Below are 288358 nucleotides of genomic sequence, written 5' to 3'. Positions count from 1 at the left end.
AGCTAGGGCCAGCTCCGACGGACCTTACCAACGCTCGTGATGAATGGTCGTCTACAAGTTATTTGTTTTTGTGTGTATATAGTGATTGTTCGAGAAGTGTAGTTCAGTTTCAATAAACAACATTGTACTGAGTGTTCTACAATACTGAGTATTCTCCAACGGGGAAGCAAATAGGCTGCGCCCTTTCAAAGGACCCATCTGGGCATTTGCCTGAAGCGATTTAGGGAAATCACGGAAAACCTAAATTAGGATGGCCGGACGTGGAATTGAACCGTCGTCCTCCCAAACGCGAGTCCAGTGTGCTAAACACTGCCCCACCTCGATCGGTACACTTGTGTAGAGTTCGTGCAGCTACTGTTCTTGCCAGGAACCCAGTATTGGAACCGAAACCACACGTTTACCCTTTATTTAATCGCAATAGTAATGGCTCCAATTACTACCGTTTCACTTAGTCATCTCGATGAATGTTATCGCCGAGATTGATTGTATGAGCTACTAAATGAGTAAACAAAGTGAGTCAGATTTTCAGGACTACTTCAATTCAGTACAGAATATTTTCCTGTATTTGGGATGATTTAAAAATTATTGAATCAGTCCTAAATTGCCTTCGAACGTCACAATAACACCGTAGAACCTTTCTAAAAGGTTCTTAGATCGACACCTGTTAAGAAAATCATATTCTCCCGTATGCTCACTAAGCAATGAATATACAGGAGTTGAGCAAAAGTATGAAAACACGGCGAGAAATGCCTGGTACAACATAAATACAGATGCTAGCCAGCCTCCAGGTTGCGCCGTTGTATTTGATCACACGCAGCACCTGGGCAATACCGTCAACAGGCCTCCCCCTAACCAACACACGACCAACACGGCCCCGAGGCAGAACCAGCTTTCATCAGAAAACATAACAGGCCTCCACCGTGCCCTCCAAGAAGCTCTCGCTTGATACTATCGAAGTCGCAAATGGCGGTGGTCTGGAATCACTAGAACGCACGCTACAGGGCGTCTTGCTCTGAGCTGTACTCGGAGGTACCGATTTGTAACAGTTCATTGTCACTGTGGTGCCGACTGCTGCTAAAATTGCTGCTTCAGAAGCAGTATGATGCGCCAGAGCCTAATGCTGAATAGGATGATTTTTGCTCCCGCTAGTGCCACGTGGCCGTCCGGAGCCCTGTATTCTTGCGGCCATACGTTCTCGTGACCACGGCTGCCAGCAATCATGTACAGTGGCTACATTTCTGCAAAGTGTTACTGCGATAGCGTAGAGTTCTCGTAGCCCTGTTACATGACCTCGTTCAAACTCAGCGAGGTGTTGTTAATAGCAGAGAAATGGAGTATCCGGAAACAGGACTTCCATAAGCTCCTTGTTTTTGAGAGAAAAGTGCTTCGGAAGATCTTCGGTCCGGTTCTGGATGCAGATACAGGGGAATGGAGGATCAGATACAACCAAGAGCTTGAGGAACTATACCAGCAGCCCAACATAGCAGGAACTGTCAAACCCAAACGAATGCAGTGGCCCGAATGGAGGATCACAGATGGCCTCGGAAGCTCCTGGATTTCACACCTACAGGAAAGAGACCGCCAGGAAGACCCAAGAAGCGTTGGAGGGATGGACTCCATGAATATTTAAACCAAGTGTCAATAGATGTGGACGAATGGCGGATAGCAGCAATGGACAGAATACAGTGGAGGAGGAAAGTTGTGGATGCGTGCGGGCCACTGGGCCTGATCTCGTAGTAGTAGTAGTAGTAGTAGTAGTAGTAGTAACATCAAATCACTACGTCCAACCTCAAAGGTAACTAACGCTGACCGTTGCATCGTGTATTTAAACCAAACCTGATTTGCATCCTCATAGTGGCGCTACTAGCGCCGATCATAAGCGACTGGCGCAAAATTAAAATAAATATTATCTTTCGCATGTAGAAACACACCTACCAACATCCTTTTATGTAGCACAACTTCCGCGAATTTTTTTCCGTCAGTGAATATTAGAAATTCAAACCATTGAAGTGCAGATTGTTTAAAATCGTATGTATCTCTCTCTTTCCCTCCCTCTGCGTGTGTGTAGGTAGGTATGCGTGTGTGTGTGTGTGTCTAATGATGTAACGTGTGATATGAAAACTCTAACTCTGATGGGATATTTTGGGGTTGGGTTGTTTGGGGAAGGAGACCAGACAGCGAGATCATCGGTCTCATCGGATGAGGGAAGGACGGGGAAGGAAGTCGGCCGTACCCTTTGAAAGGAACCATCCCGGCATTTGCCTGGAGCGATTTAGGGAAATCACAGAAAAACCTAAATCAGGATGTCCGGACGCGGGATTGAACCGTCGTCCTCCCGAATACGAGTCCAGTGTCTAACCACTGCGCCACCTCGCTCGGATATTTTGTTGACGCCTTAGACGCCGAGCATGTCACTGTGAATAGGGCTCAGTTTTTATCTTGTCAACCTGGATTCAAACCAAATAGTGGACCGAAAGGAACGTGTTCGTGATGTCTCTTCTGTAAGAAGATTAGAGTTAAGTTGGTATAAAGGCCAGAAGTGTTTGTGGCTTTGGAGATTTACCATGCGGCACCTATGCTTTAGCAAACAAAATATTACAAGTAAAATCTAAAATAGACGAATTTACATTTACTTAATGCGTTTCATCTAATGCAAAAAGAAAGTAAGTTTATGATTCAACGCCCCCTCGGCAAAGGAGTCATTAGACACGGAGAACAGGCTGCATTTCATATCACATCTAAGCTAGTGTTGGTTATTTGGTTGCCCAATTGGCAAAACTTATCTACTACTTTAGTGTCTCATTTCCTAATCTAACTCCCCCAGCATTCGCTGAATTAAATCGACTCCATTCCATTACCAAAACTGAATATAGAAATAAAAAAGAAATTTCTTATTATTCGGGAAATGCGCAAAAACAAAACAAAAAACAAATAAAAACAGTTCCGTATAGTAAATGATGAATGGCACAAATGAGAAACGCAACAAAACTTATTATTTTTGGCTTTGGTACTCAGTTCAAAAATAGTTCGAGAAGGATGGAACTATTGCGCCTTGGCTGCTGCGCTGTATGGAACAGCATTAAGCCGGTATTTTAAATGAAAGAAACAGTAATGGCTGGATTCTGGAACACCTTTAGATCTCTAGTTCTTTACGAAATCGAGGTCAGCGCAATGCGGTGTGCGCGGAGTTGTGGCTTATTAATTTCACGTTGCTACTTACCGCCCAAGCAGAGCAGGCATTCATCTCGTAAATAGTAGCGTGCAAGCTGTACTTTAAAGATTCTTCTACTCAATCGCCATAATGGGAGACCGCTATGCGAGATAAACCGTCGGGACTGGAACCGGGCGCCTTGCCCAACTGTTCGGATTGCGGCCGCCAGCAACGTCCACCGCAACACAGCGAAGAGCTGTTCTTTTTTTTTTTCAGTTTGTTTATGTAGTGATGCTAATCGTGACAGCTGCAAACGTTTTGCATTTGTTGACACACAGTTGGCTACATTATATACTGCGAAGGTAGGGGATAAATTTGTTTTAGGGAAATAATCTCAATGCTGTTTCCATTGAGTGGGAAGTATTGTTGTTCAGAGAGCTTCCAAATCTGTTATTCTCTCCGAAAATAATGAGAGTGTAGGAACAAAAACCAGTTAACATAATTTTGGTCAAGTGTTACTTCAGAATGTATAATGTGCACTAATTCATTCTACACCTTACATTATCGTGTGCATGTATTCATAGAAGATACAGCTACTTGGAAACACAAACACACACACGTGCAGATACTTTTATTGAGAACTGATTTGCAGACTAGTAATTATAGCTACTGCGAGTAGTATGTTTTAAAGTTGGTTAGTACCTCCAAGTACACGTAGCAAGAGCAAGCCATTAATGCTTATTTTCCCCTCGGCAGCGGGTCAGCTGTTGGCGTGTGGACGCGTAGACGCACAACGATTAATCTATACTGACAGACATAAGTCTCTCAGTGGTGCAGAAGACCGTGCACCGTGCAGAAAACATCAGGTAGTAAATTATGTGACGTGTTTATGGAAAACTGTCAGGCGCAGAAAAAAAGAAAAACAACACACTGAAGTGGATATAGAGTAAGGTAGCATTGTCTGTCATAAGAGGCGTCTGGCTCAGTTTCTTTGGTATTTCGGCATGTATCTGCAGTATTGTTTTTCCAGCGTATAGATGGAGTCGGCCCAAACAAATACTGCACAGAACATATCTCACGTGAGGCCCAGTGTCGATTTGTTTCCAGTTACAAACGAAATCATTTTTGAACCGGAATTTTACGTGCCCATTCGATAGAGCACACCTCAGATCAGTCTGTTGAGACAGTAAAACGCGAAGAATAAACAACAATGCAGCAGCGACTCAGTGGCTCTGGATGCTTGGTGTTAGCAGTCAACGTTACCAGGGCGCTGCTGGGGTATAGGTTATACTCTGCAGTTTACTGTCCTTATCAATACACATCGATAAAATAAATATTGCACTAGACTAATCTAAGATCACTCTATCGAATGGACACGTAAACTTCCGCTTTAAAAATCGTTTTGTTTGTAATTAAAATCAAACCTACTCATTTGGTCTGCAGTGGGCGCCCCAAGGATGATGTGAGGAGCAAGATTTGTTTGGGATGTCTGCAGCTACACACTGCAATACCGATACCGCAGATATCTGCCGAAATACCAGCGAAAATGCGCCTGACGACTCTTGGAGAGACACCTGTACGCTGGCGCCACACACCATGCGGCACAGAGGTCACAAGAGTATCGATAGAGGCCAACGACAGACTCGCTGGAAACGCGCCGCCAACGCCCTCTCGGCCGCCAGTATTTAAGACAGCCGCCGCGGACCGTAGGGACAATTAGCTAATTCAGTTAGTTCAAGACTGTATGCCGTGTGAGTTCCAGCATGTCACCGAGATGGAGCTGCAGTCACTGCCTCTAGCTCAGAGACAGCCAGCACAAAAAGAACATAGTAGTGTTCATAGCGGACTTTCTGTTTCACCAGCAGTGTGGTTAAAGTGGACTATACAAGAGAGCTTGTACCACAGCACATGGAAGCTTAATTTAAGTAGCTCTTTCTTTATGAATAAAGAAGCCAGTTAGTAACTGCGTGCAGTTTGTGTCATAGAACGAGGATACCGGCCACCAACCAACATCCTGTGCTTGCTAACCAAAGCACAGCTCTACAGAGACAAAGACACGACATAAAAGCGGCTAACTAGGATTGAACAACACCCTATATGTATGTATACAGGGCGAACATTAATAGAACCGACAGACTGCAGGAATGGGCTCTGACTGTAAACGGAAGAAAAAAGGTCCCATGAAGATGTATCAGGGGAAGCATCGCTGCCACGGTAGATGGCTCTGACAAATGAAAGTTCCTCTGACAACATGCCACGTCTGTAGCCCACAGATAACGATTATGCAGACTGATGACGTCAGTTGTGCTAAAGGTTGCTTTGTCAGTAAAGAGGACTGATGACAGAAATCCCATAACTGTGATGGACTGGTGAAAAAGCCATCGACAAAATCTTTCCCATAGACGGGAATCCACTGCTGATAATCCTTCCACTCGTTGCAGGGACAGTAGCAATTATCGTTCAGTATACACATTACGTCGGTTTACACCATGTCGGCGGGCCACTTGTCTGGAGCTTGTACTAGGGTTGGTCTTCATACCTGGTGTACACACAGTCCGCCGCCTCCCTGCATGTCTGTCAGTCTGAAAAGCTCAAAAAGGGGTTGAAATGTTATGTGATGTGGTTGGTGTCTGTGAGGCTACATGTTTTGGTAAGCCGTGCTGCCTCTCGACCGTGTCCATTTGCTTGGCCATACACAAACACCATCTCCGCTTGTTTCCGACAAGAATACCGGACCATTCTGCTGCTTACAGTACGATGCTTAAACCACACAGCCCACAACACATGAGGAACACATGTCACGTGGTAAGAAGAACTTCCATTCTTCAGCGCCATCTGCAGGGGCAACGATGAATTTCTGGACACATATTTATAGGACATTTTCCTCCACTTCCAGTCAGGAAACCATCGCTCAAGTTTGCCGGTTTTATTAACGTTCACCCTATTTAAGTGGAAAAAATCGCAACACCAAAAAATAATAAATAATTGACGTAGAGCAATAAAATTTGGGGAACATAAATTCTAGGTAACATGTTTAAGGGATTAACATTGCAAGATCACAGGTTAAAGTAAGCACGTCATACGCTATTGCAAATGGAAAATGCTAGTACTTTAATAACCGCTGTAGCCGCGAGAATGTTGAATGCAAGCATGAATGTATTTAATCGTACAGCTGCCGTTGTTGGGTAGAGTTAAATGCTGTTGCACTTGGTCAATAATGATAATGAGCGGATGGCATTGGTGGCCGGGAGATCCCTCGCGGGGCGGTTCGGCCGCCGCTCCACAAGTTCTCTAACGCCACTACGGCGACTTGCGAGTGAATGAGGATGAAATGATGATGAAAGACACACAACACCCAGTCATCTCGAGGCAGAGAAAATCCCTGGGACTCCGTGTGCGGGAAGCCAGAACGCTACCGCAAGACCACGAGCCGTGGACAACTTGGTCAATGAATATACACTACTGGCCATTAAAATTGCTACACCAAGAAGAAGTGCAGATGACACACGGGTATTCATTGGACAAATATACTAGAACTGACTTGTGATTACATTTTCATGCAATTTGGGTGCACAGATCCTGAGAAATCAGTACCCAGAACAACCACCTCTGGCCGTAATAACGGCCTTCATACGCCTGGGCATTGAGTCAGCTTCAACACGATACCACAGTTCATCAAGAGTAGTGGCTGGCGTATTGTGACGAGCCAGTTGCTCCGCCACCATTGACCAGACGTTTTCAATTGGTGAGAGATCTGGAGGATATGCTGGCCAGGGCAGCAGTTGAACATTTTCTGTATCCAGAAAGGCCCGTACAGGACCTGCAACATGCAGTCGTGCGTTATCCTGCTGAAATGTAGGGTTTCGCAGGGATCGAATGAAGGGTACAGCCACGTGTCGTAACACATCTGAAATGTAACGTCCACTGTTCAATGTGCCGTCAATGCGAACAAGAGGTGACCGAGACGTGTAACCAATGGCACTCCATACCATCACGCCGGGTGATACGCCAGTATGGCGATGACGAATACACGCTTCCAATGTGCGTTCACCGCGATGTCGCCAAACAAGGATGCTGCCATCATGAGGCTGTAAACAGAACCTGGATTCATCCGAAAAGATTACGTTTTGCCATTCGTGCACCCAGGTTCGACGTTGAGTACACCATCGCAGGCTCTCCTGTATGTGATTCAGCGTCATGGGTAACCGCAGCCACGGTCTCCGAGCTGATAGTCCATGCTGCTGCAAACGTTGTCGAACTGTTCGTGCAGATGGTTGTTGTCTAGCAAAAGTCCCCATCTGTTGACTCAGGGATCGAGACGTGGCTGCACGATCCGTTACAGCCATGCGGATAAGATGCCTGTCATCTCGACTGCTAGTGATACGAGGCCTTTAGGATTCAGCACGGCGTTCCGTATTACGCTCCTGAACCGACCGATTCCATATTCTGCTAACAGTCATTGGATTTCGACCAACGCGAGCAGCAATGTCGCGATACGATAAACCGCAATCGCGATAAGCTACAATCCGACCTTTATCAAAGTCGGAAACGTGATGGTACGCATTTCTCCTTACACGAGGCATCACAACAACGTTTCACCAGGCAACGCCGGTCAACTGCTGTTTGGGTATGAGAAATCGATTGGAAACTTTCCTCATGACAGGACGTTGTAGCGGTTAAATTTCGCATCTGTAGGACGTCATCCTCGTGGTGTAGCAATTTTAATGGCCAGTAGTGTACAAGGACGATTAATACTGTTTTCGTGGATGACGCTGGAGTTGTGCGATGATGTCTCATATGTGCTCGACTGGAGACAGATCTGGTGAACAAGCAGGCCAACGCAATATGTCGACACTCTGTAGAGCATGTTGGGTTACAATAGCGGTACGCTGGTGAACGATATCCTGTTGGAAAACACCCCCTGAAATGCTGCTCATGAATGGCAACATGACACCTAAAATCACCAGACTGACCTACAAATTTGCAGTCAGGGTGTGTGGGACAACCACGAGAGTGCTCCCACTAGCACACGAAATCGCATTGCAAGACTATAAACCCAGGTGCAGATTCGCAGGTCTAGCACATAGACAGGTTAGTTGCAGGCACTCAACCGGCCTCCTTCTAACAAACACACGGCCATCATTGGCCCCGAGGCAGAACCGGGTTTCATCAGAAATTACAACGGACCTCCACCCTGCCCTCCAGTGAGCTCTCGCTTGACGCCACAGAAGTCGTAAATAGTATTGGTTTAGGGTCAATGGAATGCCCACAGCAGGGAGTCTGGCGCGGAGCTGTCCTTGAAGTAATCATTTGCAACAGTTCGTCAGTGTAGTGCCAACTGCTGCTCAATTTGAATAGACACCATCTTTCAGAAGTAGAAACATACCTACCAACTTCCGTTTATGTCGCACAACTCCTTCTTGCTATTTTTTCTGTCGGTATATATACAGGGTGGTCCATTGATAGTGACCAGATGGCGCTATGGTTGGCCCGCTAGATGACGCTGCCATAGATCAAACGGATATCAACTGCGTTTTTTTAAAATAGGAACCCCCATTTTTATTACATATTCGTTTAGTACGTAAAGAAATATGAATGTTTTAGTTGGACCACTTTCTTCGTATTGTGATAGATGGCGCTGTAATAGTCACAAACGTATACGTACGTGGTATCACGTAACGTTCCGCCAATGCGGACGGTATTTGCTTCGTGATACATTACCCGTGTTAAAATTGACCGTTTACCAAATGCGGAAAAGGTCGATATCGTGTTGATGTATGGCTAATGTCATCAAAATGCCCAACGGGCGTGTGCTAAGTATGCTGCTCGCTATCCTGGACGACATCATCCAAGTGTCCGGAACGTTCGCCTGATAGTTACTTTATTTAAGGAAACAGGAAGTGTTCAGCCACATGTGAAACGTCAACCACGACCTGCAACAAATGATGATGCCCAGTTAGGTGTTTTAGCTGCTGTCGCGGCTAATTCGCACATCAGTAGCAGACAAATTGCGTGAGAATTTGGGATCTCAAAAACGTCGGTGTTGAGAATGCTACATCAACATCGATTGCACCCGTACCATATTTCTATGCACGAGGAATTACATGGCGACGACGTCTACAGTTCTGCCACTTGGTACAAGAGAAATTACGGGACGATGAGAGATTTTTTGCACGCGTTCTATTTAGCGACGAAGCGTCATTCACCAACAGCGGTAACGTAAACCGGCATAATATGCACTATTGGGCAACGGAAAATCCACGATGGCTGCGACAGTGGAACATCAGCGACCTTGGCGGATTAATGTATGGTGCGGCATTATGGGAGGAAGGATAATTGACCCCCATTTTATCGATGGCGATCTAAATGGCGCAATGTGTGGTGATTTCCTACGTAATGTTCTACCGATGTTACTGCAAGATGTTTCACTGCATGACAGAATGGCGATGTACTTCCAACATGATGGATGTCTGCCACATAGCTCGCGTGCGGTTGAAGCGGTATCGAATAGCATATTTCATGACAGGTGGATTGGTCTTCGAAGCACCATACCACGGCCCGCACGTTCACCGGATTTGACGTCCCCGGCTTTCTCTCTGTGGGGAAAGTTGAAGGATATTTACTATCGTGACCCACCGACAATGCCTAACAACATGAGTCAGCGCATTGTCAATCCATGTGCGAACATTACGGAAGGCGCACTACTCGCTGTTGAGAGGAATGTCGTCACACGTATTGCCAAATGCAATGAGGTTGACGGACATAATTTTCAGCATTTATTGCATTAATGTGGTATTTACAGGTAATCACGCTGTAACAGCATGCGTTCTCAGAAATGATAAGTTCACAAAGGTACATGTATCACATTGGAACAACCGAAATAAAATGTTCAAACGTACCTACGTTCTGTATTTTAATTTAAAAAACCTACCTGTTAGCAACTGTTCGTCTAAAATTGTGAGCCGTATGTTTGTATTACAGCGCCAATGCGAAAAAAGTGGTCCAACTAAAACATTCATATTTCTTTACGTACCACACGAATATGTAATAAAAAATGGGGGTTCCTATTTTAAAAAACGCAGTTGATATTCGGTTGACCTATGACAGCGCCATCTAGTGGGTCAACCATAGCGCCATCTAGTTTCCCCCTTCAAGCTATACAAGTTTCGTTCTTTGTAGTTTTTTCGTTTGGCGCTTATTTCGTGAGATATTTAGTATTTAGCCTGTTCACGATCAATGGACCACCCTACGTATATATATATATATATATATATATATATATATATATATATATATATATATGTGTGTGTGTGTGTGTGTGTGTGTGTGTGTGTGTGTGTGGATCTGTGCTGTGACATGGACTCGAGAAGTCCTTGGTAGGTTTGCGGAGGTATGTGGCACGCGGCATATGTCTACGTACGGGAGACAGAAATCAAGTAAATTACGGACCGGAGGTTTGCGGGGGCGGAGATGGCGCCCGTTAGCATGCAGGTGTGTTACACTGGGTTCAGAGTAAATGAATTCCGTGGCCAACACATCAACGTGAGTTCACTATCATACTCCTCAAACCACTGTAGCACGACTCTGGCCTTATGATACGGGCAGTTATCCTGCTGTAAGATGCTATCACTGTCGGGGAAGATGTCAAGCATGAAGGGATGGAGGTGGTCCACAGGAATGTCCGACTAGTTCATAGTTGTCAGCGTGGCTTCGATTACTGACGTAGTCACCACGGACGAGCAGGTGAATGTCCCCCATAGAAAAATACTGTTCCCATCGACCCACGGCTGTAGCGCGGAACAACCTTCGAGCAGCCGTTCGCCTGGATGATGGTGTGTCCGGACATTGCCATCGTCATAATGTAAAAGAAAACGTGGTATCTGACCAGGCGACACGTTTCCATTCATCCATGACCCATTCTCGGTGATCCTGTGCACTGCGGTTGTTAATTGTCAATGTCGTTGGGTCAACATGGGAACACGAACAGGTCTGGTGCTGTGGAGTCCCATGTCCAACAAAATGTGCTGAACAACATGCTCCGAAACACTTGTGCTTGCATCAAAAGTATACTCTGTCGTCAGATTTGCCACAGCTCGCGTCCTATTTTGCCTTACAGAGCAGGCAAATCTTCGACCTCCACAGTCTGTGAATGAGGTATGAATGTCCAACATCCTGTTGCCTACTCGAAGCTTCACCGCCCTTTTACCACCTTCCATACTTCCACAGATACTCACGACACTAGCACGCGGAAAGCCGACACCTCCGTCAGTTCTGAGATGTTCTCTCCCAGACGCCGTACCATAACAATATGGCCTTTGTCAGAGTCGCTTATGTTAGTGGATTACCACATTAACGGTCCATATCATCGCTAGAATGATTCTCAATCCATCTTTCCTTACCGCGTTACGCACCCGCAAAGCCACCGGGTACCATTCAGTCTAATGACGGGCAGTAGTTATACACTCCTGGAAATGGAAAAAAGAACACATTGACACCGGTGTGTCAGACCCACCATACTTGCTCCGGACACTGCGAGAGGGCTGTACAAGCAATGATCACACGCACGGCACAGCGGACACACCAGGAACCGCGGTGTTGGCCGTCGAATGGCGCTAGCTGCGCAGCATTTGTGCACCGCCGCCGTCAGTGTCAGCCAGTTTGCCGTGGCATACGGAGCTCCATCGCAGTCTTTAACACTGGTAGCATGCCGCGACAGCGTGGACGTGAACCGTATGTGCAGTTGACGGACTTTGAGCGAGGGCGTATAGTGGGCATGCGGGAGGCCGGGTGGACGTACCGCCGAATTGCTCAACACGTGGGGCGTGAGGTCTCCACAGTACATCGATGTTGTCGCCAGTGGTCGGCGGAAGGTGCACGTGCCCGTCGACCTGGGACCGGACCGCAGCGACGCACGGATGCACGCCAAGACCGTAGGATCCTACGCAGTGCCGTAGGGGACCGCACCGCCACTTCCCAGCAAATTAGGGACACTGTTGCTCCTGGGGTATCGGCGAGGACCATTCGCAACTGTCTCCATGAAGCTGGGCTACGGTCCCACACACCGTTAGGCCGTCTTCCGCTCACGCCCCAACATCGTGCAGCCCGCCTCCAGTGGTGTCGCGACAGGCGTGAATGGAGGGACGAATGGAGACGTGTCGTCTTCAGCGATGAGAGTCGCTTCTGCCTTGGTGCCAATGATGGTCGTATGCGTGTTTGGCGCCGTGCAGGTGAGCGCCACAATCAGGACTGCATACGACCGAGGCACACAGGGCCAACACCCGGCATCATAGTGTGGGGAGCGATCTCCTACACTGGCCGTACACCACTGGTGATCGTCGAGGGGACACTGAATAGTGCACGGTACATCCAAACCGTCATCGAACCCATCGTTCTACCATTCCTAGACCGGCAAGGGAACTTGCTGTTCCAACAGGACAATGCACGTCCGCATGTATCCCGTGCCACCCAACGTGCTCTAGAAGGTGTAAGTCAACTACCCTGGCCAGCAAGATCTCCGGATCTGTCCCCCATTGAGCATGTTTGGGACTGGATGAAGCGTCGTCTCACGCGGTCTGCACGTCCAGCACGAACGCTGGTCCAACTGAGGTGCCAGGTGGAAATGGCATGGCAAGCCGTTCCACAGGACTACATCCAGCATCTCTACGATCGTCTCCATGAGAGAATAGCAGCCTGCATTGCTGCGAAAGGTGGATATACACTGTACTAGTGCCGACATTGTGCATGCTCTGTTGCCTGTGTCTACGTGCCTGTGGTTCTGTCAGTGTGATCATGTGATGTATCTGACCCCAGGAATGTGTCAATAAAGTTTCCCCTTCCTGGGACAATGAATTCACGGTGTTCGTATTTCAATTTCCAGGAGTGTAATACCAGGTGGTTGTACTTAAAGTACATCTGCTCACAGAGGTGCAGTGTGGGTTTTAATTATTGTATGGGGGCGAAACTTTGTAGATTTCTAATGGTTTAATGCGGAACCGAATTACGCTGAAAAGAAATTAGTTCCAATTTTGGCCACCAGATTCAAACCGCCTCTATGTATGCAAGAAAGACGTATATAAATGTCTGCACCTGTAATGGGTTAGGAACGGTACTTGGGCAGACAAGGTGAAACAACTGAGAACGACATAATGTTGAGTTTATTGTTGACAACGGTCACTTACACAATTTGTTCAATGTGAGCATCACGGTTGTTGACAAGATGCTGTAGCCGTAAAACGACGTGATCTACAGTTGCTCCCAGCAGTGTCGATGAAATCTTAACAACATGTTCCTGTATATTGCCTACAGATCAGGTAGAGACTGGACGCGTCTCTGGTAAACGAATTCTTTTAGTTATCTCGACATCCAAAAATCACATGGATTTTATAAGGTGATCTTGCAAGCTGTGCATCCGGAAAACTTCTGGAGACAAGAGGTTCGTGGAAGGTTGCATTAAGCAGTTCACCGGCCGAGCGATGTGAGGCGGCTGCCCCATCTTCCATCACAACAGTGGTTCCTACACAGTTCCTCTCTTCCAGACCTGGTGCCAGATGCTGTACAAGGAGGTCTCGATAACGTGCCGTGTTAAAAATGCTCTTGATTTCATTCCACAAAGTCAAATACGGCGAACGCAATGGGACTCCTCGTACACAATACACAGTTTAACAGTGTCACAAACTTGGCATTTCTGTGTAGTCATTGCAGCCCGTAGTGTAAAATGTGCCTCCGTAGAACGTTGCCCAACCACATGCCATCAACTTCAATCTGTGTCAGAAACCGAAGTGCAAATTCAGAATTGCGCTGCGGATCATGACGTTTCAGATGATGCACCACCTGGGTCGTGTATCCGTACCAGTGTAAAATAGACAGCATATCTTTCCGTATTGTTGACCACGGGACGGACACTAGCTAGGGCACATGCTGCATGGTCACTTACAGCAGCAACAACCTCTTCGATAACTTCCACAGGTATAGGGCTCCTTCCTCTTGCAAGTATCATGCCATGGTCACCTGTGTTTTCGAATTTCATCATCATCATCCTCTTTAAACCATTTAAGGATATCAGGTCTCGCCTCAGACCTTCTAGTCGGCGGTACTGTGTCAGTGCAGCACTGCAGTTGCTGCCGTTCACGTGAAACAGATTCACTAACAGCACACAGTCTGTCTTCTCGATAGCCATCCTATTCACTCACACTATGGCTGGTTAAACGACAACGTGGATGTGATACCGACATACAAACAGTGTACAGCTCTAAATTTGCACCTGGTGGCCAACATTGGAACTAATTCTTTTACAGCGTAAATCGATTCCGAATTAACACATTAGCATATCTACCAAGTTTCGTTACCTTACGGTAATTACAGCCCAGACTGTTCCTCCGCGAGTAGCTGCACTTTAATTACAACCACCCGGTATGTTGTCTCATCAATATACACACATTAAAAAAAAAGTTTTGCATTCCTGGAGATAGAAGTTGACTGTGGATATTTTACCACAGACACAGTCGCTCTGACTGTTCATAGATGTCACTAAACCCGCCTAAAGATGTAAATAACCATGCCTGAGCAGCGCCTATTAGACGGACGGGGTCCGACAGTCGATTAGTTCCAGTCATTCCACCAGGAAGAGGGACACGGCTCGTGTTGTGTGTAGTTCAACCATGCCTAGACGGTCAATACCGCGATTCGAAACGTCCGCATTGCTACTTTGTGCCAGGAAGAACTCTCAACAAGGGAAGTGTCCAGGCGTCTCGGAGTGAACCAAAGCGATGTTGTTCGGACATGGAGGAGGCCATTAGTGCCTCACTGAATAAGGATATGGGTATGAATAGAAATGTAAAGAAAGTTAGGAAGGCGTTTCTACTTAGCAAAGGCAACGAGAAACAGATTTCAGATGACTTTAGCGGCCAACACGAAAATTTCATCTCCAGCACTATGAATGTTGAGTATCAGTGGACGAAGTTAAAGAGCAATGTACAACACGCTTTAGGTAGGTATGTGTTGATCAAAGTTGGGAGGAATGGAAAATATCCCCGTGGATCGACAGCCAAGTTCGAAAGCTTCTACGAATGCAAAAAGAGCTTCACTGCAAATTTAAACTTAGCCATTGCGTCACAGACAAACAACAACTAAATGAAGTCGAAATCGGCGTAAGAAGAGCCACGCATGAAGCGACTTGACAGAAAATCCCAAGAAGTTTTATTCTTATGTCAAATCACTAAACGTATCGAAGTCATCTGTCTGGACACACTGTGACCACAACGACACTAAAACAGAGAACGACACAGAAAAGGTCGAAACACTAAACGTCTTTTTCCAAAACTGTTTCACACAGGAAGATCGCACTATAGTATCTCCTTTAAATCGTCGCACGAACGACAGAAAGGCTGATACCGAAATAAATGACCATGGAATAGAAAAGCAACTGGAATCGTTCGACTGAAGGCCACTGGTTGAGATACTAATACGATTCTACATAGAGTACGCGGAACAACTTGTCCTTTTCTAGTAGCAGCGTAAACTAGGTCTCTGAGGAAGTGAAGTGTTTCTGATGACCGGTAAAAAAGCACAGGTCATTCTCGTTTTCAAGAAGCGTCGTCGAACAGACGCACAAAACTATAGCCGCACAGTTGTAAAACTTTGGAAGATGTTTTATACTCACGTATTATGACGTGTACGTAGACCGAAAACCTCCTCTGTAGAAGCCAACATGAGTCCCTGCAACAACGATCGCGTGAAATCCAGCTCGCTCTGTTCTTCTACGAGACCCAGAATGCGGTAGACCAGCTCCCAGACAAATGCTGTGTTTCTTGACTTCCATAAGGCTTTGTATGTGATTCCGCACTACCGCCGAATGACGAAAATGCGAGCATACGGAATGTCGCACCCACTGTGTGATTGGATCGAAGAGTTTCTAGCAAACAGAACACAGAATGTCATTCTCGGTGGAGAGAAGTCTTCAGACTTAATAGTGACTGCGGGGTACCCCAGGGGACTGTTATAGGCCATTGTTGTTCAAATGTTCAAATGCGTGTGAAATCGTATGGGACTTAACTGCTAAGGTCATCAGTCTCTAAGCTTACACACTGCTTAACCTAAATTATCGTAAGGGCAAACACACACACCCATGCCCGAGGGAGGACTCGAACCTCCGCCGGGACCAGCCGTACAGTCCATGACTGCAGCGCCTTAGACCTGTAGGCCATTACTTTTCGCAATATATATAAATGACGGAGTAGACAATATGGAAAGTTCCACGAGGCTTTTCGTGGATGATGCTGTTGTCTACAGAGAAGTCGCAACGCTAGAAAATTGCAGTGAAATGCAAGGAGATGTGCAAAGGATTGATGCTTGATGCAGAGAGCGGTTGTTGACCACCAACATAAGCAAAGGTAAAGTACTGCGATTACAGAGAGAGAAATATTCTTTATTGAATGATTACACGATTGCATAACGGTTGTAAGTAGGCTGTTTATGTTTTCTGTATGTAAGAAGGCTGTTTATGTTTTCTCTATGTAAGTAGGCTGTTTATGTTTTCTCTATGTAAGTAGGCTGTTTATGTTTTCTTATTGGCAACGTTACGTAGCGCTCAATATGAAAATCACTGGCTGTGCTGTGTGCAGTCTGTGGCTAGTTTGCATTGTTGTCTGCCATTGTAGTGTTGGGCAGCGGCAGCTGGCTGTGAACAGCGCGTAACGTTGCGCAGTTGGAGGTGAGCCGCCAGCAGTGGTGGATGTGGGGAGAGAGATGGCGGAGGTTTGCAGTTTGTCATGAACTGATATATATATATTATGATTTGTGATGATATTAAGGTAAATACATTGTTTGCTCTCTATTAATATCTTTCATTTGCTAACTACCCCTATCAGTAGTTAGTGCCTTCAGTAGTTTGAATCTTTTATTTAGCTGGCAGTAGTGGCGCTCGCTGTATTGCAGTAGCTTGAGCAGCGAAGATTTTTGTGAGGTAAGTGATTTGTGAAAGGTATAGTTTAATGTTAGTCAGGGCCATTCTTTTGTAGGGAATTTTAAAAGTCAGATTGCGTTGCGCTAACAAAATATTGTGTGTCAGGTTAAGCACAGTCGTGTATAATTGTTCTAAAGGGGAAGTCTCGAGTATAAAATTGTTCAAAGGGGACGTTTCATATGTCGACCCTTAGCCTAGGATACCTCACTGGAATCTTCTGATTTTTTCTTGTAGTTTGTGTATTTAGTGTAGCTTTTGTTTATTGCTAGCGCGTAACTGTAGAGAGAATCTCCTTTGTAGTTGCAGTCTTTCATTGTTGTACTGTAAAACAGTTGTGGCATGCATGTAGATTTGCACCAAGTATTTCGCAGCTGCAATTAACTAGATATTATTTTCAGTGCTATATTAATGTGTTCTCTTATTTTTGCTATTCAAATTGTGATTTTCTGTGTTATCGTGTGAAATATTGTGACAATAATGGCGTGTGAAAAACGTAACACTAGGCTCCAAACTAAATTGAGAAATAATAGTGACGACGAGCGTAGCTTATCGGCGCCGCCGAGTAATGAATTAACTAATGTTCAAAGTAGTAATTTGGTAACTGTGCACAGGGAAATGGAGCGGGCGTCAAATAATGGTGTAGACAGTGAAACAGGTAGTGAACAGGGAAGCATTATCGATCGATCGGTCGGCAACAGCTCGCCTCAGGAATCCCAAATGACAAGACACAATTTTGCAAATACTGTAGATTCAGGTTTTGCGTCCTCACCGTTTTCTCAAATAAGTCAAGACACATTTTCTGCTTGTCAAAATGTGAATGTTGTCGGTGCAAATGCACTGCCGAAAAGCGTAGAGAAACAGATTCCAGACACTAATACATTATTATTGCAATTAATGCAACAAATGGGACAAAAGCTTGAAAAGTTAGACACAATGGAACAACACCAGAGACAAACACAGCAACAGTTAGACACAGTGGAACAAAATCTCAAAAAGTTAGACACAGTGGAACAAAATCTGAAAAAGTTAGACACTACACTTGAACAAACACGTGAAGATTTAACCACTGAGTTACATAACATCGAATCGAAATGTCAAAAAGTCTGTAATGACGTAAAAACACAAATTTGTGAGCATTTTCAACCTATTTTTTCGCGGCATGAAAATGCATTACAGAATCACGAAGCAGCCATACAAGAGCTGCAAACCATTGTTCATGAAAATCTTGAGACCTTGTGGGCTAAATTTGACTCAGTTGCATCTACTGATTCGGTTACGCAACTTGCAAAAGCTCAGGAAAACTTAAAGGACAAAGTAGATACTCTGAAACTTGGTTCAGAAAAACACGCTGAGGAAATAAGTACACTATCAGAGAAAGTAGCCGAACTTTCGGATCAATTCACTAACTTATCTACAAAGGTAGATGATGATCTGAATGACACAAGACCCGTAGCCTTCACTGACACAGAAGAGTATGAACAAATAAGAAAATTCAAACAAAATCAGAATCAAATTAATACACAACACCAAAGAGAAATCCGGGAAGTACAAGATCAGCTGACACAGGTAATACAAGAATTACGTATTTCAGAGGACACTCGCGCTCCAACACGGGAAGAGGGACTTAGAAACACGGAAAAGCTGCAAAATAATAACACAGGGCATTTCGGAAGTTATGAAAGAAATTGGCAATGTGCACCGAATTTTGAGATGGAACGGCCGACACGACCTAACAATGACCGATATGCGACTCGCCGACATGATGATTTTGACTATAAGCTGTTCATTACTACACGTAAATTCAAAACATTTAAGAATTCTGGCAACGACATTCATCCACAAGCATGGCTCCATCAATTCTCTCATTGTTTTCCTCCCAACTGGTCATTAGAGCACAGATTAGAATTTATGTGTGGCTACTTGGAGAATGAACCAGCTGTAAGAATGCGATCGGTAATTCGCGATTGCCACAGTGAAGGAGAGTTTTACCATGCCTTCCTCTCAGCATATTGGTCTCAAGCCACACAAGATCGTGTAAAACATAGCATCATAATGATGAAACACTTTGAACAATCTGAATTTTCCAGTCTTGTCAAATATTTTGAAGACATGTTGCATAAGAATCAATATCTATCAAACCCATACAGCCCCTCAGAACTCATCCGCATTTGCTTAATCAAACTGCCTGAACATTTACGACACATTATTTTGGCAGGACGTTGCAAAGACGACATTGAAGCTTTTCAGGGACTGTTACAAGAATTAGAAATTGACACTGACAATCGCGGAACGCGAAACCAGGAACACAACAATTACAGGTCACATACGTCACAATTCCGTGACGACAGAAACAATAACTGGACACGAAAAGGCTATTCTCACAACACAAATCGTGACCAAAACAGACACCACCCGTATGACAACCGTTGGCAGAGTAGTAATAATTACAGGGAAAGATCACCTCTCCGTGGTAATGACTATCACAGAGACAATAAGAGAAACAGACAATATGGGAACCAAAATAAATGCTATCAAGGGAGACAGAATAACTTTAGACGCAATGGACCAGCGCGCAGTTACGATTCAGGGAGAAATTCTCCACCATGTGACCGACAAGAAAGAAACTATGGAATCTACCGACATGACGACAGACGATATGATCGTAACGACAGACCTGAATTGCATCAGAACTGGCGGGATTCAAACAGAGCAGGGCCCTCTCGTCACGGTGAATTTGTAGAAGTTAGGTCTCCAAATCCCAATAACGACGCGCGCCAACAAAGAGACAATAGGCAATGACTCATACCGCAGGCAGCCACAAAACGCACGTATGAAACTAACGACGCAGCTGCCGTAGCTAGTAATTACGTAAAAATGGAAGACATTAGGGACATTTTACTCCAAGAACACGACGTAAAACATAACAACATTGCATATCCTGTGATTCACATTACAGTAAATGACGTAAAATTTACGGCAGTACTTGACTCTGGCAGTCCCATTTCAGTAATCAGTGAAACAGCCTTTAGCAAATGCAACAAATCGAACGATTGCCCCACACTTCCGTTACATAAGATTAAATTACAAGGTGCAATCTTTGGAAAAAGTGTAGATGTACGCCAACAAACCAATTTAGAATTCTTTTGTCAAAGCCACAGCTTCTCTATGAACTTTCTCATTGTTCCATTATTGTCGACGGAAATTATATTGGGAGTAGACTTTTTGAATGAATACAAAGCAATCTTAAACTTTCACGATGCTGAAATAAGTTTAGAAAAAGAAGGTAAGTCAATAGCTTTGAAATTTGAAGATTGGCTCTCAAACCATGACGAGGAAATTAATCGGCTTTACCTTCTGTTAGACAACAGTTCGGACTTTTCTACGGAACTAGACACTAACAATCACTCTGCAAGTACTGACAGGGATGATATCGACGGCGCATTTGACACTAATAAGTTAATTCAGAATAAAATTCAAACAATTGAGAATTGTAATGACAATGATAGGCAAGACCTTTTTGAGATTTTACAAGCACATTCCACAGTTTTTACTCACAAAACAGGAACAATCAAGGGATTTCAATACCAATTTCGTGTTTGTGAGCATACTAAATTTTGTGTTAGACCATATGTAATTCCAGCACATTATAGGGACCGTGTTAGAACAGAAATACAATCTATGCTTGACGAGGGCATTATTGAGCCTGCAGTAAGCTCATACAACAATCCATTACATGTTGTTGAAAAGAAAAATGGATCGATCAGACTTGTCTTAGATTCGAGACAAATCAATACTATCATTATTCCTGAAACAGACAGGCCGCAGACGATAGAAGAACTTCTTCAAAATTTTAATGGTGTAAAAGTGTTGTCTTCCATTGATCTCAGATCCAGCTTTTATCAGATCGAACTTCATCCAGAATGTAGAAAATACACAGCTTTCCTTTGTTTCGGCGTTTGTTATCAGTTTCGGAAACTTCCTTTTGGTTTGAACATTTCTTCGGCAGCATTCATTCGTGGGTTAAATTCCATATTACCTGAGTTCTTAAAACGTCACATCACCTTGTATGTGGACGATATTCTGATAGCAGAAGCTTCATGGGAACAACATAATCGCATCATCAACAGTTTGTTACGTATTTTTGCAGAATCTGGAATTACAGTTAACTTGGAAAAGTCTGAATTCGGTAGGACAAAGGTGAAGTTTTTGGGACATATTATTTCTTCTGAAGGCATTCAGCCGGATCCTGAAAAGTTAGAAGCAATCAGAGCCATTCCAGTGCCATCCACAAAAAGACAAGTCCGCAGTTTTCTAGGTCTCGTAAATTTTTACCGTCGTTTTCTGAATATGCAAATTCTAGCTACACCAAAACTTTGTTCTCTCACTGGAAAAAATACTATTTGGAACTGGGACGAACAAGCACAGTTGGAATTCAATTCTTTGAAAGAAGCGTTACTTCACGCGCCAATCTTAGCTCATCCAGATCTGTCACAAGATTTCTGCCTTAGCACGGATTCTTCTAAAGTCGGTCTTGGTGCCCATTTATTTCAAGAAGCCATAGAAAATGACACTACCATTCAGAAAACCATTGCTTTTGCTAGCCGAGTGCTAACAAAATCTGAAAAAAATTATTCCGTTACTGAATTAGAAGCTTTAGCTATCGTTTGGGCATTTAACAAATTCCGTTTCTTTCTTTCTGGTAAGCACGTAAAAGTATACAGTGATCATCGTGCATTACAATTTCTTATGTCTTCAAAATTAAATCATGACAGGTTAAAACGTTGGGCATTGTTTCTGCAAGAATTCCGCTTCACAATAGTCTACATTCCCGGCAAGGAGAACATTGTTGCGGACGCACTGTCACGCGCACCGGCTGGGCTTGAGAAAAGTACCACAGAAGGCAACCTCGAGAAAAATTTCAGTATTCTTTACATTCAGAAAGTCGCCTTTGAAAACTTCATCACCACATCTTTAAAGGACATTGCTCATGAACAAGATAAAGATCCGATTTGGAAAGACATCAAGAGCAAATGGCATGAAAGGACACACACACAGATTCGGCATTATTATCTGGTTAGAAACAACATACTGTTCAAACGCTGCACTGTTGATGACAAGCTATGGGTACTTTGCATTCCTGACGATTTTGTTAATAAGCTCATTTGGTACATTCATTTCAGCTACGCACATTTTGGTCCACGAAAATGTTATCATATTCTTCGAACGACTTGTTATTTTAACAATATGGAAAAGCGAATTCGAAGAGTCTTGTCTATTTGTAAACTTTGTCAAAAGGCGAAACCATCTACTGTCTCACATCGTGCTCCGTTGTTTCCTATCATTCCTTCTAAATTAAAAGAATATGCTGCTGTTGATCTCTTGGGACCGCTTGTCAGAACATCTAATGGATTTTCGTACGTTCTAGTCGCTGTTGAACTTACTTCAAAATTTGTTTCTTTCACACCGTTACGTAAAGCCACTGGACTGTCTGTATCCAACGCCTTTGTTAAAAATTTCTTACGTGAAGTTGGACACGTTAGTAAAGTCATTTCAGATAACGGACCGCAATTCAGATCTGCTGTTTGGTCACGCATGCTTCGCAACCATAAAATCAAACCTGTTTTTATTTCATTGTACTCACCACATTGTAACCCGTCTGAACGGATTATGAAAGAAATCAATAAGCTTTGTAGACTTTATTGTCACAGAAAGCATCAGCATTGGGACAGATATTTACACTTATTTCAAAACGTGCTGAATGAAATGCCTCACGACTCCACTGCTTTACCACCTACTCTTGTACTGAAGAATGAAGAACCACCGAACAGAATCAGAGAGCTTGTACCTTTCCCGAATACACGTAAACTTCGACACAAAGACATAATTGATTTGGCTCTTAAAAATATAAAATCTGCAGCAGACAAAAGGAGAAAACTACACGGTAAAGCAAATGCAAAGAAGTTGTATATTGGTCAGAAAGTTCTCATTAAAGCTCATTCATTGTCACATAAGAAGAAACACTTGAGTCACAAATTCTTTCTAGTTTACAATGGACCTTACAGAATCCGACGTATACCACATGATAATTGCGTTGAAGTTGAAACTCTGCGTACTAGGAAGAGTAAAGGTTTACACCACATTTCTCATGTAAAACCATTTATTGACAGATAATCTGCCTTTTAACTTTGTCTTTGCCATAAAACGTTTCACTTCACGTTACTAGTATGCTTTAGAAACTGTTACCATGCAACAATGTTTGAAGTTCAATATCCAGCCAAGAACCAAGAGAAATTATTTAAACAGAAATTACGAATGCATTGTTATTGCGAACAGACGACACAGTGTAATTGTGTGTGTACATTCTTGCTTGTTAGTTGTACGATTAGAACATTTACCAGTACTGCTAATGAGATTTTAATGCAACATTTTGGTTTACTTGAAAATACATTCCGGATTTAAAGTACTTTCTGAGAGATACCAGATGACACAGAGGTTAGTTTATGTGACAGCTACACGATTTTTATCACGACGCTACTAATGAGTGACAATTTACAATGTTGCTTTTGCAGTGTACCTGTTTTATATCTGCACAGTTTTCTGAATTCTTCTAGGAAGAAAAACATGTTTTAGTAGTAACTTTTGTGGTATAGCAACAATGAGACAGCCTTTTTCGTGGCATAACAATACGTTACTGTACAGTACTTTCCTCATCACGGCAATAAGCGTAATAACTAAGATATCTATACGTAAAGCATTTCACTTTTGTGTATCATGAGGTAAGTACATTGACTTTAGCAGAACTTTGCTTACAGAGGACGATAACTACGACAGTTCCACAGAATTATCTTACAGCAAGACGCGCATTTAGCGCTACAGGACACGCATTTGAGTGATTAATCTTATACTTAAAACACTTATTTTCAAAGATTTTTTAATTACAAAAAAGTTTTCCGTGATACATTTCATTCCATTGCTGTAATTTGTAACACCTGAGGGTATAATTACGTTTATCCTCAGGGGGGTACACGCTTACTTTGTGTACCATGTGTTTGGCAAGCACAAGGAGCCCTAGCTAATATGGTATTTGCTTATACAACTTTACACATCGGTACCATATTTCTCTAACACACAAATTACACAGCTATCTGATCATTTAACTGAGAGATAAACATGTTTTTTACTACATCAGTGACAGATGTTTACGCAATTACACCGTTGGATAACTTCACACTTATGAAACTGTATTTTGTCTGTACTTTGTAAACTGTTCATATTTTTTCGGAATCATTGTGATACTATGAGAGCTTTGAATGATGTATTTGGTATGAGATCATGATTTTTAAAGTACGTTTGAGGCAGCTGACACTTTTGACATGAGCAGAGAATTATTTTAGGCTTAGAAATTATTGGAGGAAGTTACGACGATTTTGAGATTTGACTGAAGTGTTATGATGTTATTATTACGACGACGATGTGTATTATGTTGTTGAGGAATGTTTATTATGCTACGTATTTCTCATGATGAAATATTGAAGAAGTGTCGACGAATATGTATATGTATAATGAGGTAAGGAATAATGAGTAGTGTTTAGGGACTCTGATTTATGAAAAGGATGTTGGAAACCAAGAAACGTACTTTAAGAGTTATGAAATGTGTGACTGTATCACAATGCTGACCAATATTTTTTTTGGACACTTATATTTATAGGATTTTGTTTCTACAGATTTGCAACGCTAATTCTTGACCTGTGAAATATTTTTATGTGCGACTGTCTCTGTAGCGGAAACTGCTGTCGTAAATATTTCCGTAAGAAAGTTAACGGACCACCTACACATAATGCGTCGTGGGCACCCAGCTGTGTCAGACGCCTGGAGAAAAAGCCATTAGCGCGTGCCTTTCAGAGCACAGGAAAACACCTGGAGAACAAGCCATTAGGGTGTGCCTTTCATCGCTAATGCGACACCCTCGTTACTTGAAAACATATGATTACTCGCACTTTGTGCTAATTGCTGAAATGCTTATGAATTGATGGGAAATATTCGTACATCTGCACACCTGATTATGACAAGTGTCTTTCTATGAGAAGTGAGAGCTACTGACTTACGAAATGCCACATGACTATTGAATGATGTTTTTATGCTTTGGTTTGCGTAATTGCTTATTTCACTTGATATCTGGTTTCCAGCTGTGTTGCAGCATTGCTTTTATAAAATAAAATGCATTTGCTAATGTGAACACTTTCTGCCAACAGATCTATTAAATAATTATTTTATGATCCACATTCTTTAAAAAAGGAGCACTTGGAAAGGAAAGAACAATAAGAAGGAACTAGTAACTGCATACATAATATTCTTTTCAAGTACATGGTAATATTTCTTTTACAATAAGTTGTTGTGGTGCACCACTTTAATTACATAGACATTAAGATGTGAATATACATTTCCCTTATCTGCATTGTTGTTTTTACTGTAATATTTTTTCTTCTTGAGCTATGTCATGTTTAGATATAAGCTGCTGTTTGCCAGGCATAGTGCTACTGAACTTTAATTTGTGTTACTCTGCTAAGCCAATTTTACTACTCATTGATTTTTCATGTTGCTGCACATTGGCTCATATTAGTTGTAATTTTGCATTTTATCTGTTAATTTAGATTTACGGTAGCTTGCTTTGCAATTTTCCAATTTTTTGGTAATTGCTGTTTATATTAATTGTTATGTGATGCTGCATTGCCTCGTCCCTTAGTTTAGCATCTGAGCTCAGTAGATTTAAGTTAGCTTAAGAGGGGGTAGCCTCTAAGAGAATGAGTTGCGATGAATTGGAAGAAATGCATTGAGAAAACAGGTTTAGGTAGGATTTTCTTGGAAATAAATGTTGAGGTAAGAAATGTGTGAACATATAAATACAGAAAGCATGCTTAGATAGAATTTTTTTTGGTGGAAACAAAGGATGAAATAAGAGGAAAGATATATGAAGTTTTGGGTTGGACTGCAGTACCAAATGTTACACTGAAAACGAACCCTGTCCTTTCCTATTGGTGTTATCCCACTATGTGTTTGTGTACCCTTGAGTATTTGTTTTCTTCCTGTCTCTGTGTACTGTTTCATAGAATTTTTTTCTCTTCTAATACTAAGCTATATTCACTATGAGGAGGAATACTGTTATCCTCAAATATAAGTTGCATTAGTAATATGTTATTTTCTTTGTAAAGTTGTTTACAATTCTGTTCTGTTTCAATGTTCATGTGTGAAATTAATGTTTCGAAAACTATTCTCATTATTTTATGTATGTACTTATGTCACTATTTTTGTAACACTCATGTATATGTTTATTTCTATTCTTTTGTAAAGCCTGTACTACAAATGTTATCTGTATTATTATGTTTTTAATGATGTATTTTGTACCTTTGTAATTGTATTCTTATGTTATAAAATTGTAATTGTCACCAGTTCATGACATTATTAACTTGTTAGTTACATTTCACTGCACACGTTTCTGTTGGTCATAGTATGTGGACAATATATGAGAAGTAGGGACTGTTAGTGTTTGCACGTGTGTTGGTAATTCAGCAAGGGACTGGATAACAGCATTGCTGGTTCTAAGGACAATTAAAAGAAAAACTTTCTGAGTGCACAAGTGGTGGTTTATGGACTTGCTATATTCTCTGCAAGAATCTTCGATGGTGATTGTGCACCTGCACAGTCGCAACGGATGGCTGCTGGCCGTCTCTACCAGGACTACAGTGGGTCTGCACCTCTGGTGGCCCACCAATACCATTATCTCTACAAGGACTACAGTGGGTCTGCATCTATGATGACCTACCAACGCCATTATTTCTACAAGGACTGCAGTGGGTCTGCACCTCTGGTGGCCCACCAATACCACAATCTCTACCAGGACTCCAGTGGGTCTGCTCTGTGATGACCTACCTAACAATATTCTTCAAAACGTCGAATGAACTCTGCTGTGGGTTTGCTCTGTTGTGGCCCATTACCTGTCAGCATGTCAAGAGTCAGCACTGTCTTTCCGTTGGAAGGACAACACTACTTCTTCAAGACTGCATGGAAATCCACTACTTCTGTGTGCATTGTCTTTTACTGCTCAGACTTTGAGAAAAGAAACGGCAGTTTCACTGTGATGAATGATCAAGACTGTCTTTATAGACTGTGAGAAAATTTTAGCTTTTGACCAACATTGTATCAATAAGTGTGTGCATTTTATATCTTTGTTACTGTAATTGTGAAAAATTTTTGTCAAATCTGTATTGGCCAGTGCCCAACACCATTTGTAAAAATTTTTTGTGGGGAGCATGGGGGCTATGTAAGTAGGCTGTTTATGTTTTCTGTATGTAAGAAGGCTGTTTATGTTTTCTCTATGTAAGTAGGCTGTTTATGTTTTCTCTATGTAAGTAGGCTGTTTATGTTTTCTTATTGGCAACGTTACGTAGCGCTCAATATGAAAATCACTGGCTGTGCTGTGTGCAGTCTGTGGCTAGTTTGCATTGTTGTCTGCCATTGTAGTGTTGGGCAGCGGCAGCTGGCTGTGAACAGCGCGTAACGTTGCGCAGTTGGAGGTGAGCCGCCAGCAGTGGTGGATGTGGGGAGAGAGATGGCGGAGGTTTGCAGTTTGTCATGAACTGATATATATATATTATGATTTGTGATGATATTAAGGTAAATACATTGTTTGCTCTCTATTAATATCTTTCATTTGCTAACTACCCCTATCAGTAGTTAGTGCCTTCAGTAGTTTGAATCTTTTATTTAGCTGGCAGTAGTGGCGCTCGCTGTATTGCAGTAGCTTGAGCAGCGAAGATTTTTGTGAGGTAAGTGATTTGTGAAAGGTATAGTTTAATGTTAGTCAGGGCCATTCTTTTGTAGGGAATTTTAAAAGTCAGATTGCGTTGCGCTAACAAAATATTGTGTGTCAGGTTAAGCACAGTCGTGTATAATTGTTCTAAAGGGGAAGTCTCGAGTATAAAATTGTTCAAAGGGGACGTTTCACGGTCAGTGGAAGCAGTTACTTCCATAAATATGTGTACGGAGCAACTTAATCTGGAAAACCCACATAAAACTAATCGCAGAAAAGACAGATGCAAGACGGAGATTCTTTGGAAGAATCATCAGAGAATGTAATCCATCAACAAAGGAGGTAGCTTACAAAACCATGGTGCGACCAATATTTGAATATTTTTCGTCAATGTGGAATCCGTACCGGATAGGACTGATATCGGAAATAGAGACGATCCAAAGAAGAACAGCGCGTTCCGTACAGTTTCATTTAGTAAGTGAGAAAGCGTTACAGTAACGATCAACCAAGGCCATTGGCAGATGAGGGAAGAGAGGCGTTCTCCATTACTGTGTGGTTTATTTGCTAAAGTTCCGAGAGCGTATGTTGCTGGAAGAGTCAATCAACTTACACTGAAGTGTCAAAAGTCATGGAAGGCCTCGTAATATCTTGTCGGACCTCCTTTTTCCCGGAGTAGTGCACCAGCTCGACGTGGCATGGACTCAACAAGTCGTTGGAAGTCCCCAGCAGAGATAGTGAGCCACGCTGCCTTTATAGCCCCCCATAATTGCGAAAGTGTTGCTGGCGCGGGATTTTGTGCACGGTCTGACTTCTCGATTATGTTTCATAAATGTTCGATGGTATTCGTGTCAGGCGATCTGGGTGGCCAAATCACTCGCTCGCTCCAGCATGTTCTTCACACCAATGGGGAACAGTTATGGCCTGGTGACATGGCGCATTCTTGTTTGGGAATATGAAGTCCATGAATGGCTGCAAATGGTCTCCAGGTACCAGAGCATAACTATTTGCAGTCAATGATCTATTCATTTACACCAGAGGACCCAATCCATTCCACGTAAATTCAGCTCACACCATTATGAACCCACCATATTGCACAGTGCCTTGTGACAGCTCGTGTCCATGGCTTGGCGCCACACTCGAACTCTACCATCAGCTCTTGTCAGCTGAAATCGAAATTCGTTTTACCAGGTTACGGTTTTCCGGCCGTTGAGGATCCAACCAATATGGTCACGAGCCCAGTGGAGGCGCTGCAGGCGATGTCGTGCCTTTAGCAAAGACACTCGCGTCGGTCGTCTGCTGCCATAATCCTTAACGCCAGATTTCGCCGCACTGCACTAACGGATACGTTCGTCGTACGTCCCTCATTGATTTCCGCGGTTATTTCAAGTAATGTTGCTTGTCTGTTAGCACCGACAACTCTACGCAAACACCGCTGCTCTCAGTCGTTAAGTGAAGGCCGTCGGCCACTGCATTGTACGTGATGGCAGATAGTTCCTGAAATTTGGTATTCTTAGCACTCTCTTGACACTGTGAATCTCAGAATATTGATTTCCATAAGGACTTCCAAAATTGAATGACCTTTCCAAATTTAATAATTCCAGTCGTGCGGCCGTAATCACATGGGAAACCTTTTCACAAGAATCACACGAGTACAAAGACACGGCCGCAGTGGACGAGCGGTTCTAGGCGCTTCAGTCTGGAACCGCGCGACCGCTACGGTCGCATGTTCGAATCCTGCCTCGGGCATGGATGTGTGTGACGTCCTTAGGTTAGTTAGGTTTAAGTAGTTCTAAGTTCTAGGTGACTGATGACCTCAGATGTTAAGTCCCATAGTGCTCAGAGCCATTTGAACCATTTTTAGTACAAAGACAGCCAGCTCCGCCAACGCACTGCCCTCCTATACCTTGTGTACGTGATACTAGCCGGCCGCGGTGGTCTCGCGGTTCTAGGCGCGCAGTCCGGAACCGCGCGACTGCTACGGTCGCAGGTTCGAATCCTGCCTCGGGCATGGATGTGTGTGATGTCCTTAGGTTAGTTAGGTTTAAGTAGTTCTAAGTTCTAGGGGACTGATGACCACAGATGTTAAATCCCATAGTACTCAGAGCCATTTGAACCATTTTGAACGTGATACTACCGCCATCTGTGTATGTGCACATCGCTATCCCATGGCTTTCGTTAAGGCGTATTGCTCCCTCCAACGTACCGGGTGATCAAAAAAGTCAGTATAAATTTGAAAACTGAATAAATCACGGAATAATGTAGATAGAGAGGTACAAATTGACACACATGCTTGGAACGACATGGGGTTTTATTAGAATCAAAAACATACAAAAGTTCAAAAAATGTCCGACAGATGGCGCTGATCAGAATAGCAAAATTAGCATAACAAAGTAAGACATTGCAAAGATGATGTTCTTTAAGGAACTGCTCAATATGTCCACCATCATTCCTCGACTATAGCTGTAGTCGATGAATAATGTTGTGAACAGCACTGTAAAGCATGTCCGGAGTTATGGTGAGGCATTGGCGTCGGATGTTGTCTTTCAGCATCCCTAGAGATGTCGGTCGATCGCGATACACTTGCGACTTCAGGTAACCCCAAAGCCAATAATCGCACGGACTGTGGTCTGGGGACCTGGGAGGCCAAGCATGACGAAAGTGGCGGCTGAGCACACGATCATCACCAAACGACGCGCGCAAGAGATCATTCACGCATCTAGCAATATGGGGTGGAGCGCCATCCTGTATAAACATCGTACGTTCCGGCAGGTGTTTATCAGCCAGGCTGGGGATGATGCGATTCTGTAACATATCGGCGTACCTCTCACCCGTCACGGTAGCAGTTACAAAAGTAGAATCACGCATTTCCTCGAAGAAAAACGGCCCGATAACGGTAGATGTGGTAAATCCAACCCGTACCGTGACTTTCTCGTCGTGCAATGGAGTTTCCACAACAGTTCTAGGATTTTCGGTAGCCCAAATTCTGCAGTTGTGGCGTCCACAGACCCTCGGAGCGTGAAATGAGCTTCGTCGGTCCACAACACGTTACTCAACCAATCGTCATCTTCCGCCATCTTTTGAAACGCCCACACCGCAAATGCGTAACAGTTCATGATGCCGATGGATTTTGTACGGATAGCATCGGAGGGTACGACTAAGTGCCAACCAAACAGTAGTGTACGGAATGCGATTGCACGAGCGCTGGCTTCCTCGTGCATAGACGAACCCGCTACAGTCTCCATTTCTTCCTGAACTGTCTCAGCAGCATTACGCCTTGTGCTCGGTCGGCAACTACGGGGTCTATCGTCTAAAAAACCTGTGGCTTCGAACTTCGAAATCATTCTCGCCACAGCTTCGTTTGTCAAAGGACCTTTACCCGTTCGAATCCCCTTCCTGTGGCGATAGGATCGTAACGCTTAACTAGCACATTCTCGATTGTGATAATACAGCTTCACTAAAAGCGCCTTTTCAGGTAACGTCAACATGCTGCGACTACTGGCGCATCTGATTCTCTCTCTCATTACAGCTCCTTTTATACACGATTGCCATGCGCAGTCACTGACGTTTTGCTGTCCAGCGCCATCTGTCGGACATTTTGTGAACTTTGTTTTTTTTTTGTTCTAATAAAACCCCATTTCATTTCAAGCATTTGTGTCAATTTTTACCTCTGAATCTACATTATTCTGTGGTTTATTAAGTTTTCAAGTTTATACGGACTTTGTGATCACCCGGTATATCTCGCTAAAACACCATGAAGATAGATTCGAACTCACACGGAGGCTTATCGCTTACCGTTCTTCCCGCGAACCATTCGCGACTGGAACAGGAAAAGGGGACAGTGGCAGTGGTGCAAAAGGTACCCTCTGCCACACGTCTCCAAGTGGCTTGCGGAGTATGGATGTAGATGTACATGTAAAAGGTTATGATCACATTTTACAGCACTGCGTGTTGCGTACAGTAGAGGAACCGTTCGTAGTCGATGGCTGTACCAGCAGACAATGGTCCCTGTCATAAAGCAGCCTCTCTGAGGAAACAGACTGTGTACAATAGCGCTCGTGAAATGGACTGGTCGTCTAGTACAGAGACTATATGTGCTGTATTGTGGATTAGCTGTTTATTTAAACTTTAGACTGTTAGTTACCGGGAGGTCTAAGACATTTCATCAAGAATCAATAATCTGGTCGTATCAATTTCCAAATAAGACATTCACAACAACCTCACACGAATCCCAGTTTCAGTCGCCTGGCTCTCTAATTCTATAGCTTCAAAACTGAAATCTCCGCTGTTAGTGAACCTGTTTCGTGTGAATGGCAGCAATTGCAGTGCTGCATTGACACAATATCGCGGACTGAAAAGTCTGAGGAGAGTCCCGATGTCACTAAATGGCATGACCGGGAAACTTGCTCGCGACATTCTCCTAAGTTTTCTCTGAAGCGCTCTAACAGTACTTCTCCTGAGGCAGGTGCCTACAACAGCAGCCGATTACCGTGTCTGACCCACCTTTGAGCCAACCTTTCCCCAGATTTATACAGTTTTGAATTCTATTATAATTTCCCTAGATATGGCAGTAAATAAGCTGGGAACACTGGCGTCTGGCCTATCCTTGCGATATACACGCATCAAAAAAAGTTTTACATGACCTCGGTTCCGAGAGTTCCGGAACCTGTTCAGAAAATTGGACTAGAGATTAACATAAAGATCATTTTCGCCCTTTTCATTGCTCATGTAAACCACACATTGCATGTTGTAAAACGATATAACGAGATCTTCAGAGGTGGTGGTCCAGATTGCTGTACACACCAGTACCTCTAATACTCAGTAGCACGTAATGGCCTTGTGTAACTCATCATTTATAGCCTTTCCATTCAGTTCAGTAGCGATATTATCCTGTTCTATAGCCGCTGTCCTGTCTCTCTTCCATTCCATATCGCCTTGTCTGTTCTCAGTATTACTGATTTTCGACATTATGAGGGTGTTCCTTGATTTTTAATAATCTTCCGTAGTAATTCTGGGCTGCTTTTGTAGTGTGCAACTATTACAGAATCTTTACATGTTTTTTGCCAACAGATAAAGTTTCTTTCACAAGATGCTTTAATCCCTCTGGATACTGGGACTAGTAGTACAAAAGTTGTTTGGGAAACAGATCTGGAGATCTTGATGACCACGGAAGTACCTCAACATCAAGCAGACAGTTCGTAAGGACACTTGCCATGTATGGACCAGCATAGTCTTGTTGAAGTATTGCGCCACGATACTCTCCCATGAGGGATAACACATGAGGACGCAGGATGTCTGTGACGTATTGTTGCGTCGTCAGCTTCCTCAGTCACTACCATCTCCCCATAACAGGAGGCCAAGAGAAACAGCACTGAGCCTCTCCACAACATTCGAAGAATGGGTCCTCTCCCGAGGTCGCCGTCATAGTCGCCGAAATACAATATGAAGGCCATGCTTTCCGGTCACGCACAACTCCAAACGCAGGCTTAACATGTGTACAAGGTTTTATAACTGTCGGGGCACCTGTCACAACAGAAAATAATGACAAACTTGGCGAAGAGTTCTCGGGCTTCCAGCCGGGTGGCGATGTCTTCAAACTGCGACGTTTCGACGAGTGACATACTCATCATCTTCTGGCCAGAAGATGATGAGTATGTCACTCGTCGAAACGTCGCAGTTTGAAGACATCGCCACCCGGCTGGAAGCCCGAGAACTCTTCGCCAGCTGTATACGCCGGGAAAGCATACATTCACATTAATGACAAACTTGTTACATTAGAAATTTGATTACCAAGTTAAACAAAGTGTGTTTTCATGCCCACTACAGCATGTCGCTTTGAGCCACTGAGTCTACGGCCTTCTGTCTCTTTATACCAAGCACGAGGAGTGGCCAGGCTGGTCGGACACACAAAATGTCAAAATCAGAAAGGCGTACGGCAGGATCATTTACAGTCACCACGAACATTTTGTACACTGAGATACAGTGGAAGTGAACGACCATCTCTGTGTGGCAGTGGTTTGCCAACGATGTAAAATCAGCATTACATAGTTCGCTGACGACATAGCAATAATCGTCAAAAGCTTACAGCAATGCATTATACCGTTAGCTGACAACAATGCAGTAATTCTCAAAAGCGAAATTGGGCTAGAATTCGCAGGTGGTTAAGAAAGACAAAGTAAATATTGTGCCCACCGGGTTGACATACTAAATTCTTAAGGGGGTTTGCCGGCCGCGGTGGCCAAGCGGTTCTAGGCACTTCAGTCCGGAGCCGCGCGACTGCTACGGTCGCAGGTTCGAATCCTGCCTCGGGCATGGATGTGGGTGATGTCCTTAGGTTAGTTAGGTTTAAATAGTTCTAAGTTCTAGGGGACTGATGACCTCAGATGTTAAGTCCTATAGTGCTCAGAGCCATTTGAACCATTTTTAAGGGGGTTTGTCATCGTTTAAATTTCCAAAAAGTCAATTTTTTCTTAAAATTTTCTCTGGGATATCAATTTTATTCATCGCACGTTCGCCAGAAATTCCGTAATCGAGTTAGAAGGCGATTTCTGAAGAAGTGTCTCCGGAATCCCTTCACAGAGAAGGTTGCTGTATGGTCAAGGGATCGCTGTCCTGAGGTATGTTTAATTAACTATGTAAACCAAAACTCGAAATAATATTTTTCAAATTGGAGGGAACCATAACTAGAGAACGGTACACACGATTTTCATCCGAATTTCATGGCGACATTATAAATTGAATTCTTTATCAGCATATCTAGCCGTTTTGCGATTTCTTCAAAAGTCTATTTTCGGTGCACGCTTTTGTCCTCATTATGTGGGCGAAGAAAATGGCATTTGTTTCAGGAAGTCATCATTTTGTTAGAATTTCATATTTTTCAATTAGCCTATACAAGCTGATAGAAAATATATTGAAAATGACTTATTTCAAATAATTTTGTTACCTGCCCTATGCGGTAATTCCCGCCGATGACCAGTGTTCCAACTGCAAGAGGTCCTTCAACCCGGTGCAGCAGTTAGAGGCAATGTCTAATGTGGACACAAAAATGATTTCTTAAGGACGAAACTGTACGGAGTAAAAGTATACTATCAGATTTAGCATTACATTTATTTTACTTGAAAAAAATCACGAACGTCACCTATTTTTCTTGCGTCCAAAGGGTGTTACACCCTTAAGTAAACTTCAGCAAGAGAGTCTTGGAAAGATGGACGAATTTTGCTACCTAGGAAGTAGAATAGATAAAAGAAGAACACTAAATAACAAGCACTGCACAACGTAAATGAGAGTTCTATAAAAAGAAACAGCCACTAATGTCCAAAATTATAAATCTCGAGACCAGAAAAAGATTCACAGTAAGCCATGTTTGGAGCATAGCCCTGTGTAAGTAGCAAACTTGGACAGTGGGAAAGACAGAAATGGAATGATTGCAAGCCTCTGAAGCGTGGTGTTCTAGGAGAATGGAATGAAGACTTCTTACTACGAGTTAATGAGAAGACATTATAATTAATAACCTTTTGCGCAATTCTTCACTAGTCTTGTACTGCCGTTGAGTAACATGTGGCTTGATCATTCCCCATAGTGGTAATATCCGGTCTTCCTGATGGCCAATTCTTAGCTGCTAGATAGCTTCGCCTATTAAGTCGGCCTCGAAACTGTTCATCAAGAAATTCACGTAACTGAAAAGTGGAGTGTGCTGGAGAACCACGGTTGCAACAAACCAAATAAGAATATCCATTCACGTGTCCTTCAAGAAAATATACTAAAACATTGGCATAGTGATTGAAAGCGTCCCGCCGCACTGCCTCACATCCTTGCTCTTGTCGTCGGTGGATTGTTTTATCATTAGCAGGATTTAATGATCAGTTGGGTGAAGTTCATTAACCACAATGGGTTGAGAAACAACTACTCATTTATTATATCCTTTGTCGAAAGGTATTATTGAATCAAAATCATGCCACAAGATCCGAGTAAAACACCAACTTTCATGAAAGTTTCAGTCTTGAACGACATTTCCTATGTACGAATTAATGTTCAAAATTCTTTCGACAAGCGACCGTAAAATTCAAAATATACCATTTGCATTTTTGCGACCGGGCATTAGCGACCGACCATTCGTGAAGACACCTCATTAACGATGTAAAAATGTCGTTCCGAGCGCCTATTTACAGTGAAAAAAAGACTAGAATTTACGCATTTCGAAGGTCAAGCCTTCGTCTTCAGAATTACTGATCGATAAACATCTAAGAGCGACCAACATAAAACATAAACAAGAGCAATAAAAATAATAGACTAGCGTGACTACCTCCCTTGCAGCCGGATCTTCTTAAGATGTACATCCATGTCACGTGTACATCCCGCAGACAAACACAGAAGTAACGCAAGTGAGCCGTTCATGAATGTAAACATGAAATCAAAGAGACACTGGAGAAACACAGATGACGTTTAATCGTGGGGGGTAGCTCGGAAACTTTAATACCGTCATGAACAGAAGGCTGGCAATATACTATAAAGTCGCCAAATATTCGCAGATTTCAAAAACTCTCTGCAAAGTTGCTGAAAAAACTTAATATCGGTAAATATTTAGCGACTTCACAGTATACTGCTAGCTTTCGGCCCATGACGAGATCTGATACTTATTCATCATCTTTGTTTATTCGTACCTCTTTGATTACATGTTTACATTCATGAAGAGCTCATCCGCGTTACTTCTGTTGCTGTCTGCAGGATATAGCTTTCAGGAAGGTATATGAGCTGTGGACGCATAAGGTTGTTATTGTGACGTTGCCAGTACTTACGGACAACATACGCCATTCCATTTTAATCTATTTTACCAGTTGACAGCGATGTGGATGCATATTTTAAGAAGACACGGCTGCAAGGATAGTAGGCACGTTATTTTATTGTTTGTGTTGCTTTTGTTTTTGTTTTAAATTCGGCGCCCTTAAGACGTTTCTTGTAGTGTGATTCTAAAGATGAAGCTTGACCTTCGAAACGCGTAAACTCTGGTCGTTTTACATTGTAAAAAAGGTGGGTGGGCCGATATTTTAGCTTTGATTTTTACAACTCCGACCTCACCCATTATGGACAAATGCAGAATCCTTACCAGCGAGTCCGGCGCTAGCGCACACTCAAGAATAAGCCACCGTGATCCTCACTGTTGAGTCAGAGACGCTTACCCACGCATTGTCTCACTGCACACTGGTTGCATTTGCTCGGCATCGATCGAGATGCAGCAACAGGCCTCACACGATGTCATCTCGGCCAATATCATAACACGAGGAGGGTTCCTTTCCAACTCTTGTACGTAATGGGTATTTCCTTAGATCAGGAAGCCACCTTCCTCTAGTCTGAAATGCATTATATCGCACATTCATCAGAAATACACTCTTGAGCGCGACATGGCACGTAGAAGCTGTGCCACAAAACAACGGCAAGCAACAACTCGCTGCTCCTTGCTGTTGTCAGGCAATTTCTTTCACGAACATCAATCCTAATCCTTTCACTTTCAAAAAATGGTTCGAATGGCTCTGAACACTATGGGACTTAACATCTGAGGTCATCAGTCCCCTAGAACTACTTAAACCTAACTAACCCAAGGACATCACACACATCCATGCCCGAGGCAGGATTCGAACCTGCGACCGTAGCGGTCTTGCGGTTCCAGACTGTAGCGCCTAGAACCGCTCGGCCACTTCGGCCGGACCTTTCACTTTCAAATTTCTTTTTAGAGTGTCCGTGCAATGTTGACTCTGGCACTCAAAGCTCAGTTGTTCTTTGGTGAATGGATTTCGTTCCTCAACAGGGGTACGAAGACTTTCTCAAAACCCTATACAACCAGGATGTTGTAATTTTCGGGGTTACACTTCTGTATCCCAATTAGAATCCACCTCCAGAAGGCGTATAAAACACTTTAAATTCCACGGGTACTGCGTGTTGTCCACACAGTGGTTTGCTCGAGTCATTTTGACGACGACGATGATGATTATAATGATGATGATGATGTGTTATGGCCATTAGGTTAGTCCATCACTACAAGTTCAATATTCCACAGTCTACATCTACATACATACTCCGCAATCCACCATACGGTTCGTGGCGGAGGGTACCTCGCACCACAACTAGCATCTTCTCTCCCTGTTCCACTCCCAAACAGAACGAGGGAAAAATTACTGCCTACATGCCTCTGTACGAGCCCTAATCTCTCTTATCTTACCTTTGTGGTCTTTCTGCGAAATATAAGTTGGCGGCAGTAAAATTGTACTGCAGTCAGCCTCAAATGCTGGTTCTCTAAATTTCCTCAGTAGCGATTCACGAAAAGAACGCCTCCTTTCCTCTAGAGACTCCCACCCGAGTTCCTGAAGCATTTCCGTAACACTCGCGTGATGATCAAACCTACCAGTAACAAATCTAGCAGCCCTCCTCTGAATTGCTTCTACAGGGTGTTACAAAAAGGTACGGCCAAACTTTCAGGAAACATTCCTCACACACAAAGAAAGAAAATATGTTATGTGGACATGTGTCCGGAAACGCTTACTTTCCACGTTAGAGCTCATTTTATTACTTCTCTTCAAATCGCATTAAGCGTCCTATGACACTCCCTGCAGCACACCTGAAATCACTCTTACTTCGGAAGACTTCTCTCCATTGAGAATGACATGCTGCGTTCTGTTATCTAGAAACTCTTCAATCCAATCACTCAATTGGTCTGATAGTCCATATGCTCTTACTTTGTTCATTAAACGACTGTGGGGAACTGTATCGAACGCCTTGAGGAAGTCAAGAAACACGGCATCTACCTGTGAAACCGTGTCTATGGCCCTCTGAGTCTCGTGGACGAATAGCGCGATCTGGGTTTCACACGACCGTCTTTTTCGAAACCCATGCTGTTTCCTACAGAGTAGATTTCTAGTCTCCAGAAAAGTCATTATACTCGAACATAACACGTGTTCCAAAATTCTACAACTGATCGACGTTGGACATATAGGTCTATAGTTTTGCACATCTATTCGACGTCCCTTCTTGAAAACGGGGATGACCTGTGCCTTTTTCCAATCCTTTGGAACGCTACGCTCTTCTACAGGGTGTTACAAAAAGGTAAGGACAAACTTTCAGGAAACATTCCTCACACACGAAGAAAGAAAATATGTTATGCGGACATGTGTCCAGAAACGCTTACTTTCCATGTTAGAGCTTATTTTATTACTTCTCTTCAAATCACATTAATCATAGAATGGAAACACACAGCAACAGAACGTACCAGCGTGACTTCAAACACTTTGTTACAGGAAATGTTCAAAATGTCCTCCGTTAGCGAGGATACATGCATCCACCCTCCGTCGCATGGAATCCCTGATGCGCTGATGCAGCCCTGGAGAATGGCGTATTGTATCACAGCCGTCATAAATACGAGCACGAAGAGTCTCTACATTTGGTACCGGGGTTGCGTAGACAAGAGCTTTCAAATGCCCCCATAAATGAAAGTCAAGAGGGCTGAGGTCAGGAGAGCGAGGAGGCCATGGAATTGGTCCGCCTCTACCAATCCATCGGTCAACGAATCTCTTGTTGAGAAGCGTACGAACGCTTTGACTGTAATGTGCAGGAGCTCCATCGCGCATGAACCACATGTTGTGTCGTACTTGTAAAGGCACATGTTCTAGCAGCACAGGTAGAGTATCCCGTATGAAATCATGATAACGTGCTCCATTGAGCGTAGGTGGACGGATCTAAAATGAGCTCTAACATGGAAATTAAGCGTTTCCGAACACATGTCCACATAACATCTTTTCTTTATTTGTGTGTGAGGAATGTTTCCTGAAAGTTTGGCCGTACCTTTTTGTAACACCCTGTATGTCCTCCCTCAATCCGATCTGATAGGGATCCCAAATGCTCGAGCAGTACTCAAGAATAGGTCGTATTAGTGTTTTATAAGCGGTCTCTTTTACAGATGAACCACATCTTCCCAAAATTCTACCAATGAACCGAAGACGACTATCCGCCTTCCCCACAACTGCCATTACATGCTTGTCCCACTTCATATCGCTCTGCAATGTTACGCCCAAATATTTAATCGACGTCACTGTATCAAGCGCTACACTACTAATGGAATGTTAAAACATTACGGGATTCTTTTTCCTATTCATCTGCATTAATTTACATTTATCTATATTTAGAGTTAACTGCCATTCTTTACACCAATCACAAATTCTGTCCAAGTCATCTTGTATCCTCCTACAGCCACTCCACGACCACACCTTCTCGGACACCACAACATCATCAGCAAACAGCCGCACATCGCTATCCACCCAATCCAAAAGATCATTTATGTAGATAGAAAACAACAGCGGACCTACCACACTTCCCTGGGGCACTCGAGATGATACCCTCACCTCCGATGAACACTCCTCCAGGTTCTCTGCGATCCTTTTCGTAACTGTGAGTAAGGCATTTATTTTGATGTTGTCAACTAACTGGTATCTTCTTCTTCCTCTGGCGCTCTTCCCAGTCACTAGTCCTTTACTGTATTCTTTATTATGCAGTTTCCCCTAATCCACTGTCCTAGCCGTTCCTTTTCTTCCTCTTAACTGTTTCCAGCATACGTCTTTTTTCGTCCACGCTTTGTAATACAACCTCATACATTTTATCTGTCCATTTACACCCTCCATTCTTCCCCAGATCCGCATCTCCTTAATCTCTAAGCGTTTCTCCTGTCTATGGCGCAGTGTTCATGTTTCGGCACCACACAGGGCAACACTCCATGCAAAACACTTCACTAATCTCTTCCTGCTTGGTCGCCAAACTGAAAAAGATCTCCATCTTGTCGTCCCTAGAACGTGTTCTGTGTCTCGAGATTGGTTCGACCATGAAGAAAGAACATTTAAAAGAGTGTACAAAATTAAGTGATTGCAATTCAGACATAACAACATTGTATAATTCGTTTCGTCTGGAACTGGTCATGAATGCCTGTGTCCGATATATCTGTGACGTTCGACTTTTTGATTACATTTCACCAGCATATGCAAAATTGTCCTGGCTGCGTGCAGACAAACGCAGAGATTTCCATACACCCTGTCTCATCCACTGCCTTATAAATGTACACTGTCCCTCATATCTCTCCTCGTCCTTAACCCTTATGTCGGAACAACATGACAGAAACACACGTTCCTATGATAATAAAATCCTCTCTGTTCCACTGCATCGCTCAGAAACCTTCTCCAAGTCCTTTACAGCAGCGGGAACCCGACTCTGGAATAACCTCCCTCGTTATGTTAGAGAACTTAAAAACGTGTCCGGCTTCAAAAAACAGTTAATGACATATCTACTTAAGCAACAGTAATGCCTTCCTCTGTACATGAATGCACTTCACCTCATTAATTCCCTCTTTCCTCCTCCTTAAATCTCCCTTCCCCAAAACTCGCTATACTAGTAAACATCTACTTTACACACCAAGATATTAATGTACATCTGCATAAATCTTCATTACTATTGCCAATTTCTCTCATGTTTATCATTATTATTTGATTTGGTTTTTTTTACTGTTATTGTTATTGCTTTTATCATAATTTGTATGTATAGCATCTGTTGTAAAAATACTGCCAGCATTTACTTTATTAGATCTTAGTCATTACTCTTGATTCATATTGTCACTAGAGTAATCTAATTTTCTTATTTAAACTATTGTCATGATGTAACTCTGATGTGTGAAATGCTGCATGTGTGGAAAACTGGTCCGATGTAAGAGAGGGCCTGATGGCCCTAATCTGATTAGGTTAAATAAATAAATAAATAAATATTGGGAAGCAAGAAGGCGAATTACGATGACCCAAGTGCCAGAACATTAAAGTAATAATAATAGTTTATTTACTGGTACCATAAAGTATTGCTCCTTCTGTATAACATTTATTTTGCTACAGCTAGCCTTGGTTTTATTTCTAGATTACATGTCATATTACTGGTAGTTAATGCATCCTAAGCCCCTGAAGTTATCGGCTTGTTTCAACCCAGCACAGATTTTCATTTTCATCTTCTTTCGTTGCCTTGTAAAAATCAATGCTTTAGTCTTCCTCACATTCATCTTCCTTTCATAATAATCACAGCTGGTGTTCAGTTCTTTAAACATATTTTTAATTGTCATTTCATTTCCACCTAGCAAGACCCTATCATCAGCAAACTTTATGCTTCCTCCTATTATCACACGACACTTTTGTTGTTCGAATCATAACGAAAACAAACTATTGTTGTTGTTGTGGTCTTCAGTCCTGAGACTGGTTTGATGCAGCTCTCCATGCTACTCTATGCTGTGTAAGCTTCTTCACCTGCCAGTACTTACTGCATTTTCTCTGCCTCGTGATGACTGGGTGTTGTGTGATGTCCTTAGGTTAGTTAGGTTTAAGTAGTTCTAAGTTCTAGGGGAGTGATGACCATAGATGTTAAGTCCCATAGTGCTCAGAGCCATTTGAATTTACTGCAACCTACATCCTTCTGAATCTGCTTAGTGTATTCATCTCTTGGTCTCCCTCTACGATTTTTACCCTCCCCGCTGCCCTCCAATGCCAAATTTGTGATCCCTTGATGCCTCAGAACATGTCCTACCAACCGGTCCCTTCTTCTTGTCAAGTTGTGCCATGAACTCCTATTCTCCCCAATTGTATTCAATACCTCCTCATTAGTTACGTGATCTACCCATCTAATCTTCAGCATTCTTCTGTAGCACCACATTTCGAAAGCTTCTATTCTCTTCTTGTCCAAACTATTTATCGTCCATGTTTCACTTCCATACATGGCTACATTCCATACAAATACTTTCAGAAACGACTTCCCGACACTTAAGTCTATACTCGATGTTACCAAATTTCTCTTCTTCAGAAACGCTTTCCTTGCCATTGCCAGTCTACATTTTATATCTTCTCTACTTCGACCCTCATCAGTTATTTTGCTCCCCAAATAGCAAAACTCCTTTACTACTTTAAGTGTCTCATTTCCTAATCTAATTCCCTCAGCATCACCCGACTTAATTCCACTACATTCTATTATCCTCGTTTTGCTTTTGTTGATGTTCATCTTATATCCTCCTTTCAAGACACTGTCCATTCCGTTCAACTGCTCTTCCAAGTCCTTTGCTGTCTCCGACAGAATTACAATGTCATCGGCGAACCTCAAAGTTTTTATTTCTTGTGCATGGATTTTAATACCTACTCCGAACTTTTCTTTTGTTTCCTTTACTGCTTGCTCAATATACAGATTGAATAACTACGGGAAGAGGCTACAACCCTGTCTAACTCACATCCCAACCACTGCTTCCCTTTCGTGCCCCTCGACTCTTATAACTGCCATCTGGCTTCTGTACAAATTGTAAATAGCCTTTTTACCCCTGCCACCTTTATAATTTGAAAGAGAGTATTCCAGTCAACATTCCGTAGAAATGTTGGAACACGTGAGGCAATACTGACCTTACGACTTATTTTAGAAGAAAGACAAACTATGTACTACACGAAATTTTCATTTTCCAGTCGTGGAGAAAAAGAAATAGATGAATAACAAGTTACGGAGCACAGGACCCAAGCTGAATTGCTAACGCGAGCCTGGGTGCGCAGGGCGGGCAGCTGGCTGGCGAGGTCTGCCCTGCTCAAGGCTGTGGGTTCGGTCCCCGGCGGGGTCGCTGACTTCAGCCGCCAAACTAAAAATAATGAAGCACGAGCCCTAGCGCGACGGCAGCGCAGCTACACCGGCGCCGTCGTCCCTACACGTGATGTGTAGGAAACTTAGAAGCGTCTTCTACAAGCTACACATTGTCCAATGCCCAAATAATATCGGCACTTGTGCAAATCTTGTATTGCAAGATCGTCTCAAATCTATTTGTGAAGCTTTTAACAAAGACAAACAGAGAACGTGTTAATTGCTCTCCTGTGTGTGTGACGTTCCGTACAGGATCTGATAATTCCAACACCACAATCTAATAGGAAAGGTCTGGTAGAATGGTTTTACAGAGCCTGAGACATCCAATCATCAATGATACGCTCAAATATTTGGTGCTGTCTACGTCGATGCTAGTGCCTCATCGATACCGCCAATGCCGTACTGAATGGAACCAAAGTCGCGTTTTGTGGAGGATCTGCACCGTATCTTCTGAATCTTAAGCCTCTGGAAGTCATTGCCGTCTCGAACAACAGTGTTAAGATTATGAGTGTGACGTGAACAGATCTGCTACATATTGAAAACAACCGTGTCTTTTTTAGTGTGACTGAGTGGAATGGCGCACTTTGAGAAAAAATGGAGCAATGTGTGAAAAGAACAAAAGAACGATGTTCGCTTATCTACATTGCTGCTTCTTATTCCAGAGGAATAAGGAGGATATTAACTCTTCCTGATGCTGGAGAGATTGTCTAAGATTTCAGATGTTTTTCCTTGTCTTCATGCGATTGCTGGGTTGATTCCCCATTTACTTGCTATTCACAAGAACACGTAATTAAATTTACATTTCGACGCAGACTAAATGTTTCATAAATGACTGAGTATCATCATATCTTCTCCCGTGAAAAGGTAGGTAAGTGAAAGGTCGTTCCTTAAACACTCGCAAGAATATGTTGACACAGTCTTTCCATAGGAGTTGTGAAATTCGCTTCCAATACTTGCCGATGCTGGCGCTCCTGTGTAAGATTTAGGCGTTTTTCCTCGATCGTCTAGGTAACTGCTGGGTTGGTTCTTAAAACTTAGTTGTTATGTATAAAAATACTTAACCGAATTCACATTTTAACTAAGTCTGAATATTTCATAAATGGCTGAATATACAGTTCTCTTATCCTGAAAAACATAATTCTGGTGAAACATAATGTATGAAATACTTCTTGTAACGCTTTCAGTGTTGACACAGCATTAGCGAAGCAAAAGAAGAAGCTCTTCAAGCCAACGCAAAACTAAAAAATACGTTACGTTGCTAGTGTATCTATGCTGTCGTGCACTGTAAAATGGCAACTGAACTTACAAAGCTATAAGAGGTGACTATTGTTGTGAAAACAATACTACATCATCTATTACAAGGTCGATACCACTACATGTATGTTCCTCCACATAACAACCATATGTGGACGAGCTAAGCGGAATGTATCTTTTTGCTTGTAAGTGCATCAGTGTAGCACAATAAAAATATTGCCAGCGAAGCGCAGTAATTACTGAATATACAGATAAAGATTGAACATTTTTCTTGATTACCTACAAAATGCAAAACAGGCTGACGTTTTGCAAGATAGTACACAATGTGATGCTCTGAGTTATGATCTTATTTGGAACCACAAGGAAAGTTTCTTAACCGTAGCACGTACTCTGTAACAGTAAGAAGCCACACATGCATAGCCAGCAACATCTTCGTCAGTTATTTAGAAAATTTACAACCTAAGCGTCTTTGCAGCTCAATTGTTTTACTCCTAAGACAAAGAATACACATCGAAATATGAACCAGTGAAGGAAGACAGTACGTTACGAGGGTTTCCCATCTGAAATCATCACTCTCTTTAGTTTTTACTATGCTGGTTCTCAACAACAATGTAACCTTTGATAAAGACAAAACATTATGTAGCGGAGTCCATGGCAAACACAAACACCAAATATTTAACAAGGGTATGTGGTTGGTTCTACAAACGATGTAAGTCCTGCGTGTTCGTACTTACCCCAAGCTGCAGCAACGCCTGGCTGGGGAGGTCACGAAGCTGCGGCGTCAGAAGTTCCTTGTTTACATCAGACGCTGCACTGCCTGGCTACGCTTGGCCGCTGGAAGCAAAGATATTACACCACACGGTTCGACGTGCCACGGCGGCCAGTCGGGAGTGCAGCCGGCTGTCTTTCGCTAGCGCTGCCCTTGTTTTTTCCTTGTTTTTACTCCTCCAGCTCAGTCGGTGTTGGCTCAGTTCTCCTCCTTCCCACCACCGACCACCTACAGTCTACGCGCAGCGCTGGCGATTACTGCGCATGCGCGCTGCATAATGACGTCAGCCTGGCGTCACGCACGAAGGCTGTGCATTGGTCGTTCTCGGGCGCCTTCGCTGCAGAGCATGTCCAGCGCTGCAACAGCTGCCTATGCAAAATCGTTCGCCACAGAAAGACGCTGACCAGGAAACTAAATTTCGATTTGCTTGTACGCAGAACTGTATCTCGTTCATTCCTGGTTGTTTTACAGAATAATCAACATCAGTACATCGGAAACCACTCTGAAGTGCACGGCAGAAGGTTCTCCCTGAAGTATCACATATTACGACTTTGTCTCGGTTCATCTCCAAATAAATTGTTCAGTTGCCTCTAAGCGCTATGGGACTTAACATCTGATGTCATCAGTCCCCTAGAACTTAGAACTACTTTAACCTAAGGACATCACACACATCCACACCCGAGGCAGGATTCGAACCTGCGACCGTAGGGTCGCGCGGTTCCAGACTGAAGCGCCTAGAACCGCTCGGCCGCCTCTCCAAATAAAGTGCGGGAAGAATGATTGTTCAAATGTCTCTGTGTGCACAGTAGTTACTCTGCTTGTCTTCATGGTCTGTTTGGTGATACATTGCCCGGCACTTAAAACTTGAACACATGACAGTGCCTCGGAACAAACTTCAAATTTGCCTGAAGTGTATTACATGCTTGGACATGCAGATGATAAGCATTTCAGCCTATCTGCAAGAGAGGTTACGAGGAACGCCATCTCCAATCTGCATTACACAGCGGGTTTCTCTTCCAGAATTAGTATTTTAAAGTTGTTTGTTTGTGAAAAGATCGTTTGATGCCTCACCCACGACGGGAAAACGTGTTTCAGTATTTGTAGGAATTCGACTCTGTCATAATCGTGATCTAACAATACTGCAGTTTATTAATCCGTGATATTGGTCGAGATCCCACGAATATGAAATCGATGGTTTTAGGGAGGCCATACTGAACGTCACAAAGGATCTTAGGCCCAGTTCACACAGAAGTGGTGTGGCTCGAACGACTGCTGCGGACGTGGCGCTGTTTCAAGCCATTTCCTAGTTGGCAAATGAAGCAAAAATTGGTTCAAATGGCTCTGAGCACTATGGGACTTAACTTCTGAGGTCATCAGTCCCCTAGAACTTAGAACTAATTAAACCTAACTAACCTAAGGACATCACACACATCCATGCCCGAGGCAGGATTCGAACCTGCGACCGTAGCGATCGCGCGGTTCCAGACTGAAGCGCCTAGAACCGTTTTTTTTTTTCATTTTGTTCGTTATTGATCGTTGTGTTTGGTCGTTGCGGACGTTCCAAGACATCCTGTTCAAGTTCGGTGGTTGATCCTTCCACTCAGTTTTTTTATTACAGAGGCCAACCAGCTCTCTGACCGAAAACGCTGAGCTACCGTGCCAGCTCTCAGCCACACCGGCCGGCTCAAATGAAGCAGTTCACACAGAGTGTCGTACAGAAGTGACGTCTGCTGTTTTCATTAATTTCAATGTCAAAATGCGAAATTATTTAGTGTTCGATGTAAAGCTTTATGAAATAATAGAAAAGTATTCTCAATCATACGATCATAAATGTGCAGACTATTGCAATCGCAGCATACAAGACAAAGGCACGGGAGAATATCGCTAGAGAACTAAACGTAACAGGTTAGCCAATAAATCTCAAATTGGCTCTGAGCACTATGGGACTTAACATCTATGGTCATCAGTCCCCTAGAACTTAGAACTACTTAAACCTAACTAACCTAAGGACATCACACAACACCCACAATAAATCTCATTATTAATAATATTGTACAGGGTGGTGCAGAACAGAATGGTTCACCTGAACAGCGTTGTAACTAACAAAAAACAGATTTTACAGGAGAACAAAAAAACTGCTTTTTGTTTACCTTTTTCTGTTTTCTTGATGTAGGCAGTGCATATGAGGTAAAACGCCATTCTGCATATTTTAACTGATACTAAGCAATTGCTTATAGCATCTTTGAAAAAAATAGCGCCTTTTTATTTTCTTGGACGAACAACGTTGTATCTGTGTAGTTACAGTGCTGTTCCATTGAAAAACTGTGTATGTTTTTGTGTTACTTATGGCAGGAATAGAAAGCTTACGTTAGGCGAAATATAAAACCATTATCGTCAGGTGATAAAACGGTGAATTATACATTGTTATCATATCGGAGTATAAATTACATCGTCAGTCTATAATAATTGTCAGTACAAATCTGCACAAGCAGCAGAAAATTTAATAACATTTTTGGAAAGAACAACAACACAGGTCGGACCACATAATGTTTACTGCAGTACAAATCTGCACAAGCAGCAGCAGAATACATGGAAAAAATTAACAGTATTCCTGTTGCAAATATATTAAACATGAGCAGTCAGCATTACATTTTCTGTCCTCAGTCAATGGCTTTTGCAAGACATACGTGCAAATCCGCCCTTCGCTTGGTACTCACAGAAAACCCGTTTTTCAGCTGGCATATACTGTCACTTGTCAAATAAGGCTTTCTTCTTGGCACTTTTTGCTGACGGAAATGAATCTTACAAGATAGACAAAATTGTAATGTTATTTAGCGGCAGGTTTCTTTTCCCAGTAGCCGGCCATTGTGGGGAGCGGTTCTAGGCGCTTCGGTCCGGAACCACGCTGCTGATACGGTCGCAGGTTCGAATCCTGCCTCGGGCATGGATGTGTGTGATGTCCTTAGGTTAGTTAGGTTTAAGTAGTTCTAAGTTCTAGGGGACTGATTACCTCAGAAGTTAAGTCCCATAGTGCTCAGAACAATTTGAACCATTCTGTCACACCGTGGGGAAAAAAAACAGGTGATTAGATTTTGTTGAAGCATCATAATATTACGAACATCTCTAAAAAAATCAGCAATATTTTGGTGTAGATTCAAAAGAAAATTATATGAAAAATAGGTGTTATGAACAAAACATTAGATTCGTTGCTTTTCTCCGAATGCTGTCCTTGCGTCTGTCTACTACAATACAGAAACAATTCTGACAGATACCATCAAAATGCTGGAAACGATCGCGAAGCATGTTCAGTTCTTTCATTATGTCGAATGTGCCATATTTCTTCCTTTTTTCATCCATAACGAACTTACTCACTACCTTCTTGGCTGCTCAACATTAACAAGTTACAAAAGATCTGGCTCATCAATATCTTTGTCTGATGAAGATGGCATATTCCGATCGATTTGCAGCACGTCCGTCCCACATCGCTCTGACAGCGCCACTTCAGCGTGAATTCCTTGCATCCCGTCCACACGACACGCCTCTGGCTCACGGCCAAGGGGTCTCTACACCGTGCCATTTCTGTTTGAATTCGGCCTTTGATAGTGCCACTTCCGCGTGCATTGCTTGCATCCCACCCATGCTACATCCTTGCCTCGCTGCCACCAGGAGTCCATTTTATGCCATTCTGTGTGAATTAGGCCTCAGACAGCGCCACTTCAGTGTGAATTGCTCACGACCCACCCAACTCAAGCCCTGCCTCGCCGCTGTCAGGTGTCCATGCCATTACACTTCTGTGTGAATTGGATCTTTGACAGCGCCATTACGGTGTGCATTGCTTATATCCCACCCACTCCACATCAATACCTCGCCGCCGTACCGTGGTTCAGAACGGCCTAATCCCTGGCCAAAAGTCGAAAAGTAAGAATAATAATTCCAAAATTTCCAATTTTAGATTTTTGGGGTCACTGATTACGAATTTGATATCAAAATTATGAAACTCAAAATGGCAGACAAAAATGGCGGACATTTTGGAAAAACAATCACGTTATCGGTCCGAAAATTTGCACTAATAGGTGTTCGAGGTCGCTGATTACGAATTTGATATCAAAATTATGAAATTCAAAATGGCGGACATTTTGGAAAAATTATCACTCATCGGTCCGAAAATTTGCACGATTCGGTTTTCGAGTCGCTGATTACGAATTTGATATTAGATTCATGACATTTGAAATTCCAAAATGAAAAAACAATTTTGTAGAATATCTAAATTTCTATTTTATGTTACGTACATAACTCCATACAGTACATTGGATTAATTAAAAATCATAATCTGGGTGAGATGGATCCGTCGTACATGTTTCGATTTCCGCTGAGGGTAAGCTACTATTTGTGAATAATCTTCTGGTGTTTCCAGTAGAAGTTCTAGTATATCAGAAGGTAATGGTGCACTATTTTTCATTTCTCATTTTTGAAAATTAGTTATCAGTGCGTCCGAGGCTGCAAGAAGCCGACGAAAAACGTCAGACATTGTCTCCTCTCGCGTACATTTTCGAGAAAAATTTTCGCGGTACCGACGAATGTCCTTGTTCCTCGCTTCTTGAGCGTCCTCGGAAAGTTTATTGTCCATGAACAATGCTCGAAATAATATTTGTAAACATATTTCGATATTTCTATAAAAATGATCATTACAGTTGGAATTTTATTTAATAATCTTTATTCACATTGCTACACCGTTGCAATAATATACTGTACTTATTTCCAAAAATACTTTAGAAAGAGATAGAAAACATCTAGAAAAACCCTCCATACCTTGGACCTTTCAAGCCTCAGGTATAGAAAGTTGAGAGGAGAACATCGCCAATAGTCACAGGGCGTAATGAGCACGACAGCGCGCACGGTAACACTAAAATCGTTATTATTCAAAATGGGCAACTTTCGAGCAGCTAATTCTCGAAAATTTCATTAATAGATGGATCAACAAACATGTCCCTGTCAATTCCAGCCTTAAAATGTGTTAAAAAAATTTTATATCGATACAAATGTATTTCTAAAGAAAGTGGACAACATGATAATCACGACTACCTTTAGCATGACGTTTCATAAATAACAACAAACATTTTCGAAAATTCAAGTACATAAAATGTTTCTACATACCTTCATCAACATTTTCCATTTTGGAAAATAGGAATCGGACGCGTCGTTGTAAGATTCTGTATGATTTTCTTAAGCACTGTATAACTGGGCACTGAAGCGTCGCGCGTGTGTTTCTACGAACGGCAACTTACGACTGTCGCAGGGAACAGGTATACAATATTGTGGCCTCTGCTTATACTATCTGAATGTCCCATACCCCCCTCTGCAAGAATCCATTCCAAACACATCGATCTTTCAACCGTGCGGTTCTAGGCGCTACAGTCTGGAGCCGAGCGACCGCTACGGTCGGATGTTCGAATCCTGCCTCGGGCATGGATGAGTGTGATGTCCTTAGGTTAGTTAGGTTTAATTAGTTCTAAGTTCTAGGCGACTGATGATCTGAGAAGTTAAGTCGCATAGTGCTCAGAGCCATTTGAACCATTTGAGCCCGCATCTCGTGGTCGTGCGGTAGCGTTCTCGCTTCCCACGCCCGGGTTCCCGGGTTCGATTCCCGGCGGGGTCAGGGATTTTCTCTGCCTCGTGATGGCTGGGTGTTGTGTGCTGTCCTTAGGTTAGTTAGGTTTAAGTAGTTCTAAGTTATAGGGGACTGATGACCATAGATGTTAAGTCCCATAGTGCTCAGAGCCATTTGAACCATTTTTTGAACCATTTGACAGCGCCCCTTCAGTGTGCATTTCTTATGTCCCACCTATGCCACATCGCTGCTTCGCCGCTGACAGGCGTCCATGTCACAACACGCCACTTCTGTGTGAAGTCTTAAATAGGAATCGCAAAACAACCAGTATACTACTGGAAAATTGCACCGATAAGAAGAATTGAAAATAACGAAATATTGCTGTTTGCTGGCCGGTCGCCGTGGTCGTGCGGTTCTAGGCGCTCCAGTCCGGAGCCGCGCTGCTGCTACGGTCGCAGGTTCGAATCCTGCTTCGGGCATGGATGTGTGTGATGTCTTTAGGTTAGTTAGGTTTAATTAGTTCTAAGTTCTAGGGGACTGATGACCACAGCAGTTGAGTCCCATAGTGCTCAGAGCCAGAGCTGTTTGCAGTTATACGATATAGTAGGAGGAAAACTGTATTACATTTGTAGGGGTATTGAGGGTGTATAGAGTGTGAAATTTATTGTACATAGCTGCCACCTTTGGCAGCAACGATCGTTCTAACTACTTTGTCATCGAGTCAAACTGAAATGGATGATAGTTATGGTTACACCATTTCATGCTGCTACAATTTTATGTCAGAAGTCATCAAATAGTGACTGACACCTGACAAGTGCGATTCTCCTGGCAATCCGTGAACAAATCTTTTCAATGGATGAGAGGTCTGAAGAATGTGTTAGACGGAACAACAGTCTCATGCCCTCTGTATTGAAGCACAGGAAACATAGCGTCCACCACTATGTTGTCAAAAGATATCAGGATTAAAACACTGGCGATCAAACACAGCAATTAGCTTTAAAATGCCAGATACATAGCAGCTGTTGTCTTAATTACAGGCTATGTGTTCACGTTGTGTATCCAGTGGTACTGCGTACCATCATGCTTGATGCGGAGTCCGTATGACAGGGGTAAACACATCTGGGAACATTCATTCTCCTTGAAGCCTCCACACATGTGCAAAAGCCGTCGGTGCGTAGTTCAGAAATCGTACCTAAATGATGGAACCGCCCAGACTGCATCACACACTCCTTAAGGCCCTACTTTAAATTCCAGTTGCCCAGCGAAATCACAATCTTAAAAGCTATCCTAACACGAAATCCGAAGGTGGGAGTTGCTATAAAATCCTCCTGAATGAGTGTTTTTACTCAGATGACAAATAACAATTATAAGGAAATGACAAGTTACTTCAAATGAAATACAAATAAAATTAAGTTGATGTTTTATTATACTAAAAGTAATGACACAGCATGACTCAGTGAGAGGACTGTTAGAAATGGTGATTGCAATAAAGGTATGAAGCATTTGCGGGGCAAGGGTACCGTGTCCTAGCTGCGCATTTAATCACTAATACGAATGCAAGCCACCAAATGTTTTAGTTACTTCTGTGATTGACTGAGTAAAAAATGAAAACGATGCTGTCACTGGAACCAGAATTAACGGAACTGTGGCAATAGTACATCCGCTTTGGAAACATCAATGCCGACGTATTGCTGGTGCTGACACACACTCTCATCTGCCGTGATGGTAAGTCGGCTGTGCGTGGTTGTAGTGAAGAACTAGAATCTCGCTCTTCAGGACTTGGACGCCACGAACTCCCAACGACAGTCTGAACTCAGAGTCCTCGGCATCTAAAACCAGCGACTTTTCTCCTTTCACATCCAAGCCAAGAATGTCTATTTTCACATGTCCCTGCTCACAAGTGTGCTTTTTGCGCTGTTGCGGTCGCAAGCGTTAATGAGGAAAATATTGTCTTCCGCCAATAACGTGGAAACTGCTGCGTATCTACATCTACATGAATACTCTTCAAATCACATTTAAGTGCTTGGTAGAGGTTTATCGAATCACCTTGACATTTCTCTATAATTCCAATCTCGTATAGCGTGCGGAAAGAACGAACACCTTCATCTTTCTGTGGGAGCGTTTATTTTCCTTATTTTATCGTGGTGATCGTTTCTCCCTATGTAGGTTGGCGTCAACAAAATATTTTCGCATTCGGAGGAGAAAGTTGGTGATTGGAAATTCGTGAGAAGATTCCTCCGCAACGAAAAACGCCTTTGTTTTAATGATGTGCATCCCAGATCCTATATCATTTCAGTGACACTGTCTCTCCTATTTCGCGATAATACAAAACGAGCTGCCCTTATTTGAACTTTTTCGATATACCCCGTCAATCCTATCTGGTAAGGTTCCCACACCGCGAAGGAGTATTCTAAAACAGGACGGACAAGTGCAGTGTAGGCTGTCTCTTTAGTAGGTCTGTTACATTTTCTAAGTGTCCTGCCAATAAAACGCAGTCTTCGGTTAGCCTCTTTGGTTAGCCTTCCCCACAATATTTACTATGTGTTTCTTCCAATTTAAGTTGTTCGTAGTTGTAATTACTAGGTATTTAGTTGAATTTACGGCCTTCAGATTCGACTGATTTATAGTGTAACCGGACTTTAACGGATTCCTTTTAACACTCATGTGGGTGACCTCACACTTTTCGTTATTTAAGATCAACTGCTCATTTTCGAACCATAAATATATCTTTTCTAAATATTTTTACAATTTTTTATCTTCTGATGACTTTACTAGTCGGTAAATGACAGCGCCATCTGTAAACAACTTAAGATGTGTGCTCAGGTTGTCTTCCAAAACGTTTATATAGATAAGGAACATCAAAGGGCCTATAACACTACCTTGGCGAACGCCGAAAATCACTTCTATATTACTCGATGACTTTCCGTAAATTACTACGAACTGTGACCTCTCTGACAGGAAATCACGAATCCAGTCACAGAACTGAGACGATATTCCAAAACTACGCAATTTCACCACAAGCCGCATGTATGGTACTGTGTCAAAAGCCTTCCGGAAATCCAGAAATACGGAATCCATTTGAAATCCCTTGTCAATAGCACTCAACTCTTCATGCAAGTAAAGACCTAGTTGCGTTTCACAAGAACGATGTTTCCAAAATCCGTGTTGACTGTGTGTCAATAAACTGTTTTCTTCGAGGTGATTTATAATGTTCGAACACAATACATGTTCCAAAATCCTGCTGCATATCGACGTTAGTGATACTGGCCTGTAATTCAGTGGATTACTCCTATTACCTTTCTTGAATATTGGTGTGGCCTGTGCAACTTTCTAGTCTTTGGGTACGGATCATTCGTCGAGCGAACGGTCGTATATGATTGTTAAGTATGGAGCTATTGCATCAGCATACTCTGAAAGAAACCTAACTGGTATACAGTCTGGACCAGGACTTGCTTTTATTGACTTAAGTTGCTTCACTACTCCGAGAATATCTACTTCTATGTTACTCATGTTGGCAACTGTTCTTGATTAGATTTCTGGAATATTTACTTCGTGTTCTTTGGTGAAAGAATTTCGGATGGCTGTGTTTAGTAACTGTGCTTTGGCGTTACTGTCTTCGATAGCATCTCCATTGCTATCGCGCAGACAAGGCATTAATTGTGTCTTGCCGCTAGCATATTTCACATACGACCAGAATGTCTTCGGATTTTCTGCCAGGTTTCGAAACAAAGTTTAATAAATTCCCACCACAGAATGTCCCAGTGACTGGTCGATCAGCAGACATCTTCGGCAGTTTCCACCAGAAACTTCCATCCGACGTCAGTAGGCGATGGGCGAATTGGAGCATTATTTATAACCTTCTGAATTTCCACCCGGGAATTCCGCGAGGCTCCTCCTTCCACCACGATAGGGGCAGACTTCCCAGGACTTGTAGTTTCTCACAGTATATTGTTAAGTGGCATCTAGCACCTGAGACTACTGCCCTCAGCCTTTTGCAGAGCTGAACTGTGCCGAATACCGCGAACCCCGTCTTAGCTCGATTGACAAGAGAGTTCTGTGAGCCTTCTCAGGTGGCTCCTTGACGTGTGTAAGCTGAAACAAGGCCTCTATCGCTCTCAGGGTGTGCAAACTGAGAAGTTCTCACGCATTCTTAAAATGGAACTACAAGCCTCGAACGACAGCCACTGAAGTTTTCATTATCCAGCACTAAAAAAAGTCAGGAGACTTCTAGCATGATGAAACTAAAATGTGCTGGCTATCGCCAGCCATGACTAGGTCGGTGATGCTACTCCAGGCGGGTGTAAAAATGAATGTGCGCAACGTAAAATAAAAAACGCTAAAATGATGATTTAGCCCTGTCTGACTACCCCCTGAAGCAGTTCTTAGGATCCCCTAATGCTCTTTTTTACATACAATTTACAGTTTAAACATACATGAATGATGAAGGCAACTATTACTACTAAATAATAAACGTTGTTGTTCAATATATATTTGTTATAGATTAAAATCAATCCTTTAAGTACAATTGTCTATATTTCCTAACTAAAATTATTAATCAATTGCCCAACTCTGCCCTTATTATGACTGTGCGGTCTAATTTCACTAACGCGGAATGACTGACATCATATATGTACCAAAGATGATCTACGGTGGTGTGGAACCTCAGTGGAAATAAACTAACGTGATCACAGCTGTTTAGCTTTACAGCCCTAATAAGCCGAAGCAGTTTGCGATATCCCCGTATGTACTGCGACCGGTGCATCGAAGTGATGGTTCTCGTACTCGTCTGCGACGATGGAAGAACTCCAGCCACAAATAAACTCTTACAAACACTAGGACGGCAGAAGCCGGTCCTCTGACTAATATACTTAAACACTGTCTTCTCCTCTCTGTGTTCTACAGACGAGAAACGCCAACTCCCAGCCACAAGGGCGGAGTTCAGGTAACGTCACAACGTAAGTAGAGGCAGAAGGTGCTCTCAATTACTGAACGCTGCATACACAACGACGACTTCCAAACCGGAGGTGAAGTCCAGAATCTTATAGGTTCGCAATAGTACAGTGCCTAACTGTTCTAACTATAAACTCTCCTGTGGGCAAAAACAGCAAGTCCTTCTGTACCAACAAAGCTGATACCGAGCGACAATCACACACGGACGCTCAGAACGGAAGACCTCGTCTCTCCACCGCTGGCTTCCCAGCAAGGCTCGGCTCCCCACACTCGTAATTCCGAAAACGAATCATATTCCCGAAACCACGGAATATTCTCCCTCTCTACAGATTCTTCTGAACGCCGACCAAACATATTTTAGTCTTTTGTCGTCCAACGCGGAATGTTTGCGAGGAAAAATGGTTCAAATGGCTCTGAGCACTAAGCGACTTAACTTCTGAGGTCATCAGTCGCCTAGAACTTAGAACTAATTAAACCTAACTAACCTGACGACATCACACACATCCATGCCCGAGGCAGGATGCGAACCTGCGACCGTAGCGGTCGCTCGGTTCCAGACTGCAGCGCCTAGAACCGCACGGCCATTCCGACCGGCTTGCGAGGAAAAACCTATACTTGTACAGTGGTACGCTTCTGAGTAAAAATTCTTGGAAATAACCCAGCCTGCGTGGTTTCCAAGGTGCTGCTTCTTCGTTTCTCTCACCTGCGTACAAGATTTGCAGAGTTCCCGGTTATCCCACCGGTCTTGCTGCAATAGCGCCCGGCCGTCACCCTATTGTGCTCTAGAGCTCAGGTGCCACGGCGTCCGTCTAGATACTTCCTGTTTTTAAGCAGGACCAACACCCGTGCGGGGCTTCCACCCAGAGCTTGAGTTCTGCCTGTCGTTTCATGTCCACTGGCGTTCCAACCTTTACTAGTATAGGCAATCATTCATTACGCCGTTCTGTTAATAAAGACACTCCGTCACCTTTCATGTAATAATAGTTAGCAATTATTTACAAGGCATACGTGACACTCTCAGTCTCCTTTAGATACTCGTATATACGATGTACAACCTATCAAATGATACCTAATTGAGGTAGTAGTTCACGCAAAGAATGTGAATGAGTGCTTGTAAGGTGCGAAATTATAGCCACCTTACAAAGGGGCATATCAATTTAGCATGTAAGTGCAAGGAGGCAAGCCAGTTGGCTTGTAATCTATCACACAGATATGCCCAGGTCACACAGAAGTGGAGTGACGTGGTCACCTGGCGGTGGTAAGACAGGGACGTCGCATGGGTGGGACATAAGCAATGCACACTGAAGTGCACTGTAGAAAAAGTTTTGATAAGTAACGCATGTCTAGAAATGTACTCTAGCAGATGCCGGGGGTGGTGGTGTGGCTACTATTCAGGATGGCTGGTAGCAGAGGGTTGAGGCAGCACTGCAGGCTTCTAGCGGCCCAGTGAAACTCAATTATCGAAAATAACACTTTATTCACTCATACGTCTTTGCTATACCAGCAGACAGTAGCGACCCCGATCCACAGAGTATGCAACTTGGCCGTGTAGTCATCGAGGTGAAGCCATTCACCAGCTGGCTGGTTGCAACATTTACCATCTAGTTTACTGACGACTGTGCTCAGTGTGCATTACATGACCCGGTTACATGAAAAAATGGTTCAAACGGCTCTGAGCACTATGGGACTTAACATCTGAGTTCATCAGTCCCCTAGAACTTAGAACTACTTAAACCTAACTAACCTAAGGACATCACACACATCCATGCCCCAGACAGGATTCGAATCTGCGACCGTAGCAGTTGCGCGGTTCCAGACTGAAGCGCCTAGAAACGCTCGGCCACCCCGACCGGCCCGGTTACATGAATCGTACCACAAGCACCCTGCGTCCGCAGCATTTGAAAACCATCAGGACTCTTGCAGCGATAGCCAACTCCGCGGAGGATGACCCGATCTCTGAAGCCGATAGCGTCTGGTGTAGTAGTGCCCACACCACAATGGCTGAAGGCAGCTACCATGACCGGGATACGAGCCACTATCCCCCCAGGCAGGAATTCTATTCCCTGATGGAATGGGCCAGAGTCGGCTCTGCTGCACTGTGGCACTGAGTACGGAAGGTGGACTTGGTACAGGAGGCAGGGACTGCGATGGAGACCCAAAGTCGTGACTGCTGCGGGGGGCTCCATGTCATCTCCTCACCTGTCGTAGCCCCCACGTCCTGTTAGACAGCTAGGCTGCAAATGAATCTGCTGCCAAAAGAACTATGTATACAGGGTATCAGCTCACTTGCCATGTCAATGCGCCACTTCTAGTCATGTTTGCAACAACACTGCTGATATCTATTGGTTGAGAAATGCCCTTGCCTGTACTGCAAGAACCTTTCCTTACCGCTGTGGTGGCGAGCTTCACTGAGCCTAGATGAGCACATTTCTCATTACATCAGCAGCTCTGTTACCGTAATTGTAATTTAGACAATACAGGCTCGCCGGTGGCCAGCGGCTGCTGCAGTACTTCAACACCACATTCTCACAAATTTGCCGTCCTCATATAAAATTAATAAAATAAAATAAAAATAAAATATTAATTATTTTATCTGTATGATTTGTCTCTCCTATGAGTCTTCAGGTTTTAATTATTCGGTATCAGACGCTTGACAATGGCTTTTTCGTAAAGGCAATGTTACTCGTAGTTGACCGTGAAATAAAACTGAAATAATCGGACTTCGTAATTAAATCGTTTCCAAAGACTGCTGCGGTAGGTGCGGACTCATAATCTAAATCTCAATATTACAATAATTTGCCAGCCATGCCAAAACGTCGTACAGAGGTGATTGTCTACTAAACAAAAAAATTACACAGTTAGTTAAATCAGATATATTCAATGAATAAGCCTACAGTTCATAATCCTACTTACTTTTATATATATAAATTCGTTACAGAATCGAGTGCCTAGTATGGTTGCAACTCGCAGTAATTTTCTATAACATGAAATATGGCGGTGTGCCAGACAATAAACTAAAATACGTGCTTCTTGCACCACTTCAACCAGAGCTCCCTTTTCTTAATCAAACATACGAGTAACGTAATTGTGCTTTTGTTTTATCAGCGACACAGCGCTGCAGTTGTGTGCCATAGGCTTTATTTATTTGTCACTGATTATTTATTTAATTAATATCTCGCGTTTCCGAGGAAACTCACGCTCGGCATGCAAATGTGCCTTTATACTCACCCCCTACCTCTGCCTTCCCTGGAAACCCGGCTGCCCCGTCTCCACCGATAAACAACAGAGTTTGTAAGTCCAGTGAACATTATACCAAATTTAAAGAACAAGTTTCCGCCACCAGAATTTCTGTTGGCTTGATTCACATGGTTCAGAGATCGGACTTAACCTATAAAGCCTGTTCACTAGCTTCCTCATACGCTACTAAGTTGCTCATTACTATCCCACTTGATAATCCATTAGTTCCCTTGGGTTACAATCCTTATGTCTTTACATTATTTCATCCTACACGTCATGTACCCAAGGCAATTCTTTCTCTGTACTCTCGCAGCTCGTTCCATAGCCTCGTATCCTCTTAAACTCTAAGAAGTACATTTCTCAACAAAATTCGCCTTATACGACATATACTCATTTTCGTGCTCTAGGGATCCAGTCTACCAGAATTTACACTACCAGTGGATCTGGTTGATTGGTGGCTCTCTGGCTAAAACTGATGAAGGCTATGTACAGAAGAGTTAGAGCACAACACCTCTTGATGTTGTGATGCTCAAGGTCATGATCACTGGTTGTTGCCCATCCACATACTGCTGCACATGCTGCTTCAACTACTCCACTAAAATCCGTCCCCCTTGTGCGGCTATTAGTTGGTTCAGAAAATGAATTGGGTCCGTTTCCGATGCGAGGAAGGCTAGATTCTGCGTTGGGAGTATCTCTTGTGATTCTTCTGGCCAGTACAACTGTAGCTGGATTATGTTCAGCTTCGTAATTCCCGCGATCGCGGTAAGGCCTGTTATGTCATATGCTGTCCCAGTGGTCAGCAGCCCGTACCTCTCAGCTTCACTCGCCTTCCTCCATGAGCCTTTGCTGCTTACAGCAGCTCGTCACTGCTACCACCTTGTCACACACAGAATAAATCCGGTGTAACGCTGCTTGTTGGAAATATGGTTTAGGTTCCATAATGTCCTTCGGATAATCTCTTCCATTTGTTCTATCCAAAAACCTGCATTGCGAATGCCTTTTCACGAGTCTGAATCGTCCTTGTCGAGCACACTGTAATCGTCTTCCTCTGACAGTGTTACAGTTCCTTGTCCACCGTTACTCCACGCCTGCGTCCTCCTTTTGCGATTAACAACACATCGCCTTGAAACATACTGAGCGAGGAGCTGGAAGTGGAAGTATCAGGTGGCCAAATGAACTTCATTCAAATAAAGAATGAAAATTTTTATTTACTTAGGCAAGGACTGCATTGACTTAATTAAACACCCAAATAACACAAATAACTGCCAAAATATACAGTAAAACGAAGGTGATGAAAGATCCACTCAGGTCCTTTACAAAAAGCTGGTAACGCAGCCAGCAAGAAGTCGGCGCCGACCGCCGGTACTGATTAGAGATGGGTCGTTCGCGAACTAACGGGTCCAAAGGAACGGTTCACCAAGATGAACGGAAGGAGCGAGGAACGAATTCTAAGGACCGGTCTTTCATAGTTCACTTCGGTTGCGGCTTTCTACTTACAGTTCCCGGGAACGGGAAACGGTCGGTCTCGTTCCCGCAACGGCACGTCGGCCGGTCTCGTTCCAGCCTCGGTCCCGTTCCCGTCTCTGTCTCGATCTCGGTCTCGCTCGGCCGGACTCGTGCTTCTTCGCCTGGCCACTCGTCGCAGTTCCACTACTGACTGCTCATAAGCTATGTACACATGATAGCGTTGCATCGCGCGTTGCAACGCGCGTCAGAGAAAGTGGCGTGTACACACGTACGGCGTTGACGCCGCGTTGAACTCCAGTTTAGCCATAGAAGTTGAAGAGGCAGCATGTCTTTGGATTATACACCGCAGGCTTAAAGAACGGAGACGAAGGCAAAGACAGTACTGGGTAGATCCGATTTTACGTGACAAATTAACTCACGGATCTTTTGTAACTCTGTACCCAAATAAGAAAACATGGGCCAAAGTTTTTTAATTACTTAAGAATGTCGATTGCGTCCTTTGACGAGTTATGGAACATAGTTCATGATGACCTGGCACCTAGTGGGAACTACGTTAGGGATAGTATTTCACCAGAAGAGAAACTCGTAATCACATTGAGGTCAGTTTATTTATAAACTTATATTACATGTACGGTATAAATTATTGTATATAAAATAACAAATTGACAAGACATCACTTTAAAATTTTTATTCTTTCTTAAAGTAAAGAAAATCCTTCAGTTTTAGTACAAATCCAATATTTCAGAACTTTTTAGAGAAGTGCAACTATCTGCTGGTGAGGCGGCCTCTTGTGGTCGTCGTGGGGCCTGAGTTGCATGTGTAGGAAAAGCTCCTGAGTGTACCTGGCCATACTGTATATTCGGCAATTGTTGATGTTCAGACCCTGCTTGTGAGGTGACCGGTACTTGTGGAGACTGAGAAGCTGGGGCTGGAAAAGCACCTGGGTATACTTGGCCCTGTTGCATACTGGAGAATGGTTGGTAGTGCACAGGTCCACGTGTCTCATTAATCGCAGCTGCGTTGTAGAAATCTAGGGCTCTTTGTATTGTTTCAAGTAACTGAATTTTCGTTCTAATTTTACCGTGTTCAGGCACTTTCTTCAGTTCCTTGTACAGAGAGAGACAAAAGAGTTTGTCCTCATCTTCGTCATTTTTTTCCCATTTCTCTTTGTTCTCTTAGCAAAATACTTCTGTTTAAAATGTCCGAAAAATGTTTATCAACTGGATTTAACTTTTTTTTTTCTTACTTACTGGGTTTTCGGTACTTTGTTCAGGCCTGTTCAAATTGTCAGTAGCTGCTTCCTCCTCCTCCAAGATGACTGTGTCCTGGTCATGGTCATCAAGATTACTGGTAGTCTCCTTATTACTTACCGTATTTTCTAAAAATTGGAGCCGTGAGAAATATATATAAGGAGTAGAGCTGCTTGCTCCAGATCCTGATATCTTGGTCTTCCTTCTTTTTAATTCTCTGGCAAAATTGTCACGCAAACTCTTCCATCTCCTTTGCAAAGTTGTTCCTAAAAAAAGTTTGTAAACTTTGTAGTCAATTAACACAGTAAAAAATTAACATGTTTTTTCCAGGTATCTGGCAACAGGATGTTCTTTTACTGAACTTCATTACAATTTCAGAGTAGGAAAGTCAACCATAGGGAACATAATCCGTCAAGTTTGTGCAGAAATACGGAACAAATTGAAAACAATTTGTATACCGCCTATGACAGAAGACAAGTGGGAACAAGTTAGTAACGACTTTCTAAAGTGTGCCAACTTTCCTAACTGCCTTGGAGCACTGGACTGTAAACATGTTCGTATTGTGCAACCCAATGATTCAGGGTCCCTTTTTTACAACTACAAACATTTTCATTCAATTGTACTACTAGCTGTTTGTGATGCTAGCTACCGTTTTTTGTTTGTGGATGTTGGTTCCTATGGCAAAAGTAATGATTCATCAGTTTTCCAGGAATCAATATTTTACAAAAAACTCGTAGAAGGTACATTGAATATTCCACAGGCAAAACCAATTTCAAATGTGGACATTACACCATTGCCTCATATTTTTGTATCAGATGATGCGTTCGGTCTGTCGAAACACATCATGTGTCCATACGTTGGAAAATTATTGTCTCATATTAAAAGAGTTTTAAACTACCGATTGACAACATCTCGCAGGTATATTGAATGTACCTTCGGTATTATGGCGAACAAATGGAGAATATTTCATAGGCCTCTAAATGTCAGTTTAGAACTTGCAGAAAGTATAGTTTTGGCATGTTGTGTGTTGCATAACTATGTACGACAACGAGATGGGTACATTTTATAAAGTGCCATTCGTTGACTTGTCTGGAGTAACTTCTCCACGGCCCAACATGTATATAAAAGAAGTAAGAGACAGATTTGCTCGTTACTTCATCAGCGAAGGAAAGCTACCATAGCAAGATAAAATGGTGTAAACAAGAGTGCAATTACGAACACTTATGAGACAAGTATATGTTAATAATACAACATTACATTGCCCATTATAACAATACACTGTAATTATGAAGAATTAAATATTTTTCTGTCATGTATTTCTCTGTAGATATTGATTAGATATTATACACTATTTGTAATAGACATCATGTTAACAACTTTCTGTAAATAAAATTAAGATAACATAAATAAATAGCTTTAGTTACCTTTGACGGATATTACATCCAAATAGGCTTCGTCAGTAGTTACATATACAAATGTTTATTTGTATGTTAATTATTCAATTTTATACATAATTATTCGCATTATGCTCTATTATAAATAATGCTATTAAATAGTAACTGCTTTAACTGACGACTAAATTTAGAGTCACAAGGTAAAACAATTATTTATGTGTAAATGTACTAATCTACTGTGTAGTTTAACCTTAATGTTAAAGTTGCCCCTTACCAAGAATTTTCTTCTGTTCCTCTGAACAACCCTCTTCAGCAAACAAATCAACCAATTGCTGCCACGCTGATCTTTTTAATACTCTGTTCTTGTAGTCCGCACTTCCCATATCCCATATCACAGGACGACTTTTCACTTCTTCAATGAAGCTCTCAGTGTCAAACGTACGTTCCTCCAAGATGAGAGCACCAAAGCGCGCGCTAGACTGAATGCATGTGTACACCCAAACCCACTACTAGGAACTCGAGGCGCGCGGCGGACGCGCGATCCTCGAGGAACCTTCGAGGCGTCATTTCGAAGCGCGCGTTGCATGTGTACGCAGTCAACGGTTTATTGTTTTTCAACAGCGAGCGTTGTAACGCGCTGCCCATAACGCGCGTTGCAACGCTATCATGTGTACAAGGCCATAGTTAGTTCAGTATCGAGTTGTTCGTTTCGTTCCCTTCGCGCGCCCATTTTAGATGTGTTTCAAACCTTTTTTGAGCTCTGCACTTCTGGTTCTTTTGGTATTCTATTCAGCGTTCACGACCGAGAATTAAAATGTATTTTGTAATTACGTAAATTACATAAAAATTATCTGATATGTAATACATACGTCTTTTCAGGTAACAAAACGGCGTATCAGCTTACTTCACTATATCGATAAACAGCAGAAGAAATACTTGTAAAAAGGCAAGATTTCTTGTTATTACACATGTAAAGGACGCCGGCACGGCACATACGAGTGGCCATTTTCCGTCTTTTTTTGATCCAAGGTAAAAGAGCATCTTCAGTGTTATGGAAGACAGACCGACTTACAACAGAATGAAGCCCGCGCTTCGTAATCGAGTGTATGGTGTCACATTTTTTAAAGAGAATAGGATAATTTCTACAATATTATTTCAGTGGTACAGGGTGGCGCACGAAAAATTTGCCCCGAGTACTGGGGTGTTCATTGTCGCTTTCCAATCGTCATCTATTGTTTCGAAGTTGTTTGCATTTGCTTATTTGTTATTTCTTCACTGCCTAATTATTACATGTTTCTCTATTCTCCTCGTAGCGGGCAACAAATCGTGCGTAATTGGCGAGCAATCCGAACTCGGGGCCGGTTTTCCGTGAGCCACCGTATATTATTTCGCTGCGATCAGCCACATAACGCTACAGTTGGCTAAATGAGATGTTTTGCAGAATCACGAAAATTACAAGTCTGTGGGAATTCTGTTATGAATAAAAATTCTGTGCTCCAGGGAGGAGGGAAGTGCCCCCTTTTGGTGCCTTCCATCTTCAGTCACCCATGCTACTAATTTTCAATTTTTCATAAGAACCACATACCAAGCAAGCACAATGAACAGCGAACGAGTAAAAATGAACGGTTCCCAAGAAAGAGCGATCACCAGTGAACTAGTTGCCAAGGGTGAACGACTTTGGCCATATCTAGACTACTGATGGTGTCGCCACGCGCAGCATCCGTCTGAGTTCGCGCAGCCACTGGCCATACTACAACATCCAGGAAGGCACTCAGTAGGTTATATATAAAAAAATTTACGTGAGAATCAGGGCAATTTCTCTGGTGATTGCTAAGCCCCAATAATTAACTAAACATAAACAGCTGCAAACATCAGCAATACAAAGAAATTTACAGTGTTATAATTACAGCCATAAAAGGAAACAACTGAACTTACAACAAGTTAACAAGAAGAATAAAATAGTAATCTAGAGTTTAAATAGGACAGCTAGTTGCTTGCAATGATCCAAGAACTTTGTTAAAACCGTATAGAAGTTTACGTTAAGCTCAGAATTACTGGCTAGCAAAGATCCTGAAAACTCTGAATTTCAGTAACAACAACAAACTGAAAGTTTTGGGTTGGGACCCTACGATCATAGTCGCAAGAATTCACAATATAAGGTAGAATAAATTAAAAGGTGTCTTCAGACATAAAAATAAATAATTTAACTTTAAGTGACAAATAAAGCGACAGAAAATTTCAGTACTCAGATTTACGCTCTGACACAAGGACAGAAAAAAAGTCTGCAACTCTCCTCACCTAAACCTGCTGAAACAATAAGCCAGTCAAACTCGCACAGTCACAAGCGTGCCTCCCAGAACACACAAGTGTTGTGGGAAAATTTTCAGAAAGATGCTCCCCAAATTCATGCGTTCCTTGTATCAGCCGCAGCACGCCCACTTCGTTTTGCAGTTCGGCACTGTCACAGTACGCCGTGCATGGCCAGCTCTCAGCCAGGGTTGTCTAGTCCAAACATTCCAATTCGACGCCGTAATGTGCCTTCAGGTTTCACAGGGAGCCGCGTCGCTCCTTCTCGGGAGACGCTCCCTAACCCGCTGCTGCGCAAGAGGCATAGATAACTTCTAGAGAAAAACTATCGATATGAGTAAACACAGCTGCCCCCCCCCCCCCTCTCTTAAATCCAAAAACCTGTGAGGAAGCGTGTTTTACAATGTTTATACAGTGTGTTTTGGGAGGAAAGGTCAATACTTTACACAGTGATAGTATAAGCAATTGTGAACAAAAAATGTTACATGAACATAGTTCCGCAAATTCTTCGTTACGGAGGTATGGGTATTGAAAGGAACTTTAATTCTGTAAAATTGATGTGCACAACGTGAACGTATGCACAATACAACTGGACCGTAACGTGATTTTCTTGAAAGCAATGGTACAGAGAAGTACAGTTATGTTACACATTTTTACATATGTTTATTTACTTTGCATTTAGTACTTAATGCATTACAACATGCATGTTACATTTATTCAGTTGCAAAAGAAGTATCACGTCTGTTACAAACGGCTTTAACACTTATCGTACAGATGTTGTACAATTCATAAAACAGGTTTGAATATCTCACCACGCTCGTCAACAATACATTTTCGCGCTCTAGCGATAACATGTTGTGTTGCTTGTTCAGTTGCCTGTGGTTGGTTCCTGATCAATTCAGCAGCGTCCATGATGCGACGAAGCAGTTAATCTCGTGTATTCACCTTTGTGCTCCTCTGATTTCATGCAACCCCATAAACAGAATCCAAAGGTGTAAGGTCAGGTGATCTTGGAGGCCAGTTAAAAAAATGGTTCAAATGGCTCTGAGCACTATGGCACTTAACTTCAGAGGTCATCAGTCCTCTAGAACTTAGAACTACTTAAACCTAACTAACCTAAGGACATCACACAGCCGGCCAGAGTGGCCGTGCGGTTCTAGGCGCTACAGTCTGGAGCAGAGCGACAGCTACGGTCGCAGGTTCGAATCCTGCCTCGGGCATGGATGTGTGTGATGTCCTTAGGTTAGTTCGGTTTAATTAGCTCTAAGTTCTAGGCGACTGATGACCTCAGAAGTTAAGTCGCATAGTGCTCAGAGCCATCTGAACCGTCTGACATCACACACATCCATGCCCGAGGCAGGATTCGAACCTGCGACCGTAGCGGTCGTGCTGTTCCAGCCCGTAGCGCCTAGAACCGCTCGGCCACCCGGGCCGGCGAAGGCCAGTTAATAGCACGGCCACGGCCAGTCCAGCGATGAGGGTAGGTGCGATTGAGATGGTCCCTCACACGTAAGGTAACATGCGGAGGGGCAGCGTCATGTACATTACAGTTTGCTTGGCTAAAGGAACGTCTTCCAGTAGTTCCACAAATGAATTTTCAAAAAAATGCAGGTACCTCTCTCCCGTCAATCGCTGATTGATAATAAATGGACATATCGAAAGGTTACCGATCATGCCGCACCAAACATTTATGGCAAAACGAACTTGGAAATTGCTACCCGCTGAAGCGTGTGTAATTCCTCGTGACCATCGATGATTATTGCGTGTGTTATTTATTCCATGTCGTGAAAACTGGGCTTCGTCAGTGAATTGTATGTATGGAAGCAAATGACTAATCTCAATTACCCAATGACAGAATTGAAGTCGTTGGGCATTGTCGCCAACGTGGAGATTTTGGGCACGCCGTATGTGAAATGGATACAAGATTTCCGCACGTAATGTTTCCCATACACGTGGCTGTGGGACATTAATATGCAGCGACATTCTTCCTATGCTCGTACCGGGACTTCGGTAAACACTTGCGTTAATTTCTTCCTGTTCTCGCGAAGTTTGTTGACATGCAAGCTCGGACGAAAAATGTCTTCTTGGAAGAGAGCCTGTTTGCACGCAAAGTGATAAACACTTTGGTAAACACCCTACGATCAGGTAATCGTCGAGTCGGAAATGCCTGTGGTATTCCTCTCTCGCAGCAGTAGCATTACCGTCGCAGAAGCTATAAACGTACGCCATATCTGTATATTCATCATTACTGTAGACGTGTGGCATTGTTAGCAGCCCTTGTACGAACACAGTTCACACCATATACTACACAGCTAACCGATGCGTCACCGGTGTACTACACCGGCTTACACGGCACAACTGCGGAAACAACGGGTTATTGTACTACGTACGTCACATGACCACAATACGTGGTAGGTTGCATAATGGCATGTACCCGTGCATTGTTTGGAAGAAAATCACATATCGGTTCACTTGCATTGCGTATATGTTCACGTTGTGCACATCAATTTTGCAGAATTAAAGTTTCTTTCAATACCCATACCTCCCTAACAAAGCATTTGCAGACCTACGTTTATATAAATTTTTTTGTTCAGGATTAGTTATACTATGACTTTAAAATGCTGATCTTCCCTCCCCGAACACTCTGTATACAAGACTCAGTCTTAACCTTGTTTAAGTGAAATTGGCTAGTCTTATTAGTAACCAAGAAGCTAACTGGGATCAACACATTTAATGACCGTACAAGGCCCAGAAAACGTGGCATCAAATTACTCGAGATCCTTTTATTTCTCAGACCTCCGACTCTGAAGTTTTTCATAAAAACCACGTCACTCACGTTCAGTCTAGCAGAATACCTACCCAAGTTACAGAGTTCCCTCCGGTGTGCAAGAACAGTATTGCTCCTAGCCCACCTCAAATTCCTCCACACAAAGTCAGGAGTAATCTGGTCCATGAAGAAATGGATTACAGACCATAAGCTGAAGAGAGGAGAATTAAGGGGGTATGCAAACATGAAAGGATCTGGAGTTGTTTTATGGACCTAATGGTTGGCGGTATTGAAAACCAGATTTAGTCATGGTATAGATTTATCCCATTTCGTCTGTGTGTGAGAGTGAAAAATCATTAGAACAAATTTGAGATTGTTATTCCCCTGTACAGCAAAGGATGGCTGGGGTTAGTAAGGAATAGTGGTCACATGAGATATCGAATTTTCGGAACAAAATTTCTGAAAGTCTCTAAAGACAAAGGCAGGTGCGCCATCGCTAACCAAGGTCTTAGATAGGCAGAAACTAGAAAAACATTAACGAGATGGCGAATGCTCAGCGTCGCAGTCAGTCCTCTACTTGGCACTAGTCACAGAAAATGAGAGAATGGGCCAGTAATTATAAAATTGTACCTGTTTCTCTTTTGATTAAGGAGAGGCCCCAAATAATCAATAAAAATCTTGTCCATAGGTTTTTCTTCACGAGTTAAGTGAAGGATACAGAATGTTGTCGTCGATGGCTACAGTTCATCAGAGACAAGGGTATCATCAGAAGTGCCCCAGGGAGGTGTAATAGAACCGCTATTATTCTCTGTATACATAAATGAACTGAAAGACAGGGCGAGCAGCAATCTGCAGCTCTTTGCTGACGACACTGTGGTATACGGGAAGATGTCACGTTGAGTTACTATAAGAGGATACAATATGACTTAGACAAAAATTCTAATTGGTTGATTGCCAGCAGCTAGCTCTGAATATAAAAAATGTAAGTTAACGCAGATGAGTAGTAAAAACAATCCCTTAGCTTCGAGTACAGCATTATTAGTGCGCTACTTGACACAGCCAGGTAGATTAAACATCGAGACATAACGTTGCAAAGCGATATAAAACTGAACAAGCATGTAGTGGGGAAGGCAAATGGTCAACAACATTTTGTTGGGAAAGTTTCAGGAAAGTGGGGTTCGTCTGTAGATGCGATCGCATGTAAAACACTAGTGCGACTCGTTCTGGAGATCGGCTCCAACAGGCCTGGTACAAGGAAGACATTGAAGCAATCAGAGAAAGGCTGCTAAATATATTACCTGTAAGTTTGTTCAACACGCAGGTATTACAGAGATGCTTTGGGAACTCACATGGGAATCCCTGGAGGGAAGGCGACGTTCTTTTTGAGGAACGCTATTGAGAAAATGTGAACAACCGCCATTTGAAAAAAAAAATGTGTGAAATCTTATGGGACTTAACTGTTAAGGTAATTAGTCCCTAAGCTTACACACTACTTAACCTAAATTATCTTAAGGACAAGCACACACACCTACGCCCGAGGAAGGACTCGAACCTCCGCCGGGACCAGCCGCACAGTCGATGACTGCAGCGCCCTAGACCGCTCGGCTAATCCCAGGCGGCCCGCCATTTGAAGCTGATTGTCTAAGATCCTACTGCCGCCAACAAACATGTTGCTTAAGGACCACGAACATAAAATAAGAAAAATTAGGGCTCATAAGAAGGCATATAGACAGTCGTTTTTCCCTCTGTTTGCGAGTATAACTGGAAGGGAAATGGCTAGTAGTGGTACAATGTACCCTCCACCATGCACCGTACGGTCGCCTGGGGAGTATGTATGTAAATGTAGATGTAGATGTAGAAGGAGACCGCGACGAGTATTGGGATTGACTTCGCCCCCTTACAGGTCTCCCACTCAATAACCGGTTTTCTAACATCCTTACTTAACACCGGCTAGGCGAGCTGCTCCTTGGTTTTCATAATAGTCTTCCAAATTCCCAAATGCCCCCCAAGTGAGGTTTCATGGATGCATTTAAAAACAGGAGGAACAAGCTCCTCGGGGAGACAAATCTTCATTTCATTAACGCAGTGAGTGAGATAGCATAGAAATCCTTTGTTGAGTTGCTAGACTGGTACTTGTTCCCTGTGAGAAGTATCTGCTTCACATCACGAATCCTCAGGTCATGATGCTGGTTTTCCTTTAGGTTACTGAATGAGAGAGGTTTGCAGGTGAATACTTCCGAGACCCAAGCTCCCCCTTCATTATCTTCTAAATCTTCGAAATCATTGGTACCGGCACACTCTTCAAATATATACTTGAAAACACCAGCGACTTGATTCTCTGATCTTCTTATGTGTTTTACGGAAAGCCAGAAGGCGGAAAAGAGTATGGTCAAACGCGCTTTTCACCAGTTCTTCGCATCCAAGCAAGCACTCAGCATAACGCCTGATTGTCGGTTTCGAGTAAGATTGCCGGATGCTCTAGACTAAATTTGAATTTTTTTAAGACGAACAAGACTGCCAATGCCTGAAATTCATGCACCGAATACTTCAATTCAGTAGTAGACTCGGCCTTAGAAGCATATGCTACTGAACGCCTGTCACCGTCTTGCTCCTGACGGAGGGGTACAATGATGCCGGAATTTAAGGCTTCCGTTTGAACTGTAAAAGACAGCTTTAAATCTGGGATGGCCAAGAAACGAGCATTACTCAGGCCAGTTTCAAGATCATTAAATGCGACCTGTTGACTTTCTGTCCACCGGTAATCCTCTCTCTTTTTGTGTAACTCATTTAGGGGTGCCGCCCACTGAGTGAAGCTTTTCCGAAAAAAATTATCATTCCAATTAACCAGGAATAGCCCTCCATATTCTAAGGGGGGAGGGGAGGGGGAGAAATTTTGTATGCCTTGGTACGCTCTTGATCGACCTTCACTCCCCCGGCAGAAACTAAACGTCCTAGTAATGAAATTTTCCGTCGGTTAGGATTTACCTTAGGTGGCTTAATGGTCAAAGCTGAGACATACAGATGAAGCAATGCTTGTACCACATGCTCCAAATCTTGTGAAATGTTCTACAATAGACAGCATTATCCAAATAGCTAAAATGAAGTCCAACAACCGTGAAAATATGTCGGCACCTGTGGACAACCCAAATGGAACGTGATTCACCTTGAATAAATTCCAATCGGTGCAGAAAGCGGTAACGGGCATCGAATCTTCAGTCAAATGAATCTGACGGTAGGCACGGTTAAGGTCGATAACAGCCCCCACTAATCATGTAAAACAATTATGTAAACGTGCGAGGGAGAGAGTTTGTAAAATGATTTTCTGAATAAGGACACGATAATCAGCTACTGGCCTGTAGCCTGCGCCATTGCCCTTAGGTACAACAAAGATAGTTCGTGAATACCTAATAACCCCGTTGTCAAGCATTTTACAAGTTATCTGACAAAGCTACCCCGTCTTTGAAGGGTCCTGACGAACGGATCCTGACGAACGGCTACGTCATTGGTTAGCTGTCTTTAGTACTGAATTTTATACGTCACTCCTAGCTTGGCTATTCATTCTTCAGGAGACTAAGCACCTTCAGCAATTGTCCGGCCTTGCCTTGCTCCAAATGGCTAATCTGAAATCCACCAATCGAACTGGTAACGTTATCCATGTTTTAGGTGCAATTCTTGATGTATAACAGACGTATTTCATCCGGCGTAAATTTAAAATAAAATTGCCTGTCAGAATAATCAAGAACGAGTCTCGTCCTCTGAATGAAGTCACAATCTAGGAGAAGCTTAGTAAATAATCCTTTAGAAACCGTCAGATTCACTGGTCATGACAGCTACTGAATGTTTACACTTGCCTGCAAACAGTATACTAAGGGTCTCACTTGACCACTAATGGTACAGCACTTCTGACTGTCTGATTGCCACTAAGTAAACTCATAGATACCGTGGCACTTTAAATACCAGGCATAATCCAAAACTGCAAGAGTACTCCCAGAATCCACCAAGGCTAAGAGCCGTGCATACAAACGGAAGGCGCAGTTTGGTGACTGCTTTAACCCTATTACGCCCTTGGCAGAAACCTATATTTGTGCTGGGCCACATTTCGTTGACGTCAGCTGTTCTGAAATTCTCTTTTCCGGAATGGCCACTCGTGGACAAAATACCCTAGCTTCCCGCAACTACGACACTTCATACTGGTTGGGTTCCCACTTTTATTTGATTCATGCATCCACTGGGTTCTAAAGCTGGCCCTACTAGTCTGATCCTTTTCATCGCACTTTTCATCGCCAAAACGGATACTCTCTATACTCGCCACAACTTTATCAAGATCCGCAAAAGGTACTAGGTTTGTCAGAAAACAATATACATGAACGGTCGCCAGGTCACACCCTTTCCTAGAGATTGCTCACCGATTCTGTCTCAGTGACCTGTAATCTTAGCGCTATTATGGCGATTCGAATTTGCTCAGTATACACGGTATTCGGAAATTTTCGCTGCAAACTTCTAGGACTTGTAGAGGGGAGTGAGCACGTAACATTTAAAAGAGAAACCCGTGTCCGGAATTGTTGTTTAAAATGTTCTTATTATTTATGCTGTTGTTTTGCCGTTCTCAACACTGGCTCTCTTTAACTACAATTTTGGCAACCAGAAAGTGATTAGCAAAATGTGAAGCCTGTAATTAGAATTCCTAGTGCCCACTTCATCCGAGAAATACTCTTATAGCTACAGCTTAAAGCTCTGAGGAGTTAGGAGATTGTCTGGGATTCATAATCAAAAACGATCGTGGAAAAAACGTTCTCTATATTCTGAAAGTCACAGATGAAAAAAAAGAATCCACACAGTCTGACTAACAGAGCAGTTCAGAGTCTAATGCGCTGATGCAACTATAACTGTCCAAATTAAATGTTTAAGTGAATGCTCGCCATAATTTGATGATAATGTTCATCAAACGCCACGCTAAATAATGGTAGAATGTCTGTCCCGCGGCGGCACGTGAAAATACGACATACTCAAACTGAAGATAGATCATTAAAGTCATCCCAGAATTAACACTTCACTCGAAAATGATTTAATGGTTACGCGTATTCCGAGTAACTTAATTCGGCATCCGAGGCTGTTTATAGCAATGATACCGACGCGACGCGACTCCTGACGCAGATGGTGTGCTATTCAGCGTCTGGAGAGAACTGGGGCCTTACTTTCTCGCGCAGCGTTCTTATATATAAAGCCGCGGTGCGGACGGCTAAGGGAACGCCTGATCAAATCGGCTCTCCCAACTAGCCGCTGGGCTAGTAAAGCACCACTTTAAGTTACCAAATAAATCATAGCTTCTTTTGCTGATGGCAGATGAAGATCTCAATTTAAATGCGCAATCAGCACACAGGTAAGTAATCATAATAAAAGTCTGACGTGGCTAAGTCAAATATTTTGGGCGAGAGAATTAATTTAATTACACTACACGCAGTAGACGAGCTCTGAACCTGCCCTTTGGAGATACGCTATCGCTATAGTTTTACAGTCATTCAGTTGAAATTTCTCACATCTTTATGATTATAGCGGATCTCCATTCTACTTAAATCTAAACATCCTAGCCTTATTTATTAGCCTACTTAATCTATCTTGCTTCCTTAATTTTTAAGACAAAAACCAGAAAATCATGAGTTTCCACTAAAATTTTAATTTGTGAAATCCAAAGTACTGTTTCTATTAAATTATTATGCAAAAGGAATCTAAATATAAATTTTTAAGCCTCTAGCTCTTTTCTGTTGCGCCAATGATTTTTACAGAAAAACATCCAAATTTCGAAAATGGTTAAAGTTATTGAACTGATATTTAACACATATTGATTTAGTATTACTCCTGACATGCTAGAACCGTTTCAGGTTATTTACTTGATTTTTAAAGTATTGCGCAACATTTATGACGTCAGAGCTAGTTACAGCGGACTAGGCTGGTACACAATGGAAAGACTGATGTGAATTTACTACGGCGTGAGTAGGCTGCTTCCCTACAGGACGAGCACTGTCCTGTTGTAACTGTCGCATGGTAAGTAATACGTGAGGACGCAGGATGTCCGCAGTGTGCCTTCCTTCACTACCATCCGTGATGCCAGAAGTAACAAGGCTGTACCTCTCCAAAACACTGGAAGAGAGTGACCTCTCCCCAGGTCGCCGCCATACTCGCACACGACGTCCATACTGTATAGTGCAGAACCGTGATTCGTCGCAGAAGACGATGCGACGCCATTCATCAGCGATCCATACTCCTCAGCTATGTCTCCACTTCAAATACAGCCATTTGTGTTGTGATGTTAGGGGGTAGGCTATTAGGCTATGCGTGGAACGATAATTCGCTAGTTCAGATGCTGTTAGTCTCCCACCAATAATGCGGGATGACATAAACTCTTGCAGAGAGTTCAATACTTGTTCTTGGATGGCGCGCGGAGATGTCAAGGGGTTACAGAGTGCTTGGTGCACAATACGGTGACACTCACTTGTGGTGCTCACTCGTGGCTGATCGGAGACTTCACGATGTGTATGCCTGCCCTCACATTAATCTGCAGTCCAGCATCGAGCCATTGCCACAGCCGTACACCCTACAAATCTAGATACTGACCACCTGGCCAACTGGATACCCACAATAAGGCCCCTTTCAAATTTGCCCACAATAATTCCCCTTATGTAAGTGTTGTTACCGTTCAAGATTGCCAGACTGTAAAACATGATTCACTCGGTAAAGATGCAATGTTGGGGCTCATATGGTTGCTAGATGTAATTGTGGCAGATATTTCCCTGAACTTAGTGATATGATGTGTCAGATGGTTCCCACATCCGATATTTATATTAGTAACAGGGATCATTTCCTACAACAGCATACGACAAGTTCAGCAACTGCACTAATTCATCATCACTGTCAACCTTTCATTAGAAGATAGTTCGCCCATTTTTGGGAATAACGGAAGTCGTACATTCTACATAAATCAAAGACTATTAATTCCTGTGTAGACCGAATACTGCTGCAGAGTGGTTGCATTCTCATAATGCTACATGGCTAACTGCCTTAATATACAGGATTATTTTGCTAAATGGGAGCAAACTGCAGGAAACGACATCTGAAGGTATAAGGAGCAAAAAAGGTTATATGGACGTTTGGCCAGAAGTGTGGTGTGTATGGTACAGGTTAGTTTTTAATGCATCATGCATGTGCATGGCATGCTGTGATGAGACCACCGTTAGACAAGGTGTTCGAAGTGGCCCCTACAGGCCTCTAAGCATATGCAAATAAGACGCAACATTGAGAGACACATTAGTTCAAATCCATCCTGCAGCCGAAAGGTGCCCCAAGCAGCATGAATGCGTTGTTCCGCTATCTGCACGTCGGGGATGGGTTCCAGATGCACGACTTCTGTGTAGTTCCCCCACAGTTAGGATCGTGAAAGTTGAGGTCTGGCGACCAGGAGGGCCATGCAGCTGGATTAACTACCCATCAGCCTGGGCAGATGTCGATATACTTCCGCATGGAAATGTGAAAGTGAACTGGAGCACCCTCATGTAGTATCCACATTACCCCTTAACACCACCAAAGGCACGTCTTCCGTTATGGGAGACAGGCGCCATGGAAGGATGTTTGGTTTCCTGAGCCAGTCGCCATTAATCCCCTACTACACGCTGAGGATCAAATGGTGACGATGGTTGGCTGCCAACATACCTTGGGATTCTCTGACGCCACGTGTGTGCTTCCAGTTGTCGAAACTTATACTGTTGAAGATCCTTTACCTCCAACTTCAAGTGGCTGTTAGCTCCCTTGGATTGCTACTGCGGCCTTATGTAAATGTGACCTTTTTTGCTCCTTCCCCCTTAGGGATCGTTTCCTGCAGTTTGTGACCATTGGGTAAAAGCGTACTGTATAGTTCGGACATCCTCGCCTGCGATGCAGTGATCCCTATACTACCTGGATGTAGAACTCTTGTCTTTGAGTGTAGAAATGCAGCGTGCCTGATGAATCTGGTCGCATGCATCCATCACCATGGTGTAGCAAGGCAAAACATTTCGACAAATCTGTACACAGTTGGCGGTTATTTACACTTTTCAGGTTATAAACCCCACGTCAGGGACTATGACAGAGACTGAAGCAGGGAATTATCAGATCAGAACGATATGACAGTTTCATTAAAAGACACCAGTACAATTGCCTCATTCACGTTACTGACGGATTTTACTATTTCCACCGTGGTTTTGCTCTATCAAATGATATCAGAAAATTTAGTGCAATTTTGTGTCTTTCCTATGTAAATTCTGCAGGAATTGATAAGCATATGCGACACTATTCAAATGTTCAAATATGTGTGAAATCTTAAGGGACTTAACTGCAAAGGTCATCAGTCCCTAAGCTTACACACTGCTTAACCCAAATTATCCTAAGGACAAAAACACACACCCATGCCCGAGGGAGGTCTCGAACCCCCTCCAGGACCAACCGCACAGTCCATGACTGCAGTGCCCCAGACCTCTCGGCTAATCCCGCGCGGCCGACACTATTCCCGAAATTTATTATTCTTACCTTGTACAAGCATCTGCGCTACCAAAATATACCATATGGGCACCCATAAATGCCGGTACATTTCCTTGGAACTCGATATATAATACCCTGTTGAAGGAAATAGAACATCGCATTTGTAGTGAAATTAATGGCAACAATACTAACAGACAATACATAACTTCAGGTACAAGTATGTAAAAACACATTTCGTTTTAGATTGAAATGTAGGTGCCCTCGCACAATTTAATATCAATTTACGCTTAATAAATACTTGCTTTCTTTATACGTTATACTACTTATCATATGTGGTATATTTGAGCAACAGATGTCAAGTTCATTCAATAAGCGTCTGCGTCCTTTGGAACACCTAATACTACGAATTACACATGTTCGAAGATTTGGCTAATACAGTACCTAATTTATTGGTTTCTGCATCATCACATGTCGTTCTTTCGCACAACGGCACAATATAGGAGTAGAGTACAAGTTAAATGACGTACTCGTAGAACTAACTGTCTGATAAGCCTGTCAGTATCAGATCACACACGATTTTTGAAATGACTCATCATAATTATTGTTATACCGGAGCAGCCAAGGTAGCCCCTGAGGGCCGGCAACTCATATAACATCACAGAAAACGAGGTTGTCTATGCCCAAGGCGCACCCAAAAGCACCATGGCAATTACCGGCTATTTACATACAAGATAATGGAAACAGACATGCCGAGCACTACTTCCTGCAGGGGGAGCTCGAGCCACGGCCTGCAGGAAGTATCACTATGCCAAAACCTGATTGGCTGGAGACAGTTATTTAGGGACTAGCACCAGGCCCAAAGTTCGTCACCTCACCTGGATCCCTCATCTCCACTCCATCCAATCCAAAGCCCACAACCGCCTCCGACTCCTCAAACTCCTCTCTGGCCGGACATGGGGGTTGCACCCCTCTACCATCCTCCACACCTACAAATCCTTAATTCGCCCCATCCTCTGTTATGCCAGTCCCGCCTGGATATCTGCCCCCCCTCTCCAAATTCTATAAGTCCCTCCAGATCCTTGAGTGTCATGCACTCCACCTTGCCTTCCATATACGCCTCCCGTCCCCCACGTGGATTCTCTATGACCTCATTCCTTTCCCCCATCTGCTCCTATTCCTCGAACATATCCACATCCTCTACACCTCCCGCTGCCTTGATCCCCCTCACCCCCTGGTTGTTCCTCTCCACTCCCATCCCCACCCTCTGCCACGTCTTCACTGTTGTGTCCCCCCTACCCTCCATCTCTACACCCTTCATCTCCTTTCCCAAGGTGGCTTCCATCAACTCCCCCCTCCGGATGATGAACTCTCTCACTCCATTTATCCCTCCTATCAACGCTGATCCTCACCCCCCCTCCTTTCCTCTGTCCTCTTCCCAGGCTCCCTCTCCCCCTTTCCATCCTCTTTTTTCCCCACCTATCCTCTCTCTGCCCCCCTTCTCTCCCCTGAGTCCTTTTGCATTTCCCTCCTCTGCCTTTTCCCATTCCTTCTCGTGTCTGCCCTGCCCCTCTCCCCCCTTACGACTCCTCTCCCTTCTTTGGTTCCCCCCCTTTTCGTTTTTTCCTCTCCTCCCTCCTTGTTTTCCCCCTCATCTGTCCAGGTGCCCCCCCACCCCCACCCCCCCAAATCTGCCCTTGGCTAGGGAGTGTCATCTTTGTGCCGACATTTTCGTGCAGTGTTTTACAGTGAGTGTTGTGAACGGCCATGATACTGTCGCTGGGTGTGATTTTTTATCTCTTGCGAACAGAAACCAAACTGTCGCCGTGTTTTTTTTTTTTAAATTGTGTGTCTACTATGTTACTTGTCTTATTCCTGTGTATTTTATTAGCATTGTCAACCCCTTTGCTTTATGTTTTAACGTTCCACCATTTTCCGCCATTTTACAATTTAAGTGACCGTTTTATCGCCTGCTTTTATTGTTTCTTTCCTTCTTACGTTTTTCAAAAGTCTGTAGGCTGTAAAGCAGCGTACTAAGCTGCTACAAGCCCGCCCCCTTGGGGGGGAATCGAAATTCAATAAAGGAAAAAAGAAAAAAAAAAAAAAAGCCCGAAGTTCAGTTCAAGCCGGATGCCGACCTCGTGTACTGCGACCGTTGAAGATTACGTCTTCGTCTCGGGATTGGACTGTTACTAGTGTGTTAACACGAACCTTTGTGAAAAATTAGAAGTGAACTTTTGTTTGCCTCAATTAGGAGACTTTTTCGTTATTGTTACGTTTCGTTTACATGTTCAGTAATCAACCTTGTGAACTGACATCAATAAAAATTGTGTTTGTGAAAAATTACGAATTGTCAGTCACAAGGATTATCACCGTTTTTTATTAGTCGTTGTTCGTGTCCAGGCGGATGGCTGCTTGAAATACACTGCGCCACGGACGCAGGTCAGAGGGGACGGGGCAGCATGATGTGTACGGGTCGTCTGATAGAACGGCTCGCTCAGGTTGTATTAGGCTTATGTGCCCCGAGTGGACGCAGGAACTATGACAGTGCAAACAAATCAGTGACACGCAAATATACACTTTATTGCGATGCTGTACTTAAGTTGTAACTTCTGAAATTTTCCCGGCGTATTTCTTCTAATAATTTTCGGTCTTGCAGCCGGATCCCCTCGACATTTTGAAACAAGATTTCGGTCCAGAGATATCTGGCCATCTTCAGGTGAGCAGACAATTACTGAAGAGCCCACGTGCATTCGCGATACTTATGCCGAATCTCGCACATGTGATATGTGGTGGCGTCTTTCGGCGCATGCGTCAGGTGGTGTCACATGCGGGACAGCCTAGTCGTGTGTGCTGACCTCGACGATGGAAGTTAGAGACGATCTAATCGCTGAGTATCGAATGACGCCATCGATTCCTCTGTGAATGGATAATTTTAATTAAAGGATTCCAATTTTTATCCAGTTGGAAGCCGTTGCCACGATTTATAAGGTTATTGGCAAGATTCTCTGATTACTGAATCCCAAAAACTGGAAACTGGAGCTAAAATTTTTGTTTTATTATATTCCATTGAGTGTCCCATGGAAATCAAATGTTCTGCTACTGCTCATTTTAACGCCTGCCGAAGACAGGTGTATCTTCTGTGTTCTGTACAACGCTTCTGGACAATTCGTGTAGTCTGGCCCATAAAAGAAGCACCACTCTCACAGGGAATTTTGTAAGCGCCCGCTTTTTTTTCAGTAGCAAGTCATCTTTAATGAATCGAGTCAGGGCCTAGCTCTTCGCTGGTGGACGGAAGATAATCTTGATTTTATTTTTTCTAAGCAATCTGCCTATCATAGAAAAATCATTCCCGGCATATGGAAGGAACGCAGTTGATTTATAGTCGTCATCAGTGTCCTCAGTTCGTTGCTTCTTTTTATTATACATCTGCATGGTCTTTCTTATTTCGCGTAAAGTGTAGTCTATTCTCTTTAAAAACATTGTCCAAGTTTTCTCATTCTGCGCGGAGGTTTTCATCGTCCGATAACACGTGTGGCCGATGTATTAAGGCACTAACAACACCGGCGGTTTGTGCGGAGTGATGGCAGCTAGACACATGGAGATACTGATTTGTGTGCGTAGGTTTTTTCTGTACACAGAATGTCCCAGTGACCCGTCATTCTTACGGCGTCTCGAAAGGGTAAGTCTCATCTTTCTCAATCTCCACCGTAAACCTGATGTTCTCATGTACAGTAATGAGTTTAAGTGGCAAAGGAATTTCTCCAGTTCTTGTCTGCCATGAGGCCAAACAACAAAAGTATCATCTACATAACGCCAGAAAACCGTGGGCTTTAAAACAGCACTCAAGTGCTTTTTCCTCAAAGTCCTCCATAAAAAGATTAGCCACCACAGGGGACAAAGGGCTCCCCATGGCGACGCCGATTGTTTGTTCAAAGAATTCGTTATTAAATAAGAAACAGGTTAAAGGAACAGTATACAAACAAGGCCGACAGATCAGCACTCAATAAGTTACCAAGAATATGTAACGAGTCCATTAAAGGCGCTTTGGTAAAAAGTGAAACCACATCAAAGCTGAATAGTAAATCCGTGCTGCTAAGCTTAACTGCCTTCAAGCGACTGACTATGTCCACAGAATTATGCATATGGTGACAACACTTACCCACATACGGCTTGATGCCAGACGTGTTGCAGTATAATAGGTCGAGGTATCACTATTACTCACTATCAATCGTAGTGGGACACCATCTTTTTGAGTCTTAGGAAGACCATATAGTCTTGGTGGTACTGCATTGCATGGTCTCAGTCTCTTGATAACGTGTTCAGGCAGAGAACTATCCTTCAGAAGAGAAGCAGTTTCTCTTGATATATGGCTCGTTGAATTCTTTTCGTTACTTCGGTGCGTAGAATCACTTACCTCTCGTTGTAGGCTTCCCTTGTCAAAAGAACCGCGGCATTGCCCGTATCTGCTAGGAGTACGACTGTGCTAGTATCTTCTCGGAGCTGCAGAGGGCAGCTCTTTCAGCTGGCGAGATGTTACTCCGTTGTGGCGCGCATTTAAACAGCGTTAGGCAAGATACTCGTCGAACTTGGTCTGAAGAGTTCACAGAGACTATGATGGCTCCCTCAATAGAACTGATGAAATCCATTAAAGTAGCTGAGGTAGGTCTAGGAGCGAAATTTAAATCTTTCGCAAGCACGATATCGTCGAATCGTCAAAAGATCTCCGCGTGAGTTTCACCACGCATCATCCAGAAATAGCTTCTCGCGGCTTTCGTGTTGCGAGTCGGCCAAGCTTTGCACTTTGTTAGTACTGTCCCTGTGTGCCCAATCTGCCTTGGCCCAGGGTACACCACCAATCCAGTCCCAGCTGACGGAGGAGCGTCTTACTGCAATCTTCAGATGCAAGTAAAATAAAATAAAGCCTGAAGATGACAAGATGTGTCTTGGCGGAAATGATGTTGTTGTTATGGTCTTCAGTCCAGAAACTGGTTTGATGCAGCTCTCCATGCTACTCTATCCTGTGCAAGCTTCTTCATCTCTGCAACCTACATCCTTCTGAATCTGTTTAGCGTATTCATCCCTTGGTCTCCCTCCACGATTTTTACCCTCCACGCTGCCCTCCAATACTAAATTGGTGACCCATAGATGCCTCAGAATGTGTCCTACAAAGCGATCCCTCCTTCAAGTTGTGCTACAAATTTCTTTTCTCCCCGATTCTATTCAATATCTCCTCATTAGTTATGTGATCTGCCCATCTAATCTTCAGCATTCTTCTGTAGCACCACATTTCGAAAGCTTCTATTCTCTTCTTGTCTAAACTACTTATCGTCCACGTTTCACATCCACACATGCCTACACTCCATACAAATACTTTCAGAAACGACTTCCTGACACTTAAATCTATACTCCATGTTAACAAATTTCTCTTCTTCAAAAACGCTTTCCTTGCCATTGCCAGTCGACATTTTATATCCCCTCTACTTCGACCATCATCAGTTTTTTTCTCCCCAAATAGCAAAACTCATCTACTACTTTAAGCGTCTCATTTTCTAATCTAATTCCCTCAGTATCACCCGATTTAATTCGACTACATTCCATTATCCTCGTTTTGCTTTTGTTGATGTTCATTTTATATCCTCCTTTCAAGGCACTGTCCATTCCGTTCAGCTGCTCTTCCAGGTCCTTTGATGTCTCCGACAGAATTACAATATTATCGGCGAACCTAAAAGTTTTTATTTCTTTTCCATGTATTTTAATTCCTACTCCGAATTTTTCTTTTGTTTGCTTTATTCCTTGCTCAATATACAGATTGAATAGCACCGGGGATAGGCGGAAATATCGTGGTAGAATGTCGACGGGATCCGGCTGCACACTCCCGAAAATTATTGGAAGAAGAAATACACCGAGAAAATTTCAAAAGTTATATCAGATACCTCTACGTGGAGGAGATGGTTCAGGATACCCGCAGATTGGATAAACTGCTTGCGAAAAGAGCCTGATTAGTATGTTCGCTTAATTTTTTATTGAAATATAGAGACAATAATTTGATTCCAACTTTCGCCAGAAATTGTTCATTTTATTAATAGTTGGCTGCCAAGAATATAAAACGCAATTGGAGTCTGGCCTTAGTTAGAGAACGAATTTTACACGTGGTGACTTAGAAGTTGGTTCCAGCGATTTATTTTATTTATATCTGAAGATTGAAGCACGATGCTCTTCCCTTAGCTGGGACTGGAATGATGGTGTACACCGCCGCGCTCCAAGATCTTCCCTCTGCCGTACAGTCTGAAAAAAAATTGTTGATTAGCTTTATACATTGCCTGTACGGGTGGAGTAGGCGCCGACCGCCATGGTAGGTGGAGCAGCTGAAACAGTGTGCGGTGGCGCCGTCCATGGAGCAAATCCCCCGGTGAAGGGTCGTTGCGGGGCTGGGAGCCGTAGGACGAGAGGAGGAGCAGCAAATGTAATGTGTGCTGTAACTTCCCATTTTTATATTGATTGTTTGTTACTGAATGAAGCTCAAGCTCCGACTAGCACGCGGTAGAATGTTCACGAGGAAAGTCACAAAAAAGAGTTGTCTTGCTGCACTGTATTTACGTCGAGTGCGTGTTAGTTGTACCGGCTTACTCAGATGAATATTTGCTCCCCGACGCGTACGAGCCTAGCTACACGTAAATGCATACAAACTGAGATTATTGCCCTAATCATGATTACAGTCTATATACATCCAGAGTTTATCTCTGAAAGTTTACAATTCGCGTGAGCTAAATTGCCTGAATCAGTACGATAACTTACTAGAGCGACAAAGAATATCTATGAATGCTGCGCTCTGTTAATAATCTATGTTGCCTCACAGATATATGTTTCATGAGCACGTAATATTAAATAGGTTGAAAGAAATTTCAAACCCTGTAAATTCACTTTATGTTGGTTTATTCTAGTCTATGCACACCCTATCATTGTCTTTAAGAAGTAACCTTTCTTTCAGATCGGTGGAATTAGTTACGTAAATTCAGCCAAAGGGTTTACAGTATGATCCATATTACGCTATTTACTTTAACGCAGTTTAGGTATATTCCTCACAGTTTACACTATTCATCACTTCCTAAAAGTTGAACTATTAACTGCCTATCGCATTAGGTCTAAGTTCAATCTTTCGTCGATAATAATCAAATTAAGACAATATATTCGGTTATTTTCCGAGCTTGAATTACTTCAAAGATATTTTCAAAGTGGCTGATTTACCTGTTTCAGTTTTTAATCATTTCTAGCAGATCTCAAATCTTCAAAAATGGTTCAAATGGCTCTGAGCACTATGGGACTCAACTGCTGAGGTCATTAGTCCCCTAGAACTTAGAACTAGTTAAACCTAACTAACCTAAGGACATCACACACATCCATGCCCGAGGCAGGATTCGAACCTGCGACCGTAGCGGTCTCGCGATCAAATCTTCAAAATGTGACAAACAATCTCGTATCGCCCACCAATATTGCGTACGAGCGCACAAGTTCAGTTACGACACGACAAGGCAAGCGTCAGAAGCACATTAACAATGTACAACTTTAGCATCTGTATTTCGCAGTGTCCTCAAAGAGTACTCACAAGGAGTATTCTTTGAGGTCACTTGTTATATTCCGTGATCTACAAGCCTACTACTTTGCGATCTACTATTATTTTATCTTGAAACTAATGGGCCGGCCGCGGTGGCCGTGCGGTTCTGGCGCTGCAGTCCGGAACCGCGAGGCTGCTACGGTCGCAGGTTCGAATCCTGCCTCGGGCATGGGTGTGTGTGATGTCCTTAGGTTAGTTAGGTTTAACTAGTTCTAAGTTCTAGGGGACTAATGACCTAAGATGTTGACTCCCATAGTGCTCAGAGCCATTTGAACCATTTGAAACTAATGGATTTTATTTCTTTTTTATTCTTTTTCAAAACATTAAGTTACTTTGCTACCAAGATTCTTTTCTATTTCTTTTTATATTACTTTCTTTTCAGTCTACGTGCTACTAGTCTTGCAATGTTAGTATAGAGGGACTTTGTCTTTCTTTTTATGAAATTTCGATCTTGGGCTTGGAGCTTGCATTGGGGTTTGAGGACTAGATTTATATTTTTCATTTTTGCGTCCAAAGGGTAGCGGCGTTACAATGCCTAGCTTGTCTATCTGCTGTTTGAAAGTGCGGACGAAGCGCTTCGCTTCTCCGTTAGATTGAGGATGACAACGCGCATTGGTGATATAACGAATGCCTTTGGTTGCACAAAAGTCCACAAATTCTGCCGACACGAACTGAGGTCACTAGCAAGTCTGGAAGACCTTCACTGCAAAATATGGACTGCAAAGGCTGAAACGTGCAACGTGTCGATGTTGAATTCATGGGAACATCAAACGAAAACTAGTTAGTTGCATCGACGACAATCAGCCAACGAATGTGCCAGTGGGGTCCAGTAAAGTCCAAATCAACGCGCTGCCAAGGTGCTTCTGGTTTTGGCACTCCAAAGAAAAGTTGAGGAGGGGCTGCCCGGTAATCCACACAAGCATGGCACTTTGCCATCATCTGTTCTATTTAAGTGACCATGTCAAACCGAGTGCAGTGTCAGCGAGCTAATTGTTTCGTGCGGACCACGCCCCAGTGACCCTGGTGGAGCAAGCAGAGTACATGCCTCTGGAGAGCCTTTGAGATCACCACACACGATTGTTCTGATTCAGTGCATAGCAAAAAACACCTTGAAGCACTGGCAAGTCATGCCAACATACAAAAAATCGGCGGATCACCGGGCTAATGATTTGTTTCAGTGAGCGAGCCAACCCGTGCGGACGTCGCGCAAGTCGGCATCCTCTGCCGTTGCCTGGGCGACCTTCCGGTCATCTAAGGGGAATTGATCCAGGGCATATAACTCCTGTTCAGCTGCGTGGGATTAGCCGAGCGGTCTAGGGCGCTGCGGACATGGACTGTGCGGCTGATCCCGGCGGAGGTTCGAGTCCTCCCTCGGGCATGGGTGTGTGTGTTTGTCCTTAGGATAATTTAGGTTAAGTAGTGTGTAAGCTTAGGGACTGATGACCTTAGCAGTTAAGTCCCATAAGATTTCACACACATTTTTTACTCCTGTTCATCGATGCGACAGCACGATACTTTCGATATGTCAAAATTTGTATCCGATCGCGAAGATGCGAGAGCGTATCTGCTTTGGCATGCATAAATGTGGGCCTGTAAATTATCTCGTATTGATAACGTGAGAGAATAAGAAAGAGCCCATCGTGGAAATTTTGGCGCAGTGCGTTATGGAATAGGCCTGGCCATGCTGTAAAGTCACAGCATCCCTTCCATACAGGTATTGGTGAAATTTAGTCACTCCTTAAATGATTGCAAGAGTCTCCTTCTCTATCTGCGAATAAGTGGTCTGAGCCTTGTTGACAAGTTTGGAGGCGAAAGCTACTAGTCTGTCTGCACAACCAATTCTGCGTGAAAGTACCACGCCAGTACCATACGAGGATGCATCCGTGGGCAAGACAACTGGTTTGCCAGGATCGAAATGGACCAGACAACGATCGCTGAGCTTAACGTCGTTTAATTTGTGAAATACAATGTCACATTCGTCGGACCACACGAAGGCGACATTCTTGCGTCAAAGATGATGTAAGGGCTCCGCGATTCGAGGTGCACGAGGAGTGAAGCGGATGTAGTAGGTCAGATTCCCCAGTATCGATTGCAATTCAGAGAGATTTCTTGGAGTTTTGAGGTCACGAATAGCCTGCAAGTGCGACTGCGTCGTATGAACACCTTGGGAATTGATCGCATGACCTAAGTACTCAATTTCAGTCTGGAAGAAAACACACTTGTTTTGGTACATTTGACCCTGCCTCTGACAACACTTTGAACAGGGTACCCAAGTTACTTCGGTGCTCTTCTGCTGTGTGGCCTGATACCACAATGTCAACCAAGTAATTTGTACATGAAGACACAGATGCAGTTAACTGCTCCAGATAGCGTTGAAAGATCGCTGGTTCAGAAGAGCTACCGAAAGACAAGAGAAAAAAATTTGTAGAATCCCATGGGTGTGCTAATCATAAACAATTCCTATGGCTATATGAATGTTTTCGGATAGGGTCCGCCTTTAGGAAAACACAATTTTTGTTTTTTTAACACCAACATGTTTCGCTGTTTTATTTTCCATCTGTTAAAGATAAAGAGTGCTCTTTGCTGTTTGTATACATGTAGCTATTAGTTTTTAAATCGTAATTACAGATATTTGAAAAACACATAAATTGCGAATTCATACCTTTTTACCACATGGTGTGGTTTTTTTGTGATGTGTTGTGTTTCTACAGTGACCCCTTTTTTTTTTTTGCACAGTTTGTCATCTGCAACCACTTATACCTTAAAGTAGACAAATTGTTTAAGCCAAAATTAGGATTTGCAAACTTGTTATTTCTATGTTTGAAATTATTTAATTCTATGTGTGTGTCTATTTACATAATGTTTCACTTACGTTTTCCTTTTAATCATCTTCATCACTGTCGAACACTATATGTTGAGTGGTCACCGTCACTGTCACTGTAACTGTTTCACTGTTTTACCAGCTGTAAAAACAAACGTGGCGGGCAGTGGAACAATTGAAGGCGTAAAAACAAGGTGGCTGACAGTGGAACAGTTGAAGGTGTTCCTGGCGGTTGTTCTGAATCTTTCAGAGGTGTTAGTGATTCTTTTTTCCTGTGTGTGTGTGTGTGTGTGTGTGTGTGTGTGTGTGTGTGTGTGTGTGTGTGTTTGTGTGTGGGGGGTGGGATGATGGGGGGTGGGTGGGTGAGAGCTCTATTGGTTGGTTTTGTCTAATAATTCCTTGAGGGCAGGGAACAGAGTGCCATTGCGGAGAGCTGTGTATTCATTTATCACTTGTTTGCCTTTCACTATGGCTTTTCGTATCCGATAATTTTCTTCAATTATTAGTTTTTGTGGGGGGCTGTTGCTGCATTTGAGAATTTTCAAATCCGTACTGATGTTTGTTGGGTTATGTTTCATGTCCATGAGGTGTTCAGCAAATGTGGAATGACAGCTGTTACTTTTCAATGCTCTTCTGTGTTCTGTGTATCTGTTATTAAAGTTTCTGCTTGTCTGCCCTATATAAACTGCTTTGCAGTCCTGGCATGTTAGTTGGTAAATACCAGATGTGTTGTGTTTGTCTGTGCTTGTGTTGGTTGTCCTTAACTTTCTCTGTTCAAATGGTTCAAATGGCTCTGAGCACTATGGGACTCAACTGCTGTGGTCATAAGTCCCCTAGAACTTAGAACTACTTAAACCTAACTAACCTAAGGACAGCACACAACACCCAGCCATCACGAGGCAGAGAAAATCCCTGACGCCGCCGGGAATCGAACCCGGGAACCCGGGCGTGGGAAGCGAGAACGCTACCGCACGACCACGAGATGCGGGCTAACTTTCTCTGTGTTGAGTTGTTTGTCCTGTAGTCTATTTTTACCCCTTGTTTTTTGAGTATGTTGCCTATTCTGTGGACTGCTTTATTGTTGTAGGTGAGAGTGAACCATCTGTTTGTCATTGTGGGTGTTTCTTGTTCATGTGTGCTCATGAGTGGGTTCTGTGTGTTTGTAAGTTGATAAGGTGGCTTTTGTTATTGTGTGTTGGGTATCCTTTTTAATTTTGTTTCAGTTTATCGAATGGCTCTGAGCACTATGGGACTTAACATCGGAGGCCATCTGTCCCCTTCAGTTTATCTATAGTGTTTGTGTCATATCCATTCTCTGCTGCTATTTGTCTGATTGTCTGCAATTCATTCTTGTAGTTGTTTTCAGTGAGTGGGGTTTGTTCAGTCTGTGTAGCATATATTGGAAGCCGGGTAGTTTGTGTGTAATCGGATGATTAGAGTCTTTGTGAATGGCTGTGCTGGTGGTGGTCACATTCCTGAATATAAAGAATTGGTGTTGGTTGTTAATGGATAGGGTCCGCCTTCAGCAAAACACATTTTTTGTTTTTTAACATGTTTGGGTTAAAAAACAAAAAATGTGTTTTGCTAAAGGCGGACCCTATCCAAAAACATGCATATTGTTAAAGCAAACACGGAAAAAAAGAGCTTCAACCCCAAGATGATTAATTCCTGTGACTGTTTATCTAATGGAATCTGCAGGTAGGCATCGCGCAAATCGATCCTGGAGAAGTAGCGAAGCGCTCGTATGTGCACCATAGGCTCACCAGGCCGCGGCAGCGGGAATGAATCAGCTACTGTCTGACGATTCACTGTCACCCTAAAGTCTGCGCAGATTCTCAATTTCCCTGAAGATTTCTTCACGAAAACTAACAGCGGTGCCCACAAACTGGCTGTTGTGTCTGCAACGACGCCTTTTTCCCGCCACTGCGCAAGTTCCTTTGCAACGTGTTTACGGAGCGCGTGTGGTACCGCACGAGCTCCGCAAAAGCGGGGGCTGTGGATTGTCTTTCATCATCACATGAGCGACAAAACAATTAGCTTCACCTGAGTCCTCAGAAAATAAATCTTTGAGTTCGTCACGCAACTGAGCAGACTGTCTCTACAAACGAAATAACTGCTAGCACATAGTCTACAATACGCAATCCAAACAAGTCAAACAAATCAAGGCCAAAAACATTAGCAGTGTTGAGTGAATGCAAAACCTGGAATGACACAGCCTTTTTGCAAATTTTGATACACGGAAGGGAGGCTAAAATGACGTAATACTGGAATACGCTGTCGCTTATACGCTCTCAGAGTAGTTGTTGACTTCTGTAGCTAGGGTTTGCCAAGCAGATCGTAAGTATTGTTGATTTAGCAATGGCACTGAAGCACCCGTGTCTATCTGAAACGGAATATTTTGGCCAGCAATAAAAAGGTCTACAGAAAGTTTGTTGGAGGGTTGCATCTGAAGAAACTACTGATTCTTTGTATTGCACAGTTTCACTGTTACGTTCTGCGCTAGCACCACAGCTCGGCTCAGGATGAACAACAAGCACTTGAAAGTTTGAGTTACGTGGGCGTTTGTTCTGAGTGGAAGCCTTTGTCACCTGCAAACAGCTCGAATGTGCCAGTTCTTACCACATGCAAAACAAGTCGCGTAACGGGCAGGGCACCGATCAAGTTTGTGAGACTTGAAACAGAGCGGGCAAGATTTCACGCCGGTAAATTTCCGGCCTGGATGTTTACGTGGCGAGCTGTGGCGTGCCCGAGTGGACTGCTGTGTGTTTGCCTTGGAAGTGGGATCTTTACGTTGCCGCTCAATGGTATCTGTTGGGGCTACGGCATCGATGTTCCCTGCTTGAAAACTATCAGCAGCACTGACACACGAATCTTGAAAGTCAATAACCTGCCAAACCTGTTGAAACGTGGGGTCAGGGTATTTTAAGATTTGTTCATAGATTCTACTATTTGCCACGTTTTAAGTAACAGCGTCACGAATCGTCAAGTCACTATCATATTTTCCGCATTCACACTATCTTGTGAGCCCCTGCAAATCTGTCACCCATTGCCTGTACGTTTAACCTGGTTGTTTCTTGAGCCTAAAGAATTTAAATCTGGTAGTCGCCTCAGTGACCTTATCGTCGTAATGTTTGTTCAATGCTTGAATAAGCCAACTACGTAGTTCTTGCGCCGTAGGAGGGTATAACGTTGCACAAATGCGGTAAACGGCGACACCAGCACCGGACAGAAGAAACGACTGCTTCACAGAACTTTGAATTTGGTGAGCGACCAGGTGTGCTTCAAATTGTGCAAATATTCCAGTCAGTCTGCCTTTTGTTCTTCAAACTGTCGAAAAGGAGGCAGTAGCGTAGGTTATGCCGCTTGTGGCGGTGCAGCGGGTGAAGGCGTCTGATTCCGTATTTCATTTGTTGCCATCTGCGTTTGGATGAACCGCTTCATTAGTTCCGTCAGCTGGTTCACTGACTGCATCTGTAACTGAAGAAACTGTAAAACAATAAACTGGTAGCCAAGATCGCAGGAATTCTTTTTATTCCATGGTTACCGGTATCGGCGAAACTAAAGCCGCCATCATCGGATCTTAGGACACATACAGGTTACAACATCAACGCAAACAACCTATATGTGTCCCAGGATCCGATGATGGCGCTCTAGTTTCGCCAAAACCGGTAATCATGGAATAAAAAGAATTCCTGCTATCTTGGCTACCAGTTTATTGTTTTACAAGCATCTAGATCGCTCCCACATGAGCACAATGTGCTCCCTACAAAATGAAGAAACTGTTTTAGATCGAGCGGTGGTGCCGCAGGCGGATGCGGTTGTGGCGTCGCTAATTGTGAGGCAGGGAAATGAGTGGTTTGGAACGGTGGGTTTGACATGGTAAACAAATGCTAATACAAACACACAAGAAATCCTAAAGCTAACTTGTGAACTATGGCAGCGTAGCAACTAAATAGCAAAAACGAAGAGCACCAATCTGTAACAGAATTTTTTCACAAACACGAAAAGTTACTCAACAAGCAAGCAACGAATAGTAAAGTAACACAGTGAAACATACAGAGCAGTGAGTTCGGTATTCTCGACGTCAGATGATGTGTACGGATCGTCTAGTAGAACGGCTCGAACCTGTCGTATTAGGTAAAGGTGTTCCCAGGTGGACGGAGGAACTGTGACAGTGCAAACAAATTAGCGACACTCAAATATACACTTGATTGAGGTTCTAGGTGCTTCAGTCTGGAACCGCGCTGCTGCTACGGTCGCAGGTTCGAATCCTGCCAAGGGCATGGATGTGTGTGATGTCCTTAGGTTAGTTAGGTTTACGTAGTTCTAAGTCTAGGGGACTGATGACCTCAGCTGTTCCATAGTGCTTAGAGCCATTGAACTTGATTGAGCTGCGATAATTTACTTAAGTTGTACAGCAATTCGTTGGATGTTCTTATGGACAGATACAAATAAGCAGTGGTCTGTCAAGGCGTGTGTTACTGAGTACATTGTCAACAAGACTATGTCTGTCCTGGGCGCCACACTGCCAATCACTGTAATAAAGGCTTTAGGCGGTTCCACTTGTAGACTAAGTCTCGCCGGCTGATCTCCACTACGAAGTGTAGCTACGAACAGCAGCCACGGAACTCCGTACTGGAACTGTCGTAGACCAACGCCGAACATGAACCCGTTGCACACTGTGGCCGCCACTTATCGTAACGCGGAAGTCCATCTCATTGGCGATGGCGCGGAGGTTGCTCATTGGGCCGCGCTTGTGTCTGGCGGCGAACTTCAAAGCCCCATCCGTGGCGCCACAAAGTGCCAGCTCCGGTTGTGTCCAGTGGCGAGGACACAACACAGCACTGTGTTCGGGGACTACGTGAACCTGCAATCCCTTCGTGCTCGACGCCTTCCCCCGTGGGGATGGCATCTTCCACCAGGATATTGTCCGTGTCACAAGGCCAGGATCGAGCTACAATGGCTCTAGAAACACGACTACAACTCACTTTGATGTCTTGGACACCAAATTCGTTTGATCTGAAAGCGATGGAACACATCTGGGGCGTTCTCTTGAGTTAGCTACGGGCTCACAAGCAACCTGCGCGTAATTTAAGAGACCGCCGTGATCTGTGCAAAGACATTTGGTGTCACATCTCTCCATAAACCTACCAAGCAGTTGTCTAAACCGTGCACACAGAATGGCAGCTGTACTGCGTTCAAAAGATCGATCAAAATAGGATAGCATGGTTATTTCTAAAACGTTACTTTCTTATCAGTGATAAGTGGGATATCACGTTACACATCCGGTATCAGGTTGCATACTTGGTCTCCTTCTTCGCCGGCCGTGGTGCTCGAGCGGTTCTAGGCGCTCAGTCCGGAACCGCGCGACTGCTACGGTCGCAGGTTCGAATCCTGCCTCGGGCATGGATGTGTGTGATGTCCTTAGGTTAGTTAGGTTTAAGTAGTCCTAAGTTCTAGGGGACTGATGACCACAGCTGTTAAGTCCCATAGTGCTCAGAGCCTCTCTCCCGGGGAACCACTGGGAACTACTCAAAACCACCCAGGGGTTACAACCAGGCAATTGTGTTACTTATAATCACGATCATGATGTAACCCATCATGTGACGTGAAAATGGTGGTACCCCTCTTAGCCAATGAGGATGGTGCATCCGCTCCTCCTCCACCTTACCACCTTTTATAACTGGGCAATTCGAGTGGGAGGGATTGCACACGAGCCGTACAGAGTAGGGAGAGGATGTGTCTATTTGTAAATAACAAATTACGTGATACCTGCAGAGACTACACCCAGGCAGATATGAAAGTACTCTCATTTTTCTATATGTTTCACCTACTTTCCTGGAATATAACACGGGGAACTTTGGACCTGGGTAGCATAGGGTGACGAGATTGTGCCTATTTGTTTACAACAAATTACGACACTCCAGATCAATTTGTTAATAGCAGTTTAGTATTACATGGCACTTCCAGAGACCTCATCTAGGCACATACGTAAGTACCGTCAGTTTTAAATATTTTTTCGTATTTCCTCAATTTTACGTATTTTTCACCATTTTCGTATTGTCCACAATTTTGTGTGTTTTTTCGAGTTATGAAAGACTGCTCCAGACGTCACGTCGACTACATGATGCTCAAAGTCAATCACAGTGCATAAATAGATATTAGTGGTAGTGAGGCACACATCCCCAACTCCATCTTTTATAACTGCGACACTCTGGAGCTGAACACCATAGAGATTGACGGAGGCTGTTTGTTAATAACAAATTACGTCTCTCGATGTCTATTTATTAACAATAACTTAATTTTTCGAGGTACCAGCAAAGGCCTCAACCAGACAGATACGTAATTACTCTAATTTTTGTGTATTTTTTCCATATTTTCCACAATTTTACTCACTGTATTCTGTTACACTAGTTATGTGTGTCAACATCGCGACGTGTCGTATCATGACGTCACGTTCTGACGCCACGATGTAACGTCACGACGACTCATCGTGTCGAGTCGACATCACATAGTTACCTTTGGTCCCAATTTACGTATCGTTGCCAAGCCACCAATCCATTACTAGCGTGTGACGTCATAGCGATAGAAACGAAGACGTTGGTAAAAATAGTGCCGTTATAGATAATTCTGAGAACAAGACTTATGTGGAAATATGAAACAAAGTCTGGTACAAATACACACGCTCTCCCCCCCCCCCCCCCCCCCCCCCCCACTCTCCACGGTATTCGCTGGTACGGTATGGAAGTCCGCGTACGACCATCGCCGCCAAGTCATGAATGGCAGAGGTCCACATGTCTTCCTTACATTACGCCAGACCAAGTCCCCGGGAATGGTAGAGAAATTACAATAATGTATTTGTAATCACTATCAACCAATTAGCTGGCATAAATGAGGCTCTGCCGGCTCCCAACAGATCGAAACCTATCTTAATTCGCCGACGCCTTTGCAGATAAACGCTGCAAACAGTTCCCCTTCTCCACCCCCTTTCCACCATCCTTTTCTCACACTGGAACACTGCCTAGACAAACCTACCGTTAACTCCTAGACACCTACATGCTCACAAAAGGAAATCTGTGGACTCCTCTGAGGATAAATGTTGCTAACAGTTTAAACGCCAGGCACATATCTCCCCACCACCCTTTCTCTCTGGACCAATCATGAACGTACTCTCCCTCCTCCTTCCAACCATCACGCTTTTGAAATAGCGTGGGTGACTCCATTTCCGGTAAGGCAACACTTTCAGGTGCAATGAAAATTCGAAAGTGGGATTAAAATTCAGGTTGAAAATATATCAATGGTAAGATTCGCTAATGACATTGCTGTCCTCCATGAGGGAGAAGAGTAACTACAGGAACTGTTGAATGGAATGCACGGCCTAATGAGTACAGAATACAGATTGAGAGTAAACTGAAGAAAGACGCAAGTATTTAGGAGTAGCAGAAATAAGAATTGCGAGAAACTTAACATCAGAATCAGTGTTCATGAAGTAGGTGAAGTTAAGGAATTCTGTTACATTGGCAGCAAAATAATTCATGACGGACGAAGCATGGAGGACATAAAAAGCAGTGTAGCAAAGAGCTTTTCTGAACAAAAGAAGTCTACTAGTATCAAACACAGGTCTTAATTTGAGGAAGAAATTTCTGAGAATGTGTGTTTGGAGCACATCATTGTATGACAGTGAATCATGGACTGGGAGAAACCAGGAACAGATGAGAATCGAAGAATTTGAGACGTGGTGCTATAGAAGAATGTTGAAAATTGGGTGGATTCGTAAGATAGGAAATGGAGGAGGTTCTCTGCAGAATCGACATATGGAAAACATTGACGAGAGGAAGGGACATGATGATAGGACATGTGTTAAGACATCAGGGAATAACTTCTATGGTACTAGATGAAGCTGTAGAGAATAAAAACTGTAGAGGACGACAGAGAATACATCCAACAAGTAATTGAGGACGTAGGGTGCATATGCTGCTCTGAAATGAAAAGCTTGACACAGGAAAGAAATTCGCGGAGGGCTAGATCAAACCAGCTGGAAGACGATGACAAAATAACGAAAGATGGTAGGCGTGTTTCTTTATCTGAAAGATGATGTCTATTCAAATTTGCGTCAGTCGCATAAAATGGACGCCAGTAGAGCCACTGTGAGGAAGCAAATCAGGTTTGCTTTAAATTCACGCTGTAACGGTCGTGTGCGTTAGTTACCATTCAGATTGGATGTTGGTAAATTGGTGTCAGTCAAGACTGCTTTTAAGTTGTCAAAGACGCCATTATTAACACCTCAGTGAGTTTCAACGAGGTCGTGTAATAGGGCTACGAGAAGCTGGATGTTTCTTCCGCGACACCGCAGAAAATGTTGGCAGGAATGTAGCCCCTGTACATGCTTGGTGGCAGTGGTTTTCACGTAAGAATACCTGGCTCCGGACGGCCATGTGGCACTACCTAGAGGAAGAACATCGTGTTCGGCATATGTCTCTGGCGCATCGTACTGCAGCAGCAATTTGAGCAGCAGCTGGCACCACAGTGACACTATCAACTGTTACAAATCGGTTACTTCAAGGACAGCTCCGAGCAACACGCCCTTTAGCGTGCATTCCACTGACCCAAAACCACCGCCATCTGCGACTTCAGCGGTGTCAAGCGGGAGTTCGTTGGAGGGCAAATTGGACGTCTGTTACCTTTTCTGATGGAAAGTGGTTCTGCTTCGGTGCCAGTGATGTCCGTGTGTTGGTTATAAGGAGGCCAGCTCAGGGCCTGCAACGAACCTATTTGCGTCTTTGGTGCACTGGACCTACACCTCGAGTTATGGCATTGTGTGCCACTTCGTTTGACAGCAGGAACACACTTGCGGTTACCCCACGCATTCGGACTGTAAGTTTGTACGTCAACCTGGTGATTCGACATATTGCGCAGCCATTCATGAACAGCGTTCTACATGGTGTTTTCCAACAGGATAGTGCTCTCCCACATATCGCTGTTGTAACCCGCCATGTTCTATAGAGTGTCGACATGTTGCCTTGGCCTGATTGATTACTAGATCTGTCTCGAATCGAGTACATACGGGACATCATAGGACGACAACTCCCGTATCATCCAGAAACAGCATTAACCGTCCCTGTATTGACCGACCAAGTGCAACAGGCATGGAACTCCGTCCCACAGACTGACGTTCGGCAGATTTGCATGCTTTAATTCAGCGTTCTGACGGTTACATCGGCTATTAATGTACCAGCATTTCACGTTGGCAATGGCCTGTCTCGCGCTTGCATTAACCTGTGATCTTGCAATGTGTAAGTAGATTGTTTAGGATTTTATGTTGGTAACGCCTCGTAGCGTTCTGTATGAAAATCACTGACTGTGCTGTGTGCAGTCTGTGGCTGGTTGGCATTGTTGGAATATTCGCTATTGTAGTGTTGGGCAGTTGGATGTGAACAGCCCGTAGCGTTGTGCAGTTGGACGTAAGCCCCCAGCAGTGGTGGATGTGGAGAGAGAGATGCCAGAGTTTTGACCGGTTGCTATAAGCGGACGATCTGGACACTTGTCCACCAGAAAAAGGAAATTTGTAAAGATGGAGGTCATGAATTGATATATATATATATATATATATATATATATATATATATATATATATATATATATATATGTGATGGCTTTTGAACATTATTGAGGTAAATACAGTGTTTGTTCTCTATTAAAATCTTTCATTTGCTAACTATGCCTATCAGTAGTTAATGCCTTCAGTAGTTAGAATCTTTTATTTAGCTGGCAGTATTGGCGCTCGCTGTATTGCAGTAGTTCGAGTAACGAAGATTTTTGTGAGGTAAGTGATTCGTGAAAGGTATAGGTTATTGTTAGTAAGGGCCATTCTTTTGTAGGGATTATTGAAAGTCAGATTGCGTTGCGCTAAAATTATTGTGTGTCAGTTTAGTGATGATCATAATAAGTAAAGAGAGAAATGTCTGATCTGTTCAGTTTTGCTCAGCTGTTTGAAAATCAAATAACGTAAGAGGTTTTCTAGCACTGTCATTTTTAAATTTTTCTGAGGGGACGTTTCAAATGTTAATAACTTAAATATGTTACCTAGGAAAATGTATTCTCAAAATTTCATTATTCTACGTTCATTATTTTTTTGTGCTGCGATTTTTTTCCATCCAATGTATATATAAGTTGTAATCAATGCATAGTTGCTAATTTGTCACTCCTTTTTTCACTGTTATATGTTACTATAGCGAATGATTGATCAGCACTTCCAGCTTCAAACGGCGCAATGCCGATGCTGGCCGGTGAACGCAACCCTCTTAAAAATAATTCGGGTCTTGCAGCGCGTGCTAGTGAACGCGCCTTTACGTGATGAAGTAAGCTGGATTGCGGACCCCTTCCATGCAGACTACACGCGCCGCGTTGTTGTAATGCAAGCGGCCTGCTAGTTACAATATTAGGCGAGAGCTTGAAATGAGCCAAGTCCAGACACACTAAGTACCCATCATTACGCTGAACAATTACGTGCGTACTCTGTGCTGAATAGGGAAGTGGGACTAAACGAGGACGTGAGGGTGGACGGGTTTTATGTCATCCGAACGTGTTATTTCACTTTGCGGAGCTTTCCAAGCTCGAAGGGCACAATTAGAAACTTGAGATTTTTCCAGCGTGGAAAGGAATGTGGCCAATGTGAAGCATGGTCGACTTTGCATCACAAGCAGCACTTGAGATTACGTCGCTGCAGTTGAAGTCCGTATCTGGTGTTTTTCATGTTATAATTTATGTACTTGGTATATATGCTGCTTCACAGAACACGCATATTGAAGGGCTTACCAAATGTATGGTATGACCTGTTACAATAAATTGATTGGCAACGACACATCGATGGTTTTTCGTATTTGGTGCTTTTTCGTGCATGTGAAGAAAGTATGCCGTGTCAAAGCATCTTCGCACTGATCATTTATTAGAAACGTGCCTATTTGCTACGACTTGTTAAACCAAATTGTTTCTAAAAGTTTTGGGCTTTCCCTCTTAATTTAATAGACGAATGGATTGCAATATTCGATATTGTGTATAAAAAAGAGCTCTCTCCGGTAAGGGGTGAGTGTGTTCTATTTTGCGAAGTTGCTAGGGAACATGGACGAATAAATTATTGTTTACGCCACTGGCTGGCTGATTCCCTCGCAGTTCAGGAAAACAAGGGTAGTACATGAACAAGTAAACAAATCTGTATTTTAGTAGAAGCAGTGAAAAGGGAACAACGTTTGTGTAATTTTAAAAGTAGCAACTACCACAATAAACATTGTCGAGCCGAGGCGCTTTACCACTTACTTGAGAAAGAAAAATAATTTAGGGAGAAGGTAATGACTCCAAACGAATTAGAGAGCAAATTTTTAAATATGCATAACATGCTTAAGTTTGAAAGATGTAACCGATAACTGCCGCTGGATAGCGCTGCGATCGCAAATCACGTTGAGGAGCACGTTACGTTCTGTGTGATGTACCAGCTCGTTTCTGAGCGTGTACAAACCCCACTGGAAATTACATTTAGTGTACTTCCCATTGAGAAACTCGTCCCATGCGAGAACGGCGTAACTCTACCATCATCAACAGTCATTTAACATCAACTGCTAAAAAAAGGCCTCCACTAAACTTTTCTGGCGATACGCAACCACACTGCCTATACATGCCTGTCACCTACCCATTGGACATTAGGCCTTCGGATCGGTCTGTTCTTGTTCCATGGATTCCACCAAAGAACTTCCTTGGCAGATCTTTGGAGTTCTGCAGGAGTTGTAATACTGGTATCAGCCGCACATGTGTCACTCCTGCCGGCCGCCGTGACCGAGCGGTTCTAGGCGCTTCAGTCCGGAACCGCGCTGCTGCTACGCTCGCAGATTCGAATCCTGTCTCGGGCATGGATGTGTGTGATGTCCTTAGTTTCGTTAGGTTTAAGTAGTTCTAAGTCTAGAGGACTGATGACCTCAGATGTTAAGTCCCATAATGCTTAGAGCCATTTGAACCATTTGTCACTCCACCACTGACGTCACTCGCGGCAGTGAAGTGGTGTGTGTGTGTGCCAGTCGGCTGAATGGAATCAGCGCAATAAGATGGGTCGACCTGGAGCTGAGACAGGACCTGTCGCAGTGGTCGTCATCTATCTTTGTTCAAGAGCCAATAGTGACATTGTGTGGCGGCCCCTGGGGCTGCACATGTACCAGGCTTATTGTTATCTGATAACTTATATAGTGTGTTATGAGTCCTCAGTAGACTAGCTACAGAAAGGGCGTGATAAGTTAGCCATCGGTCCCCAAGTACTGATTGTTAAAAATCGGCACCATTCAAAACACTTCGTGTCGACTGTTTTGTTGCAGATCTGTACCAACGCCAGCGACTCCAAAGTTGTGATACTCTAAAGGTCTGACGAAGTGTTGTGTTGTCCGGGTGGGTTGATGATTAACTGATAAATAACAGTAATTATATTTGAACGCATTGTGTAATAAGAGGCACAATCACCAATGTCTACTAAATGTGTTGAATGTCGTTTTTCTTCTAATCGTTACATTGTATTACAACAGCTTAACTTAATTTTATGTTCCTTGCTGCGATTATAGGGTGATGTGACGATATTACAAAACTTTCAAGAATGATGGACAACAGTAAATGTGTCAATGTGAGGTTAGAGGCCATGGTCCGGAAACGACCGAGTCGAAAGTTATAAGCGAAAATCGTTCTAATATCTCTGAGAGTGGAATACATACCGTGTGTTTCAGAAATAACTACAGAATTTTTGTAGCATGATAGGTTGGATACAGACACATTTTAAGTGTACCAACATGGGTCGCTGACGCATATTTACGACGTAGGCGACCTCAAAGAGTCATCGGTCCGACTGGTGGTGAGATAACGGCGGTACGTGTTCGTAAGTTTGTATGTCTAGCGTCACTTGTTTCCATTGGTATCCGTGCCTAACGAGGAAATTGTACTATTTCCCTTTGTCGTCATTCGGTGCTGTGTACCTGAAGTGAGACGTCGTTTGTATGCTTCGCTTCCACCTCAACGTAATTCGTAGTGAAGTGTTGTACCAAAAGGAAGGTAGCGTGTTATGGAACAATGGTGTGCACTTGCAAGTGCGAAAAGATTGTTTATTCTGTTTATCATGTGTAGGACATGGAACGTTTCACGTGGAATGCACTTCCAGACGTATACTTAGCCTTTGGTTCTGTAGGAACTATGGAAGGAGCATGGCATCTGTACGCAGAACGTTATCCAAACAGACGAATATCAGATCAGAGAACATTTGCTGCTGTGGATCGTTGTCTCCGTGAAAGGAGCACATTACAGGGAGATTTCAATGCTCGAGGTCGAGCGCGGACTGTACGGCAATCCTGGTTTCGAGGAACGAGTACTACAGATGTTCGACAGCAATTCTCCAGATAGCGTACGTTCCGCTGCTCATACTCTAAATGCTAGTTCCAGCAGTGTTTAGAGAACTCTGCGTGATGACTATCTTCATCATTATAACTTGTGTAAGGTACAGGACCTTCTAAAAATTGATTTTCCAATTCGGAACGACTTTGCTGTATGGTTCTAGCAGGAAAGAATGCTAATTCCCGACTTGGCAAACATCGTTCTGTGGACTGATGAATCGACTTTCATCTATGAAGGACTGTTCAACAGTCGCTACTCCCACATACGGTCTCGTGAAAATCCTCGAAGTACGGCTGTCCATCATTTTCAGGAAAGATTTTCAGTTACTGTTTGGGCTGTAATCATTCACAACCAAGTAGTGGGAGCCTTACATTCATCCACAGCGTCTAACTGGTCGCGTTTACCGCGCATTTCTCCAGTACATACTTCCCTCGAAGATTCGTCGCTTCAAACCAGAAGACACATGTTCTTCCAGCATGATGGAGCACCTCCCCATTTCACAAATCAAATGAGAAGATTCTTGGGCAGACAATACCCTGGTCGCTGGACTGGACTTAATGGACCTGATCACAGGCCTGCAAGATGTCCAGATCTCACACCACTTGATTTTTGTCTTTGGAGACAACTGAAGACTCATATGTATCAGACTCCTGTAAGCACTGTGGAAGAACTCGTAGCTCGAATTGCTGTTGCTGCAGAAGACGTCCGAGATCAAGCCAATAAAACGTTATCCAACGTCCACCGTTCCGTGGTTCGACGGCTTGAGTTATGCCACCAAGTCAATGGCGTACACTTTATTTACTGCAGTAATCACAATGTACAATGATGTTTCCTCCAGGAAAAGCGAATGCGCTTTGGCGCTGTCTAGCGCACTAACTATGAGTCAGAGATTCCATGATCGCATACTTTAAATGATTGCATCCACTCAGCCTATCATCCCACAAAAGTTCTGTACTTATTTCTGACACACTCGCTATACCGGTGTTGTTGGTGCTAATATTGGGAGGATAGTCAACTTTCAGAGGTGGTAGTATGGACCAAAATGAGAAAAAATGTCTAATAAACATAGGCAGGCTCAAAAACGCATAGCGTAAGAGCTATGAGCACTTGTTAATTGTCGCTACCGTGAAATACCGGGTGATAAAAAAGTCAGTATAAATTTGTAAACTTAACAACCCACGGAATAATGTAGATAGAGGGATAAAAATTGACACATATGCTTGGAATGACATGGGGTTTTATTAGAACAAAAAAAAGAAAACACAGTATTGCTAGACGCGTGAAAGATCTCTTGCGCGCGTCGTCTGGTTATGATCGTGTACTCAGCCGCCACTTTCGTCATGCTTGGCCTCCCAGGTCCCCAGACCTCAGTCCGTGTGATTATTGGCTTTGGGGTTACCTGAAGTCGCAAGTGATCGTGATCGACCGACATCTCTAGGGATGCAGAAAGACAACATCCGACGCCAATGCCTCACCATAACTCCGGACATGCTTTACAGTGCTGTTCACAACATTATTCCTCGACTACAGCTATTGTTGAGGAATGATGGTGGGCATATTGAGCATTTCCTGTAAAGAACATCATCTTTGCTTTGTCTTACTTCGTTATGCTAATTATTGCTATTCTGATCAGATGAAGCGCCATCTGTCGGACATTTGTGAACGTTTGTATTTTGTTGGTTCTAATAAAACTCCATGTCATTCCAAGCACGTGTGCCAATTTGTACCTCTCTATCTACATTATTCCGTGATTTATTCAGTTTTCAAATTTATACTGACTTTTTGATCACCCGGTACATCTCTTCTACTGAACAGGTGGCCATAGCTCTTAAGGCATACACGCATACTGTACCTCCCATACCTAAAATTGACACGTTTACCCCTCTCCATCATCCTTGAAAGTTTGTTCTAACATCTTCACGGAAACACCCTGCATGGACCGCATTCGAAGATGACCGTCTGTTTAGTGTGTAGCCGCGAATCCCTGTCACTTCCGTTTGAAATTTATACTGTAGCAGCTGATCGGTGCCAGTCTCACACCCCTTTGAGTTTTCAATATTGAAAGACAAACAATAAAACATTTTCGCTCTCACAACCTCTAACCCCGCAGTGGCTGCGCTACTTTCCACTATGACCCTGAGGTAAGTGGCCGAATTCACCAACTTTAACTACAATTAAGCACATCTTAAAATACACTGAGGTGGCAAAAGTCATGGGGTAGCAATACGTATACACCTAGATGGCGGCAGTATCGCGTACACATGATATAAAAGGGCAGTGCATTGGTGGAGCTGTCATTTGTACACGGATGATTCATGTGAAAAGATTTGTGGTCGCACGAAGAAGTGACAGACTTTGAATGCTGAATGGTAGTTGGAGCTAGACGCATGGGACATTCCATTTGGGAGCTGTTAGGGAGTTCAGTATTCTAAGATCCACTGTGTCAAAAGCGTGCCGAGAATATCAAATTTCAGGCATTGCTTCTCACCACGGACAACGCAGTGACTGACGACATTCACTTAACGACCGAGAGCACCGGCGTTTATGTAGCGTTGTCAGTGCTAAGAGACAAGCAACACCGCGGGAAATAACAGCAAAAATCAATGTGGGACGCACGACGAACGTATCCGTTACGACAGTGCAGCGAAATTTGTCGTTAATGGGCTATGGCAACAGACGACCGAAGCGATTACTTTTGCTAACAGGACAACTGGGAAACCAAGGCCTCGTCAATTGAGACCCGATTTAAGTTGGTAAGAGCTGATGGTAGGTAGGGTTAGACTGTGGCGCAGAGCCCACGAAGCCATGGACTCAAGATATCAAAAAGGAACTGTGCAAGCTGGTGGTGGTTCCATAATGTGGAATGGACTGAGTCGTCTGGACATTCGGCTACCTGGAGACCATTTGCAGCCATTCGTGGACTTCATGTTTCCAAAAAACGATTGAATTTTTATTCATGAGAATGTGCCATGTCACCGGGTCACAACTGTTCGCGATTGGTTTGCAGAACATTCTGTACAGCTGGAGCAAATGGTTTGGCCACCCAGATCACTCGACATGAATCCCATCGACCATTTGTGGAGCATAAGCGAGAGGTCAGTTCGTGCACAAGATCCTGCACCAGTAAAATTTTCGCAATTATGTACGGCTATAGAGGTAGCATGGCTTAATATTTCTGCACGGGATTTCCAACGACTTGTCGAGTTGCTGTGCTACGCCGGGCAAAAGAAAGTTCGACCCGATATTAGCAGGTATTCCACGACTTGCTGCCTGTGTACTCGCAAGTATTTTTGTCACTGAGCAGGAAAACTGCAGTCTTAGGAGGTCCTGTGACTGTCGCGAGTTAATGCGCGACAACAATTATTGCAGTAAGCTACATTGCAGTACAGCCAGCAGTATTGGAGCCGGAGGCTGAGAAGGAGACATGTTGTGTCCTAGCAATGAGTCATGTGCACCTGTTGCTATTGCAGCTTGTGAACGCGAAAGGATGTTACTTAACAGGAGCTTATACTCATGCTACCTATGAATCTAAATAAACTATTCAGGAGAAGATTGTACAAAAATTTCAACTCTGTAACCATCATAGTTACGGAGATAGAGAAAATTACTTAAAAAGTAAAAAACAGACACTTAGGGAATTAAATTCAGTTACAAACTATAACAGTTTACCTTTTGTTGTCATTTGAAAACACAACCAGAACTCTCAAAGGGAGAATTATTTAATTAAGATTTAATTTAAAAAACTTAAACCACTTTACATTTTCGTAATATAAAAATCAGACAAAATTATTATTTGTATCTAATATTGTTGTGGGAGTAAATGAGAGTGAGTGAGAGTGTGTATGTGGGACATACGTTAAATTTCAAGATTAAATTTATGTAATACTTTATGTAATCATAGCATAGGAGAGATGTTTGTGCCCACTTCGCTGATGACGTATGTCCAAGTATAGTTGCTTTTGTAAGGAGGCAGCCAGAATAACAGTTGAAAGTAAAATCATATTCTAAATTTATTCCAAGATTAATTTTCTTTTCTTTTGGCTTTTATTAAATCTTATATTATTATTTGCATGTTGGAATGACGTAAATGCATCTACCACAGGACAGGACAGTTTTGGCGCGAGAATGACCTCGAACAATTCTTCTGATTGGCCAACCAAAATGATCGGCCAATCAGATATATGTCTGATATAGATAGATATCCTCTCGATCATCTCGAACAATTCTTCTGATTGGCCAGCCAAAATGATCGACCAATCATATATATATATATATATATATATATATATATATATATATATGCTTGTCATCTATTGGACGTACAGGTAATGTTGAACGTTTCAGTCTTCATTATGTCTAAAATGAAGAAGTAATTGGTTTCTCGCGTCCATATTGTGTTGCCGTGAAAGCAGTCGCATTTACGGACAGTTTGGTGAAAATTGGAAGTTTTGGAATTGTTTTGTTGGAAAGATAACTGCGTGTGAACTTTTCGTCTGTGTGTAAATTCCGCGCGGCATGTTTTGTGTTCGTATGTGGAATATTTGGCGAGCAGTTTCTTTTAAAGAAATCAACGGAAAAGCACCGAATGTGAAACTCACTATTGGTAGTGGAACTTTGACTGTAAGATCGTGTAATTATTTGGGTCGGACTTACGTAAAATTCTGGCTGCTTTGTGTGTGACCTGGACTGCATGAACTGTGAACTGAGAACAGTAGTTTTGTTTGTTAAGTACATGCGGACTTGATGGCGGGGTTTTTTCATTTGAGCTAAAGGAAATAAAAAGACTTGTATTAGAGTTTCGACATAAGTAATGAAGCAACCACCTTACGCCCGAAAATTATTACAAGATATTTACAAGATAGCTGGCTACTAGAGTTACGCGGACTTTGCAATGTAAGTATAGGCGTCGTATTATCAACGCTGCTTTTTCCACGCTCTAATAGTACCTACGTTTGCAGAGAAAGAGGATGGTGAACTGACGCCGTACTGAGGTAGGTGGAACTTTTGTACTGAACAATACGACGAACGAATAAAACTTTTTAATAGCTCCGCCCCGCCGCAGTCTTTAACGTGAGTTGACGTTCCAGGATTCCGCTGTTAGTAGCTAGATGTACATTACTATATAAAATATGGCCAAGAACTGCGGGCCGCAAACGTGTGTTTCATTCGGGCCGCATAGGGCCCGCGGGCCGCAGTTTGGCGACCACTGGTCTATCACGTTTGGAGGCATTGTGAATGAAGTTTGGCTTGTATATCAGTGCACTGCCAAAAGTGTCTATAAGGAATGGTGCACCACGTGCAGCCATGAAACACGGCGTGAGAACATTGGTCATAACAAGATCCTCGGCGGCAGGGATGAGAGGCAAGCATTACGCCTTGACAGTGTCAACAGTTTTCAAAAGCGACAGGAATATCTGCTGTCGGTGAATCCAGGTTCATTTCAACCAGTTTCCGAGCGAACACTGCAAAAAGAACTGCATGCAATACACATTTGGAGCCGGGTACAGCAGTAAAGGCCATTTCTGACTGGCACACGAAGTTACACATCTTCAATGGGCCAAACAACACAAAAACCGAATAGCAGGTGGCTGAAGGAGTGGTCCGACAACTCTCCATTTTGCCTGTTTTCTAATTATACAAGGCGTCGATAGCACGATCAGTCCAGTACGGCAGTGTATGGAGTGTGTAGCTCAGGTACCAGATGGTTCTGTGATGTTTTCGGTGTGTTTTCCGTACCAAGACTCGGGCCCTCTCATTTAGGTTACTGTGTACATAAACCAGAGTTATACACTGAAGAGCCAAAGAAAGTAGTACACCTGCCTTATATCATGCAGGGCCGCTGCGAGCACGCAGAAGTGCCTCAACGCGACCTTACATGGACTCGACTAATGTATGAAGTAATGCTGGAGGGAATTGACACCATGAATCCTGCAGGGCTGTCCATAAATCCGTAAGAGTACGAGGGGGGTGGAGATCTCTTCTGAACAGCACGTTGCAAGGGATCCCAGACATGTTCAATAATGTTCACATCTGGGGAGTTTGGTGGCCAGCGGAAGTGTTAAATCTCGGAAGAGTGTTCCTGGAGCCACTCTGTAGCAATTCTTGACGTGTGAAGTGTCGCATTGTCCTGCTGGAATTGACCAAGTCCGTCAGAATGCACAATGGACATGAACGGATGCAGGTGAGCAGACAGGATGCTTACGTACGTGTCCCCTGTCAGAGTCGTATCTAGACATATATCTCTCCAACTACACACGCTCCACACCATTACAGAGCCTCCACTAGCTTGAACAGTCCCCTGCCGACATGCAGGGTCCATGGATTCATGAGGTTGTCCCCATGACCGTACACATCCATTCACTATGTAACGAGACTCGTCCGACCAGGCAACATGTTTCCAGTCATTAACAGTCCAATGTCCCAGGCGAGGCGTAAAGTTTTTTGTTGTGCAGTCATCAAGGATACACGAGTGGACCTTCGGCTCCGAAAGGCCATGTCGATGATGTTTCGTTGAATGGTTCGCGCGCTGACACTCGCTGATGGTCCAGCACTGAAATCTGCAGCAATTTGCGGAAGAGTTGCACTTCTGTCACGCTAAACGAATCTCTTCAGTCGTCGTAGATCCCGTTCTTGCAGGATCTTCTTCCGGTCGCGGCGGTGTCGGTACACTGGTGAAATGGTCGTATGGGAAAATGCCCACTTCATCGCTACATCGGAAATGCTGTGTCCCATCGTTCGTGCGCCGACTATAGCACCACGATCAAACTCACTTAAATCTTGATTACCCGCCATTCTAGCAGCAGTAACCGATCTAACAACTGTGCCAGACACTTGTCTCCCATAAGCGTTGCCGACCGCATCGCCGTATTCTGCCTATTTATAAATCTCTTTATTTGAATACGTACGCCTATACCAGTTTCTTTGGCACTTCAGTGTATGATGCGTCGTGTCTGTTCTTTCGGACATGTTCGAAAGAACAGACACCGTGCATTCATAACACTGATTCACCTCTTTGGGCAGTGAATCCACTATCTTCAATGCGGATGCAGAATTACTTTCGACCTCCTACAGGAATCTCAAAAGAAGCAAGCATGGCGAACATGGACAAGGACTGCTCATAGATGGTGGTAGGTGGGAGTGTAGTTTGGCGGAGAGGCGCGCCGAGATAGTCCATACGGTTTCGATCCAGGTGGCGCAGTGGTTAACTTATTAACTCAACTACCTAGTAAGCAGGAGATTCCAGGTTCGAATCCCTGTCCGACACACATTTTCACTCGTTGTTGCTGATTCAGCATAAAGGCCCGATGCAGCTGACATGAATAGTCCCTTCCCTTTCCTTTCTCCCCACTCGACTTTCAGTTTACATAACATAAACCCGAGTGTTTACTTCAACATTCTCTGTAACCAAATGTCGCCTTTTCCTGTATATGTCCATGATAAGTATGCTGTGGACACTGCTACCATCCAACATAACAGCCATGTTCACAAAGCTGTACACACATGTGCCTAGTTTGATGATCACTCAGGCACCGTACAGAACTTCTAGTGAGTTTCTAAATCACACAAAAGAAGTATTTTGAACAGTGGGTCAAACGTAGCAATCAACATTCCATTAATTTGGTATCTCTGCGGGATCTAGCCAGCAATGAAAGGTTTCATTAGAATTGGGAATACGTGAAAAAAGCCTGTGGACTGTCTCTCTCGCAGAAATGAAGCCATTATTAAGGCTAGAGGCGACGTTACACGGTAGTAGTATGATGTCTCCTGGACATGACTAACTTTTTGTCCGATGTGCTCATGGTATACAAGGTTCCCAGAGAACATTATCTGCAGAATACATGGTCAAAAATTTCGACCATTTGCCATGGACAGAAATTGTGGAAGTGGCCATCCCTACAATTGGTATTTCTGGTACCCAAAAATCAAGGTGTTTCGAGGGTACCTGTATAACGGATACAGATTTTCGTAAACAGGGAAATGACGTTACTAGATGAATGTTTAAAAAATGTGCAGTTGAAATTTGAGCCATTTACTATGGTTATTTGTATAGATAATTGCGGCCCACGGCGCAAAAACGGCTAAAACCGGTTTTTGCGGTTTCCGGTATGAGTACGGTAAATTTTAGCCACGGAATCCCAGAAGCGGATAATGATATGGAAAAAGTTTCGAAGTTCTCCGAGAATACCATCTTAAGAATATATGGTATATATTTCGACGATCTGCATTGAATAGAAATTGTAGAAGTGGTCATACCCGCAACTGGTACTTTTCGTGTCCAGAAGTCACGGTGTTTCGTGTTTTTCTCAGGAAACGATGACAAACAAATGGTGCTTATATCGCATAAGATGTACCCTATACTGCAAAATAACCAGTTGATTTGCTCAGTTTGCCTGCTAGAAGGAAGTGTGTAATGTTTAAATTTTGACACCTGTACTGCAACATAGCTACAGAATTCCCTTTCTTCCGAAAGGCCGGCCGGTGTGGGCGAGCGGTTCTAGGCGCTTCAGTTCGCGCGACCGCTACGGTCGCAGGTTCGAATCCTGCCTCGGGCATGGATGTGTGTGATGTCTTTAGGTTAGTTAGGTTTACGTAGTTCTAAGTTCTAGGGGACTGATGACCTCAAATGTTAAGTCCCATAGTGCTCAGAGCCATTTGAACCATATTTTTCTTCCGAAAGGTCTACAAATGGTCGCTAGGCCAAGGGCTATCCATAATCCTTAAGCCCTTATCTCTGTGATCAACAGAACCCAAGATCTGACCTGAAAAATTGCATTTTCGCGGTCGGCTTTTTGGGACCGTGCACAGACCGACAGGTTGCAGTATTGTATTGTTTCGCGAACGCTCTAAGTGCTGATGTTGGAACTTTGTCAAAAGCTTGTTCAAAATGTATAAATACCGGGGAAACTTGTGTTTCGTACTAACAGCCCCATTCTGTAATTTCCTTCGCGAGTTACCAGTGGCCCCATGTGGCATACTATCTGATAGAAAACATCCGGACACCTCCATTAACGCGAAATTGACCACTGGACGTCGCGAGAGGCCGACACGACAGTGTAAAAGGAGGCGGGGAGTGTTGTGTTGTCAGTAAAGGCAGCAACAGAAGACGACTTCGAACGTGGACTAGTCATTGGATGTTACCTCAGTGACAAATGAATCAGGGATATCTCAATCCTTCTAAAGCTGACCAAGTCAGCGGATGGTGATTTGCTTGTGAAGGAATAGCCACAGCTAAACCAAGACCAAAGCAGACCTCGTATACTTACGGGCAAGGAATATCGGGTATTATGGTGAGCGGTTGTAAAAATCGCATGAAATCAGCAGACGGAATAATTCGAGAGTTCCAAAGTGCTATCAGCAGTGCAGCTAACACAATGACTCTGTGAAGTGAGTTAAAAAGAATGAGTTGCAATGGCCGAGCAGCTTATCAGAAACCGCACATTTCTGTAGTCATCTCTAAGTGAGGCTCGAGGTGGCGTAAAGAGAGACGCCACTGGGCAGTGGATGTTGGGAGAAGAGTTATGGAGTGATAGAGTCACACTATATCCTGTGGCAATCCGACAGAAGAGTTTCGATTTGGCGAATTCCTGGACAACGTTACCTGCCATAACGTACCAATGCCAACACGAAGGAGGTGATGTTACGGTATTGGATTGTTTCTCGTGGTTAGGGTGTGGTCCCCTTATTACGCTTAAGAAAACGCTAAATGCGGAAAGATGTGAACACATTTTACAGTAGAAGAACAGTTCGCAGACGATGACTGTTTTTTATGAGCATGACGATGTTCCCTGTCATAAAGCAGCATAAGTAAGGCAGTGGTTTGTGGACAATAACATTCCTGAAATAGACTGATCTGCCAGAGTTCCTACCTGAACCCGACGTAACACCTTTGAGATGAGTTACAACGTCGACTTTGCTCCAAATAACATCATTGCCTTCTCTGCTTTCGGTTCTTGAGGAGGAATAGGCTGCCATTCCTCCACAGACATTCAGACGTATAATTGAAAGTGTCCTCAGCAGAATTCAAGCTCATGAAGGCGCACAGTGGACGCAATCCATATTGTTGCGCACCAATAGGTGTCCATACAGATAGTGTTCACATACTTCTAAAGCCGGCACGTCGTGTCGGGATGTGCAGTCAGTTAGGCGAACGACTGCTCGAACGAAACGTACACCACCTCGTGAACTCTGGCCGGTGAGGGCAGTATGATGCTATGGGGAACATTCAATTTGTCTTCCATGTTCTTAATATACAAGGTGTTTATCCCCTTCACTCACCTTTGCTGACAATCGGGATCTCCCTGCCTCGCGGAACATGAAGGAATTGCAGTCAGTTCTCGGGAAGCTGACATACTATATCCAGTTTATACCCAACGCAGCCCATATTGCGCCTGAAGAATGTGCCTTTTGTTTGGACCAAAGAGTGTCAGGATGCATTCCAGAAATTTAAAATGTCTTGTTGAGTGTCATATGCCTTGTTCATTTCGATTCCGCTAAGCCTGTGGTTTTGGCAATAGACGCTTGTTCGTACGGAATCGGAGCTGTGCTCTCGCACAAAATTGGTTCACAGGACAAGCCGATTGCTTTCGCTTCCAAGTTATTGCCCAAGATTCAATGTAACTGTTCCCAAATCGAGAAGGAAGCGTTCGCTGTTATCTATAGAGTGACAAAATTTCACCATTATCTGTTTGGTCGGAAGTTTTACCTAGTGATGGACCAAAGGCCACTTCAGTCTTTGTTTCATCCGTGAAAACCTATTCCGCCACGCACGGCTCGGAAGCCGTGGCAACGAGTGCATATTGACTCTGCTGCTCCCTTTTGGAACACTCGTTGGCTTATTGTTGTGGGCTCAATTAGTAAATATCCGTCTAGTAGCACCATTCAGCTTTGTCATCTATTTTTTGCTTGGCTGATCTGCCTGAAGTGTTGGTTACAGACAACGGACCACAGTTTACGCCTCAAGGCTCTGCATAGTTTTGTATAGCCATTGATATCACTCACCTTACCAGTGCTCCGTTTCATCCTCAGTCGAACGGAGAAGCTGAACGATTTGTGTGTACAAATGAACAGACTACATGCCTCCCACACACGGAAGCAAGGGCTGCTGCTCTTCCCCGCAACCCGATGTTAATCAATCTGTATATTGAGCAAGCAGTAAAGGAAACAAAAGAAAAATTCGGAGTAGGAATTAAAATCCACGAGGAAGAAATAAAAACTTTGAGGTTCACAGATGACATTGTAATTCTGTCAGAGACAGCAAAGAACCTGGAAGAGCAGTTAAACGGAATGGGCAGTGTATTGAAAGGAGGATATAGGAAATGAGACACTTAAAAGTAGTAAAGGAGTTTTGGTATTTGGGGAGCAAAATAACTGATGAAGGTCGAAGTTGAGAGGATATAAAATGTAGACTGGCAATGGCAAGGAAAGCGTTTTTGAAGAAGAGAAATTTGTTAACATCGAGCATAGATGTAAGTGCCAGGAGGTCGTTTCTGAAAGTATTTGTATGGAGTGTAGCCATGTATGGAAGTGAAACGTGGACGATTAATAGTTTAGACAAGAAGAGAATAGAAGCTTTCGAAATGTGGTGCAACAGAAGAATGCTGAAGATTAGATGGGTAGATCACATAACTAATGAGGAGGTATTGAATAGAATTAGAGAGAGGAGAAATTTGTGGCACAACTTGACTAGAAGAAGGGATCGGTTGGTAGGGCATATTCTGAGGCATCAAGGGATCACCAATTTAGTATTGGAGGGCAGCGTGGAGGGTAAAAATCATAGAGGGAGACCAAAAGATGAATACACTAAACAGATTTAGAAGGCTGTAGGTTGTAGTATGTACTGGGAGATGTAGACGTTTGCACAGGATAGAGTAGCATGGAGAGCTGCATCAAACCAGTCTCTGGACTGAAGATCACAAAAACAACATCCCGACAACTCCGTCGCCGGCAGAGCATCCACATGGCCGTCGCCACCACACGCTGCTGCAGTTCCTGCACCAACCGCAGCACACGGCGCTCCGCATCGCGTTGCGCCTAATGATTCTTTTTTTTTTTCCAGTGTTTTTGGTTGCCCCAGGCGCTGGGAGAGAGGAACGATTCCTAGAAATTTGGGCGCTTGTTTGTATTTAATTCAAGGTCCTGGTGGGTTGGTGCGCCGCCATCAGAACCTGATTCGTGCTTGTGGATTGCGAGATTCTTCTGCAGATTTTCTGTCCGCAGGTTCGCATCCTACTAGGATCTCGGGGCCGGCGCTGCCGCCCCGGGTGCCTGTTGGCAGTGCCTGCGGAACCCGTGGAGCTGCACCCCATCGGCTTCGCCCCCAGAGCAGCAACTTCCCGGCGCTCGCCTTGGACTCGGCTTCGTCGCCGTCGTCATCGTCGCCCTCTCCGATTTTCGTCGGACTGAGGAAGACAGTAGGAGACGTTCCGGGGGTTTTCCGAACGACGTTTCCCTCGGAGCGCAGGATGGATGTCGAGGTGCGGCCAAGCGCTTGGCGTCGGTCTCCTTGCACTACACAGTTTCCTGCCTGCCCCCTCCCCATCTTTGTTGTAAGGTGGCGCCCTACGCGACAACGGTGCGGCTTTTGGGGACGGGGGATATGCAGTCCTAAAGCATCGACTGCACTCCGAACAGTGCAGCACTGCGAAAGGACATCGAGAAGGCGCTGAACTGGAAGAAAGGAGGGCTAGTTCTGCAAGGTTCATAGAAGAGATTCTGTCAAGTTTGGAAGGTAGAAGACGAGGTACTGGCAGAAGTGAAGCTGTGAGGACGGGGCGTGAGTCGTGCTTGGGTAGTTCAGTCGGTAGAGCATCTGCCCGCGAAAGGCAAAGGTCCCGTGTTCGAGTCTCCGTCCGGCACACAGTTTTAATCTGTCAGCAAGTTTCATAACAGCACACACTTCACTGCAGATTGAAAATCTTATTCTGGAAACATCCCCCAGGCTGTGGCTAAGCCATGTCTCCGCAATATCCTTTCTTCCAGGAGTGCTAGTTCTGCAAGGTTCGCAGAAGAGCTTCTGTCAAGTTTGGAAGGTAGGAGATGAGGTGCTGGCAGAAGTAAAGCTGTGAGGACGGGTCGTGAGTCGTGCAAGGGTAGCTCAGTCGGTAGAGCACTTGCCCGCGAAAGGCAGAGGTCCCGAGTTCGAGTCTCGGTCCGGCACACAGTTTTAATCTGTCAGCAAGTTTCATCATGATCCATTTTTAACTTTCAGAAGTTGAGTACTTCACTTAGTAGATGAAATTCGTGAGCTAAACAGTTGATACTACTAAAAATTATTCTACGCATAACTGTTCACTTGCAGGTCTCTGGTACCGCACTGGTAAACTAAGTTACGAGAGTGTAGTGACAGAGCATTCACTGCTCTCCCCTGTTTTCACTTAAGCAATGCACCATGACTATCTACAAAACCACATTTGTTATATGACATGATAATATACAAAGAATTTTCTTAACTGTGGAGCTTGCCAGGCTGACACACATTCACTTGCTGACGTTTCCAAGCTACCAGCTCATCCTGAACAAAAGGGCCAGATGCTCCAGGTGTGTGCACGCAAAACACTTACGGGAGTTCCCAACAGGGAGCAGACAGTGCTGCATTGTTGTTGTTGTATTCTTCAGTACTGAGACTGGTTTGATACAGCTCTCCATGCTACTCTATCCTGTGCAAGCTGCTTCATCTCCCAGTACCTACTGCAACCTACATCCTTCTGAATCTGTTTAGTGTATTCATCTCTTGGTCTCCCTGTACGATTTTTACCCTCCACGCTGCCTTCCAATACTAAATTGGTGATCCCTTGATGCCACACAATATGTCCTATCCACCGATCCCTTCTTCTAGTCAAGTTGTGCCACAAACTTCTCTTCTCCCCAATCCTATTCAATACCTCCTCATTAGTTATATGATCTACCCATATAATCTTCAGCAGTCTTCTGTAGCACCACATTTCGAAAGCTTCTATTGTCTTCTTGTCCAAACTATTTATCGTCCATGTTTCACTTCCATACATGGCTACACTCCATACAAATACTTTCAGAAATGACTTCCTGACGCTTAAATCTATGCTCGATGTTAACAAATTCCTCTTTTTCAGAAACGCTTTCCTTGCAATTGCCAGTCTACATTTTATATCTTCTCTACTTCGACCATCATCAGTTATTTTGCTCCCCAAATACCAAAACTCCTTTACTACTTTAAGTGTCTCATTTCCTAATCTAATTCCCTCTGCATCACCCGAATTAATTCGACTACATTCCATTATCCTCGTTTTTCTTTTGTTGATGTTCATCATATACCCTACTTTCATGACACTGTCCATTCCGTTCAACTGCTCCTCCAAGTCCTTTGCTGTCTCTGATAGAATTACAACGTCATCGGCGAACCTTAAAGTTTTTATTTCTTCTCCATGGATTTTAATACCTACACCGAATTTTTCTTTTGTTTCCTTTACTGCTTGCTCAATATACAGATTGAATAACATCGGGGAGAGGCTACAACCCTGTCTCACTCCCTTCCCAACCACAGCTTCCCTTTCATGCCCCTCGACTCTTTTAACTGCTATCTGGTTTCTGTACAAATTGTAAATAGCCTTTCGCTCCCTGTATTTTACCCCCGCCACCTTCAGAATTTGAAAGAGAGTATTCCAGTCAACACTGTCAAAAGCTTTCTCTGAGTCTACAAATGCTAGAAACGTAGGGTTGCCTTTCCTTAATCTTTCTTTTAAGATAAATCGTAAGGTCCGTATTGCCTCACGTGTTCCAACATTTCTACGGAATCCAAACTGATCTTCCCCGAGGTCGGCTTCTACCAGTGTTTCCATTCGTCTGTAAAGAATTCGCGTTAGTATTTTGCAGCTGTGACTTATTAAACTGATAGTTCGGTAATTTTCACATGTGTCAACACCTGCTTTCTTTGGGTTTGGAATTATTATATTCTTGAAGTCTGAGGATATTTCGCCTGTCACATACATCTTGCTCACCAGATGGTAGAGTTTTGTCAGTACTGGCTCTCCCAAGGCTATCAGTAGTTCTAATGGAATGTTGTCTACTCCCAGGGCCTTGTTTCGACTCAGGTCTTTCAGTGCCCTGTCAAACTCTTCACGCAATATCGTATTTCCCATTTCATCTTCATCTACATCCTCTTCCATTTCCATAATATTGTCCTTAAGTACATCGCCCTTGTATAGACCCTCTATATACTCCTTCCATCTTTCTGCTTTCCCCTCTTTGCTTACAACTGAGCCCTTGATATTCATACAAGTGGCTCTCTTTTCTCCAAAGGTCCCTTTAATTTTCCTGTAGGCTGTATCTATCTTACCCCTAGTGAGATAAGCCTCTACATCCTTTGTCCTCTAGCTATCCCTGCTTAGCCGTTTTGCACTTCCTGTCGATCTCATTTTTGAGACGTTTGTATTCCTTTTTGCCTGTTTTATTTACTGCATTTTTATATTTTCTCCTTTCATCAATTAAATTCAATATTTCTTCTGTTACCCAAGGATTTCTACTAGCCCTCGTCTTTTTACCTACTCAATCCTCTGCTGCCTTCACTACTTCATCCCTCAGAGCTACCCATTCGTCTTCTACTGTATTTCTTTCCCCCATTCCTGTCAATTGTTCCCTCATGCTCTCCCTGAAACTCTGTACAACCTCTGGTTTAGTCAGTTTATCCAGGTCCCATCTCCTTAAATTCCCACCTTTTTGCAGTTTCTTAAGTTTTAATCTATAGTTCATAACCAATAGATTGTGGTCAGAGTCCACATCTGCCCCTGGAAATGTCTTACAATTTAAAACCTGGTTCCTAAATCTCTGTCTTACCATTATATAATCTATCTGATACCTTTTAGTATCTCCAGGGTTCTTCCATGTATACAACCTTCTTTTATGATTCTTGAACCAAGTGTTAGCTATGATTAAGTTATGCTCTGTGCAAAATTCTACCAGACGGCTTCCTCTTTCATTTCTTACCCCCAATCCATATTCACCTACTATGTTTCCTTCTCTCCCTTTTCCTACTCTCAAATTCCAGTCACCCACGACTATTAAATTTTCGTCTCCCTTCACCACCTGAATAATTTCTTTGATCTCATCATACATTTCAACAATTTCTTCATCATCTGCAGAGCTAGTTGGCATATAAACTTGTTCTACTGTAGTAGGCGTGGGCTTCGTGTCTATCTTGGCCACAATAATGCGTTCACTATGCTGTTTGTAGTAGCTTACCCGCACTCCTATTTTTTTATTCATTATTAAACCTACTCCTGCGTTACTCCTATTTGATTTTGTATTTTTAACCCTGTATTCACCTGACCAAAAGTCTTGTTCCTCCTGCCACCGAACTTCACCAATTCCCACTATATCTAACTTTAACCTACCCATTTCCATTTTTAAATCTTCTAACCTACCTGCCAGACTAAGCGATCTGACATTCCACGCTCCGATCCGTAGAACACCAGTTTTCTTTCTCCTGATAATGACGTCCTCTTGAGTAGTCCCCTCCCGGAGATCCGAATGGGGGGACTATTTTACCTCCAGAATATTTTACCCAAGAGGACGCCATCATCATTTAACCATACATAGTTTGACTTTTTCAGTCGTAAAATATAGTGCTAGATGTCACAAGGAGTGGCAATAGTGACATAACTCAACATACTTCCACTGTAAAACGAATATACAGAAAGTGAAAGGCACAAAATTCACAGTGACACCAGACAGCCTACAGAAAAACATTTACAGCTTCCTAAGCCAAGGTCTGAAGCCAAAATTTCGCTGTAAACAACAACTAGGCAATGGGCTTTCATTGTGAACCATGACACAAATGGGAGGGAGCACATCACTGTTTGCTTAGGGTGGGGACACAACTTAACTATAGGCCTCTTAATCTGCTCAGATGCAGTTTTCACAGCAACTACACAACACACTGCACTATCAGGACAAGAAAGCTGCTGCCCAATGAAACCAAGCTTCTGCATTTAGCAAGATTAAGTTATCTTCCTTGACCATCACGAGACAGCTGAATTGTGGGGCTGCCATGCTCCTTCCGATGTCCATTTGCTGCAGCTGATCCAAGTCATCAGTGGACCACCTCTTCCAGAGTAACTGATTCAGTTGTACAAGTTGCACCTCTGCACATGTTGGATCAGGATGGGCACAAAGGGGCTCCCTCTTTAAACTTAAGACAATCTAGTCATCAAGAAGCTTGTCATGATCACCATACTGGCCTACAAATCTCCAATTTCCGTCAGCAACTCTACGTTGCTGACTGTATGTGCCACACAATTTATGTAGCTTGCACACAACCTTGTATGTAATTGGATGAATCCTACCTGACAAAAAATCCAACCAAATTTTGTATCAATTAGTGTTGGGTGTTTTAATTTCTCCAGTACTTCCTTGCCTAAGATAGCAAAGAAAACATCTGCTCCCTGACTCATGCCTATTTAGGCAGACATGTAGAAATCTGGGCTAGCTTGTGCCAGACCACTTGGATTTTTCACTGACCTGTGTCATGTATCTAGATGACAACTCCCTGCTGACACTGTCCACAACAGAGCAAATGGTTTTAATGTGACAATCATTATGAAAGAAATGGAAAACCAATTGTTTCTGCTGATCACAGGAAATAATCGTTCACTAAGTTTCAGCTTCAGATTCGTAGCCATGCACTTATATATAACAAACACCTGGCTCGCACTGTCTAGTGACATTCTGCAGACACTTTATCTTTGCTTTCTTTAATGTTGAAAATAGCTGTTGCCAAGGTATTACAGCTGTTATCCAGTCTTGTTTCAGTAGCCTGATGAACAAGGAGCAGCTTCTAAAATCATCAGTCTGATTAAAATTTGTGTTGCGTTAACTTTTTTTAAGTATCATGCTGCGCTATGCATTGCATGTCTTACAAGTAGGAGCCTTCCTTTTGCTAGAAAAGTAACCAGGACAGATACGAATAATTGTCGTCTGTCGATGCCTAGTGCTTGAAAACTCTTGAATGCGGTGATAGCATGAGGTTCATAACAAAATTTCCATGTCTCCTGAGCATCAGACATTGCCATATGAGCCCTCCTCGTGTGTCTCATTTGATTTACATTACTGGCTTCTCATCCCAGGTATCTGAGGTGCTGTCCCTGTATCTGATCAACTCAAGGGTTTAGCATTTTTACCTTCCATTTACGACAATCTGTGGGTTCACAAATAGCCAAAACGGCTTGTAAAAGAATCACTTCATGAAGTGGAACATCAGATTTAAGAAAGTTTAATGCCTTCACATGGCTACATACATGGTAAATTTGCTGTCTATAATACCTTGCTGTGCCATGGCCAACATTGTATCTTTCTATGTCTGGCTGCAATTATTTTGGGATTATCATCTCACTGCATGATAAGCCTCCAGTCAATCTACAGGTTTTCTGTTGTGGAAAAAAAACCCACACACACACACACACACACACACACACACACACACATTTATACCAAAAGGTCCTTTGCTTCACATGGCAAAGTAGAATTGAGATAGTGGAATTTATGGCCGTCATCAATTTAATTATTGTACACAATTACACTAAAACCTCTATTGCTGTAGGATGACCTCGTAAGATAGTCTCCTTCAACAGTTGGTGATAGTAGCTTCAAAGAACTGACATCTCTAATATTTCTATTGGTTCTCAAAGATAGGCATTCCTATTCATTAAACCATTTACAGTAGATTCGGTGAAATCCCAGGGATCCTCAGGTTTAATCTCATCCTTACTGTGATCCACAGATTCATCTTCAGTTTCCAGCCTTTCTGAATGTGTATCCATCTACTTAATTCTACTTCCAGCATTTCAATGCCAGGAATGCCTGCAGCCTCTACAAAACTATCCACATACACGACAGCAGACATTACAAAACCTCTCTGTGTAACAGTGTCCTCTCACAAGAACCCATTTTGGAAGTAGCAGAAGGTAACTGGAAGCCAACAGCTGCATTTACTGGATTGCAACTGGTGTTACAGGGCAATACAGAATGGCACAGCAAGCATGGCACAGCATTTTAATCTTTAGTAGCGAAATTTAGGCAAGAACAGGTGACATCACAGATGGTTGCAGTGTGTGTCCACATCTGTATTCCTGATATTTAGAGTTCAACATGACATATAAACAATCAGCAAACCAGTAGCTCTGGACACAGGTGTTATTCCAACAAAGGCCTCAGAACAGTTGGCAGCACTTAAAAATGAAACCAAGAACATGCTTAGTTCCATCATTTTTTTACAGATTCACTTATACCACAGCAAACAAGCACATGCACACACACAACTGTTCCACATGTTTACTTTATCCAGCCTGAAGGACCAAAAAACCTATGTTCAACTGTTCACTTGCAGGTGTCTGGTTCTGGCATCTGTACACTTGGTGAAGTAGTGAGGGAGCAATGAGAGGACTCACTGCCGTCCCCTCATTTCCACTTAAATAATACACAGCAACTTGATACAAAAATCACATCTATTATATCAATTAGAAATATACAAAATGTTTCACTAACTGAGGAGCAAGCCAGGCTTAGACACACCTATTCCCTGCGGAATCTCCAAGCTACCTGCTCACCCTGAACAGAAGTCCAGATGCTCCACACAGTTGCAGCCAATACAGCTACCAGAGTTTGACAGAGAGTAGATTGTACTGAACAGGATGCCAAGTACAACTAATATTTTTCATTTTTGTGTGAGCAAAGAACATGAGATCGGTCAGACTGTCTTCATATGAGGGTGGTTTGAAAAGTTCTCGAAACGGAATAGAGAAAAAGTACTTACATCACTGAAACTTTTTTTTATTTTTCTAGTCTCCTTGTAGATTAATGCAATTGGTCCAACAATGTTCCAGTGCCTTGATTCCATCTCTAAAATGAGTTTCCTCCAGGCCTTCAAAATAGTTGTCAACTTCAGCTATCAAGTCTTCGTTTGAAGTGAATCTTCGTCCACCAAGATAAACTTTCAGTTTTAGGAAGAGATGGAAGTTTGACGGAGCCAGATCAGGTGAATAAGGTGGGTTTGGCAACAATTCACACCTTAGTTCGTGTAATTTTGCCACGGCGATGGCACGTGTATGAGTGCGCATTGTCTTGATGGAAGATAACTTTCTTCCTCGCTAAACCTGGCCTTTCTTCATGTTTCTTTTGTTACAATATGTCCAGGATATTAGCATATTTTTTTGTTTGCCCATTAGGGAGATAATCTACATACAGAATCCCCTTCACATCCCAGAACACTGATGCCATGACCTTTCCCCCCAAAGGAATTGTCTTTTCTTTCTTTGGTGGCGGAGAATCAGCATGTTTCCACTGCTTTGACAGGATGTATACGTGGACAAGGGAAAAAAAATTCCCAGATTTCTCAGTTAAAAACACACTTTCTCCCGGGTGAAAACATACTTTTTCCCTGTTAACTGACAGTACATTTTCTCTAGGAACTGTATAACTTACAGTCCTTTGAAAGGTTATGGTTTAATACATGGGCGTAGAATTTCCCGGCGCTTTAGAAAACTAAACACGGGGAAAAAACACGTTTCGGAAAGATCTTTGATGTGCAGCAACATGTACGCTGCATATTTTCGTATTACGAAAGTATAAATTCGAATTCTACCAAACACCACATGTTAGTATCCGAAGCATTGAAATCGAGATTGGGATGAGCTTTTGTAAGGCAGTCATAGCATATGTCACGTGATCTCGCCAGCCGATGACAGCAGGTATTCAGAGCTTAGGACACGTGATGTAGTCAGCCAATAGCAATATCACTGTTAAGTAGCATGAACACACAAACAGAAAAAGTTAATGGTTTAAATTAATATACATAGTGTTGCTACACGAAACGAAACGCTTCACATATAATATTGGTCTTTTATGCGTGTATTACAAACTACGATATATCACACAAATGTGCCAGTAAAATTTTTAATAACGACATAAATGTCTGATCTTCTGGGCTTGAAATTCATCTAAATGGCTAGTCATCAAAAGAGTTGATTTTAAAATGAGAGTCAAACGCTCTGTGATTTAAGAAATGCATCATACATTCTCGCACATAGTTCAACTTGCGTAAAAGGAAATTTACTTTGATGGTAACGTTTTTCAAACCACCATTTGGAATATTTTCTCGCGACCTGTTAGAAATAGGTTCGTTTCTACAGTTGCCAGAGAGCGCCAGATTACAGGCGTCACCGCGCTTGTGCAGCTACGCTGCCGTGGGAGCCCATATGTTCGTACATGTAAAATATTAAAAGATCTTACATCATGTCATAAAAGAAACAAGACATCAGAGGATACTCCAAGAGCATCGGAATTTCGTGACCCATACTAAAATGTGCACATTTAAAGTGCACATTCGTATGTCCAGATTCCCAGTGAAGTAGGCCACGACCTGACATTAAGCTTATCAACATGGTTTCCGGGATGTAAATTTTCTTGGAGTACCAACACTATGTTATCAGCGAACAGTGTGTGGAATTAAACACTTTGTTTCAAATATATTGTCTGCCTCAGCGGAAAAGTTTAATAAAAGAAAATTTCTTTATCAAACCAGCAAAAATAACTTCATTGTTCTGCAAGGCAATTAATGCTTGACTGTCAGGAAGGTGGAAATAAAATAAAATCCGCAACTAATAACACATTTTAGCCTTCCATAATTATGTGAATGTATTTTAATTCACTTGATAGCTCTCGGCCAAAGAAATCTATTTTGTTTTCATTTGACATGAGAGCAGTAAATGAAGATGTAAACACAGGTCACGTGAAGGCTACCCACTTCCCCACTATAACTCAAAATGTCAGACTGCTCTGCACATCAGTCCCGGGTCTACGATATTTCTGAACCAGGGCAATACCCCGCCACTCCCTCGAGCGTCTGAGGTAGGGGGGGGGGGGGGAAAAAAAAAAAAAGAGAGAGAGAGAGAATTCAAAAATATTTTCATTTTGTAACGCACAGCTTTCTGAAGAATCTGATGCATGAAACATACGTGGGTGCCTCTCCTGCCATCAGTCAGCCGGTTTCACATTCTGTTCCTCTTTTTTTATTAAAAAATAAATAAATAAATAAATAAATAACACTTCAGGAAATTTGCACTCTTTATTCCTTATCAGCTAACAACTTGCTGCTTTGTGTGACAAAATTAAATATAGGATACGTAGACCCACTAAAGACATGAGACAAGCAAGACAATACACATTTGTTCAATCCTTAGCTCCTAGAATTTTTTCTCTCTAATCTTGCTATAGCTTTACATGGCGTGCTTTCCTTTCTGCGAAAGAATCTATTACCTCATCAACGTTCGTCAAACGTTTTGCTACATGAAAAATCAAAATGTCACTAATACTGAAAAAGCTGTTAATACAAATAGGGCCCAAGACTGGTGTGGTTTCCCGATCTGATTATGTCTATTTTGCCACTGTCTGCTAGATAAAACAAACTAGGCCTTTCTAATACTGCAACAATTGTAACACACACTAAATAAATGAGACTGTTTTGGCACAAACGGTCTTTTTAGTAACGACAGAATATAATTCACAGTATCAATATCAAATGCCTATTAGGCCTACTACAAGCAAAAAGCTTTACGTTAGGGAATAGTTTCACACTTCATTCATACGCTCCAGTTTTTAAAGCATGAAATCGAAAAGTAGTAGTACGAAATTTTTATACAAACTTGGAATCACCATATTGTTCCATAATTTGTATGATGTCCTCGTTTCTTCTCCTTCCTTGTTCTAACAAACAGTCTTGTTATCACTAATTCTGTAACTATTCCTGTCAATGTCAAAGCTTATTCACAGGTTAACTTCACTAACTCTGCCAGAATCACCGGTTTAGTTATCCCGCGATTATTCTCTGGTTAGACGTTGTTACATGTTCGTACAACGCATTTTCCGCACTTCTTCCAGAACAGAACTTAAGCGGCTGCTAGCTGGGGACAGTACAACTGGTCCTTACTAGTATAGCGCGATCTGGCCAAAAATTTACCGTCAAAATTTCATTTTCTTTGATACACCGAGAAGTAACGTGTAATCTTTCTTACCTGTTTTTCGTTTATTTCTACTCCTGAAGTCTGAATCTATGGATTTCGCTAGTAATTATAACAATGCTCATCTTTCGCAAACCCAATCAACCAATCAGACAGCGGTTGGTATTCAGCCATTCGGCTTTACTCCGGTCAGCTCGTGTAGCCGCTTTTGTCTGTAGGAAAGTTTGTTTCTACATGTGATGAGGATTCCCCTGACAGAGACATCATGCACACTATGCACGCATTCACAAATCAACTTATGATTCATTCAGAAATCAACTTAGAATCTGTTCAAAAACCGATAGTAATGTGTTTCAAAGTCATATGAATAATCGATAGACTTAACGTGCGCTGGATGCTAGTCGCTTTGTGAAACAAGGTTTCTTTCCTTCAAGAATATGAATTCCTCAAGAACATCACCCCTGTATAGACCCTCTATATACTCCTTTCACCTTTCTGCTTTCCCTTCTTTGCTTAGAACTGGGTTTCCATCTGAGCTCTTGATATTCATGCAGGTGATCTCTATTCTCCAAAAGTCTCTTCAATTTTCCTGTAGGCAGTATCTATCTTACCCCTAGTGAGATAAGCCTCTACATCCTTACATTTGTCCTCTAGCCATCCCTGCTTAGCCGTTTTGACTTCCTGTCAATCTCATTTTTTAGACGTTTGTATTCCTTTTTGCCTGCTTCACTTACTGCATTTTTGTATTTTCTCCTTTCATCAATTAAATTCAATATCTCTTCTGTTACTCAAGGATTTCTACTAGCCCTCATCTTTTTACTTACTTGATCCTCTGCTGCCTTCACTATTTCATTCCTCAAAGCTACCCATTCTTCTTCTACTGTATTTCTTTCCCCCATTCCTGTCAATTGTTCCCTTATACTCTCCCTGAAACTCTGTACAACCCCTGGTTCTTTCAGTTTATCCAGGTCCCATCTCCTTAAATTCCAATGAAAAATTCCTGGAATTCTAAAAACATTCCTGGGTCTTACCTGGTTTTCTCCCAGATGAAAAAATTCCCAGCTTTTTCCCGGATCTCCCGGTTGTCCCGGGTCGTATACACCCTGATTTGACTGTTGTTTTGTATCTGGGGTATAGTAATGCACCAAAGTTTCATTCATGGTCACAAACCGCAACAAAAAATCTTGTTCATTTCTCCTAAAACGGGCCAAACATTGTTCCTATACGTCCATTCTCATGCGTTTTTGATCCAGCATCAAGAGTCGCGGCACCCATCTTGCAGATAATTTTTCCATTTCTAATTCTTTGTTGATACACCCTTTCAGGTGACAGCTGGCAAGCGTGAGTAATTTCACACAATTTCAATCAGCAATCCTCCATGACCATTTTGCGCACTTTTGAAATGATTTCTGGAGCAGTGACACCTCTTGGTCCATCACTGCATGGACCATCATCTAAGCTCTCCCGACCAAATTTAAATTCATTTGTCCACTTGGCAACAGTTGGATATGAAGGGGCAGAGCCCTCAGTGTATTTTGGAAATCAGCATGAATGTCCTTTGCTTTCATACCTTTCTTTATGAAGTACTTAATCACAGCTCACAAATCACTACGCAGGAATATCAGAGCCACATCACCTCAACAGCTCTCTTCCAAGAGCACTGATGTGGCATGTGTTTACGAGCAACAGTCCAATGAATATCACGTGAACAACTCATTGCGCTAGTGCTGACCTCTCTTGGTGATTCCGAGAACTTTTGAAATCACCCTCATAATATGGACAGCAATTACTCAGCAAGTTTTCAGGAAACCAAGGAACTCTTACACCAGGATAATTATCCAGGTACTCAAAGGACACTTAACTCGAAAACAAATATGAAGTCTTAACCACTGTCCTACATTTCATTGCATCTTGTGGCGCAGCGTGGACACTGTGCATACAGTGTAGCATAATATATAGTTAATTGTTTTGTATTTCATAGGTGTGTCTAATGAATTTAAATGTACCATGAAGCCAACATCAAAACCAAAATGTGGCATGTAATGAGTAATGCTTATGGCTCGTTTCATATAAAGCTGAGTATTTTGTTTGTGCAATAGTATGTGTTACAGTTTCTTGGATTAACTTCTCAATGTTTGAAACTTTCTGAATTTCTCTTTTAACTACACTCCTGGAAATTGAAATAAGAACACCGTGAATTCATTGTCCCAGGAAGGGGAAACTTTATTGACACATTCCTGGGGTCAGATACATCACATGATCACACCGACAGAACCACAGGCACATAGACACAGGCAACAGAGCATGCACAATGTCGGCACTAGTACAGTGTATATCCACCTTTCGCAGCAATGCAGGCTGCTATTCTCCCATGGAGACGATCGTAGAGATGCTGGATGTAGTCCTGTGGAACGGCTTGCCATGCCATTTCCACCAGGTGCCTCAGTTGGACCAGCGTTCGTGCTGGACGTGCAGACCGCGTGAGACGACGCTTCATCCAGTCCCAAACATGCTCAATGGGGGACAGATCCAGAGATCTTGCTGGCCAGGGTAGTTGACTTACACCTTCTAGAGCACGTTGGGTGGCACGGGATACATGCGGACGTGCATTGTCCTGTTGGAACAGGAAGTTCCCTTGCCGGTCTAGGAATGATAGAACGATGGGTTCGATAACGGTTTGGATGTACCGTGCACCATTCAGTGTCCCCTCGACGATCACCAGTGGTGTACGGCCAGTGTAGGAGATCGCTCCCCACACCATGATGCCGGGTGTTGGCCCTGTGTGCCTCGGTCGTATGCAGTCCTGATTGTGGCGCTCACCTGCACGGCGCCAAACACGCATACGACCATCATTGGCACCAAGGCAGAAGCGACTCTCATCGCTGAAGACGACACGTCTCCATTCGTCCCTCCATTCACGCCTGTCGCGACACCACTGGAGGCGGGCTGCACAATGTTGGGGCGTGAGCGGAAGACGGCCTAACGGTGTGCGGGACCGTAGCCCAGCTTCATGGAGACGGTTGCGAATGGTCCTCGCCGATACCCCAGGAGCGTCCCTAATTTGCTGGGAAGTGGCGGTGCGGTCCCCTACGGCACTGCGTAGGATCCTACGGTCTTAGCGTGCATCCGTGCGCCGCTGCGGTCCGGTCCCAGGTCGACGGGCACGTGCACCTTCCGCCGACCACTGGCGACAACATCGATGTACTGTGGAGACCTCACGCCCCACGTGTTGAGCAATTCGGCGGTACGTCCACCCGGCCTCCCGCATGCCCACTATACGCCCTCGCTCAAAGTCCGTCAACTGCACATACGGTTCACGTCCACGCTGTCGCGGCATGCTACCAGTGTTACAGACTGCGATGGAGCTCCGTATGCCACGGCAAACTGGCTGACACTGACGGCGGCGGTGCACAAATGCTGCGCAGCTAGCGCCATTCGACGGCCAACACCGCGGTTCCTGGTGTGTCCGCTGTGCCGTGCGTGTGATCATTGCTTGTACAGCCCTCTCGCAGTGTCCGGAGCAAGTATGGTGGGTCTGACACACCGGTGTCAATGTGTTCTTTTTTCCATTTCCAGGAGTGTGCAATGAACAACACCCCCAACACTGATCAAGAGATTTCAAAAAGCATTCTACCAGATGCAGAAACTCACCTTGCAGAGTCCACTTCCTCTGTATGACACAGCACTATGATCTTTCTGCTTTACTGAAAATGCAAATGGCAAAATCCTGAAAGTTTTCACATTCATTCCACTCCGCATCCCATGGCGTCAATAATCTGCTTCTTTTTGGCAAGAATCAAACACTTTTACTTCTTTGAAATCATTTTCACAAACTATTTAAGTACTGAAACTTCCTGGCAGATTAAAACTGTGTGCCGGACCGAGACTCGAACTCGGGACCTTTGCCTTTCACAGGCAAGTGCTCTACCATCTGAGCTACCCAAGCACGACTCATGCCCCGTCCTCACAGCTTTACTTCCGCCAGTACCTCGTCTCCTACCCTCCAAAACGTTGCAGAAGCTCTCCTGCGAACCTTGCAGGACTAGCAATCCTGAAAGAAAGGATATTGCAGAGACATGGCGTTTAAGTACTGTTGTACATTACACATTTTCAAGTAAACAAAGGAGTGTTGTGAAGAGCTGAATGACAAAACAATTACTGAAACAATTTAAATTTCTGAGTGGTAAATAGCCACCAATTTTGTGGGTGGGCTCATGACAATCTCTTCAATTTAAGGATTAAGTAAAACACCCGTTTTCTGTAATTTAGATATTTTCTGAAGAGAACAAACAATTAGAACAAGGTTTGAAGTAGCAAAAGACAATTGTACGTCCAATAATGAATAATGATTCATTAACCACTCCAGTATCTGTAATTGTTCTGAAGACAAAATGCACTGTGTGGTGTAATCTGAATTGGTACACAACAAAGTACTGTAGGAAATCAAATGAATATCCTTCTTGAAGGCAGTTAAAGAGTTACTGCTTAATGTCTTACTTCTTGCAGATGAGGTACACCAATAGGTAAGGATGATTCACAGAAGCTGTGAATCTTCTTTGAATTCTTTCATATATGCCCCAACTTTCCGTACAAGCTTACCACTTGATAGATTTACATTATCGATCTTTTAATTGCTGCCAATCCAGAAGCAAATGAATGAATTACATACACAGATTTTGTAACAAAAGTACATGCATGACAAAGGATCTGTATAATGATAACAAGTAGCAATTTTGGCTTTTATGGGCAAGGTCATGCCCATTCACTAACCATTGGCACAATTTTTTTCTATTTATTTTATGTACTATATTTCCTCTCTCTCTTTGGTAGAACAGGTTTTTTCTTTGAATAGTGAGTTATTTATCCATTCTTCTAGTTAGTTTAGCACACATTTCCCAGATGGTTAATTTGCCTTATGAAAACTTTTCTAAAGCATCACTGTTGTGCCGTAATTACTATCTTCCATTACACAAATTAGAAACATCTATAAATAAGGAAACATCACAATTTGTGATATTTTCAAGTAGGATTTTATGAGCATATTAAAACAATGTATTCACATAATTTAGTCCAAAACAAATGTATTGCAAATTATTACCAACAGACAAAACAATTTTATTCATAAAAAAGTGTTCCTAATCACAGACGATGGGATGTTTAAGACTGATATTTAATAAAGTTCAAACTAACATTTTTGTGATCATATGGGATACTTAACAATGCATTTTAAGTTTTCATATGAAGGATTTACAATAAAATCAGTGTGTTATTGTTGCAGTAATAATGCAAATACCACAGCACATAAAAATGTAGTTAACATTTCAGTTTATCACAATACTACATCCGTAAACCAAAACAATAAAATAAATAAAATCACAGCAGTTCAAGTTATGTTTGATAAAATACAGAATATTGTGCATAACTTATAATAACTTATGCATTACAGAGCTAAGCTACTGCATAAATTTACTGTGTGGTACAACAACAACCAGACATTTGATGTGGAGGTGTATTCAAAAGAGATCAGGACATCCATTGGCCCAGTGCCCATGTCTCCCTGAAAAGGAACCAAATAAAGTGATTAGTACTAGTCTTTGAGATCAAAGGGCACAGGTGCTGCTTCTCTGTTAAACACACACACACACACACACACACACACACACACACACACACACACACACACACACAGGGCACATTAAAAAATTTCCAACATTTTTTTATAACATCTAAATCTTAGTGATTCTCAAGTTGAAACAATCTGCAATACGCAACAAGTGTTTGGGGATAAAATGAAGGATACCGCACACATTAAGGAGTGGTACAATCACTTCAAAGATGGCCACTCATCAGCGAAGCATCAAGCTAGTGCAGATAGGCCCTCAACGTTCGCAAATGAAGTTGTCACTGATCACGTAAGGACAATGGTGATGCAGGATAAACAAATCATGATCAGACAACTTGTAGATAGGGTTAAAGTTAGTAGTGAATACATTCATTCCATTTTAATGGAGCATTTTGACTTCAGGAGGATCACAGCTAACAACTGAGCATAAGCAACTTCGTTTGGAGATTGCACAGGACATGCTGGATAATCTGAACAGTAACCCCACAGTGATCACTGGTGGTAAGCCCTGGGTTTATGTGTATGCCTCAGAAACAAATTTCTAGTTATCGCAATGGAAGCATCCATCACCAGTAAGACAAAAAAAAGTGAGACAGGACTGCAGCATCGTTATGAAGTCATGCTGAATGACTTTTTTTTTTACTCCAGTGGTGTTGTCCATCATGGGTATGCCCCAGAAGGCACTATTGCCAATAAGGAGTACTACCAAGAGGTTATGTGTTGCCTTTTTGAACAGTGAGATGCAAACAGCCATACTTGTGTGCAGTGCGCATTTGGCATTCACCACAATAAAGCACTCTGTTCTCAATTAATTCATAATTTTTTTGCTAAATACAACACAGCATTGGCTTAAAGAGGCTTTCCGCCAATGCTTCCAGCAATGGTAGCAGCGTTGGGAGAGGTGGGTAAAAGCTGAAAGGGACTAACATGAAAGTGGCTGACCAGTGTCAAGCAATTCTATCTGAATAAAAATTGATTTTACAAGTAAAAGTACACATGCGCGTGCGCGCGCCCCCCCCCCCCCCCCCCCCACACACACACACACACACACACACACACACACACACACACACAGACACACACACACGAATAAATAATAAATATTAAATTATCTTGAATCCAGAGCTCAATGACTATCTGAAATCTGAACTTCATATAGGTGCTCTTTCCTCTCCAAGGAGGCATTTTTCAATTTAATTTCATCTTACAACACACAAAAAAACACTTTAGCAGCCATATTGCGGAAATCTCACCTGGCTGTAAAATGGCACTAACTCAACTAAGAGGTGATCAAATGGATTGTCACAGAATTTCAGTACATTACTTGTGTGTCAATTTCACTTCATTAATGGTGGCAATCTTTGAATTCAAAACAACAAGTTCCAAATTTCTACTACCTATCGAGGTCAAAATTTAGTCTGGCTGAAGTTATCTGGATGCAAGTAACACACCTCGATGAACTCAAGTTAATTATTGTAAAAATATTATGAAAAGAGAAGTTGCTACTCAGCATACAGTGGAGGTGTCGAGTCATACTGTCAGACAGTCTTTTCATCGCGTGTATCTGCAACTCAACACCTCCGCTATATGGTGAGTAGTAACTATCTTTTTCATAATATTGTTACATTACTTCCTGGATTTTCCAAGTTAGTTATCAGATGCTTTTATTGGCCACTCAACAGCATCATCAGAGATTTAGGATAATTCAAAGAAAGTGTACATAAGCAGTGCAGAAAAACCGAAATCATGCAATATTAGTTGGACGTGATTTTAATTTAACGAGTATAGATTGGGATGTCTATGAATTCACTGCAGATGATATGGGCAGAGTCTTGTGAAGCAGTTTTGAAAATGTTTTCTGATAACTGTCTTCAGCAGCTAGTGCGACAGCACACACACAACAAAAACTTTTAGACATTGTCACTATAAGCAAGCCTGACTGTGGCAGCAGTGTCAGTACTGAGACAGGGATTAGTGATCATGATGTCATCATGACAATGGCTCCTAAAGTAAATAAATCCTTCAAGAAGGTTAGAAGTGTTTTGCTAGAAAGAGCAGTAAGCAGTTGTCAGCATCTCACTTAGAAAATGGATATCATTTACAGTTCTAATACGAAGGACATAGAGGAATTACGAGCATTGTTTGAACTGAATGTAGATCATGCTCTGGAGAAGTGTATGCTGACTGCTAAGTAGGTGGATTAAACTGGAAAAGACCCACTGGGTTTTAATAATAAAATTCGGAAAATTCTCAGGAAATGAGATTGTTGCACTGTCAGTTCAAAACAGCGTGCACACATGGTGCAAGGCACAAGTTAGCAGGAAGTCATATGTTTGTAAAACAGCAATGTGGGAACCATGCATCAACTTCTACTGTCTTATCTTAGCAAAAGATCTTGCTGAGAACCGGAGTAAATTCTGATCCTACATAAAATTTATCACTTAGAAAATGGATATCATTTACGGTTCCAATATGAAGGACATAGTTATTTGTTGACTGGTTTGTTGTGGCAGTACATGACAGCAAAAGGAAAGCTGAAGTTTTCAATTTCACATTTAAGGAATCATTCATGCAGGAGGATCACATAAACATACCACTGTTTGATTATCACACAGACTCCTGTACGGAGAACATAGTAACAGGCATCCCTAGTATAGAGAAGAACTGAAAGTCACCACATCCAGATGGAATGTCAATTTGGTTTTACAAGGAGTACTCTAGGGCATTGACCCATTACTTAGCTTGCATTTATTGTGAATCTCTTACCCAGTGCAAAGTCCCTAGCAGCTGGAAAAAGGTGCAGGTGACTCCTGTATATAAGAAGGGTAAAAGAACGGGCCTGTAAAATTACAGACCAATATCCTTAACATTGGTATGCTGCATAGTTCTTAAACACATTCTGAATCAGAATATAATAAATTTCCTTGATATGGTACAGCTTCTGTCCACAAATATGGAGGGATTTACAAAGCATTGCTCATACAAAACTCAACTTGCCCTTTCCTCACAGGATAAGCCTGCAAACTATGGATGAAGACCTAGATTTCCAGAAAGTGTTTGACATGGTGTCCCAATGCAAACTGTTAATGAAAGTCTACAATTAAAAATTATTTTCCCAGATATGCAAGTGGCTCAAAGATTTCTTATGTAATAGAACCTAATACTTTGTCCTCGACGACAAGTGTTTGTAAGATACAAGGGTATTGTCAGAAATGCCCCAGTGTGATAGGATCACTTTTATTCTCTATGCACATAAATGATCTGATTGACCGGGTGAGAAGCAATCTGTGGCTGTTTGCCGATGACGCTGTGGTGTACAGGAAGATGTCGCCATAGATTGAGTGTAGGAGGATACAAGAGGCAAATGAGTAGGAAAAGCAATCCCATAATATTTGAAAACAGCATTAGTAGTGTTCTGCTTGACACCATCACATCAATTAAATATTTAGGCGTAATGTTGCAAAATGATATGAAATGAAATGAGAACATAAGGACTGTAATAGGCAAGGCAAATGGTCAACTTCAGTTTACTGGGAGAATTTTAGGAAAGTTAGTTCATATGTAAAGGAAACCATGTACAGAATACTAGTGCGACCCATTGTTGAGTACTGCTCAAGTGTTTGGAATCCCCACCAGGTTAGATTAAAGGGAGGATTCTGAGATGAGCTATTAGATTTGCTACCAGTTGGTTTGCTTCATGTTCTCAAATGGGAATCCCTGGAGTGAACACGAGGTTCTTTTTACGAAACACTATTGAGAAAACGAGGTTCTTTTTACAAAACACTATTGAGAAAATTTAGAGTACTGGCATTTGAAACTGACTGCTGGATGACCCTATTGTTGCCACAGTACAAACTGTGTAATGACCAAGAACAAAGAGAAATTGGGGCACAAATGGATGCATATAGGCACTCGTTTTTTCCCTCACTTTACTTGTGAGTAGAAGAGGAAGGAAATGTCTAGTAGTGGTACAAGGTACCCTCTGCCTTATGTCATATTGTTGCTTGCAGAGTATGTGTGTAGGTGCAGAAATAGCATTATCACTGCCTCACATGACATATTTCTTTTTATTCTAGAGTCAACCTGAAATGTGTTCTGCATTAACATAATTGTCCACACGTATTCAGTTTCAAGCTGGGGAAGTCTCAAATCAATAGGTGTGGGCCACAGTTCAGACTGCTGCAGCCTACATCCGTAACTCAAATCAACATGCTGCAAGCTACCATACTATGTACAGCAGATGTACCACTATCATTTTTTTATTTCCCCTTTCCTGTTACAATCATGAATTGGGCATAGGGAGGATGGGTAATCCTCTGTATGAGCTCTAAATATCCATTTTACAATTAACATAATTTTGTGAGGTAAAATTGGAAGAACTTTGTTACCCAATTCTTCTAGCAATATACATTCACAAATTTAACAGTAAAAACAATCATAATGTATAACATCCATCTTGTGAAAATCTTGAATGCCTGATGCTCTGCACCTTTTATTAAAGGACATCATCACAACACAATGAGGTGCACTTACCTGCCAAACTGGTAACGGGTCGTCCGTGGCGTCTGTTACAGAGGAACAAAACAACTGTAAGGAAACCAATTTCTACAACATGTCTCTCCACAAGATTTGACAGCAGTAACATACACATCAATCCTTGTACTATGTGATAGTGTTAATTTCATAGCCTACTGCATGAACTGACAACATACCCCTCTCCATGGCCGAGATGGCTAACACATGCTTGTATGGTGGCACTTAACCCAAGTGTAACCCGGTTTGAAGCCTGGTAGTGGAAAAAACTTTCACTACCAGTATTTGGCTGGCAAGGGGAGGTGATGGTGTAAAGTTCTTGATCACCAGACTTAGCGCCAATGTCCTGTTTTAAATACCAAACCTCTTTGAAGTGCCTCACGAAGTGAGGGCATGTGGCACTGTTGATGGTGATCTGTCCATCAGAGGGGGACGTTAAGCTTGGCAGTTCCCTTGGTGCTATTCACATGTCTTGCTACAGTGATAAATAATGTAAGTAGACATATTTCTACTATTATACATACAGCTATCATACTGCAGAAACTGATGTACAAACAGTTGATTGTTCCTCTGCAACAGAGGCCACTGAAATGGGTTATACACCTGAAGACTGGTTTGGCAGATAAACATTTCAAGTGTAGCTCATGGTGTTTAGAAGATGTCCTTCAATAAATGTCTACCTTTTGGGGTTTGTCTCTGGAATTGGATTACTCTCTCTCTTTCATGCTTGGTAGGTGATCCCTGAAAAATGTACAGTTCTTATTTGGATATTTTCTATCTCTTCTCCCAGGTAGGCTTTCTCAACACACGCACTGGAGGGGGAAAAAGGCAACATGTGGAGTGAAAGGTTGCTTAAAAATCCCACATATATATGAAAAAGAATTCTTCCTGAAATACTAGAAAATAAAAACCAAGGCTGATCAGAGTACAATATGCACAACTTGCGAAAGATGAAAATATGAGGGGACCTACAAGATCATTTTACTGGGATACAATGTTAGGGCATTTAATGTGAATTATTTACTATCAATCTATCAAAGAGGAGACCCCAAACTATTATCAGTCATTATAAAGAGAACAAGACTTCCAAAAATTTAATTATTCTTACATGGCTTATTGTGTAAGTGTAGTATCACAAGGCCTGTATTGTGTAAAATGTGCGGTGACTTCATTTCTTGTTAGTGAGATTAAGATAACAGGAGCAATTTGAGGCAACATAAATGTTGTCAGGCCGCAAAGAAGGCTGATTATTGAAATGTGGTGTCAGAAGTCAAATCTGTTGTACAACCATGTCTGACATAGGAGTACACTTTGGGAGTAAATATAGCTTTTGAAAAGGACACATTAAACTTGACTTAAGGAGTTTTAACTGTATGTCTGAGAAGCAATGATATCATCCTAAAATTATTGGAAACACCTCTATAAGGAAATGTAAACTCATAATGCCCAAGTACAAATGCAAATACCAGGCACCTATCGTTTGCTACAAAATAGCAAGTTATGAAACACATGTGTAAAGTTAATGTGGTTAGTTTCTTGCAGGGGGCTAAGGGATGAAACTGCAAGTTTACCAGTCCCTTGTTTGTAGATCAAATTCACAGACAGTCCGGCATGTAGGTCAGAAGCAAGTGGTGTACCCTCAGGATTCAGCTGTGGCAAGAGGCAACCTGCAACACCCCCAGCCCCACTCATCCAAACCACAGCTGTCACAAGATGTGCACAAAATAATATACATACACACCTTTGAAGTAGACAAAGTGAAGTCAATGCAAATACGAGGAGGTTCGAAACTATAGAAAACAGAGAAAGACGTGAAAGGTATCTCGCAGCATACGATAAAGCCAACATGGAGCAGCATGCCTCATTCTGAGACGGACAAAAGGATCAATTTCATACAACAATGGTCTTCTGGATGGGGCACGGTTTGCTGGATGGATCAGTAGGTCACTATTCCCTGCTCAAGATGCAATGGATTCCAAGACTCATCTGCATTCACAAACCAGTGCCCAGCGACCACTGCCCACGTTGGCCATGTAGTGTCTTCCCTGGGTAAGACTTCAACTAGTCCATACACCAGGATGCCTTTATGATTCAGAATACAGAGGGAAACAAATATGTATTATTACTGAGATAATACAAGGTCTTGGATAGCAAGCACTACTATGCAGTGAGGGTAGCATCGGTCACTAATGTGCATACTGCTGATTGCTCAGTCATTGCATACCAAAAACTGCTGAGAGTTTTGTTTTCGATGAAATGGAGGGCTCTAGCAACAGCCACCAGTTCTGTCATGACGACTTTGCAGGCTTCTTGCACAGAGTGTTGTGTGTGGTGTTCAGCAAGTGTGAAAGCATTTCACATCTTTTCCACCACCAGTATAAACAGTTTCAGCATGTAGATATTTCCAGAGGGCCAGTATGAAGCTACAACAATACGGTCTGCATATTTTAGGACCTTATGATAGGTTTAACCAGACCAGGGGCATGACTATAGACCAGGTGGAAGCACAGAATCATTCAGTGGATAGAAATTCGAGAAGAATGTCCGTAAGTTCCAAATGAGTTTAAATTAGGAAATCCACGTTGGGTTTTTGACAGAGGGTCATCACTAGGGTTTTTTAAAACAGTATAATGCCACACTGTGACAACAGAATAATGAACCTTAATCAATTTCATATCGATATAGTACATAAGGGTTTACACATTCATTAACCTTTATCTAAAGCCTTTTTAATCATATTAATGTAAATAAATGACTTTTACATACCACAATGGAAACAGTTTCCATATCCACCATAAAAGCTTCCAGTCACACCTTCAGCATATGAAGAATCACTTGAATCACTCGTTATTGGTGATGAATCCTCACTATCCTCTTCTGAATCATTTGAGGAGTCTGATCTGCAGCAAAAGCATGCAAAGGAAGAGCCTCGCTATACATTATTTTATAAAAATGTTGCGCACAAACCACTACCTTGAAATAATGGTATTACAGTTATTGTACAGGAACTCATCAAAACCCTATTTAATAATTTTTCGCTGTATTATCTGTAGGCTCCTACCTCATTCCCATCAGAAGCTTGTACCTGACTTGGAGCTGATAATTTATTTGCCCTTTCTGTTGTAATTAAGTCAAGGGGATATGTGAGACACAGGTGTTAGCACCAAAAAGCTCATACTACTGTAGTTAAACAATCCTCAACATATTACATGACAATTTCTATTTGGATTTTCCACTAAGAGGTCATATTACAAGCAAGTGGCAAGAAGATGGATTGGACAGATAATACTGTATAATCTGCAGGTTTTTTTTCTCTTTTTCATGAAGACAAACTCCATCTATCTCTCCTTATTAGAGTCTGAGGTCTTCACTGTCTTTGACTATAAAGGGTGTTTGGTAGGTGAAATCCACATTAACAGTGAACGGAAGACAACAAAACCAATAGAAAAGTCAAAAATCATAGATTCTACTTTCTTTCACCTCCAAGTTATTTGCAAAAGGATTTCAAAATGTTAGACAAGAAGAGGAAATCATAGTGCTTAGTCTGTTACAACAGAAACACTTGTCTGGATGTATGTTCTCCAATTCCCACATGAGGAACTGCAGTTTTATCACTCACTAAGGTAAGACATGACTCATACATAATACACATTCAACAATGTCTTCAACACGACTGCAAGAGTTTGATTTCAATTCTACATATACCAATGAAATTACTGTCTGGAAAAAGAAGTTGGCTGTGCCATCAATTTGCCACCGGGCAACATTCCTTCTGCAAGTAAGCATCAGTAAAGGGTGCCAAGCATACCTTTAGTGTTTCAATCTGCTGTAGCTCTTTTCCTATTGTGACTGATCTCACAAATAATCACAACATATCTGAGCAAACCTTTGTAACATTACTTAATACTCAACTTACTGCTGTTAAGAAACAGAATGTGTGTGAACAAGTTCTGTTAGTGAATGAGTTGCCATACGTACACTATGTGAACAAAAGTATCCACACATCCCAAAAAACATAAGTTTTTTTTTCATATTGGGTGCATTGCGCTGCTACCTACTGCCAGGTACTCCATATCAGTGACCTCAGTTGTCATTAGACATCGTGAGAGAGCAGAATGGCGCACTCCGAGGGACTCATTGACTTCGAATGTCGTCAGATGACTGGGTGTCACTTGGGTCATACATCTGTACACATTCCTCAACATCCCTAGGTCCACTGTTTCCGATATGATAATAAAGTGGAAACATGACAGAACATGTACAGCACAAAAGTGTACAGGCCGACCTCGTCTGTTGACTGACAGAGACCGCCAACAATTGAATGGGGTCATAATGTGTGATAGGCAGACATCTATCCAGACCATCACAAAGGAATTACAAACTGTAACAGGATCCACTGCAAGTACTATGACAGCAAGGCAGGAGGTGAGAAAACTTTGATTTCATGGTTGAGTGGCTGTTCATAAGCCATACATCATGCCAGTAAATGCCAAACAACACTTCGCTTGGTGTAAGGAGCATAAACATTGGACGACTGAACAGTGGAAAAACTGTTGTTTGGAGTGATGAATCACGGTACACAATGTGACGATACAATGGCAGGGTGTGGATATGGCGAACACCTGGTGAACGTCATCTGCCAGTGTGTGTAGTGCTAACAGTAAAATTCGGAGGCAGTGGTGTTATGGTGTGGTCGTGTTTTTCATGGACGGGGCTTACACTACTTTTAGTTCTGCATGGCATATCACAGCATAGGCCTATATTGATGTTTTCAGCACCTTCTTGCTTCTCACTGTTGAAGAGCAATTCGGAGATGGCGATTGCATCTTTCAACACGATTGAGCACCTGTTCATAATGCACGGCCTGTGGTGGAGTAGTTACATGACAATAACATCCCTGTAAGGGACTGGCCTGCAGAGAGACCTGACCTGTATCCTATAGAACACCTTTGGGATGTTTTGGAATACTGACTTCGTGCCAGGCCTCACTGACTGACACCAATACCTCTCCTCAGTGCAGCACTCCGTGAAGAATGGGCTGCCATTCCCCAAGAAACCTTCCAGGACCTGACTGAATGTATGCCTTTGAGAGTGGAAGCTGCCATCAAGGCTAAGGGTGGGCCAACACCATATTGAACTCCAGCATTACCAATGCAGGACGCCACAAAATTTTAAGTCATTTTCAGCCAGGTGTCCGGATATTTTTGATCACATAATGTAAATCGGGGACATTCCAAACTTCTGAATTTTTCGACAGACCAGCTTGTGGACAGCATACCAAGGCACTGTGTTTCTTGGATACCCACGGGTGAATACTGACAGGTATCAGATTTTCATGTCAACTATGTGATACCAACCTGAACACTTCCAAAAAGTCTCCTTCTCACTTGCTTTGCAGTTTCAGGGTTGACAGAAGTTTCCTCAGCCTGCTATCATTAACCCATTTGACAACCAGCACTACATAACAATGAGTGTTCAGTAAGATGCAAGTTAATATCAGGGGTCACAGTTGTTTCATCATGAACTCATTAACATAATAATTACTGAAAGTCCCTGTAACCTCATCAACAACGATCAAAATCTGAAGCACCAAGTGGCTCTGTAAACTCTATTTACGAATTACATAATCCGACCAATCCAGTCGCTTTTAATGATATGTGCAGGAACAAAATTAACTAACCCAGTGAACCAAGTGTTGTTTAGATTAAATTAGATCATACTTTATATTCCATAGATTCACTGTGAGCACATCCTCAAGGATACAAGAGAAATGCATAACACATATTTACAAAAAAATATGTGCCAACGTCTGCTCGACAGGTACTAAGTAAAATAGTAACAACAAGCTTGTCACAAAACAGATAAATGTACAGCACTCTGGAGCACAAATGATATTTCTTAGGCTACTGTAGACACACATTATCAAAACAAGAAATCAATTGGCAGGTTATCCGTATTGATCACATTACTGCACTGAAGATGTTAAGCTTACATATTTTACATAACACCCATGTTAATTGAGATTATTAATAGTATATAAATCAGTTGGTTCTGCTAAGAAATTAATCAATGGAGTAGATAGAGTGGATGGCCACCAATAAATCCTTCGGATTCTCTTAAAGCTTTCAGGACCAAATTAACCAACTTTAAATCTCTATGAAGATTATTCTTACTTCTAGTATTTATTCTATGACTTTAACTGTTGGCTTGAAAAAGACAATGTTATTTATGAGAATTATTATTAATGAATACATATACTGAGAGGCAGTAGTTAGTATCCCCAGTCCATTGGACAGGCCTCTGCTGGACATTCTTGAGTTCACATCACAAAGAATTTGTATTACACCCTTCTGGAGTTGGAAAATTTTAGCTTGGCTAAATGTTTTATGCAAAAAGATCCTGTATGGCATTATGGAATGAAAGTAAGTGAAATATGCTAGCATTTTTAACTTTTATGTCATATATGTCTGACAACACCTGCATTACAAATAAATATTTGTTTAGTTTTCTGTGATATTCTCCTCCACACAACACTGGGCTTTTCTAAATCAACTCTTGCACATAGCAACACAGAGTGTCTAACAAAATAGAGAGAAACTGGCAACTGTGCAAGTTTTCGAATTACTGCCAGCAGAGTTCATGAGAGAAAATTCTTATCCTGCAAAGGTCAGATACAAGATGAACCAACAGCAACAGTTGGCATCCTCCAAGCAGCTAAGCCCCAGTTAAAATCAACTGATTCTATGAGCAACATACCAGGAACTGTGTGCCAACCACATGAGAGTACTGAAACTTATGGCCTCACATAAAATGCAGTAGCTTATTGAATTTGAATGCAGAGAATTTCAACACACATCTAAATAGAACAATAAGCACATGACTTAATTAGGCAGTGCTCCAATCATGATTGAAGACAGGAAATTTATGAATCAAAATATGAAGCATCCCTGGTAATATTACCTAGTCATTGTCTGTGAGTATATATGAGGCGTGATCAAAAAGGAAGGGGACTTTTTGTTTTTCTTAAGGAATCTTTATTTATTCATCAACCTCCATTCCGTCCCCTTCAAGGTAATCCCCCTCAGATATAATACACTTTTGCCAGCACTTTTTCCAACCTTGGAAGCACTTCTGGAACTCACTTTCCATTAAAGTGTTCAGCTCCTTCAGTGATTCTGCTTTCATCTCATTAACAGTGGCAAAACAACATCCTTGCATGGTTCTTTTCAGCCCCGGGAATAGAAAGTAGTCTCAGGGAGTAATGTCTGGCGAATACGAAGGCTGAGGCAACATAACGGGTTTATTTTTTGCCAAAAAATCATGAACAAGCATTGAAGTGTGAGCGGGATTGTTAACATGATGGGATTTCCACCAGCAGTTTAGCCACAATTCTGGTAATTTTCTATGGATTGCTTCATGCAAATTGTGCATAACTTCCAGGTAGTATTCCTTATTGACCAAGCGACAATAAGACAGGATTTCCCGATGCACTATCCCGTTGTTATTGATGAAATAGTGATAAGAACTTTCACGTGTGATTGAACTTGTCAAACATTTTTGGTCTTAACTCTTCTTCAGGCAGTTTCCACTAGGATGACTGGGCCTTGGTTTAGGCATCATACTCATATACCCACGTTTTGTCACCTGTTATAACCTTCTTTAGCAGTTCTGGGTCACCGTCTACCTCATTCCGCAATTCCTGAGCAATGCCTACACTACATTATTTCTGGTCGAAATGTAACAATTTTGTGTAAAATAAAAAAAATAAAAAACTACTTGGCACGAGTCAAAGGATGACATCATAAGCAACCTCTCTGATGGGGATTCTGTGATTTCCAAAACCATTTTCTTTACTTCTTACGCATTGTCATCAGTAATTGATGTGCTAGGGCGTTCAGGGCGGATGTCATCTTCAACATCATCTCGACCCCCTTGAAACATTTCTACTGTTCATAAATTTTGGTCTTACTCATTGTAGATTTGCCAAAAGCAAGAGTCAACATCTGAAATGTGGTACAACTCCTTATTCTGTTTTTCAAGCAAAATTTGATGAAAAGTGAAATTCTCTGAGCCATCTTTTTATTTATTTATTTTTAAGTAAAAATTCACGAAGCACTCAAAAACATATGTACCCTTTTTTACTGTAAACAATAAACTAAATATTCAAACCGCTGAAACTGCAATCATCATCAGGAATGTGTACCAACAACATAAAAAAAAAACCAACCTTTGTGATCACATACTGCATGAACAACTCATGCACTATGGAATATATAATCAAAGATCAATATCACTCTGTGGCGTCACACAGCTAACTCCTTTGTGTGTTGCACTGTCCAACAGACTACTAGGAGTTGTCAGCTTTTCTTAGGTTCTCCCATCAATTAATTTTTATATATACTGGGAACAGAATGAGGGTACGACATTTTCTCGATATTCAGTACCCAAAGTTTGGAAATAAATGAAAGTGTTGAGTGGAAGTGAAATCTCATACTAATTCTGAATATAAATGAACAAGCTTTATTAATAGAATTATATGCATTTTTGTTATTCAGAATAATCACCGAGAACATAAACTTTTAATTATTATATAAGATTTAGCAGGGGCCTATTCCTGTTTTGTACATTTTATTAGGTGCATGAGGTATTCCACCTGGTCTCCATGCCATTCTAAGAAAGTTGAAGATGTACATGGAGCCTTAACAGACAAAATAGTCAGAGGCGGCAAGGAGTCTTCTGTGCCAGCCACACTATCAAGGCATATCAATGACTGGAAGTGTATATCAATAATGTATATATGTATGTATTGAAAAAATGCTTGTTATTTGTTACCTAGAAGGTCTCCTGAAACAAGGTCTATATGTGTTCTATTTAAAGGCACAATAAAAGCCTTGTAAGATCGGTGTTGATAAGTCCTGGTTCTTGGTAAAAATTATGTTATTCTACAGATAAGAAGAATATTTAACAAGCCAATGAAAGACCATCTCACACTGCTACTCTGTGCCAACACAAGCAGTGATTTGAAAATTAAACCGCTGCTTGTTTACCATTCAAAAACTCCACGAGCATTTAAGAACTGTAGTTAAGTCCAGAAAAGCAGGTTAAATGTAAGGTGGAGGTCCAACAACAAGACTCAGGTGATACGTGTTCTTTTTGTGATAGGATCAATGAAGTCAACAACATGGGAACTGTGAGTCCGCTTTTATGCAAAACACTTTGTTATTTGTGACAAATATCGCCATCATCAATGGATTCTTTAAATCTTATGTATTGTATTTATGAGATGTATTTAAGAATTATTGTCGCTGTCTGCAATGTATTTTCTGTGCTTGTTCTGTTGCTGTTCTTCTAAGTGTACATCATGCCATCTGTGATGTTCTGGATCATAAACAATGTTTTGTTTTTCTGTGTACAGAATCAGCTACATGCCGTTCAACAAACTTGCAGATGACATGATGTACACTGAGAAAAATTGCAAAAGAAAATATGCTGCAAACAGCGACAACAATTCTTAAAAATATGCCATAACATACAATAAGTAAGATTTAATTATTTGTCACTGAAACTCGTTTGGGAAATAAATAAGTAAACAAATGAAGTGTTTTGCATGAAGGCGGACTCACAATTCCCATATTGTTGATTTTGCATGTGAACACAGACCAAATGGAAGAGTTCCAAGATCAAGTTATTGTTATCAATGAATTGTTTGGTCCTTCGGTGAAAAAATATTTGCTTGACATGAATCTGCCTCTCCATGCCTTGCTTGTTATGGACAACACTACTGCCCATTCTCCAAGACTACAAGACCACCTCCTTGAAGAATTTCAATTCATCAAGATCCAATTTCTGCCTCCCTACACCACTATGTTACTTCACACTATGGACCAGTAGATCATTTATAACTTAAAGACATTCTCCTAAAGCACTCTTTGAGCTTTGCTTTGAGCTGACTCAAACTATCAATCTCGCTCTTAGATAGTTTGGGAAATATCACTTCAACATCGTTGCCTGCATCAAGATGACAGAAAAGGCTTAGAAAGGGGTTACCAAGAGAACTCTCAGTTTTGCATAGAGGATGCTTTCACCAGTGTGTGTTGTCAAATGTGACTCTGAGGCATTTAAGTCAGTACTGTCAAACGGGGTGATTTCGGACGGTTTTGTCGTTATTTTGATTGTAACTTTCGTATATATTGTTAGATTAAATTGATTGAAGTCACCCCAATGGAGTGGGATGATTTCGGACACACGTTTTTTAAATCTCTGTCCGACGTTACAGTATGTAGAGGGCGAATTCGGACAGTTACTGCCTTTTTAAAAAAAAAAAAATTCTACAGGCTTTTTATTTGATTTTGGTGACATTTTACACATTTTAAGGCATCCCTTTGTTACGAATAAGTGGTATGGAATTATATAATGAATTTTATATATTACAGATAAGTTTTTATTTTGCAAGAATTTAAATAAACAGTCTCTTTGTTCACTTCTGCATGAGCTCATTTAATATTTTCGCTTAAGCGAACGGAAAGATCTTCTGACTGTCGTTTGAGGAATAAATGCATCCATTCTTATCCTGGCAAATTGTTACGAAATTTCTTCTCTTCTCGGCTAGATTTATCAAGGTAACCTTTAACTAAATATCTAATATCCAATTTAGTGAAGGGGAATCCCCAATGTGCAGCCCTCAAGATACCTTGCTTAAACATTTCTTCTTCTTCTTCTTCTTCTTCTTTATTTAGCACTGGCTGTCCTCCCATTTTTTTCGGACGTGCTTCCTGCACTTTATTTTGTAGGGTTGACTTAGGTATACCATACAAATCAGATGCTTTTCTGTATGATAATTTACCACTCTGAATATCACAAACAGCTTTATCTAAAAGTTCTGGGTCATAATTACACCATACTGTAGCACCTCTCTTGCTCTTATACGTTCTTGGCATTGTCCGAAATCACCCCACATAGTACACAGTTTCCCAAAAACCGTCGTTATTTTATAACCTTGCATGAAAAACTCGACAAACTTGTACAGAAATTGTCTCAATGCTGTTAGCTACTGAGCGCGTCGACAATTACGGTTACAATAATTTCCCGCACGGCGCAACAATAGAAAGTTTCCACTTAACGATAATGCATGGATTTTTAACACTTAGAGTGTTCGTCAATTATTCACCTAGGGAAACAATTGACGCAAAATAAAAGTTGTGGAAAGCGATAAATGCAATCTTCCGCTTAAAATAACTGGTGCACGGTCATTAAAATAAGTAATTCTTTGTTCCTATGCAGCAACAAAGAGCAAATAAGGCATACTGTCCCGAATTCACCCCGGTGTCCAAAATCACCCCATTTGACGGTACCTGTGGAGCCTGTAATCAATGAGACTGCGTCTTTGGCCAAGAGCATGGGACTAGTAGTGGGTAGCAATGAGATCAATGAGCTTGTGGAAGATCACAGCCAAGAAATGATCACCTGACGAGCTTATAAAGTTGCAGCATGTTTCACAGCAGGGTGATGTGGAGAGAGTTTGGAGGAGGAGATGGTAACAGCAAAGCAGCAATCTTCTGGCACAATAAGAGAAAAGCTGAAAGCATCAGATTCAGTTGCTTTGTACACTGAAATCATCACCCCAATAAAGCAGTGGCTACACTTCCTACAAATTTATTCGACGATAACGCTGCGTCTCATTTTGGCCAAGTGTGGAAGCGTTGGCAAAAACAAATGACTTATCGGTAGCTTCCTAGTACAGAAGAATGAGTTATGTATCGTGAATAATAAAGCACATAATACTGTTGTATAATTTCTTTAACGAATGGCAAGAATAAGATAAAACATTTAGTACTTTTTCTGCGTGGAATGCATTATCCACCAGTTTCATACCAAGAAGTCCCTTCCGTACAGCCTAGCCACGCGTGGTCGTCGCATCTGCATGTAGACATACAGAATTCATTTTTTACAACCCCCCCTCCTCCACCTCCCATAAGAGGTGAATAACTGCGCAGTCACAATTTAATTTCCCAGCTACCTCCATCCTTTCTTTTACTGGGTCATTTTAAAGCCCCACAATCTTTTTTTTGCAGTAGGCCTATATGATAACATTTTAGAACAAGTGTTCTAAATCTTGACTTTTGTACAATGACCAATGGCTCCCCCATTCATTTTAATACAGCACACAGGTCCTTTCCAGCCATCAACCTTGCGGTCTGTAACCCTAGGCTTTTCCCATTTTTTCAATGGAAAGTTCACAACATTTATGACAGTGATCACTACCTGATCATTTTATCCCTACCACACCGATACTCAGCTGGATATCCTTAGCATTGGATTCCTAAGAATGTCAAGAGGAACACTTTCAGTATTTCCTTAACACTTGTTAAACTTTACCATTGGGCTACTGAAGAAAGCCTCAGACACACAGTCATAAATCTCGTACTCTCAGCAGAAGAAATAATATCACGTTCTCCAAGGTGCCCCCCCCCCCCCCCCCCCCCTCCGCTCCCACTCAGGGAGCTCGCCACTCTTTGGCGAGTTCATGTTTGCCTTTGCAGCGTTTTTCCCCTTCCGTGCTGCATGTCTATCCTCCCGCCATTCTTCTTCTCCTCCCGCCACTCTTCTTCCCCTCCCTTAGGGAACACGTCTGGGATGTTATTGCGAATGTTCTGCACTGTCTGTTGCTGACGTAAGAACAATCTCACCTTTGTTTTTCGCTCCCTTTTCCTTTCTTCGTTTCCCTTCTCCTCTCGTTCCTCTGCTTTGGCATTTGAGGTTCCTATTTTTCTTCTTCCTCCTTGTGCGCTCCTGAAGGCTGGCCCACGCATCTGACGCATAACAGGTGACTGGGTAAGGTGTAATTCCCAGCCCCAGGTTGACAAGTAGGGTTTGCACATACCCCCTGGTACAGGCCAGGCCCAGAGAGGGGTGATTGCCTGAGCCACAACCTTCCCAAATTGTCGATTGGTCCCTCTGTCAGATGTTTGGGAGGTGTGAACAATCACCTAAGGTGGGTGCACCCCCTTGTGAAAGGAGCCCCCAGTTGGAAGGAATGTGCCATCAGAGACGCTGGCAATCATGGGGGATTTTCTCACAATGAGTCAATCATCTTCCCAATCAATGTCTACAAATCGTAAACGTAATGGGGCTAATGATTTGAATACCCTTCCCGCTGCACCATGGTTCCTCATGGTTTCAGGTACTGAAGACGGTCAGTCCTTCGCCACGGTAAATCTGTTTATTATTCAGAAAGGTGTTGATGCAATTGCTGACACTGTGAAATCCTGCTCTTGTTTACAGAATGGCACTTTGCTTTTGGAGACTGCTTCTGATTCTCAAGCACAACAACTGCTTGCCACCTCGCTTCTCCATGGCTACCCGTTCGTGTCGAGGCCCATCGAACTCTGAATTGTTCCCGTGGTGTTATTTAAACTAGGCTGCTCGATGGCTTAACCAAGGCCGAAATCCAGTCTTACCTCTCTGATCAGGGTGTCATTGCCGTCCATTGTGTAATGAAAAAGGTAGATTCCTCCTTAGTGCCCACCCACACTCTTTTCCTCACCTTTGATAGAGTGGTGCTGCTGTCAAAGATCAAAGCAGGCTGTGAAATTATCACACTCCAGCCGTACATTCCGAACCCAATGGGCTGCTACCAGTGTCATCGTTTCAACCACACTAGAACGTCTTGTTGACACACAGCCAAATGTGTAACCTGTGGTAGGGATGCACACGAGGGCGATTGTGCATCTCCTTCTCCTGGCTGTGTCAACTGCAATGGCAGCCATGCTGCCGCCTCTCTAGATTGTGCCGTGTATCTTGATGAGCAGACTCTCCAAGAGAGTCATGTAAAGGAAAAAGTGCCTTACCCAGTAGCTTGCAAGTTACTGGCTAGTCAAAAACTCAGTGTTCTCCTGTCTGTCACCTATAGTTCTGTTCTTGTTACCCCATGCTCCGTGAAATACATGGCTATGAAGACATGCAACCTCAAATTCAGCTCCGAGGTTGTGAAATCGCCCAGTGTCAAGGTAGCATCACCACCCCCTGTCCTGCTGTGCAACAAACTGTCAAACTCTTGCACCACGTGGCAAAGCCACCAGCTACACAACCAGTAGGCAGGAAAGGTCAGAAGGAGTACTCCTGTGAAGACTTCCTCCGTGCCTCCAGCCATACAACATCTGAATCTTCCTCTAACCAGAAAGGCTTGAAAAAGTCCACCAAAGGCAAACGGTCTTCTCCTTCGCCAGCTCGAAGATATTGTCGCCACATGGTACCTTCATGCGGCCAGCCTCCGTATAGCCGGTGCGAACCACCAACGGTTTTTCAGCAATGGACTCTATGGACTGACTGCACAAGCTAGCCAATGCTTCTGTGGACCCCATGGAGCGGGATCCTCCCCGGCTTCTGTGCCCTGTAGTAACAACTCTACACTGGCTGTCATTTGGCGGCCACTGAGTTGACACACCTACATCTCTTCCTCCTCCTGACTGTCCTCCAATGGAACATTTGCTGCCTTCGGTCCCACAAAGAGGATACTAGTGTCGCAGCATCCCCTTGTACTCTGCTTTCAGGAAACGAAGTTGCGCCCTCACAACTGCCTTGAGCCTTCAAATTACATACCAATTCGTTTTGACCTGCCCCCTGAGGTTGGCATTCCATCTCACTGGGGCATCATGCTGCTCATACAGGATGATCTTCATAGTCAGCCCATCTCCCTGACTACCCGTCTTCAAGCTGTTGCAGTTCGCCTTTCCCTTCCCCGCCTGACTTTTTCACTCTGTACCATTTAAGACTCCGTCATTCGATGTTACTCGACTTCCTTCAGCTTATTGGGCAGCTACCTCCCCCATTTTTGTTACTTAGTGACTTTAATGCGCATCATCCTCTTTGGGGTTCTCCCAGGACCTGTCAGAGACGTGCCCTCTTGGCTGATCATCTTAACCAACTTAACCTCTTCTGCCTTAACACTGGAGCACTCACTTTCCTTTCTGACTCCTCGCACAGCTATTCTCATTTTTACTTATCCTTTTCCACTGCCCAGTTTGCCCATCATCTTTGAGTGGTCGGTCCTTTCTGACACCTACTCGAATGACAATCTCCCGTGTGCTGTCCATTTGTCCTTTTTAACCTTTTTTGCTCTCTTAGGAAGAAATTAAGTTATTTAATTTTTTTTTCGAGTTTCTGTATTCTTGTTCATTCATTTAACTTTTTGGAATGCTATTGTTGATTTCATATGCTTCTATTTTTGTTCAAGACTCTAATTTTCCTGTAGCAACAAAACTGTTTCTTTAACACTCTATGCTATGTTGAAAAGAAACTTTTCGAAATGGTGATTTGCAAATTCCATAGCAACTGGCTTGAAAAGTAAAGTCTCTGTGTAGGGGATTAGAGTTAGTGAAACTGAACTATTTTGCTCTATTAATTTTGAGACAAAAGCTTTCAAGGTGTTTTTCAACCACTCACTTTCAAGCAAACATAAATGTAACTTTGAAATTAAATGTGGACCACATCAGTTACATTTATAACATTAAGACCAGACACGATCTCCAAGTTGAGCACATGCACCAACAATCAGGGTGTTAAGTACCAAAGAGAAAGAAATCAGATGATTTCCAATTACTCTATGGATTCATCAAATAATATTTGTAATGTTTTTAAGATAATGTTTCCTGATAATGTTGCTGAACATTTTTTGCTTTCATCTAAAAAACATGGGATGCCTAATAAGAAGTGTGTTCATCATATTACACATTAAGTTTCGGTGAAACTACGAATGGTCAGAGAATAAGTTTTGCATAACACAACACAACACCTAAGAACTTTCTATCGACAAATCAGGTGGGAAATGTTACATCAGAAATTATGTGAAGCGCTTTCTGAAGCAAACTTGTCCATATATATGCCTTATGTTGTGAACAGATGGACCTAGTGGCTTTTAGTCATGTCCAGGAGACCTACAGCAGACAAATTCTAAACATTATCAGAAGTTGCAACATTCATGCTGTGCATAAGCATCCAAAGTTCAGGTCAATCTTTACCATTATTTTGAAGGTTTGCCTGTTCGCTGGGAAGAATATCCTGAAGGATTTTTAAACAGTGGGACAGTATTCAATATTACTTAAATCTTTAGCATATACCTCTCAAAAAGAATTCTGCTACTGTTCCATGCAAAACCTACACTCTCATTGCGAATGCTTTAAAAACTCTTAAATGAAAGCAGAAATTCATTTCACAGTGTCATCTGCAGAAGTATTCAGCAAGTTCACACAACATTTTCAAAGTCAAACACCTTTGATTCACAAGTTGCATACTGGAAAAGGAAACACATTTCAAATGTTTTTAGCTCATGTTTTGAAGATTTCTGCTTTGAGAAAAACTGAATTTCTGAAGTTCGTCATCATGAATTCTGTACACTGGATAATCTGCTTCCTCTTGAACAATTAGTTGTTAGTGGGCAATGACTGAAGAGTTTAATAAACTGGAAGAAGGCGACAAGTTGTGGTTTCTAAATAACGCACCAAAAACATTACAAAGCAGCTTATAAACATGTGATGGAAAAGACATGTTTATCAAGTACACCACTGAAACGTATTATGTTTTTAAACCCCAAAGAAAGAATATAGACTAAAATCTGCTGTAATGTGTTAAAGGCTGCAAAAATGATGCCATTTCCTGTACTGAAAGATTACTTATTAGACAAGTGGAAGGTTCTACGGTTTGAAAAAGATGACCCAGCTTTAGATAAGAAAGGGTGACAATTATTCGCAGCAGCACATCTCAAAACGAGGAAAAAAGAACACCCACAGTGTTAAGAGTATCCAAATGTCTCAAAAGCTGTTAAGACTTGTCTTACACTGTCCAATGGAAATGCGGACAGAGATAAGATATTCAGTTTCGAAGCACCCATTAGAAGAAGAAAAGTAGCAATGACTGAGAGTTTCTTAAATAGTATTTTGGCTGTGATTGATGCTTTGGGACAATATCGCCATTTTCCTCCTGTCAGTGTCATCGTAACTGCCGTCCGCTTCACGTCTGCTGTGCAGCGAGCTACCTTAATTTAAGTATTAACCGTATTTTTCTTACTTGTCACTTCTTCTTCCGCGTGTTTTTGCTTTTAGGAAGCTTTAATTGTCGAGTGCTAGTAATAGTGTTCCATAGATTTCGTGTTTGTTTTGAATACAGTCAGAGAGGGTCCCTTTAGTCAACCATAGTGCCAGTAGTGCTAGTGTTTGTTTTCAATACAGTCCAGAGACAGTAAATTGATTTCTTAGGATGGATAGGATGTGTGACTGCTATGTACGGACGCAGGAGGAGCTGGTCACTGTTCGCGAACAGCTGAACGTGTTGATGGCCGCAGTCAGCCGTCTTCAGGCTGCTGCCTCGGAGTGTAGCGGCAGTGGGGAGTCTGGTGCATTGCATGGTATACCCCAGGTGTTACATGCTTCACCCACTGTCCGTGCTGTCGAGACATCTTCGCGAGTACCTGGCGCGGTTGGACCACCCTCTCCCCAAGGGGAGTGACTGGTTCAGCGGCGTTCACGGCACACGAGGCGGAGGGTCAATGTGGAGGCTGGCCGTGTGGCATCACCCGCTCTGCCTGTGGGTGGACATGTGGCCGCTCCTTCAGCAAGGTCCGAGCAGGCACACGGGGGGAGGGGTTTATTAGTTATTGGGAGCTCCAATGTTAGGCGGGTGTGGAGCCCCTTAGGGGAATAGTGGAAAGGTCGGGGAAGAAAGCCAGTGTTCACTCTGTCTGCTTGCCGGGGGGTCTCATCCGAGATGTGGAGGCGGCCCTGCCGGTGGCGATAGAGAGAACTGGGTGCACCTGAATGCAAATTGTTGCTCATGTCGGCACCAATGACTCCTGCCGTCTGGGTTCAGAGGTCATCCTCAGTTCGTGCAGGCGGTTGGCGGAATTGGTGAAGGCGGAAAGCCTTGCTCGCGGGGTAGAATCAGAGCTAACTATTTGTAGTATCGTTCCCAGAACCGAGCGGTCCTCTGGTTTGGAGCCGAGTGGAAGGCTTAAACCAGAGGCTCAGACGATTCTGCGGAGATCTGGCATGCAAATTTCTCGCCCTCTGCTATCAAGTGGAGAAATGTACGGTCCCCCTGAATAGGTCAGGCGTACACTACACGCCGGAAGCGGCTACAAGGGTAGCGGAGTACGTGTGGAGTGCACATGGGGGTTTTTTAGGTTAGAGAATCCCCTCCCTAGGCCCGACAAGACGCCTCCTGAGACGCAGCAAGGTAGGAGTAGGCAAAATGCAACAGGGAATAACAATATTAATGTGCTAATAGTAAACTGCAGGAGCTTCTATAGAAAGGTCCCAGAACTGCTCTCATTAACAAACGGTCACAACGCCCATATAGTACTAGGGACAGAAAGTTGGCTGAAACCAGACGTAAACAGTAATGAAATCCTAAACTCAGATTGGAATGTATACCGCAGAGAGAGGGTGGACAGTGAAGCGGCAGGCGTGTTTATAGCGATAAGAAGTGCAATAGTATCGAAGGAAATTGACGGAGATCTGAAATGTGAAATAATTTGGGTGAAGGTCACGGTTAAAGCAGGCCCAGACATGGTAATTGGATGTCTCTATAGGCCCCCTGGCTCAGCAGCTGTTGTGGCTGAGCACCTGAAGGATAATTTGGAAAATATTTCGAGTAGATTTCCCCACCATGTTATAGTTCTGGGTGGAGATTTTAATTTTCCGGTTGTAGACTGGGAGACTCAAACGTTCATAACGGGTGGCACGGACAAAGAATCCAGTGATATTTTTTTGAGTGCTTTATCTGAAAACAACCTTGAGCAGTTAAACAGAGAACCGACTCGTAGTGATAACATATTAGACCTTCTGGTGACAAACAGACCCGAACTATTTGAAACAGTTAACGCAGAACAGGGAATCAGCGATCATAAAGTGGTTACTGCATCGATGATTTCAGCCGTAAATAGAAATATTAAAAAAGGTAGGAAGATTTTTCTGTTTAGCAAAAGTGACAAAAGACAGATTACAGAGTACCTGACGGCTCAACACAAAAGTTTTGTCTCAAGTACAGATAGTGTTGAGGATCAGTGGACAAAGTTTAAAACCATCGTACAATATGCGTTAGATGAGTATGTGCCAAGCAAGGTCGTAAGAGAGGGAAAAGAGCCATTGTTGTACAACAACCGAGTTAGGAAACTGCTGTGGAAGCAAAGGGAACTTCACAGCAAACCTAAACATAGCCAAAGCCTTGCAGACAAACAAAAATTACGCAAAGCGAAATGTAGTGTGAGGAGGGCTAAGCGAGAGGCGTTCAATGAATTCGAAAGTAAAGTTCTATGTACTGACTTGGCAGAAAATCCTAAGAAATTTTGGTCTTATGTAAAGCGGTAGGTGGCTCAAAACAAAATGTCCAGACACTCTGTGACCAAAATGGTACTGAAACAGAGGATGACAGACTAAACGCCGAAATACTAAATGTCTTTTTCCAAAGCTGTTTCACAGAGGAAGTCTGCACTGTAGTTCCTTCTCTAGATTGTCGCACAGATGACAAAATGGTAGATATCGAAATAGACGACAGAGGGATAGGGAAACAACTAAAATCGCTCAAAAGAGGAAAGGCTGCTGGACCTGATGGGATACCAGTTCAATTTTACACAGAGTACGCGAAGGAACTTGGCCCTCTTCTTGCAGCGGTGTACCGTAGGTCTCTAGAAGAGCGTAGCGTTCCAAGCGATTGGAAAAGGGCACATGTCATCTTCGTTTTCAAGAAGGGACGTCGAACAGATGTGCAGAACTATAGACCTATATCTCTAACATCGATCAGTTGTAGAATTTTGGAACACGTACTATGTTCGAGTATAATGGCTTTTCTGGAGACTAGAAATCTACTCTGTAGGAATCAGCATGGGTTTCGAAAAAGACGGTCGTGTGAAACCCAGCTCGCGCTATTCGTCCACGAGACTCAGAGGGCCATAGACATGGGTTCACAGGTAGATGTCGTGTTTCTTGACTTCCGCAAGGCATTCGATACAGTTCCCCACAATCGTTTAATGAACAAAGTAAGAGCATATGGACTATCAGACCAATTGTGTGATTGGATTGAAGAGTTCCTAGATAACAGAATGCAGCATGTCATTCTCAATGGAGAGAAGTCTTCCGAAGTAAGAGTGATTTCAGGTGTGTCGCAGAGGAGTGTCATAGGACCGTTGCTATTCACAATATACATAAGTGACCTTGTGGATGACATCGGAAGTTCACTGAGGCTTTTTGCAGATGATGCTGTGGTGTATCGAGAGGTTGTAACAATGGAAAATTGTACTGAAATGCAGGAGGATCTGCAGCGAATAGACACATGGTGCAGAGAATGGCAATTGAATCTCAATGTAGACAAGTGTAATGTGCTGCGAATACATAGATAGTTCCCTTATCATTTAACTACAAAATAGCAGGTCAGCAACTGGAAGCAGTTAATTCCATAAATTATCTGGGAGTACGCATTAGGAGTGATTTAAAGTGGAATGATCATATAAAGTTGATCGTCGGTAAAGCAGATGCCAGACTGAGATTCATTGGAAGAATCCTAAGGAAATGCAATCCGAAAACAAAGGAAGTCTGTTACAGTACGCTTGTTCGCCCACTGCTTTAATACTGCTCAACAGTGTGGGATCCATACCAGATAGGATTGATAGAAGAGATAGAGAAGAACGGAGAGCAGCGCGCTTCGTTACAAGATCATTTAATAATCGCGAAAGCGTTACGGAGATGATAGATAAACTCCAGTGGAAGACTCTGCGGGAGAGACGCTCAGTAGCTCGGTTCGGGCTTTTGTTAAAGTTTTGAGAACATACCTTCACCGAAGAGTCAAGCAGTATATTGCTCGCTCCTACGTATATCTCGCGAAGAGACCATGAGGATAAAATCAGGAGAGATTAGAGCCCAAACAGAAGCATACCGACAATCCTTTCCATGAACAATACGAGACTGGAATAGAAGGGAGAACCAATAGAGGTACTCAGGGTACCCTCCGCTACACACCGTCAGGTGGCTTGCGGAGTATGGATGTAGATGTAGATGTAGAGTTCCCAATGACCCACAGCTCATCAGGTATAGACAGCAAGCATATGCAAACTGTACTGCTTATATGGAAGAATGTGAAAGAAACACGAATTAGAAGAAATGCAAAAAGAGGAAGAAAGCCAAATGTGATACAATATTGCAGAGCCTGTGTTATTCTGATTCTGATGCAAAGTTCCTTTGGACAGGACATGCATGCATTCCATTCTACAGCTGATGGTTGTCATTATTCGCAATTGTGAAAGCATTTAATGCAAAACCAAAGGCATCCTGAAGAGAAGATTTGAAATGTGAAAAACAGTAAAAAATCAAATGACTATGAGATAGCTGCTCTGAAAGAAAAGAAATAACACTCAACTGTCTATGGAGGCACAAGAAGCAGCTCTCTCTCAAGCCTCATCTGAACTGAAGAAAGCACTAAAAAAACTAAAATAAAATAAATTATTTAAAGATAGCAAAAGTGGTCTAGGATATGACTGAGGGTGTGGAAATCATGCAAGCGGAAGAAAGGGAGGTGGAAACCATTGACAAAAATCTCGAGGAAAGAAAATCTAATAGGATTACTACTTTGTTTGTTGCTAATATTCTTAATAAACAATAATCTAAAAAAAATTTTGTTTATCTCTTTCCAGTACTGAAATGTACAATGTTATTACCTGTAAAAATGTGATGAATGTTTTGTTTTTGAATTACGATTACCAATCTCGAATTACCAATGTAATTGCATATACACTCCTGGAAATTGAAATAAGAACACCGTGAATTCATTGTCCCAGGAAGGGGAAACTTTATTGACACATTCCTGGGGTCAGATACATCACATGATCACACTGACAGAACCACAGGCACATAGACACAGGCAACAGAGCATGCACAATGTCGGCACTAGTACAGTCTATATCCACCTTTCGCAGCAATGCAGGCTGCTATTCTCCCATGGAGACGATCGTAGAGATGCTGGATGTAGTCCTGTGGAACGGCTTGCCATGCCATTTCCACCTGGCGCCTCAGTTGGACCAGCGTTCGTGCTGGACGTGCAGACCGCGTGAGACGACGCTTCATCCAGTCCCAAACATGCTCAATGGGGGACAGATCCGGAGATCTTGCTGGCCAGGGTAGTTGACTTACATCTTCTAGAGCACGTTGGGTGGCACGGGATACATGCGGACGTGCATTGTCCTGTTGGAACAGCAAGCTCCCTTGCCGGGCTAGGAATGGTAGAACGATGGGTTCGATGACGGTTTGGATGTACCGTGCACTATTCAGTGTCCCCTCGACGATCACCAGTGGTGTACGGCCAGTGTAGGAGATCGCTCCCCACACCATGATGCCGGGTGTTGGCCCTGTGTGCCTCGGTCGTATGCAGTCCTGATTGTGGCGCTCACCTGCACGGCGCCAAACACGCATACGACCATCATTGGCACCAAGGCAGAAGCGACTCTCATCGCTGAAGACGACACGTCTCCATTCGTCCCTCCATTCACGCCTGTTGCGACACCACTGGAGGCGGGCTGCACGATGTTGGGGCGTGAGCGGAAGACGGCCTAACGGTGTGCGGGACCGTAGCCCAGCTTCATGGAGACGGTTGCGAATGGTCCTCGCCGATACCCCAGGAGCAACAGTGTCCCTAATTTGTTGGGAAGTGGCGGTGCGGTCCCCTACAGCACTGCGTAGGATCCTACGGTCTTGGCGTGCATCCGTGCGTCGCTGCGGTCCGGTCCCAGGTCGACGGGCACGTGCACCTTCCGCCGACCACTGGCGACAACATCGATGTACTGTGGAGACCTCACGCCCCACGTGTTGAGCAATTCGGCGGTACGTCCACCCGGCCTCCCGCATGCCCACTATACGCCCTCGCTCAAAGTCTGTCAACTGCGCATACGGTTCACGTCCACGCTGTCGCGGCATGCTACCAGTGTTAAAGACTGCGATGGAGCTCCGTATGCCACGGCAAACTGGCTGACACTGACGGCGGCGGTGCACAAATGCTGCGCAGCTAGCGCCATTCGATGGCCAACACCGCGGTTCCTGGTGTGTCCGCTGTGCCGTGCGTGTGATCATTGCTTGTACAGCCCTCTCGCAGTGTCCGGAGCAAGTATGGTGGGTCTGACACACCGGTGTCAATGTGTTCTTTTTTCCATTTCCAGGAGTGTATTAATAAAGCTGTATGAAGGAAGAAAACAACTGTACTCCATATGGGACCACAAAAGAAATTTATCATGGTCTTAAGAGCCCTTTTTGGTAGAGTATTATCAAAAATAATAACAATTAGTTTGTGACACCTTCTTATTGAAATGTAAGGGGCAGTAAAATTAAAAAAGTGACAGATGGAAAAAAGTAGGGCCATGTATTGCAGTTACATTCTTCTGCATAAAAGTTAGTTGATCTCCCTTGAGATACTGCTGAGACTACACAACCACCAATGTAGTCCAATTTAACTCTGTTTAGTGGGATTGGTTCACCACAGTGCTACACTCTCCAACTGGTTGCTCTCCCCTTGGGTGCAACCCTGCCTAAGGAATGGTCCCCGTGCATGGAGGTCGTTACCCAGAGTCCTCGTATTATCAACAAGGTGAATATGAACTGCTCAGCATTTTTGGGAAACATTGTGTTCCCTGCACAGTCATGAGGCTACTACTATATGGATACCTGATGACCCCCAACACAGACTGGTTACCATGCTGGGTGTTTGGCAACCTTCCCGAAACAACCCTCACAACTAAAAAATTTCGAAAACAAAGCGGAGGTCAAATGTGGTAATGTGAGACATCCGTAAATAATATTAAAATGGTGTATAATAATAAAAAGTGAGTAACCTAAAGCAAGAACTGGAAATTGTCGAATAGGACATCTGTTGAAGGTTAAGTTGAAAAGAAAGAAACAGCAAAAAGAACAGCTAGACAGGAAAAAAGAAATGTCACAATGGCTCAGGACCCCATGCCCACCATTTACATATTGACAAAAAGAGTTGCAAGCTCCAATGGGGGCCTTAGATTATGCTCTAGGATTCTCCAACAAATTGATGTCAGTGAAATTATTTTGTATATCTGTGTATAAGATCTGAATATAATAGAAGGAAACATTCCACGTGGGAAAAATATATCTAAAAACAAAGATGCTGTAACTTACCAAACGAAAGCGTTGGTATGTTGATAGAGACAATAAAAAACACACACACACACAAATTTCAAGCTTTCGCAACCCAAGGTTGCTTCATCAGGAAAGAGGGAAGGAGAGGGAAAGACGAAAGGATGTGGGTTTTAAGGGAAAGGGTAAGGAGTCATTCCAATCCCGGGAGCGGAAAGACTTACCTTAGGGGGAAAAAAAGGACAGGTATACACTTGCACACATAAGATCTTTTATCTTTTTATGACACATTGAAATTCAACACCCGTTAGCATCAACCTTTAACGACATCAAATTAATATGCGAATATTTTGTATGAACATATACGTCTATCCCTTAGACTAACTAGAAGGCTTATAAAATGCACACTCATCACCAGCCACACCTCTATAACACTAGGGTCCAAAAAGTAAATGAATGTCAAGGAAAACTGCGTCTACCCATGGGAAGAATATAAATTTAATATATAAATTTGTTCACTTAGTGTTTGTATAAATGAATTCACTTAGTATCTGTTAAAAAATCTAAACAACAGTAATTAAAGCTAAACTGAAGATGAATACTTACAAATGTACAGTAACTATTTCAGCTGGGGGTGATAGTGATTCGACAACAGCAGGTAATGGCTGGCGTCGCCTTGGTCTTGGAATGCTTTCAGCTGTAGTGCGTCGAGTAGACCGTACACGCCGCCTTTCTCCACTTCCATTTCCAATTCCATTTCTGCTTCCACTTGCACCATCATTTCTATTTTTATTCTTGTCACACAAAGCTAAAATTGAAGTAAATGAGTTCATTCTCACAGCTAGGAAACGTGAGTTTAAACATTTTCTCCTTCTGCAGATTCTTCAATAACATTTTCATGCCACTTCTTTTAATAGACAGATATTGAAAAAACAGAGTTTTACTGAATGTTGGTGGTTGGTAGAAAAACGTTTTGTGTAACCACAACAAATTTATATTTCATTTATATGAAAAGCAAGTGCTTCCACTCCACATCAATCTCTTTTCGTGCGGAAGGTCGGAAATACAGGAACTGGCACAAATATGGAAAACACCATGACAAATGAATGCTTGAACATAAACACAGATGCCAGCCAAGCCTGCGGGTCGTGCTGATGTATTTGACCACAAACAGCACATGTATAGCGTCCTCAATATGATGGAAGTATCAGCCGTGGTCAGAACAGTGTTCTGTGAAATTGTGAGTGCTTATGTCAAAGCTAAGCTACTTCAAACATGGGCTAATTATTGGTGCTTGTTCAGCAGGTGCTTTCATAACCGAAGCAACCAAAGTGTTTGGTGTCTCAACAGGAACCACATCGAACATTTATACCGCATACAGGAAAAGGGAAAAAACATCATCCACAAACTCACAATGCGGACGAGAGAGAGAGAGAGAGAGAGAGAGAGAGAGAGAGAGAGAGAGAGAGAGTAGAATGATTGTGACAGATGACCACTGAAGAGGATTGTGATGAAAAATATAAGAACAACAGCTGCGAAAGTCACTGCGAAACTTCATGTTGTGCCAGTGAAACCTGTCAGCACCAAAACAATACAATGGTAACTCTAAAAAAGGAAATTTCAGGGTGAACCAGAATTCCCAAATCACTCTATAGTTAATGCCTGTAACAAGAAAACATAGTGCTGAAGCCATCATGTCTGGAAAGTGTATCCAGATAGGGGAAGGGGTCACGCGAGTCAAAATCAGTGTCCATTAACCCACTCTGAAATCCCTACAAGGGGTGTACTGAAGCAACGGTCAACTGTCAAATGACATTATGCACTTTGTGATTTTTAGTAACACATGGATAACAGCAACTAAGCAGCTAATGCCAGGGAGCTGGTGATGAATGGGAAAGGGGAGGTGTGACTTGACAAACAGAACTATTCTCAACATTTACATTCTATAAATCAACGTTAGAAATGAAAAATCAGTCTAACAGCAAGAACTATGAAATGGCTTCCTTAGAACTTACCATAAAGGCGGAGGGAGGGAATGGACCTACCTCCCCACTTAGTAATTAACAAAAAATTATGGTTATTTCAGAAGCACTATGTAAACACAAAGCAATATTATAATCTCAGAGGATTTGCTTAAATTAATGTATACATGAAAACATTAAGAGCGAACAAACTGCACAACTTCTTGAAAAATATGGAAATTAACAGCTACATAAGTATTGTTCCTGATAACTTCTTGTCTTGGAAGTTAACGTACCTTTGCACAAGTAAAAAATGGTTGCTTGAGAGGTAACGTACCTTCAGTGCACAAAGAGAAAAATGGAAGGTATAAAATTTAAAGCAGACTCTCTGTTCAAATAACAAAAGTAAAAACTTTTACACTAAACTATGTCACTCTCAGTCCCTCTAAAACAATGAAGCCATACTTGCTCTTGTGGCCTGTGTGTTCACAGTTAAAAGTTTAAACATGAATTATGTTGAGAAACATGTCTATTGCAAAATATATCTTCACAGAAATAAGAGAAAGCCAAGACCACACAAAAAGTTGAACATATAATAATAATTCAAAGTATGTACCTTGTCTTTCATCTTTTAACTCCTGTCTCCTCTTCTTCATATCATCCGAAAGGTTTTCCACCATCTTGTTTATAAAATTATCAAGTGAAAGTGACCTGAACTCTGCAGAAATTGGCTTCCTGCAGACAGGGCAATCCTTTTTCTTTTTTTTCCACTCACTTATGCAAAACTTACAGAATGTGTGATTGCACGTTAAAGTTGTAGCCTAAGGAAAAAAAAAAAATCCATATAAAGTATCACCAAATGGCAGACTCTCCTTACTGTATTTATTTACAATTATCTCTCCACCCAAAGACATAAGTAAACTTTGTTTGATCACAGCAAGTAGTTATTTTAAACCTTTAATGACTCTGTTACAGTTTATTTCATTCATTTACTGGTTGTGTTCTGTAGGTTATATGAAGAACCTTCAGCAAAAGTGAAACGAGTCAAGGTGACTCAGCTATTACAAATAGCATTAATAACTAACTGCCATTTAATTGCCACATAATATTTATGCTTACTCAAACTAACAAAGTTTAATGTAACAAAATCAACAGCAAAATCAAAACAGTGGAGATTGAAAAATGTGCTGCTTTAAATGTATTTACTGGTTGATGTTTATCCCTTACTGCTAGATTAATGGTAATGAGCACAATGATACTCATCTTAGAATAAGATTTATCAGTGTGCAGTAAGAACAGAATCCCATTAACAATGACAGTTCCTACTTGACACACACCTCATAAAATTTTCAATTCCTGAATTAAAAAAAGTCAATTTGCAGAAGTGATTTTTTCATTTTGTACTTTAATTTATATAGGGATTCACAATTTCATCCTATATGTCAGATAGAAGCTGAAGCTGCTGGGAGAACTTCATTCCAGATTCCCTATTCTGAAGCTCTGGAAAAGGACACACTGTCAATATGGCAATCATTTTTTTTTCTGCCTTTTACTGTGATTTATTTAATCATTTTATCTCAATACAATTATAATTAGCAATGAACACTATTAAGGAGTAAATGTGCTGGAAAGTTTGTAAGAACACCCCAGTCTTTGAAGAGGCCTCTCCGAGGTCTTTGGTTACAAACTTAACACACTGTTACTGCGCAGTTTAACCAGATAAATACTTCCTTTACTTTAGCCCAAATGATAATTCCAAAAGACAACAGAGAGCGAATGTATGCAAAATCAGCCAGGACCCTGGCATTTTGCTTTTAAGAAAACACAGCTACACTCATCTCAACATTTTTTAAACAAATCAAGCATTTCAATCTGACATGTCTATCTCTGTGTTGGCTCCATTTCCGCGCATAACCTCCAAAGAATTTTACACAGAATTTCTTTTAGCACCTGACCTACACCTATTTCTGATACCAGAAGGTCATTTTATTTATTTCAAAATGTATAGTAACACTTTTCACAAGATCAAGACTTGTTCTGTTTGTGTGAACCAGTTGTAGATCCATTTGGCTATTGCCTAGGCTGTGCCTAGTTTCTGAGATTGAGTATTAATATGCTTGTGTCATCAGTGAACATTACCTTTTTGAACAATCTGTAAAAATACTGGAAGCACATTAATGTAAGTTAGAAACAGGAGAAGATCTGACATTATCCTTGTAGGACTTGATTTTTTATGTTTGCCATTAAGAGTTTAGTATTATTCTTGTGGTGTAGTCAGTCAATGTGGTTCACTGCTTTCCATTCTCCACATAAAAAGGAGCCATTAATCTCACAATGTACTGGCATACCTCTCACAATGTACTGGCATACCAACTAGAATATCATGGCTAGTGAACTAAAAGGCTTGGCAAGGTCACATAATATATCAATAATTTAGCTACTGATGCTTTATCTATTATATCATTGTCGTTCTCTTTCTATAGACAATATTTTACCAAATCCTGTACTGTCAAGCAGTTACAAAGTTGTGTTTTTAAAAAGTGTGTATTCTATAGGAGGTCACTTTCTCACTTTTTTTCTTTCCTTTTTCTTTATTTTTTGGGAAAAAAAGAGGACTTGAAAGAATTAAATGAATCTGTAAGTGATTTGTTTGTATCCATTTTTATAGCTGAATGTCATTACCAGATATTTAAATCACTCAAGGAATAGATCATAAACCACTGACTGATAACAAAGATGGTTCAACAGCTGTCTGATCAATTCAAAAATAGAATTTTAATTACTTGGCTGCTTGATTAGTTGACTAGGGTGGGGTCAAAACAACAACGTCATTGGTCCCATGATAGAATGTGGCAGAGACTAAGGAAGGAACAACACAAACAGCAAAGTCCAGTCAACAGGAAGGGAAAACAGGCAAACAAAAAGGTAAAAGGAACATAAGGGCAGCAGAAAGAGGAAAGAACAGGAGGGAGTGGGGGGAAACAGGGTGAGCATGGGTGTCGGAGCATCAGCACCACCACTGTCCCATCCCGATCCCCACACCGTACCATGATCACGACACAATGGGGACAATACCAAGGGAAGAAGAAACAAGGCAAGACAAAACAAAACTGTACAAAAGACAAGATGAAAGAAAAGGGAAAAGGGAAGAGAACCTGGCTGGTGAGGGCACAAAGCCAAGGCCTCCATAACCAATGCCAACACTGAGGGACTCAAATTCCAGAGAAATTAAACCTTAAAGGACAAACCACTTTGGCAAAGAAAAATGAGGAAGGATGTAACCATGCAAGGGTCGTCTGCTAACAACCTGGGCAAGGAAGGAAGGAGGGTATACTCAGAGCGTTGGGCCAACAGGTGGGGACAGTCCAGCAAAATATGGATCATCATGAGGGGAGTACCGCAACTCATCCATATACACAGACCAGAGGAGACCAATGGTCCGATGGAAGCCACAAGTAAATAATAATAATAATAATAATAATAATACGCAGATTGAAGAAAACTGCAACAAGATGACTGTATTTTGTAAGTGAGATATATTGGAAAAATCTGGGAATTTTTTTCCCTGTTCGTGTATACAAGCCGATTTTCCCCTCTCAGTGGAGAGAGCATATTCTGGTTCCTGTCCTTACACCTTACAAGGATCCATTGTACCTTAATAGTTACCACCGAATCAGTCTGACCAACATCCAGTGCAAGTTATGTGAACCAATGGTGGCTTGGTGGCTCAGTTGGGTCCTCAGATCTTGGGATCTTTTATCTTCTTACCAGTGTGGCTTTTGGGAGGGATGTCTCTGATTGATTCAAACTGCAGTTTCCAATCAAAGTACATAATCAATCACAGACTGTCCGTCCCGAAAGCCACACTGGTAAGAAGATAAGAGATCCCAAGATTTTAAGAGCCAATGGAGCCCATGAGCCATGGTCGGTTCAAGTAACTTGCAGGAGATACAGGTCAGACTGACTGGCTAGTAACTATTAAGGTACAATGGATCCTTGCCAGGCTGAAAGACAGGAATCAGAATACGCTCTGTCCATTGAGAGGGGAGAATTGGGGTGTACACATGAACACGTAAAAAAAATTTCCAGATTTTTCCCAGATATTATGCTTAAAAAATACTGTTTTTCTGGGTGAAAACACACTTTTTCCGTGTTAAGTGACAGCAGCTTTCCCGAAGATTTTCCCTTGGAACTGTACAAGTTATCAATCCTTTCAATGGTCTATACTACAAATTGCCCTACCATATGGACTGGCTACAAGTGCTGGTGACCTAGGGAGGGGCAGAGGCGGCCTACGGTGGGAAAAGGAAGAGGCAAGGTATCCACACTGTAGTTGCTAGGGAGGGAGTTGTTCTTCCCCAAATGGCTCACAGTACAGAATAAAAAATTAGAAGTGGTGGTCAAACCCCCAAAGGGGGACCAAACATGTAGGATGAAAAGAAGAGGGCAGAGAGGAAGGAATGAGGACTGGGAGGGAGGGGCACTGGGAAGGAAATGCAGCCTGGGAAGGAAGAATCGGGCACAACAGCTCGGGGGGCCAGTGAACAACATGTGCAAACTCACGAAAGAACCATGAGCCCCCTGAAGGGAATTGTGATACATAGCAACAGAGACTATTACAGGCAAAATAAATGCCACATTTTAGTGACACAGTAGCCTGTTTTTAATTGCTAATTTTTTTAAATTATGTCAGTCATGTGAATATTGTAGTAACTCTAAAGACATCTCAATTTAGATGTTTATTAACAAGTGCAATGATTGTTACATATGTGAGGAAACTGCTGGCCAGTACCTTCAATGTGTTGTAGCTTGTACTCCACCTGTAACTACATAAGTCAATTTTATTAGCCTGTTTTTGTTTATCGTTTAATAATAATTCAGACAGTTTGTTTCATTCTCAGAGCATTTAAATTTTTGTGTACAGTAGTTGCGAGTTGTTTTCTGATGACAAATTAGAAAGTCTTACAATACTTGCTTTGAGTTAGTGTCTACCTGCTGTTACAGCTTATCCTCTGGACTAAGCATGTTTTTCTCACTCAAGCACAAAATATTTATATTCCACTTGTTATTTATTCCTTGCCCTGATTATATTTTGTTATCATTTGTTTGTTGTTTGGGGGAGATGGATTCAAAATGTTGAGAAAACATCTTTGAGAGAGAGAGAGAGAGAGAGAGAGAGAGAGAGAGAGAGAGAGAGAGAGAGAGAGAAATTTTTCAACAACATGGTTTGCTTTGTAAATCTCTTCCCAGTGTTCATTGCAAAAACTTTCTCCAAACATCATGCCTCAATCACTAACAATATTAATTTGACCCTCAACTATTCTGATGTGAACCTGGCTGCATTTACTTTACACTGGCACAGCAGTTGGGTTGGGGCAAGAGGTTGTTCTGGTGAAGGGAGCGAGGAGAGGATGGCAGAGAGCAAGATACTATTTTAGACAAAATCACTAAAGATAGAGCACAAATTCAGATTAATGGAAGGGAAGGGAAGGGAAGGGAAGGGAAGGGAAGGGAAGGGAAGGGAAGGGAAGGGAAGGGAAGGGAAGGGAAGGGAAGGGAAGGGAAGGGAAGGGAAGGAAATCGGCCACATCTTCTTCAAATCAATCATCCCAGTATTTGACTTGGACAATTTAGGGAAACCATTGGAAACTGAAATTTGGTTGGTTGAATGGGCAATATAACAACCTCCTCATTGGCAATGCAACATACTAATCACTGCTTCATCAAATCTTTTGCCCATGAAATAATTTAGTTCCATGTATAAACTGTTTCGTAAGGGTTGTGACAGTCAGAATACAAATTAAGCAACTAATTCTGCAATCAGGCCCTTAGGAACACGCACTGTTAACCATTTGCTATGTCATTAATTGCCTAAGGTGACACTGGATGGGGTATGGAGCAGGGTGTAGTAAGCACATTGCTCTCCCAAATATTGTCAGCTTTGCACACCCTTGAGCCACTACTCATTCAAGCAAGTCCTCAACTGGCCTCATGATCCTGGGTACATCCCTTTTTCATCTTACCAAGGAGAAATCCTTAGCAGTACCGGGAACTGAAACCAGATCCTCAACATAGCACTCCGATATCCTATGGAGGCAGACTGTCAATCTGAAAAAATTCTTTAAAACGTTTCTTAAAACTAAGAACTGATATTATGTAATCTTCGGCACAATTTGTGACAATTTCAATTCCATTACAAAATTCTGATCAGGGTTAACTATGAAACATACTGACTCATACAAGTTGGCAGTAATATATCAACCAGTACAGTAAAGTGATTAAAAAAAAAAGGCCTGAACGAAAATTAATACTTACAGCCACAAACAACTCATTGCATATACTACATTGCAGTTCTGTTTCCATCAGTTCTCCAAAATTGTGCAAAATTTCTTCTCGTGCCTGGAGTGTATTAACAGAAGCTGACTGCACAGCTTCACTTAATTCCTTTTCTAACATTTCTCTTTTCTGATCAACAATGATTAAATTCTGTTTCACTTTCTCTAATTCCTCAGTTAGTTTCCCAACATCTTCTTTTGCTTCTGATTTCTCTGGAAAGATAAGCAGCAAATTGTCTTCAGTAAATCACATCAAACTTTTTAACATTTCTCACAAATTCAGCAAGGTACTTATCAAAATATTGCCACATTATTGTGTATTATCATTGATTATTGTCGATGTCCCTACACTTGCTACCAATCTTGGTTTCTTTCACTGTTATGTGTATTCCAGCATGCAATACATTTACGTGTGCAGCCCGTAACTTTGCAACATCCTTAATATATCCGCAACTAATATTATAACAAAATCTACATTTTCAAAGAATTCTTACTTTCACTGGCACACACACAAACATGACCTAGGGATCAGATCACCTGCCAGAACAGCAGGAACAGGTTGAAGGGAGTGGGAACTGGTCAAAGGAGAGAGGGGCAGGACCAATTCCTCAAGGGGGCAGCCATGGTCACAGGGTGCGGGGAGGAGGGGGTTGTGGTGGTGGAAGGTGCAGGGTTGAGGGGGCGGAGGAGACAGGAATGGTCGACGGTGAGGTGGGACCTGGATAAGATGTGTTGTTATGCCCACATAAAAACTACGCACATTAATTACAGCCCTATTAGTAGACAATATGACTGCTTTTACAAGTGGATCAGATAGGAAATGACTGTGATAACTGTGCAACATGTGGCGGCAAAGTGTTTTGGCAAGTGGGTCCAGAGTGGAAATATTCATGGGGTACAAGATTGTAAGCAAGAGTTGCACATTAATGGACTATGAACATGTGTCGGATGAGTGGGCTGTGGAACAACACTACTGAATTTTCATGACACCATCTGATGCAATACTCTAAAACCTTTGGATAAGACTCAAACTCCACTATATGATAGTAGTTGCACAAATCCATTAATGCTGGTTAAAAAACTGATAGAGCAGCACTCGTAGTTTTACACACATAAACTTGCTAGGGCCCCCCCCCCCTCCCCAATAAACCGTGGACCTTGCCATTGGTGTGGAGGCTTGCACGCCCCAGTGACAGATAGTCATACTTAACGTGCAACCACAATGGAGGAGTGTCTGTTGAGAGGCCAGGCAAATGTGGGGTTCCTGAAGAGGGACAGCAGCCTTTTCAGTAGTTGCAGGGGCAACAGTCTGGATGATTGACTGATCTGGTCTTGTAACATTAACCAAAATGGCCTTGTCCTGGTACTGCAAACAGCTGAAAGCAAGGGGAAACTACAGCCACAATTTTTCCCACGGGTACGCAGATTTACTGTATGGTTAAATAATGATGGGTAACATATTCCAGAGGAAAAATAGTCCTCCATTCGGATCTCCAGGCAGAGACTAGTCAGGAGGACATTGTTATCAGAAGAAACAAAACTGGAATTCTACGGATCGGAGTGTGGAATGTCAGGTCCCTTAATCGGGCAGGTAGGTTAGAAAATTTGAAATGGGAAACGGATAGGTTAAAGTTAGATATAGTGGGAATTAGTGAAGTTCGGTGGAAGGATGAACAAGACAAGGGTAGCGGAGTATGTTTGGAGTGCACATGGGAGTTTTTTAGGTTAGAGAATTTCCTCCCTAGGCCCGACAAGACACCTCCTGAGACGCGGCAAAGTAGGAGTAGGCAAAATGCAACAGGGAATAACAATATAAAAGTGCTAATAGTAAACTGCAGGAGCGTCTATAGAAAGGTCCAAGAACTGCTCTCATTAATAAACGGTCACAATGCCCATATAGTACTAGGGACAGAAAGTTGGCTGAAACCAGACGTAAACAGTAATGAAATCCTAAACTCAGATTGGAATGTATACCGCAGAGACAGGCTGGACAGTGAAGGGGGAGGCGTGTTTATAGCGATAAGAAGTGCAATAGTATCGAAGGAAATTGACGGGGATCCGAAATGTGAAATAATTTGGGTGAAGGTCACGGTTAAACCAGGCTCAGACATGGTAATTGGATGTCTCTATAGGCCCCCTGGCTCAGCAGCTGTTGTGGCTGAGCACCTGAAGGATAATTTGGAAAATATTTCGAGTGGATTTCCCCACCATGTTATAGTTCTGGGTGGAGATTTTAATTTTCCGGTTGTAGACTGGGAGACTCAAACGTTCATAACGGGTGGCACGGACAAAGAATCCAGTGATATTTTTTTGAGTGCTTTATCTGAAAACAACCTTGAGCAGTTAAACAGAGAACCGACTCGTAGTGATAACATATTAGACCTTCTGGTGACAAACAGACCCGAACTATTTGAAACAGTTAACGCAGAACAGGGAATCAGCGATCATAAAGTGGTTACTGCATCGATGATTTCAGCCGTAAATAGAAATATTACAAAAGGTAGGAAGATTTTTCTGTTTAGAAAAAGTGACAAAAGACAGATTACAGAGTACCTGACGGCTCAACACAAAAGTTTTGTCTCAAGTACAGATAGTGTTGAGGATCAGTGGACAAAGTTTAAAACCATCGTACAATATGCGTTAGATGAGTATGTGCCAAGCAAGGTCGTAAGAGAGGGAAAAGAGCCATCGTTGTACAACAACCGAGTTAGGAAACTGCTGTGGAAGCAAAGAGAACTTCACAGCAAACCTAAACATAGCCAAAGCCTTGCAGACAAACAAAAATTACGCAAAGCGAAATGTAGTGTGAGGAGGGCTAAGCGAGAGGCGTTCAATGAATTCGAAAGTAAAGTTCTATGTACTGACTTGGCAGAAAATCCTAAGAAATTTTGGTCTTATGTAAAGCGGTAGGTGGCTCAAAACAAAATGTCCAGACACTCTGTGACCAAAATGGTACTGAAACAGAGGATGACAGACTAAACGCCGAAATACTAAATGTCTTTTTCCAAAGCTGTTTCACAGAGGAAGACTGCACTGTAGTTCCTTCTCTAGACTGTCGCACAGATGACAAAACGGTAGATATCGAAATAGACGACAGAGGGATAGAGAAACATTTAAAATTGCTCAAAAGAGGAAAGTCCGCTGGACCTGATGGGATACCATTTCGATTTTACACAGCGTACGCGAAGGAACTTGCCCCCCTTCTTGCAGCGGTGTACCGTAGGTCTCTAGAAGAGCGTAGCATTCCAAAGGATTGTAAAAGGGCACAGGTCATCTCCGTTTTCAAGAAGGGACGTCGAACAGATGTGCAGAACTATAGACCTATATCTCTAACGTCGATCAGTTGTAGAATTTTGGAACACGTATTATGTTCGAGTATAATGACTTTTCTAGAGACTAGAAATCTACTCTGTAGGAATCAGCATGGGTTTCGAAAAAGACGGTCGTGTGAAACCCAGCTCGCGCTATTCGTCCACGAGACTCAGAGGGCCATAGACACGGGTTCACAGGTAGATGTCGTGTTTCTTGACTTCCGCAAGGCATTCGATACAGTTCCCCACAGTCGTTTAATGAACAAAGTAAGAGCATATGGACTATCAGACCAATTGTGTGATTGGATTGAAGAGTTCCTAGATAACAGAATGCAGCATGTCATTCTCAATGGAGAGAAGTCTTCCAAAGTAAGAGTGATTTCAGGTGTGTTGCATGGGAGTGTCATAGGACCGTTGCTATTCACAATATACATAAATGACCTTGTGGATGACATCGGAAGTTCACTGTGGCTTTTTGCAGATGATGCTGTGGTGTATCGAGAGGCTGTAACAATGGAAAATTGTACTGAAATGCAGGAGGATCTGCAGCGAACAGACACATAGTGCAGGGAATGGCAATTGAATCTCAATGTAGACAAGTGTAATGTGCTGCGAATACATAGAAAGATAGTTCCCTTATCATTTAGCTACAAAATAGCAGGTCAGCAACTGGAAGCAGTTAATTCCATAAATTATCTGGGAGTACGCATTAGGAGTGATTTAAAATGGAATACTCATATAAAGTTGATCGTCGGTAAAGCAGATGCCAGACTGAGATTCATTGGAAGAATCCTAAGGAAATGCAATCCAAAAACAAAGACAGTAGGTTACAGTACGCTTGTTCGCCCACTGCTTGAATACTGCTCAGCAGTGTGGGATCCGTACCAGATAGGGTTGATAGAAGAGAGAGAGAAGATCCAACGGAGAGCAGCGCGCTTCGTTACAAGATCATTTAGTAATCGCGAAAGCATTATGGAGATGATAGATAAACACCAGTGGAAGACTCTGCAGGAGAGACGCTCAGTAGGTCGGTACGGGCTTTTGTTAAAGTTTTGAGAACATACCTTCACCGAAGAGTCAAGCAGTATATTGCTCGCTCCTACGTATATCTCGCGAAGAGACCATGAGGATAAAATCAGGAGAGATTAGAGCCCAAACAGAAGCATACCGACAATCCTTTCCATGAACAATACGAGACTGGAATAGAAGGGAGAACCGATAGAGGTACTCAGGGTACCCTCCGCCACACATCGTCAGGTGGCTTGCGGAGTATGGATGTAGATGTAGAAGACTTCTGGTCAGGTGAATACAGGGTTATAAATACAAAATCAAATAGGGTTAATGCAGGAGTAGGTTTAATAATGAATTAAAAAAATATAGGAGCACGGGTAAGCTACGACGAACAGCATAGTGACCGTATTAATGTAGCCAAGGTAGACACGAAGCCTGTGCCTACCACAGCAGTAGAAGTTTCTATGTCAACTAGCTCCGCAGACAACGAAGTTGTTGTTGTTGTGGTCTTCAGTTCTGACACTGGTTTGATGCAGCTCTCCATGCTACTCTATCCTGTGCAAGTTTCTTCATCTCCCAGTACCTACTGCAACCTACATCCTTCTGAATCTGCTTAGTGTATACATCTCTTGGTCTCCCTCTACAATTTTTACCCTCCACGCTGCCCTCCAATACTAAATTGGTTATCCCTTGATGCCTCAGAACATGTCCTACCAACCGATCCCTTCTTCTTGTCAAGTTGTGCCACACAATTCTCTTCTCCCCAATCCTATTCAATACCTCCTCATTAGTTATGTGATCTACCCATCTAATCTTCAGCATTCTTCTGTAGCACCACATTTCGAAAGCTTCTATTGTCTTCTTGTCCAAACTATTTATTGTCCATGTTTCACTTCCATACATGGCTACGACGAAGAGATGCAAGAAATATATGATCAGATAAAAGAAATTATTCAGATAGTGAAGGGATATGAAAACTTAATGGTCATGGGCGACTGGAATTCAATAGTAGGAAAAGGAAAAGTAGTGGGTGAATATGGAATGGGGGGGGGGGGGGGGGGTAAGGAATGAAGGAGGAAGTCGCCTGGTAGAATTTTGCACAGAGCATAACTTAATCATAGATAACACTTGGTTCAAGAATCATGAAAGAAGGTTGCACGTGGAACCTCTTCCTGGAGACACTGTAAGATTTCAGATAGATTATATAATGGTAAGACACAGATTTAGGAACCAGGTTTTAAATTGTACGACATATCCAGGGGCAGGTGTGGATTCTGGCCATTGTAGACTCAAACTGAAGAAACTGCAAAATGATGGGAATTTAAGGAGATGGGACCTGGATAAACTGAAAGAAACTGAGGTTATAGAGAGTTTCAGAGAGAGCATTAGGGAACGACTGACAAGAACAGAGGAAAGAAATACAGTAGAAGACGAATGGCTAGTTTTGAGAGATGAAATAGTGAAGGCAGCAGAGAATCAAGTAGGTAAAAAATTAGGGCTAGTAGAAATCCTTGAATGGAAGAGATATTGAATTTAATTAACGAAAGGAGAAAATGTAAACATGCAGTAAATGATGCACGCAAAATGGGAATACAAACGTCTCAAAAATGAGATCAACAGGAAATTCAAAATGGCTAAGCAGGGATGGTTAGAGGACAAATGTAAGGATGTAGAGGCATATATCACCAGGGGTAAGATATATACTGCCTACTGGAAAATTAAACAGACCTTTGGAGAAAAGAGAACCACTTGTACGAATATCAAGAGCTCCGATGGAAAACCAGTTCTAAGCAAAGAAGGGAAAGCAGAAAGGTGGAAGGAGTACATAGAGAGTCTATACAAGGGTGATGTAGTTGAGGGCAATATTATGGAAACGGAAGAGGAGGTAGATGAAGATTAAATGGGAGAGCCAGTCCTGACAAAACTCTACCATTTGATGAGCAAGATGTATGAGACAGGCGAAATACCCTCAGACCTTAATAAGAATATAATAATCCCAAACCCAAAGAAAGAAGGTGTTGACAGATGTGAAAATTACCGAACTATCAGTTTAATAAGTCACAGCTGCAAAATACTAACACAGGTTCTTTACAGATGAATGTAAAAACTGGTAGAAGCCGTTCTTGGGGAAGATCAATGTGGATTCCGTAGAAATGTTGGAATGCGTGAGGCAATACTGACCCTATGATTTATCTTAGAAGATAGATCAAGGAAAGGCAAACCTACGTTTATAGTATTTGTAGACTTACAGAAAGCTTTTGACAATGTTGACTGGAATACTCTCTTTCAAATTCTGAAGGTGGCAGAGGTAAAATACAGGGAGCAAAAGGCTATTTACATTTTGTACAGAAACCAGATGGCAGTTATATAAGTCGAGGGGCACCGAAGGGAAGCAGTGGTTGGGAAGGGAGTGAGACAGGGTTGTAGACTATCCTTGATGTTATTCAATCTGTACATTGAGCAAGCAGTAAAGGAAAAAAAAGAAAAAATTGGAGTAGGAATTAAAATCCATGGAGAAGAAATAAAAACTTTGAGGTTTGCCGATGACATTGTAATTCTGTCAGAGACAGCAAAGGACTTGGGAGAGCAGCTGAACGGAATGGTAAGTGTCTTGAAAGGAGGATATAAGATGAACATGAACAAAAGCAAAACGAGGAGAATGGAATGTAGTCTAATTAAATCTGGTGATGCAGAGGGAAATATTATAGATTCAGAAATAAGACACTTAAAGTAGTAGATGATGTTTTTCTATTTAGAGAGAAAAGTAAATGAGGATTGTCAAAGTAGGAAGGATACAAAATGTAGAGTGGCAATGACAAGAAAAGTGTTTCTGACTAAGAGAAATTTGTTAACATCAAGTATATATTTAAGTCTCAGGAAACCTTTTCTTAAAGTATTTGTATGGAGTGTAGGCACGTATGGATGTGAAACGTGGACAATAAATAGTTTAGAAAAGAAGAGAATAGAAGCTTTCGAAATGTGGTGCTAAAGAAGAATGCTGAAGATTAATTGGGTAGTTCAGATAACTAATGAGGAGACACTGAATAGAATTGGGGAGGAGAATAATTTGTGGCAAATCTTGACTAGAAGAAGGGATCGGTTGGTAGGACATGTTCTGAGGCATCAAGGGATCACCAATTTAGTATTGGAGGGAAGTGTGGAGGGTAAAAATCGTAGTAGAGACCAAAAGGTGAATACACTAAGCAGATACTGAAGGATGTAGTTTGCAGTAGGTACTGGGAGATAAAAAAACTTGCACAGGATAGGGTAGCATGGAGAGCTGCATCAAACCAGTTTCTGGACTGAAGACCACAACCACACAAAACTTAATGGACAGGGGAGTGATCAACCTCAGTATTTTCAAAGCATGATACAGTGCAAATAGTGATGTTTCATCAAAATTTATTAATATTAGTGTATTTCAGTGAAATTTATTACTTATGTGCTAAAATATCTGAATGTAGAGGTGCTAGGCATTTACAGTTTTTAATATATCTTCAATTATATGTGAAATCGTCACATAAAGATGACAAAAGAGAGAAAATTATGTCTGTCAACAAAGACTTGTTTCATAATTACATATTGCTAGATACAACATTCTGCTAACCTGCCCAATACACACATTTATGCACTAGTGTGTTACCAAGGAGTAGATAAGATACATCTCTGTGATATTTTACATCACTGAAAAGTGAACACTGAGAAATGCATCTCTGCCACAGGAACTGTTCAAGCTTTTAGAAGATCAAAATGACGCACCAAGTTATATAGGCCTAAGTCATAATGTGTCCAATATGAAACTATATTCCTATAGTACATAATCAATACTGGAGGTATCAGACCCGATATGTCGAATTCATTTCCTCTGCTACCTCAGGTGACAGTTGATATGTCCAGCACCAAAATACAAAGAAATTGGCAGCACTTTTGTTGTTAACTGTTTTCCATACAGATTTTGTTAGCTACTGAGCTACCGAAGCACGACTCACGCCCGGTACTCACAACTTTACTTCTGCCAGTATCTCGTCTCCTACCCTCCAAACTTTACAGAAGCTCTCCTGCGAAGAGCACTTGCCCGCGAAAGGCAAAGGTCCCGAGTTCGAGTCTCGGTCGGGCACACAGTTTTAATCTGCCAGGAAGTTTCATATCAGCGCCACACTCCGCTGCAGAGTGAAAATCTCATTCTGGAAACATCCCCAGGCTGTGGCTAAGCCATGTCTCCGCTATATCCTTTCTTTCAGGAGTGCTAGTTCTGCAAGGTTCGCAGGAGAGCTTCTGTAAAGTTTGGAAGGTAGGAGGCGAGATACTGGCAGAAAAAAAGCTGTGCGTACCGGGCGTGAGTTGTGCTTCGGTAGCTCAGTTGGTAGAGCACTTGCCTGCGAAAGGCAAAGGTCCCGAGTTCGAGTCTCGGTCGGGCACACAGTTTTAATCTGCCAGGAAGTTTCATATCAGCGCACACTCCGCTGCAGAGTGAAAATCTCAGTCTGAATAATGATCGGATTTCAAGAGAGTTTTTTACAGATATCAGGGTATAAAATTCTAATTTGTATAGCTCTTGGCTTCAGATGCTTCGGACTGTGGTTTAGGACACCTTAGGTCATAACATTATTTTAACAATAGGAATGGGGTAGCTTTTGTCAAATTTATGAAAATAAAAGTTGCTACGCACTATATAGTGGAGATGCTGAGTTGCAGATAGGCACAACAAAAAGACTGTCATATATAAAGCTTTTGGCCAGTAAAGCCTTCGTCAAAAATAGACCACACACACACACACACACACACACACACACACACACACACAAATGTGACACACACACACACACAATGCACACAAATGAAACTCACACACAAAACTGCAGTCTCAGGCAACTGAAACCACATTGTGACAGTCTTTTTGTTTTGCCTATCTGTGACTCAGCATTTCCACTATATGGTGAGTAGCAGCTTTCCCTTTCATAATACATTACATTATGAATTTTCCATTGTTTGATTTTTGTTAAATTTATATTGTCATACAATCCAAGAAATTATGCCTCTATCAAGAGGACAGCTCTTTGCGGTTTGGATGTCTGAAAGATTTGGCTATTTACTGCCTAGTTATAGACATTGCCATCTCTAATTAAAAGTAAAATGTTGGTGCACAGACACACAGACTTACCATGCCTGCATTCAACTTACAAGATTCTGATTTAGAAGTACGAGGGCGTGCTCAAAAGCAATGTTTCCAATTTTTGTATTTGAAAACTCAAAGCTTTTTAAATAAAACAAACTTTATTAACATTGTACATCTTTATTCTTCACATCTACATATCTATTTCTCAACATCACTTTGTCAACAAACACTTTTTCCCCATGAGAGACCAGTTTGTTGATACTGCCACTTTAGAATGTTTGACTTTGTTGACAGTGCCATAACCTCACCTCTGCTTGCAAAGCTTCATCACTATCAAAGTGAAGTCCTCAACAGTTCCCTTTAAATTTAGGAAACAGATGATAATTGGCACCAAGTCCAGGCTGTATGGAGGACAAAGACAATAGTGAACCCACGGAGTCAGATTGCTGCCAATATCACAACACTCGTGTACGGTCTGGCTTTTGCCATGCTGAAGTAAACGGTGCTCCAGGTGTGCACGAAATCTTTGAATACATGCTTTCGGTTTTGTGAGGGTTCCTCACACACTGGCATAGTTATGTTATACATAGTCATGTGACATGCTACAATTCAGAACCCTCTAGTGGCAGAAGTTTGCAACTTGTATCAAAAAGCAGAAAAGTCAACCACATAATATGTTTGATATGTAGTATCTCAACTGAAACTGAGAACAGAACAAAAAATTCAGACACATTAATTTTCAGCACATGTTGTTGTTGTGGTCTTCAGTCCTGAGACTGGTTTGATGCAGCTCTCCATGCCAATCTATCCTGTGCAAGCTTTTTCATCTCCCAGTACCTACAGCAACCTACATCCTTCTGAATCTGCTTAGTGTATTCATCTCTTGGTCTCCCTCTACGATTTTTACCCTCCACGCTGCCCTCCAATACTAAATTGGTGATCCCTTGATGCCTTTTCAGCACATATTCATATTTAATGTCAAACAGATATAAAATGTTATTCTATATCTGCATCAGAATAATGATGTGACTGATGCTAGTCGTGTTGAGGACAATTACCACAGCAACAACCAATCAAATAATGAACTTCACCATATCTTCTGTTCTGTTCCCCATAACATTGCTCTGCTACTTCAGGTGACAGCTGTCACTGTCAGTTGCAGATGATGCTCGTGGCCAGTAACTTAACAGGGATTCATTTTTGTTGTTTGTATTATTTATCTGTGCAGACTGCTAATTTTCCTGACAGAATTTGCTAAACTAATTGCAAATTTGTGCAGAAAAGTGATAAGATGATTAGCACTCTGGTAAGCAAACCAATTACTGCACACTGGTTGGCAGCAAGTGAATACATACAGATTGTTCTGCCAAGTAGTTGCTGCAGCACCTCATATCATGCTAGACTAGCAACCAATCCGCTATTTTGATCAAGGTAGAGTTGTACCGTCTGGACAACTTGTGAGAATGGAGGAGGAAAATGAAATAAATAAATAAATAATAATAATAATAATAATAATAATAATAATAATAATAATAATAATGAAAAAAGATTCCACTAGGATGAGAACCAGTAAATTCTTTTTATGAAGACTGATGTATTCAATAAAAATAAGAGGTACTTCACTCCCACTCCACGTAACGATAGCTGTAGGAAACACAGAAGTATCAGTTGAGATTGAAAGAAATTCCTCCCACGGGTGTGATTGGTAAAATCCTAATGGTAAACTGCCAAAGAATTCACAACAAAGGGCCAGAGTTGGAAGACTGAGGAAAAGCAGTGAAGCTCACATAATACTAGGATAGCAAGCTGGTTGAAACATTAAATTGATAGCAGTGAGATTCATGGGGAAAATTTAACTGTATATCAAAAGGATAGGCAAATGGGGAAAGGCAGTCATGTATTTGTCGCAGTAGACAAGAAACCAAGGTAGAAATTGAAGCTGAATGCGAGACTGTTTGGGCAAGACTCAGTATCAGGGATAGGCATAAAATGATAATTTGATGCTTTATTGCATACCAGACTCATCTCCTGATGTAACCGAAAACTTTAAAAGAAAACCTCAGTTATCTTGTATGTAAGAAACCTAATCATACTGTAATCATCAGTGGAGACTTTAATCAACCAACAATTAATTGGGAAAATTACAGTTTTGTTAGTTGTGAGCTTGATAAACATCCTGCGAAACTTTATTAAAAGCCTTCTCTGAAAATTACCTAGAACAGTTATTTAGGAACCCCACTCATGATGGAAATATATTGGTTCTAATGGCAACAAACAGACCTGAGCATTTAGAGGAACTCTGGCTCAAATTTGAAAGAATAGTTGAACATACACTGGATAGATATGTAGCCAACAGAACAGTTCATAATGGGAGGTAATCTCCATGGTGTACAGTCACTGTAAAGGAACTTCTAAAGAAACACAGATTGCTGCATAATAGCTGTAAAACAAAGCATAGGGCTACAGATAGAGAGATGTTGAATGAAATGCATTTGGCTGTCAAGACCGCATTGCATTATACACTCAATGACTACCATAGTGGAATACTTTCAAGTGATCTTTCACAGAACACAAAGAAATTCTGGTTGTAAGTCAAGACTGTTAGAGGCACCAAAGTTAGTGTCCAGATCCTAGTGAATGAGACTGGGACTGAAACTTAGGGTAGCAAAGCAAACGCTGAAATGCTTAACTCCATTTTTAAATGTTCCTTTAAAAAGGAAATCCCAGGAGAACTGACCCAATTTAAACCTCAACCCACTGAAAAAATGAATGAAATAAGTATTAGTGTCAGTGGTGTTGAAAAACAGCTGAAACTGTTAAAATTGAACAAAGCTCCAGGGTCCGATGGAATCCCTTTCAGATTCTGTACTAAATTTGTGGCTAACTTAGCCCCTTGTCCAAGTATAATCTGTCGTAGATTCCTCAAACAAAAGCTGTGCCCAGTTCTTCAAAAAAAGGCACAGATCACACCCGTCTACAAGAAGTGATCCAGCAAACTACCATCTAACATCCCTGACATCGATTTGTTGTAGAATCTTAGACCATATTCTGAGCTCAAACATAATAGGGTATCTTGAACAGAATGGCCTCCTCAATGCCAACCAGTATGGATTTCAAAAACATCAATCATATGAAACCCAACTCGCACTTTTCTCACAACATACTAAAATCTTTAGAGCAAGACAGTTCGGTAGATGCTGTACTCTTTGATTTCAGAAAAGCACCTGACTCAGTACCACACCTACACTTATAGTCGATGGTACAATGATATGGGGTATGAAGTTAAATTTGTGACTGGATTGAGGACTTTTTGGTAGGAAGGATGCAGCATGTTGTCTTTGATAGAGAAGTAACTTCGTGTGTGCCCCAGGGGTGAGTTGGGACCTATGCTCTTCATATTGCATATTAATGACTTTGCAGGCAATATTAACAGTAAAATCAAGCTTCTTGCAGATGATCAGTTATCTGTAATGAAGTACAATCTGAAAGATGCTGTATAGATATAGAGTCAGATCTTGATCAGATTTTAAAGTGGTGGAGAGATTGGCAACATGCTTCAAATGTTCACAAATGTAAAATTTTGCACTTCACAAAATGAAAAAACGAAATATCCTATAACCACAACATCACTGAGTCAATGTTGGAATCGGCCAACTCATGCATCACACACATACCTGGATGTAGCACTTTGAAGGGATACGAAATGGAATGATCACACAGGTTCAGTCACGGGTAAATCACGCGGTCAACTTCGGTTTACTGGTATAATACTGGGGAAGTGCAATCAATCTGCGAAATAAATTGCTTACAAATCAGTCATGCGACCAGATCTAGAATGTTGCTCAAGTGCGTGGGACCCATAGCAGATAGATCTAACAGGGGATATTGAATGTATACAGAGAAGGGCAGCATGAAAGGGCACAGGTTGGTTTAATCTGTGGGAGACTGTCACAGAAATACTGACGGAAATGAACTGGAAGATATATGTAAACTATCCCAAGAAAGTCTATTGACAAAGTTTCAAGAACCAGCTTTAAATGATTACTCTAGAAATACATTACAACCTCTTATGTATTGCTCATATATGGACTGTGAAGATACGATTAGAATAATTACTGCATGCACAGATGCATTCAATCACTCATTATTCCTGCACTCCATGCGTGAATGGAACAGGAAGGAACCTTAATAATTGGTATACTGCACCTCATAGTGGTTGGTTGGTTGGTTTGGGGAAGGAGACCAGACAGCGTGGTCATCGGTCTCATTGGATTAGGGAAGGATGGGGAAGGAAGTCGGCCGTGCCCTTTCAGAGGAACCATCCCGGCATTTGCCTGGAGTGATTTAGGGAAATCACGGAAAAACCTAAATCAGGATGGCCGGACGCGGGATTGAACCGTCGTCCTTCCGAAAGCGAGTCCAGTGTCTAACCACTGCGCCACCTCGCTCGGTGCACCTCATAGTGGTTTTCAGAGAATAGGTGTATATGTAGAACTGTGAAAATGGTAATATGATGGAAGAGGATATGATTTTGTGGATGGATATCTTGGTTAGGAGAACATGGAGAACATCTATGAGTATTATACTGTATATACCACAAAAGTACAGGGTTTATTCATTCTGGACATACTAAGCTGATTCAAGGACTAGGTTTTCCACAAAATTCTGCCATTTTTAAAATAAGCCTCATCTGACAAAATGGATTATGTAATTCATCAGAAGCTGAATATTCCTACTTACAAGATGAGGTGTCAGATGTATCCCACTACAACAAAAATTTTTCTTATCATAAAATACATCTTTGAACATTGCTAGTAACATCGAAGAATTCTTTGCCGAGGCAAGTCACATTTCTTCACCAACCTCTGAAAGTGATTACAGAAACTGCGTACACTGAGTACACTTGCTGCCCAAAAGATTGTAAAAATGCGTAAACTGTTATACAATATGAAATAGTTTAGAATCAATTCTACACTTATTTCTTGGAATTTTAGAAGAAAGAACTGAAGAAAGAATTGTAAGAATGGGTGTGTTTATTTCCAGGAAATGGAGAGAGTAACACAAACATAGATGATTAAGACAGGAGACATTAACATAGGAGGATAGAGGATTAATGATATTTTCTCTTTTTATTTCTTTACTAAGACTGTACCTCATCTAAAGACTTTCCTGTTAATTCACCCCATAAAGGAATCTGTAAATCAAAGGTGTCAAATTTGGAGCACTTAAATGATATTTGTGTGGCCCATGCTGCCAATACAACAGTATATAAATATAGTATCGCCTTATGCACAGGCACACAAAATCCAACTAGCAATTAATATTTTGCCAGATGACTCCCACAACAGACCCAGAGAGGATAAAACAAGATTCCTCAAAATGTGCTCCATTTATGCCCACAGAACAACATTCTTTGATTTGGAGCAAGAAGAAGATGAAGATGAAGAAGAAGAAGAAGAGTTCGACTTCACTGTTGCACACTCAAGTGCATACAATAGATCAATCTTTGTCAGACTTTGTCAGTACAGTCGGTCATCATACCATTGCTCCCTATATATTAAACGTATTTGCTATTCCAAATACGGACAACCATCAGCTGTAGAATGGAATGATGACAATGAAACTTTGAACTGGACCAGGGCTTGAACCCAGATTTCCTGCTGATTATGAGCAATTGCCTAACCATTTGGATATCCGTGAATCACTCTTGGCCAGACCAAAACTTCCGTAAGCCGTCGGCCATGCATCTCCAATCTGTACCCATACATCCACTATGTATATTCCCCTACAGGTGAGACATTTTGCTTGAAAGTCACTTGCCTGGTGTTGACTGATTAATGTGATATTGCCTGTATTATTCTCAATTACGATGCAACTACAGCCATTATGAAATACTTTTAAAAGTACTCGCAATTGCAAAAAAAAATGGTTCAAATGGCTCTGAGCACTATGGGACTCAACATCTTAGGTCATAAGTCCCCTAGAACTTAGAACTACTTAAACCTAACTAACCTAAGGACATCACACACACCCATGCCCGAGGCAGGATTCGAACCTGCGACCTTAGCAGTCCCGCGGTTCCGGACTGCAGCGCCAGAACCGCACAGCCACCGCAGCCGGCACAATTGCAAATATGGACAACCATCATGCATGTCCAATCTAACAGGCACTGCAGTGACTGCAGCCGTTAATGAAATACATTAAATGTATTCATAATTGCGAACATGGACAACCATCAGGTGTAGAAGGGAATAATGACAATGAAAATTTGTGCCTAGATTTCCCACTTATTGCGAGCAGTCGCCTAACCATTTGGTTATCCATGCACAACTCACCCAAACTTCCTCACGTCGTCAGCCATGCATCTACAATCTGTATTCATATATCCATTATGTATATTCTCGTACAGGTGAGACATTTTACTTAAAAATTGCTTGCCCAGTGTTGGCGGGTATAGGCTGTAGATGCAGGGTTGACGACATATGGAACTTTGCATCTGGCCGTGAGTCATGCACAGATAGCCAAATGGTAAAGCGAGTCCCAGTCCGGCACAACGTTTCACTGTCACCATTCCATTCTAGAGCTGATGATTGTCCTTATTCGCAATTGTGAATATATTTAATGTATAGGGAGCAATTATTATGCATGTCAAAAGGCATTCTGCATTGTAATTCAGATTAACACAGGCACTGCAATATCATATTTATCAGCTGACACTAGGCAGGTGACTTTCAAGTAAGTTGTCTCACCCACACAGGAATAAGCATAATGAGTGCACGAGTACAGATTGTAGAAGCATGGTTGATGACATAAGGAAGTTTGGGTGAGTCATATATGGATAGCCAAATGGTAAGGCGACTACTCTTGAGAAGTGGGAAATCCCAGTTTGAGTCCTGGTCATTCTCAAGATTCCATTCTACAGCTGATGGTTGTCCACGTGAATACATTTAATGTATTTCATTATGGCTGTGGTCGCTGCAATGCCTGTTCCTTTGGACATGTATGCATGTCCAAATGAACTTTGCATTGTAATTCAGAATAACATAGGCACTTCAATATCTTATTTTGCTCCCTAGGTCTCCTCAAAATATCTTTACAAATCTGTAGTCCTTCATGACTATGATGTCACAATGTTTTCCACATATGTCAGCAGCATCATTCAAACAGTTGTGATATATATTTTCTACTTCTGCTGCATGGTGAGTAGTGGTATTCCACGGCCCACTGAACTTACACACGGTCTTAGTTCATTTTTGTACCCCTCCTCCCCTTCATTTGTTTTTTACAATCATTTGCTTGGATAGACACGTGATGAATACAAACTGTTAAAATAAATGAACAAACATTCAGATTGTTAAAGCACTAGAATGTTTTTATAAAAGGTAACATATTTCTTGAACATAAAAAATGGGAACTGGACAAATTGATAACTGTTTTCCACAATGAAAAAATAATGTCTTTCCACTCATCAAACAAATCATTTCGTACAAGGCTAAAAGTTTATCGATGTAGTTGTATCACATGAAGTGGGATGAGAAGGAAGTAAAGCTAGGCCTCTGCAGGGTGCAGGAGGGTGAGAAAGAGAATTTTTTCCCTTCATCCAGTGCTGGTACCAACTTGGGTGCCACATGCCATCAGTGGCTATGGCAGAAATGGCAAACATAAGCAATGTTTTGTGAAAGCATGGTATGTGATGTTCATGTTCAAATGTAGTAATGAATATGACAGAGATGGATAAGGGGTAGCTTCATTGCTAATTATTTTATTAATTACTATGGGACACTCATTCATCACACAGCTATAATACAGAAATGTTCAAGCTTCTGGACCAGTGACTTCCTCCTCCTGACAGAAGGGTTGAAGTTGAAGGAAGAGGTAGGGGAGGTTTGCTGGTTGGAATGAGGGGACAATCAGTCTTTCCTTCTCAACCTGTCAGGCAAGTCGCCAGTGACCTGGACTTCAAAGAATGAGTCACTGTCTGTGAAAGCTTGCACATTTTTTTAACCTTTCTCCTGCTGCCACATTATGAGTGGATTTTTTATCCATCTATCTAGCAGTATTTGTACAAGTCCATCACAGGTTTCTAAACAAACATATGGTGCAGCACTCCTAGTTAGATACACAAACTTTGAAGAAGATTACTGAAATGGGGAGTGATCACAATCTCCTGTACTCTGTAGTTTTTGTGGGTACCATGAACCTGGTGGTGCTCTACTGGCAAATGCCTTCAGCTCTAAAATCTTACCTATACATAGTCTTCTTACCTGAATATAAAAGCTATCATTACTGGGTGCTTCCTGATATCTGCACCAGTATTAATATGTGCTCTGTTTCAGAAAATGTTCTGTGAAAGAGCAGCTCTGTACATTAGGGATGTCAGATGTGCACATTTGTAAATGTTTACTTTGATCGACATCTGAACATTGAATGCCAATAATAATCGTCCCCAAAACATCAATGTTAAATAGCAAATTTATAGAATGCCAAAAAAACATCTAATATCATACTTATGACTCAATAAATATAGATTAGGTAGGAAATAATTCATATTAATGGATGACAACAGAGCATAACAAAAAGAGAGAACTACTTCAGTATGTCTGCACCTTCCACTGCAACTTATACAAAGGACTGGAAGAAACACAGGGGCCATCAGTGACAGCAGACACCTCTGACATATCAGCAGTATGTCTAGCAGAAGTAAGGAACACAAATAAATAGAAGACGGAGCACAAAGTAGATGGGCATGACGGCCTCTTGACTGAGGCACCTTCACAATACGTGTGTAGCATGGCGACATACCAACAAATTGGAGCAAGGTGAAAATACAGTGGAACCTCATAAAGTCAGCATAATTCGTTCCAGAATATTACTCATAGTGTGAAACACTCGTTACGCGAAACAATTTACCCTACATAAATTAATGTAAAATACGATAATGCATTCTATGCAGAAAAAGTACTAAATGTTTTACCTCATCCATGCCATTTATTCAAAGAAAATTATACATACAATATTATGTACTTTATTATTCACAATATATAACTAATTCTTTTTTACTAGGAAGCTATCTATAGTCATTTGTTTCTGCCGGCACTTTAACACTTGGTGAAAATGCCACATGGCATTATTGTCACATTTGTAGCGCGTGTAGCCACTGCTTTATTGTGGTGATAATTTTCAATGTACGATAAAACTGATTCCCATGCTTTCAGCATTTCTCTTATTGCGCAAAAGATTGCCGCTTTGCTGTTACCGCCGCCTCCTCCCCCTCCTCCACTGAAGAACTCTTCTCCACAATTTCCTGCTGTGAAATACACTGCAACTCCATAAGATCTCAAGTGATCATTTCTTTGGTGTGAACTTCCACAAGCTCATTGGTATCATTGTTATCCATTTCTAGCCCGAAGCCCTGGCTGAAGAGACAATATCACTGACTACAAGCTCCAACTCAAACACCTCAGAGTCACATTTGACAATGCACTCTGGCCAAAGCTTCTTCCAGGCAGAAGAGAGAGCTCTCACGGTAACCCCTTCCCACATCTTTTAGATCATTTGATGCAGTCAATGATGTTGAAGTGATATTTCCAAAACACTCTGAGAGTGAGCTTGGTAACTTCAGTCAACTCAAAGCCTTGCTCAAAGAGTGCTTTAGTGTAGAGCTTCTTAAAGTTAGGAGTAATCTGCTGGTCCATAAGCCAGAGTAACAGAGGGGTGTCGGGAGACAGAAATTAGATCTTGATGAATTGAAATTCTACAAGGAGATGGTCTTATAGGCCTGGAGAATGGGCAGGAATGTTTTCCATAACAAGTAAGACAAGGAGTGGCCGATTCATCTCAAGCAAATATTTTTTCACCAAAGGACCAAATACTTCATTGATACAATCACAAAAAAGATCATGTGTCATCTGAGCCTTATTGTTGGACCTCCACATCACATTTAACCAGTTTTTTTGGACTTTACACTCTTGAGGGCTCACAGAGTTTCTGAATGGTAAACAAGCAGCGGTTTAATTTACAAATCACCACTTGCATTGGCATAGAATAGCAGTGTGAGACGGTGTTTCATTAGCTTGTAACCAGGAAATGCATTCTCCTCTGCCGTTATAAAGGTACACTTTGGCATTTTTTTCCAGAATAGACCCATCTCGTCACGATTAAAACCCTGTTACGGCAGATAACCCTCAGAATCTACAAGTATCTTGAAGTTGGTGATGAAGTTCTCTGCTGCCTTTGTGTCAAAGCTGACTGCTTCGCCATGCCTCACAATGCTATGGATGCCATAAACACTTCTTTGGCCACTGATGAGCCTAGAGTCTTCTTAACGAGGTCAGCAAAAATCATTCTCACTCTCTCACCAATGATGTTCTCATTAATAGTGTTGCCTTGCAATTGCTTTTCATTTATCCATACAAGGAGCAACCTTTCGACGTCATCCAGAAAATGAAACCATTGTTTAGATACTCTTGTCACTCCCTTTGAAGCATCTATCTCCTCAATCTTGTCCTTATTCTTGATGATAGTACAAACAGCTGATGTAGACCAGTCGTATGGGCATGCTAAATCATCAATGCTCGCACCACATTTGCATTTTTAAATTATTTTACTTTTCATTTCTAAGGTCATTTTCTTTCCCTTATGGTCGTCTTATTGCGGCTTTATCTTTGGGGACATTTATAAAAAGGTTATTAAAATTTGCACAAAAAAAGAAAAAACAAACAAAACACAAAACTATGTGAACACAAGTTTAGAAAAATGTGTGATCTCAAGTTGCACTAAGATGGTAGCAGAAAGAGAGGTAAACCCAGACTAAAGTAAGAACTAAAGACATTGTTCATATACCGCTGCTGACACAGAAAAGTGTTCATATTGTTGAATATTTCCCCCACCACGCGTGAATAGCTGGTGACATCACACTAAATCATCACTCATTATATGAAAATTGCTTGTTAAGTGAATCAATTTTTTTTTTTTTTTTTTTTTTACAATTTGTTTTGCTTGTTATGAGAATTGCATATTACGGGAGGCATTTGTTAAGCAAGGTTCCACTGCGATATCAAAGTAATCATTGTAGACATCACCAACAGCGATTCCACAGTCATATGATAAGGTGTGAAGTGCCAGTTTTCAGTTTGATACATAGGGACTGTACTTAATTGAAGATGACTATGTCACTGTTCTCCTGATTTCCGCCTGTTAGTGTGTGGTGTTAAAAAGAAATTTGCATCAAATTCTGATGATTAGCAAATGTTTATCTGAATCATCTGATAATAGCAGATATAATAAAGAAATACTGTACCTTTTATCTCATTTTCAATTGCAGCCTTGTCATGATGCAAGTTTTCCAATGCTTCTTTAAGGCGACGTTTTGCTGCCTCCTCCCGCTCATCAACATCCCGCAACAGACTTTCCATGAGCATCTGATTGTTTTCCTCCCGTTTTTTCCCTTCTTCTTCCTGAATTTAACCACAAACATTCAAACATAAAATGGAGAAAGTCACCTTCTTCAGCAGTTACATTCTACATAATTAAAGTTAAACACTTAAAACTCAATTTAATGGTGTTTAAAACATATGTCAGTAGTGACCTGCCCTCCCAAAATTATTCTTTGCATTCTTGTTTTTATGCAGTTGTTTACACAGTTTACACTGTTGTTATCATTGTTGTTGGGTACTCTTTAGTTAAGGACATAGTAAGAATAATGATTCAGACATTGTACTGCGACTGCTCGCAGATATTTTAGATACTGTGTGACTTCTGCAAGAGTTCTTCGGCAGATGTTTAAAATGGCATGTAATTTCACATAATCCTGTGGTTCCTTCCTGCTGTGTCTTTTTGAGCATGTGTTTCTTCTGTTATTGAAGTTTTGTACACTACAGAACACTCAGCCATATTTTCATAGTTTTGTAGTACTTAACAGTATTTCATTCAATAGCAGAAATTAATCCAATACACACAGTATTACACATTTCTTAGAACTGGAGAAATTAGTTAACATACACGGAAGGACCAAAAAATAACTGGGATCATAATGATACAGTTGCTTGCTTGTAGGACCAGGTTTCGCTGATAGAAGGCTATTGTAGGACTTCTCCTGAGTCATTCTGCCAGACGGTGACACCAGACAGAGACTAGTGTGGTTTCTCTGGCAGTTCTGAGAGTGTGCATACAGTGCAGACATGACAAGAGAAAATGGCTACTGCTTACGAACAACACGTGGGTGTGAAATTTTGTTTTTTGCTTGGCAAGAATGCAGTGGAAACTGTTGTGATGATGCAAACAGCTTACAAAGAACATTCTCTTAATAAAATTCAAGTGTACAAATGGTTTTCTTGGTTTAAAAAGGGAGAAATGGCCACTGAAATCAGCCTCATTCCAGTCGCCCTTCAATTGTTCAAAGCGAGGACAACATTGGCAAAATCCGTGATCTGATCAATCAAGATCGATGCAGCTCAAGGACTTATCTGCTCTGTCCTGGAGCTCAATTCAGAGTATTTTGACCACTGATTTGGGAATGCAAAGAGTGACAGCAAAGCTGAGACTTCTCACACATGGTCAAAGGGATCACCGTGTTCAGGCCTGTCATGAAAGGAACGATAAATTCAAAGACAATCCAATTTTTTTTCAACAAAATCATCACAGGTGATGAGTCATGGTGTTATGGTTATGATCCAGAAAGGAAACAATAGTCAAGTCAATGAGTCAACTGGCTCACCCCATCCAAAAGAAGCTTGGCAGGTGAAATCGAACATGAAGACAATATTGATCTTTTTGACATCACAGGGATCGTACACTCAGTTTTTTTCCCTCAAATCCATACAGTAAACCAATAATTCTATTTGGAGATTATGAAAACACTTCACAGAGCTTTGGCGCGTATATGCCCAGCTTTGTGAAATTCCGTAATGTGATTTCTGTGCCATGAAAGTTTTCTGCACACACAGCTTGCAGTGCTTGCCAGTTTTTGGCCTTGATGGACTACCATCTTGGTCACTGCATCCTATTCGCCAGATTTAGCACTCTTGGACTTCTTCCTGTTCCTGTGGACTTGAAAGGGAAGCAATTTGCCGATGTCAAACATGTAAAATGCAATGTCATGAAGGTGCTAGCAGGTATCAAAGAGGACTAATTTAAAAGGTACGTCCAACACTGGAATGAAAATTTGGACAAGTGCATTAATGCTAATGGAGAGTACTTTGAAAGATACTAACGTTGTATTTGAAAAACAATCAAGTCAAGGTGTATACGGGGACAAGGAAAAAAAATTCCCGAATTATTCCCGGATATCCCGTTTTTCCGTGCTAAGTGACAGTACATTTTCCGTAGATTTTCCCTCGGAACTGTAAAACTTATCAATCCTTTGAATGGTTAACGTTTTATACAATCGCGTAGAACTTCCCGGGAAAAAAAAAGAAAAGACAGGGTAGAGAAGTTTTGGAAAGACCTTCGTTTTGCAGCAACATATACGCTGCATATTTTTGTATTACAAAAGTATAAATTCGAATTGCACCAAACACAGCGCGTTAGTTTCCGGAGCGCTGAAACCGAGGTTGATATGTCCTTTTGTAAGCGAGTCATATCTCAAGCCACGAGATCTTGCCAGACGATGACAGCAGCTATTCAGAGCATAGGACACGTGTTTTAGTCAGCCAATAGCAACATCACTTGTTACATAGCGCGAACACACAAGAGGAAAAGTTAACGGTTTACATTGATGTACACAGTACCGTATATCTACAAGAAAAGCTAAGCTTTCACATATAATATTGGTCTCTAAGATTAACACGCTACAACAGAAGCTAAGATTTCACATGTAATATTGATCTTTTTTTGCGTGTGTTATACTTTAAGATACATCACACAAATGTGCCAGTAAATTTAAAATTATGACAATGTCTCGCGGCACGAAATTTTTGTAAGTGGCTGGTCCTCAAACTGTTCAGTTTCGAACGCTCCGTGATTTAGATATCCATCCCACTTTCTCACACGTAACATAATTCATCTTGGGTAAAAAGAAATTTACTTTGAAAGTAACGCTTTTCTAACCACCGTTCGCAATACTATCTGGAGACTGTTAGAAATACGTTCGATTTACCAGCTGCCAGAGAGCGCCAGAAAACAGACATTATTGGGCGTGTGCAACTGCAGTGGTGTAGGTAGCCCGCATGTTCGTATGTATAAAGCAATAAGAAAGCTTAGATTACACCATAAAAGAAACAGGGCATCAGAGGATACTCCAAAGAGCATCGGAATTTCGTAAACCATACTAAAATGCATAATTCAGCTTGAAGTGCAAATTGGCTTTTTCCAGATTCACAATGAAGCAGGTCTCATCTGATATTAAGCTTTTCAGTGTGGTTTTTGGGATGTAAATTTTCTTGGAGTACCAGTACTATACGATCTCATTTTTGGTTCTTTATTATGGCATAATGCCATACATGGCAAAAGATGATAACGTGCACTTGAAATTCAGCGAACAGTACTGTAGAATGAAACACTTCGTTTCAAATAAAATGATCGTCTCGGCGGAAAGATTAATCAAGCCAAATTTCTTTAGCAAACTTGCAAAAATAACTTCATTGTTCTGCAAGGCGATTAATGCTTGACTCCTACTAACTTGGAAGTAAAATAAAATCAGAAAACTGAAATAAATAATATTTTTGCCCTTCGTAATTATGTGAATGTATTTTAATTCACTTGATAGCTCACGGCCACAGAAATCTGTTTTGTTTTCATTTGACGTGGGAGCTGTAAACGAAGAGAAGCAGCGAAATCACTTAACGTAAACACGGCTCACATGCAGGTTAACCCCCTCCCCACTACAACTCGGACAACTCTGTGCAAGCGCGAACCTGGCAGCTAGGGCGCGCGAGAAAAATTTTTCTCGTTTGCATCTGGCTGCTTGCAGCTACTACTGATACAGCTAACAGCCAAACTACAAGTAGCGCCGTAGCGGGAAGCGGGAGAAGATACTGCTTATACGTGAGTCAAATGCGCATGCGCAACAGACTGCTGGCAATTGGCCAAACGAACCTAATGTAAACAGTTGTGACATCATGCTCATAGCAAACAGTTCATTGTTACGAAGAATTACAGTCTGCGCCCTACGGCCTTTGACATATTTTTGCTATTTGCAGACGCCTGTGTGTGCACGGGGTTTCATTGTAAATTGCACATTTCCTTTGCCACTGAAGTTTTATTTTTTTCCCTCTCATTTATAGTTTATTGCTGCAGTATCATTCTCCAGTAGCAGGATACAATAACGTTCTTTGCTAGAAAATCAATTCTGCAGTCAAAATTACAAAAATTTAACCGAAAGCTAAAACAATGAAAATTTCCCGGGTTTTTCCCGGTTTTCTCCCGGATGAAAAAATTCCCGGGGTTTTCCCGGATTTCCCGGGTCGTATACACCCTGCAAGTACATGCTTCCTACAAATAAATTCCAGTTATTTTTGGATCCCCCACCCCCCATACTAATGTACTTGTTGGCTGACAACAGACCCATAGCCACAGGGTCAAAACAAACAATGTACAAGAACCACAATTTCGATCAAAAGCCATGGGTCCTCAATGATGCAAAAACAACTATAGCCTGACAGTAGCAGATTTTGTAACAAGATTCTTCACTTTCTATCTTTGTGTCCTTTTTGTACTTGAAAAGAGATGTGTGACTCAAACATGTCAGTAATTCTGGATACTAACATACTCTCCTGCTGATTTTATTCATTATTACAGAAATACTGTACCTTTGTAATTTTACTTTCTGATTCTGTAGATTTCTATCCCTATCTGTGTGATGAGTCACAATATTACCTATAAATATTTCATTCTATAGCACTGTGGAGATAACTGGTTCTGAAGAATACCCATGGAGGTAGTAGTTGACAGGTTTCCAAGTAAAGCATCAGATGAAATGAAAACTGTTTTATAAGTATTGAGTCCATTGCTTATTTTAGTCTGCTCTGAATAGCAGTTATATCAATAAATTAAACTGCTAAGTAATATAGCTACAGCCCTAAGAATGTGTCACTGTTATCACAACTTTCTTCAGCAAATGAGTGAGTATGAGCTTTCACTACAAAATTGGTTTTAAGACACACTGCTATTATCAGCATCAATGGTTATCAAGTAACAAACAAAGCACCTTAGGACCGCAGAGAGATGGAGAACTCACTAATCGTAATGTGCGAGTAGTCACTTCCTCCAGGTGACGAGCATTCTCGCCTTCTTGTTTTTCTTTCTCAGCCAGACGTGCTTTCATCGACTTCAACTTTCTCTTCAAAGTCAGTACCTCCTGTGAGAAATTATAAAATGAAAGAATAAATTCATAACGAAGACTTGGTAAAAGTCAGCTACCACAATACTAAATATTTTTCTCATCAAAAGTTATCTAAGACATAACTTTAACATGCTACAATCTATGTACATGATATTATTAGAACAGTAATATACTGCGTATGTCGTTATTACGGCCAAACCTTGCCTGTTGAATGACTGAAGGATCATTTGAACAAAAATTAATTTATTAAGAAGAAACCTCATATGTGATCTTCTAATTCAACAATTGTTATTGGACACAGTGTTACATTTTGTGACTGTAATTACAAGAAACACAAATTCTTTCAAAGTCTTATACAGGTCACTTATTATTTTTTCCCCTTTAAGTATCAGGTAATTACTGCTGATAGCACCACTTTTTATATATTTGCATTTTGTTTCACATACTTTTCTTACTTAATGTTTACTAAGAATTTATAGCAACTGAAAAAGAATGTGTGGTACTTCTAATAAAAAAATAATTATTACTGAACAGTGCCATCTCTAAGGCAACTATCCTTTTCATAGTTACATCTCTCTTCCTAGAACTATGGCTAAATGTTGTGTAAAGAAGGAATGGCTACTATGCAAAAAATGATACACACACAAATTCATACTGTTGGCCACAGCAGGATAATTATGTTATCCGGCAGCAAAAACAACATTACAGAATGTATCTTTGATTTCTTCAATACACTTAGTTTACAAAACCACACTACTGTGTCATTCACAGGAGTGCTGGAGAGCAGATTTGGGGTGGAGGGATGCCCTCTACTGCTGACCACCACCAAGGAGGTTTTCCAGCTGCACTGGCAAATTTATAACCTATCATAAATATACACACAAGCTATTTTTTATTATTATTATTTTTTTTTTTTTTAAATGGCCCAGTCTACCATATTTCACAAATGACTGGTGCTGTGGATCACTCAGGTTATGATGGGTATGCGTAATATGACACAAAACCGCATAACTGTTTAAATGTTTTATTTCCTTTCAACAAAAGAGTATAAATCCAATTTCCATAATTTAATAAGAGACCAATATATCCCCCTGCTGAATGTTATTTATATTATTTTGGACAGGTCACCCCAAATGAGAGGGGGGGGGGGGGGGGGGGGGGGAGGGAAAAAAAGGAAGAAGGAGAAGAAGATATTCTTCCTCATTACAGCACTCAAACTGGGCTTATGCCATTTTGCTAAAATACAGTTGTCATTATTTCCTACTAGAGTAACACTATCTCATTTTTCCTATTTCTGGACCTAGTCTCCTTTTTCCAGAAGAGCGAATTTTTCGTGATAACAATTTATACTGAAGGACACACTGTAAGCAAACAGTTCAACATATGATGGTTGTTTAATGTGAAAAGTTTCACATGCCTTAGTGACTGAAAAATAGTTCGTCAAACTAGTTGAAGATAGATAGAGCCTTCCATCTCAAGCAGTGATGTTACAGTATTTGTGAGAAATGTCTATGCTTTGTAGGTCAAACTGACCTGGTACAACTACGAAAATTACTATTGTTTTTGTCAATGGGATCTTTAGTGGGTTTCACTATAACAAACTACGGAGTGACTATCCTTTATCAAATCAATTATAAAAAGAAAGTTAAAAACGCACTAAGAAAAGAATAGCCATTTACTGTGCATGCAAAGTGATATCTTTCAAACACTTCTGGGCCATCATTGCATTTGGCTTACAACTGCAGAGGTGATAAGTAAATTAAGTAATACCATGAAAATTGTGTTGACTTTCTTGTAATATTTCTGGCTTCTGTCTTCTACATACATCCAAAATGATGTCACTGGTGGATATATGAGTAATGAATGAATACCTAAATCAACAACTCTGAAAGGATGCACCCACCCACACACGCACACACACACACACACACACACACACACACACACACACACACACACACACACACACACAGAGAGAGAGAGAGAGAGAGAGACAGGCCTTCAAACATTAGTCAATTTGTGTCTGCATCATAAAAATGTTAAATGTCAGTTTACAAGCCTAATTCTCACCATTTGCGGGAGGTGTTACTGTTTTGTTTCAGTATGAAGAAACCAGCAGCTGAGTCTCATCGACTGCTCTCAAGTACGTATGGTAAAGAAGCTATTAGTGAAAGAATATGTTGTGAGTGGTTTTTCTAATGCTTCAAAAATGGTGATTTTAACGTTGTAGACCGGCATAATGGTGGAAAAGAGAATGTTTGCGAAGATGCAGAATTGGAGACATTGCTGAGAAAAGACTCACGTCAAACTCAAGAAGAATTGGCACGATTAGTGGGAGAGACACAGCAATCCATTTCAAAACGTCTCAAGGCTATGGGCATGATTCAGAAAGAAGGAAGTTGGGTCCCATTTGAGTTGAAACCAAGAGACTTTGAACGGCGTTTGTGAACAGTTGCTTCAGAGGCAAAAACGGAAGGGATTTCTGCATTGTATTGTGACCCAGGACGAAAAATGGGTTCATTACGATAACTCTGAACACAAAATAATGGGGATATCCCGGCCATGCTCCCACACCGATGGTCAAACCGAATATTCACAGCTCCAAGATCAAGCTCTGCATTTGGTGGGACCAGCTTGGCGTTGTGTACAATGAGGTGTTAAAACCAAGTGAAAAAATCACAGGTGCTTGTCATCGAACACAATTAATGCATTTGAGCAAAGCATTAAAAGACAAACGGCCGCAATACAGCGAGAGGCACGATAATGTGATTTTGCAGCACGACAACGCTTGACACCATGTTGCAAAAGAGTTCAAAACATACTTCGAAATGTTAAAATGGGAAGTCCTACCCCACCCGCCGTATTCTCCAGACATTGCTCCCTCTATCACCTGTTTAGATCAATGGGGCATGACCTGGCTGACCAACACTTCCGATATCATGAAGAAGTCACAAAATGGACCGATTCATGGATCGCTTCAAAAGATGAACAATTTTTTCAACGCGAGATTCGTACACTGCCCAAAAGATGGGAGAAAGTAGTGGCCAGCGATGAAAAATACTTTGAATGATACACATGTAACCAATTTCTCTCATTAAAGCGTCAAATGTTGAGGAAAAAACGGTGGAAGCAAAGTTGTAAACCTTGTACCAATTACACTGTGGGCATATTACTGCTAGCACATAGCTCAAGTTTTTAATACCAACTTCTGTCTGTCTATAAAAATCAGCTCTACAAGCAGTTGCGTGCTGTAGTGAAAACTTTTCAATACAATATCATACTGCATATAAGCATTTCTACAGTTCATAACACTTCCTCCTGTAGTGTGGGAAAATTGGTCCATGACACACACACACACACACACACACACACACACACACACACACACACACACACACACACGTACATAAGTATGTTTTCCTCACTTCAGAAAAAAACTGACCGTGCCTAATGCAATGCAAACTGGCAACGCTGGCATGCTCATGTAACACTTTGGGCGGATGGGTATACGTAAATAACGAACAGACTGATAGGTAAGGAAATTTTTAAATATATTACTGTGAAGAGAACAGTTGATTCGTCAATGTTTTTCCTCCTCCAAAGAACAATTAAGTAAATGACAGTAATATAGTACTTTGCAATACAGGGCTATTACAAATGATTGAAGCGATTTCATAAATTCACTGTAGCTCCATTCATTAACATATGGTCACGACACACTACAGATACGTAGAAAAACTCATAAAGTTTTGTTCGGCTGAAGCCGCACTTCAGGTTTCTGCCGCCAGAGCGCTCGAGAGCGCAGTGAGACAAAATGGCGACAGGAGCCGAGAAAGCGTACGTCCTGCTTGAAATGCACTCACATCAGTCAGTCATAACAGTGCAACGACACTTCAGGACGAAGTTCAACAAAGACCCACCAACTGCTAACTCCATTCGGCGATCCGCAGTATCCGCAGTTTAAAGCTTCTGGATGCCTCTGCAAGGGGAAATCAACGGGTCGGCCTGCAGTGAGCGAAGAAACGGTTGAACGCGTGCGGGAAAGTTGCACGCGTAGCCCGCGGAAGTCAACGAATAAAGCAAGCAGGGAGCTAAACGTACCACAGTCGATGGTTTGGAAAATCTTACGGAAAAGGCTAAAGCAGAAGCCTTACCGTTTACAATTGCTACAAGCTCTGACACCCGATGCCAAAGTCAAACGCTTTGAATTTTCAGCGCGGTTGCAACAGCTCTTGGAAGAGGATGCGTTCAGTGCGAAACTTGTTTTCAGTGATGAAGCAACATTTTTTCTTAATGGTGAAGTGAACAGACACAATGTGCGAATATGGGCGGTAGAGAATCCTCATGCATTCATGCAGCAAATTCACAATTCACCAAAAGTTAACGTGTTTTTTGCAATCTCACGGTTTAAAGTTTATGGCCCCTTTTTCTTCTGCAAAAAAACGTTACAGGACACGTGTATCTGGACATGCTGGAAAATTGGCTCATGCCACAACTGGAGACCAACAGCGCCGACTTCATCTTTCAACAGGATGGTGCTCCACCGCACTTCCATCATGATGTTTGGCATTTCTTAAACAGGAGATTGGAAAACCGATGGATCGGTCGTGGTGGAGATCATGATCAGCAATTCATGTCATGGCCTCCACACTCTCCCGACTTAACCCCATGCGTTTTCCTTCTGTGGGGTTATGTGAAAGATTCAGTGCTTAAACCTCCTCTACCAAGAAACGTGCCACAATTGCGAGCTCGCATCAACGATGCTTTCGAACTCATTGATGGGGACATGCTGCGCCGAGTGTGGGAGGAACTTGATTATCGGCTTGATGTCTGCCGAATCACTGAAGGGGCACATATCGAACATTTGTGAATGCCTAAAAAACTTTTTGAGTTTTTGTATATGTGTGCAAAGCATTGTGAAAATATCTCAAATAATAAAGTTATTGTAGAGCTGTGAAATCGCTTCAATCATTTGTAATAACCCTGTACTGTGAAAATTCTAGTCATTTAGTTAATTTCCTCTAATGCAATTAAAACTTTAATACATTTATTGTACCCATCAACATCCTTGTGGAAATGAAACTATCATGTGGCACTAAAGTTAGTGTCCAGTCCCCAGTGAATGACACAGGAGAGCTGAAATGATTAACTCTTGTTTTCAAAGGTTTATTTACAAAGGAAAAGTCAGGAGAATAGCCCCAATTTATCCTCGTACCAGTGAAAAGATGAATGAAATAAGTATTAGTGTCAGTCGCATTGATAAACAGCTGAACTTATTAAAACTGAACGTAGCTCCAGGGCCCAATGGAATCCCTGTAAGACTTTGTATGGAATTTGTAGCTGAGTTAGCTCCTCTTCTAACTGTAATGTATTGCCCATCCCTCGAAAAAAAATCATACCTGTTTCTTTGAAAAAGCACAGATTACCCCCATCTACAAGAGAAGAATAGTAGGAATTATCCACAAAACAACCCTCTAATATCCTTGACACTGATTTGTATTCTTGGCATTTATTTGTTGTATAATCTTAGAATATACTCTGAGCTCAAACGTAATGAGGTATCTTGAACAGAATGACCTCCTCCATGCCAACCAAAACAGATTCCAAAAACATCGATCATGAGAAACCCACCTGGCACTTTTCTCACATGACATACTTAAAGCTTTGCATCAAGGCAGTCAGGTAGACGCAGTATTTCTTAATTTCCAAAAAGCGTTTGACTCAGTATCACACCTAAGCTTATTGTCAAAAGTATGATCGTATGGGGTATCAAGTGAAATTTGAGACTGGAGTGAGGACTTTTTGGTAAGGAGGACACAGTATGTTATCTTAGTAGTTACTGGAACAGGGTACCCTTTGCCACACACTGTACGGTGGCTTGCGGAGTAACTCTGAAGATGTAGATGTAGATATCTTCGATGGAGAGTCATAGTTGGATGTAGAAGTCACTTTGGGTGTGCCCAGCGAAGTATGTTTGGACCCTTGTTGTTCATATTGTTTATTAATGATCTTGCACACAACACACACAATATTAATAGTAACTTCAGACTTCTGCAGATGACTTAGTTATCTATAATGAAGGAAGCTGCATAAATATTCAGTCAGAGCTCAATAAGATTTCGAAGTGGTGCAGAGATTGGCAAGTTGCTTTGAATGTTCAGAAACGTAAAATTTTGCACTTCACAAAATGAAAATAACTTAGTATCCTATGACTATAATATCAATGAGTCACTGTTGGAATCAGCCAGCTCATACAAATAACTGGCTGTAACACTTTGTAGGAACATGAAATGGAATGATCAGATAGGCTCAGTTGTGGGTAAAGCAGGTTGCAGACTTTGGGTTATTGGTGGAAAACTGGGGAAATGCAATCAGTCTATAAAGGAGACAGCATACATATCATATCACTCATGTGACCTGTTTTAGAATATTGATCAAGTTTGTGGGACCCATACCAAATAGGACTAACAGGGGATATTGAATGTATACAGAGAAAGGCACCACAAATGGTCACAGGTTTGTTTGATCTGTTGGAGGGTGTCACAGAGGTATTGAAAGAACTGAACTGTCAGATTCTTGAAGACAGAGGTAAACTATCCTGAGAGAGTTTATGAACAGTTCCGAGAACCAACTTTTTACGATGAATGTAGGAATATACTACAATCCCCTACGTTTCGCTCACATAGGGACTGCGAGGATAAAATTTTAATAATTCCTGCATGCACAGAGGCATTCAAACAACTGCATGCACAGAGGCATTCAAACAATCATTGTTCCCACCCTCCATTGGAACGAGAAGAAACCCTAATAACTGGTACAGAGGGACATACCCTCTGCCATACACTTCTCACTGGTTTTCATGGTATAGATCCAGACATAGATCATAACCAACAAAATTTAACGGGTGAGATTATACAAAACTCAGAGGAAAAAGGAACAGAAGACTTCAATACAGAAAATCTATAACAACATTAAACGACTAATGAAAACTAAATAAACTTGCATTTGGAAAAAATGTCAGTACTGTTGGCAGAGACAAACATAAAAGCAGTGGGGGAGGAGGAAGTGGGAGAGGTCTCAGAGTAGTGCTCTCTCTCTCTCTCTCTCTCTCTCTCTCTGACGCCCCCCCCCCCCCCCCCCCCACACACACACACACACCTTTTACCTCTTGATCACTTCTTGTTCCCACAACAGTTGAGTCCCTCTCATCTTTGGACCTTAGTGATCTGCCTTTCCTGTTGAACCTACCTCAATCTATCCCTCTGTCCTTCCCCAGAAAGGAACTATCAGAAACGAAAGCTAGGATACTTTGTGTAATTTTCTTTGTTTCTATCAGCAGTAGAGTGCACACAAAATAACTTTCCCCAACCTGCACAGATGGCAAAGTGGGAGAAGAGAACGGGCAACAGTAGTGGCGGTGGCTGCACTGCGTGTCGCCAATGTATGGGAGGTGCACTTCAACAGCTAGAACTACTTGCAAGCAGAACTTTCAAATTACAGCTAGCAAGTGTGCAAATCACCGTATTATAGCTCGTGTCATGTTGGAAGGTGGCTCTATTTTCAGCCGTTCTGCGCATCCCCCACCATTAACTGCAAGTAGCCAATAAGATTCGTTCTCTTTCCGAGCGGATAGCCATGAGTTACAAACTGGACTGTGAGAATCTCTCTTCCAAGTGCTGCACCGTTGCCGTATTTTGTGACAATGCAGTTTCATTTACAGAGTGACCATATAATTCAGATGCTGATGTTACTTTCTTGTAGCAGTATAGCTGTGAATGTGTATAAGTAAAAAGCTTTAGTAAGATTTCCAAATGGAAATGTCATGTGATGGCAATAAAAGTGAAGTTCCTCACAAGCAACTTTAATTAAATTGTGTGCCTATGGAGCATTTTCTTAGTCGTGCGACTGGTTTCATGATTTCCCGTCAGAAAGATCACTGTATGTAGTAATCGACGGAAAATCAGCAGTGATAGAAGCGATATCTGCGTTTGCAAGGATGTGTTACAGGTGCACTTCTATTCCTGAGCTGATAAACAATTTAGGGGTCATCTGGGCAGCCCTCTTAGACTGCTTGCAGATGATGTGATTTACCATCTTAAATCATCAGAGATTAAAACAAATTAGAAAACGACTTAGACAAGAGATCTGTATGGTGAGGAAAGTGGCAACTGACTCTAAATAATGAAAAGTCTGAAGTCATCCACATGATTACTAAAAGGAATCCACTAAATTCAGTTTACAGGATAAAACACATGATTCTAAAGGCTGTAAATTCAACTAAACACTTAGGGATTACAATTACAAATAACTTGAAATGCAACTATCACATGGATAATGTTGTGTGGAAAGCAAACCAAAGACTGCGATTTATTGGTAGATTGGTAGATTTATTGGTAGAACATGCAACAGGTCCTCTAAAGAGACTACTTACACTATGCTTTTCAGCCTTCTTCTGGAGTATTGCTGTCAGGTATGGAATCCACAGCAGATAGAATTGATCGAAAAAGTTCAAAGAAGTGCAGCTTGTTTTGCATTTTCGTGAAATAGGGGAGAGACTGCCATGGGTATGATAAGCGAATTGGGGTGGCAATCATTAAAACAATGGTGTTTTTCGTTGTGGCAGGATTTTCTCATGAAATTTTTTCTCCTCAGAGTGTGAAAATACTTTGTTGGTGTGCACCTAAATAGGGAGGAATGTTCATCATAATAAAATAGGAAAAATTTAAGTTCGCAAGGAAAGATAAAAGCGTTCATATTTCCTGCACGCTGTTCAAGAGGGGAATGGTAGAGAAACACATTTAAAAAATTATATGGATTAGAAGCAGTCATCAAACAAATGTAAGGATTTTGGTTTGAATTTGAGTTTACTTTGTTACGTATTACATTTTTACTTATAATACAGTCCAAATCGCAATAAATGGCAATTATTGCAACTATTTTTGATGGTCTTGTCATTAGACAATTGTCGTTTTGAGGAAAATAGTTCTTGACCTCTTCACAAATCTGTATCAACCGTTCTCGCCTTCTGACGTCACACATGCAATTGCTGTGAAGCAGTGGACACAACCTCAAGCCTCAAATGTAAGATTTCTTTCATGTAGATGAATGATCGAAATCGGTTTTAAAGTGTATTAATCCCTCATAAATTTGAACGTACAATACGATGTGCTGAAGGCAAGTGAACATGATTGTTGTCCGCAGCAACACAGTTTGGCAACAGGGACTTCGTTTGCCCACACTCTGCCACCATGCATGCGAAAAACCTTATCCCCTCCACGCCTCCCTATCACTCCGCGTCTATGTGCGGAAACACTGTCTCATGTGAAGCAGGCGCTATAAGAAGGTTATGACAATGTGACCAATAATTGAAGGGGTCAGTTGTCTGCGACCACAGTATCAAATAAACTAGTAGAAGCATTAACAAGTGAGATGGCAGCTCCTAATGGGCAAAACGTACAGATCAGTGAGGGGCTGCAAACTGAAGTGTCACCCTTCAGAACAAAGGGGTGCTAATTCTGTGGCATGCATTGTGATGCGTTATCTAGCCAGTTACAAAGGAAGCCTTACATAGTCCAAATGTTTGTTTATACCTACAGTTATGTTTCATTATGGTTGTAAAGCAGCTAATGCAATAAAGATGACACTGCCACAGTGGGTAGTTATAGCAAAGATGGGTACTATCTCCAACATCGGCCTTCTCCTGAGTATTCACTGTAACTGTGACTTTGCACCGTAAGCTATGTCTGTCTGTTGCTTATCATGACTTGGTATTGTTTGACTGATGTTCTACGGACTTGCATTGGACTTACTGTTCAGGACTTGAGTTGGCCTGCCCCCAAAATTATTTCTCTCAATTAAAGATGACAAAGACACTCTTACTTACCTATTTACCTATTCAATTATTTGTGTAACTCAGTAAAACAGACAGGGACTGCACCTCAGAAGCGAGAATGAGGTGTGTCACATTCTACATTTTACTACAAAACAACAAATCTCAAAACTGTGGAATTAAAGCAACACAAGAAATATGACTATAATCTCTTCACCAACCTCTACTGTAGTCAAACTGTGAGCCAGCTAAATAACAGGCAGTTTGTCACTGTCTATTCCCTTTGCTGCTTTTGATGACACAGAGGAGGAGCGGGACATCTATTTATGGCACCTTCAGCAGCATTTTCACTTTTCTGGTGATGTCCACTGTATTATAGAGGCCATTTCTCCTCTCTTAGTCATTCCTAAACACACTGTGTGTGCTGGACATGCTTTTTGGAAACTATCCAAGTAAAGTGCAGGTAACAGACTTTAATCTTGAGTTTTGCCAATGGCACATACTGCCACTTAAATCAAACAAAGCCTGGATCTCTTATTTATACAGTCTTATAATCTATGTAAGTTAGTTTATTCTAACCAACATATCACATGTTGGAGGAACTCTTGGCTGGTACTCAGGACTTTGTGCAAATTGCTAACTGCTGAACTTCAGTTTCCTGACTATGTGAACACAGCCCCACATCACCATGACAAACAGCCAACGTCATGCCCCTCTTCAAAATCAGTAGAAGCACCAATGAGTATCAATGACAAACTCAATTCCCTAATGTTGCAAGGAAACTAACTATTGTTTCATCACACTGTTATAGACTTGATTTACAGTGTTTCCCTTGTTGGCAGCACAGTAAAGTGAGCCCCAGCCTTGACTGCCTTTCTGCTTTTTCAACGCATGTTTAATGCAATGTACCGAACATATCAAGGATTGTGCGTACAGCCTCAAGTTAAGCCATCTCATTGTGCAGTGCCACACTGCATTAATACGAACTAAGTCTGCTAGTAACACATTGATGGTAATTAGTATCACAACATGACTAACCTGCATATTAAATGTTGTTCTGTTCTGTTACAAACTACATCAGTTTAACTAATAAACTGGACTACATACATCTGTTCAAGTTCTCCATTTCTTACACTACCCTACAAGCATTTGTTAAGCCAAAGTGGTCAATAGGTGCTCTTCAATATATAATTTTGGAACAGGGCTTCGTATAAAAGTCACACTTCCATTGTCTGAGCTGTAACTCAGTCACAGCTAAATCTAGGAAAGGGGCTTACATCTATTCCAGTTACAGACCACATCATCAGAAAAATACACTTTCCCAGTGTAACGTCCAGCTAACATACGTAAATATGGTATCAGGTTTGCAACAAGATTCCCAAAGTGAAATTCCCTGATTTTCAGACAAGTCTTAGCATTTTTCCCTGCCAACTTCTGAGATATCAAGGGTAAGTAAAGACATAAGTTAACAATGTGTCTTTGCAGCTACAATACAATAAACAATAGTGCAACCAAGGAAATATCTAAAACAACTTGAAAGCAGATGGCATTTCCTGATGTGAGCAGAAGTCTGAAGTACAACATTAACATCTTTTGTAATGAAGTGTTTTTAGATGGAGAAAGCATGCAAAATGGTATATGTGTTTAATTAAGATCACTGATGTTATTTTATTTCAATAAAACTAAACACATTTCGTGACAAACATACGCATTTCCTTGGAGTTGCAAGACAGATTTAAAATACCTTCACTGATTTCAGAAATAACCTCAGAAAAAAAGGCCTCTTGAAAGAGGTGGGGAAGAATTGTGTAAACCAACGCTGTAGGCAATGCCAACAAAAGGTTGGTTCTACTATGTTGGTTATTGTCGGTTATTACCCACAGTGTTATATCTATTATTTTTCTTTTGAGAAATATATGGGTATATAGCATACAAACTGCAAGCGACTGCCACAATTTTCTTTTTCTTATCGTCCACACTTTCTATCATATAAACTACTTTTTAAGTGGCAAAATGTACTAGAAGAAATAAAATGTCACACTGTACAATGTACTTGTGGTGAGAGAGTCGCAATTCATGAAATCCATCACCCATGGCCTCTGGCCTGCTGAGGAGCACCGCAGTCCTGGTTCCATGGATAAACCATGAAAATCTGCTGAATTACGCCACACACAAAAAGATCCAACCTGTGGGTACATCAGTGAGACTAGATCTGATGGGCAGTGCTTGCACAATAGCGGGAATTGAATGGCTTCAGATTGGCAGGCCCAATCCATTACAAATACCAGCACAAACTGACTGTGGTTTTGGCCCGTCACGGAAATCCACTCATGTGGCCAGCTATTCATGAGCCACACACAGCATGTTGATGAAATGAGACCATGGTGATCAATCCATGTTACAGATAACTTGTTCAAATACTCTGAGACTCAATAATAATGAGGATAGGTAGCAACTTGCTGTGAAGATGATTGCTGAGCCGCAGATAGGCAACGTAGAAAAGAAGATCACACACTCACAACTAAATTTTCAGCCACAGCTTTTGTCAGAAAACGAGAGCACACACATTCACACAATTACTCAGACACAACTCATGCACACATGACCACCGTCTCTGGCAGCTGCGTCCACAGTTCTGAGAATCAGATCCAAACAAACCACTCCTCATGCCTCCCTCTCCCTTGTCAGAAGCTGCTAGGCTAGCAGCAAGAAGTGGTGAGAGCACCGACTACAAGCTGAGGGGAGTGGAAGGAAGTGGAGAAGCAGTAGTAATGAGGGAGCAGGAAAGCGGCGCATGTACTCAGTTGCACAAAGTCAGTGACAATGCATGACACCTCAGTAAACAAACTATTTCATGAGCTTTTTCCAGTGTTTTTTTTTTTTTTTTCAAATTTCCCTGAAGTGTTTGAACTTCCCTGATTTCCGGAACCTGTGGCAACCATGGGCATAGACAGAAAATAATAAGCCGAACAATAAAACTTTAATTTGCTCTCAAGTAAGGCAGTCAATTTCATTTCGAGAACAATAACTTTTCAAGGCCCTACATGATCTGTGCTACAATTCTGCATATCTATACTACTAGAAATTATGATCAAATGAAGCTGCCAGGTAGACATTAACTACAATACTGCCCATGTTGTTGCAGTAAGTAAAGAAATACACTTTTCAACAACTTGCAAGATACTACCACTCATTAAAATTTCTGATATTTATTTTATGGGCATAAGACCATGGGCAAAGACATAATTATCCATTTTGGAGCACAGCCTTATGCCCATAAACCCATAAAACAAATATCAGCAATAATGCAAATATCGGCCATGAAAGCCCGCATTCTACGAAACATTACAATCTTTCACGTCTTCTTGTCACAGAGCCAGTACCAAGCATCACACTACAAAAAAATGAATACGGAACTTCCGCATGCCCCATCAGATAATGGGCTTGGTAAGGCTCGAACACTATTTTATGGAAATAAACAAATATTTCTAAAGTGACTGGTTGCAGTTTTTTTATTTACAGTTAAAGAATTACACTGTGTCAGAAAAAAAGCATTTTCTACAAATCATTCCAGCAGCAAAAGGAATCCATGGCATGCAATTTTTTCAGGACAGTAAATAAAATTCATCGATCAAACATCCCATTATTCAAGATTATCAGTTTTAGAAAATAATCTTCCATCTTTCACCTTGGACAGTTACAGTCAGATGGCATAGTATTGGTTACCAAACCTCTAATAACAAGGACCATGGTACATGTAACTTTAAAGCACATTGCTGATTGTTGTCATGATCTGAAAATGGCCTGTGTCAATTATTCATGAAAGTGCACTCTGCAAGTACAGAGTGTTCCATTTACCTGATGACCGACTGTGCAGCCAGGCAGCGAGTGCTCCGTTGCTCGGCGACCAGATGCAGTGTCACCCGTCTACTGTTGTGGTACGAAATGACTACATTTAAAATGTAAGCAAATAAATTTTGTACTTCCCCATGTCATGCAAGGAAATGTTGGAAATGCCTGCTGTTATTTTCCATGCATGTCTGACATCTACTCGAGAAATTATTAATCAAATGTTGTAATTCTCTGCGAGATATTGAATTAATTGATTCATGGATATTATCCTTGAGTTTCTATATCATGTGAGGATTTGTTGTGTAAACTTTGTCCTTTAGTGCACCCCGCAAATAAAAATTGCATGGAGTTAAATCAGGACTTCTTGCGGGTCAGATAATATTACTAATCACTCTTTCATCGAACACATCCTGAATTGCATGCAGTATTGGCCGTATAAGCCCTTGCCAAATACTGTTGAAAAAATGTGAAGCTTTTTTCTCTTGCACTCAGTTCATTAAAAAATGTTCGCAAAATGTATTGCACATGTCTTTCATTTGTAACTGTGTCATTAAAAAGAATTAGGCCTATTATTCTGTCACCACTAACTATGCACAATGCCCCTATTTTCTGATCATCAAGGGGTTCCTCGTGAAGCACAACAGATCTATCTGCGCTCCAACGTCGACAGTTTTGGGAGTTAACATACTCATGTAATTGGAACCAAGCTTCGTCTGAAAACAGAATGAGATAATGATCCATTTCATCATCATGCATTTGTTTTAAAACCCATTTGCAAAACTCAATTCTGTGCACAGGATCACCTGGTCGAAGTTTCTGTACTACTGATCCTTTATAGGGCCTTAGCCCAAGCACCTCATTGTACAGACTCTTTATGTCCATCTTTTCAGAGATGGTTGCAGAACCTGGCTGTTTGATACAGGATGTCAAATCAACCAACTTTCAGCCATCTAGTTTCCAAACTTATTTTATTTGGGTACCAGTTTTGGCAATTTAGTACGCCTTTTTCTTTGTACAGAGGTGTAAGATTTTTGTGTTTGCTGAGAAAGATTTCTAAGAGACTTTTTAGGGGAGTTTCCCACGCGGTATGCAATGTCATCGAGACAATCTGCTGTGAGCACTGTACATCATTGTTTATGCTTCTTGTCTAGAAAACTTCCCATTTCACGAAATTTATTCACTAATTTGTGAACTGCATCACAACTCAGAACTCAAACACTTGGCAACTTACGTACACACAATCTCCTAACAGTACGAGGGGACTCTGTATGCACATATGAATTATCAATAAACACTCGCTGTGAAATTGAATAAGTTGCTCTTGCTATTGTTACGTTCGCAAACTTCACTGTTGTACTTGTGATGCCTGTTTTACTGCTTGAATGACACTGGCCGACAAGATGCGTATGTCTGTATGGTGTTCAGGCTAAAACCCACAAAAAAAATGGGGGGGGGGGGCATATTGCGGTCCCATGGGACCCATTCAACCAGCAGGCGCAGAGTCTGTGACCAGCCTGCAATAACCCGGGCAGGCAGTCTCATCAGATAAACGGAACATGCTGTATACAAGGTGATTCACGAAGATATGCAAATATTTTAATATGTCATTCTACAAGTAAAACTACAGAAAAAAGTTCATATGAACATAGGTCTGCAAATGTTTAGTTACAGAGTTAGGGCTAATAAAACATGACCCAGACATGTATCTGAAGCAGTTTTCCATAACGCTGTAAGACCGAAATGAGCAACAAAATCTGTTCATACACGTGCAGCTAAAGGCATTGAACTGGGGAGACATTTTTGAATATGTACTGTGAAATTGTATGTACCCTGTACAACTTCCTTAACACAGAGCTTTGTTTTTTCCGGTTTAACATTAATTCACATGTGCTATAGTATTAATAAAAGCAGATTTCTGACATGTTCATACAGTTTCAATTAACATTATTACCACCATTTTTCCAAAATTAAATTCTCTACAACTTCTGTTGAAAACTTTGTGCAATTGCCAGGAATGTAAAAAAACAAACTGGGCCAAGTAATTAATAAATTAAAAATTTTACGAAATTATGTCTTTGTTTCTCTGGATGTTCTGGAAAACTACTGTAGATACATGTCTGGGACATGTTTTATTAGATTCACCATATCAGTAACAACGTAAATGGAAATCGTGCTTTGCTTTAACCTCATACAGTTTTGTGATGGATTCACATTAGCGGAGCTGCTAAATTTCAGGCAAAATCCTTTATTAGCCATAACTCTGTAACTAGACATTTGCGGACCTATGTATATATGAACCTTTTTCTTTAGCTTTGTTCGTAGAATAACATATAATTAAAATATTTGCATATCTTCGTGAATCACCCTGGATAATTCAAAGCTCTCATAACCTAACCTGTCTCATATCATTATAATGGTCCAATGTCGGCTTGTGATTAATCTTCTTAAAGTGATAAGTATATAATAACGGTGTGTGTGGCACATATGAATTTTAGTTACTGTCTAAGGACAGTGCAGGGCAAAAGAAAACTTTCAAGGGACAATTCCGACCTGTATAATTATATATTTAATTTACTAGTGTTTTGATGAGGATCCAGATTGTGAGGCAGCCACTGAAATCAACTATGTTGTGCTCGGCAACAAGTTTTGTAACTGGATGGTCAAACATGCCTATGATCACAGAGTGCCACTGACCACTCATACATATGGACAGCGCCTTTCACATGACTATGGGCCAGTATTCAGTACACTGTGATATAGATTATTCATCAATACATATGGACCAGCCATGTACAGAAAGAACACATGGGGAAGGGAGGGGGACTTATGATGTGCGAGGAATTGTAGCTATCAAATGGTACTATTAGTGGTGACTGGCATCTTTGATACTGATGGAAGTTACTACAGACGTGGAGGTTAATATCTTGGAAGAGCTTATTTATCAAAGAGGACAATATGAAATGAATAGAAGATGAGGTGTGGAGGAATGAGGACAGGCTGAAGATATCTGAAGGAAGAGATGGATTCAGGTAAAAGGTTTTAAAATGAATCTAGAGATTTGAACAGACATAGAAGGTAATACTTAGCTTCTGGAAAGAATAATTACGAGTCTTATATGTACAGATGACAGATAACTGGTAACACAAATTCTGTGAATTAATAACAGAGGTCCATCTACTGAAGCCTCTATCTGCAGGGATGATGATCAGTTTTTTTTTTTTTTTTTTTTTTTTTTTTTTCTATTTTGAGACGGCCACTGGCTGTGCTTTCATGTGTTGTGAGATTTGTGTTATCACAGAGAAGAAGAGGCATCAGTGGAGTCACTAATTCCTGGAGGGTTATCAGCAGACAGTTCGATGGGTGTTAAGAAGGAACACTGTCAGACAGGGAGCATGAACTGAATGATGTGAGCTTTGGTGTATGCTTGCATAAAAAAGGAAGGGAGGGAGGGGGGGAGGGAGGAAGATTAGGTCCTAATGTTCCATTGGTGACGAGGTCGTTAGAGACAGAACAAAAGCTCAGGGGATGGATGTTGTCTGTGTCATTTTAAAATAACCCATTCCACTATTCACCTTAGTTTTGGGAACCTGTGGAAAACTAAAATCTCGATGGCTACACAAGGATTCGGACCTCCATCCTCCTGGACATCAGTTCAATACCTTAACCAACTCACTTGGTGTGTGTGGTTTTGGTTGACAAAATGTTTACTGCAATGCACCACACAGTAATTATAACAATACTCACCTCAATAGTGTCAAGGTGTGAGGACAATGCATGTTTACACTGGAAAAAGGGAGTCAGTTTTAAGAAGGGTTGCAGGAAATCCTGTCAAAATTATATGGGAGTTAATCTACTTTGTTCGCGCAGACCCGGTCATATTACAGCTGAAACACAGTTCTTGATATGATTCATTTCATTTTCCAACAAGTTTGATGAGACTGTTTAACAATGTTGTTTCCAAATAATCTACAATACAATCTTGTTTCCTCAGTGATGTGTCACGCTGCCAAGGTATTTGAGAAGATCATGGAAAACATTATCGAAGATGATAAGAGGAGAACAGAGAGACACAATATGGGTTTAGACTAGGAATGCTGGCAGTGGACCTCATTTTCAATGTAAGGTAGCTCTAAGACAAACACTAGACATATCGTAAGGAATTAGTGATAGTGTTCCCAGACAATGAGAAGACATATCATAGTGTGAAAAATACAAGATCTGGGATACTTTCTTGAAAAGGGGAATTGAAGGCTGACTATGAGAAGAATAAAGAAACTGTACAAAAAAGAGTAAGTTGTGTAAAAGTAGGAGGAGAGAAGCCAGGCCGATTAGAACGGAAAAATAGGCTGAAGCTATGGAGCACACAATCCCTTTCACTTTTCATCATCGTTACAGATGAGATAATAAAAGGAGTAGCATTGCGAATATGAGAGGAAAATATGAAAGCAATGGCATTTGCATGTGATTTAATGGTGTGGGGGAAATGGAGGAGGAGCAGCCTAAGAAAGACTAAACATGGGGAGGAGATGGGGGGGGGGGGATTGAAATTTAATGCACTATTTAAGTGTAAAATGATTGTGACAGTGGGTACTACGAGAGAGGACAATAGCAACAGATATATGTATTAGGGGCAAGTACTAAAGAAAGTGAAAAGCCAAGTACCTGAGAAGACAGCAGGAGGAATGATAAAAAGATTAGTGAAAGCGGAAGGCAAACATGTGGATTTGTGCAGAGTAAGAAGTCTGGTCCCTAACAAGGATATAACACCAAAATGCAAACAAATGTTATACTGAGCATATTATGCTCCAGTACTCACATTTATATAGGAAATGTGGGTAATGAAGAAAAGGCAAGTGAGCAGGATACAGGATTGAGAGATGAAATTTTTAGGAGTAATAAGGATGGATAGAGCAAGGAATGAGACAATCAGAAAAATAGTGAATGATATGCCAATGCTAAACATAAACAGTCTACAACAGACAATATTAAGATGATATGGACATGTTAAAAGAATGGGAGTTGACAGGATGCCAATACAGGCTCGGGAAATGACAACAGAGAGGTCTGGGACACAGTAGAGAGGGAAGAATGGCAAGAGGACATCAAAAGAGTCTGAGGCTTATGATGCAAGCAGACCCAGCAACGATCTGGGAGCTATAGAAGTTGATAATGATGATACAATGTCATAAGCCAATATATTTCCACTTTTTCTAACACTCGTCATACTTTTTTGTACATTTGAATAAATGTTCTTTTTTAACTTTACTGCCTCTTATCGATTAACTCTTGTAATTATGATAATGACAACTTAACATGTAAATCCACTGTCAAATAATTTGTTCTATCCTTTCAAACACATTGTTGTCCCACAATCATGAACCACCACGTAATGTTCAACAGACTGAAAGACAAATTATCATTATGCCAGGAGAACGAATTAAGGTATGAAAAGTCTTTATAAAGCCAAAGGAGTGCAATGGTTTCAATGAACTGAGGATTTATCTCACATTAATTTTATTTGGCACAATTTTGATGTACAGGGTAATTATAATTAAAGTTCCAGTTTCAAAAAGCTACAAAAACTTATGCCCACTATGTCAAATTCGAATGAAATATTACCAAAGAAGGGAAAAACATTACGGACACAAAAAAATTTAACAAAAATTCTTCCCCTAGATGGTGCTGCAAACGACCTAATGTAATATGTGATCAGCTACAAATGACAGATGAATCACGATATGCTGGCTATGGTGCAAGTTGCACATTAAACCAACCATACTGCACACTGTGCTTCACGGCACAAGTTTGGCATTCAGTAGCTGTGGCACTATTGCTGTCCACAGATTTCTGTGACATATTGAAACTGAGAAACAGAATGTTCCACAACAGATCAGTGTCTCAGGGCTCGTGTCCAGAATGTATTTTGCAATGCATTCCTTCAATTCAGCTAGGTTCGTAATCGGAGCACCGAACACAGCAAGAACCCCCATGGATTGAGATCAGGTGATCTGGACAGCCAAACTGTAGGGTGATAATTCCAGCACTTCCAAAATTCCTCTGCAGCAGCTGCACCATTACCTGTGTAATATGTGAAGGAGTCCCATCTCACACAAAAATGATATCCTACACACACACACACACACACACACACACACACACACACACACGCTGTTGAAGGGTTAAAATGATGTTGGTGCTCAGCAGACACTCATAGCATTCAGCAGTGACCATACAGCTAAAAGGACCTGCAGGACCTAACTCCCTTCGGCTATTTTCCGTTGCCCATGTTCTACAATTCTGTGTATAAAAATGTCTGTGGAGATGGAAAGGAGCTTCGCCTGTACTCAAAATATTCCACGGCCCTTCATTGTTCACTTCCATGCAAGCAAGAAATTCTAGAGCAAATGTTTGTTGTAAGATTGTAAATGAACATGGTAGTCAATGGGAGTTGGTGATATGCACCCTTACTGCTGATTTAAGACTGCAAGATTGTGTGTGTTTGTGTTTACAGAAAATATAAGACCGAGAACCGAATTGTGAAAGACTAGGTTTAAGTAATTAAAGAACAGGAAAAATTATATTAGGTTCTGTTTGGATTGGTGTGGTAATTTATGTTGGAGATATTCTGGAGGTGCCAGATGGCAGCTCATGACAGAGCAGGCGGGGCTCAGAGTCTGCAGAGCAGTGCAGCATGCCATGGAGCTCCGTCCGTGGTGAAGTTCTGTGATTGTGGGACTTGGTAACTAATGAGACCTATAGATGACACAGGACTGATATTGACTATGAAGTATAACGAATGTCTGTTCTCGTTATTGGCTGTAAGACATTTCTTGTCGACTGGAAGTTAAACTTATTTGTACTCGGAATAATAAACCCTAGTTTGTGAAACCACCAGCACCTGTTACCAAGTAATAGTAATCATTTCACAGGAGAAGTCTGGCGGAAGGCGGAGTCCAACCGAAACTAGTAAGCAGACTGCATTAAGAAGGAGAGAACTTTTGCACTGTCTCATTGGCATGTCAGTATGAAGCAACTCGAATATGAGTAATTTTTTATGGATAGCAACACAGGACGTTTCATAGACTGCTATGTGCCATATCCAAAGGCATGTCCAAATTTAGGGCATGCCCCATGCACTGCATGTTTGCACATACTGCTCAACAGCTCCTGCAATGTTGTGGCCACATCTTCCATCAACATCAGATCAATGTTTTTCTCCCACTACATTGAACTTCAGAAGAACACGTCTTTTTTTAATTTCATAATTATTTTGTCCAGACCCTTGGCAGAAATCTGATGAGGGCTATTTTCATACCCCGGAATGACTGAAACTTCTGCAGAACTATTGGTGTACAGTCACTGTTCTTGTAAAAGAGCTTTACCAGCAGAGCATTGAGACAGTCATGCCTAGAGCCTCAGACACAAACTGAGGAACAGCAGCATAACCTGAGTCTTATTTCACATAATCTGCTGCTTGCAGTGCCATTTAGTGGTAGGAATTTTGTTAAGTTTGTTTTGTTTCCCTAACGATTCCCCCCATCTTCAATAATATCTTGTTCAAATTTCATTTCCAAAATATTCAGAATTCTTATGGATCGCCAAAATACACAGTTCATAAACTGCTTTGAATATAATGTGTCCTTCCTTCTATTTCATGTTCTATTACATCAGTTCCTCAACAGCTTTCCATAGCAGAAAATACACATTTTCTTTTTGAGGAATTTCATGTAGTCTGCATTATAAATTTGAAGACAGAGGGATGTCTCCAAGATCTATCCAATCCATTTCATGCACTGAGGAGAAGGCTGCCATTACTAGGAATAATGACACATACTATTTTGAAGTACTTACACATAAAATAAAGATTAAAGTTTTCATGAACCTTTAAGCAGTCCCTAACACTACAGGAATATTATTGAAACAATCTAAATGATGCTAGATCATACATTCCAGAGAAATATAAAATTATATGAAGATATTAATTACCTGGTTTGAAATTTTCTTCAAATTCTGAAGCTGTTGGTCACGCTCAAGAAGAGCTGCTTGGATGTTTGCCCGCTCACTTTTAAGTTTCTCTGTTAATTTTTGTGCCTGAGCCAGTAGCTGCTTTAGATCTCCCTGTTCCTTTAATATCCTACACCAGTTAGAAAAACAATTTATCAAAATACAAACACACAAATTTATCCACTTTGCTATCAAACATTTCATCTGGTAACACATGTAGATACATTGGTATCATTAAGTCTGGTGATTGATGAAGTTAAACTACTAATTTCAACATCTTTCAAATACACATTATTAACACAGTGTTGTTTGCTAGCTAAGGTCAACTAGGTTGGCTGTACCGAGGAAGCTGTTGGTACTGACAGATCATTCATCTTCCATTGATACAGTTACTTCCTTCAGCAACAACAAAGTGAATCTTCTGACAAGGAATACTTACTACTCCATCAACCCCAAATAAAAGTTGAAAACAACATTTTCAGAGCAGTATAGGGAATGTCAATTTGAGCAAGATTTATCACAACTAACTGTACGATATCAATGCAAAATTGTGGAGATATTGTCCTAAAATAGCCATAAAGTTGCTACAAGTATACGGCTGCATAGTGCTGGAATGGGAACGGGGATGGGGCTGCGTGTGTGAGGACAGTGACTAACAAATGTTGAGGCCAGGAGGGTTACGGGAACCTTAGATGTACTGCAAGGAAAGTTCCCACTTGTGCAATTCAGAAGAGCCGGTGTTGGGGGAAGGATCCATATGGCACAGGCTGTGAAGCAGTCACTGAAATGAAGGATGTCATGTTTGGCAGTTTGTTCAGCAACAGGGTGGTCCACTTGTTTCTTCTTATCAAAATATACTGAAAGTCTCCCTGACGTCTTCACAGACGGTAATTATCCTCCCAACCTTTTGTACAAAAACACTTCTCCTGTGCCTTATCATTCCAGTCTCCCATCACCTCCCGAAGTCCCACCATCTGGCCACAGGGGAGCAGTCCCCACATAACTCAGTACCACCCAGGATTGGAGCAATTAAATTACGTTCTCCGTCAGGTTTCTGACGAACCTTTGTGGGCCCTGAAATGAGGTATGTCCTGCCCACTGTCCTTCCCACCCCTCCCACAGTGGTATTCTGCCGCCCACCGAACCTACACAATACACTCATCCATCCATACACAACCCCTGCTCCCAAACCCCTTACCTCATGGCTCATACCCCTGTAATAGACCTAGATGCAAGACCTGTCCCATACATCCTCCCACCACCACCTACTCCAGTCCGATTACGAACATCACCTATTCCATCAAAGGCAGGGTTACCTGTGAAACCAGTCCTGTGATCCACAAGCTAAGCTGCAACCACTGTGCTGCATTGTATGTGGGCATGATAACCAACAAGCTGTCTGTCCACATGAATGGCCACCAACAAACTGTGGCCAAGAAACAAGTGGATCACACTGCTGCTGAACGCACTGTCAAACATGACATCCTTCATTTCAATGACTGCTTACAGAATGTGCCATACGGATGCTTCCCATCAACACTAGCTTCTCTGAACTGCGCATGTGGGAACTGTCACCACAATACATCCTATGTTCCCGTAACTCTCCTGGCTTCAACCTTCGTTAATCACTATCATCATCCATGCAGCCCCTTCCCTGTTCCCATTCCAACACTACGCAGCCGTCATTCCACCATCACACTCAGTCTTTTTACTTTCTCCTTTTCCACTACTTCCTCCCCCCCCCCCTCCCCTGCCCTTCATCTAACCTGCAGCACTTCACTGTCCACCACCCTCAACATACTATCTATCCCCCCCCCTCCCCACCAGTTGCCACTCCCATCATGCACTGGTGCTGGTGCCCACAGTGTGGTTTCAGTTGCCTGAGACTGCAGTTTTTTGTGTGTGTGTGTGTGTGTGTGTGTGTGTGTGTGTGTGTGTGTGTGTGTGTCTACATCTATTGTTGACGAAGGCCTACATGGTCGAAAGTTTTATTTGTGACCGTCTTTTTGTTGAGCCTATCTGCAACTCGACACCTTTGCTATAGGGTGAGTAGCAACTTTCCTTTTCATAATACTGTTACATTCCATCCTGTATTTTCCACTGTTTAATTTACGATATTTAAGTATACAGATATTAATCCTGTCCGTGACAGAGCAAATTTAACCTTACACATCTTTGCTCCAGTAAGATAGCATCTTTCTCAGGGAAGTCCCATTGTATGGACAGGGGTGGTCTTGGTATCTGTAGCTCTTCAGGCAGGAGTGCCAGTCAGTCCAGATTGGTTTGCCACGTGGAGTGGCCCACATGTGTGAAGGTTTTCTAGTATCTTGGAAAAATTTCCTAATTTGCAAAACTGATGGTATTTCATTACTCTGGAAAGGATATTTAATTCAACAGTTACCATAAAATACCAAATGGCAATGGCAAACTCAAACCAGGAAATGTTTTGTGAATGACTGCGGCTGTGGAAAGAGTGAATAGATACATAGGGCATATTACTTGTGACTAAGGTATAATAAAACCAGTGTTTATTAAAACAGTGTTAACACAATTTAACCTATCATTTTAATGCTAGTATTTTGGTGAGAATTCTGAACAGAGTTGTAGTAGATATAGTGAGAGAGGACACTTGAGAGTAGGCTCACAGTCAGGAACTTTTATGATCTGGCACATGTGCCTTGCCTGGAAGTTCGCCCTCATAAGCTGTCAGAGTCGACAAATCCAATGCATATTAATTTCAGGGAGCCAAAGAGGACTGGCTTACAGCATATAATCAAAATTAAAGGCCATTTTCACTGACGTGCGGGTAACATGAACTACAAATAACTTTCCTTGCAGCAAGGGGAAGAGTGACAGTAAGCTAATACCTTCAATTTTCTAACTTCTCACAATTTGTATAATTTCAGATATGAAATACATCAATTCTGTGACAACAAATGAACTGAACATTTTATGACGCATCATTGTGTAAGTTCATGTCATTTTCACACTGCCACGATTTTATTTTATTAGCGTAAAATACACTACACTAAACTACATTACAACACAATACACAATAACATCACTGACACACTACTCAGTGACTTAATCCAATCTTTCGTCAATGACAGCCGACTAGTTTTCAGGTACGTGTTATACGCTACTCCTTCAGAACTGATGTGGTTTCGAGTTGAAGAAATCTGTTAACCAGATACTAAGAGAAGCTTCTCTTGAAACACTTGTCCCTGAATGTTCGAGAGAGGCCAGAAAAGAAAATAATCAGAAGAGCCAAATCTCATGAATATGGATGGTCAGGAAGTGGTTCCTAACCAAGTTCAGCAGTCACATCTGTAATGATAATGGCCATAAGCCGACTTGCGTTATTGTGGAGTTGTAACACAGGTTTACCATGTGTTTTGGATTCAATAGCAAAAGCAAGTGATCTTAGCTATTCAGTACATGCTACAGATTTTATCGTTTCATTTCTTGTAGCAATTCATGATGGAGAATGCCAGTTTGATTCCACCAACGCATAACATGATTTTTTGACGGTGTAAACCAGTCTTTGCAAAGAGAGTCCCCCCCCCCCCCCCCCCCCAAATGGGTTGACCATTCTCTCCTCCTCATTAGGTTCACATACGAGCATATTTACTTAACAGAATTCCCAAGAAATGGCTTGTCCTATAACAAGCTGAATGTTAACTTAAAATACATGTGGTACTCAAGTAACCAATTTTTGCACCTTACCCAATGAATGCAAATGGAGCACAATGATTGAGTGACCATAGTCCACGATGTGTGGCAATACCCACTGATTACGATGCCTTCCATGCTGCAGCATCACATTCAGAGCTGGCTACAAGGACCACGGCCCATCATCAGGAGAAAGCACTTTAAAAGGAAGAACTTATTAAGAGTGCTTTTCATCAAAAACTGATTCATTACACAATTCGAATTTTGCTTCTCAGAAATAAGTTAACCATTAATACTTCCCTCGCGTACACATCACAAATTCTTCTTATGGCTTATGCAGATCTAGAACCCTCATTAAACTAAAAAGGGAAAATTTGATGGTAGAGTTAGTTTTCTCTACTTGATACTCCACACCAATTAGCCCTGAAAATAGCCACAACAACAAGTTATCTACATACACGCTCCTGTTCACATCAAACTCAAAATAGAAGAAAAACAATTTAATAATGAGCCACAATGCAGTGCAGCCAACCAAATGAAAAATGGCACAAGGCTGCCTCTACAAATGAAAAAGCTCCAGGCGAAGAGCTGTCATGGAGGAAACAGCGGTGTGTGTCCGAGATGTGTTCCTTTGTAGCCCACAGAAATCACATATTATGCGCGTCACGAACTGGGCATTCCTCAGCCAAATATGTGGCAGGTTCTGCTGAAGAGGCTACCTCAGAAACCGTATTACATACAGCTGTTGCAATGTTTACAACCAAACAACTGCACTATCAGACATGAATTTTGTGAACATTTCCAGGAAGCAATGAAAATGACGAGTTTCCGTGCTGACTCGTATTCAGTGACGAGGTGATATTCCACCTAAACGGTAAAGTGAATCATTCACAACATCCGCATATGGGGCACGGAAAATCCCAGTGTTCGGTGGAGATTGAAAGATATTCTCCAAAGGTGAATGTCTTCTGTGCTGGGTAATGGAGCAACAATTACAGGCCCTACTTTTTTCTTGGGAAAACTGTGATGGGTATGACATACCTACAGAAGACTGGTTGTTTCCGAGATTGTCAGCTGATAACCCACCCTTCATATTCCAACAAGATGGAGCTCCGTCTCATTAGCATAGAGAAGTGTGTTGCTATCTGAATGAGGAACTTCCAAACACATAGGTTGGGCGATGTGCTCAGGATGATTTGGTGCTCTTTAGGTGGCTCCCGAGATCTCCTGACCTTACAGTTTGTGCTTATTTTTCTTTGGCAATATGTGAAAGACAATGCATATGTACAACCTTTTCCGACCACACTGACTGAACTCCAGGATCACATCACTGCTGCACTAACACTGACAGGGACATGCTCGAACATGTGTGGGCTGAGCATGACTACCACACTGTGTCGTCATGTCGTGTAACACGAGGAGAGCGCATGGAACATTTCTAATTATGTATAAAAATTGAAAATGTGCTTTTTCATACAATGTCTTGATCAATATTTTGTATGCAATGTCATGGAAATTTTTTTGTCCATCCCATAATAAACTGAGAGTAGGATTAATTTAAGAAAAGAAAAAAAGAAAAAAAGCGAAACTGCTATTTACTGTTGTTCAAATTCATTTCTGTTGTTTTTCACTTCCTGTTCACTATCTGTTTGTTTCTTGACTTCAAGCTCGTTATCAATCAAACTATTCTGTTTATCTAGGAATTCAGCCGAGGTTTTATCCCTTTCCTGTTCAAATTCCACTTTTCCAGCAATTATTTTTTCAGTATCTTCATCACCATTTGGGATAGAGGTTGGAGTGTTTTCTGTGATGGACCTGTTGGTAAAAATATAATTTCAAATGTATTAGAATTTCTAGACAAAGTCTACATAGTCTCAACACAAACAATACATTTTTGTATGTCATTTATGGCAAAGACATCAATTTTTCCATGCAGTGATTCAATAGACAGAATTGGGTTATTTGTTAAATTACTGTGCAGGAAAATATTATCATCAGTGCAACTAGGATCCAAAAATAATTTAGAAAATCTCTGAATGAAGTCAAGAAAACTGCACAAATTTTGACATCTCTAAAAGGTAATAATAATATTAATGTACGGAAAGCTCTGGTTGAAAATATCAAATTATTTATGAATTGAGAGAGGCAGAAGTGCTGTGCCATTGACAGATACACAAACAAAAGGTACAGAGCTTCGCTTACCTAGCTTTCAGAATGAAACTCCTTTCTCAAGCTGTAGGAGAATCTCTCTCTCTCTCTCTCTCTCTCTCTCTCTCTCTCTCTCACACACACACACACACACACACACACACACACACACACACACACACACACACGTACACACCTTTCTCCCTATATTGTGCTCATTTGACTGCAAGCTAGATCCTGGCCCAAATGGGTGTACTGAGGTGAGCTGGGGGTACAGGCTGGGATGAAGTGAGGAATTGAGAGAAGCAGGAGGCCGGGAGGGAGAGAAGCGGGAGGCCGGGAGGGAGAGGAGGCGTCTAGCAGCTCATGGGAGAGAGGGAAGCTGTCTGTGGTCTAGCTAGGGGTGTACCTAAAGGGGGCAGACAGCTGAGCACACGATTTCACAGATTAGGGTGTGAGATGGCAGCACAAGACTAGCTGAAACATATTGGGTGTGAGTAATGCGAATGGGATGGTGTGAAGGATAGCTCCCATATGCACAGATCAGAAAAGCTGGTGGTTGTGGGGAGGATCCAGATGGCATGGGATATGAAGCAGCCACTGAAATCTCGCATGTAGTGCTATGCTGCATGTTGTGCCAGTGGGTGGTACACCTTGTTTTTGGCAACAGTTTGACGATGGCCATTTATTCTGGTTGACAGTTAGTTGGTTGTCATACCAATGTAAAATGCTGTTCAGTGGTTGCAGCAGAGCTGGTATATAACATGGCCTCTGAGGGGCTAAGATAAGCCTGTGACAGGACTGGAGTAGGAGGTGCTTGGTGGGTGGATAGGGCAGATCTTGCATCTGGATCTTTGACACGGGTATGATTCCTGTGGCAGGACATTGGGGGGTGAAAGTGGCACAGAGATGGGCTAGAATGTTGTCGGGTGGGTGGTGGAACACCACTCTGTGAGGGGATGAAAGTATCATCTTGGGTAGCATGTCCCTCATTTCAGGGCATCATGATAGATAATCAAAGCCCTGACAAAGGATGTGGTTCAGTTGTTCCAGTCCTGGATGGTATTGGTTGACAAGGGGGGCTCTTAGTTGTGATTGGTCTTGGGATGGATGTGAGGATCAGGTGTGTGTCGGGATATGGCATGGGAGATCTGTTTGTGTATTAGTTCTGGGGGATACTGCTTGTCTGCAAAGGCCTTTGTGCGGCCTTCAGCATACTGGGCGAGGGAGTTCTCATTGCTGCTGATGTGACTGTCATGGATGGCCAGGCTGTATGGGATTTTTTGGTGTGGAAGGGTTGGCAGCTGTAAAAGTGCAGGTACTGTTGGGGATTGGTGGGTTAAATGTGGACTGAGGTGTGGATGGAGCCATCTGACAGGAAGTGATTGACATCTAGGAAGGTGGAACGATGGGAGGACCAAGTGAGGTGGATGGCAGAGAAGGTATTGAGATGTAGAGGAATGAGGATAAGGTGTCCTGGCCATGGATCCAGATTATAAAAATGTCATCAATAAACTTGAACCAGACCAGGGATTTACCATTTTGGAAAGCTAGCTGGTCCATGAACAGGTTGGCATAGGAGGGTGCCATGTGGGTTCCCATGACGGTGCCATAAATTTGTTTGTATACCTTCCCTTCAAAGGTGAAGTAGTTATGGGTTAGGATGTAGTTGGCTGGATGTACTAGGAATGAAGTGCTCGGTTTGGAATCTGCAGGGCAATAGGAGAGCTAGTGTTCAATTGTGGCAAGGCGATAAGCATGAGAGATGTTGGTATATACAGAGGTTGCATCTATAGTGACAAGTAGGGACCCGGAAGGAAAGAGCGTGGGGATGGTGGAGAGCCAGTGCATGAAGCGGTTGGCATCTTTAATGTGGGAGGCTAGGTTACGGAAAAACTGAGTGCAGATGTTGGTCAACGAGGGCCGAGATTCTTTCAGTAGGGGCACTGTAACCAGCTACAATGGGGCGCCCAGGATTGTTAAGTTTGTAGATTTTGGGGAACATTTAGAAGGTGGGTGTGTGGGCTGTTGCGGAGAGCAGGGAGATGGATTCAAGGGAGCGGTTCTGGAAAGGGCCTAAGGATTTCAGCAGGAAGTGGAGGTTATTTTGGACTTCTGGGATTGGGTCACTTTGGCAGAGCTTGTAGGTGGATGTCTTGGACTGCTGGCAGAGACCAACCACCAGGTAGTCACTCCGATTCATCACAACAGTGGTGGAACCTTTGTCTCATAGGAGGATGACCAAGTCAGGCCAGGCCAGGCCACCTGTTAATGCAGCCATGCCATATACCAGTTCCGCTGCAACTGTTGCACAGTATTTTACATTCGTATGACAACCACCCAACTGTCAACGAGAATGAATGGCCACTGTCAAACTATTGCCTACAAGAAGGTGGGGCACCCACTGGCACAAAATGCAGCAGAGCACAACATGCGAGATTTCAATGCTGTTTCACAACCCATGCCATCTGGATCCTCCCCAACACCAACAGCTTTTCTTAGCTGCACAGATGGGAGCTATCCTTACAGCACATTCTTCACTTGTGTAACCTCCCTGTTCTGTGTCAGATAGTTGTGTGCTGCCATGTCACGGCCTAATCTGTGAAATTTCGTGCTCAGCCATCTGCCACCTGCCCCCTTTACCTGCAACCCTATCTAGCCCACGGATGGCCCCTCACTTTCCCAAGAGCTGCTAGATGCCCCCCCCCCCCCTAACCCTCCCTGCCCTCCCCCCTCTCTCCATCCCTCACCCCCCCTCACCTGCATCCCCACGTAACCTCACCTTAGTACCCTCACTGTTGGCCTTTTCTGGCAGTCAAATGAGCACACTGTAGGAATACTTGTGTGCGTGTGTGTGTGTGTGTGTGTGTGTGTGTGTGTGTGTGTGTTTCTCCTACAGGTTCAGAAACGAATTTCATTTTGAAAGCTAGCAAATCAAAGTTCGGTACCTTTTTTTGTGTATCTGTCGATGACGCAGCGCTTCTGCCTTTCGGTGAGTCGTGTGTTTATTCCTAAATAATAGGTAACAATACTATTTGTACTAGAGCAGTAAAATACATACTTTCCATATTGAATCACAGAAATGTGTTTATTGATACATAAAATATGATGCTACAGTTGGTAAGGGCTAGGTTACCATTGCAAAGCCTTGGGGTTCAGTTCTTAGATGGCCCTAGGAACCCTCCTCCCCCCCCCCCCCCCCTCCCCTGCCCAAGTTGGGAGGTATGGCTGAAAATACTGGGCAGTAAGACAGCAACAGATAGGAGAAAATAAGGGGTGGAAGGGAGATTAGAGACCAGGAGCTGGGGTGCCACCGAGTTGCACTGAGCAGGAGGACATAATTTGCTTGATATTAAAATTTTACACATCACTGACGTTCGTTTCTATGTCCTTAAAACTTTGCATATTTTCTCCACTTAATCTAGATCACATCCTTGAAAAGTCACTTTCCACTAGTCTGTCTGATCCTGTCAAGTACCATTTGGGCCACTAAGAGGTCAGTGTGCTTAGGTCACCTTGTAACTTGCTGATGCGGGACTAACTGTGAGGGCTGCAGCAATAGTACACATGAATTAGTTACTCCATAACTACTAGGATCTCCAATCATAAAGGGAGATTGGTTAGAGCACTGCTTTGCTTTACTAGACACAACCTCACTGGATGTGGTACACCCTTTTCCTTTCTCTGTCTTATGAACTGACTTACCCAGCCAGTTACAGTAGGACGTATGGTTTATGGTGGACTCTTGAAACACAGTATGATTAAGTATTTTTCACATTAACAAATTATTTTCAGGGTGAAAAAATCGGTAAGTGGAAAAAAAAAAAAATCTAGGACCCACTAATGATCGAAGCTCAGTGCTTTAGACTGGCAGACTGACAGTTATCCAGTTAGTCACACTTCTAATCTTAAAGTAACATCCACACGACATTCTAGGTTTCCAACTGCTGCTCTTTTGACAAGCACCCTCATGGCACTAACTGATTCAAGATGTCCAAGAAGGTTTTCCACATTCAGTATAAACAACTGGCTGTAAATCTACTACAATAATCATCAATGCATTTGGTGGGTATTAATAGTACAGTTATGTAAATTTTTCACAATTTGAAATCAAAATACTGATGCATCTACTTACTCATCCGAATCCAATTTTGCCCTTTTCACGTCAAGAACCTCACTGTTCTGATGATTATACAGGAATGAAAATGTGTACTTCCATTTACTGTTGGACCCAAACTGAATGTCATCACCAGCTTTCAGTATTACTGTTGAACCTTTTGTCATTTTCAACCCATTAACGTAAGTTCCCATGGTACTCTGTAACAGTCAATACATCAGTCAACTGGAGATTCAGATTTACTAACGCAAATGAAGAAAATTTGCACTGAGACGTTACCATGACACCAAAACTGTGACTAACATTGAGATGTTTAACACAGTACTTCAGTATGGTTTTCTAGCATTTTCTAATCACAATTGATCTTCAGTTCAGTTGCAGTCCTATAGTCTGTCCAAAATTACTTTAGGATTGACAGCAAGGACAGAAGTGGTAGTTGGGGAAGCCCACGCGGCAGGCCTCGGCGACTTTCTGCCAATACCACCCTACTTGCAGCTGCAGCAAACCCATGAAGTTGTCAAAACTTCATGGCACACAACACCAACTCCTCACTTGTAGTGTGCTTTAGTTGCAGTCAGTTTGCTGTCCTATGTGATCATTGTCTCCTACGACTTTCTTTGTGTTTGTTTTTATGGTTGTATGGGCTGTTCTTTGATTTGTCATTATTGTTATTTGTTTTTACCATTATTGTTGTCACTAATATTTGTTGTGTGGTACTCAATGATGTCAGCAGAAAGTTCAACGAAAGTTGTAAGTGGAAAAGTGATGTCATTCTCTTGATCAGGGGAGAACAGTTGAGGGAAATGGTTTGCACCTTACGTACCTACTTTGAGAATGAGAAACTTAATAGTGGCCCGCTGCTCTCCGTTAACAAAGTAATCGAAAAAACTGCTGCAGCTCTGAATATTAACAAAAACATTGTTTTGAACGTAGGAAGGAAGTGTCTGACAAAGAAAAGGAAGCTGAGGAACCATTGAAAGTTAACACCCCTCGAAAAAACGTAATATGGATAAGTCGATTACCAATATCAATTTGTTTGCACAGGATGTAAGTCACCATGTTTACGATTATCGCAGGAAGGAACATCCAACACTCAGTAAAGTTACTGGTCACACCTAAAGTATCAGAACCTTCTCAAGCCATTCATTCACACTTGTCCACAGATGCATACAACCTAGGCTTTCACTATGGACTTTTTTGTGGCCATAAATTATTGATGGACAGGGAGTATATGATGGTGTGGCGATGCCGATTCTTAAGGGACATCTGTAGCACAAATATCGACGAAGTGGTGTGGTTTGACAAAATGTGGGTCAATTCTGGTCATATTGTCAGGGCTGGGCAGATGACACAGCTAAAGGAATAGTGGCAATAGCTTCGGGTCAGGGGGCCACACTATTCTTCTTCATGCAGGCAGTTTGCAATGTTTTCTCCCAAATATTCTCTTGCTTTTTAAATCAAAGAACACAGTAGATTATCACAAAGAAAAGCAGATTCACTAATACCAAATATTGAAAAACCAGCAACAATTGTTCTGGATAATGCTCCTTACCATTTAATTGTTGCTGGCAAGGCACTTACTATGCAAATGAAAGGAGGAAATGACTGACTGGCTTCAGCATCATAATGTCAACATAAATGATGACCTTCAGAAGATGGAGCTTATGGAAAAAATCTCTCTCTAAGCCACAGTTCCTACTCAACAAAATCGAAAAAACTGGCAAAAAAAACATTGGCATACAGCTGTTAGGCTACCACATTATCACTGCCGTTTCAAACCAATTGAGTTAACATGGGAACAAATTAAAGGTTAATGTTGCCAGATAATAAATTTATCCTCTCTGCAGTCAAAGCACTCACATTAGAAGCTGTTAGGAATGCCACCACTATAGATTGAAAGAAAGAGCACCATGGAAAGAGTGTGGTAGCCCGAAGCTCTTTTGGACAATCAGTGGAGGAAACGATAATTTCATATAATGGCAAAAGTGACAGTGACAATGATAGTGACACCTCAAAACTGTCATAGTTACAAGAATGGTATTTGTGAAGTTTTTTCATTATCCTTGTAGAAATGGAGCACAGGTGGATTCAGCTAAATATTTTGAATGCAAAGTTTACCCCTGTAAGTACCTACATAACAAAACTATATAATCGTAAGTTTTGAAATTTTAATAAGAAGACCTTCAAAGCAACTAATTCCAAGGAAAGTTCATCTCAGGAATTCAGTCTATATTGCACAAAATAAATATTACTGTTTAGGATATAAATGCTGCAACAGAGGCCCTATTATTTGGATCACTTTTGCTTTCAAAACAATAATGGTTGGCCTATTTAAGATGTGTTTTCCCACTGTGATAAACATACTTAATCTTATTTTTTGTTATGTTAGAATTAAGTTGACAGATCAGAAAAATTAAAACAGTTTCATTATAAACCTATAGCAACTTGTTTCTCAAATTGAATCTGTACGGATGCCCAATTAGTAGTTGCGTGAGCAGATAATTTGCATCATGTTTAACTTCTTATCTCACATTAGAGATCTCCGACAAAGTTCTGGTTTTGCACAGATGAAAATATGATGCATTCTTAATATTTCATTCATATAATGTATTCACCTGATTTCAATAAGAAAAATGTTCCTGCCTGTCGAAAATTCTGTAATGGCAGGAGAAAATCACTTTCATAAACTGTCCCTGTATCGTATTAATAATTTGTTACCACAGATAAAACTACAATCGAAACATAGTGTAACTCTTCCATAACACATTTATTCAATATTTATAAAGTGAATAATTTGCTGGTTTGAGCAAGTTAAATGAAATGAAAGATTATGCTTGTCTTTCGTGCGCAATGTGGCAACTCTGTTCTGTGCCTCCATGTGCTCCTGCTGAAGAGACAATCCTAAAGTAATTTTGGACATATCACAGTCTTTCATGTGTAAGTATATACACAATATGAATCAAATACTATAAAAAGTACTAAATATTCAGGTATCAAAAACATTTCTAAACACTCATTCACTCACTCACTCACTCACTCAATCTTTCATTCATTCATTCATTCATTCATTCATTCATTCCTACATTTTCCGGAAATACTCTCATGAAATAGATCCTTTACGGATGTGGAACTATCATGTTACACATTAGCAGGAACAATCAGCCACCACTGGTTACTTCTGTATAAGTTAGACTAACAATAAATTAGTGACTAGCACTAATCCACTCACACTGATTAACCATGCTAATTACCGGATTCATATACATATACAACACTTGAAACAAAGCATTTACCTGAGTTTAGATAACTTTTTTTTAATATTTGAGGATTTTCAGCTGCCTACTGGATGTCCAACACCAAACTGTTACAGACTTTTGCACCTGGCCGTATAACTCCATTTGGAACCCACCTTAGTTTGTCATCCATCTGGATGCCTAAGAACATGAACATATGGAGCCTCATCCATTGTAGGCCAACACCTATTGATCTCTACTTCTGATACTTTTAAGCCATTTTGATTTGTGTGATTAAGGATTAACTTGTTGGCTATGAACCAGTTGGAAGCTTGTCCCATTATCCTACTGTCTGTGTCCAGCGTGGCTGCGTTTGGGTCCTTTTTCAGTATTCTTGTGTCACTACTAGACATTACAGTTTTCTGAAGAGTCCTACCAGTAAAATCGTTAATGAAGACAAAAAATGTGAGTGAACTATGCACCAAACCTTGCGGCACACCATATTTAATCTTTTCCCATTCCAAATTTAATCTTATTCCTTTTGTATCAGTTGTTAATCAGACCCTCTGTTTTCTGTGGTAAGGAAAGACTCCACACAAATAAGGGTCTTTAATGCCGTATTGATTCAGTTTCCCTTGCATTTCTTCCATGACTGTCAAAATCAAAGGCCTTGATGTGACAAAAAAAAATGCTGAACCTTACTGATATTGTTGTTAACTCTAATTTTCACATAAAGAGAAATAACAACCATGTTTCTAAACCATTCTTGCCCTTTCCGGGTGGCTCCCTGCTGCTGGCATTTGGCAGCATGAGGATGTGGCATTTTAATGGAGGAAGAAATCATCTATATAAAATGATTATGAGACTTTGGTGCCCACACCATTTATTGTAGTGGTGAAGAATGTGACACACAGGACTGATCCCTGGATACTCCATTCACTCGCATAATGCATTTGCTGAGACTCCCTCCAATACGAAAGTGTAGGAAGCTCTTTATCAAGATCAACAGGTGGCTCCAGAAACCCCACCCACTGAGTGTGTAAAGGATGTGAAGGAACCAGATGCTGTCAACCTTTACACTGATCACTGCAATTACGTGTCAGCAGTCTAACTGCAGAGTCCAAGCACACTAGGTGGTCACTGTTCAATCTAAATACGCAGAAGACTGGTCGGTTGGTTGGCTGGCTCGTTGGATGATTAAAGGGACCAAACTACTAGATCATCAGTCCCTTTTTCCTAGAACAGTAAGGTTTACATGACTGTACAACAGAGGTAACCTACCATGTAAAACCCAGGGGAAGAAAATCCCAAGGTCTACGAAAGGTATGAAGGCAAGATAAAGGACAAAAAGAAGAAAGGGAGACAGAGGAAGAAAGGAGGTAAGGTGTCCCATCTAGGCAGCAGACTGGTAAAAGTGACCTTCATGAATAAAATGTAAAACTAAGTCAACCATTAAGGCACCATTTCTAAACAGTAGGGGCAGTGAGTCATTGAGATTAAGAGTCCACCACAGGGCAGCTGGGCTGGGACAGTCCAGCAAAGTGTGGACCACTGTCAAACAGGAACTACAATGACAGGGAGTGGGTCCTTGCGACAGAGGAGATGAACATGAGTCATGGCCAATGCGGAGCCAGCAAAGGACAATAGAGTCCTTGCAAGAGGCCTCCATGGAGGACTTTCACCGATTCGTAGTGGGTTTCATCACCTGTAGTTCATTTGCTGAAGTCAGAGTGAGGCATTCTGTATTCCAGGCACCTGAAGCTTGATGGCATAATACCGATTGGAGGTTTGAGATAAATGTGACTGGCTCATTGTGAAAAATCCCCCACGATTGCCAGTGTCTCCGATGGCATGCTCCTTCCAAGTGGGGTGCCCTCTGGGGGGTTCACCCATCTACGGCGATTGTCCACACCTCAGGTCACACCTCGTGAATTCCAGACAGAGGGACCAGTCGGCATCTGGAAAGGTATCAGCTCAAGCAATCATGCCTCCCTGGGCCTGGCCTATACCAGAGGTTACATGAGAACCATACCTGTCAACCCAGGGCTGCAACAAAATTACGCGTTACCCAGTCACCTGTTATGCATCAAATGCAAGTGTCGGCTTTCAGGAGTGCACAGGAAGGCAGAAAGAACAAAGAGAGATCCCAAATGCCAAAGGGGAGGAAGGGGAGGAGATGTAGAATGAAGAAAGTACGGAAAAACAGACGAGGGACTGTTCCAATGCCAGACTCCCGAACCTTCAGAAATGCATTCCTGAAAATATCCAAGACATGTTCCCCACGGGAGAGACAAAAGAATCGCAGGAGGATAGACATGCTGCACAGAAAGAGATGAGTTGCGGCAATGGCTGGGGCTCCAAGGTAGCCAAGTATGAATTCACCAACGAGCGATGAGCCCCCGTGGGGGGTGAGGTGATTCTCTGGTGTTGAGGAGGTGCAAATCGATGTCAGTAATGAGCTGCGCCATTAATCTGCCTCTGTTGGAGTTATGTGCAGCCCCACAAGTGTTCCTGAGCATTATAGTCTCCTAATAGTAAGATTGGTAGTGGTAGGTTATTTTTAAGACTCTTGGTGTCTTGTTGGATTGCTTTCAGTCTGGTGAGAGGTAAATGTTGTAAATTGTTACTATGGAAGGTATTGGTATCCATAATGCAACTGCTTTTATGTTTATATTTAGGGGAGCTTGTTAACTAAATACATCCGAATCTAGTAGTGTATAGACTCTTCCAAAACCTCTGCCTATATTTAAACAGTTCCTGTGGTGTGTTGTATTTTCTGATGATAAGGTGATAATCTTCAGGGAAATTTGTTTCCTGCAATGCAGTGGCTATCATAGAATGTGCTGTGGATAGTTGACGGAACTCAGCTACATGGTGATAATAGCTGTTGCAGCTCCATTCCAGTAGTGCTGTAATTCAATTTTCAAATTGTATATCATTGTTCCTGTATGACTACCACCTCAAGCTTTCATCTAAAGGCTAAAAACACATAGTTGTGTTCTTGTGTTCCACTCAAACTGTACAGCCTTCATAAAATCAGAGTCTACTATTACATCAACAGTAAGCAATATTTGCGTAGCTAAATATGATTTAGCTTAACATCCTGCATCTTTATTAACACCATTTGTGGAGGAAATGTTCACACCACATTCACTGCTTGGCAGACTATCAAGAGGCTTGGTGCACTTAATCAAAACAAATTAAAATGGCTTGGCTCTGACGTGGTCTGTCTTTTCGCAAGGACCCTAATCGTAGACTCCCTGGCACCAATTGCAATAAATTTCATGAAGATATCACAGCCTCATTCTGACAGGGTCTTTCCACAACATATTTTATGTTTAATAACAGACTGTTAGTATCACCATGGGAAACACTCTCTCACTTGGTGTCCTATCTTTATATGGAGGATTCCGAGGAAACAGCCCTGGAATTAGCAGTAATTAAATCAACTGTTCTGGCCCCATGGAGAGTATAAACTGATGGGAGTTTTTGTGCCATCACAACTTCATAAGAATATTAACTATCGGATTTTCTAGTTAAATGGACAAATGATGGTTCTCTGGGTCATTCAGTTTACCATAAGCCCACACAGATTTATATTTACAGTCTCAGAGTTATTGTCCATCACAAACCACCAGTGTGGTTGGTTGGTTTAAAGGGGGGGGGGGGGGGGGGGACCAAACTTCTAGGTCATCGGTTCCTTGTTCCTATTAAAACAATTCCACAAAAGGGAGACTAAGACAAACGAGACTTACGACACAAAGCTGAGAGAAAGGACATACCTCAAGAACGACAAAGGGCTACAAACACTACAATGGACAAAGTAGGACAAGAAAACCACAGAGACGCAAGAAACAGGTAGAAGGAACTAAAACAAGAGAGCAGAAGACCATGGCTGGCTGATCACGGGAATAAAAAGGGTAAGCCAGCCACTCTGCAACACATTAAAACCTCCAGCCTAAAAGCACTAGGGGGGGAGGACACAGAGGGACAAAAGACATGCGCTAAAACTTACATAGAATGATAAAACCCACCCTCAACATATAAAATGTAAAACTAAATCAGCCAACGAGGTGTTGTCTGCTAAAATTAATGGTAACGAGTCTGGTAAATGAAGATTTCATTGCAGGGCAGCCAACAGAATATGGGACTGTCAATTGGGCGGTGCACCGACACTGAGGTGGGTCTCCATGGCGCAGGATATAGCCGTGGGTCGCCCAACCACGGCCAATGCAGAGCCGGCAAAGAACAACAGAGGCCCTGTGAGAGACATCCTGAAAGCCATGGGTTAACACAATCAGGCGGATGCAGTATTACTTGGTTTATGAGAATGTTTGTCTCAGTGCCACACTAATGCTTATTAATGAATATTATGCTTATTAATGATAATATGGGGTATTCATCATAATTTGGATCTGGATTGAGGATTTCTTGGTGTAAGGAGGAAGTAGCATCTTATCTTGAATGAAGAGTGATCAACAATGTACAAGTAATTACAAGTGTGCCCCTGAGAACTGTGTTGGGAACCTTGCTGTTAATTTCATGTATTAGAGATCTGGCAGATGATATTAATAACTATGTGAACTTTAAATAGGTGCTTCAGTTATCTATAATAAATACTGTTTGAAAAGAGCTCCACACATATTTCTTCAGATTTTGATAAGATTTCTAAGTGATACATTTTAAATGTTGAGAAAAATTACACAGTGTGCTTCAGAAAAATTCAGTATCCTATGACTGCAACATTTAAATGAGTCACAATTAGAATAAAGCCACCAATGCAAATGCGAATACATGAGTCAGATAACTTGTAGAGATATGAAATGGAATGATCACATCTGCTCAACCATATGCAATACTTTGGTTCATTGGTTGATACCATGAAAATACTATGAGTCTACAAAGGAGATGATACAGTTCACTCACAGTATCGTGAAACTATGGGAACTGAATACGAAGAATCCTAAGTTGGTTGTCTGTGGCGAATCAGAATGCGTGTTCATAATTTTCTGTTTTGTACATTAAGTTATTTTGTTCTCTTGGGTTAGAATCCAAACACATCATGGCATTTTTTCAGAAAAATCAGAAATAAAACAAACAAGTAAGTTATAGCAATGATGAACACATAACTCGGGCTACACTACACATCTATCTATTATGGCAATTGTATTTTGCGTTGCAATTAGGTGGCTTTGAGAACTCACAAGCAAAATTTCAAATTTCACCCTAATCTAGGCTTTGGGCTAAATTTCAAGTCAGTGTGTCAGCATATCTAGTTTTTTCCATTCCCCAAATAAATAAGAAAATCAGTAACAATCCTTAAAATTCAAAATAAGCAAATCAGTAAATGTTATTCTGACACACTCTATTTCGATAACATTCATAACTTCTGCCAAAACAAATCATTAGACTCAATAATTACCATTGGCTACTGTACTGTTAGCTGCAACAGGCAGCAGACAAGCTTCTGTGTTGCACATTTTAGCGATTTTGATCGAGATAAACTCACGCTGCAGTGTTCTACAGCACGCCAGTGTAGAAATGTGCACAGAATCAGCCACGTGAAAAATCCATTCCATATGCATGTGCATTTACGTATAAAAGCCGACTTAAGAATTTTCCATTGTGTGAGACCACATGTACAATACCGTGTGCCAGTTTAAAGTTCTAGATTCGCTTATTTTACTATTCATGTAGTTTCTGCATGATTTTCCACTATTTGTATCAGTCCCATTTGTATCGTGAAATTTCAAACATTCACAAGTGCCGTGATAAACTCATGCTGTTATTGTTAATTGTAGGCTTAGACTTATGAATGTTTTGGATACATGATTTATTTTGTACCAAATCAGTGTTTGTGGTCCACAATTCTGCCAAAGAACTCATCACCCTAGAACTTCATTGTGTATCAATGCAAAGAAACTTGTGTTTTTGAGAATTTTTGGAAACTACCATTATTCTTTGCATAACCTACAACCAATTTGCAACAAATTGGTGTTCGTGACTTAGTTACTGTAGCAGATTTTCTAGCTAACATGTTGTGTTATGCACAGTTTTCCCTTAAAGAGGATTAGCCCTATATATTATCTGCATTTATTGTAAATTAACTTTGTTTTTGAGTTTGCCAACAACTACAATTAACCTCAAAAGGTTTTAGGAAACTAGTATCTTTTACCAAAGGTTTCTGTGCGTGTTAATAGAAATCTCGTTATGTGCATTTCCTTCAATTCTTAGAGAGAATTAGCAGCTTTTTAGCTAAACAGATTGAAAGATAATCAGTAAGCTTAATTTGAAGTTATTTGTTCACTGCATTATGATACATTGCACCATCCAAAATGCAGCCCCACTGTGAATGCTGTTCCCAAACAGAGAATGAGTTGGGTGACGTTCATAAGCAGTTGGAAACCACTCTGACTACTGTCAAATGGTTGGCAGCTTCTGCGAATCAGCATTTTGGAAGAGCTCCCGAGAGTCGTGTAACTGTGATACCTGTACCAGAAGCATCTTAAGTACTATCCTCTTACGTGGCTCCTGTCTCCTTTGCAGAATGTATAGGCCATTACTTGTCCACTTGACTGCAAGTGGTACGTCAGTGGTAGACCTAGACATCCTGTACAGGGTGCACAGAGACCAGGGAAGACTCAGGGCATTGTACCGATCTCCCTAACCAACAACTCTGAGGTGCTGTCTTTCGCTGAAACTGCAACTGGGCTGGTAGGACTCACTTCACCTGTTTTGGGTAAACCTGTTTTGTCCAGTGTCAGGATGTGGCAAACGCAAAAGGGTACGGTCTATTAATCATTGGCAGTTCAAATGTAACATAAGATACCCCTTATGCAGCAAGGGACAGGAAAGGTCATCAAGTGCACCCAGTGCATATGGCAGGGAGCCTCATTAAACCTGCTGAAGAGGCTACTCCAGCAGACCTCAAGGGAACAGGGTGCAACCAACTGCAGATCATGGCACACGTTGGAACAAATGGTGCCTGTCATTTGGGTTCCGTGGTCATTCATGGGTCATTCCAGCAAGTGGTAGAGTAGGCTAGTAAGACCAGCCTTGGGCACTGAGTTTCAACGAAGCCCACAATTTGCAGCACTGTTCCCAGAACTGATTGTGGCCCTTTTATTCAGAGTCGAGTGGAAGGATTGAACCGGAGACTTCAAAAAAGTTCTGCAATAAGCTAGGCTGCAACATGGACTTGTGCAATAGGGTTGAGAACTGTAGGGTACCTCTAAATCAGTCAGGTGTGCACTAAATATCAGAGGTTGCTACTCATCGATAGCTGACTGTGTGTGGAGTGCACACAAGGATTGTTTTGATTAAGTGACTCTCCACCGAATCCACATAACTATAGCTGTAGGAAACCCAGAAGTATCAGTATAAGATCCAAAAAAATGCCTCACACAGGTGAGAGTATTAAAATCCTAGTAAACTGCCAAAGCATTTGCAATAAAGTGCAAGAGTTTGAAATGCTCTTGACAAGCAGCGAAGCTCATGTAATACGAAGTACAAAGCTGGCTGAAACCTGAAATTGATAGCAGTGTGATTTTTTTAAAGTGTATATTGAAAGGATAGGCAAATGGGAAATTGAGGTGGTGTGATAGTTACAGTACACAAGAAACCCAAACCCACCAACGAAACTGAAACTTCATGTGAGATCGATTGGCCAAGACTCAGTATCGGCTCAGTATGGGATTAAAATGATAATTGGATCCTTCTGTCGCAAACCTGAGTCATCTCCTGATCTAACCAAAAACTACTGAGAAAACCTCAGTCTCTGGTACGTAAGTTCCCTAAGCATGCTGTAATCATAAGTGGAGACTTTAATCATGCAACAATTAAATTGGGACAATTACAGTTTTGTTAGTAGTGGGTGTGGTAAGACATCCTGTGAAACTTCACTAACTGTCTAGAACAGATTGTTAAGAACTCCACTCATGATGGAAATATATTGGATGTAATAAGCAACAAATAGACATGACCTCTTTGAGAATGTCCACACTGAAACTGGTATCAGTGACTATGATACAGTTGTGATAACAATGATTACTGAAGTAAAAACGACAACTACAAGCAGAAGGAACTATGCATTCAATAAAGAAGACACGTCGAGTTGCAGACAGGCACGGCCAAAAGACACTTGTGCCTATCTGCAACTTGATGTGTCTTCTTTACAGTAAGAAGCAATCCACATTTTCCTACATTGTTGATATTCCTACCTGGAGTTTCCATTATACATTCAAACAACTAGATAAAAAAAATCAATAGTCTCATATCTCAATGAGGAACTTGAAACTTTCAGCACAGGGCAGGAGCATTAAAGGAACTATGGCTGAAGTTTAAAACAATAGTTGTCCATGCACTACATAGATATGCACCCAGTGGAACAGTTCACAGTGGAGGGAACTTCCATAGTATACTGTCACTGCACAGAAACTTCTAAAGAAGCAGAGATTACTGCATAATAGGTATAAAACAAAGCGTAGGGGTGTAGATAGATGGCGAATGAAATGCCTTTGGCAGGTGTGTTGCCTTCAGCGACTATGGTAGCAGGATATTGCAAACTGATCTTTCACAGAACCGAAAGGAAATCCAGTTCTATGTAAAGGCACCGAAGTTAAGTGTCTAGTTCCCAGTGAATGACAGAGGAACTGAAAAAAAGGATGATGAAATAAATACGTATTAGCATCAGTGGTGTTGAGAAATAGCTGAAATCAAAACTGAACAGAGCTCCAGGGTCTGATGGTATCCCTGTCAGATTCTATACTGAATTTGCAGCTGAGTTGGCCTCTTTTCTAACTATAATCTAGAGTAGCCCTGCCCAGTTCTTGGAAAAAGGCACATGTCATGCCCGACTACAAGAAGCTAGAATTCATCTACAAAACTACCATCTAATATCCTTGACATAGATTTGTTATAGAATCTTAGAACATTTTCTGAGCTCAAACATAATGAGGTATCTTGAACAGAATGACCTCCTCAGTTCCAACCAGCATAGATTTCAAAAACATCAATCATGTGAAATCCAACTCACATTTTTCTCACAACATACTGAAAGCTTTGGATCACGGCAATTAGATAGATGCTGTATTTCCTGATCTCCAAAATGCATTTGACACAGTACACTTATAGTCAAATGGGTATTAACAGTAAAATCAGGCTTTTTGGAGATAATGCAGTCATCTATAATGAAGTCCCTCACAAGCGTCTTCTAATCGAACTAAGTGTCTATTGAAGTATAAGCTCTGTTGTGCTGTTCTTTTTTTTTTTTTTTTTTTTTTTTAGGACGCAAAAACAACTAGGGTCATAGGCACCCATGTCAAAACTGTAGAACATGAAGACAAAGAGAGGAGTTAAAAACGACTACACGTCAAACTCAATTTATGGAAGAGAAGACATCTGAGAACAGGGACATGGAGAAAGGTCTATAAAATATGCCATAAAGAAATGGAGCAAAGGCCACTTAATTTTTAATTCCAGAATTAAAAATTAAGTGGCCTTTGCCACAAAGGATAAAACGTAAAAAGCGGTCAACAGCCAGTGCATCGTTCGCTAAAACAGCTGATAACTCTCATGGCAAACACAAACGGGAACTTAAGCGGGTAAAAAAAAGAGCATTTCGTCAGGAAATAGTGGACAGTAAAAATTTGGCACAAAGTGGTGGGGGAGTGCCACTTAACAAATGGTGATGGCTACAAAGACAGTGCCCAATACGCAACATAGTTAAAATGATCTCCTCGTGGCATGAGGGCCAAGAGGAAGTCGTCCAAGCTGCTGGGATAGGCTTAATAACCCGGAGCTTTTTCCCATGAAGGCAGGACCAATGTGACACCACCACCTGACAGATGGCAACACAGAGATGAAGTGAGGGAGCGTAAGAACTAGCAGGCTGAGGTACAAGAACTGCAGCCTTGGCAGCAGCAGCAGCGACCTCGTTTCCTGTCAGACTGTTGTGACCAGGAACCCACTTAAACATAACAGTGTCTCCACCAAAGGTGAGCAAGTGACAGCTTTCCTGGGCCCACTGCACTAAGGGATGGATGGTGTGCAGCACACAGAGGCTTTCAAGGCACTGAGTGTGTCTGAGTAGATGACGCAATTGAAAAGCCTGTGTCACCGTATATACAGCGTGGCCGGATCTGGGTGAAGAGCTCTGCTGTAAATACTGAGCAGTGGTCTGGAAGCCGATACCTGGTGCAAATGACAAAGGCACGGAAGGGCAACAGGCCAAAGATGTAAAGACGGTGGAAGAAACCAAATGTGCCACCAGAAATTCATACAAATGGTTTTGTCAGTGGAAACACGAAAGCCATTGTCGATGCTCCACGAGTAAAGACAATCAAGACATCACTGAAGACACCGTTCAATGAGACAGGTCCGTGGAGAATTGCAATAGATGGCAAAATCGTCAATGAAACGGGAGCTGGATATGCCTGGTGGGAGACAGGCCATTATAGGGTTAATGGCGACAGCAAAGAGGACGACACTGTCCTCAGGACAGAAGCCTGAGGCACACTGCTTTCTGGGATAAAGGTGTCCGACAACGCAGAACCCACACGTACCTTGAAAACTCAACCTTTTATTAATTCCTGAAGGAAATGGGGCAGGCAGTCACAGAGGCCCCACGTGTAGAGAGTATGGAGGATACCAGTCCTCCAGCAGGAGTCATAGGCTTTCTCCAAATTGAACAACATGGCCACAGTCTGGGATATCCACAGGAAATCATTCATGACATGGGTGGACAAAGTGACGAGATGGTCAACTGCAGAACTGCAGAGATTTGAAAGACTTGAGCCACTATGCCACTTGAGCACGAATCATATGTTCCATCACCTTGCAAACACAGCTGGTGACAGAAATGGGGCAGTAGCTAGATGGAAGGTGTTTGTCCACATTGAGCTTAGATATGGGTACGACAGTGGCTTCATGCCAGCGTTTGGGAAACATGCCCTCTGTCCAGATGCGATTGTACATATTAAGCAGAAAAGTGCTTGCCCGCAAAAGAAAGGTGCTGCAACATCTGAATGTGAACAGCATCTGGCCCTGGGGCGGAGGATTGGGATGATTTGAGAGCATGATCTAGCTCCCTCACTATTCTGAGAAGAGAGGGCTATCACCCAAACCTCCTCCACTTGTTTCCGATGAAGGAAGGAAGGAGTGGGAGGAGCTCAAAATCTCCGCAAAATGGTGGCCAAAGCTGCCGGAGATAGCAGTAGGGTCCTCGATGACATTGTCGGATTCTGTCACGCCAGAAATTGGTGTCTGATTCTGTCACGCCAGAAATTGGGGAATGGGTCTTGGTACCAGGGAACCGTCGAAGGTTGGCCCACATTGTGGAAGAGGGAGTGAAACTGTTGAAAGAACTAATGAATGAAAACCAGCTAGCTTTTTTGCTATTCTGAAGAATACAATGACACTGTGCACGCATCTGTTTATAATGAATGCAATTTGCCATCATAGAACGATGCTTAACAATGCAAAGAGCACGTCTCTGTGTGTGAATTGCATCATGGCACGTCTCAGTCCACCACGGGACCAGGACAGTTTGGTAAAGAGGAAATGTGAGGAATGGAATGTTCTGCAGCCGTAAGGATAACGTTCATAAGATATTCTACTTGGTCATCACAACTGGGAGGAATGGAATGGAATGTTCTGCGGCCATAAGGATAACATTCGTAAGATATTCTACGTGGTCATCACAACTGGGGAAACGTTCATCAAAGGCCACCAGTCAGCCTTAAGAACAGGGTGTATACGTGGACAAGGAAAAAAAAATCCCAGATTATTCCCAGATACCCTGTTTAGAAAACATACTTTTTCCCGGGCGAAAATACACTTTTTCCATACTAAGTGACATTCAGTTTTCTGTAGATTTTTCCTTTGGAACTGTAAAACTTATCACTCCTTTGAATGATTAACGTTTTATACACTAGCGTAGAACTTCCCAGGAGAAAAACGGGGGAGAGAAGTTTTGGGGAGACTTTTGATGAAAAAAAAAAAGGAGAGATGTTTTGGAAAGACCTCTGATGTGCAGCAACATACACGCTGCATATTTTCGTATTACGAAAGTATAAATTCGAATTGCACCAAACACAGCACGTTAGCTTCCAGAGCTTTGAAATCGAGATTGCGATGTCCTTTTATAAGCCAGTCATATCTCATGCAACGTGATGTCGCCAGCCGATGACAGCAGATATTCAGAGCATAGGACACGCGATGTAGTCAGCCAATAGCAAGATCACTGCTATGTAGCGTGAATACACAAAGAGGAAAAGTTAATGGTTTACATTAACATACATAATATAGCTAAAAGAAAAGCTAAGCTTTCACATATAATATTGGTCTCGATGATTAATAAGCTACAAGAGAAGCTATGCTTTCACATATAATACTGATCTAGTTTGCGTGTGTTGTACTTTAAGACACATCACACAAATGTGCCAGTAAATTTAAAATAATATCATAAATGCCTCGTCTTCTACGTGGCTGGTCCTCAAAGTGTTCAGTTTTAAACGCTCTGTGATTTAAGAAATTCATCCCACTTCCTCACAGTTAACATAATTCATCTTCTGTAAAAAGAAATTTACTTTGAAAGTAACGCTTTTCGAACCAGCGTTCGCAATACCATCCTGAGAAATAGGTTCAATTTACCAGTTGCCAGAGAGCGCCAGAAAACAGGCCTTATAGCGCGTGCGCAGCTGCAGTGGTGTAGGAAGCCCGCACGTTCATATGTGTAAAGCACTAAGAGAGCTTTCATTACGCCACAAAAGAAACAGGACATCAGAGGATACTCCAGGAGCATCGGAATTTTGTAAACCATACTGAAATGCATAATTTGGCTTGAAGTGCACACTGGTTTTTTCGAGATTCACAGTGAAGTAGGTCCCATCTGATATTAAGCTTTTCAGTGTGGTTTTTGGTGTGTAAATTTTCTTGGAGTACCAATACTGTACTATGCCATATTTGGTTTTTTATTATGGCATAATGCCATACATGGCAAAAGATGAAAACGTGCACTTGAAATTCAGGGAACAGTTGGAACTAGCCAATACCGTGGAACGAAACACTTTGTTTCAAATAAATTGATTGCCTCAGCGGAAAGATTAATAAAGCCAAATTTCTTTAGCAAACCGACAAAAATAACTTCATTGTTCTGCAAGGCGATTAATGCTTGACTGCTAACAATTTTTAAATAAAATAAAATCAGAAAACTGAAACTAATAATATATTTTTGCCTTCCATAATTACGTGAATGTATTATAATTCAACTGATAGCTCCCAGCCGCAGAAATCCATTTTGTTTTCATTTGAAGTGGGAGCTGTAAACGAAGATGAAATAGCAAAATCACTTAATGCAAACAGGGGTCAGGTGGAGACTAACCCCCTTCCCACTACAACTCAGAAAACTCTGCGAATGCGCGAATCTGGCAGCTAGGGTGCGCGAGAAAAATGTTTCTCGTTAGCATTTGGCTGCTTGCTGCTTACTGCCGATACAGCCAACAGCCACACTTCAAGTAGCGGGAGAAGGTATTGCTCATACGCAAGTCAACTGGGCATGCGCAAGAGCCTGCTGGCAACTGGTCAAACGAACCTAATGTAAACCGTTGTGACATAACGCTCATAGAAAGCAGGTTATTGCTACGAAGTATTACATAGTCTTTGCCCTAAGGCCTTTGACATACTTTTGCTGTTTGCAGACGCTTGTGCGTGCGCGGTGTTTTGTTGTTGCAAAGAGCGCATTTCCTTTGCCACTAAAGTTTTTTTCTTTTTTCCTCTCGTTCATATTTTATTGCTGCAGTATCATTCTCCAGTAGCAGGATACAGTAACATTCTTTGCAACAGAATCAATTTTTACCAGTCTAAATTACAAAAATTTAACTGAAAGCTAAAACAATGAAAAATTCCCGAAATTCTGAAAAATTCCAGCGTTTTTCCCGGTTTTCTCCCGGATGAAAAAATTCCCGGGTTTTTCCCGGATCGTATACACCCTGAAGAAGCTACCAAATGGGTGCGCATGTAGGTGGGGTAGGAGTCGGCAAACAGATAGCACATGGGAAATGGTTGCTTGAGTATGTGTCAGAGAGAAAAGACCACTCCAAACTATGGGCAAGCGGGGCTGTGCAGAAGGATAGGTTCAAATGGGAATACGTACGCGAGGAGTCTGAAAGGAACATAGGTGCTCCTAGTTACGGCAGAAGAGGTTAAGTTAATTGAGAAGGTCAGCCAAGAGGACATCTCTCTGACAAGTTCTTGGAGAACCCCAAAGGGAATAGTGTGCATTAAAGTCACCGAGCAGTAGAAAGGAGTGAAGTACCCGCCCAATAAGCTGGAGGAAGTCTGCCCTGGTGACATTGAAAGATAGAAGGATGTAAATGGTACAAAGGGAAAAGGCCAAGTGAGGAAGGAAAAGGATAACTGCAACAGCTTGAAGACAGGTAGTCAGGCAAATGGGTTGACTATGAAAATCATCCCATACAAGCAGCATGACTCCCCCATGAGATGGATTGCTGACCTCTGGGGCAAGGTCAAAAAGGACTGGGAAGAAATGCAAAAGCTCAACGCAGTCGTGAGGACGCAATTTTGTTTTCTGACGGCAGAGAACAAGTGGACACTGCGATTTAAAGAGCAGCCGTAAATCCTCTTTGTTGGATTGAAGGAAGCTAACGTTGCATTGGAGGAGACTCATGACGATGAAAAAATGAAGGGATGTCACCTCGGCGGCTGCCAAGTGCCATACTGCAAAGGCTCGCTGCTACAGGGCATGGAGGCAGGAGGATCCTGCTCCATGAAGTTTACATAAGTGTCGGCTTTCTTCTGCTGTTGGCCTGCAGAGTCCAGTGCAGAAAAACAGTTGGTGGTGCGCACCGTCGACATGGAGGTCAGTTGGGCACGGGTTTCACGTGGCGACACCATCGAAGAGGATCTTCGAGTTGGCAAAGGGGAAGACATCTTTGAGCCCTTCCGGTTAGCAGAGGAAGACTCAGGTGTTGGTCGGCTAGAAGGATGTACGAAGTCCTCACAGGAGTATCCCTTTTGTCCTTTCCTGCCTGCCATTTGTGTAGCTAGTGACTTCTACCCATAGGGCGAGAGTATGATGGCTTGTTGCACAGCTGGATGAGGAGGCAGCAATGTTATCATGACACTAGGTGATTTCACAACCTCAGTGCTGAATCTGAGGTCGCATGTCTGCATGGCCACATCCTTCGTGGAGCCAGATGTAGCAAGAACAGAACCGTAAGTGCCAGACGGTAGAAAACAGGGTTCATGACTAGCCAGTAACTTGCGAGCGAGCAGGTAAGGTACTTTTTCCTTTACCCGGATCTCCTGGACAACCTGCTCTTCAAGATATGTGGGACAATCTCGAGAGGAGGACGCATGGTCGACATTGCAGTTAATACAGTGGGAAGGAGGAGGCAGACAATAGCTCTCGTGTGCATCCCTACCACAGGTTACAAACTTGGCTGGGTGTCATCTAGACATTCGTATGTGGTTGACACGATGACACTGGTAGCAGCACATCAGGTTTGGAATGAACGTTTGGACTGTGATAACTTCACAGCCCACTTTGATCATAGACGGAAGCACCACTCTGTCAAAGGTGAGAAAAAGAGAGTGTGTGGACACTAAGCAGGCATCTACCTTTTTCAACACCTGATGGACGGGAATGACACCCTGATCACAGAGGTATATTTGGATTTCCATCTAGCTAAGACAGTCGAACGGTCTAGCATAAATAATACCACAAGAAGAATGCGGAGGTCTGTGGGCCTCGACATGAACAGGATAGCCGTGGAGAAGCGAAATGGCAAGCAGTTGTTGTGCTCGAGAATCAGAAGTAGTCTCCAAAGCAAAGTGCCATTCCGTAACCGAAAGCAGGATCTCACAGGGCCGGCAATTGCATCAACACCTTTCTGAATTAGAAACGGATTTACCATTGCAAAGGACTGGCCGTCTTCAGTACGTGGAACCACAAGGAACTGTGGTGAAGCTGGGAGGGTCTTTGAATCTGGAGGTTCATTCCATTTACATTTGGTAGACGTGGTCTGCAAAGATAATGATTGGCTCATTGCACGAAAATCCCCCACGATTGTCAGCATCTCCGATGATGTGCTCCTTCCAACTGGGGGCCCCCTTCACAAGGGGGCAGTTCCCAGCCTCCACTCAGGAAACCAGGGTCGCCAATCCCATATCCAGCAACTGAATACTGAGCCTCTGGGGCCGGGGGGGGGGGGGGGGGGGTTGTAAACAGTCAAACAGCTGCACATCCATCCTGGATCGCTTAACAGCACATATCACTCCCCCCAAGGTACAGCTTGCCTCCTAAGATTACCTGAAGTCTATGACATGGATAAGTCAGCAGCATGATGGATCATTCATGTGATGTGATCCACCCATTCCTGGACACTGTCGTGGTGTTAGAACACAGGCAGCTGGCTGAACTGCATCCAGTTAGCCCTGCTGACCATCTGTTTCAGTGAGTTCTGTTGAAGCAATCCTCCGTCCAGTAGGTTAATGTGGAGTGGGAAGTGTTCACTGGGTCAGCAATACTTCCCACTGAACAGAGTTTGCAACGACTGGAGAGCTGAGAGATAGGTCAATGACTGAGAATGACTCAGCAGCAGCACAGAAATGATTGGAAGTACCAATGTTTAGGCTGCACAGGTCTTGGCACGTCATGAGGCTCTCCAAAACCCAACCCTGAGAGAAAGTGGAGGTTGAGCACCACAAGACATGATGATCATTGAAGTCCCCCAAGAGGAGAAATGGGTGGGGGAGTTGTTCCATAAGACTGGTGACAACCTGAGAGTCTACTGCATCAGACGGAGGTAAATACAAGGAGCAAGAATTTCAACTGCAACTGCTTGCACGTCAGTAGCTAAGGGGAGAGCAGATGAATGGTGTGTGTTATTTGCAAACACAGTAGTTCTTCCCTTGGCCCTTTCCCCAGCCAGGTCATTCTTGCAAAAGACTGTATAGCCCCATAGGACGAGGGCATCAGATGCTTTAAAATGGGTTTCCTGCTAACACAAGCATACTGGACATTCGTGTGTGAGGAGCTTCAGTTCCTCCACATGTGTGCTTAACCCATTATATTCCACTGAAGGATGGGAGCCATTTATCGTGGGGGTTGCACTTTCATTCTGTCTTTCCACCTGGGAGGGGAATCTACTGCTTGTGGTGCTCCGCTTTGGGGCGAGATTCCTGCCCCAGTCCAACATCAAGATCCATTAGCTCTGATGAAGAATCAAGATATTTGTCTGAGAGTTTGACATTGGTGGACGGTTGACTTCCCAGTTCTGTCAATGGCTGATGCTTTTTCTGGGATATTTTGCCCTGAGTGGGCTTTGGGGCCACAACTGTGGCTGTGATAGTATCAGCAATGGATGGTGGAGCAGCCCGAAACTTTGGAGGAGCAGGGAGCTCCACAACAGTGGCAACCACATCCGTGTCCGAAGTCCTAGGTGGAGGTATGGGCAGGAGTGTGACTCTGGCAACCTCTGTTTGTGTAGCAGCATCAGTTTTAGGGACTGGCTGTTTAAGAAAAAGACACAAAGGAAGGAGGTTGCATGGCACTGTAGATTGTTTTGGCCTCTCCGTACAATTACAGGTTTTTATTTCCTATATCTTCCTTTCTTCAAGAAAGACACTGCAATCCCTTCTCCAGGCACAGTGATCCCCAGAGCAGTTGGCACACTTCACAGGAGATGAACAACCAACTCCTTCATGGGCAGGCTTCCCACAATTGCCACAAGTGGCTTCTCCCTTACATCTGAAGTGCTGGCACTTAAAACAGTGCCTAGAGTTTGGGAAATAAGGCTGCACTTTGAGGTGAAGTAAACCTGCCTCGACGCTCTGGAAGTTTCGTGCTGTTGAACGTAAGTATGAGTGTCTGATTCCACTAGATAGCCATCTACCCTTTTCATTATATTTTGTACATAAACAATGCCTTCTTGAGCCCACTCATTTTTCAGTTCTTCTCTGGGAAGGTCAACTACATCCCTGGAAGTCAAAATACCTTTGCTGTACCTCAAGGTCTTGAGCAGTTCTGTCTGTCTTGCATAATCCCCAGTTCTGTCTCTCTTGCATACTCTCAAAGACATCTAGCTTTTTGGAGGTTAACTGCTTGCTCGGAATTAGACGTTTCCACTAACAATGTTCCACTTAGCAAGCGCTTGACTGACTTTAAAGAGCCACAGATTCCCCCTAAGCCCTTTCGGATACAGGACGACACGAAACCTTTTCAAAACTACCATCTTTCCGCTTGACTATTAAGGCAGCAGAATGTGCTCTGTCAATAAAAATACCACCACTCTGAATAAGTTTAGAATCAGGACTTGCTACATGGGCCCTCTTGTTTAACTGGGTGTTGGTACCCACCTGCGGTCTACCCTTTCCGCTGGAATAAGGAAGAGAAAATATCAAAGTATCAATCTCAGTCCCAAGAGCAGCTAGGAAAATAGAAGTCACATAGACAGAGACCCACATGCCTAGGTAAGCCTTATACAACTGAAGTGTGGCAGGTTCCCCAGAAGTTGCCCGCTAACGACTGTTGCACCTCCAAAACCATGCATCTCATCGGCACGCATCTCACCTTAAGATTTAGGGGTTTTTATAGAGGTTTTTACCAACCTCGCAATCCAGGCAGTCAAGTCAGTCAAGACACACAACGGGGTCGCCAAGCCCATACTCAGCAAATGAATGCTGAGCTCCCAAGCTCTGGAGTATTCTGGCACAGCACGGCATCATTAACAGATAAGATTAACGGATGACACCGAAAAGTTCAAAGAAGAGCAGCTCATTTTTTATTTCTATGACGCGTGTTGGAGTGGCAATCATTAAAGTATAAGGCATTTTTCGTTTTGGTGAGCTATTTTCACAAAATTTGAATCACAAACGTTCTTTTTCAAATGTAAAAATATTTAGTTGAGGAATTTTTGCATACAGAGAAAAGACAATCTAATAAAATAAGAGAAATCAGAGTTTGTGCAGAAAGATTTAACTGTTCATTTTTCCAATGTGCTGCCCTGGAGTGAGACGGTAGAGAAATAGTATGGTGGTTCAATGAATCCTTTGCAAGGCACTCAACTGTGACTTGCGTAGTAGTCGTGTAGATGTTATCACAGAAGAGTACATGGAAGTGGAAAGCTAACTTATTTCACAAGAATAACAGGGAGTAAATGAGTTGTTAAGCCCGTTTGGAAGATCTCAGGTGTTTGAAAGAAACTGATGCCTTTTGTCATTCTCAACATAACTAGTAGGACAGTAAATGCTTACAAACTAGCTGTACATTGATGAAGAATCAATATAGATTAAGGGAGGGTTGTCACTAAAAATTAATGTAAATCCAAGAATGAAATAAGTAAATTCTGCACAAACCAGATTACAGAAGCATGTCTTGTGATTTAATATTGGACAAGATAATTTTTGTAATTCTTGACAGTTTCCCAGGGGGCACGATATTTCATCATCTTTCAGGTTTGCATCCAGGACAGCAATACTTCATCTGTGTCCAAGCACATCTGTTTATACACTGATATGCAAATATCAAATGACTGAAAGACAAAGTGTGGAGCAACATTTGCATGCTTCACAAATAAGACAGACAGCACAACAATGCCAATCATGCACAAAATTTATGCATCTCTAATGAAGCTAGCACATGTCAAGGCAAGCAAATTCACAGGCCTACAAGTTTGATGGTTAATTATTAAAATGGATGGTAGGTGCTGTAATACCAGGATGCAGAGACTCAGAAAAAAAATTTCTGCTTGAGTGTAGACATGAAAAGAATGATCTCCATAAACTGTTGAGATGGAAGCCTTTGTCTCAGCTGACCAGAATGTCCGCCAGTTGTATTACTGTAGCTTCCTTGACCACTGAATTCCAACAGACTGAAGCTGTGGCCCGTATCCCCATAACCCACGGAATGGCAAGTAGAAACATACAATGTTCAGCCAACACAAGATTGTTGGGTCTTATTTGGGGAAGTCAAGATACTGTGTGCACAGCCTCATCCTATTGGAATTAAGTGTCAAGGTTTTATTTACAACTTGTGCTGGTTGCCTTATCTTTGACCCATGCACACTTCACTTCACAATGTATCTCTGAATCACATGCTTTAATCATTTCAGCATATAAATAGACACACCTACAACTGTGAATTCAATCAAGGGCTCTCACTAAAGATGAAGGTACAGTTAACACCTGAGATCTTCAAAATTGAAGTTCCATATTGCTGTCCAGAATGTATGCCTGAAAGTTACTGTTACAGTACCCATGTCATCACCGGATCAGGAAACTACTATGTAAAAGCATGATTCCTTACAGATAGGAAGAAAGAAGGGATTATCGATTTGTGACGATTCCAATGTAAATTTTTTAAAGTAATCTGACGAGGAATTCATCTAGACAAGTCAACAGCCACATATGATTCTGTGCCAGAAGCTACCTTACTTACATAGCTGAGGATGGTAGTACACAGATGGATAATATATTCACAGGACAAGCAGAGGTTAAGCAAATGCATGCCCACCCTCCTCTCTGTCCCCATAGCAAATGAATTGTCAGATTGTAAAGAACATTTTGTCACATTACGTAACTTAGTAATACGTACAGTCCCAAAACACTCAAAACAATGAGGGTGATAAATGACCAAACAATGAAAGATTTGAAGGACAGCTTTAAAAATGTTGAGTGGGATGAAGTGTATAATGAGGCTGATACCAGCTCTAAACTCAACATATTAATGAATAAGTTTGTAACCATTTTTGAAAGCAATTCTTCCCAAAACTTAAATATCCTAAGTTAAATGTTGAAGGAAAGTTTCAACAGAACGTAAATACCTTTGGATTAAAGGAGACCGCTGACCAGATGCGTTACGCTGTGGATAGGCCATGCAATAATAAAGAAAATTTGCTAGCTCTGAGAGTAATTCTTTTTCAAGCAAGAGTAAAAAAAGAAAAAAAAAGAAAACCTCTCGCTTCTGGCTACTCCAAAAGATCGTAAGTTTTCTTTCTTTGTGTGTTGTTTTCATTCAGTGATTACCCTTAGTTAGATGCAATACTAGGAAGTCTTCAGATAGACCTCATATCATTATAGACATTAAAATATCTTCAAACAAATAAGAGGAACCCACCGACCAGCCAGAGCAAGTAAGAATCCGAAAGCAGACCTACTTTCACATTATAATCAGTACTATAAAATTTTAAACAAAGTTGTTGCAATTCACATATATGTTATCAGAAATTGAAGAGGAGGTGTGAAAAATTAAATCAATAAGAAGTATTTTTAAAAGGGAAACAGGGAAAGAAGCATTACAAGATGACATCTACAAATGCAACCAACTCAAAGTAAACTCTGCGCCGTAACACAACAAGACAACATCTACAAACACAACCAACTCATAAACTAAACTCGGCACCATAATGACATTACACAACACAACACCCGTATGTCACGGGTCAAAGGGATAGGTGGGATCGGACACCTCCATTGACCCTTGATATGTTCTCAGTCACATAATTAGTTTATGGTAGTTTTTCTAGACATATTAAAGTATGTAATTTTGGCTCCCTATAAGAAAAGTGACTCCACAAATGTCAGTAACTACCAGTCAGTAAAACTTCTTACATCACTTATCAAAATTTTTATGGTGGTTACCTGTAAGGTTCTTATCCACATGGGTAGTAATGAGATGCTTAATCACAGGTTATGTATCTCATGCATTGCCGAGAAAGCTATTTATACTTTCGCTAAGCAAATAAGAAAAACTATAATGATTACATATAATCAATGGGAATCTGCTGTGATAAATCACAGGCATTTGATTGGGTTAATGATTATATTCTATTATACACATGAATATTTCATAGGATACATGGTTCAACGAGTGGGGTTTCGTTCCTATTTGAAAATGAGGTTGCTGAAACATATACTATAGGATACTTCAGTAATACAAACAGGGATGACATAGGCTAGTCTCTTTGTGGGGAGAAATCACAACGGGCAACCCAAACAGTTCGATCAAGGGCCCATTGCTGTTGATGTTCAACCATTTTACTTTAATTAAGAGGCAAAATTGCAGATGATACAAGCATTATTTGCAAATGGATCAAGAAACATCCATACAGAAAACAGTAGCTTGTATGAAGTTTTTGTTGAAGACTGTACAGTGGAGTAGCATTAAACTTTGGAAATAAACATAGCTTATCCACATTTGCACTGTCAAAATTAACGTGTACCATGAATGTAGTTAACCAATAAAAAATAATAAACAGTGTATAAATTTCTAGGTCCCTGGACTGCATATTAATGACATTTTAGATTGGAAAAAACTGTAGAACAGGCCTGATAAAACAATTCGATTGAGTTCCTTTTGCCATCAGAACTGCAGACATTGGCGACATAATAAACAATAAGTTTTTGATATCATTTCATTCACCGAACTCTTACATTATAATACTTGGGTAACTTCTCTTGGGCAGGAAGCATTCATTGTACGAAAGAAAATAAATTAGAATTATTTGTAAAGATAACACATTTATATCTTTCTGACACTGTTTAAACAATTAGGAATATCAACCACAGCCAAACAATACATTTAGTCACAGAAGAAATAAGTTGTGATCATCAACAGTAGTTTGAGAGTAACAGAGAGGTTAACCAACGCCAGATGAAAAAATGATCTGCACTTCCCTTTGACGAATCTAACTATGCCACAAAAATAACTGAAATAGTTATAACACACTCTGATAAACTACCCATTGTAGTAAAATGGGTGACAACGCAGTTGCGATTTCAAATGTATATCATAAATTACGCATAGGATATAGAAAAGTAGTCCACATTATTATACGGAGATCTTACCAAATGCAATGAAAGAAATGCGTATATAACGCTAACAATATTCCAATGTTGGACAACTGTATCGATGTGTCCATAGCACCTCCGTTGAAGATACAGTTATATTAACAATTCAAACCGACAGGGTGGAAGAATGTGGTGAATCCTCCCAATCACTATGAGTAAACATAAAAATTCTCAGGTAATAAACTATATTGTACGAATAACATTTGTACAGCTCATACCTCATCTGTGACACTCCACTGTTCGCCCGAGTACCGAAATGTACAATGTCGCCTTGACAGTGTTGGATCGGGAATGACGAAAGACGACTGTAATGATCTTCCAATAACAAACTGCAAAAGTGAAAACGATGTGATATAGAACAGTCGCAAGTTAAACACTGTGCACATACTAAATCAACAGCTCTATATTTCTCACTTCTTCGGTCATAATATCTATCTTCGAAAAATTCTTATCTTCAACAGAATTGTTTAATAAGCTGGGCATCGTCCCACAGACTGCACGTTTCGCCATCCTACACAACACCCCACACAATACACAGAGCAACAACTACTCAACACTGGTCAAACTCTGTATCTGACAGCCCCCAAAGATATTTTCTTTGTTGATGTTGCAACGAAAACAAAACAAAATTCTAGCATCTTTGGACAAAACACTAAATCCCCCGAATGACATACCGGGTGGTTATAATTAAACTTTCCATATTTAAAACTGTATAACACGGAAACTAATTAGCGTACGAGTACTAAATTTGGTAGCATTAATGTCCGGGGTATGTGGAGCATGATTTCCATGCGGCGGAGCGCCACCGACCAGTTCCAACTATGGCCACCAGGTGCCGTAATCAGTCATCGTGATTCATAATCACACATACATGACCAGCCGCAGTACACTTGTTGACTGATTAACATGGGCTTGGACAAAATGAGCATGGCATTACTGGTGAAGCTCTATTACCAAAACAACAGTACTGCTGTAGCTACACTTCGAGAATATCGCCAGATGAAAGGATTATGGGAGGGTCCTCTTTCTGCACCTGCTGCGCGGAGCATGACGAAGAAGTTCGAATCAACTGGAGAACAGGGCGTCCCTCCAGGAAGAGGAAAACGACCGGTTGCACCAATGATGATTGGTAAAATCTTTGTTGCTATGGCAGACAACGCTATACTCAATTCGCGATTGTCAGGCAGTGCGCATGTTGTGTCACGACAGTTGAACATCCCATGGTCCTCTGTACAGAAGGTGCTCTGAACCATTCTCAAAAGTTACCTGTACAAGATCCACATCGTACAGCAGCTTGCACCATAGGAAGAACAGCGATGTGTTGACTTTGTTCTCCACTTTCTCGCAAAGGATGAAGATGACGAGAGCTGGCCCCAGACCATCCTGTGCGCAAACAGAAATCATTTTCCTCCGACAATTGAGGCGAACACACAAAATTGTCGAGGGTGCGGAGCTTCACCTTCAGTAACTGTGCATGAAATTCTTCTGTATGGTGAACACACCACCACATGGTATGGCTTCACGGCTATGTTCATCATTGGCCCGTTCATTTTTGAACAGGTTGGCGCTCAAGGACCAAAGACGTTCAGTGTGACAAGCCAGTGTTTTTTTTTTCAATGTGCTTCAACAGCACATCATACCCGCCCTACAGGAAAGAGACACATTGAACTCAACAGTTTTCATGCAACATCAGGCATCACTGCACATCCCTCGTGAATTTCACCTGCTTCTCCGAAACACATTTGGAAACGATCGAATTATCAGCCAATCACATAATCTCACTCCCTGTGATTTCTGGTTGTGGGCTACCTGAAGGACAGGGTTTTAACAGGAGAACATCCACACATGTGCTGATCTGAAATGCAGCATATCAAGAGAGGTAGCCAACATACCTATGGACATGCTTCGTTCTGCTGTGCGGAACGCAAACCTATGCTGTAAGATTCTTCTGGACACTGATGGGTGCCCTATTGAACCCCTTTTGTATCAGTAATGAAACTGGTATGTAATGGTTCAAATGGCTCTGAGCACTATGGGACTTACTTCTGAGGTCATCAGTCCCCTAGAACTTAGAACTACTTAAACCTAACTAACCTAAGGACATCACACACATCCATAGACCCCCCAGAAATACTTAACGTGCACTTTTGTACTAGTTATCGTATTCTCTCAGCAGTATTTGAATGGACGTAATTTCTAACATATAGAGTAACGTTAGAGTTCTGAGAAATTAGTGTATATTTTTCTTCTTACAACCTCAATCAGCACATCATCTACTGTCTGTCATTGGCTATAACTCAGCGGATATATAGCGGAACGTCTGATATGGTCACGAGACAGAATGCGTTGCAAAAAATAATCAATTATCTAATCGGGTGCGGTGTGATGGAGTCGCAAATAGCGCTAGCATACCACATTCCTGAGTCAAATCACTTTCAAGGTTGAGTGATTTTATCCAGGCTGCATCCTTTGCTGATAATACATATTCCTACGATCATCATCACGGTACTTGTCCAGAAAAAACGACCTCATTCAGAGGTAATGTCGTACATCGATTCGTAATGAGGGTATAGGTTTTAACATGGATACTTGTGTGCACCTGTAAAACCAAGACTGATTGTGACAATAACATGCTCTTGTTGCTGGGATAGGTTTTTTTTTTTTCTTTAACATGTCACCGATTATGTGTCTCTTTCTAGGACACAGTGGTAGGACTCGAAAAAAGAACTTAAGAGACATGCATGTCCATCGCTGATTTTCGATCGGTATTATTTCGTATGGTAAGCAATCAGTTACTGACGAAGTAATATACTTACCATTATAGGTGGGTGCGTGATATGTTCGCATTTGAGCATCAGGTTTATTAAGTATGTGTGCTTGTGGAAACGAGATGAGTATGCCCTGTTCTGGGAAGGTAAGGATTTGACTTGGAGTACTGTGATAGCAATTGGGGGAGTATGTCCAGTAGTAAGGACGGTACAGCTATTTCCAGAGCCACTGCCGACAAGAGGGTGTATTTCCGATACTTCACTCATTCTCGGATGCTGTTCAATTGAGGGCGCCATCGTAACATTTAATTATAAGTATAATGATAAACATATATGCCACCGGTTTTCCGGTATGATTCCGTGTATGCAAAGTCCGTGGTGGTAATGATTGATGTCTCCTGTTAACAGCAGCATCCGTGCGAATGCAGAGGCCTGTTGGATTGTAGGAATGTACGAGGGTTATTCCAAAAGTAAGGTCCGGTTATAAAAAAAAAATCAAAACTAAAATGTTTTTTCAAAACAATTGTTTTATTTACATTCCTTACATCTTTATCTATTTTTCTACATAACTTCCATACTTATTTAAACATTTGTCACATCGTTCAACAAGCTTTTGAATGCCCATGTTATAGAAATCGGCCGCCTGTGACGATAACCAGTCCTTAACTGCTTCTTTCACTTCATCATCTGTGTCGAAGCGCTTGCCGCCGAGAAACTCCTTTAAGTAACGGAACAGGTGGAAATCACTTGGCGCCAGGTCCGGACTGTAAGGAGGATGGTCCATCTGTTCCCATCCAAATTTCTTGATCAGAGCTTGCGTTTCATTTGCAGTGTGGGGTCTGGCATTGTCATGCAACAACAAGATTCCAGACGACAAAAGACCACGTCGCTTATTCTGGATTGCACGTCGAAGTTTAGTCAGGGTAGCGCAGTAGGCGGCTTTATTAATCGTTGTTCCTCTCTCCATAAAGTCGACTAACAATACCCCACGTCTATCCCAGAACACAATCGCCATAACCTTACGTGTTGAGATTGTCTGCTTTGCCTTGACCTTGACTGGCGATGACGTGTGACGCCGTTGCATTGACTGACGTTTAGACTCTGGAGTGTTGTGAGAAACCCATGTCTCATCCCCTGTGACAACATTGTCTAAAAGACTGTCACCTTCCTTATGATATCGCTCCAAAAAATCAAGAGCAAAAGCCATTCTTTTCATTCGTTGGGGCTCAGTAAGCAGCCTGGGAACCCAACGGGCACACAATTTGTGAAACTTCAAATGTTCAGACACAATTCTGTACAAAGTTGTTCTACTCACATTCGGAAAATGCATGTCTACGTCTGTAATAGTGAATCGGCGATCTTCACGAATTTTTTTGTCAACCGCATTGACCAAATCGTCTGAAATCACTGATGGTCGGCCACTCCGTGGTTCATCGTGCACATTATCCCGTCCTTCATTAAAAGCTCGCACCCACTTGCGCACTTTACTGTCGCTCATTATGTTAGGACCGTACACTTCAGTAATCTGCCGATGGATTTCCGCCGCTGAATTGTTTCTTGCAGACAAAAACCGTATCACTGCCCTTACTTCACAATCGGCGGGCTGATCAATTGTCTTAAACATTGCATGCACTTCCTGTGTGGAACAGAAACGACAGACTGCAAGGGAATAGGACACAGTGCCACATCCTGTCCTATGCAGGCCTCCTTGGCAGCCCGATCGGCCTGTTCCTTGCCCCATACTCCTACATGACCAGGCACCCAGCAGAATGACACCTGCTTACCCCGCCGGTGGAGCAAGTACAGTTGGTCAAATATGAGCCGAACCAACTCCTCTGCTGGGTACAGGTTCTAAAACGATTGTAGGGCATTAAGGGAGGCGGAGCAGATGAGAAAACGTTTGCCTAGAAGACGACGCATCTGCTCCAGTGTCTTCACGATCGCGTGGAACTCCGCTGAAAAAACGGTATACTCGACAGGAAAGCAAATCCTGGGAACACTATAGAGCAGCCTAGGGAATGCCCTTGTTTGGAGCCATCAGTGTAGACGACCGTGGTACATATCTACAATGTTAAAAAACAGAGATTGGTAAGTAAAATCTGATTTACTATTCTTCTTAAAATTATTCAAATCTAAAATAAGTCTGGGTCTCTGGAGGAGCCAAGGTGGAAATCTGCTCCAACCTCGACGTAAAACACTAAGGATAGCCACGTCCATCTCTAAAAGACAATCCTGTGCACGAATCCCATAGGGCCTCACTGCACGTCGCCGGGTATGAAAAAGTCGTGACAGTGGAAGCCGAACAACGGTATGGTACGCAGGTGTGTATGGTGTGGACAAAGTTTCATACGCCTGACGCACCGTAAGTAGCCCCCGCCGCATATGAAATGGCGGTTCACCAGCCTCTGCACACAGGCTTGGTATGGGGCTAGTTCTGAACGCCCCAGTGGCCAACCGAATGCTTTCATGATGCACCACATCCAACATTTTCAAATAAGAAGGTCTCGCAGACCCCAACATTGTGCACCCATAATCGAACCGAGATCGCACAACTGCCCTATAAAACCGAAGCAGACAAGTCCTGTCTGCTCCCCATGTAGTGTGGCTAAGAAATTTTAAAATATTGAGATCCTTAAGCAACCGTTTCTTCATGTCCTTCAGATGTGGCTACCATGTAAGTTTGGTGTCAAATATAAGGCTGAGAAACCTGTAAAATTAAGAACAGTGCCCTTCATCTTCAGCCCGGTAAAGTTTAAAATTGAATGAGAACGGTAAAAAAGAACACACACAGACTTCTCGGTTAAAACCACTCTTCTGCGCCCATTCATCCAAACATCGAAGAATTTGTTGCAACTGACGTGTTGTAGTGGTAAGGCTGGAAGACGAGAAAAACACAGAGAAGTCATCCACATACGAAGAACACTGGAGAAGACTTTGCACTGCCGACGTAATACTATTAATAGCTATGACAAAGACAGTCACACTTAAAACACTACCTTGACAGACACCGTTCTCCAGCTCAAAGCGATCAGACAGGACGTCACCGACTCGGTATCGAAAATACCGTGGCGAGAGAAAGGAACGAATAAAAATGGGAAGACAACCACGAAAAACTCAGTCGTGAGTATGCTCGAAGATAAGATGCCTCCAAGTAGTATCGGAGGCCTTCTCGATGTCAAAAAATATACCTAAAAGGTGATGCCGGTGCAGGAAAGCCTGTTGTATAGCCGCCTCTGGGAAGGCCAGGTTATCAAAGGATGAGCGATACTTCCTGAACCCACACTAAAAGCGACTAAGGAGTTGCCCGGATTCTAACATCCAGACCAGGCGGCGGTTGACCATCCGCTCCAAGGTCTTTCCCAGGCAGCTAGTGAGGGCAACACTGTGGTAACTACTCGGGTGCATACTGTCCTTCCCAGGTTTTAAAAGAGGAATCAAATCAAAAGGCCTCACACCACAAGTCAGGATAGTGACCTGACGCCAAAATGGTATTAAAAAGTGTGAGGAGGGTAGCTTTTGTTTCGGTTGGTGAAGTGCCACAGCATACTATAATGGATTCTGACATGACCAGGGGATGTGTCATGAGCCGCAGAAAATGCAGAATCCAGCTCCCAGATGGAGAATGGTCAGTTGTAATCTTTATCAGAGGCGGACCGTAAATCCAAACTGTCCCTTTCAGCAACCGCTCTATGGTGCTGGAAAGCTGGAGCCTGACTGGCAGTTGCAGTAACTGTGGTACAATAGGCCACCATCATATGGGAAATGCCTTGCAGATTGGTTTGGAGAGTTCCGTTCCCCATTACAGCAGCCATGGGGCACCTCCCACATCTCCCAGAAATTCGCCTGATGGTCTCCTATACAACAGAACTCTTTGTGGAACGAGTAATGGTGTTCAGGAACTGTTGCTATAACCTCCTCTTGCTCTCTTTGCCCTCCCTACCTGGAAGGCTGCAAGATTCTCCGCAGTTGACCGGCACTTGAATCTACGTGGAGCCGCATGCCTAGTCCTGATTGCAGAGTGGTATTTGTCACTCCACCAAGGGACAAGGTGCTTCTTCTATTGTCCTATGGACTGTGGAACGGATGCTGCAGCAGCATGGTGGATCCTTTTGGTAATATGATCCACCTATTCCTCAACATCGGCACAGTGTTCAAACTGGGCTAGCTGTCTGCAAAGTGTCCAATCTGCTCTACGGAGCACCCATCGCGGTGGCTTCCTGTCGGGTCCCACCCCATCTGGCAAGTGGACTCAGATGGGGAAGTGATCACTGTCATGCAAGTCGGTGACCACTTCCCATTGAGCCATGTGAGCGAGGGCTGGAGAGCAAAGCGAGAAATTGATGGCAGCGAACGACCCAGTTGCAGTGCAAACGTGTGTGCTCTTTCCTGTATTTAGCAGATACACAAACGATGACATGAGAAGTCTCTCAAGTGCTCTCCCCCGGGGACAGGTAGTTGCAGAGACCCAGAGTACATTGTGTACATTAAAATCACCACAGAATATGAAGGGGCGGGGTAGCTGTGTAAGAAGGTCGTCGAGAGCCTCTTTGTCAAGCGCATCATGTGGCAGCAAGTAAAGACAACATATTGTCAATGGATGACGCAAGTGTACTGATATGACAGCTGCTTGTAAATTCGTTTTTAGGAAAAGAGGCGAGGAGTGGTAGTCGGTAAGGTCGAAAATACAAACTCCTCCTCTAGCTCTCTCTCCACTCAGGTCATCCTTCTTGTGGAGGACATAGCCCCAAAGCTCAGGGGTGTATAATTGATGGAAAAGAGTCTCCTGGAGGCACAGACACAGTGGTCTACCTTGAGATAGCAGACAAACTTCCTCCACATGCATCCTGAACCCCTGCAAACTCCACTGAAATATGGGAACCATCTATCATGGGGGTAGCACCTTCATCCTGTCTCTCCGTCGGGTGGGGAGACTGGAGCAGGTGGAGGGGCAGTCGTGGGTCGAGATGATTGCCCCACACATCCCTCATACTCCATCAGCTCTGGGGAAAAGTCAGATGAAGCATCATGTGGAATCAGATCGACATGGTCGGATGGTTTACCACTGGACTTCACTTGCTGTTGCTGCTTTGCAGTTGCTTTTTCGCGGTTTTGTGACCTTTATTTGAGCCAGAGGAGGAGTGGTAAGGGCGCTGCTGGGCTTCTGAGCAGGATCAGGCGGTGCCAGGGGGTCCCTCAAGTTGACCACTGTACCTTTGTCTGCTGTTGTCGGGGGGCTACAGGCGTTGGAACATTTGCTGCCTTGCAAGTGCACTGACATGTGCAGATGTTTGTGCACCACCTCCATTTGCATAGTGGCATCAGATTTCGGAGTAGGCTTCTGAAGAATGGTAGTTGTTTTTATTTCCTGTATCTTGCGTTCCTCTAGAGAGATTCTGCTGTCCCTACTCCAAACAGGGTATTGTCCAGAGCAATTGATACCTTTAGCTGGAGACTAGCAACCAACTCCTTCATGAGCAGCCTTATTGCTGTTGCCACATGTCACTTCTCCTTTACACCCGAGGGTTGTATGCCCGAAATGCTGGCATTTAAAACAGCACATTGGGCTTGGCCATATGTTTAGGTGAAGAAAGCCTGCCTTGACGTGCTCTGGGAGTTTGGAGGTGTTGAAGGTAAGAATGAAGGAACCAGACTTCACCAGATTTCCATCCACCCTTTTCATAATGTTCTGAACACCTACAATTCCCTCTGGAGCCCACTAACTCTTCAGGTCTTCGAGTGGTACATCAACAAGATCGCTACATGATTGTATTGTATTGTATTGTATGTGAGCTGGCGGCCTAGAAACGACATAGAGGCTCCATCCCCGCCGCAGCTGCCATGGACCACAACCCCACGATGACTACCGCAGTCCATTTCACCCCTCCGCCGCCCCATACCAAACCATTCTTTCAGGGTTATTGTGCAGTTCAGCACCCAGTGGTCCCCCACAGGGAACGTCTCACACCAGACGAGTGTAACCCCTATGTTTGCCTGGTAGAGTAATGGTGGCGTACACGTACATGGAGAACTTGTTTGCACAGCAATCGCTGACATAGTGTAGCTGAGGCAGAATAAGGGGTACCAGCCCGCATTCACTGAAGCAGATGGAAAACAGCCTAAAAACCATCCACAGACTGGCCGGCTCACTGGACCTCGACACAAGTCTGCCAGGCGGCGTCATGCCAGGGACCAGGCACTCCTTCCCAATGTGGAAAGTTGTGCATTAGACCGCATGGCTAACCGGGTGGGCTCCCTACATGATACAACACCTTTGCTGAAGTTCAGAGTGCTGTGGAGCTCTGTATCGATGGAATATGCACCCAGGCACTTAGCACTCTGTAGGTTAACAGCTTGTTGGGAACTAGATGTTTCAACCAACAGTGTCCCATTTCACAACCTCTTTACAGATTTTAAAGTCCTGGCAATTCCTTCTGGATGTAAAAAGGCGAGACCTTCTGAAAACTACCTTATTTGCTTTTTATTATTAAAACACATTCTGATTACTAGTCTGTGTTCTGTTACTCTTTACTGCTGTGTGCTGCCTTGCTCTCACATCTGGATGGCTGGCTACCTGAGCACTCTTATTAGTTGGGGTGTTAGTACGCTCCAGTGACCCACCTTTTTCACTGGGAGGGGGAAATGAAGATTTCTGAGGCTCCATTTCGGTCTCACCATCAGCTAGGGAAATAAGGGTCCACTCAGACAGAGGCCCGCATGCCAGAGTAAGCCTTACACAACTGAGGTGCGGCAAGGTTCCCCAGAGATTTCCCACTAATGAATGTTCCACCTCAATAGCCATGCATCTCCTCAGTGCGCAGCACACCTTGAGATTGAGGTTTTTTGTATAGAGGTTTATACCATCCTCGCAATCCGGGCAGTCAAGCCAAGATCCCCATTCCCTGAGACACACAACATTCCTCTGCCGCGCCACGCAGTGGTCGCTGAAGCAAGCCCAGAGTTTACAGTGACAGGAGACTGGTGGCACTGACCAGTCCCCAGCTCAGGAACCCTAGGGTCGCCAAGACCCTCCTCAGCAAACAAACGCTGAGCCCCTGAGGGGACTTTGTGGTCTGAAACAAGTTTATGAGATGGAAGTGTGTACCATCTTCCTCAGACAGCTAACCTATTTACACTGTTTGTATCTCAGTGGTTTGGAAATTGTGGACTTCAGTGTTTGGAAAAAGAGCCAATATTGCTCCCATGCTGCTTTAACTGGTCTGCATACATTTTCACAACGTCTGCTGGAACTTATGTTAATTAACTTCATCAGCTACAGATTTTGGATATTGTTCAAAAGTTGGGGAATTAGTAATGACAGTTTGTCTAGCTATCACACACTGCTTCACATGATGCTTCAGCATTCTTCTAACAACAGCAGCAGGTCTTTTCCATGAAATGTACAAAAGAAACGCCAATTTAATACAAGAGCGTAATCCTCTTTGCTGAAAATTATATTGGCTACTATGTCCTGCTGTTTGAAATGTTGAGAAAATATTAAGATTAGAAGATTTATTTTCTAGGTTCTAAAGTATTTTTAGGTTCTAAAGTATTTGCTGATTAAAAGCATGTCCAGTCAGTTTATCATGTTGTAAATAATCAGATATAATAGCATATGGAACTATCCTTGTAACGGTGTTGGCTATTTCTGTTTAAATAATGGTGTGTTCAGTACTCCACTGAACATTCTGCCCTTTATCCTCATTATCAGTAGTGAAGTTCTTGGTGAAATTGTCTGGAGAACTTAAATTATGCTACCTGAAAAATTTTAAGCTCTTATCTTTTCACAGAAAACTTAGTTTATTTTTGGTGAAACAGTATATAAGAAAACATTTCAATTTGTTGTCCAACATTCTGAAAAAAACAGTGTAGAACCTTTCAGTATCGCTTTAGCTGCTCTTCCTGTCTTGTCATTATTCCATTGATATTAGCTGATAAGTTCATCTGAACAAGAAGGCAATGAGTTCAGGAGTTCTTCACATTTTTTTAAGTTTCCAGATTTCTGGAATGTGCCAAATATATAAGGTTCTTTGATGTGTCACTTTACAATGTGTCTGCTTTTCCTTGGGAAATTAATGATACTCTTGACTGTGCTGGACAGTAGAAGACAAAAGCTATCATGATAAGTTGGTTGGTTGGTTGGTTGGTTTGGGGAAGGAGACCAGACAGCGTGGTCATCGGTCTCATTGGATTAGGGAAGGATGGGGAAGGAAGTCGGCCGTGCCCTTTCAGAGGAACCATCCCAGCATTTGCCTGGAGCGATTTAGGGAAATCACGGAAAACCTAAATCAGGATGGCCGGACGCGGGATTGAACCGTCGTCCTTCCGAATGCGAGTCCAGTGTGCTAACCACTGCGCCACCTCGCTCGGTATATCATGATAAGTGCAAATGCAAACATTTGCTGGGATTTTGGGATAAGGAAATAGACATTATCTAAAAGAAACAAGAATGAGAAATCAATTGTAACATCTGGATGTTCCATTTGAAATAATTCTTACACTTAAAAATTGTTATGCCAGGATACTTATTTGTTGTTTCTCTTTACAAAAAGTTGTTCTAGTAAGTATTATATTTTCTGCTGAAGGGCTATTGTGATGGATCAACATGTTTGTGACACTCATTGCCACACACTTTGTGATTTCATCCACTGCACTGTCATGATTACTTTTTATCTTTTTCATTATTATTATTATTATCTCAAACATTAGAGAAAAATCAAGCATTTGTACCTGCAACAATATTTCTTGCAGTACTGATGTTTTAAAATATTTTTCACTGGAACTTCATCTATAATAGCCAATTAAAAGAGAATAATAATTTTTATTTCATTAAATAAGTAATTATAGGCATAGAGCAAACTTTTCCATTTAATTTATTATAGATGTGGCAGTTAATGTGTTCCCTCAACTGTTTTTTCTCATGTTTCTAAAATGTAAAAAGTGTTTTCAAGCTGTATGGGGATGTCTAAATTATTTATTAAAACCAATGACATACAAAGTAATACATTTTATACCAAACAGCATTAATTTTTATCCACTTCAAGAAAATCTTCATCAGTTCCTTTTCAGTAAGAATGTTATATATACACAATTGTGATGTGAAGTAGTATACAATTTCATAAATTATACATTCTGACTTTTGAACCTATATATGCAGAAAGACAAAAATATATAATATTATATTAAAATTACCAAATAAGCAGCAAACAGTCGCAAAATCATGTTTTATTTACTTTAGCAAATCGTTTTCAACTGGTTAACAGCCATTATTGGTGCTACAAATACAAGAATAAAAATAAAAATAATTAATAACAGTGACCAAATGAATACCGCACTTTGTATGTCATTTCTTCTTTTCATTTTTATTTTAGCTGTATCTTTTCACATAGAGGGCGGGTTTGCTTTGCAGCGCCCCCTTATGGTTTCTCGTTGTCATACGCAATTCTCTATGCTTGACCTGGGCTTAAGACAGTGTTACTACTCAGGGAACATGTACGTTGAAAGGTAAATTTGTATGTGCATTTTAAATGGTTTAATGCGTCTATATACATTTAATTGGTTTTACGTTGCTTTATGTACATTTATTCATTTGGTCACTGTTGTTAATTATTTTTATTTTTATTCTTGTATTTGTAGCACCAACGATGGCTGTTAATCGATATATATATATATATTAGTTTCACTTTTCATGGAATGGCCCTAGTCTATGTCACTTAATAATTTTGTGAAATGAAATAAAGAATTTGTGAGACAGACTACTGGAGCTGTAAATTACATGATTATTTAACTGTGATATTCACTGTTGAAATTTCCTTTGACAGACTTGTTAACTGAATAAATCTGCATTATTGAATATAATGGTTACTTAAAATCTTGTCAGGTATGTATTCTGGAATATGTAAAACTAACAACAGCATAGACAGCATTTGTACTGACCCAAATATTTCGTGAAGATAATATTATGTGAGAGAAAGAAAGGCTTTCCCTGACGTTAAGTGTACAATTTCCATTTTGGTGACTATACTTATGTGTGCCTAACCCAAAACAATTTTCATAGCATGTTTTGATCTGATTAAAACCACAATTCCAGTGATGACAATCTGAAAATCCTTTATTTTGATAGATACATGCAGCAGAATGATTAGAAGGCTCTTCTTCTGTGAACTAATACAATTAATAATTAGAGCTAAATTAAAACGATCAGCTGTTTTGCTGTGATGTAAGTATGAGTGATGAATGAATTTTACATCAACAAATTACATTCTCAACCATCTGATTATGAGTATTCATCCTTGAAAATGTGTTATAACGAACTGCGTACTCAGATATAACTGTCTGATCTCTTCTAAAGTTGTTCGTTCTACCATGCGAAACGCAAGGGGGTCTGTGTGACATATTGAAACATCATCCGTTTGAATTATTTATGTTACTCAAGGTTCTTATTTCATAAGAAATTGTTTTAATTATTGTTTATTGCGTAACTGTTATTCTCTTATGTAGGTTACTACTGTTCTGAATTGCAGAGTCAACAGTTAGTTTTATATTATGACACTTGGTTCCACAGGTATATGTATTTATACAGCATTTGCACATGGAAGACCCACTTGTTTTTGGAGCTATTGCCCTGGCAGCGACAGTAAATCTTCGGATTATGGCAGAAGGACGACGAAAACAAAAAACCAAACGTCATTGAGTTCGATCCTGGCTGAAAAGAAGGGACAAAGGCAAGGGACTATATTCGATGTTTATGAAAGAACTGAGGCTCGAAGGTCCATTTGAAATTCGGAGCTTCGTCGCGATGGACATAGCCTGTTTCGAGAAGCTGCTGTCTATGATAGAAGATTGAATTAACTAGTGTGACACAGTCCTGAGGGAAGCTGTCTCACATTCTCGAAAATAATAATTAAATCATATTTTTATATGTTTTGTGATCGTACCAGCCTAGATCACGAATAAAATACTGGTAAATGCCCTGTTATGTTGTAGGCTGGTTGTAACATTACGTTTCCTGGCTACTGGGGAATCTTTTAAGAGTCAGGCCTTTAGTCACAGAATAGCACAGCCCACCATTTCAATATATATATACTACTCAGAGTTTTGCAGTCCTTGTCTGCAGCAATGGGCCGAACTGCACAGACTTTCTCCCCTATCACTGCCAGTTTCTCTTTTCTGGCATGCTGAAATAAAGTAAGAGATGCAATCAAATCGAAATGAACTTTCGTAAACGTATGATTTACGATACAAATCGAAAATCGCCATATAACGTTAAATGCATATTACTCAGAAAGAATCGATTTCTGATGTGCCTTAGTATGATACAGCGGGTCATACATACACCTTTCCTCTCTGTATGCGTGAATTAAGACGCTGAGCACCTCTTTGCTCTATTTCAATTCTAGAATACGAAGCAATCAATAGAAGAAAATTCTTTCACAAATTGCTTCTATAGAAGAGAGTCTTCTGCTAAATTTTTTTTTCTGTTTTTATGAAACCTACGTTCGTTATTGAAACAATAAGCAAATAACAAGCAGAAAGCACTGTGGTACCCCCTTCTGCTCGTGCGCGAGTTATCATTGCCTAGTGCGCATGCGTGGACTGACGGTAGTTTAAGCGGGTATTACACGACGATCCGCCGCGAATGGTATTGGTATAGTGCGACAACCGTCTAGCGGTAGAACGGGTTAAACTACGAAAAGTAGCAGACATATTGTCTGTGCGCCAGAATAGAGAGCAGTTCTAAACTGCCGTCAATCTGTGCATGTGCAGTAGGCAACGATAACTCGCGCATGTGTAAAAGGGTGTACCACAGTGGTTTCTGCTTGTTGTTTGCTTATTGCTAGGCGGCTAGTGGCTAATTTCAGATTTTCGTGTTGGGGATTTTTCGTGTTGGGGAATTCCTCTTTTTTTCAGTAAGCAGGTTTCATAAATTCATAAGAGAAACTTTTTTTTCAGTAGACTCTTTTATACAGTTTGTGAAAGGATTTTTTCTGTTGATAGCTTCGTAATCTAGAAATGAAGTGAAGCAAAGAGGCGTTAAGAGTCTTAAATCAGGCATACAGCGAGGAAAGGTGTATGTATGACCTGCTGTATCATAATAAGGTACTTCGGTTCAAATGGCTCTGAGCACTATGAGACTGAGGCCATCAGTCCCCTAGAACTTAGAACTACTTAAACCCAACTAACCTAAGGGCATCACACACATCCATGCCCGAGGCAGTATTCGAACCTGCGACCGTAGCGGTCGCGCGGTTCCAGACTGAAGCTCCTAGAACCGCTCGGCCACACCGGCCGGCTAAGGTACTTCGGAAATCGTTTCTTCTGAGTAATATGCATATAACGTTATACGGTGATTTTCGATTTGTATCGTAATGCCTTAGTTTACTAAAGTTAATGTTTGATTTGATTGCGTCTCTTGCTCGATTTCAGGATGCCAGGAAAGAGAAACTAGCAGTGAATGGGGGAAAGTCCTTGCAGTTTGGCCCAGTGCGACAGACGAGGACTGCAAAGCTCTGAGTAGCGTATATATACAGTTCAAACTCGGAAAAATAACACAAGTACACCTTTAAGTATTGGTCCTTTAAAGTGTTGCAAATTGTAGTGCATACATCCACAACAACTTTTAAAATGGTGGGATGTGCTGTTCTGTCGCTAAAAGCCTGACTCTTAAAAGATTCCCTAGTCACCAGGAAACGTAATGTTACACCCAGCCTGCATCATAACAAGGCGTTTTCCGGTATTTTATTTGTGATATAGGCTGGAATGACCACAATACATATAAACATATTATTTAATTCTTACTTTCGAGAAGGTGAGATAGTCTCCCTCATGACTGTGTCACACTTGCTAATTCCATCTTCTATCATAGACAGCAGCTTCTAGAAACATGCCATGTCCATCCTCACGAAGTTCCGGAATTCTTGTGGCTCTTTAGGCCTCATTTCTTTCATAAGCAATCTAATCCTCTGCCTTCGTTCCTAGCTTTCAGCGAGGGTCGAACTCAACAACGTCTGGCTTTTTGTTTTCGCCCTCGTTCTGCCCTAATCCGAAGGTTTGTTGTCACTGCCAGGGCAGTTGCTCCAAAAACAAATGGGTACTCCATGTACAAAAGGTAAAATTAAATACACATGTACCTGTGCAACAAAGTGTCGTAATACAAAACTAACTGTCGAGTCTGTAATTCAGAACAGTAGTAACCTACATAATAGAATAACAATTACTTCATAAATAACGATAAAAAACAATTTCTTATTAAATAGGAGCCTTGAGCTCACATACATAATTTCAAGGAATGACGTTTCAGTATCTCACACAGTCCCCTTGTGTTTCGGGCGGTGGCACGAACGACATTACAAGAGAGAAGACGGTTCTAACTGCGTTTCGCGCGATATTACCGTCTACTGTGCATGTCCGCCAGGTATATCCCGTGTGGATGGTGTAATAGGTCTACATGAACCAGCATGTAGTTACAGATATGCACTCTTGGGGCGCTGGTGCGTACACTTGCATCGCGTAATAGGGGCCTTTGAACTACTGTCTATTCTGGCGCGCGGACAATGTGTCTGCTAATTTTCGGAGTTTCACCCGTTCTACCGGTAGATGGCCGTCGCGCTAGACCACTACCGTTTGCGGCAGTGGCATTGTTTTGGATTCTGCAGTTTTATTTAGATGAAAGATTTTCTTACTATCGTAAAGCTACAAATGAAGATCATAGTTCTGTATTACTGAATCCTGTCGAAACAAACGTAGATCAATGTGAGAAGATGCTTTGCCCCATTGCAAGCTTCGGAAATTTTACATTCAAGTAACTATATTTACTTGATTCATTTTGTTATCGAAACTTACCCCTACCCCCTTACAATTAACTCGTTTCTTTTATTTATTTATTTATCTTCGTTTGACATTGTCACTGGAAATGTGAACTAATTTACATGTCTAAATGTCCAACTGTTGCCAGTCATTAGATTACAGTCGTTTTCAACGAAAGGAATTCTAAGCAGGAAACACAATAGCTTCATACATCGAAAATACTGCTGAGCTGAAACTTTTTTTAAACATGCACCTTAGAAAAGATAAACATTCCCCTCTTGCAACTGAAAGGATAGACTTTATAAGATAAAAACAAGTATCTCTCTTTTGCCTCTTCTTCTGTCCCCCACCCCTCCCCCAACGTGTACAATCGCAAGATATTTCATTAACATTCAGTGCTCCTCACCCCACAGTCAACCAAGATACCTAAAGAAGAGCACCAATATGTTCACAGTTTCTTGTAAAAGCAGCCCAGTACAAACGTAACTTCCTCAGATTTACAAATAAGGTAAAGAAGCACGAATTCTGTTGCTGCTGGACCATGAAGTTGTTTTTGTATGTCCGTCCTTAAAACAGGTGGAAATTAATAGTTTCACATTTTCCTGTGTCAGAGAGGGAGACACCACCATTATGAGTATGCCTGCAACAGACCTGACGTTCGCCGTGCCTAGCTGACGTGACGTCACCAACAAGCGCCGAGGCCTTCCTTTGAGCCGGTGTTGGTAATACCAGCTTTACACGACGGTCCGCCGGAGCGGTACTGGTTCAAAAATGGCTCTGAGCACTATGAGACTTAACTTCTAAGGTTATCAGTCCCCTAGAACTTAGAACTACTTAAACCTAAGGACACCACACACATCCATGCCCGAGGCAGGATTCGAACCTGCGACCGTAGCGATCGTGCGGTTCCAGACTGTAGCGCCTAAAACCGCTCGGCCACCCCGGCCGGCTCTAATTTCCTCTCCTAAAGACCTATTCACAAATTTATCAGTGTACCATTTACTAAAACACAACGTTATTAATTATATAACACAACGTTGATGTTGACGCTCCCAGTGCTTAGTGCAGGTACTCAGGGTAATGGAACACATCCACGTGCTGACGTTGACAGAGGACAGATGGAAACATAAGTAGAATGCACACCCGGCGTTCTGTCAACCATTGCAGGTTGAAGAATTGTGTTAGTAGCATGTACATCAAAGAAGAGAAGGTAGAAACGTTACTCATCCATGAGGAATGCAAGTTAGCAGAACAGTAATTGCAATACTGTTTTCTTATGTACGGATACATTTAGTACAGTAGTTTAGTCCTTTTAAATACTGTTAGTAGAATGGGCATACAGTAAAGGCTCCCCTTCCTACAAACTGCATCGACGTAACGTTTCTTTCATTGTTGTTGTTGAAGGTAGGCAAAATGCTCGCAGGCAGCGGAACTGTACAGAGAGCGATATTCTGACGAGAACCCACCTTCCCGATGGATGTTTTCCCGTCTTGTTGCGACGCTTCAGGAAACGGGAAGTTTCAACCCACGACAACGCAATCGTCGTAGCACTCGCACAGACGAAGCTGGCGAAGTTACTGTTCTCGCTTCCGTTGCTATGAATCCACATGTGAGCATACGACATGTTGAACACGAGATTGTCGTTCCTAAAACCAATGTACATCGTATTCTTACACGTCACCGGTTCCGTCCTAATCATGTACACCTACATCAACAATTGCATGGGAATGATTTCCAGAATCGTGTACAGTTCTGTCAGTGGGCACAGCAGCAAATCCTCGCCAACCCGGACTTCTTCTCCAATGTTCTATTTACCAACGAATGTTCCTTCTCAAACAAAGGACAGGTAAATACAAGGAACATGCATTATTGGTCCAGCGACAACCCACGATGACTTAGACAGATAGAACATCAGCCTCAATCGAGAGTTAAAGTCTGGTATGGGATGCTTGGTACTACAATTATTGGCCCTTATTTCGTCAATGGTAGTCTAAACGGCACAGCGTATGCCAACTTCCTCGGACGAATTCTTCCTCCTCTTCTGGATGGAATGCCTTTAAGAACCTGAATGCTTATGTGGTATCAACACGATGGATGTCCAGCACATAATGCTTTGCGTGCACATCATGTTCTGAACTGAAGGTATCCTGCCGGATGGATTGGTCGAGGAGGAACAATTACTTAGCCTGGTATGTCTCCTGATTTAAATCTGCTGGACTTTTTCCTTTGGGAATGCACTGAAGACATTGTCTATCGCGATATTCCAACAACTCCAGAGGACATGCAGGAACGTATTGTGCTTGCTTGTAATTCTCTTCAGCAGGCAACACTGGAAGCAGTAAATAATTCTTTCATTCCACGAGTGCACCAGTGTATCGCTGTCTTGGGTCAGCACTTGGGTGAGCACCTTTGAATGGTCTACTCCTGGGCAATGGTACAGGAGAGCCAAAGTCAATTTTGTGTTATGTTTTTACCTGGTTTTCATTTGTTTTCAGACAACTCCAATAAGTGGACGAGTTTGTAATCCTGCGTTCAAAGTCAATGATGTGCTATGTAATTAATATCGTTGTGTTTCAGTGAATGGTACACTGTGATACATTTTTGAATAGGTCTTCAGGAAAGGAAATGAAGTACTGAATAAAAAATACAGGGTACCATTTAAAAAAGGTATACCAATGTTCATATCTTTGTAAAAAGCAAAGCTACAACAAAGGAAATCATGTTGATTGATGTCCCCCTGTCGGCTGAAAATCATTCGCTTGAAACATTTTGTAATTTGCATCTGGACAAACAGTTATTTAGGGTGGTCAAGATAAATGGGATACCCGTATAGGTATATTCAAAACTTGTAAAAATAACACAAGTACCCCTTTAAGTGCTGCAAATTGCAGTGCATACATCCACAACAACTTTTAAAATGGTGGGGTCTGTGCTATTCTGTGGCTAAAAGCCAGACTCGTAAAAGATTCCCCATTCACCAGGAAACGTCGAATTGCAACCAGCCTGCAACTTAACAGGGCATGTACTGGTATTTTGTCAGTGATCTAGGCTGGTATGATCATAAAATGTATAATCATATGATCTTATTCTTACTTTCGAGCATGTGAGATAGCCTCCCTCATAACTGTGTCACATTCCCGGCATAGTACGAGAAGCGTGCTGTACGAATCCGGAATAACGCCTCATCGGAGAATAAACTTATTATAACTAAACCCGCGATTTCTGGCCAGCTAACGAGCTTAACCAGTGAATATGTTTTCAAGATGGCAGGAAAAGTGACAGATGCAGACAGCAATGACGAGATTTTCACTAAACTGTTCATGAAAATGAGGAGAAAGTGAGACGACATCGATTCCGAATTTATATCCAGATATTGCTTATCAAAGGAAGCTGTATTTTGTCTTTTCAGTTTTGCTCATAAGAAACTGGAGCTTATGACGAACATGTGAGAGTATTTTTCTACTTCCTTAATTAATACTGTTTATTTGCAGTAATATGAATTTGATTTCTGTACTTCATGAATCCGTCATGCTATGTATGTAAATCAGGCACATTGAAATGACGATTCGCTAAAAATAGCCTTTCTTTGCAAGATGTGGCAACCCTGCTGGCTTGCATAGGCACAATATCTTTGACCTTGGTCTATAAGCTGCTTCTAGTCCAAGCAGCACATCGATGCAACTGGTGTTTGTGTCTCTTGTTATGGAAATGGAACTGCATAATATTGCGCAATGGTATGCCATTTCTTTTTGCGTTAAATTGGGTGAAAACGCGACGACAACTTACAGTAAGCTTCAGAAGGCTTTCGGAGAGGAGATTATGTGAAGAGCTCAAGTTTTTTGTAGTCATAAAATTTTTAGTGAAGACAGAACGAATGTTGAAGATGAAGACCACAGTGGACGACCATCAGCCTCACGGATGGATGTCAACTTGCCCAGGGTGTGTGAACTCGTACAATCTGATCGAAGATTATCCGTGAAAATGATTGCAGAAGAACTTAACGTCAATCGAGAAACGGTTTATCTAATAATAATGATGATCTTAGTATGAGAAAGATTTGTGCAAAAATGGTCTCCAATAATCTCTCACCACAACAGCGAGAAACATGGAAAAATGTGGTAGCCGATCTGTTACTTGTAGAGCAAATGGAAATCAATCCAGAATTGTTGAGCCATGTTATCACTGGTGATGAAAGTTGATTTTTTCAGTACGATCCAGAGACAAAACGTCGAAGTTCGCAATGCTGCTCAAAGGGATCACCCTGACCACAAAACTGCTCGCATGTCAAAATCAAAAGTGAAATGGATGCTTGTGTGCTTATTTGATTCCAAGGGAATTGTTCATAAAGAGTGGGTGCCTCCTAGACAAACAGTTAACCAATATTACTACAAAGAAATTTTAGAAAGACTTCGAAAAAGAGTTCTTCGTGCCATGCCAACATTGCTGATAGTTGGATTCTGCATCACGATAATGTGCCATCCCATACTGCTCTGTCAGTACAGCAATTTTTAACCTCAAAACAAATTTCAGTACTACCACAGCCACATTATTCGCCACATATCGCTCTGTGCAACTTTTTTCTGTTTCCAAGAGTCAAAACTCCGGTCAAGGGACACTATTTTCAAACAATGTAAGATGTCCAAAAAGCCGTGACGAGGGTCTTGGAGGATATTACAGAAGATGAGTTCCAGAAATGTTACCATCAATGGCAGAAGCGCTGGAAAAAGTGTGTGCAATCAGAAGGGAACTACGTTAGAGGAGACAATGGTAAACTTAAATAAATTCCACGCCATCATGACGTCACGCACCACAACAGCCTTACATCAAGCGTCAAAGCCGACAGGTGATATCGGACTGAAGAATGGGATACAACACATCGACTTTGACCAATGACATCATTGTTTACTCACAGATTTTAATGTCTTTATTTTCGAGCCATAGATAATAAATCGGTTATCTTTTGTGTCAGGGCATCATCATTGGAAATCGATGTAAATGAATGTGTTTTTATAAGATGGGGATAGACATTGGTTACGATTTTTGTCGCTTGTATTAATTTAAATCATTTGTTCGTTCCAATTCATTCGGTACCTATTTTCATTCTTAGTGAGTTTGAGATATTTTGAGAGAATTGTTTTTTATCCTGGACAATTTTTTACTTTTTGATTTTCGTTTCCAGGTATGCATTTCTTAACTGGAGCACTAGTATTACTACGATATTTTTCAGTTGGTACTAGTACTGTCGAAGGCGAAAAGACTGACATATGAAAAATGTATATCCCGTACTAACACTAATATCCTATTCTTCAGTTGACCTACGTAGGTCAGCTGAAGTATAGGATACAAATTTTCCTGTTGTAGGTGCTTTTTTCCTGTCGTTATTACTACTATGATAATTTTCAGTCGATACTGTTACTATGGAAGGCGAAAAAAATTTGTATGCCACACTTCAATTGACCTATGTAGGTCAACTGGACCTATATAGGTCAACTGAAGCATGGGATACACATTTTATGTATGTCCTTTTTTTGACCTACGCATAGTTCAACTGAGGTCAGGATGGCAAAGTTAAGTGCGTCGATTTTTTTCGTCTTTGATAGCATTAGTCTCATATTCTGAAGTATGGGATGCAAACTCTATGTCCATCTTTTCGCCTTCGCTATTTCTAGTCTCAGATAAAGCATAGGATGCTAGTAGTACTGGAGACGAGAAAAGTAATACCTGTAAAATTTGTATCTCGTACTTTAGTTGACCTAGAAAGGTTAACAGATGAATAGAATACCAGGTCTCAAAGAAGCGGTATACTTAACATTATGTTCGAAATATGAGTATACATGCTATATGTCTACCACCTGTTTCTCTGTCCCACATTCCTTTTTTTCTCAACACACGTCTTTGCTGTTAAATCTGTGCAATACATCATCTCTGGCGACTTATGACATCATTGGTCAAAGCTGATGGGTTGTATTCCATTCTTTGGTAATCCCGAAAATGAATGTGTTTTGATGCATATTACGTACGGATATCGTACACAAACTGGGAAAATGCAATGGGCGTTCCACTATGTATCCTTCACCATATTTGATCTGTTTTTCCGCATTTGCTACTCCTGGTATAGGTTCAAAGACAAATTCGTTCTGCAAACGTCTGTGGCAGTTACGTCAGTAAGCTCCGCTTAATGCATTAAAAACATTTAGACACATTGTCCTAAATGTGTAATATGACTCACGCTATAAATCACTCTGCCATTCAACCAATAATTTGTAATCAGTTGGCTTCAATCAGTCACATAAGACTCTAATCTGTAACTCTGACTACGCTGCGGATTATTATGTCACTTTAATCAACATTATTCGTATTCGAAACTTGTTTCTATATTTAATTCTCTTAATGGAAGCTTTATTCAAACAATCTGGATTGACCTGATGTTCCAAAACGTCAGCTGAAGGCAAGTCTGTATAAACTCTGTGGCCAACATGTGACGTCACATATGTCAACAGAGCCACTTGCAGGTCGAGTCACCAGGCTTCTCTGTCACGCTTTCGGCCTTTCTGATGACGTCACGAAGCGATTTCTTGGGGCCGCAGGACACACGTGCGAGACGCACATGTATGAAAGGAAAGGATCATACTCTTTAAATAAACGAATGTAGCATGCGATAAAATTACAGTCCAGTTTAACGCCATTATTATTTACACGCGAATGACATCTAAACAACTTGAAGATAACCAACATAAATAAGAACAGGGATAAACAAATGACATGCCTGATTAGAATTATTGCTATAATTTATGCAATTAGAGGGGCACAGAGAACCATTAAACTTCATTACTGTATAGTGCAATGTGAAATCGAGCTATTACAGAAGTGCGTTAATTTTAATATTGATTGTTCATTCAAATGGGAGAACCGCAGGCAGGTTGGGATTTTGGGCAGGGAGAAACTAAATTACAACAGAACAATGGAAAAATAAAGCGAATGATAACAAATACAAAGAACTAAAATGAAATATGGAGAAACCGACACCACAGTAAGGAATATCCATAAAAAGTAACAAATATTGGAATTGATAACTGGAATCGACCTACTTACCGATTCCAATATTACTAACTTTTTCGCACGAATTCAGAGAGCAGTTACGAGTGCAGAAATGGTATTATACTTGACACATGTCCTGCAAAAACAATCTAATTAATGAACCTTCAAATAGAATTGATTGATATAGGAGGCCAATTCTAGTTACAGATTCCAATATTACTGTTTTGCGGTAGATCAGATAGCAATTACAAGTGCAAAAATCTTATTACATTTGACAAACAAGCTTAAAAACGATCTCGTTAGTGAACTCTGCAATAGGTAGAATCGGTAACTAGAACTGACCTAAATAGGTGGTCATTTCTAGTTACCAATACCAATATAATAACTTCTTCGTGGTAGTTCTTAGAGCAAATAGTACTATGGAAATCCCATCACATTTCAGTGCAGAAACCTGGTGCAAAAAGTCCTAAATTATGAACGATAGAATGGTTGGAATTTGTGGCTAGAATCGACCTACATCGAAGATCAGTTCCAGTTACTGATTCACACAAGTGATTCATCCCTAATGAAAAGCAATTGCGTAAGAAATCAAAATCTTATAAATCTCGAATACTTTCATCAACAAAGGATACCAAAAACAAATTATGATATGAAAGCAAAACACTATATATCGGCTTTTTAATACAGGCGCGCAACCAACGGGTGGACACTAGAATTGACCCCAGATGTGTGCAGCATCAGCAGCTAATCCTGTGCGAATTACTTTACGTAATTCTCAGGTAGTAAACAGTGATGAGACAATGATTGCCAAATGGCAAGAAAATTGGACTAAATTATCAAGAATGAAGCTTCATTACTGTTGGAACATTTGTTCAGATTGTATGTCTTTTTCATACAACCGAAAAGTTCAGTACTGCCTGCTTTGCACTTAGAATTCTTTCTCACTATACTGGCCCACAAACAGGATTGGCACCTTAATTTTATTCAGTCTGTCCTACAGCATTTTCTTTTTAAGCATCTTAGATCTAAAAATTGTACTTTCTAACATTGAAATTCTTATACTCAAATCCTAAATATTTAATCCCTAATGGTACTTATGATTAATAATAGAGTAAATTTAGTAGACACTGATTTGATTTACGAATTTTCTTAATGTCGGCCAAGACACTAATATAAGCCCTTACCAGCTGCTTCAGCATCTTGTTTTGCAAATATAAATGTCCCATTAGTGTCTTCAGTTTTTATCCATGTCTCCTTCTGCTTAAATACTTCAGTGACTGAAAATAAAGTTCAAGAACTCCATTTAAATGAGAGTTAACTCTGAAGAAGCCTTCCAACAGACATTACAACAGTGCTAAGTTGCATACAGCACAGCTATGAAACTAAATCTGCTGTTTATAACATTCATCAAAACAACACTGCACTTGCAGCTGGAATACATGTCTCAGCATTAAATAAATCATATACATTTAAAATCTTCCGGGAAGTACGATATTGTCACTGCAATCATTTTAACTGTTCAACTTACTTGTCTCCCTGAGTATCAATCTATCTTCAACAACTTTGCATCCATCTTGCATTCCGATTTTCGCCTCAGTTCACTGCAGCAGCACAATCTTGACGAAGACAATAACAAACACATATATTTCTGATCGCAAAAAATTTCATCTTCAAAGTAAATTATTACAATGCCTTCAACTGGATGTGGTAACTTCTGTGAACTGCGTCACTTTCCGTGTTTCGCCGGCGCTTATGTTTTTCCTAAAATTCCGCTTTCACGTAACGAGAAACAAACCGACGCTTCCTGTCTCATGAAAGACCTTGTGAGCAGTATTTGTCTGGGCTGTCTGTGGTTATACACTGCAGAAAAGAATTTTCAGATACCTGCAGAAACACTAGAGAAAATGAGCCTGACGTCTATTAGGAGAGACATCCTGTACAACAGTGTGCAGACCAATGTCGGACGACAATGACGCACACAGAAGCTAAAAAAAAGAAAAAATGTCGTAAAAAAAAGGAAGTTATCATAAAGTAAGAATACCAATGTAGCCACCTTAAAACAATGTTAGCGTATTACCACTAATACCAATTTAGACATGCAAAAGCAAATTTTCACCAAACTGAAGATGCATTACGACGATCCTGTTAGATGTAGGTCTATAATAAGTAGAAATATTGCCAGGCTGATGAATCTTCTGCTGAGGGCAAATTCGTAAAGGAATGCCTTTTGGACATGTCAAATGTAGTATGTCCCAACAAAGAAAGAGTGTCCAAAAAATGAGTTTGTCAGCATATACAGTTGTTAAAAAATTGATATGAAGGCTGATTACATTTTAAAAAATTGCATGATAATGCTGCCACATTCGAAGCATTTTCTTTCGGATTGGATGAGAGCACTGATTTATCGGGAACAGTTGATTTTTTTCGTTGTGTATATGTGGCGTGCGGTGTAGTGGAAGAATTATTAACATTACAACTATTAAAAGGAACCACTATTGTTGAAGATATTTTTGAAGAATTGCAATCTGCAGTGAAGTCAACTCACAGGAGTTCATTTTGATGGAGCATCTGTGATGTGTGGTTCACGAAACGGGTTTATTGGCTTATTAAATAATAAACATGGTAATTTAAATATTGAGAAAGCTAATTTAACAACTCTTCACTGCATTACTCAACAATAAAATTTGTGCATGGCCCATGGGCTTAAGTAAGTATGTGAAAGAGGACCGCAGGTCACAAATAGTTGCCAATGCCTGTTTTAAATGGCCAACACAATTGCTCATTATGCGATGGCAGTTTTCACATAATAATTCACTACATGGCAAACCCAATGACTGGCGAAATCCTTTTCGAATGTGTTTTTAATTCCATATGTACATAAGTAAAAATCAATCCCACATGTATGAAAGACTAGCACCTGAGTATAGCTAGATTGATTTGGTTGATTTTTTTTGTTTTTGTGTTTGTTATTGTCAGGATCAGGTTAACATGAAAGAAAATTTTTGGAAAACCCACCCAAAAAGAAATAACACCAACTGCTGCACATGTGAAATACTGTATCATCAGTTAGGAATGGCTGGTCAGGTGTGATTGATTTTTGTCATGTGCTTAGAATTCTAACCAAGATTTATATGAAAGAAAATTTTTGTAAATTTCACCAGAAAAGTAGGAAATTAAAATCAGTTGTGGGAGATCATTGTGTGAGAATGGTTTGACCAATTTAGTTGATTTGTTTGGCAGTGTTTGTAATTGCGGATAGTAATGGTATTTTTAGTATGAAAAATTAAAAAATGTGTAAAACAGTTTGTCAATTATGCTGTCACAGTTTTCACTGCAAAGAAATCAGTTTGACTGTTTCATACACACACACACACACACACACACACACACACACACACACACACACACACACACACACACACACACAAAGTTTTGCATCACCTCAGTTCTGAGAGTTCTGGTACCTGTACAGAAAATAAGAATAGAGAGCAGCATAAACATCATTTCCGCCCTATTTATTGCTCATGAAAACCACATATTGTGTGTTGTACCACCATATAGCGAGACCTTCAGAGGTGGTGGTTCAGACTGCTGTATACACTGGTACCTCTGCTGCAGGAGCTCTGGGAACCAGGGTGATGCAAAACTGTTTTTGATGTGTGTGTATATATATGTATGCATGTATGTATACACATACATATGTGACATCTAGAGGTGAAATGTTGTTGCTGAAGATCTTGAAAACTTCTTAACCAATTTACTTCAAATTTTTACATGATACTCTAATTAACATTCAGATGGAAATAGGAAGAAAGGATATATATTTTTGAAATATATGTAATATATGGATGTACATGTAATATATAATGGAGTCAGCATCGTTATCACAAATATCAAACAGTTCTTGACCAATTAATTTCCTGTTTTTGAATGATACTCTAATGAACATTCAGACAGACATAAAGAATTTATTTTTGTAATATATTACACATATATATGTGATATGTAAAGGGGAAGTGTTGTTAGCAGAAAACTCAAAAAGTTCTAGATGCATTTACTTCAGATATTTAGACGATGCTCTACTAATCATTCAGATGGAAATTGACACAGAGAGGGGAAGGAGGAGATGGACAAAGAGAGGGGGAGGTTATGCACAGGGAGATGAGAGGGAGGAGGAGATGTATGGAGAGAGAGAAGAGATGAGAAGAAGGACAGAGAGAAGGGGCAAGGAATTTAGGATGTATGTGCAATTCTCATATATGTTAGCAACTGCAAAGGTTTGTCAGGTACAGTAATATTTTAATAAATTACAGGAGTGGTCAGCGAGATATCATTTACTTTGTTTCTGACTAAGGAAATTTTCAGTTCACTACCTGAAGTCTACCAGCAATCTATTATAAATATTTGCAACAAAATATAGAAATCCATTCTGAACTACTGTTAGGAAATCACTATCTATATGAAAAGCCTTACTTCTAATACTGCAGTAGATAATGTTATAGTTTACCTTTAATTCATTATTGCTAAAAACTACATATTTTATAAGGCAGTAAAAATACTGGCACACAACTATAGAATCCCTATGTCCCTGAAGACACTGCTGCAAGATGTTCCTCTATTAACTTAACAGGATATTTGCCTGAATTCTTCTACATATTAAACACTTTTTTATCTACACTGCTACAAATTACTATGGCATAGGGCAGTACTGTCCCTGAAGACACTGCTGCAAGATGTTCCTCTATTAACTTAACACGATATTTGCCTGAATTTTTCTACATATTAAACACTTTTTTACCTACACTGCTACAAATTACTATGGCATAGGGCAGTACTGAGTGAAAGTGTGTTAGCAAGACCTCAATCAAGCCAACACAGTGAGAGACATTTCTCAGCACAAAGCAGGCAGTACTAATAATTTTGGTTAAGTCCCCAGTGATGTTTTCCAGAATTACATGTTCCCTGTTTACCATAGGGTCAACTATTCTTGTTTTCTCTATTAAAGAATTATATGCAGCTACCTCCTTATCTTTAATCTTTTGTCTTAACTTTCCACAAAATTGTGTGGCTTCTATGGGGCTATTCAGAATAATCTAGACATTTTCAGTTGATTGCGAAAATGTCTGTATTGAGGTAAGGCATTATTTGATTATATGTGTGGCTAGAACAACTCAGGAAGCTTTTGCGTCATGTTGACAAATGTTCAACATACTACCAATTAGTCACATGGCACACAACCAGAGTATAGTCCAATTCGAGCCACAATCGCTCCACTCTGTCTGCATTAATGTCAGTCACAATTGCCCTGATAAATCCTCGAAAGTCAGCGATGCTGTGGGAAAGTTGAGGTGTGAATCACGTCCTGTGAACGTGGGCCAAGCCAGCAATCGCAGACTGCCAGCTGACGTACAACGGTTCCATCATCATGGTAGCAAGAACTCATGGGCATCATTGTGGAAGTGTAGTGGAGCTTCATCCTGTTGAAAAATGAAAGTATCCCTGTTCTCTTGCTGCTGTGGCATGAGCCACAGCTGAAGCATGTCCTGGAAAGAATTATCATTGATCTTCACCCCTGCCAAGAAGAAGGGTAAAATAGTCTTTTTTGCTTCGACAAAGCACAAAACACAGCTTCTGAGGATCCTTGGGGATGTTCAACAACAGTGCTGGAATTGTCTGCTCCCTATATTTGGACGTTGTGTTGTTTTGCTGTTTTACTGGATTGCTTGAGTGAAAAGTAGCGTCGTAACTGAAAGTCAACCTGCAGGTGAAATCGTCACCTTCCATTAACTGCAGAACATCAATGCAAAATTGTTTCTGCATACATTTGTCTCTATGTGTAATGGTTGGAGCAACTGAATCCGATATGGTTTCGTTTTAGTCATCTTCTAAGCATTCTCCAAACAGTTGATTGAGGAATTCATAGCTCCCTTTGGACATGAGGTGTTGATTTCTTCGAATTTCTGGGCAATGTTTCCCAGATCTGTTAAACCTGTTTGTCAAATGTTGATGGGCAACTACTGATTTTGTCTTTAAAATGACGTCCTGTTTCCTTAAACTTCCATACCAACTCGTAAATGGATACTCTGGCAGGCAGAGGCCTGTTAAACATAGTCCTGAATTTCCTATGCGTTGCAGCTGCAGACTCGCTCTTCCAGAACTCCATCAAATAAAATGTTTTCTTGCTGGTCTGGCAGCCATGGTTGCTGGAGATCACTGTAACAAAGAAATTTTTGAGATGCTGTATCCATACAGATAATCATACATTACCTCAATACAAACATTTTTACACTCGCTTGAAAATGTCTGTATCGATTTAAAAGACTCTGTACATATTTCAGTAAATTTAGCAATGAAATTTCTGAAACACCGACACAGATCAACCATTTTAGAACTCTTTTTGCATGTAAAGACAAGAAACCCTAGGCTGATCAAATAGCTGATTCAAGCACGTTTCACACGCCAGATTTGTGGCGATCTCCTGTCCCCACATTGTGATAATTCTGTGCAGATGTGATTTGTGAAGTCCAACTTCCAGGCCAAGATAGATAGACACAAAGCCCATGCCTACTACAGTAGTACAAGTTTATATGCCAACTAGCTCTGCAGATGATGAGGAAATTGATGAAATGTATGACGAGATAAAAGAAATTATTCAGGTAGTGAAGGGAGACGAAAATTTAATAGTCATGGGTGACTGGAATTCGTCAGTAGGAAAAGGGAGAGAAGGAAACATAGTAGGTGAATATGGATTGGGGGGAAGAAATGAAAGAGGAAGCCGCCTTGTAGAATTTTGCACAGAGCATAACTTAATCATAGCTAACACTTGGTTCAAGAATCATAAAAGAAGGTTGTATACCTGGAAGAATCCTGGAGATACTAAAAGGTATCAGATTATATAATGGTAAGACAGAGATTTAGGAACCAGGTTTTAAATTGTAAGACATTTCCAGGGGCAGATGTGGATTCTGACCACAACCTATAGGTTATGAACTGCAGATTGAAACTGAAGAAACTGAAAAAAGGTGGGAATTTAATGAGATGGGACCTGGATAAACTGAAAGAACCAGAGGTTGTAGAGAGTTTCAAGGAGAGCGTAAGGGAACAATTGACAGGAATGGGGGAAAGAAATACAGTAGAAGAAGAATGGGTAGCTCTGAGGGATGAAGTAGTGAAGGCAGCATACGACCAAGTAGGGAAAAAGACGAGGGCTAATAGAAATCCTTGACTAACAGAAGAAATATTGAATTTAATTGATGAAAGGAGAAAATATAAAAATGCAGTAAATGAAGCAGGCAAAAAGGAATACAAACGTCTCAAAAATGAGATCGACAGGAAGTGCAAAATGGCTAAGCAGGGATGGCTAGAGGACAAATGTAAGGATGTAGAGGCTTATCTCACTAGGGGTAAGATAGATACAGCCTACAGGAAAATTAAAGAGACCTTTGGAGAAAAGAGAGCCACTTGTATGAATATCAAGAGCTCAGATGGAAACCCAGTTCTAAGCAAAGAGGGGAAAGCAGAAAGCTCGAAGGAGTATATAGAGGGTCTATACAAGGGCGATGTACTTGAGGACAATGTTATGGAAATGGAAGAGGATGTAGATGAAGATGAAATGGGAGATACAATACTGCGTGAACAGTTTGACAGAGCACTGAAAGACCTGAGTCGAAACAAGGCCCTGGGAGTAGACAACATTCCATTAGAATTACTGGTGGCCTTGGGAGAGCCAGTCATGACGAAACTCTACCATCTGGTGAGCAAGATGTATGAGACAGGCGAAATACCCTCAGACTTCAAGAAGAATATAGTAATTCCAATCCCAAAGAAAGCAGGTGTTGACAGATGTGAAAATTACCGAATTATCAGTTTAATAAGTCACAGCTGCAAAATACTAATGCGAATTCTTTACAGACGGATGGAAAAACTGGTAGAAGCGGACCTCGGGGAAGATCAGTTTGGATTCCGTAGAAATGTTGGAACATGTGAGGCAATACTAACCTTACGACTTATCTTAGAAGAAAGATTAAGAAAAGGCAAACCTACGTTTGTAGCATTTGTAGACTTAGAGAAAGCTTTTGACAATGTTAACTGGAATACTCTCTTTCAAATTCTGAAGGTGGCAGGGGCAAAATACAGGGAGCGAAAGGCTATTTACAATTTGTACAGGAACCAGATGGCAGTTATAAGAGTCGAGGGGCATGAAAGGGAAGCAGTGGTTGGGAAAGGAGTGAGACAGGGTTGTAGCCTCTCCCCGATGTTATTCAATCTGTATATTGAGCAAGCAGTAAAGGAAACAAAAGAAAAATGCGGAGTAGGTATTAAAATTCATGGAGAAGAAATAAAAACTTTGAGGTTCGCCGATGACATTGTAATTCTGTCAGAGACAGCAAAGGACTTGGAAGAACAGTTGAACGGAATGGACAGTGTCTTAAAAGGACGGTATAAGATGAACATCAACAAAAGCAAAATGAGGATTATGGAATGTAGTCAAATTAAATCGGGTGATGCTGAGGGAATTAGATTAGGAAATGGGACACTTAACATAGTAAAGGAGTTTTGCTATTTAGGGAGTAAAATAACTGATGATGGTCGAAGTAGAGAGGATATGAAATGTAGACTGGCAATGGCAAGGAAATCGTTTCTGAAGAAGAGAAATTTGTTAACATCGAGTATAGATTTAAGTGTCAGGAAGTCGTTTCTGAAAGTATTTGTATGGAGTGTAGCCATGTATGGAAGTGAAACATGGACGATAACTAGTTTGGACAAGAAGAGAATAGAAGCTTTCGAAATGTGGTGCTACAGAAGAATGCTGACGATAAGGTGCGTAGATCACGTAACTAATGAGAAGGTATTGAACAGGATTGGGGAGAAGAGAAGTTTATGGCACAACTTGACTAGAAGAAGGGATCGGTTGGTAGGACATGTTTTGAGGCACCAAGGGATCACCAATTTAGTATTGGAGGGCAGCGTGGAGGGTAAAAATCGTAGAGGGAGACCAAGAGATGAATACACTAAGCAGATTCAGAAGGATTTAACTTGCAGTAGGTACTGGGAGATGAAGAAGCTTGCACAGGATAGAGTAGCATGGAGAGCTGCATCAAACCAGTCTCAGGACTGGAGACCACAACAACAACAACAACTTCCAGGGTTGTACACCTATCGTATTTGCACAAATTTGCTGTCCATACGATATGTCTGCACAGATCAGATGTGTACAGACAGATTGTTGCATGCAGACCAGCTTTAGCATTTGACTCAGTACTAGCATTCATTCACAAAAATAATATCATATAAAGTATCAGAGGTAATTTGTAACATGATTGAGTATTCTTGGTAAGAAGGATTCGGCTTGTTATCTTGGATAGAGAGTCTTCGTCAGAAGTAGAAGTATATTGGGACCATTGCTGTTCATATTGTATATTAATGATCTAGCAGGCGATATTAATAGTCACCTCAGACTTCAGGCTTTGATACAGTTATCCGTAACGAAAGTCAGTCTGAAAAAGAGCTGCACAAACATTCAGTTTTTTATTTATTTTATTTAACTTTATTCATTCAAAAGTAACCTAAGAATGACATAGAATTTGTGAAGGTCTACAATGCCAATCAGTAGGCCCCAAATTAACACACAGCATATGTAACATGCTTTAAGAGGATGGAACTGGTAGCCTAAGGGGATAGGACAGGTGACTGGATCTGGATAAGATGTCAGTGTAGTGAAAAGATTGGAAACTTGATTTGAATGTTAAGAAACGTAAAATTTTGCACTCTAGAAAATGCAAAAATGTATTATCTTATGTCTACAACTTCAATGAGTCACATGTGGATTAGTCAAGTCATACAAACACCTAGCTGGAACAGGTTCCAGGATTGTGAAATTGAATAACTACACAGGTCCATCCATAGGCAAGTCAGACTGCAGACAGGTTCGTTGGTGCAAGTCTGGGGAAATTTAGCTAGCCTACAATGGAGAGTGCTTACAAACACTTGTTATCTTAGAATATTGGTCAAGTATGTGGAATTCATACCAAATAGAGTACTGGAGGAAACCTCAGCATGTTGTCCATTTACAAGTACCTCCTGCCTTTCACTTCATAGTGGTTTTCAGTGTATGTATGTAGATTCAGACGTCTCCTGAAATCCTGTCTACAATGCACTCCACTCAACTGTTTCGGACTGCTGTTCGAATGGACCCACTGCACTACTTCTCTGCCATTAATTGAAAATGGAGTCAGTTTTTGAGAAAGCTTTTGACAATGTTGACTGGAATACTCTCTTTCAAATTCTGAAGGTGGCAGGCGTAAAATACAGCGAGCGAAAGGCTATTTACAATTTGTACAGAAACCAGATAGCAGTTATAAGAGTCTAGGGACATGAAAGGGAAGCAGTGGTTGGGAAGGGAGTGAGACAGGGTTGTAGCCTGTCCCCGATGTTATTCAATCTGTATATTGAGCAAGCAGTAAAGGAAACAAAAGAAAAATTCGAAGTAGGAATTAAAATCCATGGAGAAGAAATAAAAACTTTCAGGTTCGCCGATGACATTGTAATTCTGTCAGAGACAGCAAAGGACCTGGAAGAGCAGCTGAAAGAAATGGACAGTGTCTTGAAAGGAGGATATAAAATGAACACCAACAAAAGCAAAGTGAGGATAATGGAATGCAGTCGAATTAAATCGGGTGATGTTAAGGGAATTAGATTAGAAAATGAGATACTTAAAGTAGTAAAGGAGTTTTGCTATTAGGGGAGCGAAATAACTGATGATGGTTGAAGCAGAGAGGATATAAAATGTAGACTGGCAATGGCAAGGAAAGCGTTTCTGAAGAAGAGAAATTTGTTAACATCGAGTATAGATTTAAGTGTCAGGAAGTCGTTTCTGAAAGTATTTGTATGGAGTGTGGCCATGTATGGAAGTGAGACATGGACGATAAATAGTTTGGACAAGAAGAGAATAGAAGCTTTCGAAATGTGGTGCTACAGAAGAATGCTGAAGATCAGATGGGTAGATCACATAACTAATGAGGAGGTATTGAATAGAATTGGGGAGAAGAGAAATTTGTGGCACACCTTGACTAGAAGAAGGGATCGGTTGGTAGGACATGTTCTGAGGCATCAAGGGATCACCAGTTTAGCATTGGAGGGCAGTGTGGAGGATGAAAATCGTAGAGGGAGACCAAGAGATGAATAAACTAAGCAGATTCAGAAGGCTGTAGGTTGCATTAAGTACTGGAAAATGAAGAAGCTTGCACAGGATAGAGTAGCATGGAGAGCTGCATCAAAGCAGTCTCTGGACTGAAGACCACAACAACAACAACGGAGTCAGTTTATCTGTAATGATCTGAGTATGATATTCCTATTATGTAAATTAAAATATGACAGTCAACATGGTTGAACTCCAGTGCTATAACATCGATTATATGGAAATATTCATAAAATACCGAAATAATGTCATCTGTTGTTGACAGAATGTGTGTATCATTATCACATGCAGAAATGTTGCAGAAAGAAGTTTTCTTGGGTTACCTTGTATCCTTTGTCTCATTTTAGCTCACTGTAAAGATAATTTGCTGAAAAAGTTCTGAAGAAATTGGTCCAATATTTTGTGAAACGATTTGTTTAAAAATAATAAATAAAATAAATTACAGAAAAATCTGATGCACTCTTTTACTATACATGATTTCGAGCATTATTCAAACGAGAATCAAATGTTTCTCTAATTTTTTTATTTCTTACTTTTAGTCACATCATTTCACAATACATTTGACTGTTCTTTCATTTTTTTTATTTTCAAATTTTGTTCAGAAAGTATGATTTTATTACTTTCTCGGCCTTCCCTGTTCTTGAAATACCTTGATTTACTACTTGATTCTAAGTAAACCATTTTGAAAATTAAACATCACACCAACACAATTTTTTATCCACAGCCTCGAAAATATAAACCTTTTTGACACCTCATTTACAACAGCTAGCAGCAGCTGTTTGCGAAAAACTTCAATTTTTCCTCAGATCAATAATTAAGTTATTCTGTTTACTTTCAAATAATGGCAGGGGAAAAATGCTCCTTTTGGAGCACGGAAAATGGGAAATGTTCGTCTTTAAAAGATTGACAGAAAAGTGGGGAACCAGATGCCTCAATCCTCATTCTACCTTCTTCATAAAAAATTTAGGACTGTGAATGTATTTGTGCTCTTTTAACAGAGAGCATTCTAAATCCTTTTACTCAGTCTCTATTTGTAACGAAGCCTTCCCTCTCGCTGTCACTTCCATTGGCACTGTCTTCTATGTGTCTCTCCCACTGCCACCGTCTTTATCCCTTTCTCTAGGTCTTCCTTACCGCTGTCTCCTTCTATGCCGCTTTAATTCTCTCTCTGACCTACTATCATTGTCTTTGTCCCATTACTTTTTCTCCTATTGCCAACGTCCTCTCTTTCTATCTTACAGTATGCTGTCTTTCTCTTTAGCCACCATTGTTTCCCCTCCACATATGTTGTTAGGGAGGGTCTGCTTTGGGTTTTGACTCTTAGGCTGGGAAACTTTAACATTTGGGTACAGGGGACAGGAGAAACTGGGTAAATGTTTGAACATGTGAGTATAGGACGGTGGGGGAAAATTGACAGAAAATAACCCCTCCCAGACTGGAAACTGCAGACATATAGGCTCCTCTCTTTCTCTGTCATTGTTTACACTTGTTTCTGTCTCTCTCATTGACACTGTCTCCTCTCCCTATTACATTGGCTCCTTCTGCTTATCTCTCCCACTCTCTACAATCTCTCATTTACACTGCTCCATGTATTTACAGTATATCCCACTGCCACTTTCTCCTCTCTTTCACTTATACTGTCTACTTCCACTCTTCACTGTCTCTACCACGCCTCAAAAGCTCGAAGATTCTGGAGGGTCCAATACCCATGAGTTTAAAATTTCGGTTCAAAACGCGCCCTCCCCTATACCTACATATTAAAGTTCTCCAGCTTAGGAGGTTTAGACTTTCCAAGTCTGTGTATGGTCTCCATTCATCTCGCCTTTTCATGTTCACTATCTCATTTCTATTCAGCTCCCACTTCAATTGTCTTCCTCCATCTCTCTTTCTATTTCGTTGACACTTTCTCTCTCCCACCAACACTGTCCCCTTTCTCTTCCACTGGCACTGTCTTCTCTCTCTTCTACCATTTCGAAAAAGAGAAAATATATTCATATTCCAAAATATATGCCAAAATTTTTGGTGAAGAAGGCGGAATGAAGACTGAGGCAGCTAGTTCTCCACTTTTCTGTCAGAGTCTTTTAGAGAGGAATATAGTCACCGTTTTTGTACTCCCACAGGAGCATTTTTCCACTGTTTTCCTTCTTTTCCTTATCACAGAATGCTACTTATATAAAAATTATTCTGTAGGTTAGTAATGTTTTAACAGTTCATTGATATACTTCGACATATTTGTATGTTTTGACGCATACAAACAACAAATAAGTGTGTATAATATATAGGTTAACACAAAATCGTTTGATTTTCATTTTTTCTGGAGACTGCTCATTGACTGGAATTCAGCGAAAAGGCCCAGCTTATGCTTTGCATCTTAATCGAGTAAAAACGTTTTTAGAAATATTTTACTGAATTTGCAGTCTTTACAAGTTTTCTTGGTAGTCATTTTCAGTTCTTTCATAGCCTACTTTTTGTCATTGCTGTACCACTTTTTGCATATTTGAATAGCTTTAGAAGTAAAATCGTCCAACACAAATTCGCTTTTCACTGCTTTACTTTAAAATGCTCAACATTTTTAGGATACACCTATAGCATACCAAAATATGCAATGTATGATTTTCAAGTATAAAGAATTTCATACGACAAAATAAATTTTTTGGCAGGTGCTTACGCCACCAGGAGGCACCATGAAATAACTGACAGTTCAAGACAGCCCTTATATGCAAGAAGTGCCCATTATTTAGAAGCAGCACATCGCGAAATTGTACCTTGGAAAATTCTGGCTAAACATGTAGTTTGGTGACCATCGAACCCTTGCGATGACACCAGAACCCTTTCCATGTGCTCACTAAGTCGGTTAAAAAGTGCATTTAGACCTCAGACTGGATATTACATGCATATTTTATCTGCAGAAGTATCATAACTTTGAATCTCTTCCTCCCTGTAATGGTTAATGATATCGAAAAAAATTTCGAGGTTTGCCAAGAACATATGTTAAAAAATTCGACGATTTGCCGCAAATAGAAATTATAAAAGTGGTAATCCATACAATTGCTACAAATCATGGTTTTACAGGTATATCTTGATAAGGTACCCTCCGCCACACACCGTCAGGTGGCTTGCGGAGTATGGACGTAGATGTAGATGTAGATAGATGTAGATGTAGATAATGGATAAGGGTTCTCGAAAACAGGAATATGGCATTTCTAGCTAAATGTCAAAATAATATACAGCTAAAAATCGAGCCATTTGCTGTGGTTAGTTATTCGGGTAACTGTGGCCCACAATGCAGAAAACGGGTAAAACCTGGTTTTTTCGGTTTTCTCAAGTACTGTCCATGAACAAATGTTGCTTTTATAGGCCACCTAAGGACCACCTTAGATCACACGTAATGCAGAAGAACCAATCACATCGCTCAATTTACCTAGGCTGGAGGAAGTGTATAATGTTTAAATGTTGGCTGTATGCTGTAGGATAGCTACAGTATGCCCTTTTTTCCGACAGGTATATAAATGGTCGCTAGGTCAAGGGATATCCGAAACGCTTGACCCCTTATCTCTGTGATCAACAGAATATGAGGTATGTTTTCCTGAAAAACCCGATTTTTT

At 41.7% G+C, this 288358-nt stretch overlaps 1 protein-coding gene across 2 annotated transcripts; it reads right to left on the bottom strand.

Moving 5' to 3' along the window:
• Window positions 1–129062: 129062 nt before the first annotated feature.
• On the bottom strand, window positions 129063–250555 carry LOC124803019 (E3 ubiquitin-protein ligase rnf8-like). Of its 2 annotated transcripts, none has more exons than XM_047264125.1 (12): window positions 250362–250555; window positions 250166–250276; window positions 223864–224045; window positions 219180–219395; window positions 213891–214044; window positions 192119–192238; window positions 187244–187400; window positions 166487–166719; window positions 160788–160992; window positions 158817–159018; window positions 136849–136982; window positions 129063–129483 (listed from the first exon to the last, which is right to left on the bottom strand). In XM_047264125.1, the coding sequence occupies exons 1-12, from the start codon at window positions 250455–250457 to the stop codon at window positions 129440–129442; spliced, it is 1854 nt and encodes a 617-aa protein (XP_047120081.1). In that variant the 5' UTR covers window positions 250458–250555; the 3' UTR covers window positions 129063–129439. The 2 variants fall into 2 exon arrangements, with proteins under 2 accessions (XP_047120081.1, XP_047120082.1); XM_047264126.1 differs by having other exon boundaries at window positions 129065–129483; window positions 213891–214038; window positions 250362–250554.
• Window positions 250556–288358: the final 37803 nt, after the last annotated feature.

The sequence above is a fragment of the Schistocerca piceifrons genome, chromosome 6 (genome assembly GCF_021461385.2).
Source record: "Schistocerca piceifrons isolate TAMUIC-IGC-003096 chromosome 6, iqSchPice1.1, whole genome shotgun sequence".
Classification (NCBI taxonomy): domain Eukaryota; kingdom Metazoa; phylum Arthropoda; class Insecta; order Orthoptera; family Acrididae; genus Schistocerca; species Schistocerca piceifrons.
The sequence above is the reverse complement of the archived record's forward strand: the minus strand, read 5'-3'. Positions and strand labels throughout refer to the sequence as shown.

Bases quoted from the DNA above. Each gene is read 5' to 3' on its own strand.
- LOC124803019 (XM_047264125.1), bottom strand. From the start codon at position 250,457: ATGGCGAAACGTGCAGTCTGTGGGACGATGCCCAGCTTATTAAACAAT. The intron at 159,019-160,787 runs GTACATACTTTG...CTTCAATTTTAG, and splicing joins GTTAAAAGATGAAAGACAAG to CTTTGTGTGACAAGAATAAA. The intron at 129,484-136,848 runs GTATGTAAAAGT...GTTCCTTTTCAG, and splicing joins TGGAAACTGTTTCCATTGTG to GGAGACATGGGCACTGGGCC.